Source organism: Homo sapiens, chromosome 4 (genome assembly GCF_000001405.40).
Source record: "Homo sapiens chromosome 4, GRCh38.p14 Primary Assembly".
In the NCBI taxonomy this organism is placed as follows: Eukaryota; Metazoa; Chordata; class Mammalia; order Primates; family Hominidae; genus Homo; species Homo sapiens.
The window spans coordinates 40,009,987-40,287,517 of NC_000004.12; the positions used below are offsets into that span (position 1 = coordinate 40,009,987).

General features: G+C 42.6%; 2 protein-coding genes and 4 pseudogenes across 29 annotated transcripts, besides 24 other annotated features; 5 read left to right on the forward strand and 1 right to left on the reverse strand.

Moving 5' to 3' along the window:
* Nucleotides 10,206-11,592, forward strand: KRT18P25 (keratin 18 pseudogene 25; annotated as a pseudogene).
* LOC344967 (acyl-CoA thioesterase 7 pseudogene) lies at nucleotides 32,931-47,213 on the reverse strand (annotated as a pseudogene). Its single transcript, NR_027277.2, has 3 exons — nucleotides 46,975-47,213; nucleotides 34,979-35,084; nucleotides 32,931-34,198 (listed from the first exon to the last, which is right to left on the reverse strand). The product of NR_027277.2 is annotated as an acyl-CoA thioesterase 7 pseudogene (transcript).
* Nucleotides 46,076-46,285: a silencer, noted in NCBI's record as "silent region_15375". NCBI's record gives its function as "represses an Ori minimal core promoter by ATAC-STARR-seq in GM12878 lymphoblastoid cells {active_cell/tissue: GM12878}" and the evidence as "EXISTENCE:reporter gene assay evidence [ECO:0000049][PMID:35858748]".
* Nucleotides 46,626-47,085: a silencer, noted in NCBI's record as "silent region_15376". NCBI's record gives its function as "represses an Ori minimal core promoter by ATAC-STARR-seq in GM12878 lymphoblastoid cells {active_cell/tissue: GM12878}" and the evidence as "EXISTENCE:reporter gene assay evidence [ECO:0000049][PMID:35858748]".
* On the forward strand, nucleotides 46,864-180,484 carry N4BP2 (NEDD4 binding protein 2). Of its 12 annotated transcripts, NM_001318359.2 has the most exons (19): nucleotides 46,864-47,044; nucleotides 63,469-63,565; nucleotides 87,241-87,583; nucleotides 90,050-90,140; nucleotides 92,089-93,232; nucleotides 96,914-97,038; nucleotides 102,098-102,186; nucleotides 103,446-103,522; nucleotides 107,883-108,038; nucleotides 109,946-112,323; nucleotides 113,141-113,226; nucleotides 114,174-114,219; nucleotides 116,148-116,344; nucleotides 121,815-121,933; nucleotides 126,958-127,096; nucleotides 132,687-132,875; nucleotides 134,646-134,814; nucleotides 142,794-142,917; nucleotides 144,206-148,266. In NM_001318359.2, the coding sequence occupies exons 5-19, from the start codon at nucleotides 92,100-92,102 to the stop codon at nucleotides 144,249-144,251; spliced, it is 5,073 nt and encodes a 1,690-aa protein (NP_001305288.1). In that variant the 5' UTR covers nucleotides 46,864-47,044; nucleotides 63,469-63,565; nucleotides 87,241-87,583; nucleotides 90,050-90,140; nucleotides 92,089-92,099; the 3' UTR covers nucleotides 144,252-148,266. The 12 variants fall into 12 exon arrangements, 11 of the variants coding, with proteins under 11 accessions (NP_001305288.1, NP_060647.2, XP_011512018.2 ...); XR_007057942.1 differs by lacking the exons at nucleotides 63,469-63,565; nucleotides 87,241-87,583; nucleotides 90,050-90,140 and adding exons at nucleotides 175,113-177,252; nucleotides 180,327-180,484 and having other exon boundaries at nucleotides 144,206-144,281; NM_018177.6 differs by lacking the exon at nucleotides 90,050-90,140.
* Nucleotides 47,136-47,485: a silencer, noted in NCBI's record as "silent region_15377". NCBI's record gives its function as "represses an Ori minimal core promoter by ATAC-STARR-seq in GM12878 lymphoblastoid cells {active_cell/tissue: GM12878}" and the evidence as "EXISTENCE:reporter gene assay evidence [ECO:0000049][PMID:35858748]".
* Nucleotides 47,676-47,725: an enhancer, noted in NCBI's record as "active region_21471". NCBI's record gives its function as "activates an Ori minimal core promoter by ATAC-STARR-seq in GM12878 lymphoblastoid cells {active_cell/tissue: GM12878}" and the evidence as "EXISTENCE:reporter gene assay evidence [ECO:0000049][PMID:35858748]".
* Nucleotides 47,826-47,925: an enhancer, noted in NCBI's record as "active region_21472". NCBI's record gives its function as "activates an Ori minimal core promoter by ATAC-STARR-seq in GM12878 lymphoblastoid cells {active_cell/tissue: GM12878}" and the evidence as "EXISTENCE:reporter gene assay evidence [ECO:0000049][PMID:35858748]".
* Nucleotides 58,569-59,070: an enhancer, noted in NCBI's record as "H3K4me1 hESC enhancer chr4:40070175-40070676 (GRCh37/hg19 assembly coordinates)". NCBI's record gives its function as "activates a minimal SCP1, AML or CMV promoter by ChIP-STARR-seq in primed H9 embryonic stem cells {active_cell/tissue: H9 hESC(primed)}" and the evidence as "EXISTENCE:reporter gene assay evidence [ECO:0000049][PMID:30033119]".
* Nucleotides 59,071-59,570: an enhancer, noted in NCBI's record as "H3K4me1 hESC enhancer chr4:40070677-40071176 (GRCh37/hg19 assembly coordinates)". NCBI's record gives its function as "activates a minimal SCP1, AML or CMV promoter by ChIP-STARR-seq in primed H9 embryonic stem cells {active_cell/tissue: H9 hESC(primed)}" and the evidence as "EXISTENCE:reporter gene assay evidence [ECO:0000049][PMID:30033119]".
* RNU6-1112P (RNA, U6 small nuclear 1112, pseudogene) lies at nucleotides 67,898-67,996 on the forward strand (annotated as a pseudogene).
* Nucleotides 72,997-73,120, forward strand: LOC124900183 (uncharacterized; annotated as a pseudogene).
* Nucleotides 129,213-129,806: an enhancer, noted in NCBI's record as "H3K27ac-H3K4me1 hESC enhancer chr4:40140819-40141412 (GRCh37/hg19 assembly coordinates)". NCBI's record gives its function as "activates a minimal SCP1, AML or CMV promoter by ChIP-STARR-seq in primed H9 embryonic stem cells {active_cell/tissue: H9 hESC(primed)}" and the evidence as "EXISTENCE:reporter gene assay evidence [ECO:0000049][PMID:30033119]".
* Nucleotides 137,605-138,386: an enhancer, noted in NCBI's record as "H3K27ac hESC enhancer chr4:40149211-40149992 (GRCh37/hg19 assembly coordinates)". NCBI's record gives its function as "activates a minimal SCP1, AML or CMV promoter by ChIP-STARR-seq in naive H9 embryonic stem cells {active_cell/tissue: H9 hESC(naive)}" and the evidence as "EXISTENCE:reporter gene assay evidence [ECO:0000049][PMID:30033119]".
* Nucleotides 175,830-175,899: an enhancer, noted in NCBI's record as "active region_21473". NCBI's record gives its function as "activates an Ori minimal core promoter by ATAC-STARR-seq in GM12878 lymphoblastoid cells {active_cell/tissue: GM12878}" and the evidence as "EXISTENCE:reporter gene assay evidence [ECO:0000049][PMID:35858748]".
* Nucleotides 180,215-180,264: a silencer, noted in NCBI's record as "silent region_15378". NCBI's record gives its function as "represses an Ori minimal core promoter by ATAC-STARR-seq in GM12878 lymphoblastoid cells {active_cell/tissue: GM12878}" and the evidence as "EXISTENCE:reporter gene assay evidence [ECO:0000049][PMID:35858748]".
* RHOH (ras homolog family member H) lies at nucleotides 181,094-236,981 on the forward strand. 16 transcript variants are annotated; one of them, NM_001278364.2, is made up of 5 exons: nucleotides 182,973-183,137; nucleotides 187,135-187,314; nucleotides 225,191-225,372; nucleotides 232,728-232,848; nucleotides 233,192-236,981. In NM_001278364.2, the coding sequence occupies exon 5, from the start codon at nucleotides 233,401-233,403 to the stop codon at nucleotides 233,974-233,976; it is 576 nt and encodes a 191-aa protein (NP_001265293.1). In that variant the 5' UTR covers nucleotides 182,973-183,137; nucleotides 187,135-187,314; nucleotides 225,191-225,372; nucleotides 232,728-232,848; nucleotides 233,192-233,400; the 3' UTR covers nucleotides 233,977-236,981. The 16 variants fall into 16 exon arrangements, with proteins under 16 accessions (NP_001265297.1, XP_047271630.1, NP_001265293.1 ...); NM_001278365.2 differs by lacking the exon at nucleotides 225,191-225,372 and having other exon boundaries at nucleotides 187,115-187,314; NM_001278366.2 differs by lacking the exon at nucleotides 225,191-225,372.
* Nucleotides 183,032-183,391: an enhancer, noted in NCBI's record as "active region_21474". NCBI's record gives its function as "activates an Ori minimal core promoter by ATAC-STARR-seq in GM12878 lymphoblastoid cells {active_cell/tissue: GM12878}" and the evidence as "EXISTENCE:reporter gene assay evidence [ECO:0000049][PMID:35858748]".
* Nucleotides 183,912-184,051: an enhancer, noted in NCBI's record as "active region_21475". NCBI's record gives its function as "activates an Ori minimal core promoter by ATAC-STARR-seq in GM12878 lymphoblastoid cells {active_cell/tissue: GM12878}" and the evidence as "EXISTENCE:reporter gene assay evidence [ECO:0000049][PMID:35858748]".
* Nucleotides 184,541-184,750: an enhancer, noted in NCBI's record as "active region_21476". NCBI's record gives its function as "activates an Ori minimal core promoter by ATAC-STARR-seq in GM12878 lymphoblastoid cells {active_cell/tissue: GM12878}" and the evidence as "EXISTENCE:reporter gene assay evidence [ECO:0000049][PMID:35858748]".
* Nucleotides 184,791-184,840: an enhancer, noted in NCBI's record as "active region_21477". NCBI's record gives its function as "activates an Ori minimal core promoter by ATAC-STARR-seq in GM12878 lymphoblastoid cells {active_cell/tissue: GM12878}" and the evidence as "EXISTENCE:reporter gene assay evidence [ECO:0000049][PMID:35858748]".
* Nucleotides 188,018-188,117: an enhancer, noted in NCBI's record as "active region_21478". NCBI's record gives its function as "activates an Ori minimal core promoter by ATAC-STARR-seq in GM12878 lymphoblastoid cells {active_cell/tissue: GM12878}" and the evidence as "EXISTENCE:reporter gene assay evidence [ECO:0000049][PMID:35858748]".
* Nucleotides 194,994-195,053: an enhancer, noted in NCBI's record as "active region_21479". NCBI's record gives its function as "activates an Ori minimal core promoter by ATAC-STARR-seq in GM12878 lymphoblastoid cells {active_cell/tissue: GM12878}" and the evidence as "EXISTENCE:reporter gene assay evidence [ECO:0000049][PMID:35858748]".
* Nucleotides 203,416-203,465: an enhancer, noted in NCBI's record as "active region_21480". NCBI's record gives its function as "activates an Ori minimal core promoter by ATAC-STARR-seq in GM12878 lymphoblastoid cells {active_cell/tissue: GM12878}" and the evidence as "EXISTENCE:reporter gene assay evidence [ECO:0000049][PMID:35858748]".
* Nucleotides 217,543-217,592: an enhancer, noted in NCBI's record as "active region_21481". NCBI's record gives its function as "activates an Ori minimal core promoter by ATAC-STARR-seq in GM12878 lymphoblastoid cells {active_cell/tissue: GM12878}" and the evidence as "EXISTENCE:reporter gene assay evidence [ECO:0000049][PMID:35858748]".
* Nucleotides 228,181-229,172: an enhancer, noted in NCBI's record as "H3K27ac hESC enhancer chr4:40239787-40240778 (GRCh37/hg19 assembly coordinates)". NCBI's record gives its function as "activates a minimal SCP1, AML or CMV promoter by ChIP-STARR-seq in primed H9 embryonic stem cells {active_cell/tissue: H9 hESC(primed)}" and the evidence as "EXISTENCE:reporter gene assay evidence [ECO:0000049][PMID:30033119]".
* Nucleotides 240,594-241,793: an enhancer, noted in NCBI's record as "P300/CBP strongly-dependent group 1 enhancer chr4:40252200-40253399 (GRCh37/hg19 assembly coordinates)". NCBI's record gives its function as "activates an origin of replication core promoter dependent on BRD2, BRD4, P300/CBP, MED14 and CDK7 cofactors, with strong dependence on P300/CBP, by STARR-seq in HCT116 cells {active_cell/tissue: HCT116}" and the evidence as "EXISTENCE:reporter gene assay evidence [ECO:0000049][PMID:35650434]".
* Nucleotides 248,046-248,824: an enhancer, noted in NCBI's record as "H3K27ac hESC enhancer chr4:40259652-40260430 (GRCh37/hg19 assembly coordinates)". NCBI's record gives its function as "activates a minimal SCP1, AML or CMV promoter by ChIP-STARR-seq in primed H9 embryonic stem cells {active_cell/tissue: H9 hESC(primed)}" and the evidence as "EXISTENCE:reporter gene assay evidence [ECO:0000049][PMID:30033119]".
* Nucleotides 259,380-260,198: an enhancer, noted in NCBI's record as "H3K27ac-H3K4me1 hESC enhancer chr4:40270986-40271804 (GRCh37/hg19 assembly coordinates)". NCBI's record gives its function as "activates a minimal SCP1, AML or CMV promoter by ChIP-STARR-seq in naive and primed H9 embryonic stem cells {active_cell/tissue: H9 hESC(naive and primed)}" and the evidence as "EXISTENCE:reporter gene assay evidence [ECO:0000049][PMID:30033119]".
* Nucleotides 260,199-261,015: an enhancer, noted in NCBI's record as "H3K27ac-H3K4me1 hESC enhancer chr4:40271805-40272621 (GRCh37/hg19 assembly coordinates)". NCBI's record gives its function as "activates a minimal SCP1, AML or CMV promoter by ChIP-STARR-seq in naive H9 embryonic stem cells {active_cell/tissue: H9 hESC(naive)}" and the evidence as "EXISTENCE:reporter gene assay evidence [ECO:0000049][PMID:30033119]".

Genomic DNA, 277,531 nt, shown 5'->3' on the forward strand with positions numbered 1-277,531 from the left:
TCACGCCATTCTCCTGCCTCAGCCTCCTGAGTAGCTGGGACTACAGGCGCCCGCCACCATGCCTGGCTAATTTTTTGTATTTTTAGTAGAGATGGGGTTTCACTGTGTTAGCCAGGATGGTCTCGATCTCCTGACCTTGTGATCCACCCGCCTCGGCCTCCCAAACTGCTGGGATTACAGGCGTGAGCCACCACGCCTGGCAATTTTTCATATTTTTAGTAGAGACAGGGTTTCGCCATGTTGGCCAGGCTTGTCTCGAACTCCTGACCTCAGGTGATCCACCCGCCTCGGCCTCCCGAAGTAGTGGGATTACAGGCGTGAGCCACCGCATCCGACCTCATATGTATAAATTTCAAAAAGGATTATATTTTTTGCCTGATTAAAGTCACATCATAGTGAGTTAGAAAGAGCCTGCATTTTAGAGCCAGCAAACTCTGGTTCTATAGCTTGCTAGCTGCTTAGCATTTCTGTTTTTTCATGTCTTCTCCTAAGATATAGAGATAAATAATAGTAACTATCTCATGAGATTATTTATTTATTTATTTATTTATTTATTTTGAGACAGTTTTGCTCTTGTTGCCCAGGCTGGAGTGCAATGGCATGACCTCGGCTCATGGCAACCTCTGCCTCCCGGGTTCAAGTGATTCTCCTGCCTCAGCCTCCGGAGTAGCTGGGATTACAGGCACGTGCCACCATACGTGGCTAATTTTTTGTATTTTTAGTAGAGATGGGGTTTCACCATGTTGGCCAGGCTGGGTCTCGAACGCCTGACCTTAGGTGATCCGCCTGCCTCGGCCTCCCAAAGTGCTGGAATTACAGGCGTGAGCCACTGCACCTGGCCTATTTATTTTTCTGAGACAGAGTCTCACTCTGTTGCCCAGGCTGGAGTGCAGTGGTGCAATTGGGGGTCACTACAGCCTCCACCTCCCAGGCTCAGATGATGCTGCTGCCTCAGCCTCCCCAGTAGCTGGGACCACAGGCATGCACCACCATGCCCAGCTAATTTTTGTATTTTTTGTAGAGACAGGGTTTCACCATGTTGCCCAGGCTGGTGTCAAATGCCTGGGCTCAAGTGACCCTTTTGCCTTGGCCTCCCAAAGTGCTGCGATTACATGTGTGAGCCACCATGTCCAGCCAGAGAGCCGCCATTTGAAGAGGGTTTTCAATAATGAAGTGAGAACATGGCAGGTAGGATGCAGACCAGTAGCCAGGACACTGTGCAGAAGCGTATCAAAGGAATGGCTACAATACGAGGCTATCCCAGAAAGAATGTCTATCCAGCTTAGGTTGAATTTGATCCCTCAGTTGGCATCACTGAGGAGGTACTTTTCTCTAAACTCTTGGGAGGTAGGCACATGGTCTTTATTTTTTTTAATTTTATTTACTTATTTTTTCGAGACGGAGTCTCACTCTGTCACCCAGGCTAGAGTGCAGTGGTGTGATCTCGGCTCACTGTAAGCTCCGCCTCCTGGGTTCATGCCATTCTCCTGCCTCAGCCTCCCGAGTAGCTGGGACTACAGGCACACGCCACCATGCCCGGCTAATTTTTTGTATTTTTAGTAGAGACGGGGTTTCACTGTGTTAGCCAGGATGGTCTCGATCTCCTGACCTCGTGATCTGCCTTCCTTGGACTCCCAAAGTGCTGGGATTACAGGCGTGAGCCACCTCCCCTGACCCAGCACATGGTCTTTAAAGTGGTGTTCTGAGGCCAGTAATGGCGGCTCATGCCTGTAATGCCAGCACTTTGGGAACGCAAGGTGGGAAGATCCCTTGAGTCTGGGAGTTTGAGATCAGCATGGGCAATATAGCGAGACTCCATCTCTATTAAAAAAAAAAAATTGCCTGCTGGGTGTGGTGGCTCACTCCTGTAATCCCAGCACTCAGCACTTTGGGAGGCCGAGGCGGACAGATCACTTGAGGTCAGAAGTTCGAGACCAACTTGGCCAACATGGTGAAACCCCCATCTCTACTAAAAATACAAAAAAAAAAAAAAAAAAAGCCAGGTGTGGTAGCGGGCACCTGTGATACCAGCTACTTGGGAGGCTGAGGCAGGAGAATTGCTTGAACCTGGGAGGTGGAGGTTGCAGTGAGCTGAGGTCACACCACTGCACTCCAGCCTGGGCAACAGAGCAAGACTCAGTCTCAAAAAAAAAAAAAAAATGCCGACTCCATCTTCACTACATATTTAGGGAGCACATAGAATAACATGAGTAGTTTTCTAGGCCTTTGAGATGACTCTTTCTAAATCCATCTCCAAATTGGTGCCATTCTGGGACTCGCCCTCAACTGGAGGTGCCCCTCAGCATTACATCTGGAACTTTATTTAAAAAAATACAAGGCCTGCCGGGCGCAGTGGCTCACTCCTGTAATCCCAGCACTCAGCACTTTGGGGGGCCGAGAGGGCAGATCACTAGGTCAGGAGATCAAGACCACCCTGGCTGACACGGTGAAACCCCGTCTCTACTAAAAATACAAAAAATTAGCCGGGCATAGTGGCGGGTGCCTGTAGTCCCAGCTACTTGGGAGGCTGAGGCAGGAGAATGGCATGAACCCAGGAGGCGGAGCTTACAGTGAGCCGAGATAGCACCACTGCACTACTGCACTCCAGTCTGGGTGACAGAGCAAGACTCCATCTCAAAAAAAAAAAAAAAAAAAAAAAAAACAAGGCCTGGCTCAGTGGCACACACCTGTAATCCCAGCACTTTGGGAGGCCAAGGCGGGTGGATCACCAGGTCAGGAGATCTAGACCATCTTGGCCAACATGGTGAAACCCTGACTCTATCAAAAATACAAAAATTAGCTGGACGTGGTGGTGGGCGCTTGTAATCCCAGCTACTTGGGAGGCTGAGGCAGGAGAATTGCTTGAACCCAGGAGGTGGAGGTTGCAGTGAGTTGATATTGCGCCACTGTACTCCAGCCTGGGCGACTGAGCAAGACCTCATCTCAAAAAACAAAAAACAAAACAAAACAAAACAAAACAAATCAAAGAAAACTAGGAATTTTATTTTATTTTGTGACAGAATCTTGCTCTGTTGCTCAGGGTGGAGTGCCGTGGTGTGATCTCCACTCATTGCAACCTCGGCCTCCCGGGTGCCAGTGATTCTCCTGCCTCAGCCTCTCCATAGCTGGGATTACAGGCGCCCACCACCACACCCAACTCATTTTTGTATTTTGTACAGACAGGGTTTCACCATGTTGGCCAGGCTGGTTTTGAACTGATGAGCTCAGGTGATCCTCCCGCCTTGGCCTCCCAAAGTGCTGGGATTATAGGTGTGAGCCATTGTGCCCGGCCTTATTTTATTTTATTTATTTTTTCTTTTAGTTTCTCTCTCCTTTTTTTGTTCTTTTTTATTTTTTTAAATTAAAAAAAATTTTGGCTGGGTGCGGTGGCTCACGCCTGTAATCCCAGCACTTGGGAGGCCGAGGTAGGCGGATCACCTGAGGTCAGGAGTTCGGGACTAGCCTGACCAACATGGAGAAACCCTGTCTCTACTAAAAAAAATACAAAAATTAGCTGGGTGCGGTGGCGCATGACTGTAATCCCAGCTACTTGGGAGGCTGAGGCAGGAGAATGGCTTGAACCCAGGGGGCGGAGGTTGCAGTGAGCCGAGATCGTGCCGTTGCACTCTAGCCTGGGCAACAAGAGCGAAACTCCGTCTCAAAATTTTTTTGAGACGGAGCCCAGGCTGGAGTATGATGGTGCTATCTCGGGTCACCGCAACCTCCTCTTCCCGGGTTCAAGTGATTCTCCTGCCTCAGCCTCCCTAGTAGCTGGGATTACAGTCATGTGCCACCACACTAGGCTAATTTTGTATTTTTAGTAGAGATGGGGTTTCACCATGTTGGCCAGTCTGGTCTCAAACTTCTGACCTCAGGTGATCCGCCTGCCTCGGCCTCCCAAAGTGCTGGGATTACAGGTGTGAGCCATCGTGCCCAGCCTATTGTATTTTTTTGAGACAGAGTCTTGCTCTGTCACCCAGGGTTGAGTGCAGTGATGCAATCTTGGCTCAGTACAACATCTACCTCCTGGACTTAAGCAATTCTCCTGCTTCAGCCTCCCAAGTAGCAGGGACTACAGGGGCCCAAAACCATGCCAGGCTAATTTGTTTTTCTGGGAATGGAGTTTTGTCCTTGTTGCCCAGGCTGGAGTGCAATGGCGTGATCTTGGCTCACTGCAACCTCCGCCCCATGGGTTCAAGCAATTCTCCTGCCTCAGCCTCCCAAGTAGCTGGGATTACAAGCATGCATCACCACGCCTTGCTAATTTTGTATTTTCAGTAAAGACGGTGTTTCTCCAGGTTGGTCAGGCTGGTCTTGAACTCCCAACCTCAGGTGATCTGCCCGCCTTGGCCTCCCAAAGTGCTGGGATTATAGGAGTGAGCCACCATGTCCGTCTGCTAATTTTTTTTGTTTTTGTTTTTGTTTTTAGATGTAGTCTTTCTCTGTTGCCCAGGCTGGAATGCAATGGAATGATCTTGGCTCACTGCAACCTCCGCCTCCCAGGTTCAGGTGATTCTTCTGTCTCAGCCTCCTGAGTAGCTGGGATTACAGGCATGTGCCACCATGCCCCACTATTTCTTTCTTTTTTTTTTTGAGACAGAGTTTTGCTCTTTCGCCCAGGCTGGAGTGCAGTGGTGTGATCTCGGCTCACTGCAACCTCCACCTTCTGTTTTCAAGAGATTCTCCTGCCTCAGCCTCCCGAGTAGCTGGGATTACAGGCGCCTATCACCATGTCCAGCTAATTTTTTTGTATTTTTAGTAGAGATGGGGTTTCACCATGTTGGCCAGGATGGTCTTGAACTCCTGACCTTGTGATCTGCCCATCTCAGCCTCCCAAAGTGCTGAGATTACAGACGTGGGCCACCACGCCCAGCTGTGCCCCACTAATTTTTTTTTTTTTTTTGAGACGGAGTTTCGCTGTTGTTGCCCAGGCTGGAGTGCAATGGTGCGATCTCGGCTCACTGCAACCTCTGCTTCCCAGGTTCACGTGATTCTCCTGCCTCAGCCTCCTGAGTAGCTGGGATTACAGACATGCACCACCACACCTGGCTAATTTTGTACTTTTAGTAGAGATGGGGTTTCACCATGTTGGCCAGGATGGTCTCGAACTCTTGACCTCGTGATCCGCCCACCTCGGCCTCCCAAAGTGCTGGGATTACAGGTGTGAGCCACCACGCCCAACAATTTTTGTGTTTTTAGAGGAGCCAACATTGCAGCACTGCACTCCAGACTGGGTGACATGTCAAGTGAGACTCTGTCTCCAAAAAATAAAAAAAAACAATAACAATAAAAATACAAAAATCAGCTGGGAGTGGTGGTGCACGCCTGTAGCCCCAGGTATTCGGGAGCCTGAGACAGAAGAATCGCTTGAACCTGGGAGGCGGAAGTTGCAGTGAGCCGAGATCATGCCACTGCACTCCAGCCTGGGAGACAGAGTGAGATTCCCTCTGAAAAAAAAAAAAGATGAAATGTATTTATACACCCATAAATACATAGATTTATGGGTGTATATACATAAATACAGTAAGTATTCATAATACTTACTGTATTTAATACATAAATACATAAATACAGTAAGTATTCAATAATATTTAATAAATACTATTATTGTGGTTGAAACTTTAGAAAATTCAAACAATTAGAAAGAGCAAGAAAAGGTAATTTTTGTGTTTTTAGTAGAGGAGGGGTTTCGCCATGTTGGCCAGGCTGGTCTCGAACTCCTGGACGTCTACTCCTGACCTCAAGTGATCCGCCTGCCTCGGTCTCCCACAGTGCTGGGATTACAGGCGTGAGCCACCGTGCCCAGCCACCAGGCTAATTTTTTTTGTATTTTTAGTAGAGACAGGGTTTCACCATGTTGGCCAGGCTGGTCTTGAACTCCTGACCTCAATGATCCACCTACCTTGGCCTCCCAGATTGCTGGGATTACAGGCATGAGCCACTGTGCCCAGCCAGGATTTTATTACAAAGGAAGAAGAAATGAGATTAGTGAATCAAAACTATACATATTTTTATTATCTATTACAGTTTATTATACATAGTATTATATCATTGTATGTTTTTAATATTTATTGAATACCAGGAAAATATACAATAAAAATGTTTTTCTTTAAAACAAATTAAAGTGGGCTGGGCATGGTGGCTCACGCCTATAATCTTAGCACTTTTGGAGGCCCAGATAGGAGGATTGCTTGAGCCCAGGAGGTTGAGACCAGCCTGGGCAATGTAGTGAGACCCCATCTCTACATACAAAAACTAGCCAGGCATGATGGTGCCTGCCTGTAATCTCAGTTACTTGGGAGGTTGAGGTGGAAAGATTGCTTGAGCCCAGGAGGTTGAGGCTGTAGTGGACTGAGACCGTGCCACTGTACTCCAGCCTGGGCAGCAGAAGGAAACTCTATCTCAAAAAAAAAAAAGAAAAAAGAAAAGGAAAAGTTAGCCAGGCATGGTGAAGCATACCTTTAGTCCCAGCTACTTGAGAGGCTGAGGTAAGAGGATAGCTTGTGCCTCGGAGGTTGAGGTTGTAGTGACTCACTGCGCTCCAACCTGGGCTACAGAGAAACACCCTGTCTCACAGACACACCAAAAAACCAAAAAACATTAATTATTTTTCCCCAAGTAAAGATCTTTCTTTTTTTTTTTTTTTTTTTTGAGATGGAGTCTCGCTCTGTCCCCCAGGCTGGAGTGCAGTGGCACATTCTCAGCTCACTGCCAGCTCTGCCTCTTGGGTTCACGCCATTCTCCTGCCTCAGCCTCCCAAGTAGCTGGGACTACAGGCACCTGCCACCACACCCGGCTAATTTTTTTGTATTTTTAGTAGAGACGGGGTTTCACCGTGTTAGCTAGGATGGTCTCGATCTCCTGACCTCATGATCCGCCCGCCTTGGCCTCTCAAAGTGCTGGGATTACAGGTGTGCGCCATCGCACCCGGCCAAAGATCTTTCTTGTTACCTACCGTGAACATAACAAAGTAGTGTTTTTAAAAGTACGAAGACTGTAGCAGAATGGCTATATTTAAGTCATGGCTCCATAGTTTACTTGCGGTTATACAACTTTGGATGTCACTTAACCTCTCTAGTTGGAATTTTGTTGTCCATAATGTGAGGATGATAATAGTACCTACCTCATAGGGTTGCTACGAAGATGAAATGGGCCAGGTGCAGTGGCTTAAGCCTGTAATCCCAACACTTTGGGAGTCTGAGGACAGCAGATCACTTGAGGGCAGGAGTTCGAAACCAGCCTCGCTAAGATGGTGAAAACCCATCTCTACTAAAAGTACAAAAATTAGCCAGGCGCAGTGGCTCACACCTGTAATCCCAGCACTTTGGGAGGCTGAGGCAGGCAGATCACCTGAGGTCAGGAGTTTGAGACCAGCCTGGCCAACATGGTAAAACTCCATCTCTACTAAAAATACAAAAATTAGCTGGCAAAGCCCAGCCCATGGTTCCAACGCCCAGCCTCTAATCTTAGCTTTTTGGGAGGCTGAGGCAGGAGAATCTCTTGAAGCCAGGAGGTGGAGGTTGCGGTGAGCCAACATCGCATGACTGCACTCCAGACTGGGTGACATGTCAAGTGAGACTCTGTCTCCAAAAAAAAAAAAAAAAAAAAAAAAACAATAACAATAAAAATACAAAAATCAGCTGGGAGTGGTAGTGCACGCCTGTAGCCCCAGGTATTCGGGAGCCTGAGACAGAAGAATCGCTTGAACCTGGGGGGCAGAAGTTGCTGTGAGCCGAGATCATGCCACTGCACTCCAGCCTGGGAGACAGAGTGAGATTCCATCTCAAAAAAAAAAAAAAAAGATGAAATGTATTTATATACACCCATAAATACATAGAGCAGTAAGTATTCAATAATATTCAATAAATACTATTATTGTGGTTGAAACTTTAGAAAATTCAAAAAATTAGAAAGAGCAAGAAAAGGTAATCAATAATCCATCTTCCAAAGGCAACCGATATTAAAATGTTGAAGTATTTACTTACAATAAAATTTCTATGGATATTTGTACCCAGTGGAAATACTTATGTATGTGATTTGTATGTTATTTTTTATTTTTATTTTTTAGACCAGATCTTGCTCTGTCATGCAGCCCCCTGCCTTAGTAGCTGGGATTACAGGTGTGCACCACCTCGCCTGACTAATTTTTGTATTTTTTGTAGAGAGGAGGTTTCACCATGTTGACCAGGCTGATCTTGAACTCCTGGGCTCAGGTGCTCCACCTGCCTTGGCCTCCCAAAGTGCTGGGATTACAGGTGTGAGCCACCGCGCCCAGCTGATGATTTGTACTCTTCTTTAGTCCAGAGCCTCTCTTCTCTTCTTCATTCTGCTTTGTGTCTCAGGAGGGACTCATGAGGACTCCATCAATGGATTCTATTGAGCTCTTCTATTTGGGTTTACCTAATGGGGACACTATGATAGGGTATTAATTTCCCTTCTCCTTTGAGGGAGTGGGGTGGGTTGGCTGTGCCCCTTTACTGAAGGTCTCACCTCTTCTCAGATGCTCTTTCTTGGGATCTCCATTTCAGCCTATGTTTGATAACTGCTGTTGATAGACAGCTGCAACAAGTTCTGCAATAATCTTTTTTTTTTTTTGAGACGGAGTCTCTCTCTGTCGCCCAGGCTGGGGTGCAGTGGCGCAATCTCGGCTCACTGCAAGCTCCGCCTCCCGGGTTAACGCCATTCTCCCGCCTCAGCCTCCTGAGTAGCTGGGACTACAGGCACCCACCACCACGCCCGGCTAATTTTTTTTTGTATTTTTAGTAAAGACGGGGTTTCACCGTGTTCGCCAGGATGGTCTTGATCTCCTGACCTCGTGATCTGCCCGCCTCTGCCTCCCAAAGTGCTGGGATTACGGGTGTGAGCCACCGGGCCCGGCCAAGTTCTGCAATAATCTTTATTGGTTTCCCTAAACCTTTTGCAAATGATCCCTTTGCTAAATCGCCTCAAATTACCCAGTTTGAGTGTACCATGTCCTTTCTTCTAGGACTTTGATACATAGGAGAAGAACAATGTTTTTTTTTCAGGAAGATTAATTTTAGTAGCTGTATAATATTCTATAGTGCCAATATACCAACAATAATAGCAATTACTTAATGTGCATGTCAGGTGCTTTATAGACATCATTTTATTCAGTAATTAGCACCTCCAGAGATTCGTATTTTACAGATGAGGAAAGTGACTTCAGGGAAGGCTGAAAACTTATTTGCCTGAGGTTACAGAGCTGACAAGCAGCAAGGTCAGTCTTCAGAATCTGTATTCTTCCCACTAAACCCAGTGGTTCCAAAGCCCAGCTAATCATGAAAGAGAAAAATCTGGCTGGCACGGTGGCTCACGCCTGTAATCCCAACACTTTGGGAGGCTAAGGCAGGCAGATCTTTTGAGCTTTTGACCAGCCTAGCCAACCTGGGAAAACCACATCTCTACTACAAATACAAAACTTAGCCAGGTGTGGTGGCGCGCACCTGTACTCTCAGCCACTTGGGAGGCTGAAACACAAGAATCATTTGAATCTGGGAGGCAGAGGTTGCAGTGAGCTGAGATCGAGCCACTGAACTCCAGACTGGGTGAGGGAGTGAGACTCTGTCCAAAAAAAAAAAAAAAAAAGAGAGAGGGAGAGAAATCTATTTCCACTCCCAGAGATCTTAACTTAGTAGCTCAAGAGTAAGACCCATAAATCTCTATTTTTATAAAAGTTCCTCAGGGGATTCTGATGATAAGCTGGATTTGGGAAAGAAAGCACAGTTTACCTCATCTTAATATACTGATGTTTCCTTTTTATTGGATATTTAGATCATCTTTTGTCCTTATAAATAAGACCAAAATAAAGATGGTTATATATAAAGCCTTGCCCATATTTAATACTGTTCACATAATACAAATCTCAAAAGAATGAATAGTGAATCAAAAACAGAAATATTTTTGGCTGGGCGTGGTGGCTCATGCCTGAGGATCACCTGAAGTCAAGAGTTTTAGATCAGCCTGGCCAACATGGTGAAACCCTGTCTCTACTAAAAAAAAAAATTAGCCAGGTGTGGTGGCACACATCTGTAATCCCAGCTACTTGGGAGGCTGAGGCATGAGAATCACTTGAGTCTGGGAGGCGGAGGTTGCAGTGAGCTGAGATCACGCCACTGCACTCCAGCCTGGGCTACGGAGCAAGACTCCATCTTAATAAATAAATAAATTAAAAAAATAAATAAATAGTCATCGGCAAAGCCTGAGTCCTGTCCTCTCACTCCTCCCCGGACAGAATGAGCTTCACCATTCGTTCCACCTTCTCCACCAGCTACTGGTCCCTGAGCTCTGTCCAGGTGCCCAGCTACGGCGCTCGGCCAGTCAGCAGCTCTGCCAGCATCTATGCAGGTGCCGGGGGCTCTGGTTCCTGGATCTCCGTGTCCCGTTCCACCAGCTTCCGGCTCGGCATTGGGTTCCAGGGCCTGGCTGCTGGGATGGCCGGGGGTCTGGCAGGAATGGGAGGCACCCAGAACTATAAGGAGGCCATGCAAAGCCTGAACGACCGCCTGGCCTCCTACCTGGACAGAGTGAGGAGCTTGGAGACCGAGAACTGGAAGCTGGAGAGCAAAATCCGGGAGCATCTGGAGAAGAAGGGACTCCAGGTCAGAGTCTGGAGCCATTACTTCAAGACCATCGAGGACCTGAGGGCTCAGATCTTCGCAAATACTGTGGACAATGCCTTCATCTTTCTGTAGATCAACAATGCCCGTCTTGCTGCTAATGACTTTGGAGTCAAGTATGAGACAGAGCTGGCCCTGTGCCAGTCTGTAAAGAACTACATCCATGGGCTCTGCAAGCTCACTGATGACACCAATGTCACTTGGCTGCAGCTGGAGACAGAGATCGAGGCTCTCAAGGAGGAGCTGGTCTTCATGAAGAAGAACCACAAAGATTAAGTAAAAGGTCTACAAGCTCAGACTGCCAGCTCTGGGTTGACCGTGGAGGTAGATGACCCCAAATCTCAGGACCTTGCCAGGATCATAGCAGACATCCAGGCCCAATATGATGAGCTGGCTTGAAAGAACTGAGGGGACCTAGACAAGTACTGGTCTCAGCAGATTGAGGAGAGACCACAGTGGTCACCACGCAGACCGCCAAGGTTGGAGCTGCTGAGATGCTGCTCACGGAGCTGAGACATACAGTCCAGTCCTTGGAGATCGACCTGGACTCCATGAGAAATCTGAAGGCCAGCTTGGAGAACAGCCTGAGGGAGATGGAGGCCCGGTACACCCTGCAGATGGAGCAGCTCAACGGGATCCTGCTGCACCTGGAGTCAGAGCTGGCACAGACCCGGGCAGAGGGACAGTGCCAGGCCCAGGAGTAGGAGGCCCTGCTGAATATCAAGGTCAAGCTAGAGGCTGAGATTGCCACCTACCTGCCTGCTGGAAGACGGCAAGGACTTCAATCTTGGTGATGCCCTGGACAACTCCATGCAAACCATCCAAAAGACCACCACCCGCAGGATAGTGGATGGCAAAGTGGTGTCTGAGACCAATGACACCAAAGTTCTGAGACGTTAAGCCAGAAGAAGCAGGGTACCCTTTGGGGAGCAGGAGGCCAATAATAAGCTCAGAGATAAAATAAATAAATATTTTTAAGATTTTTGGTTTTTTTGAGATGGAATCTTGCTCTGTTACCCAGGCTGGAGTGCAGTGGGGCGATCTCGGCTCACTGCAACCTCCACCTCCCGGGTTCAAGCAATTCTCCTACCTCACATTCTGGAGCAGCTGGGACTACAGGCACACTCCACCACGCCCAGCAAATTTTTGTATTTTTTTTTTTTTTGAGACGGAGTCTCGCTCTGTCGCCCAGGCTGGAGTGCAGTGGCGCAATCTCAGCTCACTGCAAGCTCCGCATCCCGGGTTCAGGCCATTCTCCTGCCTCAGCCTCCCGAGTAGCTGGGACTACAGGCGCCTGCAACCACACCCGGCTAATTTTTTGTATTTTTAGTAGAGAAGGGGTTTCACTGTGTTAGCCAGGACGGTCTCGATCTCCTGACCTCGTGATCCACCCGCCTCGACCTCCCAAAGTGCTGGGATTACAGGCATGAGCCACTGCGCCTCGCCAAATTTTTGTATTTTTAATAGAGATGGGGGTTTCACCATATTGGCCAGCCTGGTCTGGAACTCACCACCTTGGCCTCCCAAAGTGTTGGGATTACAGGCATGAGCTACAGTGCCCAGCCGATTTTTGATATGTTTTATTCAAACATTCATTCATTCGGCTACTTAAATATTCATTTAAAAATTCTGCATGCTTTCCCTGACTGGCCAACATGGCGAAACCCCATCTCTGCTAAAAATACAAAAATTGCCAGGCACGGTGGCTCATGCCTGCAATCCCAGCACTTTGGGAGGCTGAGGAGGGCAGATCACCTGAGGTCAAGAGTTCGAGACCAGCCTGGTCAATGTGATGAAACCTTGTCTCTACTAAAAATACAAAAATTAGCTTGGCATGGTGGTGGGCTCCTGTAGTCCCAGCTACTCAGGAGGCTGAGGCAGGAGAATCGCTTGAACTCGTGAGGCGGAAGTTGCAGTGAGCAGAGATTGTGCCACTGCACTCCAGCCTGGGAGACACAGCCAGACTCTGTCTCAAACAAAACAAAACAAAACAAAACAAAACAAAACAAAGCAAAACAAAACATCACAAAAATTAGCAGGGCGTGGCGGCACATGCCTGTAATTCCAGCTACTTGGGAGGCTGAGTCATTAGAATCAGTTGAACCTGGGAGTTAGAGGTTACAGTGAGCCAGAATTGCACCATTGCACTCCAGCCTGGGCAAAAGAGTAAAACTCCATCTCAGAAAAAAAAAATATTCTGCATTCTTTCTACAAATATTTATTAGACGTTTATCATGTGCCAAGCACTACGCCAGAGTTTTGAAATACAACAGTGAGGCCAGATGCGGTGGCTCATGCCTGTAATCCCAGCACTTTGGGAGGCTGAGGCAGGAGGATCACCTGAGGTCAGGAGTTCAAGACCAGCCTGGCCAACATCGTGAAACCCCATCTCTACTAAAAACAAAAAAACTAGCCAGGCGTGGTGGTACAGGCCTGTAATCCCAGTTACTTGGGAGCCTGAGGCAGAAGAATCGCTTGAACCCCGGAGGCAGAGGTTGCAGTGAGCTGGGATCGCGCCATTGCACTCCAGCCTGGGTGACAAGAGTGAAACTCCATCTCAAAAAAAAAAAAAAAAAGAAAAAAGAAAAAAGAAAAAATCTGCATTGTTTCTACAAACATTTATTAGAAATTTATCATGTGCCATGCACTGTGCCAGAGTTTTAAAATAGTGAGGCCGGGTGTGGTGGCTCATGCCTGTAATCCCAGCACTTTAGGAGGCCAAGGCAGGAGAATCACTTAAGCCCAGGAGTTTGAGACCAGCCTGGGCAAAGTGGTAAAACCCTGGCTCTACTAAAAATACAAAAATTAGCAGGTCATGGTGGCGTGCACCTATGGTCCCTTGGGAGGCTACTTGGGAGGCTGAGGTGAGAGGATCTCTTGAACCTGGGAGTGGGAGGTTACAGTGAGCTGAGATCATGCCACTGCACTCCAGCCCGGGTAACACAGTGAGACTCCGTCTCAAAATAATAATAATAATGTAAATAAAATATTTAATTTATAATTGCAATTGGTCTATGAAGGAAAAGTAAGGGGGAATATAACTTCTGATTTATATATGATTAGTGAAGGTAATATTAAGGAAATGACATTTACACTGAAGCTTGATGAATGACTAGATGTTGGCTATGCAAAGAGGGAAGAAACAACATTCCAGGCAGAGGAAGTGGCATATGTAAAGGCCCAAACATGATGTGAGGGAACTTGGCAAGTTATCTAAAATAGATTTACATTATAAGATATGTATGTTATATGGCCATGTATATACTGAGGTAAAACAAGAATGAATGTGGAGGAATTAATTAAGTTTATTATAGTGGTTTGTGAAGAAGATGAAGTAGGAAGGAGATGACTGACAGCTTGAAGTAGAGAGGTGTCAGTAGAGATAATGAGAAGTGGATAGATTTATTTAGAAAGTAGGGCTGGGCGCAGTGGCTCACACCTGTAATACCTGCACTTTAGGAGGCCAAAGTGAGTGGATCACTTAAGATCAGGGGTTTGAGACCAGCCTCAGCAACATGGTGAAACCCCGTCTCTACTAAAAATATAAAAATTAGCCGGCCGTGATGGTGCCTCCCTGTACCAGCTGCTGAGGTGGGAGGATCGCCTGAGCCCAGGAGGTGGAGGTTGCAGTGAGCCAAGATTGCAACACTGCACTCTAGCCTGGGCGACAGAGCGAGACTCCATCTCACACAAAGAAAACAAAAAAAAAAAAAAAGGAAAAAATGGATCTAGGGCCAGGTGAGGTGGCTCATCCCTGTAATCTCGACATTTTGGGAGGCTGAGGTGGGAGGAATAGGTTGAGCTCAGAGTTCAAGCCAGCCTGGACAATGTAGTGAGACCATGTCTCTACCAGAAAAAAAAAATGCCAGGCTCGATGGCGCGTGCCGGTGGTCCCAACTACCGGGAGGCTGAGGTGGGAGGATCCCTTGAGCCCAGGACACTGCAGTGAGCAGTGTTTGTACCACTGCACTCCAGCCTAGGTGAGAGTGAGACCCTGTCTGAATAATAATAATAATAATGATAATGATAATAATAATGGGCCGGGTGTGGTGGCTCACGCCTGTAATCCCAGCACTTTGTGAGGTCGAGAAGGGTGTATCTCCTGAGGTCAGGAGTTTGAGACCAGCCTGGCCAACATGGTGAAACCCCATCTCTACTAAAAATACAAAAATTAGCTGGGTGTGGTTGTGGGCACCTGTATTTATTTGATAAATAATATCAAATGAAATGAACAAGGATGATTACTGCAGTAGTGTTTGTGGAAAAACTGACTATACCCCAGGACAGCAAAAGATAAATGCAAGGGCCAGTGCGGTGGCTCACACCTATAATCCCAACACTTTGGGAGGCCAAGGTTGGTGGATCACTTGAGGTCAGGAATTTGAGACCAGCCCGGCCAACATAGTGAAATCCCATCTCTACTAAAAATTCAAAAAAAATTAGCCAGGTGTGGTGGCACACGCCTGTAATTCCAGCTTCTCTGGAGGCTGAGGCAGAAGAATTACTTGAACCTGGGAGGCAGAGGTTGCAGTGATTCGAGATCGCGCCATTGCATTCCAGCCCGTGTGACAGAGCGAGACTCCATCTCAAAAAACAAAACTAAACATAAATGCACTGTAACTTTGTCATACAAGGGAATATGAAAAGTAGTCAAATGGACTAAAGTTACCTATACAAACATGGAAAAATGTAAAAATTACCTCAAAATGGATTATAGATTTAGATGTGAAATGTAAAACTATAAGCTTTTAGAAGAAAACATAGGAGAAAATCTTCAAGACCTGTGCCTTGTTGAGGAATTCTTAGATGTGACACCAAAAGCACAATCCATAAAAAAACTGATAAATTGGACTTCATCAAAATTAAAAACTTTTGTTGTGATTTACCAATCACATATCTGATAAAGGACTCATATCTAGACTATACGAAGAATTTTCAACTCAACAGTAAATAAACAAAAACAAAACCAATTAGAAAATGAGTAAAACCCAGCCAGGCATGGTGGCTCACACTGGTAATCCCAGCACTTTGGGAGGCCAAGGTAGGAGGATTCCTTGATCCCAGGAGTTTGAGACCAGCCTAGACAACATTAATGAGACCCTCACCTCTACAAAAAATTAAAAAATTTAGCCAGGTGTAGTGACACACAACTGTAGTCCCAGCTTGGAAGGTTGAGGTGGGAGGATCACTTTAGCCCAGGAGGTTGAGGCTGCAGTTAACTGTGATCGTGCCACTGCACTCCAGCCTGGGTAACAGAGCAAGACTTTGTCTCAAAAAAATTAAAAAATTGGCCAGGCACAGTGACTCATACCTGTAATCCCTGCATTTTGGGAGGCTGAGGCGGGCAGATCACTGGAGGTCAGGAGTTCAAGACCAGCCTGTCCAACATGGTGAAAGCCTGTCTCTGCTAAAAATACAAAAATTGCCGGGCATGGTGGTGCTTGCCTGTAATCCCAGCTACTTGGGAGGCTGAGGCAGGAGAATTGCTTGAACCTGAGAGATGGAGGTTGCAGTGAGTTGAGATCGTGCCACTGCACTCTAACCTGGGTGACAGAGTGAGACTCTGTTTCAAAAAAGAAAAAAAGAAAGAAGAAAGGAGGACTCCAGGAGAGAATGAAAGTTGTGTTATGGTTGTCGGAAACTAAAACTAAATGCCCTGTAGAATTATCAATCATGTAAATCCAGAAACAGGCAATCCAGCTCATTTTGAGGAAATTACATAACTGGAATCAGGCCTTATGTATCCCTTTGAGACTGGCTTTTTCAGGCTGCATAATGCCCTAGAAAGCCACCTAAGTTTTTGCATGTATCAATAGGTTGTTCTTTTTTAATGCTGGGTATTCCATGGTATGGATGTACCACAGTCTATTTAACCATTCACCATTTTTTTAAAAACTATTTATTTATTTTATTTTGAGATGGAGTCTCGCTCTGTCACCCAGGCTGGAATGCAGTGGCACGATCTCGGCTCACTGCAACTTCTGCCTCCCAGGTTCAAGCGACTCTCCCACCTTAGCCTTCTGAGTAGCTGGGATTACAGGCGTGCGCCACCACACTCAGCTAATTTTTGTATTTTTAGTAGAGACAGAGTTTCACCATGTTGGCCAGGCTGGTCTCAAACTCTTGACCTCAAGTGATCCACCTGCCTTGGCTTCCCAAAGTGCTGGGATTACAGATGTGAACCACCATGCCCTGCTCGGTCTCTGTCTTTACTGTTGAAAGCTTTCCTCAAAGGTCTGATGATCCTTGAATATTTGGTCAGATTTTTAACTGAACCACTGCATAGCTGACTGGAAGCTCTGTGTGAGTGGGCAGGTCTTGTCAACTTGTGAGCTTATTTTTAGATTCCCTAGGTAGTCAGCCAGCTTTTGTGTTCAGGTATGTGTGTGGTACCCCAAATGACAGTATGTGTAGGTATTTTCTCTGTAGCAATTTACTTTATCTGGAGAAAAACTAATTTTCTGCTTGGCTATTGGCTTTGTAGCACTGGACTGAGGAATCTCACAGTTCAATATGTAGACCTTTTTTTGTTAAAAAAAAAAAAAGCAAGTACTACTAAACTAATCTTCTGCCTGGCTATTGGCTCTGTAGCACTGGACTGAGGAATTTCACAGTTCAATATGTAGACTTTTTTCCTTATTTTTTTTTCTGAGATGGAGTCTTGTCTGTCGCCCAGGCTGGAGTGCAGTGGCACGATCTTGGCTCACTGCAACCTCCGCCTCCTGGGTTCAAGCGATTCTCCTGCCTCAGCCTCCTGAGTAGCTGGGATTACAGGTGCACACCACCATGCCTGTCTAATAAAAATTAGACATTTTTAGTAGAGACGAGGTTTTACCATGTTGGTCAGGCTTGTGTTGAACTCCTGACCTTGTGATCCGCCCACCTTGGCCTCTATGCCTGGATGCCCTTTTTTTGTTAAAAAAAAAAAAAAAGAAAAAGAAAACAAAGCAAGTACTCTGGAAACTCTGTAGACTTTTTTTTTTTTTTTTTGAGATGGAGTCTCACTCTGTTGCCCAGGCTGCAGTACAGTGGCATGATCTCAGCTGACTGCAACCTCTTGCCTCCTGGGTTCAAGCAATTCTCCTGTCTTAGCCTCCTGAGTAGCTGAGATTACAGGCACCGGCCACCATGCCTGCTAAATTTTTTGTATTTTTAGTAGAGACAAGGTTTTACTATGTTGCCCTGGCTGGTCTCGAGCTCCTGACCTCAAGTGATCTGCCTGCCTTGGCCTCCCAAACTGCTGGGATTACAGCCGTGAGCCACCATACCCGGCCTGTAGACTTTCACGGAATTCTCACCCGATCTCTCTTCCTTCCTGCTGCTCCCTAAGCTTCTCAGATTGTTTCTCCCCAGAAAAAGTACTTGTGGGAGTGGGGAAGGGGTGGCTGCCTGACTGATGGGAGTGAGGGAAGGCTTCTAGGGCTGCTTTTCAGTCTTCAGACACCCCTCACTGTCTTCAGTGTCCTGTTCCTATTACTGCCTTCCAAAGTACCAGGCTTCAGTCCTTGAGTTGTCTTGCTTTTTGTGGGTCTTCTCCAACAAAGCTTGGCCTTCCTCTGCTCTGCTAATTTAGTCACCATTCCTCCATCTGCTTTTTGTTTTCAAGTGCTGTGAGTTTGCGGGGATAAATGTTTCCTAGTTTTATTGAAGATAGCGTTTGTGTTTCTGTTTCTTGTTCTGATTCTGTATTGGGGAAATTAAAAAAAAAAGTCTAGAAAGGTCAATGCTCAGCCATCTAAATCCTGGAAGCTGTGGAGGTGACTTCTAGCAATTCCCTCCATCATTCCTGTCCAAACATATTTCAAAAAAAATACAAAGAGTGTTCTGAAAGCAGTTCTGTCTGCCCATACTCTTTGCTCAGTGGCAGTGCCAAGTAGTGCTGTGCCTAACCATATTGGAGCCTGAGGCAAAAGAAAAAATTAGTAGCACTGATCTAATTTTTATTTAACATTTCAATATTTTGTTCATTATGGGGTTTTGCTGCACCTATTTTGACTTTTAAAAATATTGCACTGGCCAGGCGTGGTGGCTCACGCCTGTAATCCCAGCACTTTGGGAGGCCAAGGCGGGCGGATCACCTGAGGTTGGGAGTTCGAGACCAGCCTGACCAACATGGAGAAACCCCATCTCTACTAAAAATACAAAAAATTAGCTGGGCGTGGGGGCACATGCATGTAATCCCAGCTACTTGGGAGGCTGAGGCAGGATAATTGCTTGAACCTGGGAGGCAGAGGTTGCGGTGAGCTGAAATCATGCCATTGCACTCCAGCCTGGGCAACAACAGCAAAATTCTGTCTCAAAAAAAAAAAAAAAAGCATTAAAATACTATTTTAAGGCTGGGCATGGTGGCAAATGGCTGTAATCCCAGCACTTTGGGAGGCCGAGGTGAGTGGATCACCTGAGGTCAGGAGTTGAAGACCAGCCTGGCCAACGTGGTGAAACCCTGCCTTCATTAAAAGTACAAAAATGTGGGAGGCTGAGGTGGGCAGATCACGAGGTCAGGAGATCAAGACCATCTTGGCTAACATGGTGAAACCCCGTTTCTACTAAAAATACAAAAAATTAGCCAGGCGTGGTGGCGGGCGCCTGTAGTCCCAGCTACTCGGGAGGCTGAGGCAGGAGAATGGTGTGAACCTGGGAGGCAGAGCTTGCAGTGAGCCGAGATCGTGCCGCTGCACTCCATCCTGGGCGACAGAGCGAGACTCTGTCTCAAAAAAAAAAAAAAAAAAGTACAGAAATGAGTTGGGCGTGGTGGCATGGGCCTGTAATCCCAGATACTTGGGAGGCTGAGGCAGGAGAATCGCTTGAACCCAGGAGACGGAGGTTACAGTGAGCCAAGATCGTGCCATTGCACTCCAGCCTGGGCGACAAGAGCAAAATTCTGTTGGAAAAAAAATTATTTTATTACTTGTATTTTTTACTATTATTATTTATCACTTAATTACTGAGTGCTTTGGCGCCTTTTACATTTTACAACCCAGTTAGCTGACTTATCTCCTTCATCCTAATCCTGGTCCTGGATGTATCACTTTTTTTTTCTTTTTTTTTTCTGAGACGGAGTTTCACTCTTTTTGCCCAGGCTGGAGTGAAACGGTGAGATCTTGGCTCACTGCAACCTCCACCTCCTGGGTTCAAGTGATTCTCCTGTCTCAGCCTCCTGAATAGCTGGGATTACAGGCACGTGCCCCCAGGCCCAGCTAATTTTTGTATTTTTAGTAGAGACGGGGTTTCACCACGTTGGCCAGGCTGGTCTTGAACTCCTTACCTCGTGATCTGCCTGCCTTGGCCTCCCAAAGTGCTGGGATTACAGGTGTGAGCCACTGCACCTGGCTGGATGTATCGCTTTCTTCAGCTAATCATGTCCTACCCTGCAAGCCACTACAAATGAACATTTCATCTACTTGCTTTTTTTTTTTTTTTCTCAGACCCATTAGGTCAGAAACAGAGCTTAGGATGAAATATGTCATCTAAGTAAATACAACCTGCTTGCCAGGCTGGGCACGGTGGCTCACGCCTGTAATCCCAGCACTTTGGGAGGCCGAGGCGGGCGGATTACGAGGTCAAGAGATTGAGACCATCCTGGCCAACATGGTGAAACCCCGTCTCTATTAAAAATATAAAAATTAGCTGGGCATGGTGGCAGGCGCCTGTAGTCCCAGCTACTCGGGAGGCTGAGGCAGGAGAATCGCTTGAACCCGGGAGGCAGAGGTTGCAGTGAGCCGAGATCACGCCACTGCACTCCAGCCTAGGTGACAGAGCGAGACGCCATCTCAAAAAAGAAAAAAGAAAAAAAAAAAAAAAAAAAAAAAAAATATATATATATATATAAAACCTGCTTGCCATGCAAACTTTCACCTTCAAGGCATATCCCACAGTCATGCTTTCAATCAATTTATCTTCCTGGCCAGGCGCGGTAGCTCATGGGCTGTAATCTCAGCACTTTGGGAGGCGGAGGTGGGAGGATCACCTGTGGCCAGGAATTGGAGACCAGCCTGGGCAACATGGTAAAACCCTGTCTATCAAAAATACAACAAAATTAGCCAGGTATGATCCCAGCTACTAGGGAGGAAGAGGTGGACTCTGTCTCAAAAAAATAAAGATAAAAAAATAAATTAATTAATTAAATTAAGTAAAAATTTAAAAACACATATTAAGACTGTCAAGCAAAAAAGAAAAAGAAAAAGCAAACAAAAACAAAACAAAACAAAACAAAAAACCCAAAACCACACATTTATTATGTCCCAGTTCTGGCATGTCAGGAGTCCGGCCTGGGTTAGCCAGGTCTTCTGCTCAGGGTCTCTCTAGGCCAAAATCAAAGTGTTGGACATAAATCTCATCTGAGACTGGAGGGCCTCTTTCAGGCTCACTGTGGTTGTTGGGTTGTTGGTAGAATTCAGCTCCTTGTGGTTGTATTATTGACGTTTCCATTTTCTTTTTTTTGAGACGGAATCTTGCTCTATCGCCCAGGCTGGAGTAGAGTGGTGCGATCTCGGCTCACTGCAAGCTCTGTCTCCTGGGTTCACGCCATTCTCCTGCCTCAGCCTCCCGAGTAGCTGGGACTATAGGCACCCGCCACCACGCCTGGCTAATTTTTTGTATTTTTAGTAGAGAGGAGGTTTCACCATGTTAGCCAGGATGGTCTCGCTCTCCTGACCTCATGATCCGCCCCCTCGGCCTCCCAAAGTGCTGGGATTACAGGCGTGAGCCACCGCACCCGGTCCCCATTTTCTTGCTAGCTGTTGACTGAGGACTGCTCTCAGCTCCTCCAGTTGCCTCAGGTCCTTGCACACAGCACCTCCATAAGCCCATTCACAACATGCCGGTTCACTTCGACTTCAAGGCCAGTAGGAAAGTGTCTCTCTGTTGCTTTGCATTCTTTTATTTATTTATTTATTTATTTATTATTATTTTTTGAGACGGAGTCTCCCTCTGTCCCCCAGGCTGTAGTGCAGTGGCGCCATCTCAGCTCACTGCAAGCTCTGTCTCCCGGGTTCGTGCCATTCTCCTGCCTCAGTCTCCAGAGCAGCTGGGACTACAGGGCCCGCCATGCCTGGCTAATTTTTTTTTTTTTTTTTTTTTTGTATTTTTAGTAGAGACAGGGTTTCACCATGTTAGCCAGGATGGTCTTGATCTCCTGACCTTGTGATCCGCCCGCTTCGGCCTCCCAAAGTGCTGGGATTACAGGCATGAGCCACCGCGCCCGGCCCACTTTACATTCTTTTAAAGGGCTTACAGGGCCAGGCCTGGTGGCTCACACCTGTAATCCTAGCACTTTGGGATGCCAGGGCGGGTGGATCACCTGAGGCCAGGAGTTCAAGGCCAGACTCGGCATCATGGCAAAAACCCATCTCTACAAAAGAAATACAAAAATTAGCTGGGCGTGGTGGTGCCTGCTACAGTCCCAGCTCCTCAGGAGGCTGAGGTGGGAAGATGGCTTGAGCCCAGGAAGTGGAGGTTGCAGTAAGCTGAGACTGCACCATTGCACTCTAGCCTGGGTGACAGAACCAGACCCTGTCACAAACAAACAAACAAACAAACAAACAAACAATAAAGGCTTACAGAATTAGGGCAGGCCAACCAAAAAAATCTACTATTTGATTAACTCAAAGTCAACTATGGATCAGTGATCTATCTAATTAAGGGAATGATACAGAGAACAGGAATCTCTGTCCCATCTTAGAATTCTGCTTACCAAACCTTTTCTCTTCCCTTTGTTGAAAGTCCATTAGATACCCTGCAGGACTTATGGCATGTGATGGCATTGGGGTACAGGGGAGAAAATCATGTGATTATGTTACCTTAAAATTTTTTTTTTTGAGACAAGTTCTTGCTCTGTTGCTCAGGCTGCAGTGCAGTGGCATGATCATGGCTCAGTGCAGCCTAGACCTCCCAGGCTCAAGTGATTCTCCCACCTGAGCCTGCAGAGTAGCTGAGACTACAGATGTGTACACCACTCCCAGGTAAATTTTGCATATTTTGTAGAGAAGGAGCTTGGAAAAAAGTGATTTTGAAACTGATAAGGATAATTGAGGGTTAATTAGGTAAACATTTTGCAATGTTTGGCTCACAGATGAATAGCATATTGTATTAGTTACATATATATGTGTATATGTATGTGTGTGTATATATACACATATGTGTATATACGTATATACACATATGTCTATACACGTATATACAAATGTCTATACACGTATATATACAAATGTCTATACACGTGTATATACACACACATGTATACACACACGTGTATACACACACGTGTATACACACACGTGTATACACACACGTGTGTATACACGTGTATATATATACAAATGTGTATACACACGTGTATATATATACAAATGTGTATACACGTATATATACACACGTGTATACACGTATATATACACACGTGTATACACGTGTATATATATACACGTGTATACACGTATATATATACACGTGTGTATACACACGTGTATACACGTGTATATATACACGTGTGTATACACGTGTGTATACACACATGTGTATATATATATACTTTTTTTTTTTGAGACACAGTCTCGCTCTGTCGCCCAGGCTGGAGTGTCAGTGGCACAATCTCGGCTCACCCCAACCTCCGCCTCCCAGGTTCAAGCAATTCTCCTGTCTCAGCCTCCTGAGTAGCTGGGATTACAGACATGTGCCACCAGGCCAGGCTAATTTTTGTATTTTAATAGAGATGGGATTTCACCATGTTGGCCAGGCTGGTCTGGAACTCCTGACCTCATGATCTGCCCGCTTTGGCCTCCCAAAGTGCTGGGATTACAGGCGTGAGCCACCACGCCCGGCCAAAAGGAGTAAATTTTAATACAAAATAGACATGGGAGGGCTCACTATGTTGCCCAGGCTGGTCTCATACTCCTGGGCTCAAGTGATGCTCCCACCTCAGCCTCCCAAAGTGCTGGGATTACAGGTTTGAGCCACCAAGCCCTGCCAAGATTGGCATTTGAATCAGTGGACTCACCTTCAGCTGATGTGGGCAGGCACCATCCAATCAGCTGAGGGCCCGGATATAACAAAAAGGCAGAGGGAAGGCAAACTGCTGCACTCTTTCTTTTTGCTGGAGCCAGGCACCCATCTTATCCTGCCCTTGGACATCACAACTCCAGGTTCTCTGGCCTTTGGACTCCTACAAGAGGCCTTCCTAGGTTCTCAAGCCTTTGGCCTTGGATTGGTTTAGCTCTCCTGGTTATGACTTTTGAACTTGGACTGAGTCACGCTGTCAGCTTTCTTGGTTCTTTAGCATGCAGAAGGCCTAATGTGGGACTTCTCAGCCTCCATAACTGTGTGAAACATTTCTCCTAATAAATGCCCTCTCATCTCTCTCCCTCCATCCTGTGGGTTCCATTTCTCTGGAAAACACTGACTAATACAAAGAGAGAGCTCAAGAGTGTGAAATATTTTTTTGAGAGGTCAAGCAAAAAATTGTTTGCTGATTATAGTGACATGGAGATTGGTAGTGATCTTAGTAAGAGGAGTTTCAGGGGAGTAGTAAAGATGGAAGTCAGGGTGCAATGAGTTCAAGAGTGAATGTTAGAAAAGGATAAACTTTGTGTTGGATTGAAATAAATGGTGACAGAATGAACTTGTGGTTTTTGATAATATATATTTTATACACATAGAAACAATTATGAATATGTGTGTATTTGTACATTAACATACATACAACTTCTGGCTGGGCGTGGTGGCTCATGCGTGTAATCCCAGCACTTTGGGAGGCCGAGGCAGGCGGATCACCTGAGATTGGGAGTTCGAGACCAGCCTGACCAACATGGTGTACTAAAAATACAAAAATTAGCCGGGTGTAGTGGTGCATGCCTGTAGTCCCAGTCACTTGGGAGGCTGAGGTAGGAGATTTGCTTGAACCCAGGCGGCGGATGCTACAGTAAGCCGAGATGGCACCACTGTACTTCAGCCTGGGTGATAGAAGGAGACTCTGTCTCAAAAAAAAAAACGAAAAACATGGAGACCAGCCTGGCCAACGTGGTGCAACCCTGTCTCTACTAAAAATACAAAAAATTAGCCGGGTGTGGTGGTGGGTGCCTGTAACCCCAGGTACTTGGGAGGCTGAGGCAGGAGAATAGCTTGAACCTGGGAGGCGGAGGTTGCAGCATGCTGAGATGGCGCCATTGCACTCTAGCCTGGGCAGCAAGCGGGAAACTCTGTCTCAAAAACAAACAAAAAAACAAAAACAAACAAACATATATACAAATTCTTAGCTCTATTCACAAGAGGGCCTGGGGGCTGGGCTCAGTGGCTCACGCCTGTAATCCCAGCACTTTGGGAGGCTCAAGTGGGAGGATTGCTTGAGCCCAGGAGTTCAAGGCCAGCCTGATCAACATGGCAAACCCTGTCTCTACAAAAAAAAAAAAAAAAAAAAAAAAAGACAAAAATTAGCCAGGGGTGGTGGTGCGCATTTGCAGTCCCAGCTACTTGAGAGGTTGAGGTAGGAGGATTGCTTGAGTCTGGGAGGTCAAGGCTGCAATGAGCTGTGATCATGCCACTGTACTCCAGCCTGGGTGACAGAGTGAGACCCTGTCTCAACAAAATAAAATAAAATAAAAAAGAGGGCCTAGGAGCAGTGATACCCCAGTAGCAATGAGTACAACTAGTGCTCAGATCTTGGTCCCTCAGTAGTATTCTTTGATGAAAAGAACCTCCTCTGAGCTCTTTGGAGAAGTGCTTGTTTCCAGGGTTGGCGGAGGATGAGCCTGGAACATCTTGTAGTACCAGAAAATAAAGAACTGCTTTAAAAAAGAAGTGGAGGCTGGGCATGGTGGCCCACGCCTGTAATGCTAGCACTTTAGGAAGCTGAGTCAGGTGGATTGCTTGCGTGCAGGAGTTTGAGACCAACCTGGGCAATGTGGGGAGACTCTGTCTCTACAAAAATTAAAAAATTAACTGGGAGTGGTGGCAGGTGCCTATAGTCCCAACTACTCAGAGGCTGAGGTGAGATGATTGCTTGAACCTGGGAGGTTAAGGCTGCAGTGAGCTATGATTGCACCACTGCACTCCAGCCTGAGTGCCAGAGCTAGACCCTCTCTCAACAAAATAAATTAAATAAATAAATAAAAATAAAAAAGGAAGGGGCATGTCAAAAGGACTCAAACTAACCTGAAGGAGCTCCCAATGACCAAACCTGGAAATATTTGAGAAACAATATAAATAATGACAGTATTGGATTATAACCCATGGAATAAAATAACTATCCAGGAGTCCATGCTGACATAAATATAATTAAATGAATAAATGAGTGAGCAGGAACAATTTTTTTTTTATTAATTTTTTTCTTTCAGTTTTTGTTTGTTTGTTTGTTTGTTTTGTTTTGAGACGGAGTCTTGCTCTGTTGCCCAGGCTGGAGTGCAGTGGCGCAATCTCGGCTCACTGCAAACTCCGCCCCCTGGGTTCACACCATTCTCCTGCCTCAGCCTCCTGAGTAGCTGGGAATATAGGCGCCCGCCACTACACCCGGCTAATTTTTTGTATATTTAGTAGAGACTGGATTTCACTGTGTTAGCCAGGATGGTCTCGATCTCCTGACCTCGTGATCCACCCGCCTCGGCCTCCCGAAGTGCTGGGATTACAGGCATGAGCCACCGTGCCCGGCAGGAACAATTATTTTTTACAGAAAACTTCCAATTAATAAACGTAGAATGAATGTGGGAAATATACAATCTCCGATATATAAACACAACAGTAATTGTTGCAGGCAAGACCCACTGATGAATGGTAAAATCAGTGGTCGAGTCCAGGTGCAGTGGCTCAGGCCTGTAATCCCAGGACTTTGGGAAGCTGAGACGGTAGGATCACTTGAGGCCAGGAGTTCAAGTCCACCCTTGGCAACCCAGAGAGACCCTGTCTCTACAAAAAAAATTTTTAAAATTAGCTGGGTGTAGTGGAGTGCACCTTAGTCCCAGCTACTTGGGAGGCTGAGGTGGAGGGATTCCCTGAGCTCAGGCATTTGACTCTGCAGTGAGCTATGATTGTGCCACTGTACTCCAGCCTAGGTGATAGAGAGAGACCCTGTCTCTAAAGATAAAAAAAAAAAAAAAATCAGTGGTTTGAGGAGAAACGGGACATTTGCATATCCTCAAAGTAACTCCTCTAAGATATTTATCAATGTACGAAGGAAAAAACAGTAATTTAATTCCTGGTAGACACCAGCTTAACCAAGTGATCAAGATTAATATCAGTAATAAGATGTATTGGCATCATGTATCCTCTGATATAATGCATTGAGAGAACATGATATAACTTTTGTGTCACTTTTGTCAAAAATCCATGACTTCAATCTAATTATGAAAAAAATGCCAGATAAACCAAATTAAGAGATATTTTGCAAGATGACTACTAATACTCATCCAAGTGTCAAAGTTGGCTGGTGCGGGGGCTTACGTCTGCAATCTCAGAGCTTTGGGAGGTGAGGCTGGAAGATCGCTAGAGTTTAGGAGTTTGAGAACAGCCTGGGCATCGTACGTCATAGTGAGACTTTGTCTCTACAAAAAATTTAAGAACTAGCTGAGTGTGGTGGTCCGTGCTCATCTCTCAGTTATTTGGGAGGATGAGGTGGAAGGATTGCTTGACCTGGGGAAATGGAGGTTGCAGTGAGCCGAGATCACATACTGCACTATAGCCTGGGTGACAGAGCGAGACTCTGTCTTACCAAAAAAAAGTGTCAAAGTTATGAAAGACAAGGAAAGACTGAGGAATTGTCATAGATTGGAGAAGACTAAGGAAACACAACAACTAAATGCAATATGGGATTCTGGATTGGATCATGGAACAGGAAAAGGACATTACCAACATAGTGAAAACTCATCTCTACTAAAAATACGAAAAGTTAGCCAGGCATGGTGGTGCAGGCCTGTAATCCCACTACTCAGGAGGCTAAGGCAAGAGAATCACTTGAACCTGGGAGGTGGAGGTTGCAGTAAGCCAAGATCATGCCACTGCCCTCCAGCCTGGGCAACAGAGCAATACCACCCTGTCTCTAAATAAATAAATAAATAAATAAATAAATAAATAGAAAAAGGGCAGGGTGCAGTGGCTCACCCCTCTAATCCCAGAACTTTGGGAGGCCAAGGCGAGCAGATCACGAGGTCAGGAGATCCAGACCATCCTGACTAACATGGCGAAACCCTGTCTCTACTAAAAATACAAAAAATTAGCCACGCGTGGTGGTGGGTGCCTGTAGTCCCAGCTACTTTGGAGGCTGAGGCAGGAGAATGGCGTGAACCGGGAAGCGGAGCTTGCAGTGAGCCGAGATCACGCCACTGCACTCCAGCCTGGGCGACAGAGCGAGACTCCATCTCAAAAAAAAAAAAGGACATTAGGGGGAAAACTGGCAAAATCCAAATAAGGTATATAGTTTATAGTGATTAGTGATTTAGTAATGTTAACTTCATAGTTTTGATCATTGTACTATGCCTGTGCATGTTTTTAACATTAGAGGAAGCTGGGTGAAGGGTATATGTGAATTCTGTACTATTTTTGTAACTTTTTTGTAAGTGTAAAATTATTTCAAAATAAAAAGTTTTTTGTTTTTTTTTTTCAAGGAGAATAAAGGGTATGAGGGTGGGATCTAAAACACAGGGGAGGCTGGGTGAGGTGGCTCACACCTGTAATCCCAGCACTTTGGGAGGCTGAGGTGGGCAGATCACTTGAGGTCAGGAGTTTGACACCAGCCTGGCCAACGTGGTGAAACCCTATCTCTACTAAAACCACAAAAATTAGCTGGGCATGGTGCTGTGTGCCTGTAATCCCAGCTACTCGGGAGGCTGAAGCACGAGAATCACTTGAACCCGGGAGGCGGAGGTTGCAGTGAGCCGAGATCACATCACTGCACTCCAGCCTGGGAGACAAAGCAAGACCCTGTCTCAGTAAAATAAAATAAAATAAAAATAAAATAAATAAATAAAACACAGGGGAAAGAGTAGCCTTAGTTAGGAGGAGCTATACCTCTCCCATGGTACCAAGAAGGCTGGCAGAAGGCATGAGTGGTCCTGTAGATGGGTTTTCTGTCTTGGTGGCTGGAAGCTGATAAAGTTCTTCAATGGGGTTCATGGCTGCATTCTCAATGCCAATTCACAGGACATATCATAGAATGAGGACTGGACAAATGTTTATTGAACTGAACAGGACTGAGTTTGAAACACAACTACATTATGATTATATCATTTTTTCTACCTATGTGGCCTTAGGCTTGTTACTCATTCTCTCAGTGCCTCCATTTCCTATGAAATGGGAATATAATCCTAGTTGTTGAGGCAGAGATTAATAAGTATTCAGCCAAATCTGTTTCATTTTCTTTCTGGGCACACAGCTAAATCATACTTTCCTGCCTCCAATTCTGTTAGGCTGACCAGCACTTCACTGGCTCTGAACACATGTTTGATGAAAGAGTATAACTATTGACATGCTCCATTACAAACTTTGTTGTGTCACCAGTTCTTCCGTATCTTGATCCAAGATGACATCTTGTCTGGCCATGGAGGTGGTTAAGACTAAATGAAAATTTCCAAGAGATAATTTGTCATAAAGGATATGACTTGCTTTACACAGAACCAGCTGCTAATGACTAACCCTTCTTTAATTATGAGCCATGGAGAACAGTCATGCATTAAAAATTCCTTGACATTCGATAGACCCGGAAGAAAATAATAATTCACGGCCGGGCATGGTGGCTCACGCCTGTAATCCTAGCACTTTGGGAGGCTGAGGCCGGTGGATCACCTGAGGTCAAGAGTTCAAGACCAGTCTGGCCAACATGGTGAAACCCTGTCTCTACTAAGAATACAAAAATAAGCTGGGTGTGGTGGCGGGCACCTGTAATCCCAGCTACTTGGGAGGCTGAGACAGGAGCATCACTTGAACCCAGGAGGCGGACGTTGTAGTGAGCTGAGGTTGTGCCATTGCACTCCAGCCTGGGCAACAAGAGTGAAACTTCATCTAAAAAAAAAAAAAAAATTAGCTGGGCATGGTGGCATGAACTAATCGGGAGGCTGAGGTGAGAGAATCCTGGAGGGAGTGGGAGTCCTGGAGGTCTAGGCTGCAGTGACCCTGTCTCCATCAAAAAAAAAAAAAAGGAGAGAGAGAGAGAGAAAAGAAAACAGGAAAAATTAGACGGCCAGGCATGGTGGCTCATGCCTGTAATCCCAGCACTTTGGGAGGCCAAGGAGGGCGGATCACAGGGTCAGGAGTTCGAGACCAGCCTGGCCAATATGGTGAAACCTCATCTGTACGAAAAATACAAAATTTAGCTGGGCATGGTGGTGCGTGCCTGTAGTCCCAGCTACTTGGGAGGCTGAGGCAGAAGAATTGCTTGAACCCAGGAGGCGGAGGTTGCAGTGAGTCGAGATCGTGCGACTGTACTCCAGCCTGGGTGACAGAGCTAGACTCTATCTCAAAAAAAAAAAAAAAAAGAAAGAAAAAATCAGAAACATTTTGCTGGAATGTTTCCTCCTTTTTTGTGCCCTCGGATTCCCCCACTCAGCTAATTTGAGGACATAGGATTATAAGAAAGGTGTGAGGACTGGGGAGTGTGTTGTAGTTAGAAAATGGGAAAATTGAATTGCAGCTAATACAAACTTGCTGGCTAGGTTATAGTACCTTGGATTAAGCCTTTATGGTTTAGAATTTGAACCTCAACATTTCCAGTTTAATAACATGGTCAAGTCAGTTATATGAATGAGTTAAATGAATCCATGGATTCTCATGCCAACCAGTCTTTTGTGAGAATATATAAACCAGAATGTTAATTTGCTACCTCATAATAAGAAATGTAACCAGACAGCAGATTGTATATTCAGATTGTATATTTATCAGCCGCTTGAGATTTTTTGTTTTGTTTTTGAGACAGGGTCTCACTCTGTCACTCAGGCTGGAGTGCAATACGATCTCAGCTCACTGCAACCTCTACCTCCTGGGCTCAAGCCATCCTCCCACCTCAGACTCCTGAGTAGCTGGGTCTACAGGCGCAAGCCACCATACCCAGCTAATGTTTTGTATTTTTGGTAAAGATGAGATTTTGCCATGCTGCCCAGGCTGGTCTCGAACTCCTGGTCTCAAGTGAACCACCCGCCTGGGCCTCCCAAAGTGCTGGGATTACAGGCGTGAGACACCACACCTGGCCTGCTTGAGATATTCTTTCCTTGCAGGATAATCTACATGGGAAGCCTAGTTATCCTCAGATTTTCTGGTAAACAGGAATCTGGAGCAAGAAGAATTAGCTCGGTAATCATAAAAGACCAGTGTTATCTAATTACGATAACCGAATGCAATCATTTCAGCCTTAAGAATAGAATTGCTCAGAGAGGGTTGCTTTTTCTCTACCGCGATTTTCTTTCATGTGAGTTGAGCTGGAGTGATGCACTCCTTGCTTTCCCTTTATCCATTGTAATCCAAGGCAGAGAGTAACTCATCTGATTGGTAAATCAGGAAGAACAACTTAGGTATGCTTGCCTCATTTCCTCTCATTTCCCTCAAGAGTACACACTTCCTTTGGGATTTAAGCATTACTTGGTCCAGTGTGTTCAGTGTTGTCCAGGGCCAACTTCTTCATTAGGCACAGCAGGCAGTGCCTAGGGTCAATTATACCCATAGTGCCTAGGGTCCATGAAAATGTTTCAATTTCCTTTAAAATCAGAAGAAAAAAATTGAGGCTGGGTGCGGTGGCTCAAGCCTGTAATCCCAGCACTTTGGGAGGCTGCTGCTGTAGGATCCTTTGAGCCCAGGAGTTGGAGACCAGCCAAGGCAATATAGTGAGACCCCATATCCTTGTCTACAAAAAATTTAAAAACTGGCTTGGTGTGGTGCTATGTGCCTTTGATCCCAGTTACTCGGAAGGCTGAGGTGGGAGAATCCTTGAGCCCAGGAGGCTTAAACTGGAGTGAGCTGAGATATTGGCACTACACTCCAGCCTCCTAATGGTGCGATCTCTGCTCACTGCAACCTCCGCCTCCCGGGTTCAAGCGATTCTCCTGCTTCAGCCTCCTAAATAGCTGAGGTTACATGTACACTCTACCATGCCCAGCTAATTTTTGTATTTCTAGTAGAGACAGGGTTTCACCGTGTTGGCCAGGCTGGTCCCAAACTCCTGACGTCAAGTGATCTGCCCACCTCGGACTCCCAAAGTGCTGGGATTACAGGTGTGAGCCACTGCACCGGGCCCAAATCCTCCTATATTTTGTACTTAGCCAAAAGAAAAATGAGAAAACCCAATGACATTATGCTATAAATTATGATTGATTTCTGATTTGGAACAAGTTTTTGTTGTTGTTGTTTTGAGACGGAGTCTAGCTCTGTTGCTGAGGCTGGAGTGCAGTGGCTCAATCTCGGCTCACTGCAACCTCTGCCTCCCGGGTTCAAGGGATTCTCCTGCCTCAGTCTCTTGAGTAGCTGAGACTACAGGCGCACACCACCATGCATGGCTAATTTTTGTATTTGTAGTAGAGACAGGGTTTTCACCATGTTGGTCAGACTGGTCTCGAACTCCTGACCTCAGGTGATCCACCCGCCTCAGCCTCCCAAAGTGCTGGGATTACAGGGTGAGCCACCGAGCCCAGCCCAAGGCATGGTTTTATATATTAAAAAGTCGCTGGCCAGGTGTGATGGCTCACGCCTGTAATCCCAGCACTTTGGCAGACTGAGGCAGGTGGAATACCTGAGGTCAGGAGTTTGAGACCACCCTGACCAACGTGATGAAACCCCATCTCTACTAAAAATACAAAAAATTAGTCAGGCATGGTGGTAGAAGCCTGTAATCCCAGCTACTGGGGAGTCTGAGGCAGGAGAATTGCTTGAACCTGAGAGGCGGAGGTTGCAGTGAGTTGAGATCATGCCACTGCACTCCAGCCTGGGCAACAAGACCGAAAGTCTGCCTCAAAAAACAAAACAAAACAAAAGTCACTGATGTTACGTGATATTATTACATTCAGAGAGCAAGTTGGGATTACAAATAACATTTTTCCAGGTAAATCAGTATATTCTTACGCTTATTTTTTTTTTTGTCTTTTTTTTTCTTCCTTTTTGTGGAGAACGGGGTCTCACTATATCGCCCAGTCAGGTCTTGAACTCCTGGGTTCAAGCTATCCTCCCACCTCTGCTTCCCTGAGAGCTGGGATTACAGGCGTGAGCCATCGCGCCTGGCATAAATCAGTATATTCTTAGTTTTTTCCCCCTTATCTACATTAGTTACCTGATTAAAAATCCTGGATATTTGAGTTCTAGTTTTTTTTTTTTTTTTTTTTTTTTTTTTTTTTTTTTGAGACGGAGTTTTGCTCTTGTTGCCCAGGCTGGAGAGCAGTGGCATGATCTTGGCTCACTGCAACCTCTGCCTCCCAGGTTCAAGAGATTGTCCTGCCTCAGCCTCCTGAGTAGCTGGGATTATAGGCGCCTGCCACCACGCCCAGTTAAGTTTTGTATTTTTAGTAGAGATGGGGTTTTGCCATGTTGGCTAGGCTGGTCTTGAACTCCTGACGTCAAGTGATCCGCCTGCCTCAGCATCCTAAAGTGCTGGGATTATAGGCGTGAGCCACCGAGCCAGGCCTCAAAGCCCTTCTCGTCCTGGGTCTCCGGCACGAGCTGGGGCATGGGCAGCGACCTGCCTTCCTGGCTCAGCGACACTTAGGTGAAGACACTGGCGGCCCTGTAGCGCTTCTGAGAGCTGTCCACAACACAGTCGGCATCCACCAAGACCTCGATCTCTACGGACTTATTGCTCGTGAAGGTCATGCGTCCGGAGATGGTCTTGATGCAGCCTTTTCTGATCTTGTTGTCAAAATTAATGGCCTCCATGGAGGCTGTGACGAGGTTGGTCTTGCAGTGGCGTGCAGCCAAGATCCCGGCGACCTCGTCCATGACCTTCATGGTCACCCCTTCATGCACGAAGCTGTGCAGGGTACAGTCTGAAGGCCCCACCAGGTGGATCAAGCTGGACTGGCTGTAGCTGACAGTGTTCGGCTCTGGGTTGAGGACTGGCTGGACGATGTCCCCGTTCCTCCAGTTGGTCTCCATGCGCTCCAGCTTCTGGGTTTTGTACCGCTTCTGGCCCTCCTCCTCCTGCTCCTGCCGGAAATACACAACAGGAGGCTCTTCGAGGACCTTGTCCACGTTCGTCAGCGACAGGGGCGCATACCAGAGGGTGGCCTTATTGGTCAGCTTTTTGGCACCTGTGAGGATGTTTTCGGACATCATGTTGACCTGCACCTCCACAGAGTGCTTGGAGGTGTAGGTGATCTCCGCGCTGACGTGGGCCACCTCACCGATGCACATGGGCCACAGGAAGTGGGTGCACTCGACCCGAGCCAGAGCGGCCACACAGCGATCCCCGTTCTGCGGATTGCAATGCCGGGTGCTGATGATGGCGCCCGCCTCTTTGATCATCTTCAGGATGGTCCCGCCTAGACATTGCGGGCCACATTAGCGTCCGCATAATCCGGCAGATCTGGATGGCGGTCGGCGTCTTGATGTCTGGGCCAGACATGCTGGCAGCTGTGGCGGTGGCTGCAGGAGGGCGCAGGTGTCTGGCAGGCCTGGCGCGGAATTGAGTTTTAGTGTTGAGAAAATTAAAGTTTTGGTTGTTAAAATGATTGCAGTTTTAGCTAACTTCAATTTTAAAATTCACCAATAATAAAACTATTATTTATCAATAAGTAGAAACGAGTTAGAAAATATTCAATCCCTTCAATTCAGATGGAGAATAAACTAGTATTTTTCGAACACCTGACACATATCGAGCGTTTACTTAGGTATTTGCATCTATAATGCAATTTAATTCTTGCAACTGTCCTGGCCGGGCACAGTGTCTCAGGCCTGTAATCCCACCATTTTGGGAGGCTGATGAGGGAAGATCGCTTGGGCCCAGGAGTTCATAGACCAGCCTGGGCAACATAGTGAGATCCCCATCTCTAAAGAAAACTAAACAAAACAAAACATGTTCTTTTTTTTTCTTTTTTCTTTTTTTTAGACAGGCTGTCACTCTGTCACCCAGGCTGGAGTACAGTGGCGCGATCTTGGCTCACTGCAACTTCCACCTCCCAAGTTCAAGCAATTATCCTGTCTCAGTTTCCCGAGTAGCTGGGATTACAGGCTCTTGACACCAAGCCTGGCTAAAAACCAGTCCTTTAAATTTAGCATCCTGGCTGGGTGCGGTGGCTCACACCTGTAATCCCAGTATTTTGGGAGGCCGAGGCAGGTGGATCACTTGAGCTCAGGAGTTTGAGACCAGCCTGGGCAACATGGCAAAACCCCGTCTCTACCAAAAATACAAAAGTTAGCCGGGCATGGTGGCATGTGCCTGTAGTCCCTGATACCTGGGAGGCTGAGGTGGGATGATCCTTCGAGTTCCAGAGGCAGAGGTTGCAGTGAGCCGAGATAGTGCCAGTGCACCCCAGCCTGGGCAAAAGAGTGAGACCCTTTCTAAAACAAAAAACAAACAAAAAAATTAGCATCCTTATCCCCACTGTAGAATTAAAGAAATTGAGCCTAGGAGCAGTTAAGTATCTTTGCAGAGATCATACATTAATGGGATGGCAGAACTAAAAATATGGATCTACACCTAAGATTTAAAAGCCTGTATTATTTTCCACTTCACCATACTACTTCTGTTAGTAAAAATAACAATGATGATGCTTTGTATCTGTCTTACCTCACATAAATTATAACAAAGCTCCTTAAGGACAGGGGCCATGTCTTATACTTTTATGATATCCCTAATGAATTTTCAAGAAATATTGCTTGAATGGTATGGTTGGTTCCTGGTATTTAAATAATGTTATTCAATTTTTCAATGGTATTTCAATGATAGAAATAAATTACGCTTTTTTAACCTTAGTATTTATAATGCAATTATTCTGACTTATTTCACATGAGAGACAATTTTATCATCCAGTTTAAATTCATCTTACATAAAAAATGTGTGAACAGGCCGAACACAGTGGCTCACGCCTGTAATCTCAGCAATTTGGGAGGCTGTGGCAGGCAGATTGCTTGAGCTCAGGAGTTTGAGACCAGCCTAGGGAGCACGGCAAAACCCTGTGTCTACAAAAAATATAATTATTAGCTGAGTATGGTGGCACATGCCTGTGGTCCCACCTATTAGGAGGCTGAGGTGGGAGGATCACCTGAGCCCAGGGAGTTTGAGGCTGCAATAAGCTGTGATCATGCCAGTCTCCAGTCCAGGAGACAGAGTGAGACTGTCTCAAAAAAAAAAAAAAAAAAAAGCATAAACATATATGCAGCTTTTTTTGCTGCCATTCTGTCATTTTTTGGAGTGTATGATATTTTTGGAGCATTATGATATCATGCTTATATAAAATATATTTAATATATTTAACTTCATTTGCAGGCTATTGAACTCTAGGAGTTGCCTTATGAATACCATTCTGGGACTTTGAGGATTTTCCTAAGTACTTTCCGTCTGTTCAGTACTGGGAATAATAATATAAAATAAATAGTAAGAGGATAGTACTATCTATAGCGTTGAAAACACTGACAGAGAAATGGACTTTGCCTTCAGAAAGGTATTAGCCTCAAAGGTTTAAGTAGTCCTAGAACTTGGAAACATATATCTTTTTTCCTTTTTCTTTTTTCTTTTTTTTTTGAGTCTTGCAGAATTAGCTAGAATGGAAACCCATATTTGAATGTACTAAAATAATTATCACAAGGACTCTTTACCCTGGGATTGGTGCTCTTGCCCTGGCCCTAACGCCTTTCCTTTCAAAACAGAAACCAGACCAAACCAAACAAAAATGTCTCACACTCCTCAAACTCCATTCTATTTAGCAACATTCAGCATTTATCTTTCAGGCAGGTCATCACCAAACATTGAAAAGTCTAACTTCTTAGGCAGGGACTGAGAGGAAAGTCTAGTGGGTGGAATGTGTTACTTGGCCCCAGGCCCAGCTCATATTTTCCATGAACAAACACCACCTTAGCTTAGGGTGAATGTCTTTAACGACACCTCTGGAGCTGGCCTCCCTCAATTTAGGAGATTTTTTTTTTTAAAGTACAATCAAATTTTGAGAACCTAAATAATTTCATTACAAAGAACTTTACATTTCCTTTTAACAAGCATTTACAGAAAAATTACTATGAGGTCAGGCGCAGTGGCTCACGCCTGTAATCCTAACACTTTGGGAGGCCAAGGCACGTGGATCAGTTGAGGTCAGGAGTTCAAGACCAGCCTAGCCAACATGTCAAAAACCCATCTCTACTAAAAATACAAAAATTAGCCGAGCCTGATGGTGCATGCCTGTAATCCCAACTACTTGGGAGGCTGAGGCAAGAAAATCGCTTGACCTAGGGGTGGGAGGTTGCAGTGAGCCGAGATCACGCCACTGCATTCCAGCCCCGGTGACAGAGCGAGACCCTGTCACAAACAAACAAACAAAAACAAAAAAGAAAACCTGCTATGACAGTGAGATTTCTTTGGATGCAACTATCAAGAAACAACTCAAGTTAGCTTAGGCCAAAAAAGGAGAGATTTATTATAAGAATATAGGGATGTTTCGAAGAAACCAAGGAGAGAGATGTAGCTGGCCCCAGGAAAGGCCAAAAACAAGTTGTTGAGAGCCCAGACATTATCTTCTCTCCATCTCTCCAATATCTCTTCTCTGCTTGTTTCTTCTCTCTCGAGCAGCTTCCTCTGCTACCCTGGCCTGACGTAGAATATAGCTGCCTCCAACTCCTGAGTTAATCCTATACAAGCTCAGCAGCACAAAGAAACTGAGAATCGCAAATCTTTTATATTTTTACTTAAATGCTATTTATTTTTACACAGCAAATAGATTTTTTTTTTAAGAGATGGGGTCTTGCTCTGTTGCCCAGGCTGGATGCTCAAGCCATCCTCTCACCTCAGCCTCCAAAGCAGCTGGAACTACAGGCACACACCACCGTGCCCAGCTAATTAAAATTTTCTTCTTTCTTTTCTTTTTTTTTTAAGACCAGGCACAGTGGCTCATGCTTGTAATCCCAGCACTTGTGGGAGGCCGTGGCAGGCTGATCACTTGAGGTCATGGGTTCGAGACCAGCCTGGTCAATATGGTGAGACCTCATCTCTACTAAAAATACCAAAATTAGCTGGGTGTGGTGGTGCGTGCCTGTAATTCGAGCTACTCAGGAGGCTGAGGCAGGAGAATCACTTGAACCCAGGAGGGGTTGAACCTGGGAGGTGGAGGTTGCAAGGTGAGATTAGATTGCACTACTGCACTCCAGCCTGGGCAACAAAGTGAGACTCTGTCACAAATTAAAAAAAAAAAAAAAAAAAATTGGGGCTTGGCGTGGTGGCTCACGCCTATAATCTCAGCACTTTGGGAGGCCAAGGTGGGCAGATCACTTGAGGTCAGGAGTTTAAGACCAGCCTGGGCAACATGGTGAAACCCTGTTCTATACTAAAAATACAAAAATTAGGGCCGGGCGCAGTGGCTCATGACTGTAATCCCAGCACTTTGGGAGGCTGAGGTGGGCGGATCACCTGAGGTCAGGAGTTCGAGACCAGCCTGGCCAACATGGAGAAACCCTGTCTCTACTAAAAATACAAAATTAGTCAGGCGTGGTGGCGCATGTCTGTAATCCCAGCTACTTGGGAGGCAGGAGAATCGCTTGAGCATGGGAGGTGGAGGTTGCAATGAGGCAAGATCGTGCCATTGCACTCCAGCCTGGGCAACAAGAGCAAAACTCTGTCTCAAAAAACAAAACAAAACAAAGCAAAACAAAAATTAGCCTGGCATGGTGGCAGGCACCTGTAATCCCAGCTACTCTGGAGGCTGAGGCAGGGAGAATCGCTTGAACCTAGGAGGTAGAGGTTGCAGTGAGCCGAGACGTGCCATTGCACTCCAGCCTGGGTGACAGAGCGTGACTCTGTTAAAAAAAAAAAAAATCAGCTTGGTGTAGTGGCGTGTGCCTGTAATCCTAACTACTCGGGAGGCTGAGGCAGGAGAATCACGCAGCGAGACTCCGTCTCAAAAAAAAAAAAAAAGGGCGGGTGCAGTGGATCACGCCTGTAATCCCAGCAATTTGGGAGGCCGAGGCAGGTGGGTCACCTGAGGTCAGGAGTTCGAGACTAGCCTGGCCAACATATTGAAACCCTGTCTCTACTAAAAATACAAAAATTAGCTGGGCGTGATGGTGCACATCTGTAATCCCAGCTACTCGGGAGGCTGAGACAGGAAAATCCCTTGAACCCAGGAGGTGGAGGTTGCAGTGAGCCGAGATTGCGCCACTGCTCTCCAGCCTGAGCGACACAGTGATACTGCCTCAAAAAAAAAAAAAAAAAAAATTGGTACATTAGCCTGGCATGGTGGTTTGTGTTTGTAGTCCTGGCTACTTGGGAGGCTGAGGCAGGAGGATAGCTTGAGCCCTAGAAGTTAGGCTGTAATGAGCTGACATCGTGCCACTGCACTCTAGTTTGGGCAATAGAGCAAGATCCTGTCATGAAAAATAAATAAATATATAAAATTGGTTCAGTGAAAAGTCTCTTCATCCTCTTTCCTCTAGCCACCATTTGCTTTCTCAAAAGCAATTAATGGAGCAGTTTGTTCTATCTTCTTCTTGAGATATTCTATGTATATGTGATAAAAGCCATCCATCCATCCATCCATCCATCCATCCATCCATCCATCCATCCCATCCATCCCATCCATCATCATATCTTTCTACCTACCTACCTATCTATATTTATCTATCTTTTCCTCCTCTCCATTTTTTTTACACTAATGGCAGCATACCATACACACAGTGAGCAATATATCTTGGAGATGGTGCAGTATGAACATTTAGAGTGACATCATCCTCTTATATTGTGGCATTCTGCTCTTTTCATCTAACATACTGCATTTAACCAGTTCCCTGTAGGTGGGCATTTAGGTTTTTCCCCCATCTTTTGCTATATTACAAACAATGCTGCACATATGTAATTTAAAAATATGCTTAAGAGTAATTTGTATTTCTTTTTCTGTGAGCAGTCTTTTTTATAATGTGTCCATTTTTTACTATTGGGTCGTTAGTCTTTTCCTTATTGATTTCTACATGTTTGTATATTAGAGAAATCAGCCCTTTGTCTCCGATGTGAATTGCATTTTTTCTTGTTTATTATTTGTATTTTGATTTTACTAATGGTCTTTGTCCCAATTCTAAAATTTCCCTGGAAGAGACTAATTGGATTAAAACACCCACTCTTGGTTAACTGTGGTGAAGGAAGTAGAGTGATTTTTCAAAACCCTGGAGTCTGGTCCTGTAGAATTGGGGGAAGAGGGTACAACTGACTAGGAAATTGTAAGCTAGGAAGGTACCCTAAAAGGAGTTTAGTACATTTCAATGTGTAAGGTATGTTTTCTAGTTACTGTGGATACATATTTTGTCTAGGGGAAGAGAGTTCACAGTTTTAGCAAAGATACAGACCAACAAATAATCATCACTGCAATTAAGAGAAGTACACAGACATTGCTGTGGGCATAGAAGAAATCATTCTCTTTGGGAGGCCAAGGTGGGAGGATCACTTGAGCCTAGAATTTGAGACCAGCCTGGCCAACATGGTGAAACCCTGTCTCTATGAAAATACAAAAAAATTAGCCAGGTGTGGTGGTACACACCTGTAATCCTAGCTACTTGGGAGGCTGAGGCAGAATTGCTTGAACCTGGGAGACAGAGGTTGCAGTGAGCCAAGATCATGCCACGGCCCTCCAGCCTGGGTGACTCTCAAAAAAAAAAAAAAATAAAATAAAATAAATAAATAAATAAACCGTTCTATTTGGGGCATCCAGAAAAGCTTTACAGGATAAAAGGGCATTTGGGTTGGGTTGTAAACACAAATGAAAGTGAATGACTAGGTTAGCCAATGGTTCAACATCCCTGGAAAGGATGTATTGTGAGGTGTGTGATTGTCTCAAATAGAGGAGTAATATAACTGACAGAAGAATGTTAGCAGGTATGGTTACAGGATGTATAGTTTCCCTATTGGCAAGTGATAGGCAAGTGATATGAAAACTTGGCTGGGTGCGGTGGCTCATGCCTGTAATCCCAGCACTTTGGGAGGCCGAGGTCGGTGGATCACCTGGGGTCAGGAGTTTGGAGATCAGCCTGACAAACATGGTGAAACTCCGTCTCTACTAAAAATACAAAAATTAGTCAGCTGTAGTAGCAGGCGCCTGTAATCCCAACTACTTGGGAGGCCGAGGCAGGATAATCGCTTGAACCCGGGAGGTGGAGGTTGCAGTGAGCAGAGATCGCGCCACTGCACTCCAGCCTGGGCAACAGAGCTAGACTCCGTATTAAAAAAAAAGAAAAAGAAAACTTACAGTTACATAAAGCTGGAGCTCCCACAACATGCTTACAGACAAGAGGTATGGCTTCCCGTAAAGTTTCTCACGAAGACACAGAATTGTTGTTGCTATCACACTCAAAGAAGGAGGATTATCCTGGGAATAAGGAAGCTATCCTTGGCATTATCCAGACTTTTTTTTTTTAATACTGTTTTTGCCAATCCTATCTCCACCCTTTCTTGTCAAGTTTGGAGACTGCCTCATGCCTGTCCATTCATGTACAGAGAAACTGGGTAAAACAAAGGTCAATTTCTCAAGAGCATTTCTCAGGAGACCTACATTTCAGGCTTATTTGAGGTCATTTTTGCAGGAGTGGCAGCATTTGGAAGCAGAGGTGAGGGGGTTTGGATTTTATCTTCAAATATGTAGACAAGTGTTTCCTCCAAAATGTGATATAAAATCACATGTCCTGGGATACTCTCTATGAATAAAGGATTTGCGGTCAAGTAAGTTTGGAAATATTTACTAGTATATCCTTTTCTTAGAGTTCCTAGGCACATTGGCATATTAAAAGCTCTGAGAATTTATTCAAAGAAAAAACAGAGTGCAATGAGAAGCCCTTCAGTTTAAAAGCAATGCATAACTATTTATCCCTATTGAGAAAAGCTAGTAGAAATTAGAGGAGCTGTGAAGTTTGTGAGAGGAGAGAGACACAATCAGATTTGGTTTTTCATAAAGTTTTCACTCAGACTGGAATGCCATTGATATTTATTTTTAGAAGTTATCTTTTTTTTCTTTTCCTTTTTTTTTTGGAGACAGTGTCTCACTCTGTTGTCCAGGCTGGAGTGCAGTGGTGCAATCTTGGCTCACTGCAGCCTTCACCTCCCAGACCCAGGTGATCCTCCCACCTCAGCCTCCTGAGGAACAGGGACTACAGGCACATGCCACCATGCCCAGCTAATTTTTGCATTTGTTGTAGAGATGGAGTTTCACCATGTTGTCCAGGCTGCAAAAGTTATCTTCTTTTGGTAGATTTTCTTAGTACCCTATTCCTTCCTTTAGGATATTTGTTTCCTTATTATTATTTTAACAGCCTTTATGCTTGCCTTTTTTTTTTCTTTTTTTTGAGACAATGTCTCACTTTGTTGTCCAGGCTGGAGTGCAGTAGCGCGATCTCAGCTCACTGCAACCTCTGCCTCCTGGGCTCAAGTGATCCTCCCACCTCAGCCTCCCAAGTAGCTGAGACTGTAGGTCCATACCACCACACCTAGCTAATTTTTGTATTTCTTGTAGAGATGGAGTTTCCCCATGTTGTCCAGGATGGCACCTTTTATAGATAAATAATTGCACTAAGAAAATTACATTTTCTTTATGATTGAGTCCACTAATATCTGTGAGTAATAACTACTATTTATTAAGCCTCTTTTATGTACATTTATTATTTTAATTAATCAGAATGTAGCTTTTATGAATGCTATTTGAGAGATGAGAAAACTGAGTATTTGAGAGTTTAAGTAATTTTCCCAAGGTCAGAGCTTGATGCACCCTGGGTTGAGTGTGGTAAAGAAATCTTACATAAAGATAAAACCCATTGATATTTATTTACTTTAGATAATGGCAATATTATCTACTATTCGGTTTCCACTAAATTTAAAATGGAAAAACACAATAATTCCAGCATATGTTGGTCCTACTTTCTTTTAGTAAAGTTCTTGCAACAATACTATTCTTTTTTTTTTTGAGATGGAGTCTCACTCTGTCACCCAGGCTGGAGTGCAATGGCACGATCTTGGCTCACTGCAACCTCCACCTCCCGGATTCAAGCCATTCTCCTGCCTCAGGCTCCTGAGTAGCTGGGACTACAGGCAAGAGCCACCACACTCAGCTAATTTTTGTATTTTTGGTAGAAACGGGGTTTCAGCATGTTAGCCAGGCTGGTCTCCATCTCCTGACATCGTGATCCGCCCGCCTTGGCCTCCCAAAGTGCTGGGATTACAGGTGTGAGCCACTGCGCCTGGTCAACAATACTATTCTTAGTTGGGAATGAAAACAGTGTCATTAGCCATTATGTAGAAGAGGAAAAAATCCTGACACAGATTTTCTTGATTTGCCATATGTCTTGTCATAGAGTGATGCTCACTTATTCTTTCACTCAGTAAACATTCATGGAGTGTTTATATTGCACAAGGCTGGGAGTCTGACAATGAGGAATACAAGGCTGAATGGGAAACTTCAAGGCATTGATGACTTAGTAAGGGAGATTATAAACACATGAATAATTAAGTGGAATGCTTCAAGTCATAATCCAAGTATAGGAATACAAAGGTGGCATAGATTATTAATATTTTTGGTTGGAAGGAAATCATACCTATGTTCTAAACATAAACACAGACAATCATGTTTAGAATTTAGCTGTTACATAGACCAAAGTTGGACTTAGGTAAATATAAAAGGTTTACTTTTGACGACTTGGCAGTTTTTTTTTTTTTTTTTACAAAAATCCAAGACATTTCCCAAAATATAAACTTTTTTTTTTTTTTTTTCTTTTTTTTTTTGAGACGGTGTCTGGCTCTGTCGCCCAGGCTGGAGTGCAGTGACACAATCTTGGCTCACTGCAAGCTCCGCCTCCCGGATTCACACCATTCTCCTGCCTCAGCCTCCCGAGTAGCTGGGACTACAGGCGCCCGCCACCACGCCCAGCTAATTTTTTGTATTTTTAGTAGAGACGGGGTTTCACCGTGTTAGCCAGGATGGTCTCCATCACCTGACCTCGTGATCCGCCTGCCTCGGCCTCCCAAAGTGCTGGGATTACAGGCGTGAGCCACTGCGCCCGGCCCAAAATATAAACTTTAGTCTTTCCTTAAAGGTAAGTTTTTAATCTAAAATGCCAGGATTCATTTTAATGTATTAAGTAGTAGACATTTTACCATTCCTCAGATTTATCTGGCATTTTAGATATATTGTCACATAATTCTAACAAGACCAATTGTAATAAAACCAACTGGAAGACTGAAGAGAATGTGAGCAGGTGTGGCACCCACAAGATAGTCAATAATTCTTTTTTTGAGATGGAGTCTTGCTCTGTTGCCCAGGCTGGAGTGCAGTGCCGCAATCTCGGCCCACTGCAACCTCAGCCTCCCCGGTTCAAGCGATTCTCTTACCTCAGCCTCCCGAGTAGGTGGGACCATAGGTGTATGCCACCACGCCCAGCTACTTTTTGTATTTTTAGTAGAGACGGGGTTTCACTGTATTGGCCAGGATGGTCTCAATTTCCTGATCTCGTGATCCCATCCGCCTGCCTCAGCCTCCCAAAGTGCTGGGATTACAGGCGTGAGCCACTGTGCCAGGCCCTATTCTTAAATGTCTTCTTTGAAATTTAAAGAGACACGGCCCGGTGCGGTGGCTCACGCCTTTAATTCCAGCACTTTGAGAGGCCGAGGTGGGAGGATCACCTGAGGTCAGGAGTTAGAGGCCAGCCTGGACAACACAGAGAAACCCTTCCTCTACTAAAAATATAAAAATTGGCTGGGTTTGGTGGCAGACGCCTGCAATTCCAGCTATTCGGGGGGCTGAGGCACGAGAATCACTTGAACTCGGGAGGCGTTAAGTTGAAGTGAGCTGAGACTGTGCCACTGCACTCCAGCCTGGGCAACAGAGCAACTCTAGTCACCGCCCCCCCGCCGCCCCAAAAAAAAAAGAAATTTAAAGGGACATGAACTTCAATGAGAACGAGCATGATAACCAAAACCTTTATCCCAGATACTAATCTAATGCTGATTGATGCTTCACCCTTTAAAAGACGTGTTGTACTTTTCCCATTGGCTTAGAATTTGAACCAATAAGAAAGGAGGAAATCTTTATAAATATTCACAACCGAAGGCTGATACTGCGAATGTTGAGTGAAGATTGCTTTGTTCTTCATTCCAGTCTCACTTTCAGAACTTTATGGTGTTGATGTTCTTCTTATTGCCATAGTAAACAAACTTTAAAAACATTCAGCTTGGGTGTTGTCTTTGTGGCTTGAAATATATTTTCCAATGTTAAGAAGAGTTTATTTCTTATTGTTCTGACTTAAGATTTGATGAATCCTTAACAGATGTTCAAAGGAAAATAATTTAAATGCTAGTTTTTATTATCATGGTGAACATATTTCAAAAACAAAATATTAATTTCCTCGACATCTTTCAAGTTTATAATTACTAGGGTTCTTTCATTTCTAAAGTGGCATATATTACAGTTTTTAGTCTCTTATAATGGTTGTTTAGAGGCAGAGTTAATGTTAGCTTCTCAGCAACAGCTATTTATCTCTTGAGATTCTGGGTTATTACAATTTTTTGTTTTTGAAATTTAATAAAAGCATTAAGGGGTTTTTGTATAGTGATTTTTTTTTAAGGATGAACATGAAGTCTGTGATTTAACACTGGGACTCGAGACCTCTAAATACAAAATTCATACAAAAGGAAAAATTCCCCTATTTTTCTATATGGATGGTTTCATCAGAAAATTTATCTTCTTGAGTTCTCTCCTTATATATTACTAGTTTCTTGAAAAAGCACTACAACGTTCTCATTGTGAATAAGTGTTCCAGTTAGACCTAAACGACAAAAACCACTTGCACTTGCCCCAAATTTACACTCTGTTTAAAGCAACTGCCATAACAACCAACAATGTATCTTCGATGCAAAGGGACACTTTGTCATGAGGTTATTTCGCTTCTCTATTCTGGGAAAAACCACTGCAAGTGGAATGAAAAGTAACCGCAAAGGGAGGGGACGGAGGAAGTAAAAAACAGGCAAAACCACCACCACTACCATCACCACCACCACCACCAACCAGAAAGCAAAGGTGAAAAATTTGCGTACCCTGAAAACACTAAACATTTCACATCAGAACCCAGAACAAATAAACCAGGGAAAGCAGAGTTGAGAGAAAAAAAATGGTGCAGGCTTGGGGACGGACTCATACTACAGCGGTCGCAAGAGGGAAGAGCACGTCTTTGCTTTTTCTTGGCATCCGAAAACTCAAGCTCGAACTGGGGGCAAAGGCCAGCGGCTGCGGTTCCACCGGCTAAGGCGCACACATTCCCCGAGCTCAGACCGCACGCTGGCAGGGCCGATGGGGCTGGGCAGCCTCCCTCCACCCCGTGGCAGTCGCCTACCCCTTTGTCTCCCCGTGGGGCTCCGAGGCCGCGCGCCCGGAAGCCCCCCGCGGGAGGGCCGCGCGCGAGAAGGCGGGTTCCCGTGCCCGCCGCAGCGGCCACGGCCCTAGTCAGGCAATGCCGAGGCCGGTCGCTCGCCTCGCCGTCCCTCCCAACTTGCAGCCTGGACCCCGCGCGCGTCAGGGCTCGTCCCAGCTCTGCTTTCCTTTCTCCCCTCACCTCGCGAGGCCGACCTTGTGTTTGTTTTGTTTTTTGGGGCTCGGGAGAGTGCCGAGGGCTAGAAACAGCTGTGGTTTACCGCGCCGCTTATTTTGGCAAAAATTCCGGGCCTGTTGCAATGTTCCCCAGCGCCAAACAGCTCCCGCCTTCCCCCCAAGCAGAACCCGACACTCGAAGAAGGGCTTGCTCCTCCAGGGACCCCCTGATAAGAAAAGTGGGGACCACGGCCCGCTCTCGGGCGAGACTTGGGGGGTGGGCGACCGGAAGCAGCCGAACCGGCCGGGCAGGGCTTGCTCTCCAACGGGAGAGCGGGAGCGGGAGAGGTGGGAGCGCCCGCGGGCTCAAGTCCCCCGGGCCGCCGCGCCGAGGCGGAGCTCGGGGACGAAGCAGAGGTCGTGGCGGACAGCCGGCGGGCTTGGGGGGGGGCGGTGGGCGGCGATCCACCTGGGCGACGTGGCAGCCATTGCCGGCGCCTCGAGACCCCTCCCCACCCGGCCGCCCACCCGCCCTCTCGCGGCGGGCTTCTGCGCGGCTGCTCTTCCCCGGCCGGACGGAGAGCGGCAGTGTCTCCCCGCCGGGCGCGCTCGCCGTGTCTCCCCCGCGGCCGCAGCTGCTTGCTAGCCTTGCGCGGCGCGGGAGAGCGCAGTGGCGCCGGCGGGAAAGGGCTGCGGACCTGCGGCGCCGCGTTGTGCGTTCGACGACGCGGCACCGGCTTCGACGCCCTCTGCCCGCTCCAGAAGCAGGTAAAGGCGGCGGGTGGGAGGCAGGGAGGCGGGTCCAAGGTGAGGGCCCTGGAGGTTAGGGGTCCCGGGGCTCCGAGCCGAAGCGGAGGGCCTGAAGCAGCGGCGGGCGGCGCGGCGAATGAACCCCCAAGCCCTGAATGTGGGGCCCGGCGCGGGCCGCCTCCGATCTGACCCGCGGGCCCGGCTGCCCGGACGGAAGGGAAGTGAGGCGTCGGCGAGAGGCGGGCCCTGGCGCTCAGCCCGAGGCCGGGCGAAGGCGGGGGCCGCGGCCGCTTCCTTGGCCTCCGAGTGCCTGGCGGGCCTCCAGGCCCCAGACACACCCCTCTCGACCCCCCGAGGTTTCCTCCCAGATCTGTTCCCGCCGGGACCTGACCTTGCGCCCCTCCAGGCGCCTTAGGTGTTTGCCAGGCGGAGCCTTCTGGGAACTTCAGGCCACCTTCCTGAGCACATAGTCCTAGCAGAGCCGTTTATTTACTCAGTTCAAGTCCAGACACACAGCCACTCACACGTTCGGATTTTGGAGACTGCGGGGAGACTTTCCCCTCCCCGGCATTTGTGTGTCTTTGGCCCTCGTCCCGCCTCCCCTGCCCCCATCTGCAACTTTGTCCCTCAATGGGACCCTTCTAGAGCCCCTCTCTCATCGGGACTCTCTCTAAGCCGTCCGTTTGGAAATTCATCCTCAATAGAGTGAGTCATCTTAGCGGGGGCACAGTTTATCTCTCATGCGCTTTTGGTTAAAATAGTTTTTTTTTTCCCTCCGAAAGAGAGCTAGAGTAATAGAATGTAGATGACAGGTCAGTGTCAGTGTTGGCTTCAAAGGCTCTTCCTTTCGGCGGCAGTCTTTGTAACTAGGATCTGATATTTGTGGCACGGACAGGTTTGTACACATTCTCGCCATGCAGTGGTTGTAATGTCTCCATGGCACAGTTCTGGCTTGAAGGCAGGATTGGCTGCTTTTTCTACTCGACATCTTTGAGCCAATCAGCAAGGGCTGCTTGCCTGGAGACTGGTTAACTCAGTAAAGGTGGCCATTGGTTGAGCTCCTAGAAGAAAATCCTGGAGATGAACCTAGCCTCTCAGAAAACAATGACTGATTTGCAGCTGTATTAAAAAAATGTTTTCTTTTAATCCCAACATCAGCCTTTTCACTCCGTTTTTATTACTTCCAGTGTTTTTCTTTCAAACACCAGCTGTCTTTTGTAACTCGTTTTAACTCTCATCCTTTAATTTTAACTAAAAGACGCGCTTTAGGAAATGTAAACATCGTGTGTTCTGTGTTTTGATAAACGTGGTTCCATCTGCCTTTCTAACATTGTTTACTGCTAAAGGTCAGAAATAAACAGTTTTGAGTTTCGCTGCCAGGACCTTTTATTATTTAAGTGCCGTGCTAGGATGGGGGGTAGGAGCGAGGGGCTGTAGTGGTGGACATGGTGGGAAGAATAGGAAATAAATGGCTGCTCTTTTGCAAGGAGGCTACAATTTAGTTAATGAAAAAAGACTAACCTGTAAAACAATAAAGAATAAAGCAGTTGAAATCAGCACGCAGTACGTACGAATGCCAGTTTGTGTACTTGTTGACTTTAGTTAATTTGAAGGGGAGATAGAAGTACTGTATTTCATAGAAAAAGTGGGCTTAAGTTATGGTAGAGGCATGTTTTTTCCTTCATTAAAGTATATTAAAGTAGGCATAGTATCTTGTATGTACACAGTAGAAGCTAAATATTATCACTAGTTGCATGTTTTTTTTTTAGTATTTATTTTAAATCTAAATACTGTTACATAGTTGCATCTTATTTATTTATTTTTTTGAGACAAGGTCTGGCCGTATCGCCAAGGCTGGAGTGCAGTGGCACTATCTCAGCTCACTGCAACGTCTGCCTCCTGGGCTCAAGCCATCCTCCCACCTCGTCCCCTAGAGTAGCTGGGACTAGAGGCGAAAGCCACTACGCCCGGCTAATTTTTGTATTTTTTGTAGAGAGGAGGTTTCGCCATGTTGCCCAGGCTGGTCTCAAACCCCTGAGCTCAAGCAATCCAACTGCCTCCGCCTCCCAAAGTGCTGGGATTACAGGAGTGACCACCACGCCCGCCCGGCCGTTTTAAAACGCTGATTATTTTCCTTTTAAAATCTCCCTTTTCATCATGATTAGCCATGATTATGCATGTTTTTTGATATGCAAAGCAGCAACCATTTATTAGTTAATGAATTTCAGAAAAATAGCTATCTACCTTCTTTGCTTTCCTTTCAGCTTTTTATATGCAAAATCATATTGTAAGTCTTGGGAAGAATCAGTTGTCTATTAAATGCCTTTAGAAGTAGTTTATGTTAGGAATTTAAGAAGAGATTGAGCATTTTTTATGTATGTATGTATGTATGTATTTTGAGACAGAGCCTCACTCTGTCGCCCAGGCTGGAGTGCAGTGGCGCTATCTTGTCTCAGCCTCTGGAGTAGCTGGGATTACAGGTGCTCAACACCACACCTGGCTAACTTCTGTATTTTTAGTAGGGATGGGTTTTTGTCATGTTGGTGAGGCTGGTCTGTAACTCCTGGCCTCAAGTGATCCGCCCGCTTTGGCCTCCCAAAGTGCTAGGATTACAGACATGAGCCACCCCGCCTGGCCTTAGATTGAACACTTTTTTGATACCTACCTTGCCTGATAATGAGTAAGCATACATCAAGCCATGTATCATTATCAACCTCATTGCCCTCGTCCTCATAGTAATGAAGTGGCTTATGTGTATGTACACACACATGCACACCAGGTGCTGTTTTAAGCACTTTGCATATGTGATTGTATTTAATTCTTACAACTCTGAGATTTGCACTATTCTTACAGGGGAGGAGACAGAGACTGAGAAGTATTAAGAAAGTTGCTGAAAGTTACCCGACTAGTGTGTGGGAGTGTTATGTATGTATCAGGTAGGTTTCAGTCAAACTTAGATCTTTGTGACCCAAAACCTTATTCTTTTTTTTTTTTCTTTTTTTAAAGAGACAGGGTCTCACTATGTTGCTCAGGCTGCTCTCGAACTCCTGAGCTCAAGCAGTCCTCCTGCCTCAGCCTCTCAAGGCGCTGAGATTACAGGCGTGAGCCACTGTGCCTGCGCCTTGGGAAGAGTATTTTACTTTCTTACCTATCTCAGCATTGCCCTCCAGAAATTATTTTATTAGAACTGTACATCTAGATTGTGGTTAATCAATTCTATCTGAGCTCTCATACTTCATTTATTTTTTTTGAGATGGAGTCTCACTGTGTTGCCCAGGCTGGAGTGTGATGGTGCCATCTTGGCTCACTGCAACCTCTGCCTCCCAGGTTCAAGCAATTCTCCTGCCTCAGCCTCCCAAGTAGCTAGGATTACAGGTGCACACGATCACGCCCGGCTAATGTTTTTATTTTGAGTAGTGATGGGGTTACACCTTGTTGGTCAGGCTGGTCGTGAACTCCTGACCTCAGGTGATCCACCCACCTTGCCCTCCCAAAGTGCTGGGATTACAGGCATGAGCCACTGTGCCCGGCCGCACATACTTTAAAAATTAAAAGAGGCTTTAATAAATTTATGTGGCTAAGTAGCTAGATTTTTTTTTTTTTTTTTTGAGACAGGGTCTCCCTCTGTTGTCCAGGTTGGAGTGCAGTGGCATGATTATAGCTCACTGTAGCCTTGAATTCTTGGGCTCAAGGGATCCTCTTGCAACAGCCTCCCGAGTAGCTGGGAGTATAGGCACATACCGCTGTGCCTGGCTCATTTTTAAAATTTTTTTGTAGAGACAGGGTCTCGCTGTGTTGCTTAGGCTGGTCACAAACTTGTGGGCTCAAGCAGTCTTCTCACTTCAACCTCCCAAGTTGCTGGGAATATGGGCCCGAGCCATCACGCCTGGCCTGTTTTTCTAAACGTGGATTGTATGAGCATATCCTTTGATCATGTATTAGCTGCTTTTCTTTTCTTTTCTTCTTCTTTTTTTAAAATTTAAATTGAGACGGGGTGTTGCCATATTGCCCAGGCTGGCCTCAAACTTCTGGGCTCAAGCAATCCTCCCACCTTGGCCTCCTAAAGCCCTAGAATTACAGGTGTGAGCCACCACCCTCAGCTGGCTGTTTTTCTTAAAACTTTATGCAAGCCCCAGATTTAAGGTTATTAGTGTCTTTATTATTATTATTATTTTGAGGTAGAGTCTTGCTGTGTTGCCCAGGCTGGAGTGCAGTGGCATAATCTTGGCTCACTGCAACCTCTGCCTCCCAGGTTCAAGCGATTCTCCTGCCTCAGCCTCCCGAGTAGCTGGGATTACAGGTGTCCACTGCCATGTTCGGCTAATTTTCATATTTTTATTTCATTTTATTTATTTATTTATTTATTTTTGAGATGGAGTCTCGCTCTTGTTGCCCAGTCTGGAGTGCCATGGCATGATCCCAGCTCACTGCAACCTCCGCCTCCTGGGTTCAAGTGATTCTTCTGCCTCAGCCTCCCAAGTAGCTGGGATTACAGATGTGCACCACCACGCCCAGCTAAGTTTTGTATTTTTAGTAGAGATGGGGTCTCACCATGTTGGCCAGGCTGGTCTCAAACTCCTAACCTCAGGTGATCCGCCCGCCTCAGCCTCCCAAAGTGCTGGGATTGCAGGCTTGAGCCACTGTGTCTGGCGTATTTTATTTTTTTTTTTGGGTGGAGTTTTGCTCTTGTTGCCCAGGTTGGAGTGCAGTGGTGTGATCTCGGCTCACTGCAACCTCCGCCTACCACATTCAAGTGATTCTCCTGCCTCAGCCTCCCGAGTAGCTGGGATTACAGGCACCTGCCACCACGCTTGGCTAATTTTAGTATGTTTAGTAGAGATGGGTTTTCGCCATGTTGGCCAGGGTGGTCTGGAACTCCTGACCTCGGGTGATCTGCCTGCCTCGGCCTCCCAAAGTGCTGGGGTTACAGGTGTGAACCACCATGCCTGGCCATTAGTGTCTTTTTTTCTTGAAAATATTTGCATTAATTTGCTGCTTTATTTATTTTTTGGTTTTATTTATTTATTTATTTTTGTTTTGTTTTTACTGCTTTATTTTTTGGTTACTTTTTTTTTTTTTTTCTTGAGACGGAGTCTCGCTCTGTCACCTAGGTGGGAGTGCAGTGGTGCGATCTTGGCTTGCTGCAATCTCCGCCTCCTGGGTTCAAGCGATTCTCCTGCCTCAGTCTCCTGAGTAGCCGGGACTACAGGTGCCCACCACCACGCCCGGCTAATTTTTTGTATTTTTAATAGAGATGGGGTTTCACCGTGTTAGCCAGGATAGTCTCGATCTCCTGACTTCGTGATCCTCCTCTCTTTAATATCTCTTGAATCTGTTCCTTTTCCCTATCCTCGCTGCTGCCCTCCTACTCCATGGTTAGTATCATGTCTCACCTGGGTTGTTGCACGAGCCTCCTAACAGCTCATCCCTGCTTTCAGTCTTCCAATGCATTTTTCCCACTGTAGCTAGAGTAATCTGTCTAACACATTACTCCTCTGCTTAAAACTTTTTTGTGACTTTTCATGGCCTTTAGGATAACTTCTGAACTTCTTTTTTTTTTTTTTTTGAGACTTCTGAACTTCTTCACTTGGCTTTCAGGATCCTCATGATTTGGATCCTTATTGACACTTGGCTGTCAGTGTGCTAGCCCTATTAAGTTCCTTGTATTTCTCCCTGAAGGGGTCAGAGTTCTTAAATCTGCACTTGAGTTCAGAAGCTTCTATCTGTCTGGAATACCTTTCCTAGTTTGTTCCTTACCCTCACTTTTGTTTTATTAACTCAGGCTTGTCTTTCAGGTCTCAGCCTAGGTGGTAGCTCTAGGAGAAAGCCCTCGGATACTTCAAGTCTGAGTTACATGGGCCTCCTCTTTGTGTCCTTAGCACTCCATGTTCTTTTATTACATTGTGATTGCTTGCTTATTTGTCATCTCACCACATAGCGGTAAATGGACTGTCTTAAAAAATGATGTGATTTGCATAGAGTGTATTGAAAGAGAATGAAATAGTAATTTTGGGGTTTATCTAATACAGAGAGGAAAGGGACATTATATTTGATAGATGAAAGTTTTCTAAGCCAGAGAAGGCATACCAGGCCCTTTTATAGCCTGAATGAAAAAATCCTTTGATGTCTAATTTTTATCAATTTGGTTTCTCTATTTTATTAGTTAGGACTTTTTGGTGTTCAAGTAACAGAAATACAGCTTGAAGTAGCCTGTAGGGGAAAAAGTTATTGGTTCATATGACCATATAATAGGCATTGTATGAATAAGGATGGCCATGAAGAGCTAGGGTGGGAACTTTCCCATAGTTGGGACCTTTCCGTACTTATACTCTGTGCATACTGGCTTTATTCCTTTTACTGAAAATATGTTTCTTCACATGGTAAACCTGTTTCATGGCAGCACAGGGGTATCAACTAGAACCTTGACCAAATCTAGTGTTTGAAGGGATGAAGTACTATGCTTAGTTCATTCTAGGTTGTGATATGCTCACTTACATGGCCAGGGATCTGTTAGCAAAAAGCAGAGCAGACCTTGAGTAGGGGAGAGGACGGAGTTCTGGGCAGACATAAAGAATATCCACTTTAATTCTTTATCGTTTTATTGATTTATTTATTTTTAATTAAATTAATTAATTAATTAATTTTTTTGAGACGGAGTTTTGCTCTTGTTGCCCAGGCTGGAGTGCAATGGTGTGATCTCGGCTTACTACAACCTCCACCTCCCGTGTTCAAGCGATTCTCCTGTCTCAGCCTCCCGAGTAGCTGGGATTACAGGTGTGCATCACCACACCTAGCTAATTTTTTGTCTTTTTAGTAGAGACAGGGTTTCACCATGTTGGCCAGGTTGGTCTTGAACTCCTGACCTCAGATGATCCTCCTGCATCAGCCTCCCAAAGTGCTGGGATTACAGGTGTGAGCCACCGTGCTGGCCAATTTTATTTATTTATTTAGAGAGATTGGTGGGGCGGCAGGGGGGGGTCTCACTATGTTGCCTAGGCTGGTCTCGAACTCCTGAGCTCAAGTGATCCTCCTGCTTCAGCCTCCCAAGGTGCTGGGACCACATGTGAACCACTATGCCTGGCCTCATCCACTGTAATTCTTAACCACCTTTCTGATTATGAATTTATTTTCATTGGTACTTTATTTGTGGTAAAGAGATGCCCTGTACTATGGACCTGTGTATTCCAGGTACGAAAATGGTAAGTCCAACATTTTAAAGAAGTTGGCCTTTTGGCTTATGCTAGCTTATAACAAGTACTTATTTATTGATTGATTTATTTGAGACAGAGTCTCGCTCTGTTGTCCAGGCTGGAGTGCAATGGTGTGATCTTGACTCACTGCAACCTCTGCCTCTTGGGTTCAAGTGATTCTCCTGCCTCAGCCTCCTGAGTAGCTGGGACTGTAAGCGCGCACCACCACGCCTGGCTAATTTTTGTATTTTTAGTAGAGACGGGGTTTTGCCATGTTGGTCAGGCTGGTCTCAAACTCCCGACCTTGTGATCCGCCTGCCTCGGCCTCCCAAAGTGCTGGGGTTACAGGCGTGAGCCACCGCGCCCGGCAATAACAAGTATTTATTGAGCTCTTGTTTGCTAAATAAAACACTTATCTGCAAGATGCTTACAGACTAGTAGTCTCAACAAGTAAATACAAAGGTGCTAAGATAGATGTCTAGGGTGCATTGGGAGCTGTGGCTAAATCATGCTTTGAGATAGTGGGAAACTTTCCTAAAGAAAAGTAAATTGAACCAATAAATATGGGTTGGGTGTGATGGGGTAGAGATGGAGTCTTGCTCTGTTGCCCAGGCTGGAGTGCAGTGGTGTGATCTCGGCTCACTGCAACCTCCGCCTCCCAGGTTCAAGCGATTCTCCTGCCTCAGCCTCCTGTACTCAGGAGGATTACAGGTATGCACCACCACACTCGCTAAGTTTTGTATTTTTAGTAGAGATGGGGTTTTACCATGTTGCCCAGACTGGTCTCGAACTCCTGACCTCCTGATCTGCCCACCTCAGCCTCCCAAAGTGTTGGGATTACAAGCGTGAGCCACTGTGCCCGGCTGGGGTTAGAGGGACTTTCAGGCAGAGAATGTATAAGGCACAGAGCTGTGAAATGGGCTACCTTGTGTGGGAAACAAATAACTAGGTACAGGTGGATTAGAGTGGAAGAAGAGGAGGCCAAAGGTAGATAAGGGATCACGTCATAGAAGTCCTTGAGTGCTTTATCACAGAGTTGGAACTTGATCTTGAAAGCTATAGAGAGTCATTGAAGGAAATTTAAGCTGGACCTCTCAGGTTTGAAGTGCCCATGGAATATTCAAGTGGATATGTCTGTCAAACAATTAACTATATTGGGGTTTGGGAGAAAATTATTGACTGGAGTCACACAGGCATTGAAGCCATGGGTTTGAATGGACCTAGAAGAGGTAAATCGAACAAAAGATTAGGAACAGAACCTTAGCGAGCAATGACACTGAAAAAAGTGAGCAGAAGGCAGAAAGTCCATGACAGAGACCAAGAAGGGCCAGACAGAAAAAAACCAGTAAATGCTGCTTGGGATGGGAGGGTGGATTGTATTGGGTCAAGGAGTCAACAGAAAAAAGTTGAAACAACAAATATAAACTACTTTCATTTTAAGAAACTGAAACCGTATAGGAAATAATAGGAGTTTTGTTAGTCTGATCATTATCAATTCTGTGTGCACAGAGAAAATAAAATTTTTAGACAGTTCTTCCAATGCAGGGATTTGAATTTTTTAGCATTTTTAAGGTCAGGTAGGAGCAGATGGAGGCTTTTTTGGCAGTGTTTGGGAGGTAAGAAGTGGTTGACCGGGGGCATGGATATGATACATGCGCAGTTACTGGGGAGTACAAGTATCTAGTAGAGTATTTTGCACATAGTTTCTGGACCTATAAAGATCCAGTAAAGCATTTTTTTTTTTCTTGAGATGGAGTCTAGATCTGTCGACAGGCTGGAGTGCAGTGGCGTGATCTCGGCTCACTGCAACCTCTGCCTCCTGGGTTCAAGCGATTCTCCTGCCTCAGTCTCCTGAGTAGCTGGGACTACAGGCACACGCCACCACACCCAGCTAATTTTTGTATTTTTAGTAGAGATGGGGTTTCACCGTGTTGGCCAGGATGGTGTCAATCCCTTGACCTTGTGATCCACCTGCCTCAGCCTCCCAGTGTGTTGGGATTACAGGTGTGAGCCACCGTGCCCGGCCCATTTTTTTCAGGGGACCCAGAGTTAATTATTGATTATGTAGTTGTAATTAAATTTAGTTCATTTCTCAGGATTTCTATTTGTGATTTTCCCTTTTTTTTTTTTTTTTGAGACAGTGTCTCACTTTGTTGCTCAGGCTGAAGTGCAGTGGCATGATCTCGGCTCATTGCAGCCTCTGCCTCCCAGGTTCAAGCAATTCTCTTGCCTCAGTCTCCCAAGTACCTGGGACTACAGGCATGTGCCACCACACACAGCTAATTTTTGTATTTTTTATTAGAGATGAGGTTACACTATGTTGGCCAGGCTGGTCTTGAACTCCTGACCTCAAGTGATCCACCTGCCTTGGCCTCCCAAAGTGCTGGGATTACAGGTGTGAGCCACCGTGCCTAGCCCTGGTCTGTTTTTGAGTCTATCTCTCTTGAGTGAACATTCTCTTTCTCTGCTAAATCACCTTGTCTCAGTTTTTTTCTTTGTAGTTAAGCTACTCATAGTTTTTTTAGTTGGGGAAAAAAGTACAACGTATTTACTATCTTAACCACTTTTAAGAGTACAGAACAGTAGTGTTAACTATGCACATTGTTGTGCAGTTTTTTTCATCTTGCCAAACTGAAACTCTGTACCCAGTGAACCCATTTTCTCCTTCCTAGCCATTGGCAACCACGATTCTACTTTCTGTGTCTAGAGTTTGACTACTTGTAGATACCGCATATAAGTAGAAACATGCAGCTTTTTGTCATTGTTATTGCTGTTTTTGGGGTGACTGGCTTATTTCACTTAGCATAATGTCCTCAAGATTCTTCCATGTTGCAGCATATGACCTAATTTCCTTTTTTTTTTTTTTTTTTTTTGAGACAGGGTCTTGCTCTGTCACCCAGGCTGGAGTGCAGTGGTGTGATCATGGCTCACTGCAGCCTTGACCTCCCCAGACTCAAGCCATCCTCCCACCTCAGCCTTCTGAGTAGCTGGAACCACAGGTGTGCACCACCACACCTAGATAATTTTTGTAGACATGAGGTTTTGCCATGTTGCCCGGGCTGATCTTGAACTCCTGGGCTCAAGTGATCAGTTAGTTAGCCTTGGCCTTCCAAAATGCTGGGATTACATGCATGAGCTACTGTGCCTGGCCTCCTTTTTTTTTTTTTTAAGGCTGAATAATATTCCATTGTATGTATGTACCACATTTTTTTTTTTATCCATTCACTTGTTGATGGACATTTAGGTTGCTTCCACCTCTTGACTATTGTGAATAACGCTGTGATAAACATGCATGTGCAAGTATCTCTTGGAGATCCTGTTATTAATTATTTTGGATATGTACCCTGAAGTGGAATTGCTGGATCATATGATAATTCTGTTTTTAATTTTTTGAGGAACTGCCATACCCTTTGCTTAGTAGCTGAGCCATTGTACGTTCCTACCAGTAGTACACAAGGGTTCCAGTTTCTCTACATCTTCACCAACATTTTTATTTTTTATTTTTTTATTTTTTGAGACAGAGTCTCACTCCGTCACCCAGGGTGGAGTACAGTGGCATGATGTTGGCTCACTGTAACCTCTGCGTCCCAGGTTCAAGTGATTCTCCTGTCTCAGCCTCCCGAGTAGCTGAGACTACAGGCTAATTCTTGTAGTTTTAGTAGAGATGGCGTTTTACCATGTTGGCCAGGCTGGTCTTGAACCCCTGACCTCAGGTAATCCACCTGCCTTGACTTCCTAAAGTGCTGGGATTACAGGCATGAGCCACTGCACCTGGCCTGTTTTTTAACTCATTTGTTGATAGTGGCCATCTCAATAGGTGTAAGGTGATATCTATCTCATTGTGGTTTTAATTTGTATTTCTCTGATTAGTGATAAGTATCTTTTCATATACTTGTTGGCCATGTGTATATCTTCTTTGGAGAAACATTTGTGCAAGTCCTTTGCCCACTTTTAAATTGGGTTATTTGGATTTTGTTTGTTGAGTTGTAGGAGTTCTTTATGTATTCTAGATATTACCAACTTATCAGATGTATGGTTTGCAAATATTTTCTCTCATTCCGTAGGTTGCCTTATTATTCTGTTGATTGTTTCCTTTGTGACACAGAATTCTTTAAGTTTGATGTCCATTTTGTCTATTTTTGCTTTTGTTGCCTATGCCTTTGGTGTCGTCTTCAAGAAATCATTGCCAAATCCGATGTCATGAAGCTTTCTCCCCGTTTTCTTCTACGAGTTTTAAGTTTAAGGTCTTAGATTTAGGTCTTTAGTCCATTTTGAGTTACCTTTTGTATTCAATGTAACATAAGATTCTAGCTTCATTCTTTTGCATGTGGGTACCCAGTTTTTCCTATATCATTTGTTGAAGAGACTCTCCTTTTCCCATTGTGTGGCCTTGGTACCCTTGTTGAAGATCATTTGATCACATATGTGAGTATTTATTTCTGGGCTTTCTATTCCATTCCATTAGTCTTATGTCTATCTTTAAGCCCTACCATACTGTGTTGATTACTGTAGCTCTGTAATGTAAGGTGTTTTGAAATAGGAAGTATGAGGCCTCCAGTTTTGTTTTTCTTTCTCAAGTTTGTTTTAACTATTTGGGATCCTTCTCATAATTTTTATCCTTTAAAAAATTCCCAGGCTGGGCACAGTGGCTCACGCCTGTAATCTCAGCACTTTGGGAGACCGAGGCAGGTGGATCACTTGAGGTCAGGGGTTCAAGACCAGCCTGGCCAACATGGTGAAACCCCTGTCTCTACTAAAAATACAAAAATTAGCCGGGCATGGTGGCGGGCGCCTGTAATCCTAGCTCCTCGGGAGGCTGAGGCAGGAGAATCGCTTGAACCTGGGAGGCAGATGTTGCAGTGAGCCGGGATCGCGCCACTGCACTCCACTGAGTGACAGAGCGAGACTCCATCTCAAAAACAAACAAAAACAAAAAACAACAAAAAAATTCCCAGCCGGGCACAGTGACTCATGCCTGTAATGCCAGCCCTTTGGGAGGCCGAGGCGGGCACATCACTTGAGGTCAGGAGTTCAAGACCAGCCTGGCCAACATGGTGAAACTCCGTTTCTACAAAAAAATGCAAAAATTAGCTGGGCTTAGTTGTTCTTGCCTGTAATCCCAGCTACTCGGAGGCTGAGGCAGGAGAATCACTTGAACCTGGGAGGTGGAGCCAAGATTGCACCACTGCACGAAAGAGTGAGACTGTTTTAAAAAAAAATTCCCTTTCATTTTTTTCCCTTCCTTTCATTTTAAACTCACTTACAGCGTGGTTGAATTTTTCTTTTTTCTTCTCGACATGTAAGGACAGATAACCTATACATAACCTTTGAAATATGGAGTGTGCCCTGCTTTATAAAAACTTGGCATTTTTGAATTACATGTTTCATGTTAAGAGTTGATATTTGAATTAAAAAAGGATTTTGGCCAGGCACAGTTGCCCATTCCTGTATTCCCAGCACTGTGGGAGGCTGAGGGGAGAGGATTGCTTGAAGCCAGGAGTTGGAGACCAGTGTGGGCAGCAAAGCGAGACCCTGTCTCTACAAAACAAAATAAAAGAAGCAACAACAAAAAATAAGCCAGGTGGAATGGTGCATGCATGTGGTCCCAGCTTTGGGAAGCTGATGCAGGAGTATTGCTTGAGCCCAGGAGTTCAAAGCTGTAGTGTTGTACCACTGCACTCCAGCCTGGGTGGCAGAGTGAGACCCTGTCTCTTAAAAAAACAAAAAACAAACACAACCCCCAAAAACTCTTTCTTTGCTTTGTAGAGGTATTCTTTTAGTGGATTAAATATGGTTTTATCTTTTCAAACATCTTAGAAGCAAACTAGTTTGCTTGAAGCATGGTACATTTTAAAAACTTTCATTAGGAAAATAGAGATATAGAAAAGTAGTATGATACATTGAAACCACAGGTACCCACCTGCTTGATTCAACAATTGTTACCATTTTGCCATATTTGTTTTATCTACATATATAAATTTCCTGAACCATTTAAAAGTAAACTAAGAGGGGCAAATAAGTTTTTTTCAGTTTTCCCTTTTAAGTATCATATGATTGTATTATAAATGTATGTATTTTGGACTTTGACATTTAAAGATTTAGATTGATATTTGCTCTTTTAAAAGATTATATAAGAAGACGTATATCTTCAGATCTCGCCAAGGAAAAGGAGGACATTCTCCCTATATAGCCATAAAACCATTATCATTTCTAGCAAAATTACCAGTAATTCCCTAGTATTATACTACTTTTTGATTTTTTTTTGAGACAGGGTCTTGCTCTGTTGCCCAGACTAGAGTACAGCAGCACATTCATGGCTTACTGCAGCCTTGACCTCCCAGGCTCAAGCCATTCTCCTGCCTCAGCCTCCTGGAGTGGCTGGGGGCTACAGGCACATACCACCATGACTGGCTAATTTTTGTATTTTTTGTAGAGATGTGGTCTTGCCATGTTGCCCAGGCTGGTCTTAAACTTGTAGTCTCAAGTGATCCTCCTGCCTTGGCCTCGCAAAGTGCTGGGATTACAGGCATGTGACCTGATTCCCTGATACATGCTACTTATACTATATTCAGATTTCCTGAGTTGTTCCAAAAATGTTTTTGATTGCTGTGTGGTGTTTTTTTTTCTTCTTTTTTTTTTTGAGAGGAAGTCTTGCTCTATCACCCAGGCTGGAGTGCAGTGGCGTGATCTTCGCTCACTGCAACCTCCTTCTCCTGAGTTCATGCAGTTCTCTTGCCTCAGCCTCCTAAATAGCTGGGATTACAGGTGTCCGCCACCATGCCTGGCTAATTTTTGTATTTTTAGTGGAGACGGGGTTTCACCATGTTGGCCAGGCTGGTGTTTTTTTTTTAAATGCCAGATTTCAGTCAAGAACTACCCGTTGCATTTGGGTTGTAATCTTGAGTCTTTTTAAATATATAGGTAGAACTGTCTCTTCTACCCATCCACCTCCTTCTCTACTCTGCCTCTCCTTCCCTACTCTGCCTCTCCTTCCCTGTGGTATTGACCTGTTAGGTCTGTTGAGACGATTACATTTTGTATTGCTGCTTGTTTCCTCATGGTGTAGTATTACTTCTTCCTCTATCCCCTATATTTATTTCCTGTAAACTGGGAGTTAGATCTAAAGGTGTGAGTAGACTTAGGTTAAACAGTTTTGGAAGAGTATCTCATTTAGTAATGCTGTGTACTTCCTACTGTTTCTAGTTAAGAGGCATATAATGTCAGGTCCCACTATTTTGATGCTGTATTTGATCACCAAGCTAATGTGGTGAGAACCTGATCATTTCATTATAAAGTTATGGTTTTCTTTTTGCTTCTAGCAAGTAGTAATCTATAGGGTGGTACTTTGACATCAGGTAAATTTTTTATTTTTTATTTTTTTGAGACGGAGTTTTGCTCTTGTTGCCCAGGCTGGAGTGCAATGGTGCGATCTCGGCTCACTGCAACCTCTGTCTCTTGGGTTCAGGTGATTCTCCTGCCTCAGCCTCCCGAGTAGCTGGGACTACAGGCTCTCGCCACCACGCCCAGCTAATTATGTATTTTTAGTAGAGACGAAGTTTCGCCATATTGGCCAGGCTGGTCTTGAACTCCTGACCTCAGGTGATCCTCCTGCCTTGGCCTCCCAAAGTGCTGGGATTATAGGTGTGAGCCACTGCCCCCGGCCTCAAATTTCTTTTTTTAAAAAACATTTTTATTTTATTTTATTTTATTTTTTGACTTTTTGGAGACAGAGACTCACTCTGTCACCCAGGCTGGAGTGCAGTGGCACAATCTCAGCTCACTGCAACCTCTGCCTCCCGGGTTCAAGCGATTCTCATGCGTCAGCCTCCTGAGTAAGCTGGGACTACAAGCATTTGCCACTATGCCTGGCTAATTTTTTTTTTCTTTTTTGAGATGGAGTCTCCTTCTGTCACCCAAGCTGGAGTGCGGTGGCACAATCTCAGCTCACTGCAATCTCCGCCTTCCGGGTTCAAGTGATTCTTGTGCGTCAGCCTCCTGAGTAAGCTGAGACTACAGGCGTGTGCCACTATGCCTGGCTAATTTTTTTTTTTTTTTTTTTTTTGATATGGAGTCTCACTTTGTCGCCAGGCTGGAGTTCAGTGGCGTGATCTTGGCTCACTGCAACCTTCGACTCCCTGGTTCAAGCAATTCTCCTGCCTCAGCCTCCTGAGTAGCTGGGATTATAGGCACGTGCCACCATGCCCAGCTAATTTTTGTATTTTTAGTAGAGATGGGGTTTCGCCATGTTTGCCAGGATGGTCTTGATCTCCTGACCTCGTGATCCACCCACCTCGGCCTCCCAACGTGCTGGGATTACAGGCGTGAGCCACCGCGCTCGGCCCACCTGGCTAATTTTTGTAATTTTAGTAGAGATGAGGTTTCATCACGTTGCCCTGGCTGGTCTCCAACTCCTGAGCTCAGGCAATCCCTCCCTGTACCCCCCCAGGCCTCCCAAAGTAATAGGACTACACTCGTGAGCTACCACTCCCGGCCCCAGATAAATTTCTTTCTTTTATTTTTGTGGGACTTTTTTTTTTTTTTGGGACAGAGCCTCTCTCTGTTGCCCACGCTGGACTGCAATGGTGCCATCTCGGCTCACTGCAATCTCTGCCTCCCAGGTGATTCTCCTGTCTCAGCCTCCCTCCTGAGTAGCTGGGATTACAGGTGTGCACCACCATGCCCAGCTAATTTTTATTTTTAGCAGAGACGGGGTCTCACCATGTTGGCCAGGCTGGTCTCAAACTCCTGACCTCAAGTAATCCACCCACCTTGGCCTCCAAAGTGTTGGGATTACAGGTGTGAGCCACCGCACCTGGCCAGGTCAATTTCTTTACCAACTTTTCACCTAATGATTTTAGCATTCATTGATGATTCTTGATTAGCTATTTAATTATTGGTTAAAAAATGGTAATTAGTTTTGGGTTCTGTTGTTCCTTATACATTTAGTAGCTAGCCACCTTCTATAAAGATAAGGTTTCTCTCATCAACTAAGGCTATTTTGTTACCTGGAATTAGTGTTCTACTTAAAGGCAGAATAGATGCTTAGTTACTTTCTTTTATACAGACTTTTTCAGAGTGCAATAGTCACCTCCAGTGGCAATAAGTGCAGTCTTTCTTGTCTTTTCTCTTTTGTCACTTTCTTTTTGGAATATCATATATATTATAAATATTATAGACATTTTTGACTTTGATTTCTTTTGTGATTATAGTTTGATGTGAATTTGACTTTAATATATAACTTTCCTTTCATAGTAAGAAGACATGTTGGATAACAAGAAGAGGTGTAGAGTTTGCATATATCAACTGTGGCCTTAATGAGCATGTTGACAGCATCGATGCTAGACAGACAGTAAGTGTTATTAAAGTTGTAGAGTATGAATATTTTACACATAAGATTTTTTTTTTTTTTTAAATTGAGTCTTGCTGTATCACCTAAGCTGAAGTACAGTGGCGCAATCTTGACTCACTTCAGCCTCAAACTGCTAGGCTCAAGCGATTCTCTCACCTCAGCCTCCCGAGTAGCTGGGACTACAGGTGCATGCCACCACACCCAGCTAATTTTTGTATTTTTTGGTAGAGATGGTTTTTGTTTTTGTTTTGTTTTTTTGAGGTGGAGTTTCATTCTTGTTGCCCAGGCTGTAGTGCAATGGCATGATCTCAGCTCACTGCAACCTCTGCTTCCCAGGTTTAAGCGATTCTCCTGCCTCAGCCTCCCAAGTAGCTGGGATTACAGGCGCATGCCACCACATCCAGCTAATTTTTTATTTTTAGTAGAGACAAGTTTTCTCCATGTTGGTCAGGCTGGTCTCAAACTCCCAACCTCAGGTGATCCGCCCGCCTCAGCCTCCCAAAGTACTGGGATTACAGGCGTGAGCCACCGAGCCCTGCTTGTTTTTGCTTTTTTTTGAGATGGAGTGTTGCTCTATTGCTCAGGCTGGAGTGCAGTGGCACGATCTTGGCTCACTGCAACTTCCGTCTCCTGGGTTCATGCAACTCTTCTGCCTCAGCCTCCCAAGTAGCTGGGATTACAGATGTGTGCCACCATGCCCAGCTAATTTTTGTATTTTTAGTAGCGATGGGGTTTCACATATTGGTCAGGCTAGTCTCTTAACCCTTGACCTCAAGTGATCCACCCACTTTGACCTCCCAAAGTGCTGGAATTACAGGCGTGAGCCACCGTGTCTGGCCCAGAGATGGCGTTTTGTCATGTTGCCCAGGCTGGTCTCAAACTCCTTGGCTCAAGTGATCCGCCTGCCTCGGCCTCCCAAAGTGCTGGGACAACAGGTGTGAGCCACCACGCCTGGCCTACACAGGTTTCTAAGCTTTTACTTATATATTTGAGGGACTAAAAAAACACCTCATGAGAAGGAAAATATAATCACAGATTTTGTTACTAGAATTTTCAAAAGAGCTTTCGTGGTATAAGACATGTTGACTGAGGAAGCATAAAGAACTGAATTGTGGTGTTAGTTTTTCTATTTAATGAGTGTTTTCGTTTCTCTGCTTCTTAAAGGCCAGTCTTGGCTGGGCATGGTGCCTCACGCCTGTAATCCCAGCACTTTGGGAGGCTGTGGCAGGCAGATCACTTGAGGCCAGGAGTTTGAGACCAGCCTGGCTAACATGGCAAAACTCCGTCTCCACTAAAAATACAAAAATTAGTGGGACATGTTGGCATGCACCTATAATCCCAGCTACTTGGGAGGCTGAGACATGAGAATTGCTTGAGCCTGGGAGGCAGAGGCTGCAGTGAGCTGAGCTCTTGCCACTGCACTCCAGCCTGGGCGACAGAGTGAGACTCTGTAAAGAAAAAAAAAAAAGTAAATAAATAAAAAATAGGCCAATCTTGCTTCTTCATATTTTACATATTGTTAGCCATCCATAAATATTTGTGCACCTGTTTTATGTGTGGTACTATGCATAGTACCATTTTGGCGTATATATCATGATCCATGTTCTCAAGAAACATTATTAGTTGTAGATATAAACACATATAGATGGAAATTAATAAGTCAGTAATACCGACTGACTCTAAATTAAGCAAGACTAGTACTGCAATAAGTAGTTAAGGATTATAGACAGTATTGATGTATTATACAGAAATACACTTGGAATTAAAGGTATATATTTTTCAGCAACTGGCTTTAACATTTAACAACATGTCTCAGAGGTCTATCCAGTTTTTACACAGCTTTTCTTTTATTTATTTATTTTTTTGAGATGGAGTCTCACTCTGTCGCCTAGGCTGGAGTGCAGTGGCGCGATCTTAGCTCACTGCAACCTCTGCCTCCCAGTTAAAGTGATTCTTCTGCCTCAGCCTCCTCAGTAGCTGGGACTACAGGTGCATGCCACCATGCCTGGCTAATTTTTGTATTTTTAGTAGAGATGGGGTTTCACCATATTGGCCAGGCTGGTCTGGAACTCCTGACCTTATGATTCGCCTGCCTCGGCTTCCCAAAGTGCTGGGGTTACAGGCATGAGCCACTGTGCCAGGCCTACACATCTTATTTCTATATTCCACCAACTTTTTTTTATTACTGCATAGTATTCCAAAGGATGAGTTCTGCCATAATTTATACTGTTTTCCTAAGTGTTTAGGATGTTATAACAGATAGATACATATTTCTTTTTTTGTTTGTTTGTTTGAGACAGGGTTTTGCTTTGTTGCCCAGGCTGGAGTGCAGTGCTTTGATTACTGCCTACTGCAGCCTTGGCCTCTCAGGCCCAAACAATCCTCCTACCTCAGTCTCCTGAGCAGCTGGGACTACAGGCATGTACCACCAGGCCTAGCTAATTTTAAATTTTTCACAGAGATGTGTTCTCCCTATGTTGCCCGGGCTTGTATTGAACTCCTGCGCTTAAGCAATCCTCCTCCTTTGGCTTCCCAAAGTGCTGGAATTAGAGGTGTGAGCCATCATGCCTGCCCCTGATAGATATATTTAAAGATGATTGGTTACTTTAATTTGGTTACATTTTCTATAAAAAGTATTTTTTGGCCAGGTGCGGTGGCTCCTGCCTGTAATCCCAGTACTTAGAGACACTGAGGCAGGAGGATCACTTGAGGTCAAGAGTTCGAGGCCAGCCTGGCCATCATGGTGAAACTCTGTCTCTACTAAAAGTACAAAAATTAGCCAGGCGTGGTGGTGCACACCTGTGGTCCCAGCTATTCGGGAGGCTGAGGTAGGAAAATCACTTGAACCTGGGAGGCAGAGGTAGCATTGAGCTCAGATCCTGTCACTGCACTCTAGCTTAGGTGACAGAGGGAGACTTTGTGTCAAAAAAAACCCAAAAATATCTTTTTTTTTTTTGAGACTGAGTCTTGCTCTGTCACCCAGGCTGGGCGCAGTGGCGCCATCTCGGCTCACTGCAAGCTCCGCCTCCTGGGTTCATGCCATTCTCCTGCCTCAGCCTCCCGAGTAGCTGGGACTACAGGCTCCCGCCACCACGCCTGGCTAATTTTTTGTATTTTTAGTAGAGACAGGGTTTCACCATGTTAGCCAGGATGGTCTCAATCTCCTGACCTTGTGGTCCGCCCGCCTTGGGCTCCCAAAGTGCTGGGATTACAGGTGTGAGCCACCACACCCGGCCCAAAAATATCTTTTTTAGTGACATACTTTTGGTATCTCATGAGATTTTAGCATCTACCTTTTTCTTATCACAGTAGTATTTTGAAATCATCTTGTAGGTAACTTAATCCTTGGGAAAGACATTGATGATACTGGTTTTTGGTAGCTTCTCTTTCTGAGGAAGTTGTTTGCTGATCGTGTTTGGGAACATGCTATGTTTGGGTCCTGTAACTTCCCTATATATTACATATAGAGAGATTTTTTTTGTTTGTTTCTTTTTTGATGGTCTTAAGGAGCTAAATATTTGGTTCTTAGTATCAGTTTTCTTAGGCCTATTATTTCTAGTTGGTCGATATTGAATATTATGTAGAATATATATGTGTGTGTGTGTGTGTGTATTTTTGTTTTTGTTTTTGAGAGAGTCTTGCTCTGTTGCCCATGCTGGAGTGCAGTGGCGTAATCTCAGCTCACTGCAACCTCTGCCTCCTGGGTTCAAGCAATTCTCCTGAGTAGTTGGGACTACAGGTGTGTACCACCATGCCTGGCTGTTTTTTGTATTTTTAGTGGAGACAGGGTTTTACCATGTTGCCCAGGTTGATCTTGAACTCCCAACCTCAAGTGATCTGCCTGCCTCGGCCTCCCAAAGTGCTGGGATTACAGGCGTGAACCACTGTGTCTGGCCAGAATATCTTTTTTTTTTTTTTTTGAGACTGAGTCTCGCTCTGTCACCCAGGCTAGAGTGCAGTGGCGCGATCTTGGCTCACTGCAACCTCTGCCTCCCGGATTCAAGCGATTCTCCTGCCTCAGCCATCTGAGTAGCTGGAATTACAGGCACCGGCCACCACACTCGACTAATTTTTGTATTTTTAGTAGAGGTGGGGTTTCACTATGTTGACCAGGCTAGTCTTGAACTTCTGACCTCAAGTGATCCGTCCACTTCAGCCTCCCAAAGTGCTAGGATTATAGGCGTGAGCCACCGCACTCAGCCAGAATATCTTTTTTGATTGTTATAGAGATCTGTTATTTTCTGGATATTGTTCCACCGAGGTAAATTATTCAAACTTAATTGTCCTTGTCATATACTACATATAAAAGATTTATTTATAAAATGATATGGAGTGCAGCACATTTCCTAAAATTGGAATGATACAGAGAAGATGAGCATGGCCTCTGTGCAAGGATATGACACGCAGATTCGTGAAGTGTTCCATATTTTTAGCTTCAGTATAAAAACTGTACAGATATTTGTATAGCTGATAAGGTTCTTTTTAGAGAAAATACTTAAAAAAATGCAGCTTGTACCTTTTTGAATTGGATTTTAAAGCTTCTGATGTTGAATATTTCTAAATGTGTGTGTGTGTGTGTGTGTGTGTGTGTGTGTGTATGTGTGTATTTATTATTATTATTTTTTGAGACAGTCTTGTGTTGCCCAGGCTGGAATGCAGTGGCAGGATTTCAGCCTCCTGGTTTCAAGAGATTCTCATGCTTCAGTGTCCTGAGTAGCCGGGACTACAGTCATGTGCCACCATGGCCGGCTACTTTTTGTATCTTTAGTAGAGACAGGGTTTCACCATGTTGGCCAGGCAGGTCTTGAACTCCTGGTCTAGGTGATGCACCTGCCTCGGCCACCCAAAGTGCTGGGATTACAGATGTGAGCCACCGTGTCTAGCCCAATATTCCTAAATATTTAATGGTTTTTTTAAGTTTCTTGACTTGCGTATGGTGGCATAGCAAACTTGGAATTAATATCCTTTTTTTTTTTTTACTTTTTTTCTTTGAGTCAGGGTCTCGCTTTATCGCCCAGGCTGGAGTACAGTGGCATGCTTATGGCTCAACTGCAGCCTTGATTTCCTTGGCTCAACTGATCCTCTCACCTTAGCTTCCCAAGTAGCTGGGACTACAGGTGTGCACCATTACGCCCAGCTTATTGTTTTGTATTTTTTTGTTGAGACAGGTTTTATAATGTTTCCCTGGCTGGTCTTAGACTCCTGGGGTCAAGCAGTTCGCCCACTGTGGCCTCCCAAAGTGCTGGGATTACAGGGATAAGCCACCTACACTTGGCCTCAGAATTAGTATCAATAGTAAAGTTTGGGATTTTTAGGATACTGCATTTTGTTTTTTTTAAGAAAATCTGTAATAAAATTGTGTATCTTGAAAAATGATATGGTGCTTTTTAATTTTTATTTTCATTTTTTTAGTTGTTTAGAGTGGAGTCTCACTCTGTTGCCCAGGCTGGAATGCAGTGGCGCGATCTCAAGCGATTCTCCAACCTCAGCCTCCTGAGTAGTTGGGATTACAAGTGTGCACCACCACACTCGGCTAATTTTTGTATTTTTGGTAGAGATGGGGTTTTACCGTGCTGGCCAGGCTGGTCTTGAACTCCTGACCTCAAGTGATCCTCCTGCCTCGGCCTCCCAAAGTGCTGGGATTATAGGCATAAGCCACTGTGCCTGTCCTGATAATGGTGCTTTTTTTGTATTGATGATGTGGTTTTCAGTAGGAAGGTTTTGTATTTTTTGTTTATTTATTTATTTAGAGATAGGCTCTTGCTGTGTTGCCCAGGATGGTCTTGAATTCCTGAGCTCAAATGATCCTCCTTCCTCGGCCTTCCAAAATGCTGGGATTACAGGTGTGAGCCACTGTGCCCACCCTGGATGGTTTTTTTTTTTTTTTGAAGTGTTTATTGGTATATCTACTTTAATGGCAGTATTTTTTTTTTCAGTGTAGGAAAACCACAGGCAAATAATGTCAGTATTGACCATTGCCATAACACTATTAGAGATCATGTTTGTTCATTCTATTACTATTTGTAGATTTCATGTTAACCCTGAATTTTAAAAAACTGTTTAAGTGAACATATGTCCTTATTAAAAGAAAAACAAAAAATTAAAATTAGCTGAGTGACATGTGCCCATAGCCCTTGCTGCTTGGGAGGTTGAGGCAGGAGGATTGCTTAAGCATGGGCAGTTGAGGCTGTGGTGAGCTGAGATCATGCCACTGCAGCTCAGCCTGGGTGACAGAGGGAGACTGTCTCAAAAACAAAAACAAAAATCTAGAGTTGATAAGACCTCTGCTTACCATGTTGGAATATTATGATGATAATCAGTGAGCAAGTATTGATTAGATTTTACATCAGGTTAAAATTATATAATAGAGGTAGAAGAATTTGAAAAATGCATATATTCATGGTATTGTTAATAATTATTTGTTTTGAGGATGGGAGGGGGGGATATATTTGTTTTTACATTGTTCATTTGAGCCAGTCCATTCACATTTCTCCATAATATATCAAACTTTACTTATGCATTCTTATTTTCTATATCCTTTTCAAATACAATCTCTGTTTAGGTCAGGTATGTATATGAAGATGCTATACAAGGTTGTTTAAACTAATGTATTAATAAGGAGGCTCTCATGAAAAAAGGAAGATACGTAAGATTAGATGATAAAATAGTTAAACCTGAGCATCACTTACAGTAGAATATGTGGGATTGAGATAAACTGGATTATAAGTAGAACAGGTGATTGGGAGATAGTGTGAGCTGTATATATATATATATACACACACACATATATATGTATATATATAATTTTTTTTTTTTGAGGTGGAGTCTTGCTCTGTTGCCAGGCTGGAGTGCAGTGGCACCATCTCGGTCACTGCAACCACTGTCTTCTAGGTTCAAGCAATTCCCCTGCCTCTGTCTGGGACTACAGGTACGTGCCACCACGCCCAGCTAATTTTTTGTATTTTAGTAAAGACAGGGTTTCACCATGTTGGCCAGGCTGGTCTCGATCTCCTGATCTAGTGACCTGCCCGCCTCGGCCTCCCAAAGTGCTGGGATTACAGGCGTGAACCACCGTGCCTGGCCTATATATGTTTTTATACATCAGAATTTTCTTATTTATTTATTTATTTGTTGAGATGGAATCTCGCCCGGCTGGAGTGCAGTGGCGTGATCTTGGCTCACTGCAAGCTCCGCCTCCTGGGTTCACGCCATTCTGCTGCCTCAGCCTCCCACGTAGCTGGGACTACAGGCGCCTGCCACCACGCCTGGCTAATTTTTTTTTTTTTTTGTATTATTAGTAGAGATGGGGTTTCACTGTTTTAGCCAGGATGGTCTCGATCTCCTGATCTCGTGATCCGCCCACCTCAGCCTCCCAAAGTGCTGGGATTACAGGCATGAGCCACTGCGCCTGGCAAGAATTTTCTTTAATACACTAAACATTATTTGGACACTAAAACTGCCTATATGTTTAGATCTTTTTACATACAAATAGACACAGTGAAAAAAAGGGAATGGAAGGGATATATAGCTTGCAAACTGGAGGAAGTACAGAGGGAAGTCCATGATTCACCTTTAATTTATAATAATGATTTTTTCCTGATTATGGAAAAAATGCATTTCTTACGGATTATGTGGAAAATGCGAAAGTAGCATATAAAAAATATATTAAAAAAATCACCTATGATTCTATTATCCAGAGATTTCTTTTCCAGTCTAATTTAAGTCAGTCCCTTTTGTGTGTCTGGGTAGATTATATTTAGTTGAGTGTCTTGCTTTCATTTCTAACATTCTCTTTTAAAAAACTACAGTGAAGGCCGGGCGAGGTGGCTCACACCTGAAATCCCAGCACTTTGGGAGGCCGAGGTGGGCGGATTACCTGAGGTCAGGAGTTCAAGACCAATCTGACCAACATGGTAAAACCCTGTCTCTACTAAATATACAAAAATTAATGGGGTGTGGTGCCGCATGCCTGTAATCCCAGCTACTAGGGAGGCTGAGGCAGGAGGATTGCTTGAACGCGGGAGCTGGAGGTTGTAGTGAGCCAAGATTGTGCCATTGCACTCCAGCCTGGGTGACAGTGTGAGACTGTCTCAAAAATAAAAAACAAAAACAAAAAACTACAGTTAAATATTATCCAAATCAGGCTGGGCACAGTGGCTCATGCCTTTAATCCCAGCATTTTGGGAGGCTGAGACGGGTGGATTACCTGAGGTCAGGAGTTTGAGACCAGCCTGGCCAATGTGGTGAAACCCCATCGCTACTAAAAAATACAAAAATAAGGTTGGGTGCTGTGGCTCACGCCTGTAATCCCAGCACTTTGAGAGGCCAAGGTGGGTGGATCACCTGAGATCAGGTGTTTGAGACCAGCCTGACCAACATGGAGAAACCCCATCTCTACTAAAAATACAAAATTAGCCGGGTGTGGTGGCGCATGCCTGTAATCCCAGCTATTCGGGAGGCTGAGACAGGAGACTCGCTTGAATCTGGGAGGCAGAGGTTGCAGTGAGCCAAGGTTGCGCCATTGCACTCTAGCTTGGGCAACGAGCGAAACTCCATCTCAAAAAAAATAACAAAATAAATTGGGTGTGGTAGCGAGCGCCTGTAGTCCCAGCAAACTGGGAGACTAAGGCAGGGGAATTGCTTGAACCCAAGAGGTGGAGGCTGCAGTGAGCCGAGATGGCGCCACTGCACTCCAGCCTGGGCGACAGAGCGAGACCCTGTCTCAAAAAAAAAAAAAAAAAAAAATTATTCAAAACATAGTCTTTTTAAATGGCTGTCTAAATTTCCATTATGTCAATCTAAAGAGGTGTTGTATTCAATAATCTAACAATCCTGGGTTCAGCTTAATAATAGAAACAACCCAATTTACAAATAGGCAAAAGAATCCAAACAGACATTTATTCAAAAAAGTATATAAATGCCAATAAGAACATGTAAAGATGGTCAACAACATTTGTCCTTAGGAAAATGCAAATCAAAACCACAGCTAGATACCACTAGGATTATGTGGAAGAGTTAGTTCCTTGAGCCCAGGACTTCGAGACCAGCGTGTGCAACAGAGTGAGACTCTGTCTCCAAAATAAAAAACAACCAAAAAGCCTAAGCAAACAAACCAACCCAACACCTCCTGGTGCTTAACCACAGGCTGTATTCTTTTTTTTTTTTTTGAGACAGAGTCTTGCTTTGTCCCCCAGGCTGGAGTGCAGTGGCTCAATCTCGGCTGACTGCAAGCTCTGCCGCCCGGGTTCACGCCATTCTCCTGCCTCAGCCTCCCGAGTAGCTGGGACTACAGGCACCTGCCAGCATGCCCGGCTAATTTTTTGTATTTTTAGTAGAGACGGGGTTTCACCGTTTTAGCCAGGATGGTCTCGATCTCCTGACCTCGTGATCTGCCTGCCTCAGCCTCCCAAAGTGCTGGGATTACAAGTGTGAGCCACCGCACCCGGCCGGGCTGTATTCTTACACTGACTGTATAGAAAGAGGAGATAGAGTAAACCTACCCCGTATACTTCAGCCCACGCCCTGTGCCTGTTCTGTATTATGAAGCGGGGTTGGGGGGCGGTGCAGACATAGAAAAAGGAAAAAACAAAAGGAAAAAAAGAAAAACAAACCCAAAACAAAACAATTGACAGTAACAGTGTTGGTGAGGATTAGAGAAATCAGAGCCCTTACACATTGCTGGTGGAAGCTGAAATTGGTGCAGCTGCTTTGGAAAACCGTTTGGCAGTTCCTCAAAAGGTTAAACATAGAGTTACCGTATGAACTAGCAATTCCACTCTTAGATATATACTTGAGAGATATGAAAACATGTCCACAGCAAACTCTTATACAAATGTTCATAGCAACATTATTCACCATAGCCAAAAAGTAGAAACAACCCAAATGTCCATCACTTGATGCATATGTACATAAAATGTGTTATATCCGTACCATGCAATATTTTCTAGCAGTATCGGTGAAGTACCAATACAGGCTACAACATGGATGAACCTGGAAAACATGCCAAGCGAAAGGAGCCAGTCACAAAAGGCCATGTTTTAGATTATACAATTCTCTTCATATAAATGCCTAGAATAGGTAAACCTATAGAGACAAAAGTAGATTCGTGGTTGCCAGGGGATAGGAGAGGGAGGAATGGGAATGGTTACTAATGGGTGGTGGGGTTTCTTCTTGAGTTAATAGAAATGTTCTGGAATTAGTGGTGATGGTTGTACAACTCTGAATATACTGGAAACCACTGAATTGTACACTTTTGAAATGGTGAATTTTATGGTTTACATATTATATTTTAATAAAGCTGGTATAAGTAGAAATTTGGGAGCTCCCACACTTAAAACCAATCCACGACGCTACCTTTGATACAGATGGTAGTGGTGAAGGTGATGATTTTAAATGTATTTTGGATTTATTATTCATTCATTCATTCAGACGGGGTCTCACTCTGTCACCCAGGCTGGAGTTGCAGTGGTGTGATCTCTGCTCACTGCAACCTCCCCCTCCTGGGTTCTCCTGCCTCAGCCTCCTGAGTAGCTGGGATTACAGGCATGCGCCACCACTCCCAACTAATTTTTGAACTTTTAGTAGAGACGGGGTTTCGGCATGTTGCCCAGGCTGGTCTTGAACCCCTGACCTCAGGTAATCCACCTGCCTTGGCCTCTCAAAGTACTGGGATTACAGGCGTGAGCCACCGCACCCAGCTTATTTTGAATTTACAACTGGCAGGATTTGCTGAATGATGAGGTGTGACGGAAAGAATAGGCAAAAATGACTTAGTTTTTGGCTTCAACAAGTAGAAATTGCCATTAGCTGAGATTGCAATTACTATAGATAGGGCAGGGTGGCAGAGGAGAATCAGGTCACTTTTAGATATGCCTGGTTTGAGATTTTTTTTTTTTTTCCTCCGAGATGGAGTCTTGGTTTTTTGTCTAGACTGGAGTGCAGTGGCACAATCTCAGCTCACTGCAACCTCTGTCTCCCAGGTTCAAGCAATCCTCCCGGCTCAGCCTGGCAAGTAGCTGGGATTACAGGCATGCACCTCCACGCCCAGCCAAATTTTGTGTGTGTATATATATATATATAATTTTTTTTTTTTTTTTTGAGGCAGAGTTTCTCTCTGTTGCCAGGCTGGAGTGCAGTGGCATGATCTTGGCTCACTGTAACCTCTGCCTCCCGGGTTCAAGCGATTCTCCTGCCTCAGCCTCCTGAGTAGCTGGGCCACCATGCCCAGCTAATTTTGTATTTTTGGTAGAGACAGGGTTTCTCCATATTGGTCAGGCTCATCTTGAACTCCCGACCTCAGGTGATCTGCCCACCTTGGCCTCCCAAAGTGCTGGGGTTACAGGTGTGAGCCACAGCGCCTGGCTTTTTTTTTTTTTTTTTGAGATGGAGTCTCGCTGTGTCGCCCAGGCTAGAATGCAGTGGTGCGATTTCAGCTCACTGCCACCTCCGCCTCCTAGGTTCAAGCGATTCTCCTGCCTCAGCCTCCCGAGTAGCTGGGATTACAGGTGCCCACTACCACGCCCAGCTAATTTTTATATTTTTAGTAGAGACGGGGCTTCACTGTGTTGGCCAGGCTGGTCTTGAACTTCTGACCTTGTGATCCACTTGCCTTGGCCTCCCAAAGTGCTGGGATTACAAGCGTGAGCTACCACACCCGGCCAATTTATATTTTTAGTAGAGATGGGGTTTGGCCATGTTGACCAGGCTGGTCTTGACCTCAGGCAATCTGCCCGCCTCAGCCTCCCAAAGTGCTGGGATTACAGGCCTGAGTCACTGCGCCCAGCCTGAGATGTTTTTTAGATACACAAAGTAGAGATGTTCAGTGAATACTTTGATGTGGGTCTACAGTCAGAGAAGAGTTGCTGGCTGAAGATGTAAATTTGTTAGCATGTTGATAGGATTTATTTTTTATTCTTTTTCTTAAGAGATGGGGTCTCACTCTGTCACTGAGGCTGGAGTGCAGTGGCACAATCATAGCTCAGTGCAGCCTCCAACTCCTAGAGTCAAGTGATCCTCCTGCCTAAGCTTCCAGAGTCGCTGGAATTACAGGCACGCCACCATGCCTGGCTAATTTTTAAATTTTTTGTAGAGGGAAAAGAGGGAAAAGAACAGGCCCTAGGACTGAGCTCTGGAACGCTGTATTGTTTCCAAGTTGAGAGATGTGAAAATCTCGAGAGTGGCAGTGTCCTCTGGAGAAGAAAGCCAGTTCTTGGGGGAGAGATTGATCAGCTGTTTAAGTGCTGTTGATAGGTCTAGAAAGACAAGAACTGAGAACTGATCATTTGATTTAATTTTATTTTCTAGTTGTTGGTATAAAGAAATATAATCTAGCTAAGTGTGCTGCTCACACCTGTAATCCCAGCACTTTGGGAGGCTGAGGCAGGAGGAATATTTGAGGCCAGGAGTCTTTTTTTTGTTTTTTGTTTTTTTTTGAGACGGAGTTTTGCTTTTGTCACCCAGGCTGGAGTGCAATGGCTCGATCTCAGCTCACTGCAACCTCTCTGCCTGCTGGATTCGAGCGATCCTCCTGCCTCAGCTCCCGAGTAGCTGGGATTACAGGCCTGCCAACATGCCCGGCTAATTTTTTTTTTTTTTTTGCTAATTTTTGTATTTTTATTAGAGACAGGGTTTTGCCATGTTGTCCAGGTCTGGTCTCGAATGCCAGACCAACCTGGATTACAGGTGTGAACCATCATGCCTGGACAAGTCCAGGAGTTTGAGACCAGCCTGGACAACATTGCGAGACACTGTCTCTACAAAAATAAGAAAAAATTTAAAAAATTATTTATTTATTTTTTTGTTTTTGAGACGAAGTCTTACCCTGTCACCCAGGCTGGAGTGCAGTGGCATGATGTTGGCTCACTGCAACCTCCTCCTCCTGGCTTCAATTGATTCTCCTGCCTCAGCCTCCCGAGTACCTGGGATTACAGGTGTGCGCCACCATGCCCAGCTAATTTTTGTATTTGTAGTAGAGATGAGGTTTCACCGTGTTGGTCAGGCTGGTTTCGAATGCCTGACCTCAAGTAATCCACCCGCCTTGGCCTCCCAAAGTGCAATTGCAGGCATAAGCCACCGGGCCCGACCAAATAAAAAATATTTAAAAAGAAGAACATAAGAAAAAGACTTATGGAGAGTATATTTCTTAATTTTCAAGAAATTTGGATTCTAATTATATATATTATATAGATTTAAAAAAATTATTTATTTATACTTTTGAGACAAGGTTTTGCTTTGTTGCTCATGCTGGAATGTAGTGGTGCGATCAGAGCTCACTGCAGCCTTGACCTCCTGGGCTGAAGTGATCCTCCCATCTCAGCCTCCTGAGTAGCTGGGACCACAGGTGAACAGCACCATGCCTAAGTTTTTAAAAGATTTTTTGTAGAGATGGGGGTCTCACTATGGTGCCCAGGCTGGTTTCGAACTCCTGGACTCAGGTGATCCTCCCACCTCAGCCTCCTAAAGTGCTGGCATTATAGGTGTAAGCCATCGTGCCTGGTGTAATTACATTTTTTGCTACTGATTTCTAGTATAATTCCATGTGCACTTGAAAGTAAATTGTGTTTTGTGGCTATTGGGTTCAATGTTCTATAGATATGGAGTCAAGTTATATTTATTGCACAGATCAAATCTTCTGTGTTCTTACTGTTTCACCCCTTCCTCCTTGCCCCTTTCTTTCTTCCTCTTATGTTTCTTTCCTTTTCCCCTTCCCCTCCTTTAAAAAAAAAATTTTTTTTAAAGGAGGGGAAGCTTCTTGTGTTAATGGTTACAGAGAGGGGAGTTTCATTTGAATTTTACATACTTTTTTCAAAATTAAAAAATTAGGTTTTTTTTGAGGCTAAGTCTCACTCTGTCACCTAGGCTGGAGAGCAGTGGCTTGATCTTGGCTCACTGCAACCTCTACCTCCTGGATTCAAACAATTTTTGTTTCTCAGCCTCTGGAGTAGCTGAGATTACAGGCATGTGCCACCAAACCCAGCTAATTTTTTGTATTTTTAGTAGAGACTGGGTTTTGCCATGTTGCGTAGGCTGGTCTTGAACTCTGGCCTCAAATGATCTGCCCACCTTGGCCTCCTGAAGTTTTGGGATTACAGGCACGAGCCACCTTCCCCCACTCCACGTGCACCCCGCCCCCTCCGCCCAAAAAAAAGGAATGTTGTGTAAGTGGAATAATTCAATATAGCCTTTTAGGACTGGCTTTTTTTTAGATTTTTTTATTTTTTGAGATGGAGTGTCTCTCTGTTGCCCAGGCTGAATGGCTCGATCTCGGCTTACTGCAACCTCTGTCTCCTGGGTTCTAAGTGATTCTCCCAAGTAGCTGAGATTACAGGCATGCGCCACAATGCCCAGCTAATTTTTGTATTTTTAGTAGAGGCAGGGTTTTGCCATGTTGGCCAGGCTGGTCTCACTATGCTGCCCAGGATGGTCTCGAACTCCTGACCTCCGGTGATCCGCCTTCCTTGGCCTCCCAAAGTGCTGGGATTACAGACCGGAGCCACCACGCCCGGCTACGACTGGCTTTTACTGAGCATAATACTCTGGAATTTCATCCAGGTTGTTGTATGCATCAGTAATATGTTTTTATTGCTGACTAGTATTTCATGGAATGGATGTACCATAGTTTTTTTAACCATTTATCTACTGGAGGACATGAGTTGTTTCCAGTTTTTGGTTATTATGAATAAAGCTGCTGTAAACATTTGTTTACAGGTTTTTAGATGAATATAATTTTTCAGTCCTGATAAATGCCCAGAAGTGCAATTGCTGAGTTGTATGGTAGTTGTATATTTAGTTTCTTTAAGAAACTGCAGAATATTTTTCAGAGTGACTGTACCATTTTACATTCCCATCAGCAACCATAAGTGATGTTGTTTCTTTGAAGTCTTGCCATCATTTGGTGTTGTACCTGTTTTTTATTTTAGTCAATTTGATAGGTAAGTAATATCTCATTATAGTTTTTTTTTTTTTTTGCAATGGGGTTTCGCTCTTGTTGCCCGGGCTGGAGGGCAATATTGTGATCTCCGCTCACTGCAGCCTCCGCCTCCCGGGTTCAAGTGATTCTCCTGCCTCAGCCTCCCGAGTAGCTGGGATTACAGGCATGCACCACTACGCCTGGCTAATTTTGTATTTTTACTAGAAACGGGGTTTCTCCTTGTTGGTCAGGCCGGTCTCGAATTCCTGACCTCAGTTGATCTGCCCGCCTTGGCCTCCCAAAATGCTGGGATTACAGGCATGAGCCACCGCACCTGACCTCATTAGAGTTTTAATTCGCACTTACTTAATGGTTAGTGATGTTGAACATCTTTTTATGTACTTATTTGCCACCTGTATCTCCTCTTTCGTGTAGTGTTTTTTCTCCTTTTTTGCTGATTTTCCAATTGTTTGGTTTTTATTTTTTGTTTTTTTTGTGTGTGTTTTTTTGAAACAGAGTCTCTGTCTGTCACCTAGGCTGGAGTGCAATGGCATGATCATAGCTCACTGCAGGCTCAACCTCCCAGCTGCAAAGGATCCTTCCACCTTAGGCTCCTGAGTAACTGGGATTATAGGCACGTGCCACCATGCCTGGCTGATTGTTTTCTATTTTTTCATAGAGACAGGGTCTCACTATTTTGTCTAGGCTGGTATTGAACTCCTGGGCTTAAGGGATTCCCCCCCTCTTCAGCCCCTGTTGGGCTCCCAAAGTGCTAGGTTTACAGGCATGAGCCACCATGCCTGGCATACTGTTGAGTTTTGATAGGTTGTTAATAGATTTTAGATATTAGTCCTTATCCTGAATGTGGTATGTAAGTATTTTCTCATAGTCTGTAGCTTGTCTTTTCATCCTTTTAGCCAGGTCTTTCATCAAACAAAAGTTTTGATTTGATGAACTATAATTTATCAGTTTTGCCTTTTTTTTTTTTTTTTTTTGAGTCATAGTCTTGCTCTGTCACCCAGGCTGGAGTGCACTAGTGCCATCTTGGGTCACTACAGCCTCTGCCTCCTGGGTTCAAACCATTCTCTTGCCTCAGCCTCCCAAGTAGCTGGGATTACAGGCACATGCCACCACACCTGGCCAATTTTTGTATTTTTAGTAGAGACGGGGTTTCGCCATGTTGGCCAGGCTGGTCTTGAACTCTTGAGCTCAAGTGATCTGCATGCCTCAGCCTCCCAAAGTGCTGGGATTACAGGCATGAGCCACTGCACCCAGCCACGATCAGTTTTTCCTTTTATGGCCCATGCTTTTGTGTTTTTGCCTAGCCTTAGCTTCTGAAGATTTTCTCTCTCTTTTTTAGTTCCCACAAGGAGAGATTTTCCCCTTTTTTCCTGAAAATTTTATAGCTTTATGTCTTAAACATTTAAATCTGTGGTCCATTGCGAGTTAATATTTCTGTAAATATTTCTGTAAATTTCCAAGAATACTAAAGGGTAAGCATGAGACTTAGGTCAAGGTTTATTTTTTACTGATTGATGTCCACTTGTTCCAGTATCATTTGTTGAAAAGGTGGTCTTTTCTCTATTGAATTGCTTTTGCACCATAGTCAAAAATCAGTCAGGCACACTTATGTTGCTGGGTTTTCTCTCTTGTTCCCAGATCTATAATCTGTTATCAGGTCTGTATTTCTGTCCCTCCACTGATGCTACATAGTTTTGATTAGTGTAGCCATACAGAAACCCTTGAAATCAGGTTGCGATTCCTCCTGCTTTGTTCTTTTTCAAAGCTATTTTACCTATTTTAGTTCCTTTGTCTTATCAATTTTAGAATAATTTTATCTATATCTATAAAAAAATCTTGCTTGGGTTCTGGTAGGCATTTTCTTAAACGTGTATATCAATTTGGGGAAGAATTGACATATTTACTGTGTTGTCTTCCCATCTTTGAACATTTCTTTCACAGTTTTCAGCATATTAAGTTTTGTACTTGTTTTCTTAGATTTATACCTATGTGCTGAAATATAGGAAGTCCTCACATAACATCATCAATAGGTTCTCGGAAACTGTGATTTTAAGTGAAACGACATGTATCAGGTCCTTGAACAACATACTTTCGTTCAACGTCATTCTGTTATAATGTTGATGAGGAAAAAAATTGGTTATGTATTGTCTTGCTTAAAGTTGTAGTTTACAGCCAGGCGTGGTGAGTCACGCCTGTAATCCCAGTACTTTGGGAGGCTGAGGCAGGCCGATCACCTGAGGTCAGGAGTTCGAGACCAGCCTGGTCAACATGGTGAAACCCCATCTCTACTAAAAATACAAAAATTAGCTGGGTGTGGTGGCATGTGCCTGTAAACCCAGCTACTCAGGAGGCTGAGGCAGGAGAATTGCTTGAACCCAGGAGGTGGAGGTTGCAGTGAGCCAAGATCACGCCATTGCACTCCAGCCTGGGTGACAGAGCGAGACTCAGTCTCAAAAAAAAAAAAAAAAAAAAAGTTTATAAGATCCTATTGAGGTTAATAAGTGAGGACTTAGTGTATTTCTCTGTTTTTTTTTTTTTTTGCAATTGTGAAGGGTACTGTTTCTTTAATTTCAGTGTCCATGTGTTTTTTGCTAGTATGTATAAATACAGTTTCTTTTATATGTTTATCTTGTATCTTGCACCCTTGTTAAACTCACTTTCTTGTTGGAGATTTTATAGATTATTTGGGATTTTCTGTAATACATAGATAACCATGTTATCTGCAAATAGGGACACTTTTATTTCTTCTTCCCTAATCTATATGCGTTTTATTTTCTTTTTTTCTCTTATTTCATGAGCTAGAACTTCCAGCATTATTTTGAATAAAATTGGTGAGAGTAGATATCTTGCCTTTTTCCTGATGTTAGGAGGAAAGCGTTTAGTATTTCATTACAAATACAATGTCAGCTGTAGGTTTTTGTAGGTGCTTTTATCAGGTTGAGAATATTTTTGTTCCTGTTTTTCTGGTAGTTACCATGAATGGTGTTGAATTTTGTCATTATTTTCTGCATTGATTGATACAATTCTTTCACGCATTAAAATGGTGGATTATACTGATTTTTGAATATGGAACTAGCCTTGCCTTCCTGGAATAAACCCCATTTCATTATAGTATACAATCCTTTTTTTTTTTTTTTTTTTTTTTGAGACAGGGTCTTACTGTTACCCAGGCTGGAGCATAGTGGTGTGATCATGGCTCACTGAAGCCTCGACCACCTGGGCCTAAGTGATCCTTTCACCTCACCCTGCCCACCAGTACCTGGGACCACAGGTACGTACCACTATGCTTGGCTAATTTTAAATTTTTTTGTAGAGTTGAGGTCTCACTGTGTTGCCCAGGCTGGTCCTGAACTCCTGGGCTCAAGCGATCCTCCCAACTCAGCCTCCTAAAGTTCTGGGATTATAAGTGTGAACTACTATGCCCCGCCAAAATTCAACAATATATAAAAACAGTTATATCCACTGCACTCCAGCCTGGGTGATAGAGCAAGACCTTGTGTCAAAAAAAAAAAAAAAAAAAAAAAAAATTATATATATATATATATATATATATATATATATATATAGCTGAATTTTATTTGCTAGTATTTTGTTAAGGATTTTTGTGTCTGTAGTCATGAGGAGTATTGGTCTGTAGTTTTTTTGTACTGGCTTTGTCTGCTTTTGGTATCAGGATAATACTAGCATCATAAAATGGATTGGAAGTGCTTTCTTATTTTCTGGAAGAGATTATGTAGGATTAGTATTATTTTTTCCTAAAAATGTTTGTTAGAATTTTCCATTGAAGCTATTTGGCCCTGGAAATTTTTTTTTTTGAGTTTTAAAATTATGAATTAAATTTCTTTATAAATTATAGTGATTTTATCTTTGTCTTATTGGATGAGTTTTGATTCTTTGTGGTTTTTGAGACATTGGTCCATTTCATATAAATTGTCAAACTTTTGTGTGTTCATAGTTTACTTTATTAGCCTTTTGATATCTGCAAGGTCTATAGTAATATCCCTTTTTCATTCCTGATGTTGGTAATTTCTGTCTTCTTTTTTCTTTGTCAGTCTTGCTAGTCTTTCAGTTTTATAGATCATTTGGGTAAACCAGCAATTTATTTCATTGAATTTTCTCATTATTTTCTGTTTCCAATGTTTGTTATCTGCTATTTATTATTTCCTTTTTTTTTTTTTTTTGAGACAGAGTCTTGCTCTGTTGCCCAGGCTGGAGTGCAGTGACACAATCTCAGCTCACTGCAGCCTCCACCTACTGGGTTCAAACGATTCTCTTGTCTCAGCCTCCCAAGTAGCTGGGACTACTGGCGTGCACCACCATGCCCAGCTAATTTTTGTATTTTTAGTAGAGACGGGGTTTCACCGTATTGGGCAGACTGGTCTCGAACTCCTGACCTCAGGTGATCCACCCACCTCAGCCTCCCAAAGTGCTGGGATTACAGGCATGAGCCACCGTGCCCGGCCTGCTCTTTTTTTTTTTAAAGATGGAGTCTTGCTTTTGTCACCCAGGCTGGAATGCAATGGCGCAGTTTCAGTTCACTGCAACCTCTGCCTCCTGGGTTCAAACGATTCTCCTGCCTCAGTCTCCGGAGCAGCTAGGATTACAGGCGCCTGCCACCATGGCCAGCTAATTTTTGTATTTTTAGTAGAGAAAGGGTTTCACCATGTTGGCTAGGCTGGTCTTGAACTCCTGACCTCAGGTGATCCACCCGCCTCAGCCTCCCAAAGTGCTGGGATTACAGGCATGAGCCACCATGCCTGGCCCCGGCCTACTCTTTATTATTTTCTTCTTTCTGCTGGGTTTGAGTTTATTTGCCCTTCGTTTTCTGGGTTCTTATGGTGGGGGCTTAGATTATTCATTTGAGACTTCTTTTCTAATGTATGCATTTAGTGCTATAGATTTTCCTGTAATCACTGCTTTAGCCATGTTCTACAATTTTTTTTTGAGACAGAGTCTTGCCGTGTCACCCAGGCTGGAGTGCAGTGGCTCGATCTTAGCTCACTGCAACCTTTGCTTCCCGGGTTGAAGTGATTCTCCTGCCTCAGCCTCCTGAGTAGCTGGGATTATAGGTGTGTGCCACCTTGCGTGGCTAATTTTTGTATTTGTATTATTTATTTATTTATTATTATTATTTATTTATTTATTTACTTTTGGAGACAGAGTTTTGCTCTTGTCGCCCAGGCTGGAGTGCAATGGCACTGTCTTGGCTCACTGTAACCTCTGCTTCCTGGGTTCAAACGATTCTCCTGCTTCTGTTTCTTCAGTGCGCGTGCCAGCGCTCCTGGCTAATTTTTGTATTAGTAGAGACGGGGTTTCACCATGTTGGCCAGGCTGGTCTTGAACTCCTGACCTCAGGCGATCCACCCACCTCGGCCTCCCAAAGTGCTGCAATTACAGGTGTGAGCCACCGCGCCCAGCTAATTTTTGTACTTTTAGTAGAGATGGGGTTTTACCATATTGCCCAGGATGGTCTTGATCTCCTGAGCTCAGAGTGGTCTGCCCACCTCAGCCTCCCAGGGTGCTGGGATTACAATCCAGGTAGGCGTGAGCCACCACACCTGGCCTACAAATTTTGATATGGTATATTTTCATTGGCATTCAATTTATTATATTTTAAAAATTTTTTCGAGACTTCATCATTGACCCATGGATTATTTAGATGTATATTGCTTGGAAATTTTTATGTTACTGATTTCTAGTTTGATTCCATTGTGGTTGGAAAACATACCTGTGTGATATCAATTGTTTTAAATTTGTTGTGGTTTGGTTTTAGCTTAGGATATGATCTATCTTGGTATGTGTTCTGTTAATACTTGAAAAGAGTGTGTATTTTGCTGTTGTTGGGTGGAGTGTTCTGTAAGTGTTGATTAGATCCTTAATTATTGGTGTTGTTGAGTTCTATATATTTGCTGATTTACTGTCTAGTTTATTCTGTCTGTTGTTGATAGAGTGGTGTTGAAGTCTCCACCTATAATTGTGAATTTGTCTATTTCTCCTTTCAGTTTTAGCTTCACTTATTTTGTAGCTCTTTTTAGTGCATATACATTTAGGGTTGCTATATCTTTTTTATTTTTATTTATTTATTTATTTTTGAGATGGAGTTTCGCTCTTGTTGCCCAGGCTGGAGTGCAATGGTGTGATCTCAGCTCAATGCAACCTCTGCCTCATGGGTTCAAGCAATTCTGCCTTAGCCTCTCGAGTAGCTGGGATTACAGGCATGCACCATCTTGCCTGGCTAATTTTGTATTTTTAGTGGAGATGGGGTTTCTCCATGTTGGTCAGGCTGGTCTCAAACTCCTGACTTTAGGTGATCTGCCCACCTCGACCTCCCAAAACGCTGGGATTACAGGTGTGAGCCACCGCGAGTGCAGTGGCGTGATCTTGGCTCACTGCACCTCTGTCTCCTGGGTTCAAGCGATTCTCCTGCCTTAGCCTCTCGAGTAGCCGGGACTACAGGTTAGTTCTTTTTGTATTTTTAGTAGAGACAGAATTTTGCCATTTTGGCCAGGTTGGTCTCAAACTCCTCACCTTAAGTGATCCTCCTGCCCATTGTCCAACGTGCTGGGATTACAGTCGCGAGCCCCTGAGTCTGGCCAGGGTTACTATATCTTTTTTTTTTTGAGATGGAGTTTTGCTCTTGTTGCCCAGGCTGGAGTGTAATGGCGCTATCTTGGCTCACTGCAACCTCTGCCTCCCAGGTTCAAGCAATTCTGCTTCAGCCTCCTGAGTAGCTGGGATTACAGGCCCATGCCACCACGCCTGGCTAATTTTTGTATTTTAGTAGAGACAGAATTTCACCATTGTTGGCCAGGCCCGTCTCAAACTCCTGACCTCAGGTGATCCACCCACCTTGGCCTCCCAAAGTGCTGGGATTACAGGCGTGAGCCATAACGCCCAGCCCGCTATATCTTTTTGATGGCCTGATCCTTTATCATTACACAGTGCCTTTCTTTGTCTGTGATAATTTTCTTTGCTCTGAATTCTGCTTATGTCTGATATTAATATATAAATGTACTTTTATTTAATTGTAATTAATTTAAATTTAAATAGGAACATATGGCTGGTGGCTGCCATATTGACAATGCAGTTCTGGAAGGTGGAGAGAGCTATGATACAAATTTAATTAAAAGGTAAATTTTATAACACAATAGAAGATGATAAGGGCAATGGATAGTTAGCAGGAAAGGGGAGATTGGGGCAGAGGGAGCAGGGTATATGATTTTCAGTTGGATAATCAATAGAGAAATCATTGAATGTGACACTTGAACAAAAATTTGAAGGAGTACAGGAGTTAGCCGTGCAGATATCTTGAGGAAGAGTATATCAAGGGCTAGCAGAGAGATACGTCATTGTAAGAACTTTAGTTTTTTCTCTGAGTGATATGGAGAACATATAGGGGTTTAGATCAGACCCTTTTTACATCGTATAAAGCTCAGTCTGGCTGGTATATTGAAAATAGACTATAGGGGGACAAAGTTGCAAACAGGGAGAACAGGTAGGAGGTTGGAATATGGTTGAAAGATGACAGGTGTCAGACCCAATGATTAGAGCAGATTTTGGGAAATATATTAGACATTTAGTTTTGGATATGTTAAGTTTGAAATGTTTATTAGATATATTCAAGCAGAGAAAACAAGTAGACTGCCTGTAGTTCTATTCCAGGTATGAGTCCCTGCCCTTGTGGAGCTTACACTTTATTGGAATATGGGTGGTAAATACAATACGTATGTAAAACATATGCTATGTAAGAAAACAATAAGTCCTATGGAGAAAATTCAAGTAGGAAAGTGGGATAAATGGTGTTGGGGCTCTGAGGTCCTGAGAAGGTAACATTTGAATAATGATAAGAAGGTGATAAGGAGATACTTGGAGAAAAGTGGTTCAGTAGAGGGAACCAAGGTGTAAAGGTTCCCAGGGGAGAACATTGCTGGTGTGTTTGAAGAAGAGTGAGGAGACTTAAGTGTGGCTAAGGGAAAGGACAGTACAGAGGTAACCAGTGTCCAGGTTATGGGCCATTTTAAGGGCTCTGGCTTTTGTCCTGAGTTAGGGAGCTAGTGGATAGTTTAGTAGAAGAAAGGCATGATCCACCATGTGGTTTAATTGAGTCACGCTGGCTTTGGTGCTAAATAGACTGAAGCGGCAAGGGTGGAAACCAAGAGATAGGAGACTTATAGTAATTCAGGCAAGAGGCTGTGGTAGCTAAGTCTAGGGTGGTGGCAGTGAGGAATGATAGTATTCTGGATATGTTTTGAGAGTCGCACTGACAAAATTGGCTTACCAGTTGGATGTGGGATGAGAGGAGTCAAGGATTATTCCAAGATTTTGGCCCAAGTCATTGGAAGGATATAGTTGCACTGAGATGGGAAAGACTGGGAAAAGCAGGTTTGAAGGGGGTGATGAGGAGCTGTTTTGGACATGTTAAATTTATAATGCCTATTGGACATCTGAGTATAGGTGTTCAGTACGCATTCTAATTATATTTATGAAGACTTTCGTGTTTTTAAAAATGAAAAAATGTATTGAAATAGTGTATTCATTGTTCTGAAATACATATTGTTAACATCTTAATTTTTAACATGTTCAATCCTGGCAAAACCTGCATATTTTGAAGAGAGAGAAATTGACTACTTTTTAGCTCTGCTGTTAGAGTTGGTGGTACTTTCTTAGAGCTAAATAAAGATGTCATTCCGATTTTAGAAATGGAAATATATATAGTCTGAGTGTTTTTAATTGCTTTCTATTTTAGGTCTTTTTACTGCTGGATTGTGCAAGATATTTAACCCTATTTTGTTTGAATTATGACTTAAATGTCAAACATCTTAACTAAGAAAAGGGAAACATTTTAGTTTTGGAAGTCAGAATGCCAAGGAGAAGGAAAAATCTTGGGGGAAATCCTTTTCGGAAGACTGCAAACCCTAAGGAAGTTGTCGTATCCAGTGTTGCTAGTCGTGAGGAGCCAACCACTACTCTACCTTCCATGGGTGAGACAAAAGTTGATCAGGAAGAACTCTTCACCAGTATCTCAGAGATATTTTCTGATCTGGATCCTGATGTAGTGTATTTGATGCTTTCTGAATGTGATTTCAAAGGTGAGAAAAAGTTTAGTTTGAACCCTGTCCATCTTATAAGAAGACTTTGTGTACTATGCCATGATTAATAGTAATATAGAAAAATGTCTTGTTTCTATTTTATTCATAATTTATTAATCATCTGCTGTTGGCAAGTTACTAAGGTTGGTATTTGAGTTGGTATTTGGGATATGAAGAATAAAACATATTTTCTGCTCTTGAGAAATGTGCAGTTCTAGGTGTAAGGTATTTGTATAGATAGCATATTCTGTCTCTTTCATCTTCACTCTAGAACAGACTGGCACTGTTGACACTTCAGGCTACATAATCCTTTATTTTGAGTGGCTCTCCTATGCATTGTAGGTTTAGCAGCGTCCCTGGCCTGTACACGCTAGATGCCAATAGCTCCTTACCACCCAGTTGTGACAATAAAAAATGTCTCCATGTATTGTCATTTGTCCCCTGGGAGGCAAAATTGTACCTCGTTGAGAACCACTCTCCTAGAATGTAAGCTCCATAAAGACAGAGTTTTTAAAAACTTTGTTTTACTCCTGTATCTTCAGCCCGTAACATAGCAACTGACTCATAATAGGAGCTAAGTAAATATCTATTAAGCAACTAGGTAATTATAATTATGCAAATAAGAGCTGATTAAGAGTTGAGGCTAGCAGAATAGTATAATTTCAAAACATTGACTTTGGAGTCAAGAAACGTGGGTTGGATTTCCAGCTCTGCCACTTAATCTCCCTGAGTCTCAGTTTTCTAATCTGTTAGGTAGAAATATAACAGTATGTGCTTCATAGGACTTTTTTTTGGTGAGGATTGAGTTTTAGTTTTTTGTTTTTGGTAAAGTCTTCAGTATGGTAGGTTATTAATAACTTGTCATACATTGTTTAGAAGTATGTAGACAGAAGGGAGTTTATATAAGTTGGCTAGATGAGTAAATTAAATGTTGATGCTTAGTATTGTTACTAGCCATGATTAGTATAAGGTAAAATTATTCTGGATTTGGGAAGTTTTGGTAATGTGTTATAAACTTCCAGTTTCAGTCATCGTGTGGTCTGCGAGCATATCTTGTCCAGTTATGCATGTAGAAAACCAGTTGTCAGCAGTGCATGATGCTCAGAAATGACAGTATATTGAGTTTTGTAAGTTACTTTGACATTTCCTAATTTTGATATGTTTAAAATGTAATTGTTGCATATAAACTAATACAGCAATGAGGAATTACAAGAAATCCACATCATCCTATACCATAACAAAAAAACTTTTTTGTTTTCCAGAATCTTCTATAGACCTTGTTCATAAGCATTTGAGATTTGAGTGGTGGAATTTTGTTATTATGCGTTTTTAACTTAACATAAGCATTTGTCTATGTTGCTGTAATCTGTATTTTTAATGGGTTTCTAATCTACTGAGTTGTGCTGTAGTTTATTTAATTATATCTACGTTTTTCGTGAATAATTAATATTGCAGAGAACATCTTGGTAAAAATATTTTTTTCTTTCTTTTGGCTTTTTTTTCTTAGTTCCAAAATCTTATTTTCTTGCGTCACAGGGTAAGAACTGCTTTGGCTCTTGGAAGCATACTGCTGAATTGCCTACCAATGAGGTGTGCTGACTTGTAATTCCACCAGGCTTGCATAAGTGTAGTGGTTTCACTTCAGCCTTTTCAACATTGTGTGGTAGTGTTTTAAGATTTTTTGTTTTTTGAGACGGAGTTTCGCTCTTGCTGCCCAGGCCGGAGTGCAGTGGCGCCATCTTGGCTCATGGCAACCTCAGCCTCCCGAGTTAAAGTGATTCTCCTGCCTCAGGCTCTGAAGTAGCTGGGATTACAGGCGTCCGCCACTGTGCCTGGCTAATTTTTTTTTTTGTATTTTTAGTAGAGAATGGGGTTTCATCATGTTGGCCAGGCTGGTCTCGAACTCCTGACCTCAGGTGATCCACACGCCTCAGCCTCCCAAAATGCTAGGATTACAGGCGTGAGCCACTGCACCCGGCCCATGTTTTAAGATTTTAATAGGAATAAAATTGCATTTTTCCTAATTTGTGTTTTTTTAATAAAGAGGAATGTTGAACATTTTTGTACATGTTTGTTTATTCTTGTATTCTTGTGTAAATTGTTCATTCATTGAAAAAAAATTTTTTTATACCATGGTTTTAATTTTTCCCAGCAATCTGTATAAGGACTTTTTTTAATGTGATAAGTACCTATCCATTTTGATCTTTAATTTACTTAGTGTAATTTTTCATTGTATAGACATTAAGTTTTTAGTTGATCTTTTCTGGTTTTACTGTCATGTAGATTTTTTTCATAGAAATACTCCTTACGTTTGCTTTCTTTTTTTTCCCCCGTCCCTGCCCACCCCCGCCACCTTTTTTTTTCTTCCATTTTTAGGTTTTCTGTCCTTTGTAGTATTGCTATGATCTCCTAATTGGTCTCTGCCAGGCTTGCCCCCTCCAATCCCTCTTTGTTTTTCTTCTTAAGGGAACTTAATTGGGTGCTTACTAGGTGCCAGTTCTTGTGCACAGCACTTTTTCATGGATTATCTCATTTAATCCTCACAGCAACCTATGAGGTAGGTGCTTTTATTATCCCCATATTACAAATGAGAAAATCGAGGTTTAGGAAAGTTAACTTGTTGAAAGTGTCATAGCCAGCAGTAGAGATTTAAATGTTGGTGTTCTGACTCCAGACCAGAGCTGTTACCTACTCTGCTGTGCTGTTTCCAGACTTATCTTTCTTAAAACAGCAAGACAAAACACAAAATAAACAACCCCTCCCTCCAAACTTCAGATGCTTAAAAATTCTTATTTTGTTTTTTTTTTTGGTTTCCTTTTTTTTTTGAGATAGGGCCTCACTCAGTCGCCCAGGCTGGAGCGCAGTAATCACTTTCACTAGAGGCTCACTGTAGCCTCGACCTCATGGGCTGAAGTGATTCTCCTACCTCAGCCTCCTATGTGGCTGGTACTATACGCACATGCTACCACACTGGTTAATTTTTGTAGAGACAGGGTTTTTCCATGTTGCCCAGGCTGGTCTCGAACTCCTGGGCTCAAGCGATCTACCTGCCTCAGCCTCCCAAAATGTTAGGATTATAGGCATGAGCTGCCACACCTGGCCTTAAAATTTCTAATGGCTCCCTATTTGTGTTATAACAGAACGAGCTCAGCATTGGAGTCAGATATACCAGTCCTGGCTCTGTCACTGACTATCTGTGTGACTTGGGTCAAGTTAATGTACTTTTTAACTTCATTTCTTCATCTGTTTGCTAGGAATAATATACCTCATGGTAGTATTTGAGGATTCAGTGAGGTGATGTGTATAAAACTTCTAGCTCAAATGCTATGACTGGTAGTTTCCTTCAAGTTCCCTTCGAAAATAAAATTAATATTTCTTAACATGACATACAGGACTCCTCCCAATTTCACCCAATCGACCTCCTTCTAGGGAGAGCCAAGCCTGGGTTTACCCTTTTTTCTCTTGTGTCTGGCAAGTTACTTTTTAATCTTCAAGTCCCAGTTCACATATCACCTTATGTGAGATCTTTTCTTATTCTCCTTTGTGCTTCTATGGCATTTGTACATTATCAAAAGTGTGCATTATTTATTTATTTATTTATTGTTGAGAGGGAGTCTCGCTCTGTCACCAAGGCTGGAGTGCAGTGGCGCGATCTCTGCTCACTACCACCTCTGCCTCCCGGGTTCAAGAGATTCTCCCACCTCAGGCTCCTGAGTAGCTGGGATTACAGGCATGCGCCGCCACTATGCCCAGCTAATTTTTATATTTTTAGTAGAGATGGGGTTTCGCCACGTTGGCTAGGCTGGTCTCTAACTCCTGACCTCAGGTGATCCACCCGCCTCAGCCTCCCAAAGTGCTGGGATTACAGGCATGAGCAACCACGCCAAAAAGTGTGCATTATTTAATCTGTATTATATTACAGTGTAATTGTCTCTAATATAATTGTTTTAAATCTCTATTAGATTGCAAAGTTCTTTGAGCATATTAAAGATTTTTTTTTACAAAATATTTCTGATATGCAGTACATGCTCAAATATTCTTTGTAGTAAGTGAAATTCATAGCGTGGATCATGTAAATAAGTTAGATTTACTAAGAGAATACATAAAATACTTAATATTTAAAAGTTTGCATGCAATAGGTAAGTATTTGTTAAACAACAGGCTTTAGGACTTTTATAAATAAGCCTAATATGTCCAATTACAGATATTTATGTATTTACTCAATTCAGCAAATAATATTTATTTGATGATAGTTTATTAGCTTGGTTTATTACTGTTTTCCTGAAAGAATAGGATTGCATGTCTCCATCATTCAGACTTTTTGCTACTACAGACTTTGGTATGTTAATAAAATATTAATTTTTTAAAAATAACATGAATATTGTACATTTATATTCTGTTCAATGCAAAATCCAATATAATTTTAGCTGGATTTTAATAAAATTATTAAATCTGTTTTCTCTGTCTATATTTTTGTTGTTGTTATTATTCTTGTTGTTGTACAGTTGAAAATGCTATGGATTGTCTATTAGAATTATCTGCCACTGATACCAAGATAGAAGAATCATCTTCACAAAGTTTCGTTGCTTCTGAGAACCAAGTAGGTGCAGCAGAAAGTAAAATAATGGAAAAACGTCCTGAAGAAGAGAGTGAAGATTCAAAAATGGATTCATTTTTGGACATGCAGCTAACTGAAGACCTGGATTCCTTAATACAGAATGCTTTTGAGAAATTGAACTCTTCTCCTGATGACCAAGTATACTCATTTTTGCCTTCACAAGATGTTAATAGTTTTAATGACTCAAGTGAGTTTATAAATCCTGATTCAAGTAATATGACTCCCATTTTTTCTACACAAAATATGAATTTGAACGGTGAAAATTTAGAGAATTCTGGTTCTACTTTAAGTTTAAACCCATTACCTTCACATTCAGTTTTGAACGAGTCCAAGTGTTTTATAAAGGATAACACATTGGCTTTGGAAAGTAACTACCCGGAAGATTCTCTTCTCAGTAGTTCTTTAAATGTAGCAAGTGACTCCATCGCAGGTTGTAGCAGTCTCAATCAAAAACAGAAAGAACTTTTAGAATCTGAGTGCGTTGAGGCTCAATTCTCTGAAGCTCCTGTAGATTTGGATGCCAGTGAACCTCAGGCTTGTTTAAACCTTCCAGGGCTTGATTTACCAGGTACAGGTGGGGATCAGAAATCTACTCGGGTCTCTGATGTGTTTCTACCTTCCGAAGGGTTCAACTTCAAGCCACACAAACATCCTGAACTGCCAACTAAGGGGAAGGATGTGAGTTACTGCCCGGTACTTGCTCCTCTCCCATTGCTGTTGCCTCCTCCGCCACCTCCACCGATGTGGAATCCAATGATTCCTGCTTTTGACCTCTTCCAAGGAAACCATGGCTTTGTAGCTCCTGTTGTAACCACAGCTGCACACTGGAGATCTGTCAACTACACATTTCCACCCTCAGTTATTTCTCACACTTCCCCAACAAAAGTATGGAGAAATAAAGATGGAACAAGTGCTTATCAAGTACAAGAAACCCCAGTTTCTCAGGTTGTAAGAAAGAAGACATCTTACGTTGGACTAGTTCTTGTTCTTCTCAGAGGTCTTCCGGGATCTGGAAAATCTTTTTTGGCAAGGTATGAGGTTTGATTGGGTTTTTAAAAAATAGTATAATGTCTGAATTTGAACACAAGTATGAATAAATAGGCAAAATGCTTTGCTTAGTAGAGATCTTTAGTAACCCCTAAAATGTTTTCTTTTTACTAAGGTTTCCTAACTTTGTGTAGCTAATAACACTGTTTTCTGTGGAAGTTTATTGAAACCGTTCATCTTGGAATATCTCTTTGAAAGACAGAAGAAAAAATTAAAGACAATTTCAAAATTGTGAGCTATTGATGTAGTAGTAGAAGAGAGCTAATTTGAGTGGGAGAAAGATGAGTTCAGCTTTGATCACAGAGTTAAAGAGATATAATTGATCTTGATTTCATGGAATGGAAGACTTAAATACATTAATTTTACTGGTAGTTGGAAATTCAGGATTATAGAGTGTTGTTAAATAATGCTTTTAGAAATGTGTGATTTGAAGGAAGAGAGTATAGGATGACAACTGGTAGTCAGAGAACTTCAAGTTTTCAGGGACTTTTCTGTTCCAAAATAGAGTACCATCAGTTATTTGATCTCATATATACACCTTTATCCCTTCTGTAGTTAAGGTAGGCTGTGAGTGCCTTAATCTGGGAGACAGGAGTCAGTGTTAGAGGCAGCTTTGTAATGGTTTCAGTGGCACTCCTTGAAGAGTATTGTTTTCATAGTCCCTCTCTATCCCTGCTTAACCTTTAAATTCCAGAAGATTTCACCTAATCTATTTTATATGCTAGTTCTTTTTTTTTTGAGACGGAGTCTTGCTCTGTTGCCCAGGCTGGAGTGCAGTGGCGCGATCTCGGCTCACTGCAAGCTCCGCCTCCCAGGTTCATGCCATTCCTGCCTCAGCCTCCCGAGCAGCTGGGACTACAGGCGCCCACCACCACGCCCAGCTACTTTTTTGTATTTTTAGTAGAGACGGGGTTTCACCGTGTTAGCCAGGATGGTCTCGATTTCCTGACCTCGTGATCCACCCGCCCCGGCCTCCCAAAGTGCTGGGATTACAGGCGTGAGCCACCGCGCCTGGCTTGCTAGTTCTTTTTTTTTTTTTTTCCTTTTTCCAAATTTTAACCATTAGCCTTCTAACATTATCAGTTGGGTCTCTATTTGATCCTGGGTGTATCTAGTCTAGTCTTAATGAATATGCATAGATAACTGGAGAATGTCCTTCATAAACTTATTTTTAGTTTTTTTTTTTTGATATCTTTTCTGTGTCTGGGTTTCTCTGCTAGTAAATTTCCACATATTCTGCTGATACACTTATAAGCATATTTTTCAGTAGACATGTAGGCTTTTCTAACTGACTTAATAACAACAACAACATAAAACAATTTAATATTATAGATGTTACTGTCAGTCATGGCAGTGTGTTTCATGAAAGAGATTGGACTGAAAGGTGGTACCTTAGAAGGCAGTTGAGCTGTGAGACAAGTTTGAAGAATAGGTTTCAGGGGCCTTTAGAATCAGAGGCAGCTACAGTGTGGGTAAAGAAAAATGTGCTTTTCACAAGGTAGAAACTTAATATTTTTTGAATGAAGAGAGAGAAATAACAGGAAGAGTGTTGAGACATAGAACCTGCGTTGTCTTTTTTTTTTTTTTGGAGACAGAGTCTTGCTCTGTCGCCCAGGCTAGAGTGCAGTGGTGCGATCTCGGCTCACTGCAAGCTCCGCCTCCCAGGTTCACGCCATTCTCCTGCCTCGGCCTCCGGAGTAGCGGGACTACAGCCACTGCCACCGCGCCTGGTTAATTTTTTGTATTTTTAGTAGAGATGGGGTTTCACCGTGTTAGCCGGGATGGTCTTGATCTCCTGACCTTGTGATCCGCCCGCCTCGGCCTCCCAAAGTGCTGGGATTACAGGCGTGAGCCACCACGCCCAACAATCCTGCGTTGTCTTGAAGAGAATGGTCTAGTATTCAAACCAAAGGAAAACGATGAGTGGAAAAAGCCTTTTGAATTTATTGGAAAGAAGGTCATAAATGGATATCTGAGAAACAATTTTGTTGTCCTGTGAGGACAAAAGGGTTTAACAAGCTCTGATGATGGAGTTAAAGGAAGGAGAGAAGTTGGGTAGTAGTTGAAAGGGGTCCCAAAGTGTAGTTACAATTTTTTTTTTTTTTTTTTGACAGAGTCTGACTCTGTCACCCAGGCTGTTGTGCAGTGGTGTGATCTCAGCTTACTGCAACCTCCACCTCCCCAGGTTTATGAGATTCTCCAGCCTCGGTCTCCTGAGTAGCTGGGATTACAGGTATCTGCTGCCACCCCCAGCTAATTTTTATATTTTTAGTAGAGACAGGGTTTCACCATGTTGGCCAGGCTGGTCTCAAACTTTTTTTTTTTTTTTTTAAGAGACAGGGTCTTGCTTTGTCACCCAGGCTGGAGTGCAGTGGCACGTTCATAGCTCAGTGTTGCCTTGAATTCCTGGGTTCAAGCAATCCTCCTGCCTTGGCCTCCTGAGTAGCTACGACTACAGGCATGGGCCCACCACACCCGGCTCATTTTTAAATTTTTTGTAGAGACAGAGTCTTACCAGCTTGCCCAGGCTCATCTCAAACTCCTGGGCTCAAGCAGTCTTCCCACCTCAGCCTCCCAAAGTGCTGGGACTATAGGCATGAGCTACCATACCCAGCCTAGTTAGAATTTTTAAAGATAGCTGAGATATATACATGTTTAACGGTAAAAAAGGAAGTGTCAGAGAAGGGAAAGCTACAAAGAGAAGAGGATAAACAGGAATTGGGATCAAATGAGCATTCACTAGAATGTAAGCTCCATGAGTGCAAGCTTTTGTGTCTTTTTTTGTTCATTGATGTATGCTCAGTGCTTAAAACAGTGCCTGGCACTTAATAGATGCTACAGAAAGGGACATATATTTTCAGAAAAGGATAATTAAAAATTTGTTAATCTTCTAACCATTATAAAGATTTTATAGTTAAGGATAAAAGGTCTTTGTAACATTAAAAACAAGTTTCTGAATATTAATTTACATAAAGCAAAATAGACCTGCCTTAGGTCAGATTTTTTTTGGAATTAAACTTCTGCTTAGAGTATTTTTAGTATGATTTGTTTGAATATTACAATATGTTCTTTTATTTATCTCTTTGTGTTTAATTTTTTTTCTTTTTTGAGAGAGGGTCTTATTCTGACTCCAGTGCAGTGGTGCAACCTTGGCTCACTGTAACCTAAACCCCCTGGGTTCAAGTGATCCTCTCAACTTAGCTTCCCAAGCAGCTGGGACTATAGGTGCACACTACCACACCTGCCTAATTTTTGTCTTTTTTGTATAGTTGGGTTCTTGCTATGTTGCCGAGGCTGATTTTTACTCTTTTATTTTATTTATTTATTTTTTTGAGATACAGTCTTGCTCTGTCTCCCAGGCTGGAGTACGGTGGCGCAATCTCAGCTCACTGCAACCTCTGCCTCCTGGGTTCTAGCAATTCTCATGCCTCAGCCTCCCTAGTAGCTGGGACTATAGGCGCATGCCACCGTACCTGGCTAATTTTTGTATGTTTAGTAGAGATGGGATTTCACCATGTTGGCCAGGCTGGCCTTGAACTCCTGGCCTCAAGTGATCCACAAAATGATAGTACTTGAATAATTTATTTTGTTTATGACTTTGGAAAAATTAGGAGAGAAAATTTAGAAGAAAAGGTAATGAAAATTATTTCATTTATCTTTCACAGGACTTTGCAAGAGGATAATCCAAGTGGAGTCATTCTTAGTACTGATGATTATTTTTATATAAATGGACAGTACCAGTTTGATGTAAAGTACTTAGGAGAAGCACATGAATGGAACCAGAATCGTGGTAAGAACAGATAATCAGATTCTGGGTAACGTTATGAGTAATACAAAGAAAAAATTCACTTAGTATTTGTTTGTGTGTTTGTTTTTGTTTTTTGAGACAGGGTCTCGCTGTGTTGCACAGGCTAGAGTGCAGTGGCATGATCTTGGCTCACTGCAGCCTTGACTTCTGGGTTCAGGTGATCCTCCCACCTTAGCCTCCCAAGTAGCTGGGACCACAGATGTGCCACCATGCCTGGCTAATTTTTGTATTTTTTGTTGTCCAGCCTGGTCTTGAACTCCTGGGCTCAAGCAATCTGCCTCTCTTAGCCTCCCAAAGTGCTGAGTTTGCAGAAGTGAGCCACTGCGCCCAGTTAAATTGGCTTAGTATTTTTTTTTTTTCGAGATGGAGTCTCACTTTGCGCCCAGGCTGTAGTACAGTGGTGCAATCTGGGTTCACTGCAACCTCTGCCTCCTGGGTTCAAGTGATTCTTCTGCCTCAGCTTCCTGAGTAGCTGGGATTACAGGTGCATGCCACCGCACCTGGCTAATTTTTGTATTTTTTATAGAGACGGGGTTTCCCCGTGTTGGCCAGGCTGGTCTCGAACTCCTGACCTTAGGTGGTCCGCCTGCCTTGGCCTCCCAAAGTGCTGAGATTACAGGTGTGAGCCACCGTGCGTGGCCTATAACTGTATAGTATATATAAAATTTTAACTGTCATTAACATTAATTCTTATGTTACATAGTAAGAGGTGAGTTTATTTCATAGGGTGGTTATAAGGATTCAAAGAGTTAATTTTTGTAAGGTACTTAGAATATTGTGTGGCATATTTAAGTTATCAGTAGGGATCTTTTGAGAAGTAAATCTAATTTTCTGCTTGGGTCTCAGAATAGCTGTAAGGAAATTGCAGTTGTTTCCTATGTATCTTTTTTTTTTTTTTTGACACAGTATCTCGCTCTGTTGCCCTGGCTGCAGTGCAGTGGTGTGATCTCGGCTCACTGCAACCTCCGCCTCCCACGTTCAAGGGATTCTCATCCTCAGCCTCCCAGCCTGAGTAGTTGGGACTATAGGTGTGTGATACCATGCCTGGCTAATTTTTGTATTTTTAGTAGCGACGGGGTTTTGCCACATTGGCCAGGGCCAGGCTTGTCTCAAACTCCTGGCCTGAAGTGGTCTGCCTAACTCGGCCTCTGAAAGTCCTGGGATTACAGGTTTGAGCCACCATGCCCAGCCTGGTTACTGCTTTCTAAAATGGAATTTGAACCACCAGAAATGGAATTTGACCAGTTAACCACTGGTTTTCCTTAGATTGGTTTACTCTTTTTTTTTTGAGACGAAGTCTTGCTTTGTTGCCCAGGCTGGAGCGCAGTGGCGTGATCTCGGCTCAGTGCAACCTCTGCCTCCCAGGTTCAAGCGATTCTCCTGCCTCAGCCTCCCCCTGAGTAGCTGGGATTACAGGCACGTGCCACCATGCCTGGCTAATTTTTGTATTTTTAGTAGAGACGGGATTTCACCATGTTGGCCAGGCTGGTCTTGAACACCTGACCTTGTGATTCACCTGCCTCGGCCTCCCAAAGTGCTGGGATTACAGGCATGAGCCACTACGCCTGGCAATTGGTTTACTTTTTATGGAAGATAGTGTGAGAATAAAAACGACTCTCTAAACTGAATCTGTGGGGACATCATAGGTAAAAATTTAGTTTCCTTGCTAGTGTAACTGTCTATTCAGTGAAGATAGTTTTATCATTAAATGTTTATTTGCATAGTTTGAATTTTCTATGGAGAATCTTGTTAAGATATAGGGACTGTATTTTCCTCAGTTTTTTTTTTTTTTGGAGACAGAGTCCTGCTCTGTTGCCAGGCTGGAGTGCGGTGGCGTGATCTTGGCTCACTGCAATGTCTGCCTCCCGGGTTTAAGCGATTCTCCTGCCTCAGCCTCCTGAGTAGCTGGGACTACAGGCATATGCCACCATGCCCAGCTAGTTTTTGTATTTTTAGTAGAGACAGGGTTTCACCATGTTGGCCAGGATGGTCTCGATCTCTTAACTTTGTGATCCACCTATCTCAGCCTCCCGAAGTGCTGGGATTACAGACATGAGCCACCACACCTGGCCCTCAGTCTTTTATGATAAGTGTACTGTAAAGGTGATTCTTGGGTTTGCCATCTTCAGACATTGTTAAATTTTTATATATTCTTTTTTGAACTAAAGATTAAGAATTCAGGAATCTGAAAATGCCAACATAACTAAAACCAAAGGAGGCAGTATGATTTGGTGATGAAGATCACCCTTGGATTCACCAGTTACTAGCTATATGATCTTGTGCAATTTACTTATACTTTCCAAGGCCCAGTGTCCCCTTTGTAAAAGGGAATAATAATACTTAACTCCCAGGATTGTTGTGAAAGTTAAATGAAGGTGAAAAGTGTTAACATTGGCTGGGCGCGGTGGCTCATGCCTGTAATTCCAGCACTTTGGGAGGCTTAGGCAGATGGATCACCTGAGGTCAGGAGTTTGAGACCACCCTGGCTAACATGGCGTTACCCCATCTCTACTAAAAATACAAAAATTAACCGGGCATGGTGGTGCACACCTATAGTCCCAGCTACTTGAGAGGCTGAGGCAGGAGAATTGCTTGAACCTGGGAGGCGGAGGTTTCAGTGAGTCAGGATCCCACTACTGCACTCCAGCCTGGGTGACAGAGCAAGACTCTGTCTCAAAAAAAAAAAAAGTGTTAGCATGGTTCAGCATGCCCTTATAACAGCAACAATAATATATGTTAATAGGCGGAATTCATTTTAAAACTGCTTTGTTAAGACAAAATTCATGTGCCATACAAATCATCCATTTAAATTGTATAATTCAGTAGTTTTTAGAACTTAATATTCAGGGCTGTGCATTCGTTAATACACTCTATTTAATTTGGCTTTGCTGCAACTTTTAGAACACGCTAAATTTTAGAACATTTTTATCATCTCAGAAAGATTCTGTACCTATTAGCAGTCACTCTTCATTTCTTTCCAGTCTGTGTTTTGTCCCTATAGATAATTTGCCTATTCCAGACATTTCCTACAACATGTGGACTTTTGTGATTGGCTTCTTTCACTTAGTATAATGTTTTCAAGCTTCATCCATGTTGTAGCATGTGTTTCATTCCTTTATATGGATGAGTAAGATTCCACTGGGTGGATATATCACATTTTATTAATCTATTCATCAGTTAATAGACATTTGAGTTGTTTTCACTTTTTGGCTATTAAGAACAGTGCTGCTATAAACAAACACACATGTCTATGTCTAACCTTTTTAGGAACTGCCATGCTGTTTTCCAAAGCAATCATACCTTTTTATGTTTCCTCTAATAATTTATGAGGGTTTCAACTTTTCTACATCCTCACCAACACTTGTTATTGTCCGTTTTTTTGATTATTCCTATTCTGGTAGGTGTGAAGTGGTATCTCACTGTGGTTTCAATTTGCTTTTCTCTGATGGCTAATGATGTGGAACATCTTTTTGTGTGTTTTTTGGCCATTTGTATATCTTCTCTGGAGAAATGTCTATTCATATTTGCTCTGTCACTTAGACTGGAGTGCAGTGGCACGATCTTGGCTCATTGCAACCTCCGCCTCCTGGGTTCAAGTGATTCTTGTGCCTCAGCCTCCTGAGTAGCTGGGATTACAGGTGCAAGCCACTACGCCCGGCTAATTTTTGTATTTTTAGTAGAGACGGGGTTTCACTGTGTTGGCCAGGATGGTCTCGAACTCCTAACCTCAGGTGATCCGCCCGCCTCAGTATCCCAAAGTGCTGAGATCATAGGTGTGAGGTACCGTGCCCAGCCTCCTTTGCCCATTTTTAAATTGGTTCTTTGTTTCTTCATTAGTGAGTTGTTAGAGACTGGGCAGAACTTTGAAAACTTCCAAATAAATTACTTGTAAGACTTACTTGTTGTGGTACATCATTAATTTCCTGTATGGTCTAATTCCTTTGGAAGAAAGGTAAGAAAATCCCTTGTGCAATGGTGTATTATAATGTTTTCTTTATTTCAGATCATTACATTGTGTGTGTGTATATTTGTCCATTTGTTTTTGTTGTTTGTTTTTAAACTTTATTTTTGAATATTAGATATATGGAAAAGTTGCAGAGATACTATGGAAAGCTTCTGTATACCCTTCACTCATTTATCCTTCATGTTAACATCTAATATAACGAGGATACATTTGTCAAAACTAAGAAATTGGTTTATTATTATTAACTAAACTCAAGACTATAGTTTGATTTTAATTTTTCTACTCAAGGTCTTTCTCTCTTACTTGACAGTCTTAATATGTGGGGTTTTTTTGAGACGGAGTCTTACTCTGTCACCCAGGCTGGAGTACAATGGCGTGGTCTCAGCTCACTGCAACCTCCGCATACCGGGTTCAAGTGATTCTGCTGTCTCAGCCTCCCAAGTAGTTGGGACTACAGGTGCGTGCCACCACACCTGGCTAATTTTTGTATTTTTAGTGGAGACGGGGTTTCAATATGTTGGCCAGGTTGGTCTCGAACTCCTGACCTCATGATCCGCCTGACTTGGCCTCCCAAAGTGCTGGGATTACAGGCATGAGCCACCGCGCCCGGCCTTGTTTTGTATTTTTTAGGCAGAGTCTTACTCTGTTGCCCAGGCTGGAGTGCAGTGGCCTGATCTTGGCTCACTGCAACATCTGCCTCCTGGTTTCAAGTGATTCTCTTACCTCAGCCTCCTGAGTAGCTGGGACTACAGGTGGGCACCACCACACCCAAATAATTTTTGTATTTTTAGTAGAGATGGGCTTTCACCATGTTGGCCAGGCTGGTCTTGAACTCCTGGCCTCAAGTGGTCTGCCCGCTTTGGCTTCCCAAAGTGCTGGGATTATGGGCATGAGCCACCATGCCCAGCCAACCCATACTTACTTAATTTTTATGTCCTCAAAGGGATATTTAGAAGTTGAGCAGTGAGTAAAATTAGCACATCATGATTTTCAAATTATGAAAAGATCAGATTTTTTGAAAATCATAATACTTAGTATTGTTTAAAAAATGATTTTTAATTATGTTATGTTTTTCAGCAAAAGAAGCATTTGAGAAGAAGATATCTCCTATAATTATAGATAATACAAACCTACAGGCATGGGAAATGAAACCATATGTTGCTTTGGTTAGTACCATAAGTTGTCATAAGTTTATAACAGTTTGTATGCAATTATTGGGGAACATTAATTATGAAAGTGAATCTGAAGCACTTAAGAATCTCAGAACCTTGGATAGTCTGTAAATGAGCTTTCATTGGTGTTCAGCAAAATGAGGAAATTAGGCCATTTAGCTGAGTTTTTCCATAAAGTTAAAGTTTTAAATTCTGAAATTCAATTTTTGAACTCTAAGATTGTTTTGTTTTTTGGGGTCTTTTATGAAAAGGTAGTGGTACTAAATTATAATTTTATTTTTTTGTTTGTACCTATGTTATATATATTTATTTCCTTTTCCTCATACTTGGCAGAATCAAAATTTGTTGGTCCTTTGTTTTTCCCTAAATTTCTTTTGAAATTTTGCTGTTCTGAGAAATTCAGCATTCTGTAAACTCAGCTATTTTCTCTGAATTTGCCAGATTTCTTTTAATGTTTAAGTCCTTTGCCTTTACCTGACCTATACCTAATCCTCTTCTTGCCCTTCTTGCTCTTTTTTGCTCACCTTTTTTTTTTTGTTGTTGAGATGGAGTTTTGCTCTTGTTGCCCACGCTGGAGGGCAGTGGCGTGATCTCGGCTTACTGCAACCTCTGCCTCCTGGGTTCAATCGATTCTCCTGCCTCAGAAACTGAGAAACTGGGATTACAGGTGCCCGCCACCACGCCCAGCTAATTGTTTGTATTTTTAGTATAGACAGGATTTCACCATGGTGGCCAGGCTGGTCTTGAACTCCTGACCTCAGTTAATCCACCAACCTCGGCCTCTCAAAGTGTTGGGATTACAGGCGTGAGCCACCATGTCCGGCCGAAAATTCTTTATCTTCCTTTCTTAACATTTTTTTAAAGAACATTCTGTCATTAGCACATGTAGAATTTAAATATTACTGTGTAGTATTTTCATCTTGTGGTTATGCCTTCACTTATTTAGTCAGTTCTATATTAATAGCCATGTAGTTATTTGTATCCTTTTGCTGTTACAAATACTGGAAAACTGGCTATCCTGGCATATATCTAATGTATGTATTATATAAATAAATGCTCTTATATAAGTATTTATCAGTAGCTAAATTTCTAATAGTTAATTGCTGGGTTAAAGTGATTGTATATTTTGCCATTTTAACACACTCATCAAGATTAGATAATCTTTACGTTTTACATGCTATATATTTGGAAACAATAATTTTAATTTCTTGGAAATACCTATTTTAAAATGTTTTTGTCTTTGTTGTATGTAGTCTCAGAAACACAAATATAAAGTCCTTTTTCGGGAACCAGACACATGGTGGAAGTTTAAACCAAAGGAACTTGCAAGGTAAAACTTGGAGGCTACCTAACATGCTTTTTATGTAACGACAGACAGACAAGGTCCGTTTAGATTTTTCCCCTTGTAAATGATGAATGAATTGATTAGATTGTAACTTAATTTCTATTGCTTACGGCTTTTTGTCCAGTTTTATGAAGAGTTTCTTTGTGTTTCTAAAATTGAGTTAATTTACGGTAAAAATTCCCCTTGTATTATATACTCAGTATCTTACTACCTTTTTTGAGTTTTATTTATTCGTTTATTTATTTAAATATAGAGACAGGGTCTTGCCATGTTACCCAGGCTGGTCTTGAACTCCTGGCCTCAAGCGATCCTCCTGCCTCTGCCTCCCAAAGTGCTGGGACCACAGGTGTGAGCCACCATGCCCAGCCTGTACTTTATTACTTTGAATCATATGTTAATATCTAAAGCTAGAACAGACCCTAGGATTTGGCACACCTGAACTATGTGCTACTGGGAGGGGCGAATTGTCGTAGCTGCTTAGTGATTTAGAGCACTGGAAGGTAGTACGGATATAGAGATGGAAAAGGTAGCAAATATCCAGCTGTCCAGATATCTCACTCCATGCCTGCCTCCCACTATGGCTATACTTTTTTCTTTATTGAGTTGCTTGACTTGAATAAAAATGTTAGTCAAGGCATGGATGTACAGTTTGTTTTGCTTTGTGTTCTATACTTCCATAGAGATAGCCCTAACTTCATTTTGGTTAGGCTATTTTTTTTTTCTTGGCAATTTCAACTAACTTTAGTACTAAAGGACAACCTAATTTTAGTATATTCACAGTGTTGTGTGATCATCACCCCTATGTAATTTCAGAACTTTTCCATTTCCTCCAAAGAAGCCCTATGCCTACAAGCAGTTACTCTAGTTCCCCCCTCCTCTTGGCAACCACTAATGTGTGTTCTGTATTTATGGGTTTTCCTGTTGCGTATACTGCATATAAATGGAACATACAATATGTGGCTGTTTGTGTCTGGCATCTTTTCACTTAGCTTAATGTTTTTAAGGCTCATCCATGTTGTAGCATGTGTCACTACTTCCTTTTCATTTCCTTTTGATAGATTACTGAGTTTGGTTTTCTGATATTTCATTTAGGATTTTTGCATCTTTATAAATAAATGAGATTGACCTACAGTTTTTTTATTCCTTGACTTGTCTTGCCTGACAGGGATATCATAGTTTTAGGATCATGAAATTAATTGGGAAGTATCTCCTCTTTTCTTCTTTTCTAGGTTTATCTAAGTTTGAATGTTAGAATTTACTTTAAAAATTCTTTGGATCTGATGTTTTCTTTGTGAGAATGTTTAGTTGGAATTTTTCCGTTATAGCAACGTTTCCAAATTTATTAAGACTATTAAAGCAATTATAGTAGTCTCTTACTATTTACACATCTACTGTGTTAGCAGTTAAGTTCCCTCCTGCAATCTTAGTATGTTTATATTATCTTCCTTCTTTTTTCTTTGTTATTCTCATCAGAGATCAGATTAGCCTTTTCAGATAAACAAGTCTCAGCTTTATTTGAACTCCATCGTAAGTTTTCTAATGTTTAATTAATTTCTGCTTCTCATTATTCTACCTTTATTGCTTTCAAAAATCAATTTTGCTTTTTTTATTCTCTTGTGTTTTAAACTTCTCTACTTGAAGGTTTAGGTCATTTTCTAATATGACATTTGATGTTAAAATTTCCCTATGTATGCCAGGTGTGGTGGCTCCTGCCTGTGATCCCAGTACTTTGGGAAGCTGAAGCAGGAGGATTTCTTGAGCCCAGGAGTTTGAGACTAGTCTGGGCAACAGAGTGGGACCCTGACTCTACAAAAAATAAAAAAATTAGCTGGGTATGGTGGCGTTCGCCTGTGGTCCCAGGTACTCGGATGCTGAGGTGGCAGGATTGCTGTAGCCTGGGAGGTCGAGGCTGTGATGAACTGTGATTGTGCCATTGCACTCCAGCCTAGGCAACAGAGCGAGACTCTGTCTCCCAATAAAATAAAATTTTCATATGTATTATTTTAGCTGCTCTCAGAATTTTAATATATAATACTTTATTTTTGTCTTATTTAGTTATTTTCTAGTTTGCATTATGATTAATTTCATTCTTTAACTCTTGGGTTATGTCGTACTGTGTTTTTAAATTTCTGAACAGATGAGTGTTTTGTCTTTTATAAAAATTGGTTTTCAACTTAACTACAGTAGGTCAGGTTGTGTAGTTTGTATGATTCACTGACATTTATAAGATTTTTTTGGCCTAGTTAAGTGTTGATTTTTTATACATTTCATATTTGCTTGATAAGAATGTACATGATTACAATGTGTTAATATATCCATTAAATCATGCTTATTGTTACTCATATCTCCTGTATTTGAGAGATGAATGTTGAAATCTCCCTTTATTATGTTGAACTTGTGGTTTCTCCTTATAATTCTGCCTATGTTTGCTTTACATATTTGGAGGGTAGTTTTTGAAATGTATACAAGCTTAAGATTTTTATATCACCCTAATTAATTGAACCTTTTATTATTTTCTAGTGATTTTCTTTTGTCTTTAGTAGTGATTTTTGTTGTAAAGTGTAATTTGTCTAATATTGATAGACCTACATCAGCTTCCTTTTAGTTAGTATTTGTTACTTCTTTTTTCATACTTTTACTTTGAATATTTTTATGTTCGATGTATCTCTTGTAAGCATGATGGCTGGATTTTTTGAAATCCACTCTGTCCACCTTGACTTTTAACTGATAAACTTAGTTCTTTTATGGTTATTTTGGTTATTCATATAATTGATCTTGTTTCTTAGAATTATTCATATAATTGATCTTGTCTCATTCTGTGCTTTTTGTTTATCTCGCCTTTTCTGTGATTGTTCTTCTATTATAGAAAATGATGTAGTTGGATTTTTTTCCTATCATGCCTTATTTAAAATTTTTAAAATTGTTTCCAAATTTTTGTATTAAATTTTTTTCTTCTCTACTAATTTGGAAATTGTGCAGACTTTAAATCTAAAGTCAAACCATTTTCTTGGCTTTCCTCCTCACGCATACGAAGACTTTAAAACATTTTAATTCTGACACTTGCCTCCCTCTCAATTTACATGCTCTCATTGTCCAGAATATACAGGTAGTGTTTATTTTCACTTATTCATCTAGTTATTGCTTTCTGCTTCATTTTTTTCTTGCATCATATACCTTTCATCTGGGAATTGCCTTCTGCCTGATGTTCATCTTTGAGAATTTTCTTTATAGTAAGGGTCTGCTTGGTGTCAAATTCTTTTTTTAAAATCTGCAGATCTTTTTATTGCCCTCATTCTTGTAAGATACTTTTGCTGGATATGTATATTCTATACTGACAGTTATTTTCTGTTGTTGAAGATAACACTTCACTCCCTTCTGACTTACATTATTATTGTTGTTAAGTCAGCTGTCATTCTAATTGTTTCTTTGTAGATAACTAGTTTTAAAATGATTTTTTAAAATTTCTGGTTGCTTTTAATATCATCTCTTTGTCTTTGGTGAATGACAATTTCAGTACTATGTTTCTAGTTATGGATTTCTTATTTTTTTATCTTGTTTGGCATTTGTTGGCTTCTGAAATTAAGGGATTGGTGTTTTTCATCAGTTCTGGAAAATTCTCAGCATTTTTCTTTACATTGCTTCCGTCCCATGCATTCTCTTCTCTTTCCGGGACTTAGATTAGATGTATACTAGAACTTTTGGCTCTGGCTCCTATGACCCTTAACCTCTCTTTCATATTTTCTATCTCTTTGCTTCTCTGTGATCTGAAACCAGACAAGATCGAGGTAGGTAAATATGAAAGCCAGATTTGCCCAACTGGCAAATGCATATATTATCCCTGGGATCCAGTCACAAAGCCTTGAATTCAACCCAAGACAGGAAAGTTGCAATTGAGATGTTTTCATTAAGACCAAACCTTTGAGGGGCTAAAGCATAACATCTGGCCTCCTGGCAGGTATAAACCTAGATGCTGTGTGAAAGTACTCCGAGTTGAAGGCCTCAGAATTCTCATATATTAAGTTCAACCAAATATGAGCTTATAATAAAAAACATTTTTGAAAAAGGCACTATGAGTGAAAACACAAACAACTAACTTCATATTTGAACATCTAGAAACTTCAAATACTAGAATTTTTTTTCTTTGTTTGAACTTAAGTGTATAATTTAAGAAATCCTTAATAAAATGAAAATTAGAATCAAATTGTATATATTGTGGTCACAATAAAGCAGCTTTGATATTCGTATCTATTAGAAATATATTATTGTTTTCCTAGACATATGTTCTGATTTTTAAAAACTTAATTATCAATATTCCTTCAACCCTTTTTTCCCCTGGAATTTTCAGGCGTAACATTCATGGGGTAAGCAAAGAAAAAATAACAAGAATGTTGGAACATTATCAACGTTTTGTTTCAGTGCCAATAATTATGAGTTCTTCGGTTCCAGAGAAAATTGAACGTATTGAGTTGTGTGCATATTCTTGTGAGGATAGAAGCACTAGGTAGGTTAAAATGCCTTATGTACAAAATTCAATTTGAAATATAATTTTTAAAAGGTATAATTTTGGAGCTTGTGGAATCATTGCTGATAAACTTTAAAAATAAGGTGGACTTGGCTGGGTGTGGTGGCTCACACCTGTAATCCCAGCAGTTTGGGAGGCCGAGGCAGGTGGATCACCTGAGGTCAGGAGTTCGAGACCAGCCTGACCAACATGGAGAAACCCGTCTCCACTAAAAGTACAAAATTAGCCTGGCTGGTGGCGCATGCCTGCAATCTCAGCTGCTTGGGAGGCTGAGGTAGGAGAATTGCTTGAACCCTGGAGGCAGAGGTTGCGGTGAGCTGAGGTTGCGGTGAGCCGAGATTGCGCCATTGCATTCCACCCTGGGCAACAAGAGCAAAACTCCATTTCAAAAAATAAATAAATAAATAAGGTGGACTTTTGTTATTTTTAAGGATTTACTTATAGTCTTACCTAGGGTGGGATATATGTAGTTATCAAGAGAAGTACAAGTTCATATGAGAGATGACATGACAGTTCTTTTATTGTCCTCAGAGTTTTGTGAGTCCGTGATTATGCTATGAATTCTCCTGCCAGTTTTACTTGACGCTCGCTGCTAATCCAGTATTTCCCTTATCTTCTCGCTGTTATTATTTTGTATCCACTCAAATCACTTCTTAATTTCCTTAAGTTTTAATGAAAATACTCTTTCAAGCTAGTGTTATAAAAATTATTAACAGTACACTTTTACCAAGTAATACAAGTCATGGCCTTCTGACAATTTGCAATCCAAGGTAGCACTGATTCTGTTTAGCAACGAAGACACATAAACAATTGAATAAATAAAAACAGCATTAACTGACAGACAGAGTAAAGAAGAAACCACAGGTCTGAATTATCCATATGTTTTGATGGTAAGGGATAGAGAGCTTCTGTTAAAAAGGAGTTGGGAATGGGGAAGAGAAAATTTATAAATGCTTTTTTGATTGAGAAACAGTGTTGCAAAGTGGTTAAGAGCATGGACTCTTGAGCTATATTTCCTGGGTTCAAAAAGTCCCAAAGCTTTGTCATCTCTGACAAGTTACAAATCTTTCTGTACTTCAGCTCTTCATTTCTAAAATGCCAGTAATAACACTCTGCTCATAAAAATCTTATAAGGATTATGAATTAGTACATGCAAGGGACTTAAAGTAGCATCATCTAACACATAGAAAACTCAGCGTTAGGTATGATTTCACTTAGGAAGGCATCCTGCGAGAGTTGGGACTTCGAGCACTCCTGAAGTTAAAAAAAAGAGGAAATGCATTGACAAATTTAATCGAGAAAAATTAACTAAAGTTGAGAGTATAATGATTTGCACAAGTGCTCTGAGTCTGAAATTAACATTAAGTATGGCTTTAAAAAATCTTACCAAATGACATTTCAAATGAAAGCTCTTTTTTTCTAATTTCTCTTAATCGGGCAAATAGCGTTGGTTGGCCCTTTGTGACTTTGTAAATGAAGCTTCCTCGGTATCAGACCTATTTTACATATGCTTAGCTATGTAAAACTAAGGTCAGAAAGAAGCTAGAAAAGTGGTGTCCTCTCCTGGGAACAAATTCAGAGCTTTAACTTTAATGCATAATTAACACCTAAACTGAAAATCTCATATGTACTATTCAATTAAAAAAAAAGTTTGAGTGCTTCATATATGCCAAGCATCATGCTAGGTAATGGGGTTACAACAATGTAATGTGTTCATAGGGTATTAGAGAAAGATCAGAATTAGCTTTTATAATTTTAATGTAATTTATTTATAAAATTTTCAGAATAACTGTTAAGTGCCCTGTCAATTAATGCTTCTTTAAATCATAGTATTGATGGCAGCATTAAGAGACTTTCTCATGATACTCTTTAAAATAATCTTACAGCCCAAGAGACGATGAAGATATTATCTCTGAAAAAGAAGAAAATATTTTATCTTTATCTTTGAAGCATCTAGAGTTCACTGAAGAGAAGAATCTTGATGTAACCAAAGAAACAATGTTACCTGAGAATGTTGCATATCTCTCTAATGCAGATTTAAACAAAAGAAGAAAAGAAATAAGTGATATGAATCCTAGCATTCAAAGTGCTTTAATTCTGGAAACTCCACACATGTATTTTTCTGACTCTGAAAGCAAACTACAGGCAACAGACAAAAGTGAAAACGAGCAAATAGAAATGGTGGCTGTAAAAGGGTATAGTAAAACTGACACAGATAGTTCTATGGAGAGAGTATCACCTAGTACTTGCTGTAGTGAAAATAATCAAGAAGACTGTGATCTTGCAAATAGTGGACCACTTCAAAATGAAAAATCCTCACCTGGTGAAATAGTGGAAGAAAGAGCAACAGTAACGAAAAAAGCCTTTGGGAAACAAAAAAGCAAATCGACTTTGGAAAAGTTCCCAAGACATGAGCTATCAAATTTTGTTGGTGACTGGCCAGTTGATAAGACTATTGGTCAGAGGACAAAAAGGAACAGAAAAACTGAAAAAACTTCATCCGTACAAAGCGACAAAAAGTATAATTACCCTCAGTCACACAAATTAGTTAACAGTGTATCTGTGAATACAGATTGTGTCCAGCAACGAGGATCTCCACATGAAAGTGTAGAGGATGGCAGAAAGTCACAGTGTGATGATGCTTCAGAGCCACTCAATAGCTATAAATATGATGCTTATAAAAATATTGACAAAAACTCATTCAACATTATGGGTGACTGGCCTTCATCTGATTCTTTAGCTCAGAGGGAACACAGATCAAGAATGCCAAAGACTGGTTTAAGTGAGCCCAACCTAGAAATTGGAACAAATGACAAAATGAATGAAATATCCTTATCTACAGCACATGAGGCCTGTTGGGGCACAAGCTCTCAAAAACTAAAGACATTGGGTAGCTCCAATCTAGGAAGTTCTGAAATGCTGCTCAGTGAAATGACCTGTGAGAGTCAGACTTGTCTAAGTAAAAAGAGTCATGGGCAACACACATCGTTGCCTCTTACTTTTACCAATAGTGCACCAACTGTTTCTGGAGTAGTAGAACCACAAACGTTAGCTGAATGTCAAGAGCAAATGCCTAAGAGAGACCCTGGAAAAGAAGTAGGCATGTGCACCCAGACTGAACCACAGGATTTTGCTCTTTTATGGAAAATAGAAAAGAATAAAATTAGCATTTCAGATTCTATCAAAGTATTAACAGGAAGATTAGATGGATTTAAGCCGAAAGTTTTCAATATTAACACAAAATCAGACGTTCAAGAAGCAATTCCATATAGAGTAATGTATGATAAAAGCACGTTTGTTGAAGAAAGTGAGCTTACCAGTGCAGATGAATCTGAAAATCTTAACATTCTTTGTAAACTGTTTGGATCCTTTTCATTAGAAGCCCTGAAAGACTTATATGAGAGGTGCAATAAAGATATTATTTGGGCCACAAGCCTTTTGTTGGATTCTGAAACTAAGTTATGTGAGGATACAGAGTTTGAGAATTTCCAAAAATCGTGTGATGGATCACAAATTGGGCCTTTTTCTCTGGGGTTGAATTTGAAAGAAATTATTAGCCAAAGAGGAACTTTAGAGAATTCTAATTCTCCTGTGCCAGAGTTTAGCCATGGGATTGGTATTAGTAACGCTGACTCACAGTCTACTTGTGATGCAGAAAGAGGAAACTCAGAGCAGGCGGAAATGAGAGCTGTCACTCCTGAAAACCATGAATCGATGACAAGTATATTTCCCAGTGCTGCTGTGGGTCTAAAGAATAATAATGACATACTTCCTAACAGCCAGGAAGAACTTTTATATAGCAGTAAGCAGTCCTTTCCAGGTATTCTAAAAGCTACTACTCCTAAAGATATGAGTGAAACAGAAAAAAACCTAGTAGTCACAGAGACTGGAGACAACATACATTCTCCTTCACATTTCTCTGATATTTTTAACTTTGTATCTAGTACTTCAAATCTTGAATTAAATGAAGAAATTTATTTTACTGATTCTCTTGAAATAAAGAGAAATGAAAATTTTCCAAAGGATTATGTGAAATTTTCAGATGAAGAAGAATTTATGAATGAAGATGAGAAGGAAATGAAGGAAATTCTAATGGCAGGAAGTAGTTTATCAGCTGGAGTTAGTGGGGAAGATAAAACCGAGATATTGAATCCCACTCCAGCGATGGCCAAATCTCTGACCATAGACTGTCTGGAATTGGCATTACCCCCTGAACTGGCTTTTCAACTTAATGAATTATTTGGTCCTGTTGGTATTGATTCAGGTAAGGAAAAAGTAAATGACCATGTGTGTGTCTTTGTGTGACTAGACTACAGAGGGTTCTATTTTGTATTTTTTTTTTTTCTGAGATGGAGTCTCGCTCTGTTGCCCAGGCTGGAGTGCAGTGCCTCAATCTTGGCTCACTGCAACCTCTGCCTCCCAGGTTCAAGTGATTCTCCTGCCTCAGCCTCCAGAGTAGCTGGGATTATAGGCATGTGCCACCGTACCTGGCTAGAGAGTTCTATTTTGATTGTAAAATTATATTCTATGTTAACTGAAATGCAAAAGTAATTTTATGTTGCCTAACTTCACATAGTGCCTTATTTTTGACACATTTCTGGAGGACTTTAAAAAATACAATAGGAAGAAATAGAGAATATTTATATGGAGTTTGTATTTATCCCATACATAGTTTGAACGTTTTCTCTGGTATTTACTTCACACTTAATTGTACGGATGAACCTTTTAAAATCCTTTGGTGCTACTCCAGATACATTTAAGACAAGATTAATTTTTTAGAACATATTTATTGAAAAGTCTTGACTAATAGAAATGAATAAAGTAAACATATTTAGACTCATGGAAAGGAATAACTTAGATTTACTGTGAAGCTTTGTATAACTGCAGTAGTCAAGAAGTGTGAAGACAGTAACATAGCATATAACATAAATAGAAATACTCTAAGATTTAGTAAATAGAAGCATAAGTTAGGAATTAATAGTACAAGTTAGTTTTGTGATGCATAAGGTGGTTTAGTATGTTTTCTGCAAATATATAATGAGTAATGATTACATTTTCTTCCCTCCCCCTTCCCCCACAAGGGTCTCTAACAGTTGAAGATTGTGTGGTTCATATAGATCTGAATCTGGCGAAAGTGATTCATGAGAAATGGAAAGAATCTGTAATGGTTGGTAGGCTTCTTTTTATAAAGAGCTCCTTTTTTGTCCATTTTGAACCTTTGAATTTCAGTGAAATCTACCACATAATATTAAGGAGTTCTATTGAATTTTGGCTTTGAGATGGAAGAGTTCTATTGAATTTTGACTTTGAGAGAGAATGAACTTGTACCATTTAACAGATTACTGTCTTTTTTTTTCTCTCTTTTCAGTAGTTTAAGTATTTCCAGACAGCCAAATTATATAATTAGCGATGGAGCTCATTGTAATTGTTGATTTTTTTTATATCTTTTTTCTATTTTAGAGACAGTGTCTAGCTCTGTTGCCCTGGTTGAGTGCAGTGGCACAATCATAGCTCACTGCAGCCTTGAACTACTGGGCACATGATCCTCCTGCCTTAGCCTCCAGAGTAGGTAGGACTATACAGGTGCCTGCCACCACACCTAGGTAATTTTTTTTTTTTTGTAGAGGCAAGGTCTCACTATGTTGCCCAGGTTGGTTTTGAATTCCTGGCTTTAAGTGATCCTCCTGCCTTGGCCTCCCAAAGTGTTGGGATTATAGGCATGAGCCACTGTGCCTGACCTGTTTTTTTTTTAAGAAAATAATTATAAACAGTGAGTTTTTCACTCCCAGAATTAAAGACTTCAATGCTGATTGGTTAAATTTCAAAGACAGTTCTTAATTTATTTAAAAATTTTTTTCAGACCATTCTTCATAACAAGAAATTTTTTTTTTTAAATGCAGTATTTTTACCATTCTAGAAGTGGAAAAAATATGTAGCTGTAGTCATACTTCATAATTTTTATTATCTAACTTTATTGTTTTACTTAGATTGAGTAAGAATGGTTTACAGTTATACAAGGAGAAATGATTTCTAGAGAAAAATAATATAACCTTGTATCCTTGTTTACTAATGCACTCCCTGTTTGCCAATCTCTTGCCTGGCTTTTGTGTTTAGGAGCGACAAAGACAAGAAGAGGTGTCTTGTGGCAAGTTTATGCAAGGTAAAGCACATGTTTTTATTTCTAATGTCTTAATGTTGAAATTTGGTGTGTGTGTTTGAATTTTAACTCATTCTAAATTACTTCCACAAAATACGGTACCCACAAATTTTGATTTGCAAATAAAAGTTTTATTTATTTATTTATTTATTTTTTTATTTAGAGATGGAGTCTTGCTCTGTCGCCCAGGCTAGAGTGCAGTGGTGCCATTTTGCCTTACTGCAACCTCTGCCTCCTGGGTTCAAGCAATTCTCCTGCCTCAGCCTCCCAAGTAGCTGGGACTACAGGTGCGCACCACCACACCTGGCTAATTTTTGTATTTTTAGTAGAGACGGGGTTTCACCATATTGGTCAGGCTGGTCTTGAACTCCTGACCTCAGGTGATCTGCCCACCTTGGCCTCCCAAAGTCCTGGGGTTACAGGCATGAGCCACTGCGCCCAGCCAGTTCTTTAAAAATATTTAATATTTTATTGATATGAAATAAAATAAAACTTAAAGGGGGAAAAAGCCCCTATAATGTATATTGAACTTTCATGAGTGCTGTGGAACACCTAGGGTATGCTCTCAAAGCATTTCCTGTTGAGGTTTTGCTCTGCATGAAAGAAAACTTTTGGTTTGAGAGCAACAGAGTGTTCATGTGTTTGATCAAGAACATCATTGAAATATTACTTGGTTATTCAAAGTTTTTATTGATGTCAGTATTGTTAGACCACAAAACCCAGCCTGCTTTTTGGTACATCCTGCCAACTTGAAAATATTTGATTCCAGATGACTTCTCTTAGATAGTGTTGTCTTCAGTGACTGTTGCAGGGTGGCAGACCTGTTATTAAGCATCCTCCTTTTGTGCCTGAGTTCCTCCACATGCCTCTGTTGTCCAGTCCACACTGGGACCAAGGCAAGGAGTTTCACCTTGAAGATTCTTAGGATCCACTTTGGTCCAGACCTGTGCTCATGTCATAGCCTCAAGAGCTACAGCTGATGTAGGGATAGAGGTGCCCAAAGGATGGTGTGCAAATGCCAGTGTCTATTGTTTCTTCACTCTCTAGGACAGCAGAGGAATGTATCAGAATGTGTTGATACTCCTCTGAGAAGTTGAAATGTTACACATTAAATTCTGTTGTTGTGAACTTCCTAGAATGTTCAGTTCCTTATTTTGAATATCATTTGCCCACTCTTTATTGTGTGCCTTCACTGAGTTACAGGTTTGCCAAAGTAATCGATCTTCTTGGTCCTTAGAATGGGTGGCCAGAGCAGACTGTAGCTGTTATGGTTGCTCACTTCCAGCTGGCTACAACTTCCTCTATTTACCAGTGTCCTGTATACATGTCACTATGTTTTGGGTTGATATGATATGAAAAAGAGTGGGAAGCATTGAGTCAGTTTAAAATTATACACAGCCTGGCCGGGTGCGGTGGCTCACGCCTGTAATCCCAGCACGTTGGGAGGCCAAGGCGGGCGGATCACCTGAGGTCAGGAGTTCAAGACCAGCCTGGCCAACATGGTGAAACCCCCGTCTCTACTAAAAATACAAAAACTAGCCAGGCATGGTGGCGGGCGCCTGTAATCCCAGCTACTTCGGAGGCTGAGGCAGGAGAATTGCTTGAACCTGGGAGGCGGAGGTTGCAGTGAGCCGAGACTGCGCCATTGCACTCCAGCCTGGGCGACAGAGCAAGACTCCGTCTCAAAAAAAAAAAAAAAAAAAATTATACACAGATCATTACTCTTTTAAAATATTGCTACATTAACACATACTATTTCTTACTTGCGATGACGTGAAGATGTATTTTACAATTTCAGAGTTGTGTTATATTTACAAACTGAAAATTAAAAAACTGTTTCCTTGGTCTCTGAGGTAAATATAACAGAGTGAATAATGTTTAATTTATACATTTATTGTTGAGAGTATGACAGTATTTATACTACTTTGTAGATCCTTCCTTGGTTGGACATACTGGGCTTGATAATCCTGAACAAAAATCATCTCAGAGAACAGGCAAAAAATTACTGAAGACTTTAACAGCATCTGAAATGCTACCTTTATTGGATCATTGGAATACTCAAACTAAAAAAGTATCACTCAGAGAAATAATGTCAGAAGAAATTGCCTTACAGGAAAAACATAATTTGGTATGAATTAATATAAATATTAAGCTACTGTCTCTGATTCTGGTTTATTGTGTATGTTTACTTTGTGATTTTTTCAAAGTATTTTCTAGTCTAGAATCCATATTTAACCTGATTGAATTTAATGTTAAAATTGAAAAATATTTTAAGTATAATTTGAAGCTGGAGGTTTTTGCTTCAGGGAAATTAGTTAATACTCAACTATAAGCCATCCATGTTAAGTTTGTGTTGTTTTAGATTTAACTGTATAGGTGATTGAGCTGCATCTTTCTTTTTCTTTACCTTTTTTTTTCTTGATACATCGTCTTGGCTCTGTTGCCCACACTAGACTACAGTGGCGTGATCACAGCTCATGGAAGCCTTGACCTCCAGGGCTCAAGTGATCCTCCCACCTCAGCCTCCTGAGTAACAGGGACTACCATGCCTGGGTATTTTTATTTTATTTTTGGAGATGGAGTCTCGCTCTGTTGCCCAGGCTGGAGTACAGTGGTGTAATCTTGGCTCACTGCAACCTCCATCTTTCGGGTTCAAACGATTCTCCTGCCTCAGCCTCCCAAGAATCAGGGACAACAGATGTGTGCCACCATGCCTGGCTAATTTTTAGTAATTTTAGTAGAGACAGGGTTTCACCATGTTGGCCAGGCTGGTCTCAAACTCCTGACCTCAAGTGAGCCACCTGCCTTAGCCTCCTAAAGTGCTGGGATTACATGCATGAGCCACCATGCCCACGAATTTTTGAATTTATTATAGAGACAGTTTTGCCATGTTGCCCAGGCTGGTCTCGAGTTCTGGGGTCAGTGATTCACCTGCCTTGCCCTCCCAAAATGCTGGAATTAAAGGCATGAGCCACTGTGCCTGACCGGCTGCATCTTCTTCTTCTTTTTTTCTTTTTTTTAATTTTATTTGTTTGAAACAGGGTCTTGCTCTGTTGCCCAGGCTGGAGTGCAATGGTACAATAAGGCTCACTGCAGCCTCAACCTCCTGGGTTTAAGTGAGCCTCCTGTCTTAGACTCCCAAGTAGGTGGAACCACAGGCATGTGCCACCATGCCTGGCTACTTTTATTTTTTGTAGAGATGGGGTCTTGCCATGTTGCCCAAGCTGGTCTTACACTCCTGGGCTCAAGTGATCCTCCTGCCTCAGCTTCCCAAAGTGCTGGGATTATCAACATGAACCACCATGCCCAGCCAGCTGCATCTTTTTCAGCTTTTAATATTTACCTCTATTTTTTTATTTCTATAAAAACATGAAGGAAATCTTATTTAAAGATAATTATATATATTAGTAATAAGAAATGTCTATCTTACTATTAAAGATGTCTATCTCTGAGAAAATATATATATATATTTTTTTGAGATGGAGTCTCGCTCTGTCGCCCAGGCTGGAGTGCAGTGGTGCGATCTTGGCTCGCTGCATGCTCCGTCTCCCGGGTTCATGCCATTCTCCTGCTTCAGCCTCCTGAGTATCTGGAACTACAGGTGCCTGCCACCGCGCCCGGCTAATTTTTTGTATTTTTTAGTAGAGACGGGGTTTCACCGTGTTAGCCAGGATGGTCTTGATCTCCTGACCTTGTGATCCACCTGCCTCGGCCTCCCAGAGTGCTGGGATTACAGGCGTGAGCCGCCATTCCTGGCCAAAACAAAATATTTTAGAGAAAAATTTTAGAAACTTATGAGTTTGAATTAAAAAAATTACTCTTCCTTTTCAAATAGAAGCTTCACTTTGAATTTTATTTTTGGTCTTTATTTCAAAATATCTAAATATATGAAGCCATACTTGCAGTAGATTTCGTTTGGATTTCGTCTTACTCTTTTCTGGAATTCTGAAAATTAGTATTAAAGAATTCCAGGTCAAAAGGGAAAACATCTTAGAGGTTATTTAGTCTAATTCTCAAGGGAAAAGAATAATTCTTAGATGGTGTTCTTAAAACATTTTAACACTTTCTTATTCGTTTGACTGCACAAAGGAGCACCTTTATATTTGGCTGTAATACATCCAGTTAAGGCATAGGGATTGCTCTACCTTCATATTTATTTTTTAAATTTATCTTGGTTAACTAAATTAGAAATATACTGCCATTCCCATCTTTGTATCCTAACGCAATCCAAGGAATAACCTCTTCAGTAGATCTTAAAATTTTAGTGTCCTGTCAAATAGCCTCTTCAATTAATATATGTATTAATTTGAGGCAATGAATTTTCTTTCTTCTTTCTGTTTTTTTTTTTTGAGTCTCGTTCTGTCACCCAGGCTGGAGTGCAGTGGTGCGTTCTTGGCACACTGCAACCTCCACCTCCTGGGTTCGAGTGATTCTCCTGCCTCAGCTTCCCAAGTAGCTGGGATTACAGGCATGCGCCACCATACCCAGCTAATTTTTGTAATTTTAGTAGAGACAGGGTTTCACCATGTTGGCCAGGCTGGTCTTGAACTCCTGACCTCAAGTGATTCGGCTTCCCAAAGTGTTGGGATTACAGGCATGAGCCACAGCACCCAGCCAGCAATGGATTTTCTTTAAAAAAAAAATAAATAAATAAAATAAGGAAACTCTAACACTTAGGCTTAAATGGTGTGATACTTTCTATTGAAATGCCATTTTCCACTATTAAAACTTGTCTTTACAGTTCTACCCTCCCTTTAATATCTTGATGTAATAGGTGAACAAATGAGCATCTTTTGACTTCACAACTTACTCCTTTTTTTTGCTATCAGTGATTTTTGCTTGTTTTTCTTTTTCTTTTCTTTTTTTTGAGACACAGTCTGGCTTTGTTACAGGCTGGAGTGCGGTGGCACCATCTCAGCTCACTGCACCTTTGCCTTTTGGGCTCAAGCCATCCTCCCACTTCAGCCTCCCAAGTAGCTGGGACTACAGGTGTGAGTCACGATGCCCTGCTAGTTTTTATTTTGTTTTGTTTTGTTTTTTTTGAGACAGAGTCTCGCTGTGTTGCCCAGGCTGGAGTGCAGTGGCACAGTCTCGGCTCACTGCAACCTCCACTTCCCAGGTTCAAGCGATTCTCCTGCCTCAGCCTCCCAAGTAGCAGGAATTACAGGTGTCTGCTACCACGCCCTGCTAATTTTTGTATTTTTAGAAGAGATGGGGTTTCACCATGTTGGCCAGGCTGGTCTCAAACTCCTGAGCTCAAGCAATTCACCTGCCTCGGCCTCCCAAAGTGCTAGGATTATAGGTATGAGCTACCACACCTGGCCTTTTCTTGTTTTTCTGTAGATTGGGTAATATAATAGAAGCTGGTTGGCTTTGTCCCAAGGATACCCACCTTTACCTTCACATGCAGCCTGAGAAAGATAATTTTTTTCTTTCTTTTTTTTCTCGAATAGAGATGAGGTCTTGCAGTGTTGCCCAGGCTGGTCTCGAACTCCTGGCTTCAAGCAGTCCTTCTACCTTGGCCTCTCAAAGTGCTGGGATTGTAAGTGTAAATGACACTGCACTCAGCCAGATAATTTCCTGATGCTGTCCTCACTCTTTGTCCCCAAAGGAGAAATATACTTTGTATATATTTTTTAAAGCAAAAAATATAACTTTAGACATAATATATGAATAGAATAATTAATTTTAAGATGATTAAGGTTACAAGGTTTTAGTTCATTGATGAAACCTCAGAATTTATAGTTTAGAAACTTTGACCCGATAGATTGGTAGAAAATCTGATGATTGAATTTTTTAGTAAGTTTAGATTACATGCATATCTTAAGTAAAATGTGAAATATTTTAATTTATTTTTTTTTGAGGCTGGGTTTCACTGTGTTGCCCATGCTGGAATGTGCAGTGGCGCAATCTCCTGGGCTCAAGCAATTCTGTCACCTCAGCCCCTCAAGTAGCTGGGACCAGAAGCGCACATCACCACACCTGGCCAAAAATAAAATATATTTTTAGTATAGATGGGGTTTTGCCATGTTGCCCAGGCTGGTCTCGAACTCCTGGGCTCAAGCGATCTGCCCACCTTGGCCTTCCAAAGTGCTAGGATTATAGACATGAGCCACTGCACCCAGCCAGAAATATTTTAAATTCTTCAGGTAGCTTGTTTCCATCACTCTTGTTGTATGTTCAGCTTTATCACTCCTTTTTAGTCATATTGTTACCTCTTGTGGTTCCTCTTTTATTGCTGTTTGGTGTTATAAATGGCCTAAGTATGGTTAAGCTTTAAAATAAATAACAATTCTAGCATTTTCCCAGATTATTTTGTTTATTTATTTTTGATATAGGGTATCACTCTGTTGTCCAGCCTGGAGTGCAGTGACTTCATCTGAGCTCACTCTAGCCTTGACCTCCTGGGCTCAAGCCATCCTCCCACCTCAGCTGGGACTCTTGCCATCACACCTGGCCAGCTTTTAAAAAACAATTTTATGTAGAGATAGGGTCTTGCTGTGTTGCCAGGTTGGTCTTGAACTCTTGGGTTCAAGGAATCCTCCTACCTCAGCTATTGTAATTTTTAAATTTAGGAATTTTCAGTCATTTTATTGCCTTTGAAACTGTATAGGAAGTTATTTTTCAGACATCAGCATTTTTGTAGCAAACAAAATTATTTTGTTATATCACAATGTTTAAGAATATTTATTATCATCTTAGGTTAGAATTAAAATAGCATATTTTTAGGAAAGTTCTTTTTGTCTGACAGTTTAGAGCAGATCCAAATATGAAATGTGAGTAATAATATAATTCTTATACAGTTATTTTGGAGTAAATATATTTGTGAAAAACTGAAAAAAAAAAATTGTGAATTCCAAGATTTCTGTCAATCTGAATTTGCAGCTTGTTTGTACACTGTAGTTTCTGCCCATTGAGGAGAATATGTTTTGAGGACGATGTTCACAGCATCACACAGTGTCACTTTTATGAGGACCCATGGGGAAATTTCTCTCAGGTCTCAGTACCAGAAAAAGCTGTACTTCTGAGCAACTGGTTTGTTTTTATTTTATGGACACTGAGAATCTTTGTTTTCCCCTTTGCTTTGGCCACTAAGAGTCTCAGAACTAAATTTGTGGCCTACTTGTAGCAATTGTACAGGATTTTGTGGCATGCATTTATATACTAATACTGCTAGCCTTAGCTTATATTTTATCTTTATTTTCTCTGACTTCATTTATTTTTATCCTGTTTATGTGTGTGTATGTATATATATGCCTCTATATCTTCATCCTTTTAATGATTCAATGTGTTGGATATGCATGTGTGACAGTATGTGTATATATATTTACATACAGATGCCCACACATACATGTATACATGTGATTGTGTGTGTGTGTGTATATTTATAAGCAACTTCAAATACTTTGCAAAAAATGAGATATAAATAAATAGTGCAAGAGTACTCGTATTACTAATTTCAGCCTTTAATCCGTAAAGAAAGTCTGTGATTGCTTTTAAATCATCAGTAGTTTTGCAACAAGTTAACCATGCCTTTGGTCAGTGTTTCTAGTATTACACATTTCATCTTGAACATGATTTTTATGTTTTTGTTTTAGAAAAGGGAGACCCTTATGTTTGAAAAAGATTGTGCCACTAAACTAAAGGAGAAGCAGCTCTTTAAGATATTTCCAGCCATTAACCAAAATTTTCTGGTGGACATTTTCAAGGACCACAAGTGAGTGCTAGAAGGATTGTCTGTAGTTTCTACTCTGATGTCACTGAAAGCATATGCCATGTTTATTTTTCTGATAACAAAAATAATGTAAGTCTACAGTAGTCTCTCCTAATCTGTGGGTATTATTCCAAGACCCACAGTGGGTGCATGAAACCACGAATATAGCTAAACCCTCTATATACCCTCTATATACTATGTTTTTTTCCTATAAATAAGAATTGATTTACAAATTAGGCACAGTAAAAAATTAACAACTATAACTAACAATAAAATAGAACAATTATAACAATATATTGTAATATAAGTTATGTAAACATGGTCTCTCTCTCTGTGTCTCAAAATACAGTTGTCCTTCAGTATCTGGGAGATTGGTTACAGGACAGAAAATCTTTACCATTATTGTTTCTGAGTTTTATGTTTTATTTAGGGAGTCTGTTATGTCCTAATATTATAAAAATTTTTCTTTATTATTTTAAATGTCTACCTTTTTATGTATGTGGTATGAGGTAGAGATTTATAAATGAGCTAGAGATTTAACTTGTCTTTCCAAATGACTAACCAAATGAATGGATCATCTTTGCCCACTTATATAAAACATAACCAGTAATTCTACATCTCCAAATATATATTTTAAGGACTTTAATTCCATTGAGCTATTTGTTAGATCCTGAGTTGCCACCGTGTTGTTTTAATTATTGTAGTGTTATGTTAGGTATATCAGGAATGCTCTGGTTTGAAAAATACATACTTTTGATCATGTATTTTTCTTAAATTCTTCACAAGAGCTTGTTTTAAATAGGTACTTTTTGAGAATCTTTTGAGAATCTAATATAGATTTTGATCTTTAGTTTATTAATATATTTCATATCAATCACAATAATGGATTTCTGGAATAAAACCTACTTTACTTTCAGATTTTTTTTTTTTCCTTTAATGCAGGTAGGAATTGATTTACTAATTCATTGGTATTTTTACAATAGTAATGAAATGGTGTTGGTCTGTGATTTTTTTTTTTCTGTTCCTGGGCTATTTTTGTCAGATTTTGGTTTCAGTGTTTTATTTGGTGTCAGGCTTAATAAAATAAACTGGCAGCCCGCCATTTTTCCCTCTGCTGTGGAAAGTTTAAAGAACTTAGTACCTTGAAGGTTCTGGGCTTGTACCTTCTCAGAGAGAGAATCTTGGTTTATTGGTCAAAGTCTATTTTATGCTGTCTTATCATTTATTTTTTACTGATATCTTTCTCTTAAAATTTGTTAGTATATTTTCAACTCTGGTTAGTTTATTTCCTTTCAGTCTTTAATAACATACATTTAAGGTATGAATTTTTCTCTATATGTTTTGATTTTGATACATATTTTAATTTTCATTATTTTCTAAATCTCAAATTTTAGTTTGATTTTCTGTTTACCCTGGAATTTCTTTCTCCTTTTTTTTGAAACAGAGTCTCACTTTGTCTCCCAGGCTGGAGTGCAGTGGCACCATCGTGGCTCACTGCAGCCTCCGCCTCCCGGGTTCAAGTGATTCTCCTGCCTCAGCCTCCTAAGTAGCAGGGATTACAGGCGCACACCACTACGCCTGGCTAATTTTTGTATTTTTAGTAGAGACAAGGTTTCACTATGTTGGCCAGGCTGGTCTCGAACTCCTGACCTCAGCTGATCCACCCACCTTGGCCTCCCAAAGTGCTGGGATTACAGGCGTGAGCCACCTCCCCTGGCCAATTTTTAAGGCATATAAAAACATGAGTGAATTTTATGTTTAGACTTGGACCCCATTCCCAAGATACCTCATTATGTATATACAGATATTCCAAAATTTGGAAAGATCTGAAATCTCAGCCACTTCTGATTCCAAGTGTTTCAGATGAGGAGTAGTCAACATATACTTTTTTGTGTGTGTGTGTTTGTGTGAGACAGGATCTTGCTGTTGCCCAGGCTGGAGTGCAGTGGCACGATCTTGGCTCATTGCAGCCTTGACCTCCTAAGCTCAAGTGATCCTCCCACCTCTGCCTCCCAAGTAGCTGGGACTATAGACACGTGCCACCACGCCTGGCTAGTTTTTGTATATTTTTTGTAGAGATGGAGTTTCACCATGTTGCCCAGGCTGGTCTTGAACTCCTGAGCTCAAGGGATTCTTCCCCTATTGGCCTCCCAAAGTTCTGGGATTACAGGTGTGAACCACCGTGCCCAGCCCAGTCTGTACTTAAGAATATTTATTCTCTGCTGAGTGTGCAGAGTTCTAAATATGTCACCTAAATCAAATCTTTAAAAGTAGTATTCCAATCCCTAATTTTCTTATTTATTTTTGCTACCTAACTTGCTATTTTCTGAGAGTTTTGTGTTAAAATCTCCCAGATGCCAGAGGTTGATGCTAGCATATGGCCACTCCTGTTCTATGAGTACCTAGAGCAAGAGGCCTGAGGTGAAATAGCTCAGAGTTGTGCTTCCCCAGGCAAAGGAGGGGGCTGGGTGTGTCCTTCTGGGGATGGTCAGTGATTGGTCAGCCAGGGCCCTCATGTTAGGTGGCTGATTGCCTCCATTTGTCTGCCAACGGCTGGCTGATTCTCTCAGCTAGCAGTAGGTTCAGCTTCATCCTGGTAAGAAGGGTAGGTGAGCTCAGTTACTACAGTATGTGCTTGAGGTGTAATCTTCTAGGGCTGTTTGCCTCAAACAACATCAGGGCTGGAGACTGACTTCCAGCAGGTGAGTGATTTTAAGGCCTAGAAAGGATGTGGATAATTGTTGGTAGCATCCAGCCCCTAATACTGATATCCTTTGTGTTGAGCATATCTGAGGCAGCAAGATGAGAGGGGAAGTGGAACTGGTAGTTGCACATGGCTTCCTTTCAAGGGTTGTCTTTAATAAATTGAAGAATAGCAAAATACCACATTATTTTGGATAATTAGTTTACCAAATTTCTTTCCCTTTTGCTTTCTTGCTTCTTTCTTTCTTTCTCTCTTTCTTCCTTCCTCCCTTCCTTCCTTCCTTTCTCTCTCTCTCTCTCTCTTTCTTTCTTTTTTATTTTATTTTATTTTATTTTTTATTATTATACTTTAAGTTTTAGGGTACATGTGCACAATGTGCAGGTTAGTTACATATGTATACATGTGACATGCTGGTGTGCTGCACCCACTAACTTGTCATCTAGCATTAGGTATATCTCCCAATGCTATCCCTCCCCCCTCCCCCCACCCCACAAGAGTCCCCAGAGTGTGATGTTCCCCTTCCTGTGTCCATGTGTTCTTATTGTTCAATTCCCACCTATGAGTGAGAATATACGGTGTTTGGTTTTTTGTTCTTGCGATAGTTTACTGAGAATGATGATTTCCAATTTCATCCATGTCCCTACAAAGGACATGAACTCATCATTTTTGATGGCTGCATAGTATTCCATGGTGTATATGTGCCACATTTTCTTAATCCAGTCTATCATTGTTGGACATTTGGGTTGGTTCCAAGTCTTTGCTATTGTGAATAGTGCTGCAATAAACATACGTGTGCATGTGTCTTTATAGCAGCATGATTTATAGTCCTTTGGGTATATACCCAGTAATGGGATGGCTGGGTCAAATGGTATTCCTAGTTCTAGATCCCTGAGGAATCGCCACACTGACTTCCACAGTGGTTGAACTAGTTTACAGTCTTTCTTTCTTTCTTTTCTTTCTTTCACAGAGTTTGCTCTTGTTGTTCAGGCTGGAGTGCAGTGGCACCATCTCGGCTCACTGCAACCTCTGCCTCCTGAGTTCAGGCAATTCTCCTGTCTCAGCCTCCCAAGTAGTTGGGATTACAGGCGCCCGCCACCATGCCCGGCTAATTTATTTTTGTATTTTTAGTAGAGACAGGGTTTCACCATGTTGGCCAGGCTGATCTTGAACTCCTGACCTCAGGTGATCCACCTGCCTCGGCCTCCCAAAGTGTTGGGATTACAGGCGTGAGCCACCATGTCTGCCTAGTTAACCAGATTTCAAAAAATATTCGTATATGGTCAGTTCCTCAGTATCTGGCCAATGGAAGAGGTGAGAGACATAAATAGTGTGAAATACTGAGCAGCATATAATTTTTTTGAATGATTTTCTTTAGATATTGGAACGTGAGTGTGTCAGACATTTGTTGATTTGTAGAATTTCATTCTACAGATAATATAGTATCACCGTCAAGATATGACTGAATAATGCAGGGATGAGAGGTAGGGTAGTGCTTAAGTTTTTCTTTTCTGTATCCCTGCTTAGAATTTGACTAAAATCCCATGGTAAAAGTAAATGTAGAATTTGACACAATAAAAATGTCAGCTTAAAGGTCTATTGTCTGTGTTTGATGTTTGAAGGAAACCACATATAAATCCAACAAAGGATTTAAGAAGAATAGGTGATAAAATGAAAGAAAGATTTGTTATGGCTAATCTGCCTGGTATAAAGGATTAGAAATTGAATCTATCTATCTATCTATCTATCTATCTATCTATCTATCTATCTATCTATCTTTTTTTTGAGACAAAGTCTTGCTCTGTCGCCCAGGCTGGAGTGCAGTAGCACCATCTCAGCCCACTGCAACCTCTGCCTTCCGGGTTCAAGCGATTCTCGTGCCTCTCAGCCTCCCGAGTAGCTGGGATTACAGGCGCGCGTCACCACACCCAGCTAATTTTTGGGTTTTTTGTAGAGACGGGGTTTCACCATGTTGGCCAGGCTAGTCTCTTAACTCCTGACCTCAAGTGATCCACCCGCCTCGGCCCCCCGAAGTGCTGGGATTACAGGCGTGAGCTACTGTGCCTGGCTGAATTACCAATATACTATCTTTTGGCATTCATTTTTTGAAAATTAGCTTTTGAGAACCTATTATTTGATAGTTTCCTTCTGATTATTCTTGATTTTTTTTTGAGATACACCATGAGCATTTAATTTCAAGGTTGAAAACTTAAAAGTAAGCCAGTTTTTCATATTCTTGTAAGATGTTTGAAGATTGCTTGTGTTAATGTCCCACACAACTTATTTTCATTTATTGACATTATGTTTCTACTTAAATTTTCTACAGCTATTCATTAGAACACACAGTGCAATTTCTTAACTGTGTTCTTGAAGGGGACCCTGTAAAAACAGTTGTAGCCCAAGAGTTTGTTCACCAAAATGAGAATGTCACATCTCATACTGGCCAGAAGTCTAAAGAGAAAAAGGTATGGAGTTACTAATTTTTTTTCTACAAGGGTAGATAATTGCATATAAAAATATAATTGGTTCATTGAGTATAATAATTTAATGATTATTTCTCACCATTTTGACTAGACTGGAAATTTAACCACCAATGGCATATTTGGCTTATAATATCTGTGCACTCAAAATAATGAATTTATAGCTGATTTTTTCCTTCGTGTGCATGATAAACAGGCACTTGAATTTCTGCAACTTCTGTATAGTCTGACACAGTAGAGTATGTGGTTTAATTGAATAGCAGTAATGTGATGGGTCTTGAATATAAACATGTGGGCAGAAATATTTAGCCTTTTGGGAAAGTGCCAAATTTTTTCCCAAAGTGGCTCTACCATTTTATATTTCCACTAGAACAGTATGAGGGTTACAATTTCTCCACATCTTCACTGACATATATTATTATTTAACACCCGTCTTTTTATTATAACCATTGTAGTGAGTGGGAAGTTGTGTTAAGAATACCGAGAATTTGTTTTAATCAGGTATGGTAAGACGTGCAGACATGGAAGTGTCGTGAAGGAAGTTTATCATACTCACAGAGTTCTGGAAACAGGAGGTATGGCTTGCTACCCAAGTTCACATGGGGAGCCAGCAGGATTGGTCAGGAGGCAGAAGGAGTAGGGGGGAAATGTGGGCAAAAGCCTGTATTTTGGTTTCTATGGGAAGGAATGGGTAAGGCAGGGTAAGCAGGTTTAGGATTGGCTAGTTTAAATAATTTCAGCAGGCTCTGGGGCATAGGGACTTCCCCTGGTTGTCTGATACTCGGGGGCAGGTGGATAGTGCCCTGGAGTGGGAGAACTCCATTAAAGGAGGAAGTTGGAGGCATAGTTTCTGGACTGGTTGGTTTCCAAATGAAAGGCGTGCTCCCAGACAGGTGTTTGTTATCTCTAGGAATTAGCTAAACCTGAGGGGGTTGTGAGAATGGATGGAGATGAGGGGGCAGGAGGAGCAGCCTCTCTAGTGTCATGAAGGCTGCAAAAATTCCAGTGGCAGAATACAGAAAATAAAAGACATGGTTAATACAGAAATGGTGTCTTATTGTGGTTTTGATTTGCATTTCCTTGATGACTATTGATGTTGAGCATCTTTTTATGTGCTATTTGTCATTTGTACATCTTTGGAAGAATGTCTGTTCATATCCTTTGTCTATTTTTAAATTGGATTATTTGTCTTTATTGTTGAGTTGTAAGTGTTCTTTATATATTCTAGATACAAGTCCCCAGTCAGACATGTGATTTGCAGATATTCTGTCCTTTCCATAGGTTGCCTTTCACTCTGTTGTTTCTGTTGTGACACTGAAGCCTTTTAAATTTGATGTAGTCTAGTTTGTCTACTTTTGCTATGTTGCCTGTGCTTCATTGCCAAATCCAATGTCATGAACTTTCCTCCTGTATTTTCTGTAGGAGTCTTATAGTTTCAGGCCTTTCATTTAGGTCTTTAATCCATTTTGAGTTAATTTTTGTATATGTAGTGAGATAGAAGTTCAAGTTGATTCTTTCGCATGTGGATATTCAGTTGTCTTGTACCATTTGTTACAAAGACTATTCTTTCCCCATTGAATTTTCTTGGCACTCTTGTTGAAAATGAATTGACCATAGTTACAAGGATTTATTGCTGGACTCCTAATTCTATTCCATTGATCTGTATGTCTGTCCTATTGCCAGTACCACTTGTCTTGATTACTGCGGCTTCTTGATTACTGTGGCTTTGTAGTAAGTTTTGAAATTGGGAAGTGTGAGTTTTCCAACTATGTTCTATTTATTTATTTATTTTAAGAGATTTTGGCTATTCTGGTGCCCTTGGATTTCCATGTGAATTTTAGGATTAGTTTGTGAATTTCTGCAAAGAAGCCAGCTAGAATTTTGATGGGGTTCGTGTTGAATATGTAGACCAATTAACAATATTAAGTCTTTCAATTCATGAAATGGAGTATCTTTCAGTTATTTAGGTCTTCTTTAATTTCCTTCAACAATGCACTATAGTTTTCAGAGTATAAATTTTACACATCTTTTGTTAAGTTTATTTCTAAATACAGTATTTTATTCTTTTTCATGCTATTGTAAATGTAAATGGAATTATTTCTTTTGTTTGTTTTGTTTCTTTCTGGTCTGGAATTATGTCCTTTTTAAAAGTTTATTTTTTGATATTACTTTTAAATTAAAAAGAGAAAAGGGTCTTGCTATGTTGCCCAGACTGGTTTCAACTCCTGGGCTCAAGCAGTCCTCCCGCCTCAGCCTTCCAAAGTGCTAGGGTTACAGGCTTGAGCCACCGCACCTGGCCTGGAATTATGCATTAATTTTATTTTTGGATTGTTTATTACAAATACATAGACATGCAGTTGGGTTTTTTGTATTAATTTTGTATCAGCATTAGGCTTTTTTTTTTTTTTTTTTGAGACAGAGACTCACTCTGTCGCCCAGGCTGGAGTGCAGTGGCGCGATCTCGGCTCACTGCAACCTGTGCCCTCTGAGTTCAAGTGATTCTCCTGCCTCAGCCTCCCAGGTAGCTGGGATTACAGGTGCCTGCCACCACTCCCAGCTAATTTTTTGTATTTTTAGTAGAGACGGGGTTTCACTGTCTTGGCCAAGCTGGTCTTGAACTCCTGACCTTGTGATCCACCCACCTTGACTTCCCAAAGTGCTGGGATTACAGGCGTGAGCCACTGCGCCAGGCCTAGCATTAGGCTTTTTTTTTTTTTTACATTTTTTTTTCTTTTTTTTTTTTTTGAGACAGGGTCTCACTGTGTTGCTCAGGCTGGAGTGCAGTGGCAGGATCACAGCTCAAGCGATCCTCCCATCTCCCCCTCCTGAGTAGCTGGGACTACAGGCATGAACCACCACACCTGGCTAATTTTTGTATTTTTTGTAGAGATAGGGTTTTGGTTGCCTAGGCTGGTCTTGAACTTCTGGGCTCAAGTGATCCACCTTGGCCTCCCAAAGTGCTGGGATTACAGGCGTGAGCCACCATGCCCAGCCTTATTTTTTTATTTTATTTTACTTTACAGAATCTTATCATCCTGCAATCCTTATTAATAAGACCACTCAGGGGTAAATTAAGTGCTCCCTTTTTTCTTTGAATGTTTCATTGTCAGTTAGTTGGTATTTAGGACTTAGGTAATTTTGATTTTCATATGATCTGTTAGTGCTACCACTGATGCCTCTGCCCACCTGGAAAACATGCTGTCATGGATAGATAGATGCAGCATATTATAAAAATGCAGAGAGTGTACACAAGATGATTATGAGACCTTATGGGCCAAATTGGCAATGAAGTTACTTCTCCCTCCTGATAATATGCAAGGCACTGTGAGTCATTATGGTAATAGGGGGTGATAAGAAGATGTGCTTGCTCAAAGTGGGAGATGATTGGAAATATAATCAGAAAGAGAGTTTTTGTGAGTTATGTAAACCTTGGCCAAAATGTAAACTTTAAGTTATTCTGGAAATTATTTTTGCACTTATTCTCTTTTTTTTTAAAATTAATTTATTTTTTATTGATCATTCTTGGGTGTTTCTCACAGAGGGGGATTTGGCAGGGTCACAGGACAATAGTGGAGGGAAGGTCAGCAGATAAACAAGTGAACAAAGGTCTCTGGTTTTCCTAGGCAGAGGACCCTGCGGCCTTCCGCAGTGTTTGTGTCCCTGGGCACTTGAGATTAGGGAGTGGTGATGACTCTTAACGAGCATGCTGCCTTCAAGCATCTGTTTAACAAAGCACATCTTGCACCGCCCTTAATCCATTTAACCCTGAGTGGACACAGCACATGTTGCAGAGAGCACAGGGTTGGGGGTAAGGTCATAGATCAACAGGATCCCAAGGCAGAAGAATTTTTCTTAGTACAGAACAAAATGAAAAGTCTCCCATGTCTACCTCCTACTACACAAACACGGCAACCATCCGATTTCTCACTCTTTTCCCCACCTCTCCCCACTTTCTACTCCACAAAACCGCCATTGTCATCATGGCCCGTTCTCAATGAGCTGCCGGGCACACCTCCCAGATGGAGTGGTGGCCGGGCAGAGGGGCTCCTCACCTCCCAGTAGGGGCAGCCGGGCAGAGGCGCCCCTCACCTCCCGGAGGGGGCGGCTGGCCTGGCGGGGGGCTGACCCCCCCACCTCCCTCCTGGACGGGGCGGCTGGCCTGGCGGTGGGTGACCCCCACCTCCTTCCTGGACGGGGTGGCTGCCGGGCGGTGACGCTCCTCACTTGTCAGACGGGGCGGCTTCCGGGCGGAGGGTCTCCTCACTTCTCAGACGGGGCAGCCGGGCAGAGACGCTCCTCACCTCCCAGACGGGGTCGCGGCCGGGTAGAGGCGCTCCTCACATCCCAGACGGGGCGGCGGGGCAGAGGCGCTCCCCACATCTCAGACGATGGGCGGCCGGGCAGAGGCGCTCCTCACTTCCTAGATGGGATGGCGGCCGGGAAGAGGCGCTCCTCACTTCTTAGATGGGATGGCAGCCGGGCAGAGACGCTCCTCACTTTCCAGACTGGGCAGCCAGGCAGAGGGGCTCCTCACGTCCCAGATGATGGGCGGCCAGGCAGAGACGCTCCTCACTTCCCAGACGGGGTGGCGGCCGGGCAGAGGCTGCAATCTCCGGCACTTTGGGAGGCCAGGGCAGGCGGCTGGGAGGTGGAGGTTGTAGCGAGCCGAGATCACGCCACTGCACTCCAGCCTGGGCAACATTGAGCACTGAGTGAACCAGACTCCATCTGCAATCCCGGCACCTCGGGAGGCCGAGGCTGGCGGATCACTCGCGGTTAGGAGCTGGAGACCAGCCCGGCCAACACAGCGAAACCCCGTCTCCACCAAAAAAATAGGAAAACCAGTCAGGCGTGGTGGCGCGTGCCTGCAATGGCAGGCACTCGGCAAGCTGAGGCAGGAGAATCAGGCAGGGAGGTTGCAGTGAGCCGAGATGGCAGCAGGACAGTCCAGCTTCGGCTCGGTATCAGAGGGAGACCGTGGAAAGAGAGGGAGAGGGAGACCGTGGGGAGAGGGAGAGGGAGACCATAGGGAGAGGGGGAGGGGGAGGGAGAGGGAGAGGGAGAGGGCAGCGTGTAACCTTGGTAACTTCACTTCAGCCTCTGCACTTATTCTCTTAAATTATCATCTGTAGTTTCAAAACTCAGACCACCAATGAACAGTTTTTTCAACTGCTCTGGTTCCTTTGGATCATGGCCCTCCTCTCTCTGGCGGTGGTGGCGACGGCTGGAGTTGGGCTGGGGGTGACTGGGTGGTGGTTTTACCTCCATTTTGAGACTGAACTCGCCTCTTCCAACTCGGAGTTCAGTATCCCTAATTGTATTTTGATAATTTTAGAGAACTCTTCAACATCTCCCGAGAGTGGTTAAAGAAAGGGTAACCTTAGCGGCATAAAAAAGTTAATGATAGTCGATAAATGCCTGACTTACAAGGTAGACGCTGGGGAGAATCTATTTCCTGAGGAGAGAGATGAAAATATACGACAGCCCAGTTTTCATGTGCGTTTTGTGAAGGTGTAAGGCATGAGTTTTTTTTTTAACTTTCTGTGTGTGTTACTTATTGTTTAATATCTTATAGCCAAAGAAATTAAAAGAGACTGAAGAAACACCAAGTGAACTGTCTTTCCAGGACTTTGAGTACCCAGACTATGATGACTACAGAGCAGAGGCTTTCCTTCACCAACAGAAGAGGATGGAGTGCTACAGCAAGGCCAAAGAAGCTTATCGGATAGGGAAAAAAAATGTCGCCACCTTTTATGCCCAGCAGGTAAAGTGGAAAACTGATTATATATTTTTTGTCAGTTATAATAACTAAATACTCTTGAAGCAGATAAGACACCCATATTGTGACTAGATTAAGTTATTCTGGGGAATGTAGTAGTTATGTAAGTGACATAAATAAGGTATCCTAAGAAATGTATGGTTCTGAGAATTTCATCTCCTGCTGTTTTGAGCATTTGAAATGCTCAGTTTCTGTGGTTGCTTTTGCATTTACTGCTTATGTGAATTACAGTTTATTCTGACAGTCCATATTTCTGGCAGCAGAATATTAATATTGGCCATCTGAGAGTGAGATTAAAGGGGTTTTGTGCCTTCTGTCATGTTTGAATTTTTGGTAATATATCACTTTCATAGTACAAAAATAACATTAATTTTTTTTGGGAAGTAAAATTTCTACCTGGGCTCATTTAACATGATATTATAAGGAACTTGCTTTATTTATTTATTTATTTTTTTAAGATAAGGTCTTGCTCTGTTGCCCAGGCTGGAGTATAGTGGTGCAATCTCCGCTAACTGCAGCCTTGACCTCCCAGGCTCAGGTGAACCTCCCACATCAGCCTCCCAAATAGCTGGGACTACAGGCACGTGCCACCAGGCCCAGCTAATTTTTGTATGGGGTCTTACCATGTTGTCCAGGCTGGTCGTGAACTCCTGAGCTCAAGCAATCCTCCCATCTCAGCCTCCCAAAGTGCTGGGATTACAAGTGCAAGGTACTACTTCCGGCCAGGAATCTGCTTAACTTTTTATGTTTGTGTTGCCATATGGGTTACTTCTTTGTGATTGAGCAGAGAAGAGTATCAAACTGCTATAGGCCTGTGAGCCCTAACAGTAGTCCTTGGGGGATAGCTTCTGGGGTAGGTAACTACAAAATGTTGAAGGTGAACGCCAAGATGAGACCCAGCATTATCAAAGGATACACAAATAATAAACCAGTGATTCCTTCTTGAGATGGTGTATTAGAGTTCTCTAGAGAGACAGACCAGTAGGATATATGAAAGATAATTTATTAGGGGGAATTGGCTCTCACAGTCATAGAGGTGGAGAAGTCCCATAATAGGCCAGCTGTAAGCTAGAGAACCAAAGAATTCGATAGCATAGCTTAAAGCCAGGAGTGTAGCGCAGTCGAAGTTCAAAGCCTCAGAACCAGGGATACTGACTGCAGCCCCCAGTCCAGGGTCAAAGGCTCAAGAGCCACCAAGAGGCAGCTGGTGCAGGTTCCACAGTCTAAAAGCTGAAGAATGTGGAGTCTGAATTCCAAAGGCAGGAGGAGAACATCTGCCTGTTTGTCTTAGCCAGCCTCCAGCTGCCCACATGGTTGGTGCCTGCCCGCATGGAGGGGAGGTCTTCTTTCTGTCCACTGACATGCAGGGCAATCTTCTCTGGAAACACCCTCACAGAGACACCCAGAAACAATGCTTCACCAGCCATCTAGGTATCCCTCAGTCCAGTCAAATTGATACCTAAAATTAACTGTCACATGTGAGGATCGTGTTTAGTTAAGTTTCCCACTTTTACGACTTTTGGTTCAGAAAATGTTAGAAAGAATGACTCAGTAGTTTAAGGACTACATTATTAAGTCACTGAAATTTACCTAAATTTTGGTGCATTCTTATATATTAAACTCATTGCATTATTTAAGATTTTAGGTTTATTATTCCCTTTTTCCCCCTTCCTTTTATTTGGGGCACTATTAACTTCCTCATCACCCAAGTAGCAAACAGCAAAACTGTCCCTTGGTGATATGTTTATGATTTAGGGTACTCTTCATGAGCAGAAGATGAAAGAAGCCAATCACCTTGCTGCCATAGAGATCTTTGAGAAAGTCAATGCTTCGCTGCTGCCACAGAATGTTTTAGACCTCCATGGGCTGCATGTGGATGAAGCTCTAGAACATTTGATGAGAGTTTTAGAGAAGAAGACTGAAGGTAGGACTGTGGTAATCACAAGTTTTCAATAGAATATATGTCTTTGCTTATATTGGTATAGCTTGCAAATTCAGGAGAGTCTGAATATGCAGGCTGAGAATATCTGTGTAACATCTGTAAATGTTTATGTTATTCATTCTTCAAGAGAACCTTCTTGGGAAAGGATCCTCATTGGTATGATGATTAACATTTTCTTCATTTGTATTCCTGTGCTGTATTTATTAACGGGAGGGCATGGTGTAATCTGCGAATCCTCTCTGTGACTTATAAATGAGACCTTTCAGGAATATTACATATCTTTGTCCAATAGACATTTATTAAACTTAATTGATATTTCTTGGATTTCAATTTTTCAGTAGATGCTTGATAAAATACAGAAGTAAATAAGGTGATAGGATTCTCCCACTCCAGTAGTTTTTTTGTTTGTTTGTTTCTTTTTCTGAGACATAATCTCACTCTGTTGCCCAGGCTGGAGTGCAGTGGTGCCATCTCGGTTCACTGCAACCTCTGTCTCCTGGGTTCAAGCCATTCTCGTGCCTCAGCCTCCCGAGTAGCTGGGATTACAGGCGGGTGTCACCAAGCCTAGCTAGTTTTTGTATTTTTAGTGGAGACAGGGTTTTACCATGTTGGCCAGGCTGGTCTTGAACTCCTGGCCTCAAGCAATCCACCTGCCTTGGCTTCCCAAAGTGAGCTACTGCTCCTAGCCTGACCCCAGTTGTTTTTAAATTGAATTTTGGAAATCTTGTAGAAAATCTAGAAAACAGTAAAGATTAGAAAAGAGAAACTTTAAGAGCCGTTTAAATTATTATTTAATCCAGAGAGAAGAAAACTCTTCAAGTATATAGAAGTGTTATGAAAGAATATTCTTTCTATAGAGGATGAATTAATAGTGTTTTACTCAATAAATATTTGATTATCTTCTGTATTCTAGGCATCAAGGATAAGGTGGTGAAAAAGACACACAATCCTTGTCTTTATTGGAGTTTATTGTCTAGTGGGGTATACCATCTAGTAGGATAGATAACAGTGAAAAAATAGTTACATAAGTAATTAGCATTGTGATAAGAAAATACAAGTTGTGGCCGGGTGCGGTGGCTCATGCCTGTAATCCCAGCACTTCGGAGGCCGAGGTGGGCGGATCACCTGAGGTCTGGAGTTCGAGACCAGCCTGGCCAACATGGTGAAACCCCGTCTCTACTAAAAATACAAAAATTAGCCAGGCATGGTGGCATGCACCTGTAATCCCAGCCACTTGGGAGGCTGAGGCAGGGAGAATTACTTGAACCCTGGAGGCGGAGGTTGCAGTGAGCCAAGATCACGCCACTGCCCTCCAGCCTGGGTGACAGAGCGAGACTCTTTCTCAAAAATAAATAAATAAATAAATAAATAAAATAAAATAAAATAAGAAAATACAAGTTGTATTTAGGATAAATTCTAAAATCCCTACATAATATCTCTTGCTTACCTCTCCAGTCTCACCCTGTGTTTTTTTCTCCTTTTCTGTATATTTAACTACACTGTCAGTCTTGACCCCCATACTAGTTAGGCCCCCTGTTAATAACTTCTCACAGTACTCCTACCTCTCACAGTGTTTATAAAAAGCTTATTGTATAATTGGTTATTAAATACCTGTCTTTTTGGCCAAGAATTGAGCCAGTGATGATCATGTTTTTTCTTCAACACTCAAAAAAGTTTTTGAATAAATGACTAAATAATGGTAGTTATTACTCTTATTTTTTTGACAAATAAGATTGTTTATATTGAAAGTATGCAATGTGATGATTTGATAAATGTACACATTGTAAAGTGATTACCACAATGAAGTACTTTAGCACATACATCACCTATTGTTACCATTTTGTGTGTGGGGGATGAGAACACCTATGACTTACTCTCATAGCAAATTTCAAGTATATGATATAGTGCTATTAAATATTATTACCATGCTACACATTAGCTCAGCAGAATGTATTCTTTTTAAGCTTGTACCCTTTGACCAGCATTTCATTTCCTCCTCTCTATTCTGGCCCCTGGCAACTACCATTCTATTATGTTTCTATGTGTTTGGCTTTTTTTTTTTTTTTTTTTTTCCCCAGGTAATGTTTTTATTTTTATTTTTTTATTTTTTTTATTGATCATTCTTGGGTGTTTCTCGCAGAGGGGGATTTGGCAGGGTCATAGGACAATAGTGGAGGGAAGGTCAGCAGATAAACAAGTGAACAAAGGTCTCTGGTTTTCCTAGGCAGAGGACCCTGCGGCCTTCCGCAGTGTTTGTGTCCCTGGGTACTTGAGATTAGGGATTGGTGATGACTCTTAACGAGCATGCTGCCTTCAAGCATCTGTTTAACAAAGCACATCTTGCACCGCCCTTAATCCATTTAACCCTGAGTGGACACAGCACATGTTTCAGAGAGCACAGGGTTGGGGGTAAGGTCATAGATCAACAGGATCCCAAGGCAGAAGAATTTTTCTTAGTACAGAACAAAATGAAAAGTCTCCCACGTCTACTTCTTTCTACACAGACACAGCGACCATCCGATTTCTCAATCTTTTCCCCCACCTTTTCCCCTTTTCTATTCCACAAAACCGCCATTGTCATCATGGCACGTTCTCAATGAGCTGTTGGGTACACCTCCCAGACGGGGTGGTGGCCGGGCAGAGGGGCTCCTCACTTCCCAGAAGGGGCGGCCGGGCAGAGGCGCCCCCCACCTCCCGGACGGGGCGGCTGGCCGGGCAGAGGCGCCCCCCACCTCCCTCCCGGACATGGCGGCTGGCCGGGTGGGGGCTGACCCCCCCACCTCCCTCCCGGACGGGGCGGCTGGCCGGGCGGGGGCTGACCCCCCACCTCCCTCCCAGACGGGGCGGCTGGCCGGGTGGGGGCTGACCCCCCACCTCCCTCCCAGACGGGGCGGCTGGCCCTCACTTCCCAGACGGGGTGGCTGCCGGGCGGAGGGGCTTCTCACTTCTCAGATGGGGCGGCTGCTGGGCGGAGGGGCTCCTCACTTCTCAGACGGGGCAGCCAGGCAGAGACGCTCCTCACCTCCCAGACGGGGTCGCGGCCAGGCAGAGGCGCTCCTCACATCCCAGACGGGGCGGCGGGGCAGAGGCGCTCCCCACATTTCAGACGATGGGCGGCCGGGCAGAGACGCTCCTCACTTCCTAGATGGGATGGCAGCCGGGAAGAGGCGCTCCTCACTTCCCAGACTGGGCAGCCAGGCAGAGGGGCTCCTCACATCCCAGACGGGGTGGCGGCCGGGCAGAGGCTGCAATCTCCGGCACTTTGGGAGGCCAGGGCAGGCGGCTGGGAGGTGGAGGTTGTAGCGAGCCGAGATCACGCCACTGCATTCCAGCCTGGGCACCAATGAGCACTGAGTGAACGAGACTCCGTCTGCAATCCCGGCACCTCGGGAGGCCGAGGCTGGCAGATCACTCGCGGTTAGGAGCTGGAGAGCAGCCTGGCCAATACAGCGAAACCCTGTCTCCACCAAAAAAATAAGAAAACCAGTCACGCATGGCGGCGCGCGCCTGCAATCGCAGGCACTGGGCAGGCGGAGGCAGGAGAATCAGGCAGGGAGGTTGCAGTGAGCCGAGATGGCAGCAGTACAGTCCAGCTTCGGCTCGGCATCAGAGGGAGACCGTGGAAAGAGAGGGAGAGGGAGACTGTGGGGAGAGGGAGAGGGGGAGGGGGAGGGGGAGAGGGAGTTCGGCTTTTTTAGGTTCCACATGTAAGTGAGATCATACAGGATTTGTCTTTCTGTGTCTGGCTTATTTCACTTAGTATAATGCCCTCCAGCCACATCTGTATTGTTGCAAATGGCAGGATTTTCCCCTTTTAAAAAATTTTTAATTAAATTTTTATTTTTATTTAAAAGAAATAGGAGGTCTCAGTGTGTTGCTTAGACTGGTCTCGAACTTCTGGGCTCAAGTGATCCTCCCACCTTGGCCTTCCAAAGTGCTGAGATTGCAGATGTGAGCCACCATGCCTGGCCTGAGCCACTGTGCCTGGTCCCCTTTTTATTGTTGAATAATATTCCATTGTGTCTATATCACATTTTTTTATCAATTTATCCATCGATGGACAATTAGGTTGTTTCACCCAGCCTGGATGACAGAGTGAGACTCTCTAAGAAAAAAAAAATTGAAAAATCGAAAAACAGAAAAATGAAATGGAAAGTAATCAGTATTGTTAAGGATGTGGATAAATTGGAGCCCTCATATATTGCTAGTGTAGCCACTGTGAAAAATTTCACTAGTTCTTTGAAAGGTTAAACATATAATTAACCGTATGACCCAGTAATTCTGCCCCTAACTATGTACCCAAGAGAAATAAAAACACAATATGTCTTTACGGAAACTTGCATATGAATGTCTGCAACAGCCAAAAGGTGGTGGTAACCTAAAAGTTCATTAACTGATGAATAGAGAAACAAAATGTGGTAAATCTATACAATGAAATTTAATTTAGCCATGTAGAGAAATGGCGGACCTTGTAAACATTATTCTTTGTGAAAGATGAAGGCAGATAAAAAGCCATATGTTGTATGATTTCATTTTTACCAAATGTTCTGAGTATGTAAATCTAGAGAGACAAAAATTTGATTAGTGGTTGCTGGGACTGGAATGGCAAGAATATGAGCAGTGACTGCTATGAGGCACAGAATTTCTTTGTGAAATGATGGAATGTTCTGGAATTAGTGGTGGTGGTTGCACAACATGATGAATATGCTAAAAACCGCTTAATTGCATATTTTAAAATGGTTAGTTTTATGTTAATTTTATCTCAATTAAAAAAATTGTAAGAAGAGAAAAAGAGGCCAGGCTCAGTGGCTCATGCCTGTAATCCCAGCACTTTGGGAGGCCGAGGCTGGCGGATCACGAGGTCAGGAGATCAAGACCATCCTGGCTAACACAGTGAAACCCCGTCTCTACTAAAAATACAAAAAAAAATTAGCTGGGCATGGTGGCGGGCACCTGTAGTCCCAGCTACTTGGGAGGCTGAGGCAGGAGAATGGTGTGAACCAGGGAGGCGAAGCTTGCAATGAGCCGAGATCGAGCCACTGCACTCCAGCCTGGGTGACAGAGCGAGACTCCATCTCAAAAAGAAAAAAAAAAAAAAAAGAAAGAAAAGAAAAAAGAGCTAAGTAATTTGCCCAAGGTAATACTTGGTCAAGATCCAAGATGCAGATCTTTTCTGGAAGCCAAGGCCCATCTCTAGTGCATGCTGCCACCTGTGGTAGTCTGTAGTTACTGTCAGTCACCACCAGGTGGCAGTATTGTTGAATAGAAATGAATCCAGTGGAAGATTTGTGGCTCTGACCTGCATTGCCTTTTGACATAAGATTAAGGAGTGTTAAAATCGGAGATGAATTTTTTAAAAAAGAGAGACATCTGGACCTTATGTCCCTTCTGGTTGAAATATACACTGCTACGTACGAATCATTTTTGCCTCCAAATCAAACTAGGAGCAGATCAAACCTTTAGAACTGACTACCATTTTATAGGGATTTACAGGGGACAGAGGAACATGTTAAACAACACCATGGGGATACAGTCAGCAAAATTCAGATTGTGAAAATCTAGGATAGGCTGGGTGTGATGGCTCATGCCTGTAATTCCAGCACTTTGGAAGGCCGAGGCAGTCAGATCACTTGAGGTCAGGAGTTTGAGACCAGCCTGGCCAACATGGTGAAACCACGTCTCCACTAATAATATACAAAAATATTAGCTGGGCATGATGTCTCAGGCCTGTAATCCCAGCCACTCTGGAAACTGAGGCAGAAGAATCGCTTGAACCCAGGAGTCAGAGGCTGCAGTGAACCGAGATCATCCCACTGCACTTCAACCTGGGCAACAGAGTGAGACTCTGTCTCAGGGGGAAAAAAAAAAAAGAGGAAGTCTAGGATAAATGATCCAATTTTTTTCAATAAATTGTAAAGAAAAACACCAGGGGAGGGGAAACCTTGTTACTTAAGAAATATATCAATCAAATAGAATGTATAGACTTATTTCAATCTTGATGCCAACAAATTACTGTAAAAACATATTTTTGAGATAATTGGGGGAAATTTTGGAAACTAATGATATTAAGGGACTTTTATTAATTTTATAAGATATGATGGTGCCATTGTAGTTATGCTTTTTAAAGGAGTCCTTATCTTTTATGAGGTATGTACTGAAATATTTGCAGTTGAAGTATCTGGAGTGTGCTGAAAAATGAGTTAAACAGTCCTTTCTAAGGCGTTAAACAGCAAGAACAGCCTGTATTTGGGAAACGAAACATATACATTACTTCATGCAACAAACATCCTTTGAACTCTTACTTGAGGCATGTGAATCAACTAGAGAATATTTTCAGAGCAATAAGTGAACTATTAGCAGGTGATAATCGTATAAATGACTGACCTAAGTGATAAGGGGAGCCATAGTGAAGAGTGTGAGTTATGATTAGAGATTTAGTTGGGCTTTTTTTGTAAGTAAACTTTTTCTTTTTGAGATGGGAGTCTGGCTCTGTTGCCCAGGCTGGCAGTTGGTTGTGACCTTGGTTCACTGCACCCTCCACCTCCCAGGTGCAACCCATCCTCCTACCTCAGCTTCCCAAGTAGCTGGGACTACAGGTGCGCCTCGCCATGCCCTGCTAATTTTTGTATTTTCAGTAGAGATGGGGTTTTGCCGTGTTGCCCAGGCTGGTCTTGAACTCCTGAGCTCAAGTGGTCCACCTTCCTTAGCCTCCCAAAGTGCTGAGATTACAGGCATGAGCCACTGTCCCTGGCCAATGTAAAACTTTTATGCGTAATATAACATATGTAAAGAACAGTGCCCAAAATTATAGGTATATAGTGCAAAAACTTTGTAAAAAGTTCGTAAAAAGGTTTTACACTATATACCTAGAATTTTGTGCACTGTGAATACCTTTGTGAAGCTAGCACTCAGTTGAATTTTGAGCAACATATTGCTTGAAGTAATGGATGTGGATTAGAGATGGAGATCATAGACAAGGAATTAGAAATGCAAGAGCAACATATTCTTTTAAAATTCCAGGCTGAATATCATCTTGGAGATATGATACTTGAAAAACCATTTGTTTGTATTCTATTAGGAGTATTAGGACAATTTAATAAGCAGACCGTGGAATGTTTATATTTTGTGTGTTTTAAATTTATTAATTCATCTCATTAATAGTTTTTTTGTTGTTTTTGTTATTCTGCTACAGCTTTTATTAGTTTTCAGGATTTATATCCTTGATTTTCACAAGGTCATTTCCAAAATGGAACTTCAGTATTTTAGGAGGCTCAGACTCCTTTGATGTTTTAAGAACTATCTATCAGGAAAAGTTTGTTAACAATTGATTATCTTTAATAGTAAGACTGCAATCCAGCTGTGACTAGTGGATTTGCTAATAGCTATTACTGGAAGATAATCTATAAACTAGTTGCTATCATTATCCCTTTTTCCTGATGAGAAAATAGGCACAAAAGAAGCTAAGTAACTTGTCCATGGTCACACAGTCATTTAGTGGCAGAGCTATGATTCAGAACAAAGCTTGATGGCTTTAGAATATTTAATTAACAGGGTTGTTGTGAAGATTCTTAGTTAATAAATATAAGCCACTTAAAGCAGTACTTGACTCCTTTTGTATAGTAATTGTTAGGTATCATTAATGGTATTATTGCCATTATCATTATTTCAGGGAGAACTTCTGGTAGTGCACAGAAATCTCTTCCCCCATAAAGGAAGAAGTCCCACCAAATCTTTTGATGGATAGATTACAATGAGGCTATGTGTTTTAAAACATACATCTTAAAACATTAATTTGGGGGCTTTTTGAGATAGCAAATCTGTCTTACTATTACAGTTTTGAGATGGCAAACCCCAAAATCCTCATGAAAACAATTTCATGTGCTTGAGTAGCTAAGGTTTACGTTTTCTATTGAGAATGTAAGATAAATGAATTTTAACTCCCCTGATTTCTGTTGTAACAGAATTTAAGCAGAACGGTGGGAAGCCCTATTTGTCTGTGATTACGGGGAGAGGAAACCACAGCCAGGGAGGAGTTGCTCGCATCAAACCAGCTGTCATTAAGTACCTCATAAGCCATAGCTTCAGGTGAGTGTAGATTTCTGTTATTAATAATGGCAACTGCCCATATAGATCTTTATCAGATATTTCTGTGAGTATAGATTTCTGTTATTGATAATAGCAATAGCCCTAATATAGCTAGGTAAATAAACACTAATAGCGTACTCAGAACAATCTGTTAAAATAGTTAACTAAATTTAATCATCTGATTTCAGCCACAGATTCATGCTTAAATTATGATATAACTTTCCCTGCTGGATTTATGTTGTCTGGTAAACCAGAAATAAGGAAAAATGTGTTTGTTGCCAATAATCATCTGATAAAACTTTCTATCATAAATTTAAAGTTCTAAAAGAAAGTAAATATATTTGTTTCTTTGATAATATGCAAAATAATTAGGTAATATGTATCATACTTTAAGATTTGCTATTATTCTTTTGAAAGGAAATCAGTATTTGTGGATTTTGGATGGAATTGGGTGGCTTCTATTGAAATATAGTTATAATTTAGGTACGTTTAAACTTTAGCAGAAATGTTCAGTTAATATGAATTTATTTGTGTTTTCATAAGTTAAATGCCATTAATGACCTGTGTTGACAAACATGAAATGTTCTTTTTCATTAAGTGATAATTATTTAATAACAGAAAATGACAAGAAAGTCAAAGATGAAATATCTGTTGATGGATAGATTTCCTGCAGATGTGTATCATTAACTCCTACCCACCAATTTCAGTGTAGCATATTTATTTTATGCCATGTAATAAGATGTTATTTGGCTACATTATCGAAAATGATAGCATAAGTTATGAGCATAAAACAGGTGACATCAGGGTTATTTTTATAAAAGGAGTAGTTAGACCAGAACATTATGTTGAGATTAATTATCTATTTTAGAGACTAGTCTTCCTTTAAATTCTCTCCGGATAGAGTTGAAAGCATTGCATGGCCAGATTAATCAGACTTACCTGATATATCAGAGATTTCTTCTTGGTGCTTTCATGATGCACCAAGGACTTTATTCTTCCTACAGCATACTCTTTTTCATAAAGGTAAAATTCAGGCCTCACAGGTTTTGACAAATCTTAAGTTATACTAAGTCAAGAGCAACCTCCAGCTTTAAGATTGTATTTGTTTTGACCGTAGATAAAAGGAACACAAACCTAGATGTTGGTCTTGGATATTGACTTAATAAGGGTCAATACTTTGGTAGTAAATATTATATTAAGCGTAGGTACTTGGAATTGATTACAAGGTATATTCCTTAGCTAATTTGAAATTTTCATCTTTAAAATAACTCTTTTCTCATTTCTGCAGGTTCTCTGAAATTAAACCAGGGTGCTTGAAAGTCATGCTAAAGTAAAATAAACATCCTTGAATTAGAAGTATGAAGGTTTGTAGGTTAAAATTACTTTTATTTGCAGTAATTCAGTCAATTCTACCCTAAAGATGTGTTTTATTATAAATAATATTCAATTATGAAACAAAAAAATTATGATGTTTTTCAAAATGCAAGTGAGGTTTGATTTTTTACTGAATCAAATGCAAATGTTACCTGTTAAAGATATTACAGAGAAATTTTATTGATTACAAAATATGTAAGAAAATTATCAGCTACAGTTTTAAAGTTTAAAATGCTCTGATTGTTTCTCAGAAAAGGTTACCTTTGTATTAATTGTTGTATGACATTTAGTAATGTCCTAAAAGTCTTTTGTGAGAGGTATTTAAAGTGCTTTGAGACCTGATTCATGCCCCCCAAAGGGTGGTATTAAAAGAGGAAAAAGGACATAGTAGTGGTAGTAAAGAAAAAAAGGAGATCTAACAAAAACACTTGAATATTTTTTATTTTCAAAACTAAACACATAAAATGCTTTTATTTTGCCATATCCTACAGGAAGGAAGACATGCTTTTGCCCTTTCTTCTGCTTTGTATATGACCTTGATCTTTTACCTTTTGTTCTGTTCTTCTGTGTGCATTTTATGGAAAGAAAGTTGGGTCTGAGATTATATTGTAATTTTATACTTTCTATAGACAGAAAGGTTTTCAGAGAAAAAGAAATGGTTAAATATCTTCCAGATGTTGCTGCCTTATCGAAATGCTTCTAGAACTGTCTGTATAAGTCGTATTTCAGACAGTACTAAATACTTATATTTTATTTTTGAGGCATGTAATTTTAAAACTGCAGTAGGTTAAAATTCTATTAAACAAATATAGAAAATATTTTGTTTATAATTGGCCTGGTGTGGTGGCCCACGCCTGTAATCCCAGCACTTTGGGAGGCCGAGGTAGGTGGATCGCCTGAGGTCAGAAGTTCAAGACCAGCCTGGCCAACATGGTGAATCCCCGTCTCTATTAAAAATACAAAAATTAGCTGGGTGTGGTGGCGTGTGCCTGTAATCCCAGCTACTTGGGAGGCTGAGGCAGGAGAACCGCTTAAACCTGGGAGGTGGAGGTTGCAGTGACCCGAGATCGAGATCACACCACTGCACTCAGCCTGGGTGACAGAGCAAGACTCCGTCTCCAAAAAAAAAAAAGAAAAAAAAGAGAAAATATTTTGGTTATAATCATAAGAAGAATCCTTACAATTTAAAATATTTTCACTTTTATTTTGAAAAAGAGCCAACTTTCTCAAAGGAAGCTGTCATTAACTTCTGTTGTTTGGTTAGCTAATAAATTCTGTTAGTATGCAAGTTAAACCTGTGTAAAGGAGGTTATAATGTGGTAAGGTATAATTTTCCAATATGAGACAATGGCTTAAATTTGCCTTTGGAGATGGAGAATATTTTCAACATACATAATTTTAACAAATAGTTTTGTTGCTTTTTGTTAAGCTTAAAAAAAAATTTGGATCAGAAATTATAGGATTGAGCTGGTACCAAAAGAATCCTAAAGTACAGAATGGTTTTCCAAAAGAGCAGACATTTCAATGAAAATAAAACCCCAAAACATTTTTTTTATATATCATGATTGCATGCTTTTAAAATAAGGAGGCTTATCATTGAATTTTAGTTCCATAAAAATGAAAATACATGTTTATTATTTAGAAATGGTTAGTGACTGGTATTGAAGTATTATTCACACTTATGTTTGTAATAATTTATTTAAAGAATGCCAACAGTTTAGCACACTTTTGTAATCTCTAGAACAGTTCTATACATTAAAAATAAACATTAAAAATAAAGCAGTTCCTTTAAACAACTTACTATGAAACTATAATTGTTAATGAAATAAGATATTCCTATGTATACATTAGTATGATTTAAGGGTATGAAAAACAGTGCTAAAATGTGGAGTTAATTGGAATGTGTGCAGCTGCATACTCACTTTCTGTGTTTTTATATTTCCTTACCTAGTTTTAAAAATCATCACTTTTCGGCACTTCAGCTAGACTTATTTCAATATTATAATTATGATTAATGAAGGAGCAGTCAGAAGTAGAGGTGTGGTATTCCGTGGGCAGAAGTCAAATGAAAAAAGCTATATTGTTTACTTGTTTACTATATCAATGTTAATATTATGCCTTATTTTGATAAATCAAATAGTATATCTTAATCATTGTTGATAAATATACAGGCAAAGTTTGAGCATCATATGTATTTTTATGAAGCTGCTTAATTCCAAATTGCCTCCCACCCCACTATCTAGCATAGTTTAAGCAACACATAATTTTGAAAGAAAAGTTTGTAATCCCTCCTTTCTTTTTTTTGCCCATTTCTAAATCCTGTATGCCCGCAGTAAAGATAGTTTGGGGATTTTAAAAGTTTTCTCTATTACCCATTTCTAAATCCTGTATGTCAAAGATAGTTTGGAGATTATAAAAATTTTCATGTATTGGTGTAGGTTGAGTATCCCTAATGAGAAAATTCAAAATCTGAAATGCTTCAAAATCTGAAATTTTTCGAGCACAGACATGATGCTCAAAGGAAATACTCACAGAGCATTTTACATTTGTAGGTTAGCGATACTCAACAAGTAAATATAATGCACATGTTCTAAAATATCCCCCCAAACCCCAGCAATCCAAAACACTTCTGGTCCTAAGCATTTTGAGTAGGGGATACTCACTCAACCTGTATATTTGTGCTAATACATGACTCATTAGAATGATTCTTTGTAAACTTAATATTTTAAAAGTACAGCACTTCTGTAGTATGGAAGGTTTCAGTAATAATTATATTCATTCAGTAGTCTCTTACCATTATCTCCCAGATGGAAAAAGAGGACTAATGTGGAAACCCCAGAGGGTGTCCAGTTGGACCAGGGAGATATTAGACACTTAACAGTATTTTCAGTCTGTCCATCTCTTTATTCCAATGTGAGAAATGGAAGTGTTTTTTTTTTTACGTTTATTGGCTCTTCATATTTCTCTACATTATTTTTAATGTGCAGTTTCTTCAATTGGTTAGTATTTCCATACTATTTGCAACTTTATGGCCTTTAAATATAGGACATATTATATAGCAGAAATTTTGACTTTAAATCCTCTTGAGTAGTATATTTTGAGAAGAAAAGCTATACTGCTCTTCTGGATGGTTTCCATCCTTTATTTAGGTCTTTTCTTTTTGAATTCAAGTGTTTTGTATGCTTAGAAAGTAGACATGTATAATATTGAGATCGGTTATTTCTGAGCTGGAAATTGGAAACTTTGGAAACTCAGGAAATTGCTCTGACAATGTTTTAACTGCTCTCAATTTAAGAAAATGACGAAATGTATAAAAAAGACAAAAATAACGTGTGCTGTTTTTTCCAAGTGCTTTTTCTAAGTGCTTTTCCATTGTGCAATGAGGTGAAGTTTGGTAATTTTTCGGTGTAGTAGTTAAATATTGCTCAATTTTTATTTACATGTAAAGAAAACAGATTTAAATGTTTATGTGGCCAAAAGGTGTCATTTAAAAGGTAAAATAAGTTTATGTAGAATGTATGTTCATGGTGCTTATTTTTAAAATGTAATTCAAGTTTACAGTATTACTTAATGCTTCTTTACAGAATTTAATAGAGAAACAAGGCTAGAACACATCTACATCCTGAAGAGCCGTTTATAACTTCATATTATATGATGACAAAGTTCATTATTTTCCTTAAAGTTGAGCAATTGACTTTTATGGTCCAATGATGAACTTATTATTAATAAATGATTGAGTTAACTGTGAGGCTTCTCATTAAAATACAATATTGCAGCTATCAGTTGGAGAATATATTATAAAATTTTCAGACAGTATATCAGAAAAATGTTTTTATTTGTACTGTATAGAAAATGTAATTTTGCTGTTAACTCTGTACTTTTTAAATTGAAAATGTTTTATAAATTTGCTTTTAAATTTTCTTATGAAGCCATTTGCAAATTACATACTTAATTTAATAAAATACTTTAGCCACAGTCCAGTGTGAGGAAATCCTTCATTTGATGTATTAGAGTTAGTGGGTTAAATATTTTAAAATATTTTCATGTCTAACTTTGTAATTTCAGGGGGAAAGTGTCATGAAAATTTTATTTCTGTACCAAAACTTTTCTTCTGGTTTACGTTTTCTGTAGCAAATAAGAGTCTACTTTTGAACCAGATAAATGGATTGGCTATGGTTTCTCTCCTCACACCCTGTATCTTTTAACTGATATCAAAATTAAGAATTATATCTCTTAGAGGCCAGACGCGGTGGCTTATGCTTGTAATCCCAGCACTTTAGGAGGCTGAGACGGGCAGGTTGCTTGAGGTCAGGAGTTTGAGACCAGCCTGGCCAACATGGTGAAACTCTGTCTCTACAAAAAATTAGCCAGGCATGGTGGCATACACCTGTAATCCCAGGCATGAGAACTGCTTGAGCCTGGGAGGTGGAGGTTGCGATGAGGCGAGATTGTGCCACTGAGCTCCAGCCTGGGCAACAGAGTGAGACCATCTCAAAAAAAAAAAGAATCTCTTAGAGACTCAAGTAATGCTTTAAATAATATTAATGACCTTGGAACTTTATATTCGAGTCCAAAGCAGAATTCACTCATTTTGCAAGGACTTAAAAACATTTATCTAACAAATATTTAGAGCACTCGTTACTGGGGTTACAGGGTAAATGCGATAGAGCTTTTATCCAGAATTATAATTATTCTTATCAACTCCTATGTATATAGTGACTTATACTATGGGATACTCTCGTATATGTTATATTTTAAATCTCAAGAGAATTTTATTACATAGGTAGTGCTATCCCAATTTAATGAATAAAGCCACATAGACTTAGAGAAGTTAACTGGTTTGCTGTTTAATGTCAGAGGTATAACTTGAACCACATTCTCTGACTCCTAATATGGAGCAGCTGCATTTGTCCTAAGAGAGAATAGTTACTTATAAAGAGATAATAGTCTACTGTTCTCTCCAGAGAGTTGTGGCTCCACAGTATATGTCTTTGAAAACCTACCATTTATGATTCTGCCTTCTTCCTTTATACGAAAGCTGGTACTTTGGAAAAACCCAAAATACTAATGGCAAAAGGTAAAAGTTTATTTCTTTCTTCCTATAAAATCCCAGGGATAAAAATTCCAGGACTGCTTTACTTGACGCTTTTGGGAATCTAGGAAAGTTCATCATTCTGCCATACCCAAGATAATGGCCCTCATTTTCCTAGGCCAGGGTGGGTGGCTACATCTCTAACTGTCACATCTGTATTCTGCTGGAGGAAAGACAAAGAAAAAGGGAGCAAAAGGCAAGTGCCAAGTGGTCTTAAAGATGGTTTTTGGAACCTGCCGTAGGACACTTCTACTTACGTCCTATTGACCAGAACCTAGTCATGTCATATCTAGCTGCGAGGGAGGCTGGGAAATTTTCTATTTCAGACTGCCATGTTCTGCTGAAATTTGGTATTCTCTTGGAGGAAAGAGAATGGATATTAGGAGAATGAATAGCAGTCTCTGCCACATCATTTTTTATCATTATATGCAAATAATGTGAAAATTAGTTCTCGATGCATTGATGACTTCTGAGTGTTAGGAATCAAAAAAAGGAAATCACAGTTGTTGTTGTTTTTTTTTTGAGATGGATTCTCACTCTGTCACCCAGGCTGGAGTGCAGTGGTGCAGTCTCCCAAGTAGCTGTGATTACAGGCACCCACCACCATGCCTGACTCATTTTTGTATTTTTAGTAGAGATGGGGTTTCAGCATGTTGCCCAGGCTGGTCTCGAATTCCTGATCTTAGGTGATCCATCCGCCTCAGCCTCCCAAAGTGCTGGGATTACAGGTGTGAACAATCACACCCGGCCAGGGAATTTTATTCGGGGAGGATTGCTGTATATGATCCTGTTCTAGCCTCAAGTAGGAAAAAACTAAATGACACGGACTAGCTTAATAAGTGCTAATGGCAGGAAGTACATTAGTCAAAACATGTTTTTGGCATTGCTACATTAGCCCGCCCTATTTAATATAGGATATATGTACAGATGGTCTCCCACTTAGGATGGTTTGACGTATTTTTCGATTTTGTGATGGTGTGAATGCCGTATGCGTTTAGTAGAAACCATCCTTCAAAGCATGAATGTTGATTTTTCTTGTGCTGGTGATGGGCTAGTGATATGTGGTGCAATACTCGCCTGTGATGTTGGGCAGTGGAGCGAGCTGCAGCTCCTAGTCAGCCACGCTAACGTTAACTTTCCTAAGCACATTTAAGGTAGGCTAGGCTAAGCTATGATGTTCAGTAGCTTAGGGGTATTGGATGCATTTTCCACTTAAAATATTTTCAACTTACAGTGAGTTTATTACATAAGTGACCCCATTGTAAGTTGAGGAACATCTTTATTTCACATGCATTTCTTAGTTAGAAAACTCAGACTGACTCCCTAACTGGGAGAGTTGGGGAAACAAAAGATTCCAGATGAAAATACTAAACACACACTAAAAACACTGCATAGTTGATAAAGGGGCTTAGGTCAGAAATCTAAGTGAGAATATTAGAGGCACTTTTGCAAAAGGTGCCTCTGCTCCTGACTCATGTTAAGTTTTAGTTTTCAGTTTTGGGGTGGAGGGACAGATGACAAAGGACAGCAGACTTAAAGACTAAGACACTCCATAAACCTAACACCCCACAGAGCTTTATCCTCAGTGGGGATGGGGATGAATAAAACAATTTCGCCCTCCTTCCCACCCCCAGAAGGACTGCAAGGAATATTGTCTTGGCATGAGCAGAAGAGACCAAAAACTCAATCAATCAATCCTGACAAGTTAAAATCACTACTGGCCCTCACAGAATAACAGCCCGAAGTCATAACACCTAGAGTAGGCAAAAAAATGAGAAGTCGAGAATTGAATTGGTAGAGGTCTTGGCCTGATAATGCCGCCACTAGCTGCCTGACAAAGGCAAATGCAAATTTTCTCAGAGAGAATGCACCCTCATCTTGGAGAATTAGATCTGATCAAGGCTGTAGATCCAACAACCAATTTACAGGGATTACAGAGGACACAGGAATATGTGAGACATCAGGATGCAATTACCAGGATAGACTGGGAAACTGACAACACAATTTCTTTAAATAAGTTGAAGATAAAATAAAACCACACAGGTGGAGGGAGAACTTACCCATTGAAACAAAAGAGGCTTATACCAGTTGCAATTTGTGGACCTTTTTTGGGTACTGGTTCAGCAGAAAAACTTGACAATCACACGACAGTTGGCATTGTGAACATTGACTTGATAATTAAAGAACAATTGTTTTTTAGGAATGATGTGGTTGTATTTTTAAAAGGATCTCTATTTTTAAAAAAGAGATACATGCTGAAATATGTACGTAAAATGATACGATGTTAGCAATTCAAAATAAGATGGAGCAAGTGGCTGTGGGTACTTAGGAAACAAGATTGCCCATAAGTTGGTAAATGGGAAAGATAGATGTTTATTATACTAGAATGTCTACTTTTGAATGTATTCAAAGCTCTATAAAAAAGGATTTTTAAAAAGTTGATGGAAGAGCTGGAGAAGTGGATTCTAGACCTGGCTCTGGGGATGAATTCCAGAATGCTGCAGAATTAACCTGCATAGTAGCTGCTACGTCTGCCGTAATTTAAAGGTGAGGAATCAGGAGGCCCCCATGGCACTGTTGCCACAGCTGTCTCTTAACCATTCTCAAAGCTGGTGACTAGGCACCAGAAAAGTGTTGTAGAAATAGTCTCCATCATTTGCCTTTTGAACAGAATGAGCCGTACCAGTGGATAGATGGCCTCCACCTTACTTATGCCTCCGAAATCTCACTGGAGTGTATCTAATTGGTAGAAACTATTGTATTCTAATATATATAGAATTTTACCTTCATCAAAGATCTGGGAAATGTTCTTTTAAACTTTACGGAAAGGCTCATTAGAAGTAGAGCTGGGGCTGGGTGTGGTGGCTTATGCCTGTAATCCCAACACTTCTGGGGGCGAAGGCAGGCAGATCACTTGAGGTCAGGAGTTCAAAACCAGCCTGGCCAACATAGTGAAACCCTGTCTCTACTAAAAATACAAAAATTAGCAGGTGTGGTGGCACATGCTTGAAACCAGGAGGTAGAGGTTGCAGTGAGCCAAGATAGTGCCACTGCACTCCAGCCTGGGTGACAGAGTGAGACTCTGTCTCAAAAAAGAAGAAGAAGTAGAGCTGGAGGATGAGTATCAAATGCTCATATTTGCTACACCGATGATACTTGTCCAACCAGGTATAGAAATAAAATGGCTTGACATATTAGTCACAAAAGCATTGCATGTCAACTGGGATATTTAGAGGTATGCCAGGGAGTACCCCAAGTCCAGGATAAGCTTAGGATATATTTCAGGAGCACTGGTTTTACTCAATGGCAAATAATACACATTATTATTTAATGTAGCTTATTGGTGTATGTATTAGGGTTCTCCAGAATGAATAGGAGATAGATAGGGGATTTATCAGGAGAATTGGCTCCTGTAATTTTGGAGGCTGAGAAGTTCACACCAGGCCATCTGCAAGCAGGAGAACTAGGGAAGCCAGTAGCATGGCCAAGTACAAGTCTGAAGGCCACAGAGCCAGGGAAGCTGATGGTATCTTTCAGTTCAAGTGTGAAGTTCTCAAAATCCAAGGGGAGAGGACCCCATGTGGGCCTCTCCAAAGGCTGCTTGAGTGTCCTTACAACATGGTGGCTGGTTTCTCCAGAACAGGTAATCCAAGTGAGCAAAACAGAAACTGCAGTACCTTTTATGACTTAGTATTGGAAGTTTTTTGCAGTTATCTGCCAAATTGTTTGTTAGAACCAAGCCATTAAATTCAGCTAACTTTGAAGCACAGGAGAATTAGCTCTACCTTTTGAAGGATACAATGTCAAAGGATTTGTGTATGTATTTGGAAGCCATTATGTTTACTATGAACTAGGCACCACTGGGTACTTTGCAAATGTACCTAGTATAATCATAACCACCCGCTGGGGTAGGTATTATTGCCCACATGGCCGACATTGTTGTCTTACCCAACAGTTATTCTTTCTATTACAGCTCTTTTTGTTCAGGCATCTGGTGGCAGTGGGCTCAGGGAAGATCAACCCCTCTGTAGCTCCTGCAGGTGAATTTTGATTGGTGGAAAAGCCAATCATGGCAATGCCATTTCCCCTTGCCAGTGATTAGTTGGAGGATGGATATATGATCATACCAACAAGAATTCTGCTAGATTGGTTCTGGGAAAGGTTTTCCTCACGAATACAGAGAAACACATAGGAAGAAATGCATTCTTGTTCAGCAAGACTTTGTGTCTGTATGTGATGTCTGGAATTGCAGTTGCCTTGTTGAAACCATGAAGAGACAAACCTAAGGCCCAAGCCAATGTGCTAAGGATGGTGAGTGTAGAGAAGAAAAACCCTCTGTTCTTGATGATGTCATTGAGCCCCTGAATTAACTAACCCTGGAACTGACCTTTAGTGGCCTTGTTATGAGAGACAATAAGCTGCCTTTGTTTGGGTTTTGTGTTACACCTGGAAGCATCCTAATGATTTGATATACCCCTTTTTACAGACTAGGAAACATGTTCAGAGAGATTATAGAATTTGCGAAATCTTTCCCGGCTATTAATAGCAGAGCCGGGTTTCAGACTGAGATGTCTATGTTCTAAGCACCTGGTCTTTTATCAGTTAAGTGACTTTTCTCCAGCAATTCTCAGGAATCAGAGAGGAGAAACAGAGACATCAGTTGGTTTCAGCAGAGGTAGTGATTGGCGGATAGGTATGGGAAGGGTTCAGTGTGGGAAGGAAAGGAGACAAAATTCACGATGCTGTATGTGTAAGGTTGAAAAGCTTGACTGTGAGATACAGGCTGGTAAGGAGTCAAGTGGAATCCAGAGGGGGCTGATAGACTGGAATAGTGGAGGTGAGCAGTGAAGGTATAGTTGAGGAAAGAACAGATTCAGAAAGTTTGAGGGGGAGGGAAAGTGGAAGGAGGTTGTAGGAAGGAACCTTGAGAACTTCAGAGTTCAGAATATTAGGATGTGGGTATTTGTTCCTAAGGGAGTTTGATTTGTGGCTGAGCATGGAGATGATGGTAGTCGGAGTGGAGAAGGTCACAGAATTGATACCAAATTTCTGGATCATCCACTTTGTGTACATATTACCTAGAAAAGTGACAAGCAGTGCAGTAGAGAGGAAGATTGAAAGCCAGTCTGCTGGAAGTCTGGGTGAAATAAAAATGTTTTCTTTATTTGCGTGGTCTCCATTCTTCACATGGATAGGATCTGACTCAACACAGCCCCATGTTGAAGAAAGAATTATAAGGATTAATCTGTTTTAATCTGCTGCTTTGTCAAGACTGGAGAGACGAGATAGATAGGGTCACTGGGAGGGGCTGAAAGGAGAGAGTCATGAGAAATGGAGTTTCCTAGGTCTTTCTGAAACAGTTCTTTGCAGCGGGACCTCACTGTTTTGTTTGAAGTTGCTTCTTGCCTATTTATTTAATCCATCTGAATTTATGAAAACCAACAAAATAGGCTTATACATTGCCCATTATTTCAGATTATTGTGGTTTCCCTATTTATTTAAACAATTAAAGGCAACTCTGCTGATCTCTTTGCTGAGACTCTGAAGACTCTGGTGATCTCTTTGCTGAGCTGTAGAGTAAGAAGAGCTCACTGTCTTCTTAAGCTCTGGGCTACGTTTTTCTTTTCATTGTTCTGTCCTTTCTTAGATAAAATTATATTTTTTTTCAAAAATAATTTTTGGCAGTGGGTTACATAGGAATTTATTTTTAAAGTACCTTATTAATTTTGTTACCTTCATAGAATCATTAGCTAGAATATCTGAATATAGTTGTCTCTTATATTTCTTGGTTCCTGTCCTTAGAGTCATGTTAATAGTTTTAGGTCATATTCCTGTGATTTTATTGTAAGCTAGCTCAAATCTTTTTTTGGAAATAGGATAAAAATCAATCTGTACTTTTTTTTTTGACTTGCTCTATCACCCAGGCTGGAGTACAGTGGCACAATCACAGGCCAGTGCAACCTCTGCTTCCCGGGCTCAAGCAATCCTCGTGCCTCAGTCTCCTGAGTAGCTAGAACTACAGGTGTGCGGCACCATGTCTGGCGAATTTTTGTATTTATAGTAGAGATGGGGTTTTGCCATGTTGGCCAGGCTGGTCTTGAACTCCTGGCCTCAAGTGATCCACCTGCTTTGGTCTCCCAAAGTGCTGGGATTACAGGTGTGAGTCACTGTCTCTACTTTTAAGAGAAAAAGAAGCAAGGTGCAAAAGGGTACTCACAGGATGATCCATTAGTGTGTTTTTTAAAAGGATATGTATAGATAGATCCACTGATATACTATACATCTCTATGTACGTGTGTGTGTGTATATGTATATATAAATGCAAACCCACACATAGAGTGAATAGAATAGATTCTGGGCCCCTTATGACTCAGTTTCAAAGGATGTCATGTTCAGAAGTCAGTATTCCTCAAAGAACTTATAGGAAACATTTGTGTTTTATATAGCACAAGTTGAAATTAGTTTTCCCTTCATATTCTTTCTGTCTTCCATTCTTATATTCCGTAGATACCCCAAAGCCTCTGTCTCTATTTCTTCCTCTCCTCCTTTCACCAAAACCCTCCCTGATGTCTCTACCACTGCTGGGCCTTATCTATCTCCCTTCCCATTTTCTTTCTGTTTTCTTCTGCCTAGTGAATAGTTCTGGGCCTTTTGCATATAAATCTCTCATCTCAGCTTCCTTGGTTCTTCTCATAGAACACACCTCCCTCCCATTTGTTTTATCTACACAATAAGACAATGGAAGGTGGGGGTGTAGCCAGTGGGAAGTGGTCAGGATGCCAATATTGGAATCTTTTTCTTTGTTAGTAGGCAGGAGGAAGGAAGCTACAAATACCCCCACAGTAATAAGTTTTTTCCCTGTTTCACATGAAGAATTTCTGAAGGATTCTGTAAGAAACTGAACAGCAGGCTATCTGGCGGGATAGGCCTGTGGGGTCAGAGGTAGGAGAATTAGATTTTGCCTTCATTGTCTGAACTGTTTTTGTTTTAAAACTATATATATTACTATTAGAAAGTCATTAAAAAATAGAGATAATTGGCTGGGCGAGGTGGCTTATGTCTGTAATCCCAGCACTTTGGGAGGCTGAGGCGGGTGGATCACCTGAGGTTGGGAGTTCAAGACCAGCCTGACCAACATGGAGAAACCCTGTCTCTACTAAAAATACAAAATTAGCTTGGCGTAGTGATGCATGCCAGTAATCCCAGCTACTTGGGAGGTTGAGGCAGGAGAATCACTTGAACCCAGGAGACGGAGTTTGTGGTGAGCCGAGATCACACCATTGCACTCCAGCCTGGGCAACAACAGTGAAACTCCATCTAAAAAAAAAACAAACAAACAAAAAGATAATTAATAGATGCACTTTTTATTTTAAAATTTTGTGGGTACATTGTAGGTGTATACATTTATGGGGTACATGAGATATTTTTGATACATGCATGCAATGCATATTAATCACATCGGGGTAAATGGGATATCCGTCCCCTCAAGCATTTATCCTTTGTGTTACAAACAATTCAGTTGTTTATTTTAAAATGTACACTAAATGATTGTTGACTGTAGTCACCCTTTTATGCTATTAAATACTAGATCTTATTCATTCTAACTACACTTTTACATTTTGAAACATAGTGAAAATGTCATACTTGATATTAGAGTGAATTATTCAGTGTACACATTATATGTATTTTAATATGTTTCTCTTTAGGCTGCCTTCTAGTACCAAATGTTATAATCAGATAATTGACCTGGTGTTTGTGGTGATCTGATATTATCAGGAAAAGCATTACTCTGCCTTTTTAAACTCTTAAATTGATACAACTGCTGGAAGAAGGGAGGACAGATCCAAGAGATCTAATTTGTATATAATGGGAGTTCCAGAGTGAAATACAAGAGAAAAGCCAGATTTAATAGAAGTAAATTTCCTGAGCTGAATAAAGCCTTATATTTGCAGGTTGAAAGTGTTCACTAAATTCTAGGCAGGATTGATGAGAAAAGGCATACACCTAAACATACTCTGACAGAATTCCTGAATCTCAAAGTTAAAGAGAAAAATATATAAGATTCCAGACAGAAAGAAGTTATTTGCAATGGGAAAAGAATTGGACTGGTATCAGACAGTGGAATCATATCTATACCTGTTAAGAGAAAAGGAAAGTAACCAAGAAGTCTCTTTCCAGCCAAGCATCATTCACCTGCCAGAGTGAAAGGGATGCAGAAAGGATTCCAAGAATCTATCATCTGCATATCCCCATCTGAAGAAACTGAAAAGAGGACTGTAACTAAATAACAAATTAATGAGAATAGAGACTTCAAGAAATGAGAAGGTAAAGTAGAAAGGGAAGATGATGAGTGAACAATAAGCCTTGTAATATACATGGGTATGTATCTTAATGTACTTGGATGATGATGAAATGACTGAAAATGTGTACTATACGTGTTAAATAAAGACTCTTAAGATAAATGAGACTCATCTAACTAGAGCCTGGGAGTAAAAGTTACAATTTTTCTCAGCAAAACCTAAGAGGTGGTATTGGAGGAAAGGGAGGAAGAAGTAAAAACATTCTAAAAGTTTTATCTTATTGGGTGGAGGGAAAGCATCAAGGAATAGAGTAACTTGGTGGGGAAATAGTATATTCTTACATAATAGTAATAAAATATGTGTTTGATGATGTGTATTAAAAAAACATAACCACTAGTGGAGTGGGAAAGCATAGTGTCATTTTGAAATTATAAGAGGAAACAAAGGAATAAATTGTAACTTGATCATACCAGTATATATAAAGAAAAGGAAAAAAGAAAATTAATGAGGTAAGTTTAATAGTAAATATAAGCAAGAGAGAAGGAATAAAATGAAGAATATCAGTGATTATATTAAATGTAAATGAGCCCAATTTTCCTATCAACAGACAGAGACTATCAGAATGGATTAAAAACAAACCCAGTGAATATGTTGTTTACAAGAAACACACTTAGAGTGATAAAGAAGTATTTAAAGCAATTGGAAAAGCAATACTACAGATATATAAAGAGATTAAAAATTAGGAGAGGCAATATTAATATCAGAAAAGGTGGGACAAGCTATTAATGAACTAAACAGGGAGAAGAACAGTGCCTATAAAAGACAATATTTGAAGATAAGCACCAAACAATATCATAAAGATATAAATCAGAAGATTGTTATAAATATAAGGATAACATCATAAAAATGAAATTTATGGATTTTACACCTTTTTCAGAACTAGACAGATCTAGTAGACAAAAAATAGGAGACCACAGAAATCAATTGACCTACTTGCTTTAATAAATATATATAGAATTATACATTCTTCAGAGAATAAATATGTATATTTCTTTTTTCTTCTTTTTTTTTTGAGATGGAGTTTTGCTCTTGTTGCCCAAGCTGGAGTGCAATGGTGCAGTCTTGGCTTACTGCAACCTCCACCTCCCTGGGTTCAAGTGATCTCCTGCCTCAGTCTCCCGAGTAGCTGGAATTACAAGTGCGCGCCACCACACCCGGCTAATTTTTTGTATTTTTAGTAGAGACGAGGTTTCACCATGTTGGCCAAGTTGGTCTTGAACTCCTGACTTCAGGTGATCCGCCCACCTCTGCCTCCCAAAGTGCTGGGATTACAGGCTTGAGCCACTGCGCCTGGCCAAATATATATATTTCTAAATGGCTACTAACTAGTTACAAAAATTTATCATAAACTTGGCCACAAAAATAAAAAAGGGCCGGGCGTGGTGGTTCTCGCCTGTAATCCCAGCACTTTGGGAGGCCAAGGCGGGGGGATCATCTGAGGTCAGGAGTTTGAAACTAGCCTGGCCAACGTAGAGAAACCCCGCCTTTACTAAAAATACCAAAAAAGCCTGGCATGGTGGCACACACCTATAATCCCAGCTACTTGGGTGTCTGAGGCACGAGAATTGCTTGAACCCAGCGGGTGGAGGTTGCAGTGAGCTGAGATCGCTCCACTGCACGCCAGCCAGCAAAACAGAGCAAGACTGTCTCAAAAAAAAAAAAAACCTTAAAAATAGAGATTTTTAAATTTCACATTATTTGATGAAATTAGAAGTAAATTAATGAAATTAGAAATATATAAAAGATTTAAAAATAATTATTTGAAATTTGAGACTGCCCTCCTAAATAATCATTGGATCAAATTAGAAACTGAACTGAAATGATAAACTTTGTAAAGAAAAAAAGGGAAACTCGACATAACCAAACCTACAAAAGCCAGCAAGAGCTGTATGTAAAGTACATAAAGATTGGAAATTCAGTGCTCATCTTTAAAAAAAAAAACAAAAAAAAGGAAGCTGGGTGTGGTGGCTCTCGCTTGTAATCCCAGCACTTTGGGAGGCCGAGGTGGGTGGATCACCTGAGGTCAGGTGTTCGAGACCAGCGTGACCAACATGGTGAAACCCCATCTCTGTTAAAAATACAAAAATTAGCTGGGCGTGGTGGCAGGCGTCTGTAATCTGAGCTACTCGGGAGGCTGAGGCAGAGAATTGCTTGAACCTGGGAGGCAGAGGTTTCAGTGAACTGAGATTGCACCATTGCACTCCAGCCTGGGTGACAGAGCAAGACTCAATCTCAAAAAAAAAAAAAAAAAGTAAAATAACCATAAAAGAAAATAGAGGAGGAAATTAAGAAAAGACTCATATTAATGAAATTTAGAAAAGATAAAAAAATCTCTGAAAAAAGAGAAACGTCTTATGAATTTGAGGGTAAAAAGCTTTTAAAAATTAAAATATACATTTAACTCAATAATTGTGTCTATAATTTTCATGGAAATAAAAACATAAATTTCAAGATATATACCCTTAATCATTCAGTTTTTTTAGGGGGCCTACTTACTATGTACACTGGTCATCCCAACTTAAGAGTCCATTGTGGTAATATATTTAAAGATTACAAATAAAAAAGAAAATGAATTAGGTAGTTGTCTAATAAGAGCACATGCAGGATGGCCGGGTGTGGTGGCTCACGCCTGTGATCCCAGCACTTTGGGAGACTGACGCAGGCAGATCACTTGAGTTTAGGAGTTGAAGACCAGCCTCGGCAACATGACGATACCCTGTCTCTACAAAAAATACAAAAATTAGCCGGGTGTGGTGGTGCGTGCCTTTAGTCCCATGCGCCACCACAGTCCCACTCTACTTGTGGGGTGCTGAGACAGGAGGATAGCTTGAATCTGGGAGGTTGAGGCTGCAGTGAGCTGAGTGGTGCCACTGAACTCCATCCTGGGTGACCAAGTGAGACCCTGTCCCCCAAAAGAAAAAGCACATGCAGGAGCTCAGTGGACCTCATCCATTTTTGTGTTCTAATTGGAAATTGTTGACTACCTTTTTTCAGCTGTATCTTTTTGGCCAGATGTTACCAAATGAGATCATTTCCTGTTCAATAGCTCTATCAGGTTATGCATTAACTTAAATGATTGAGTTAATATGTCATGGGCCATTTAAGACAGTGCAATTGTATTTCACATATCCTCATTTTGCTCAATGATGTATTTTCTATTTTGGTTCCTCTTTGATATGTTGGAAAGGGATTGAAACTAGGAGATAAGTGATATGGAAAAGGCTTTTACATGTTTATGATTGAGAGATTTATTTACTTTCTTGGCAACTTGTTTGAGAATACAGTTTTAATATTTCAGCAAAAGCAGATTGGTGTATATTTTATTTAGGGATGCCCAGTTTAATGATTGTATCAGTTATATTGGAGTTTGGTCAAGGCATTTAGGTATATTTAGCCTATCTTGCTAGGTTGCATATTTAAAGGACTGGGCTTCCACTTTTCTCAGTCTATCTTCTGCCCTTCGCAAGTTCTTCCAACGTGAAGTGCCAGGGCATGCTGTCACTTTCATCGTTTGTCCATCCCTTCTGCCAAAAACTAGCCAGGAAACCAGGAGACGAGCTCTAGGAGAAGGCTGCCAATACCACTGGCAGAAAGAGAGTGCCATCTTGTTTTCTACTTATTGCTGTTGAGCCTGGTGTTGGTGCTACCTTTGCTTCCCAGGGTAATGCTGTGTGGTGATTCCCGTGCAACATGGCCAGAGAAGCATTTCAGTGTTGTCTGATGACACTTAGGTTCAGCTTTGGATCATCCCCTGTGATGTGGCTGGGTGTTATGGCTTGAATTATGTTCCCCCAAAATTCATATGTTGAAGTCCTAACCCCCAGTACTCCTGAATGTGATCTTAATTGGAGGTATTCTTTACAGAAGTAATCTAGTTGGATTAGTCAGGGTTCTCTAGAAGGACAGAACTAATAGGATAGATATCTACATAAAGGGGAGTTTATAAGGAGTATTGACTCATATGATCACAAGGTGAGACCCCACAGTAGGCCATCTGCAGGCTGAGGAACAAGGAAGCCAGTCGAGTTCCAAAACCTCAAAAGTGGGGAAGCTGACAGTGCAGCCTTCTGTCTGTAGTCAAAGTTCCAAGAGTCCCAGAGCTGATGGATGTGGAGTCTGATGTTCGAGGGCAGGAAGCATCCAGCACAGGAGAAAGATGGAGGCCGGGAGACTAAGCCAGTCTAGTCTTTTTCTGAGATGGAGTCTCACTCTGTCGCTCAGGCTGGAGTGCAGTAGGCGCGATCTCAGCTCACTGCAACCTCCACCTCCTGGGTTCAAGTGATTCTTGTGCCTCAGCCTCCTCAGTAGCTGGGATTATAGGCATGCGCCACCACACCTGGCTAATTTTTTGTATTTTTAGTAGAGATGGGGTTTCATCATGTTGGCCAGACTAGTCTCGGTCTTGAACTCCTGACCTCAAGTGATCTGCCCACCTCGGCCTCCCAAAATGCTGGAATTTACTGGTGTGAGCCATCACACCCTGCCAACAATCTAGTCTTTTCATGTTCTTCTGCCTGCATTTATTCTGGCAGGCAGATTAGATTGGCAGCTGATTAGATTGTGCCTACCCAGATTGAGGGTGAGTCTGCCTTTCCCAGTGCACTGACTCAAATTTTAATTTCCTTTGGCAACATCCTCACAGACACCCCCAGGAACAACACTTTGCATCCTTCAATCCAGTCAAGTTGACACTCAATATTAACCACCACACAAGTTAAAATGGGGGTAATTTGGGTGGACCCTAATCCAATGTGACTGGTGTCCTTATAAAAAGGAGGAATTTGGACACAGAGATAGCCACAGAGGGAAGATGATGTGAAGAGACACAGGAAGAAGACACCACACAGGCAAGGAGAGAGGCCTGGAACAGCTGCCTCCCTTGCAGCCCTCAGAAGGCACTAGCCCTGCTGACACTTCGATTTTGGAATTTAGCCTCCAGAACTATGAGATGATAAATTTCTCTGAAGCCACCCATTCTGTGGCACTTTGCTACTGTAGCCCTAGCAAACTAATACAGTGAGGTTGGATCAGTTCAACTCAGCAGTGTGTTTGAATCTGTGAATGACCATTTCACTGCAATCTTCCCAACAATGTGTTTTATAATATCTTAAAATCTCCAAATCTTCAGCACATGCCTGGCTAAAGTAATATTACTGTTTGTTAAATAAACAAAGGAATGGTTACATTGAATCTACGAACTTTTTTGCTTTTTTTTTGCAAAAGCACCACCCAGTATTCCCTGTAAGTATCTTTGAAATTATGTCCAGTTGACACCGCCTTGCTGTTGACAGTTTGCTCCCCTAACTTCCCCTGCCATTGTCCCCATCCCTCTACCCCCAGCCCAGAATAAAAAAGGATCTTTGTGGTCATCTAACTCTACTATCACCATCAGTAGAGGACATCTCTTGCGCATCAGGCCAACTTCCCCTTGAACCCCTTGTCCCCTTAGAGGGGCTAGTTTAGGAAACCTCTGTTCTCCCACCTCAGCAAATTGCTCAGATCCTGGGTATGGACAAATTGGCCACCCAAAATTGCAAAAGGTAGCTGATTACCCTAAATGCAGGAACTCCCTGGAAAGCACCCCATGATCACAAATAGTTTTTGCTTGAATGTAGTTGGATGAAGATGAGAATGTGATCCCTGGCAAGTTAGATGCTGTGGGAATACAACCCCTGTCCTCAAGGATTTACACAATAGCAGGAAAGAAAATAGGATACTCATTGCTATACTAGGAGGCAGCATTTGTAGTACACACTACGTGAGAGGTATGAGGGAACAGAGGAAGAAGTTCATTTTGACTGGGGCAGCCAAGTAAGGCTCATGATGATGAACATCAGATGGAGGTGAAGGGAAATACGCTCTGTGCAAGGTTAACAGTGTATTCCCAAACACACCCTTCCTTGTAAAGTGAGCCTGAAAACAGGCTGACAGTCAGTGGATATACACCAGTGCAAGTGGACCAGTTAGTCACAGTCAAAGTCAAACTGTGTTCTCACTGCAGAGAGCCTGGGCCGAACTCTTGTTAAATATTTTGCATATCACCTCTATTGGCAAACCAGTATTTCCTTTTCTCTGCGTTATCACTTTCTCTTTCCTCTCTCTGCTCCCCTGTCCTCTCCTTTTACCTCCCTTTTCTTTTCTCATTTCTTTTTTTCTTTTTCCTGAACTGATGGCAAGAAATAGAAAGTACGGATTTGAAGTTTTACTCATAAACTTTTCTGGGCTTATTTCTAATTATAAAAGTAATAATGCTTGTGAGAAAAAAACACTAAAACTACAAAAAAAGGTATAAAGCAGAAGAAATTTGAAGTCTTTATTAATCTCATTGAAAACAAACAACTGGATAGCTATTGTCAAAAAGACGAGAGGCTGGGTACAGTGGCTCATGCCTAATTCCAGCACTTTGGGAGGCTGAGGCGGGAGGATTGCTTGAGTCTAGGAGTTCGAGACCAGCCTGGGCAAAATAGCAAGACACTGTCTCTACAAAAAATAAAAAAATTAACCCGATGTGGTAGTGCATGCCTGTAGTCCCAGCTGCTTGGGAGGCTGAGGCAGGAGAATCACTTGAGCCTAGGAGATGGAGGCTGCAGTGAGCCGTGATCATTTAAAGAAATTAAAAATAGAATTACTAGATGAGCCAGCAATCCCTCTTCTAGGCATATACCCAAAGAAAATGAAATTACCACCTCATGAAGATATCTGGACTCCATGTTCATTGCAGCATTACTTACAGTAGCCAGGATGTGGAAACAACCTAAGTGTGTGTTGAAGAATGGATTAAAAAAACTGCTGGCCAGGTGCGGTGGCTCACGCCTGTAATCCCAGTACTTTGGGAGGCTGAGGTGGGTGGATCATTTGAGGTCAGGAGTTTGAGACCAGCCTGGCCAACATGGTGAAACCCTGTCTCTACTAAAAATGCAAAAATTAGGCGGTGTAGTGGTGCGCACCTGTCATCCCAGTTACTCGGGAGGCTGGGGCAAGAGAATCGCTTGAGCCTGGGAGGCAGGGGTTGCAGTGAGCCGAGATCGCGCCACTGCACTCCAGTCTGGGCGACAGAGTGAGATGCTGTCACAAAACAAACAAAACTGTGCTTAGTGTTCACAGCAGTTTGGGAGGAAAAAAAGAAAAACTGTGCTATAGATAGACTCTGGGATATTATTCAGCCTAAAAAAAAAAAAAAGGAGATCCTGCCATTTGCTGCCACGTGGGAACCTGAAGGACATTATGTTAAGTAAAATAAGCCAGTCACAGAAAGAAAAGTACTGCTTGGTCTCACTTGCATGTAAAATTTTGTTTTGTTTTGTTTTTTCAAAGACAGTCTCATTCTGTTGCCCAAACTGGAGTGCAGTGGCACAATGAGAACTCACTGCAGCCTAGAATTCCTGGCCTCAAGCAATCCTCCTGCCTCAGCCTCCCTAGTAGCTGGGACTATAGGTGCATGCCACTGTGCCTGGCTAAGTTTGTTTTTTTTATGGTAAAGACAGGGTCTCGGTGTGTTACCCATGTTACCCAGGCAGGTTTGGAACTCCTGGCCATATGTGCGTCAGCTTCCCAAAGTGCTAGGATTATAGGCATGAGCCACCAAGCCTGGTATATATGTGAAATATAGAAAAAAAAAAAAAAAAGCCAAATATACAAAGACAATAAAATAGTGATTACCTGGGGCAGGGTGGGAGGTAGGAAGTAGGGAGATAGAGGATGGGGGGATACAAAGTAGCAGACACCTGGGATGAACCAGTCTGGAGATCTGATGCAAAACATGAGAACTGTAGGTAATAATAATGTATTGTATTCAAAAGAAAAACAACTGGCGGGTCACTGAGGCTCATGCCTGTAATCCCAGCACTTCGGGAGGCCGAGGTGGGCGGCTCTTCTGAGACCAGCCTGGGCAACAAGGCAAAGCCCTGTTTCTACCAAAAAATACAAAAAGTAGCAGGGCGTGGTGGCGGGCGCCTGTGGTCCCAGCCACTCGGGAGGCTGAGGCAGGAAAATCGCTCTCAAACTCAGGTAACGGAGGTTGCAGTGAGCCGAGATTGCGCCCCTGCACTCCAGCCTGAGCAACAGAGACTCGTCTCAAGAAAAAAAAAAAAAAAAAAAAGGCCTGTATTCCCAGCACTTTGGGAGGCCGAGGTGGGTGGATCACGAGGTCAGGAGATCGAGACCATCTTGGCTAACACGGTGAAACCCCGTCTCTACTAAGAATACAAAAAATTAGCCGGGCGCGGTGGCGGGCGCCTGTAGTCCCAGCTACTTGGGAGGCTGAGCCAGGAGAATGGCGTGAACCCGGGAGGCAGAGATTGCAGTGAGTTGAGATCGGGCCACTGCAATCCAGCCTGGGCGACAGAGCGAGACTCCGTCTCAAAAAAAAAAAAAAAAAGAGAAAGAAAAAAAACAAATTTTGATGATTTTCCTATCCAGCCTCTCTGCTGTGTATATAAACATTTAAATAGTTGTGATCATATTTTATAAATATGTATCTTTGCAATGATGAAAAATGATTTTTCATCTTGCAATGATTTTGCAAGATAAAAAAGTTAAACCATCTTTTCTGAGGTTCTAAAAAGAAATAGTTACAAACATATAATAATAACATAATTTATTTTCCTGTTGTTGGACATTCATGCTGATCAAAATCTTCACTAAGAATATGAACATCTATCCTTATTTTTGTTTCCAAAAGTAGATTCTTAGATTAATTTTTGTCCCTTATATCTCCCTTTCTTTGATTAGATCATTGTTCATCATACAAGGAGTGGAGAGTGTATAGTTTTGACAAAAGTACTCCCGAGGTGATTCTGATAAGCATGCCTCCCTCTCCCCCAACTCCAGTTAAGAAATGTAGGATTAAGGCACTGAAGTCACTCTGTGGCGACTGGGAGAAAACACGAGAACAGTAACCGTAACAAATGCCTGAATAATTGTGATACTCTTTTCTCACTGAGTTAATTATTCAAGCTCCCTGTGCTAGAATTCACAGTCAAAGCAGATGTCCCTGAGACAGCCATGTGGGAGAGGGTCCCTGAAGAAACTCCACCCAACCTGCCCACTGAGGTGGAGCCTCGGGAAGTTCATGCTGTTTGCAGCAGGGAGGAACCTGGCCCCTCCTCTTCCTGGGTAGAACCTGGGATTCAAACTGCGTGCGGGAAGCGCTCTAGCAGGAGACTCTGGCCTTTCGGGGGATCCCTGTTTTCCCCCGCTTTTTTCCCTTTTCACCCAATAAAATCCTTTTCTCATCCTTTAAACCGTCTGCAAGCCTACATTTTCGTGGCTGTGGGACGGATAAGAACCCCCTCTTTGGCGGAATTAAGGAAGAGTCCTGCAACATCAACCAAGAGTATTTTTGCAGCAGACAGCAGTGGAAAGCTAGCCTGCTTCTCTGTCTTCCAGAACTTTCCTCCAATGACCAACCTGGAGGGGGTCGTGCCTAGCTAAAGCTCAACTCTGAACACAGAATTCACACAGTATTTCATGTTTCTATTGATTATGAAAGGAAACAGATAACTAGGTTCTTTGGGAGATAACAGGTGATCTGGTACCATGCAGAGGGAAGGAAGGGAGGGAAAGGGAATTTGTAGTTGTTTTGCTTTTTAAATACTTCTTCCTGGGCCCGGCACGGTGGTTCACGCCTGTAATACCAGCACTTTGGGAGGCCGAAGCAGGTGGATCACCTGAGGTCAGGAGTTCGAGATTAGCTTGGCCAACATGGTGAAACCCCGTTTCTACTAAAAATACAAAAATTAGCTGCGCATGGTGGCAGGTGCCTGTAATCCCAGCTACTCTGGAGGCTGAGGCAGGAGAATTGCTTAAACCCCGGAGGCAGAGATTGCAGTGAGCTGAGATCAAGCCACTGTACTCCAGCCTGGGTGACAGAGCAAGACTCTGTCTCAAAAAATAAAATAAATAAGAAGAAAAAAAATAAAGACTTCTACCTCAACTAGAGCACAGACTCCGTGTGAGGATATCTGATTTTCAGTATCAAATGCTCTCATTTTCTAGTGTCAGATCCCTCATTTGTAGAGTGTAAGGCTTTGGCTCTCTTTACGGCTGCTCCCAGCTCTAATGTTCTTCCATCTTCTCTGCAGTCATCTCACATGCAGGGCTCTTTAGGGGACAGCAACTTTATTTTCACAAATCTTACATAGCCCAGGTGCCTGCATGGGTTCACTCTGTCCTTTGAATAAAATAGTCTCAAATAAATGCTTTTGTTATGAAATGAGAGCAACAGAAAACAGAAAGATGAGGCATTTAACTTAAGCAACCAGAAAAAAACAAAAACAAAAAAACAGTAAGTAGAAAGTAAGGTGCCTGTAATCCTAGCTACTCAGGAGGCTGAGGCAGGAGAATCGCTTGAACCCAGGAGGCGGAGGTTGCAGTGAGCCGAGATCATGCCACTGCACTCCAGCCTGGGTGACAGAGCGAGACTGGGTCCAACAAACAAACAAACAAAGAACCCAACAAAACAAAACAAAACAGGAGGATGAATTCTTTGCTCAGAAATGTGTACAATCTAAAAACAATCTTTACCTTTCTCTCAACTGTCAGTGTCAACACAAATGGGATAGAATCAGAAATGAATAAATTGGAAAATAATGATAAAGCAAGAGTTAGCAAGTAAAATCAAAAGTTGTTCCTTTAAGATATATAAATGTTGTAGGAAAACCTCCGGCAAGACTACTCCCCCGCCCCGCCACCAAAACAAAAAAAAAAAGAAAAGAAAAACCTTCATCTTTAGGCACAAGAAAGGTACTCACAGATATGAAAGAGATTGAAGAATTGTAACTAGTGGTACTTGGGCAGCATGTACCTTTCTGGTAGATTTCAATGATTATTAACGTGGGCATACTTTATCATTGTAAAAAACAATCACCACTCTTGGTCTTCCAGCTACCATGCTTAACAAGGACAATATCCAGCTCTCTAGATAACGAAATAAGTTGCCCAGGACAAAACAAAGTTTTGGAAAGGTTTGAACAGACTCCGTCTGCACAGTTTCCTTGAGACATGCGAAATGTGTAGGGAACGAACTTCCTTTCAATATGAGCACACATTTGCCTTCCATGGGATAAGACATGCTTAGTGCAGCTGCTGTCGGAGAGCTCTGTCAGGGCAAGACTCACAGTTGAAACTCCCTGCCTCAAGTTCTTGTATTTGCTTAAACCTGGCTGAGTTTTTGCAGCTGGTACTTCTATTTGATTTGCAGTGTGACACTGCCCTTCTCATTTTCTGTCTTTGTGGTTGCCGATTTTTCATTTTTATTGATAGCAGCAGGTGGCAGAAAGCATAAGACCATTATAAGGAATGGATGTATTTGTGGAGCATTTATTTATGGGTCCTAGTAGATATTAAAACGTTTTGGAGGCTGGGCGCAGCAGCTCATGCCTGTAATCCCAGCAGTTTGGGAGGCCGAGGCGGGCAGATCACAAGGTCAGGAGATCGAGACCATCCTGGCTAACATGGTGAAACCCTGACTCTACTAAAAGTACAAAAAAATTTAGCTGGGTGTGGTGGCTGACGCCTGTAGTCCCAGCTACTTGGGAGGCTGAGGCAGGAGAATGGCATGAACCCGGGAGGCAGAGCTTGCAGTGAGCCAAGATCGAGCCACTGCACTCCAGCCTGGGCGACAGAGTGAGACTCCATCTCAACAAACAAACAAACAAACAAACGAAAAACATTTTGGAAAACTACCATTGAGTCACAGCAAAACTAATAGTAGCTAATGTTTATTGAAATCTTCTGTGTTGCAAGAGGGTGCTAAGCAGTTGGTATGTACTAATTCATTTAATCCTCACAACAGCCATAAGAGGTGTAGAGGCTATTATTATCCCCATTTAACAGTTGAGGAAACTGAGGCACATGGAAATTAAATAATTTTCCTGAGGTTACACAGCATAATCAAGATTTAAACTTGGGCAGGTTGGTGCCAGAGACTGTGCTCTTAACCATTATATTATTGCAATGTAATTTTGAAAGAATGATAAATCATGAATTATAGGAAAATATTGTTTACATTTTAGAGTGGTAAAGCCTTTCTTTTTTTTTTTTTTTTTTTTTTGAGACGGAGTTTCACTCTTGTTGCCCAGGCTGGAGTGCAGTGGAGTGATCTTGGCTCACGACAACCTCCACCTCCTGGGTTCAAGCCATTCTCCTGCCTCTGCCTCCCGAGTAGCTGGAATTACAGGCATGCGCCACCACGCCCGGCTACTTTTGTATTTTTAGTAGAGACAGGGTTTCTCCATGTTGGTCAGGCTGGTCTTGAACTCCTGACCTCAGGTGATCCGCCCACCTCGGCCTCCCAAACTGCTGGGATTACAGGCATGAGCCACCGCGCCTGGCCTAGAGTGGTAAAATCTTTCTAAGCAATTGCTAAACTTAAAAACTTGGGCATGGCAAAAGACACCATAAATAAAATAAAGACAAATGACTGAGAGATAATGTCTGTAACATATAAACAGATTATTGATATCTTTCATATACAAACAACTTTTCTAAACTGATATAACAATATTCAATAGAAAAAAATGGGCACAAGATATAAATATGCCATTTTAGAGGAGAAATACAAATGACCAGTAAATATGTGAAAAGATGTTGAATCTCAATAATAATTAATCAGCAAGACACCACTTTTCAACTAGAAAACTAAAAAAATTTCTGATAAAATCTAAAAAGATTTCTAACATCTGGTGTTGTGATAATGCAGGCAGATAGTTAGTCACTCTCATACATCACTGGTGGACTTCCCTGGAGTGGATTTGGCAATATCTACTACAATAAAAAAAAAATCTACTCTGAAACCTGCAAAGTCACTTCCTGTCATTATTCCACAGGAATACTTAATTACTCATGCACAATTCATTCATGTACAATCAATTCAGTTCACAATTACAAAACGTGTTACATCATTTTGTACAAGTATAGCACTGTTGGTAATAGCAAAAAAGTGAAATACATCAAGATGGGCTAGTTAAATTAATTATGGTACTTCCATACAATGGACTATTATGTTGCTATTAAAGGGTGAGGTTAATCTATTTTCCAGACTTCTTGTCCTTGCTATATTGATTGGTGAAAACAAAACAAAAATAAGTTGTAAAACAATATGTCTACCATGACCTTATCCTGGTATAAAGAAAAACTGTAGGCCAGGCACGGTGGCTCACACCTGTAATCCCAGCACTTTGGGAGGCTGAGGCGGGTGGATCATGAGGTCGGGAGTCCGAGACCAGCCTGACCAAGATGGTGAAACCTCATCTCTACTAAAAATACAAAAATTAGCCGGGCATGGTGGCATGTGCCTGTAGTCCCAGCTACTCGGGAGGCTGAGACAGGAGAATTGCTTGAACCTGGGAGGCAGAGGTTGCAGTAATCTGAGACCTCGCCATTGCACTCCAGCCTGGGTGACAGAGCGAGAGTCTGTCTCAAAAAAGAAAAAAATATATATACATTGGCCAAATCTTTGCCCTTGTTCTCTCCCCTAAAATAGTCATTGGTGGCTCTAGCCTGTCACCATATTGCTAACCCACTGTCTCTTCTTGTCTCTGTTTTCTTTTTCAAGCAAGCTTGAAACTTCCCCAACTTTCTGTTCGTTTCTTCCGGATAGCAATTCAGTGCTACTGTTGTCATCCCTTCTTCTCAAAACATTTTCGATACTAGCTCATCTTGTAGATTAACATATCAATTAGGATTAGATTAAATTGTATGTGACAGAAAACCCCCAAGCAATGGTGGGCTGTGCAAGATAGAAGTTGGTTTTTCCCTACTGTGCAAATGAAACTGAGAGGTAGGTGCTCCAAGGCTGGTATGGCAGCAATGTCATCTTCAGGGACTTGGCTTTCTTCTCTCTTGTTCCTCCGAGCTCAACTCGCGGCTTTCATTTCACAGTTCAAGGTGGCTGCTCAAACTTAAGTAAGCACTTAAGAAGGAAAGGACAAAGAAGTCCGGGTGCGGTGGCTCACGCCTGTTAGTCCCAGCACTTTGGGAGGCTAAGGCAGGCAGATCACCTGAGGTCAGGAGTTCAAGACCAGCCTGGCCAACATGGTGAAACCCCGTCTCTACTAAAAAATACAAAAATTAGCCGAGCATGGTGGCACACACCGGTAGTCCCAACTACTATGGAGGCTGAGGCATGACAATTGCTTGAACCCAGGTGGCGGAGGTTGCAGTGAGCTGAGATCATGCTACTGCACTCCAGCCTGTGCAACAGAGCAAGACTCTGTCTCCAAAAAAGAGAAAGGACAAAGAAGAGAGTACTTCTTCCCATTAAAGACATTCCTGGGATTGCCTGGAGGTTGCTTACACCCCATTACCCAGGACTTAGCCACATGACTACATTCAGCTGAAAAGAAGATTGGGAAAAATAACCTTTATTATTGGCTACAGTGCTCAGTTGAAAATTATGTTCTGTTGCTAAGGAAACGGATTTTGGGGGATAGTCAGCAGTCTCTAACACAACTAACAGTGTTTTACCTTGCATACAGTAAAGGCTTTTCAGGCTGATACAAGAACATGCGCAGAGACAGGAAAAGGTGTTCATGTGCTTCGAACAGGACATGGGTGAAAGATCAGGCTAGAAAGAGAGGCAGATGCCACGTTAGGAAAGGCTTTGAGGGTCAGGCTGAGAAGTTTCCTTTTGTCCTGTAGGCAGTAGGGAGCCAAATAGATCCTTGTATTTGGTATAAATCCTTCCAGGGATGTAAGCTAATTGCTTGTCTGAGTTCATTTTATTTATTTATTTATTTTGAGACAGGGTCTCACTTTGTCACCCAGGCTGGAGTGCAGTGGCGGGAACACAGCTCACTGCAGTCTCCACCTCCCAGGCTCAAGCGATCCTCCCACCTCAGTGCCCAAGAAGCTGAGACTACAGGTGCACGCCACCATGCCGGGCTAAAATTTTTTTTTTGTAGAGACGAGGTTTCGCCATGTTGCCCAGGCTGGTCCATTTAATATATATATACATATGTATAGAGAGACAGAGTCTTGTTCTGTTGCCCAGACTGGAGTGCAGTGGCTGGATCTCAGCTCAATGGAACCTCTGCCTCCCAGGTTCAAGCGATTCTCCTGTCTCAGCCTCCCAAGTAGCTGGGATTACAGGCACCTGTCACCACGCCCAGCTAATGTTTGCATTTTTAGTAGAGACGGGGTTTCACCATGTTGGCCAGGCTGGTCTTGAACTTCTGACCTCAGGTGATCTGCCCACCTCAGCCTCCCAATGTGCTGGGATTACAGACATGAGCCACCATGCGTGGCCCCATTTAATATTTTTTAATATAAAAATTGTGTAAGTTCCAACATTTAGAAAATAGAGGAATGTATAAAACCAACCATGTTACCCTAAGACAATTCCTGTTAGTGGTTTGGCTTTGCTTCCTCATAGTCTTTGGAAACACTGTTGTAGTCATAATGCACAGATACAATCCCAAGTCCTGTTTCTCTTTTTGCACGTAACCTTGTATCATGAGCATCTCCTTATGTGGTCACATGATCTTCCCAAATACTATTTTCAAATGACCGTGTGTAACATCCCAGTAAGATAATCTACCAATCATTTCTATACAGTATTCTACATTTTTGGCCATTTAGGTTGGGTATTGGCTAAACTACTTTTTACATTTTTTTTTTTTTTTTGAGACGGCGTCTGGCTCTGTCGCCCAGGCTGGAGTGCAGTGGCGCGATCTCTGCTCACTGCAAGCTCCGCCTCCCGGGTTTACGCCATTCTCCTGCCTCAGCCTCCCGAGTAGCTGGGACTACAGGAGCCCGCTACCGTGCCCAGCTAATTTTTTTGTATTTTTAGTAGAGACGGGGTTTCACCATGTTAGCCAGGATGGTCTCGACCTTCTGACCTCGTGATCCGCCCGCCTCGGCCTCCCAAAGTGCCGGGATTACAGGCGTGAGCCACTGCGACCGGCCTACTTTTTACATTTTATAAGAGGTTGGTAGCTTCAACGTCATAAGCTTTTTGTTATTTGTTACTATATCATTAGAAGACAGTCAAGTATTAGAGTAATGAACTGTGGCTTAGGTAAGACATTTATCTCACATAATAAAAAGTAAGAGGTGGTAAGTGAGTCAACAATGCCAGGCTTCTGCTGTGTCTCTCTGCAGTTTTTTGGGTTTCTTTGCTTGTCCTCAGGGCTGCTGCAACCTTCAAGGCATCTAATTCTCCACGGCTACACCCAAAGCATGTAAGGAAGACGGGTGCTCCTGCCCGTGTCTACTTTAACTGGTGAGGAGGACCTCTCCCAGGAGCAAGCAAGACTTTCCCGAACATTTCGTTGATGAGGACTGGGTCACACAGCCACTCATAGCTGCAGGGGAAGCTGAGAAGCAGGAATCAGAAGATTCTTTTTCAGTCTTAGACATCATGATTCACCCCCTGGAACAGAACATTTTGTCCATCTCAAAATAGAGGTTCTTTAGCAAGGAAGAAGACATGACTATCGGGCAGGTAGTCATCTATGTTAAACGTGGGACTTACTGTGGAGACAAAGAAAACCACAAAAATGGTTTTCAGATTAAGTTCTCAGAAGCTTCCCTGTATGGCTGCACGGGCTAGAATGGAGAAACAGGCCCTCAAAATGCAGCACTGGACTTCACATTATTTTTTTTTCTTTACAATGAAACTTCATCTGCCTTTTTTTTTTTAAATAAAAAATTCCCAGCAAAGCAAAAAACTGAAGTGAAACCAAATACATTAGAGAATCACTGAAGAGAATAAACTATATGAGTACAGCTCTTTATTAAAAATAGATTGTAATGTTTATTTTTCTGATTATAGAGTTAATCCTTACTGATCATTAAAAATCTGCAGAGTACAAAAAATTAAAGAAAAAAGTGAAAAAATTATCTCCAATTTTACCATTCAGAGACAGTCACTATTACTATCGGGTCTAATTATTTGTTGCCTTTCAGACGTGAAAAATTTTTTTCATATTAAATTGAGATTTGGGCTGGGCATGGTGGCTCATGCCTGTAATCCCAGCACTTTGGGAGGCCGAGGCAGGTGGATCATCAAAGATCAGGAGTTCGAGACTAGCCTGGCCAACATGGAGAAACCCCATCTCTACTGAAAACACAAAAATTATCTGGGCGTGGTGGCACACATTTGTAATCCCAGCTGCTCGGGAGGCTGAGGCGTAAGAATCGCTTGAACCTGGGAGGCGGAGGTTGCAGTGAGCCGACATTGCGCCACTGCACTCCAGCCTGGGCAACAGAGCAAGACTCTGTCTCAAAAAATAAATAAATAAATAAATAAATAAAATAAAAAATAAATTGGGATTTTACTGTACAGATAGTTTAATTTTATAGCTTACTCTTTGTAATAATAAATCCATGTCCCTTTAAAAATAACAGTTTTTCTCTATTTTTTTCAGGTCTCCCTTCCATTCGACGTGTGCCTCTTGTTGTCCTGTAATGAATTAATTTGAAAAGTAATTTGTCTTCTGTAAGGGGAAATGCTGTAGAAGTAAATTGATTCAGGGAGTCCCCTTACTCATTGGCTGTGTGGCCTTATGTAAGTTGCTTAACCTTTCTGAACTTCACTTTTCTCATTTACAAAGTGAAGATGTTGCTAATAATAGCAATAGTGGTTTTTGCTGTTTTATGGTTTTCTTGTGATAAATGATAATATAAAAGGCTATTGTAAATTGAATTTGAAAGAAAAAAATTTAAAGTTAAAAGAAAACTTAGTAATGTGAATACCCTTTCAAAGTATTTTTAGAAATCTCATTATTGTATATTTAGAAGATTAAAAGACAAGAATTAGAGAACAAAAACAATTTTATTTTCTATTTTGAATAATAAATACTATAGAGATAGGTTTGCTCAAAATTGTAAAGCTTGTTTTGTTTTTGGTAAACATTTGAGAACTTAAACTTATTATTTGGAAAAAAACATTTTAATAGAAATTTTACTTTTTAAAAGGTTTATGTGGTTTTTAAAAAAAGCAAAAAACATTTGTTTATGACTAATCTTGAAATTTTATATGTAATTTAAAATGCCATGTAAGCAGGAAGGTACTCATTTAGGAGAAATTACAAAACTACTTCCTTTTCTTTTAAATGATTAAAAAAATGCACAGCTACAATAATTTAGGTAATAATAATAATAATGAGAACGCAGCAGGCTTAGTTTGAAACCAGACCTTGCAATCCTTGACTGCACTTGTCACAAACATGTTTTCCTCTAATGATCCTCAAGCATTTCCCACTACCTCTTTCTTTTTGAGCACAGACACTGAATTAATTACCCAGAAACCTCACTTTTTTATTTTTGAGTACTCCTTTATCTTCCCATGAGAAGAGAAAGCTACTGAGATTGCCCAGGATGTGTTTCCCAGGTATAATTTCCATTTTAAGGGAAAGTTAAGACAGGCCTTTTAAGAGGTTTGATGCAAAAGCCTCTGGAATCCCTTGTTTTTGGAGTCTGTCTGGAAGTTTGAATTGGCATTGGGTTGGAATCCTCTAAATATGATCCTATGTAAGCTGAGTAATGAGGAAGATGACTTTGCTATGCTTAGCTGTGGTTCAGTGATTCTCCCCTGAGAATCAACTGCTATAAAAATCACTGGTTATTATGTAAAACATTGTGACCGAAGCAGTGACAAGGGTTTATAGAGAAAACTTAGGTAGACTTGCTCAATGAAATTAAGAAAAATAAAAAAGGAACAACAACTTTTCATCTGGTTCATCTAAATGATAGATGCTCATTACAGAACATTTGGGAAATATGTGGCTGGGCAGCATGGCTCATGCCTGAAATACTCACTTGCCCACTGCTCACCTCCTGCTGTGCGGCCCAGTTCCTAACAGGCCACGGGTGGGTACTGGTCTGCAGCCCCAGGACTGGGGACCCCTGACCTAGAGGTTGCCTCTATAAACATTGGCATGTGTGTATACAACAAGTTGAATCCAAATTCGTTTTGTAACCTGCTTTTTTCACTTAACAGTATATTGTGAGCATGTTCCCATGTCATTAAAGATTTTTTGATTTGCAGTGAGCTGATATTGTCTGCTTCCTAGGACTGAGCCACCAGGATCAAAGAAAGGAAATCATTGCCTTCAAGAAGAACATGGTTGACTCGTGCCCATACTTGTCTCTCTTTCATTGAGCCCATGACTATTTTTCCTGATAAGTCATGCCAACTGGTATCAAGTCTCATCTGGATGACATATTTTGTTGTTGTCACTGTTGTTTTTTATCTATGGGCCCAATTGCAATTTATAAATAAGTACTCATTTTCACACAGATATTTTAAGCTGGTTCTTTTCATGATAATTGCATCAGTAATAAAGTGAATGAAATTCACAATTTTACTTCACTGACTCAACATTTATCATTTATCTTAAGCAGGGAATACTACCAAGACAAGAAATTAATTGGTGAGGAAGAAGGGATATGCTAATCTGAATCTGGCCTCCCAAAGCTTTAGCCAGATTATTCCTGATTTGCCAATAGGTCAACTATAAAATTTCTCTTGAAGTAAGGAAAACTTAAGGAGTGTGCTGTGTTCTGGTAAGCTGATTTTCTTGACCATTTTTAATACTGTAAATGGAATCTTTAAAAACAAACAAACAAAGCCTACATTCATCCAAAGCCAAAAATCTGTACACATTCTGGACATTTGTGCAAAAAAAAATTTAAATGGCTACATGTAATTAAAACGACACTGGTCATTTACTTTCCAACTCAGGACATACCCTGACTTCCTTGTGTTGGTTATATGTCACTATATGACACAGTTATTTATTTATTTTTAAAATTGTTCTATTTTTTTGTAGAGATGGGGTCTTGCTATGTTGCCCAGGCTGGTCTCAAACTCCTGGGCTCAAGTGATCCTCCCACCTTGGCCTCCCAAAGCACTAGGATTACAAGCGTGAGCCACTGTGCCCAGCCTAAGATGCATTTTATTCACTTAAGAGAGCTAACCTGTTCAGATTATGAATTGACAAGTCATATCAATTCTAGTTTTGAGTGACTTTCAGAAGACAATCACACACCTCATCTATAAATCAGCATATGTCTGTAACATCTTCCAAAACTCAGGAGGGCAGATGAAAGCCATTCTCACACATGTCGTTCACATCATCAGCAGAAACTGTGCGTTAGTGGGTGGAATTCCTTTTGCTTAGTTGTATGATGGTGATAGCTAATAAAAATGGCATTTAAAAATGAATGTCTAAAACTTGGGCTAACCCAGGAAATTACAGGCATCTTAGGAATAAAAAGACAAAAAGAGACAAAGAACTGTTCTTTAAAAGTGCAAGGAACAGAGTGAGGGCAAAGGAAAAGGTTTCTTCTGGAGGAGGGAGGAAAAACAACAACAACAAAAGAAAATGTTTCTTCTTTTTTGGATGAGAATAATAGTAGCCTTTGAAGTTTCAAATTGATCTTTGTCAATGAGCCATTTGGAATTCAGGATCAGGCAAACCAGCTTGAGAGGCTGGGGTACTCACTTAGTGGAGAGACCAAACAAGTAATATTTAAATGATGTAGCCACAGCCTGAAGTCAAGGATACCAAAGATATTGGCAAAAGTCAACCGGCTACCATCATAAAGATGTGCAAAGGTAGACTATGGAATCACAGGCTGTGCTGTTTATTGCCCATGTGGCCCTGAGCAAGATACTTAATCTCTCTGTGCCTCAGTTTCCTCCTTTGCAAATGGAGATAACAGTGGTACCTACCTCATAATTATTGGGATGATTAAGTGGGAAAATGCATATAAAGTGCTTAACTGGGCCGGATGCAGTGGCTCACACCTGCAATCCCAGCACTTTGAGAGGCTGAGGCAGGCGGATCCCTTGAGCCCAGGATTTTCCGACCAGCCTGGGCAACATAGGGAAACCCGACTCTACAAAAAGTACAAAAATTAGCTGGGCGGGGTGGTGTGTGCCTGTGGTTCCAGCTACTCAGGAGGCTGAGGTTGGGAGGATCACCTGAGCCTGGGAGGCGCAGGTTGCAATGAGCTGAGATGGCGCCAGTGCACTCGGGCCTGGGTGACAGAGTGAGACTCCATCTCAAAAAAAAAAAAAAAAAAAAAAGTGCTTTACTGACTAATGTAGTGCCTAATAAATGGTAAGGCAGTGTGACCATTATTATGAAATTATCAGTATGCTCTGATTACAAAGATCAAGGGAGGCCGGGTGCAGTGGCTCATGCCTGTAATCCCAACATTTTGGGAGGCCGAGGCGGGTGGATCACCTGAGGTCAGGAGTTTGAGACCAGCCTGGCCAATATGGCAAAACCCCGTCTCTACTAAAAATACAAAAAATTAGCCGGGCATGGTGGTGTGTGCCTTTAATTCCAGCTACTCAGGAGGCTGAGGCAAGAGAATCGCTTGAACCTGGGAGGGGGAGGTTGCAGTGAGCCACGATTGCGCCACTGCACTCCAGCCTGGCGCCAGAGCGGGACTCTGTCTCAAACACAAAACAAAACAAAACAAAACAAAACAAAACAAAACAAAACACCATCAAGGGAGCAGAGAATAACAAGCTGAAGAAGAAAGCAGCATGGTGGTGCTGCGTCTTGAAAAAGCTCCTACAACCCTACAACCCTGGAATTTTCCACTAGGTACTTGGCTCTGGTTATAGTTCTCTCTCCATGGCAGTCTGTGATGGAAAAGACTTTCAAAGATTCAGAGAAGAGACTCAGAAAGGACTCAGAAGGGTGGAGGACTGAGCAGTGAAGTGGAGGAATGGGGCTGAGAGATGAGCACCAACTTGGCCCCCGAGTAAAGCTGCGTGATCAGCTTCTCCCGCTCGCAGGTATGGGCAGAATAGGAAGCGGACTGTGCATCAGCAAGGAGGAGCCAGGACTTGGTGATACCTGATGATCATTAAACCTACGGATTTACGCCGATGATAAAGACCATTGAACATTATGGCGAGGCGCGGTGGCTCACGCCTGTAATCCCAGCACTCTGGGAGGCTGAGGGGGGCAGATCACCTAAGGTCAGGAGTTTGAGACCAGTCTGGCCTACATGCTGAAACCCCATCTCTACTAAAAATACAAAAATTAGCTGGGCATGGTGGTAGGCCCCTGTAATCCCAGCTACTTAGGAGGCTGAGGCAGGAGAATCGCTTGAACCCGGGAGGTGGAGGTTGCAGTGAGCAGAGATTGTGCTGCTGCACTCCAGCCTGGGCGACATGGGGAGAGGGGAGAGTCTGTCTCAAACACACACACACACACAGACACATACACACACACACACACACAAACATAAAATAAGACCATTGAACATTAAAATGGCTTTAGGATATTTTTTAAAAGACTTTACATTTTTCGTCTTTCTATGAAGGACTTTCCTGACCATCCTTTTTAAATATGCACCCTCCAAGTTTTCTATCCCCCTTCCTTACTTTGCTTTTCTTCTTAGTAATTAGCTCACTGTAACATATTCTACTACTAGAGTTTCATATTCATTGCTTGTCTTCCTAATACGTAGATATAAACTCAGGCGAGCAGGCTATTTCTGTTCTTGTTGTTCGCTGCTGTCTCCCTGGCACCTAGCCGAGTGCTCAATAAGTATTATAGCAAGTGTTCAGTAAATATTTGTTGAATGAAAGGATAAATTCTCATTTATCTTAGGGCATTTGTAACGGGGCAACCAGATGGCTTCAGGAGGCACCTCTGAAGATTCTGCATTGCTCAGATTATGCATAAGGAATAAAATGTCATTAACAATTTGATTTTAAATTTTCTGTGTCCTTTTAACTCATTGTGACAATAAACACATGACATTAGAATCCTCTGAGTGATGTGTGAGTTTCTGTGACTTTATTCCACGTGAATTTGGGCCCTGCCAAAGCTTCTCAAATTTTTCAATTCAACAGTTGTTATTTAAAGAGGGGGTACGGATGGAGGGGGAAAAAAACTCCAGAAAGCAAAAATCCAAAAGAGGAGTGGCTAATAACAGCCACTGTGTATTGAGCATTCACTGTATTCCAAGCATGAGTCAGGTTTTTTTTTTTTTTTTTTAAATAGAACTCTTCCAAGCTAGATATTATACCTGTTTTGCAGTTGGGTAGATCGGGGCCTCATCCTTAGTAATAAGTGGAGCCGGGATTCGAATCTTGCTTTGTCTGAATCCAAATGTATACTTTCTCCAAAATTTCAGATTGCCTTTCAGTTTAAGCTTCAACCTGTTCCCTCCAGAACAGTGAGGAGATCTGTTACTTTGAAAAGATGGCAAATTAACACTCGGTCTGCCCTGCCTTACAACTGAAATGTTTGCAACGCCCGCTGTGAGCAGATGTGCTGGGTTGCAGTTACCCTGTGATGTTTGTGCTCAAACTGAAGATCCCTATCAATGCAACGAGTAAGACATGAGTTTGAGAAGAAGCAGTGATCACCTTCTTCTTCACTCTTCACGCTGATGAATTTCTACATCACTGTGCATGTCCTGTGCTTTGCAGTCATTCCCTAGGAGCTCGGGCCCTTGACCCAAAGATACTGCTCTTACTAACACTACATTTTAAACTCCTCCTCTGGACTCACTCTCAGAGCCTGCCGCACAATCTTTAAAAACTTTGTCAATGATTGCAAAATCTTTTTCCTTTTAGAGTGGATTTGATTTTAGGAGACAGCCATTCGGAGCTACATCCAGTGAATAAGGTGGGTTAAAAAGCCATATACTATTTTGAGTCAAAAACAAGTTGTGAACAGAATGCAGATACTGGTTTTGTTTTGTAGTTTATTAAGCTGTCTCTCAAGGATATTGTAAAAAGGGTCTAAATGCACTTTGACTCATGTCTGTGATGTTGCAAAAGCGCATCAACTATCGAGGGACTGCTTTGAAGGGAAACGGTCATTTGACTACATTTGCTCTGCTCTGACAGACTTTTTAGAAAAAGTTGTATCATAACTTTAGAGCCACAGCTTGAATTATTACTTTGGGTGCTATCATCTTCCGCAACAAGACTCTGTCTTCTTATGAATTATGGCTCTGCAATAAAACGAACCAGGATGTGAATGTTTGCTAGATCAATACAGTAATCCAGGGCAAACAAACCAGAATAAACATGGCAGCTGAGAATCCTGAGAACCGAATATTCACTGAAACAAAAAGCAATATGTTATGATACATTAACATATTTAAAGAGAAAATAAATGATGAGAATAACAGCAGGGGAAATGATGTTTTTATGGTTATGGCAATAAGAGGGAAGCTAGAAGATGTTTCAAATGCTATTACCTGGTTAGGGAGGCTGGTTTTTTTTTTTTAATAATGAATTAAAATGCATAAAGAGGAAATCACCCATGAGATTTCTAGCCTGTGGCATTTTGAAGCTATTTCAATATTCAGCATTTAAAAAGTATTTTATATGAATGTATTTTTACACTAAAAGTTACATCAGAATTAAGATCATTCTCTTAACATTTTATAGTTCCCATCATGAAATCTCTCAATCAGAAAGAAAGGATATTTTGTTTTAATACAGTTGTTCATCATCCAGTGGGGAGCTGGGTGAGAATAATTGCAATACGACTAATGGCCTGAGTTTGAAATTCAAAGCCTTCAGACAAGGTTTTAGTACATATTACCTATCTTCACAACTCACTGAAATATTTTATTAGGTGGCATAAATGAGGGTCTGTGTAAACATTAAAAGCTACCCACTGAATCTACATCATTTCTGTTAATATGCTAATAGCAAGGGGGAGGGAAAGGCATCTTACTAACCCAGCGTTGAAATAATTTAGTAGATGACTCAAGTCTCAAGGTTTCTAAGATTTACTATTCATACAATTACAATTGTCATTAAGAGTTTTCGCTGGCGTAAGTGGCACAACACCTTTGCAATGAGCAAACATAGTACTTATGCATGAGTTCAGGGTACACAAGTAGTTGTCATATTATTTAAAAAACCTCAATAAAAGAGGTCTTTGTTCACAGGAGAATATTAAAGTAAGCTGTTCTTTTGCCATATCAGAGAACATTTCTGATGAAGGTGGTTTTGAGAAAGTAAGTCTTTGCTTTTTCACCTTGACCTGAAGGGGACCGTTTGCACAGGGAATCCTGGAGGGGGCATGTTTAGGGCCAAGAAAATGGGCCTTGGGGCTCTGGCTGCTCCTCGTTGCCCACGGTGGTTCAGTTCTCTCTGTGGGGAGGCAGCGGGAGTGACAGCCAGGACAGATGAATGGGGTGAATCTTGGTTCTGGTTTTCTTAGGCCATAGGGTCTTATGCAAATCATTTAACCAGCTGAAGTCTCTGTTTCCTTGGCTGTTAAAATAGGGTTTAAAGTGTTTACCATAAAGGGCAGCTGTGAGGCTGTGAGATGGGAGAATCAATCTATTTATTGGTCAGAAAGTGGTTGTTCAGTACCTTGGATTTCTGAGTGGGCAAGGCTGGACCCTGAGCCCTGGGACCTCTGAAGTGAACACTGCAGGGCCATTTGGTGAGTGCTCTGGCCGTGTTAACACGACGTGCTATGGAGCCCTTGGGAGGGCACCTCACTGGGCTTGCAATGGAGGTGGGTGGTGGCTACAGATGGCTTCCTGGAAGATGGCTCAGAGGGGGGCTCTGATTCCCAGTTACGAACTGTGGACCCATGGTTTCCCTCCTCCTGCCACTCTGAAGTCCCCAGGATTTCTCCCAACCCCATCCCAAGGACAGACTGCACAGCGTCAGAAGGGACACGCCCTGGGGCTTGGGTGCGTGTATGTCTGTGAATGTTTGCATGTATTTTCAGCGTTTGCTTCCTCCCCTCACCACTACCCCTGTCGGTTAAAAGTCTGTTAAAAGAATGAGAGCGAGAGAGAGAGAGAGAGAGAGAGAGAGAGGAGAGGAGGGGCGGGGTGGGGGAGGAGGGGAGTGGGGAGAGAGAAAGAGAGAAACACCAAAAAGACATTTTCAAGGAAGGAAGAAAATTAGATGGCAACCCCCTGTCCCCTCCCCCTAAGAAAATCCTCTCTGAGATTAAACTGTGTGAAGATTAGAGGCGTGTAGGTCAGGAGCAGGAGGAAGCCCAACGCTGGACTGTACCAGATCATCTAAAACTGGCAATTCCAGGCACAGAAAACCAGTTCTTCAGAAGCAGAAGGGTGGTCAGCCAGGGGGTGAAAGGGACAGGGGTCTCGCAGCCAGGTATGACAATGCCCTTCCTAGTCCTTTCCAGGATGGGGTGGGACACACCCAGTCCATCCTGACTCTGGAGTACGTCTCCACTTTCGTGCAGAAAATGGTACAAGGCCTGAGGCCTGGAGCTCGTTATAAATCATGCTGGTGGCGTTTCTTGCTTTGTTTCCCAAAGGGCAGAGCCTCATCTCCCCTTCTACTTAGGAGATGGAGGGGATCTGTCCATACAGGCAGCTGTCCTTGTCTGACTCCTCTGCTTTCTGAAGGGGAGACATTGTCCCCCTTAAAGGACACTGGATCTCCTGTTGGAGGGGCAACCAATTTTGAACTCTTTGCCTCTTTAAATCTTTTAGAAACTTGGATGAGAGAAACTTTTTATCCTGAATTTTCTGAAGCATATCTGAAGTCATTTTTCTTTATTATTATTATTATTATTATTTTTTAGGCTGACGTCTCACTCTGTTGCCCAGGCTGGAGTGCAGTGGTATGATCTTGCCTCACTACAACCTCTGCCTACTGGGTTCAAGCAATTATCCTGCCTCAGCCTCTCGAGTAGCTGGGATTACAGGCATGAGCTACCGTGCCTGGCTAATTTTTGTATTTTTAGAAGAGACGGGGTTTCACCATGTTGGCCAGGCTGGTCTCGAACTCCTGACCTCAAGCGATCTGCCCTCCTCGGCCTCCCAAAGTTTTGGGATTATAGGCGTGAGCCACAGCACTCGGCCTATTGTCATTGTTATTATTAGTATTATTTTAGAGACTGGGTGTCGCTATGTTGCTCAGGCTGGTCTTGGACTCCTGGGCTCAAACAATTCGCCTGCCTCGGCCTCCCAAAGTGTGGGGATTATAGGCGTGAGCCACTGCGCCCGGCCCATGAAGTCATTTTTCATCTCTGGATAAAACTGGAACATCAAAGTGGTGCTGTGGGGTGGCACATTCTTACTAATCTCCTGCTGCACTCTCCCTGCCGCACACCCTGGAGTTGCTTTTAGTAAACTCTTCGGTGAGATGCAATCAGCATATATGGAGGAACAGCGTAAGGAACCACCTCACGGACTTGTGGCTGGCTGCGTGGAGTCTAAACATGGTGTTTCACTTCAGCCGTGTTGTCTTCTCTATGGGAATCCAGGGGGCAAAGTTTCTCTTTAATCTCAGCACTGGGGAGCCAGGAAGACCTCATGATTCTGAGCTATGTGTTTATGTTTCTCCCGCGGGCAATGAGCTTTCTGTGTGGTGATATTTCCTGCTTCATACCAGTTGCTGAAGAGCATAGAACCACGTGGCATACATTCTCTGTAATTAACCTCACCCCCAGTTTTAGTGTCATTTTTGTCTTCACTTCTCTTGGCCTCATTTTCAAATTTCTTGTTTTTAATTGTTTCATTTTGCTAAGGTGTAAGTATTTTTGCCAGATGCTCTAAATCCTTTGATGAACAAAACCAGAAGTAGATAAAGAAAATATCCACAAGCTTATGTTCTGCTCAGCTGATAACATCACCATGGTGATCTGGCTTTCCACAGAGGATTTTCCCTTTCTTTCCTTTCTTTCTTTTCCTTCCTTCCTTCCTTCCTTCCTTCCTTCCTTCCTTCCTTCCTTCCTTCCTTCCTTCCTTCCCTCCCCTTCTCTTCCTTTTCCTTCCCTTCCCTCCTTCTGTCTGTCCCTCTCTCTCTTTTTTCGAGACAGGGTCTTGCTGTGTCCCCAGGCTGGAGTGTGGTGGTGGATCACAGCTCACTGCAACCTCAACCTCATGGGTTCAAGCAATCCTCCTGCCTCGGACTCCTGAGTAGCTGGGACTACAGGTGTGGTTGCCCAGCTAATTTTTGTAGAGATGGGATCTCACTACGTTGCCCAGGCTGGTCCCGAACTCCTAGGTTCAAGCAATGCTCCCCGCTCAGCCTCCTAAAGTGCTGGCATTACAGGTGTGAGCCACCGCCACTGCACCTGGCCTCCCACAGAGGATTTTCTAGGAGATAATGTGCTCTTCAGAAGGCTCGAGGATCTCAGCTGGCAGATTGAGTTCTTACTGTGCATTAACAAATTGACACATGGGTTCATGTGGAAGTCTTGTGAACTTGGTAATTGGGTGTCTATTGATAAGAATGCTCACCTTGTACCATTGATTCCCTCTACAACTATGCTGCAAGCACAGTCATCTGCTTTCACTTCTTTGAACATGCCAACCTCTTTCCCACCTCAGGGCCTTTGCACATACTATTTGCCTCTACGTGGAATGTTCTTTCCTCCTTCTCATCCATTAGAGTGGCAGCAGTACTTTAGAATAATCAGAGGGGTTTAAAATAATATTGATGTCCGGTCCCAACCCAGCTCAATTAAACTCAAATCTTTGAGTGTGGGGCCGATGCACTGATAAAATAAAATAAAAGGCATGGAGTTGACTTTATCCTTACGGTCGGCAGGTATTTTGACCAAGCTATCACCGTGAGCAGTAGCATCAACAGTTAGTTATTCAGGGATTTGGGGCACAGGCGGTTGTGACCACATCACAAAAGTTCAATTTGTTGGGTTAGGCGTTTAGCCATAACCTAAGTAGTTGCAGATGGTCTCTACACCTGGATTGCCCATTAGGACAAAACAAGTAAACTTGTGTTTTTAGGCAAATAATGAAACTCTGAGGAGTCTGAAAAAACAACTCATCGCCAGGTAACTCCCAGCCCAGGTGCTCGTCCATACAGGGGTGAACGCACGGCAGGGGGCTGCTCGAACTCTCACTAAGCCTGCCTCTGTTCTTTGCAAAATATTTGATAGTTTTTAATGCAGCAAAGCGAAGCAGACAATCCACCTCTTGTTTTCCCCAAGCTGATGGGGGGAAAGTTCTAAGGTGTTGTTTCCTAAGCTCAAATTAACCAAGATTGGTCAGTGGCATGGACTTTTTTTTTTTTTTTTTTTGGTAATTTTACTTCCATGAGGAATCATTTGGACTCTTCAGTCTTCCTTTCTTCAGTTTTACGTAGGGCTTTGCTGGAGGAAAATGGGGCTAAGGGGGAGAGAAACATAGTCTCGGAGTAGGGTGGGGGATAAATTAAACGCAAACCCAGCGGTGCGGCAAAGGCCTTATTCTGCCTCTGATCTGGGGAAGTTTCATATTCTAATGGAGAGAAACGCACGTGCACACACACCCCCCTAAACCCACACAAATGAAACCCCCTCTGCGGAGAAGCCGGCTACAGGAAATTGACTTAGGCACAGGAACTTGCTAATCTCTTTTGTCACATTCGGATTGCTCCTGCTGCCCCACACACACTAACCCAACCATCTTGGGGTGGACTCCCTGCCAGCCCAACTGTTGTATTTTCAGTTCTTCCAGTGTGAATCAGTTAATATTCTCGGGAACGAGGGAGAGGTTGATCCTATGAGGAAATCAACCACAGTGAAAAGGCTTGGGCCGCTTTTGTTTTCACCTGCTTTTGTTGAACAAATTTGATTTCCGGAGTCAGTCATTTTACTGTCAAGACATTTCTTCGGCATTCTGCAACAGGTAAGGATTTTGCTTCCTTAAAAGTATTTCTTTGGTGTCAAAAGAAATTTTTCTAATTTTATTTAGCTTTTACTCTAGGCCAAACATCGTAATGACTCTGAGCTACCTGCTGTAAGGTGTAGAATCAATTTACAGGGGGACGGGGGTCGGGGGGGTGAGTGTTGCTTTGATATTCACTGCCCCTCACCACAGTCCTAACAAGATTTTTGAAACATGAAAAGTTACAATAGTTGGCTTTTTGGTTTTCCAGATATTCTAGAGAATGCATATGCTTGTGACTGTGGCTGAGCTCAACTGTATGGGTAGTTTAAATACTACCCAAGGTTTGATGAAGTAAATCTAAAGATGCTCTAAGTTGTGCAAATATGAATTTTAAAGTTGTCTAGTTCAGAAAAGAAACAGAACCGAAGTCTAAATGATGTAGATTTCAATCTGGAATTTCTAGCTTGTGTTTTTCACCTATTGCCAATGTTAATGACCATTTCCCAAAAGTGCTCTATGATGTATAACATGTATTTTTTAATTAAATTTAATCTTTCTTCTGAGGTGGTTTGATTTGGAGATATGCTACGAGGTACCAGTCAGTAGCCTGAGTTGTAACTAAACAAAGTTTGGGAAATCACCGGTTTTAGGTGCTTTACTAAATGAAAGTTGCCATTGACGTATTCAAGCAGGCAACAAGTAGTTGGTGTCCCCTTATTGGTTCTAAGCTGGTGCCGTGGAGGATATAAGAGAAATATTTTAAAAATCTCTACTTTGAAGGACCCTATAATCTGGTAGTTGTGATAAGAAGTAAAATTTAGGAAGCAATGCAAGATGAGAATTCAGTGATGAGTGGGGCAGCACAGGCTTGAAGAGTTCTGTGAATTCCATGGAGGGGGCCTGGGGGCAAACTGGAGTTGTCAGGAAGATCTGGGCTTTGGAAGAATGCGAAGTGTCGGTAGAAGGAGAAGGGGCAGGTGATTTCAGACTGGGAGGACCTTGTGGGCAAAGGCACAAAGGCGAGACTGACCTGGAGATGATAAGGCCAGTTGAAGAGACACTGGAGAAGAGAAGACAGTTTGTTTTACACATTGCAGGAAATCAGATTAGACAGTTAGGGTGTGGACACAAAAGCGAGGACCTTGCAGGCACTGGGGAGAAGTGACCCCATTCAATAGTCCTTGGTCTCCTTCTGCCCTGCGGCTGCGCTTCCTCGGCTCTCACGGCACCAGCAGAATTCCATGTGAGAGGGAGCTTGTCGAGCGTGGCCTCTTCCCACTTGGGGCTGCTTTCTGCATCCCTGTGCCTGGCTGTGGGCCTCCATTTGCCCTCTACTGTCTTCCCTTAGGACATCATTTATGCAGAGAAAGGTTCGTGTGGCTCGGGGTACCAGTAAGACCTCCACCTCTGGTTTCTTCATTTTAAGGAGGCCCTTCAATTATCCAGGAATTAAAGTGGCCTTCCTCTTGGGAGAACGAGTTGGTTGATGAATGATAAGCAAGTCTCTATTCCTCAAAAGCCAGTCCCCAAATTCCATGAAATATGTGCTACTTTCTTTGCATGTCTAAATGAGATGGCACGGGTATGCTTCTGTTCTTTTTCTGGACGTTGTTTAGAGAGTCAGTAGATCATAATAATTCAGACACTTTTTTTCTGGACCATAAAATATCTGAACCCATATAATAACAAACATACAGCACGGTGAATAAGAACCCAACTTTTGAGCCAGATCACTTTGCATGGAATCCCCATTCTATCATTCTATCATTTCTGGGCTGTGGGAACCTCAGACAAGTTACTTAACTTCTTCAATGCTCAGATTAAAAAAAAAATTCACAAAATATCTCTAATAACAGTAATAATAACTGAAAATACCTACCTCAGAGGGTTGTCGTAGAGATCAAATGAGATAAAAATATGTAAAGCATGTAGCCTAGTGCCTGACTGAAAAAAAAATCTCTCAATAGATGCAACTCTTATGATTCTTATTAAGGACTTGGCTATTGCCACAAATGAAGGTGTTATGAGCCCTGGCTTAAGAGCAAGAAGCCTGCAAAGCTAACTCTCCTAATCCCAACATTCCTTTCCAGGGAAAGTAGGGTGACAGGTGGAGGCTGGGAATTAACGTTTTTTGAGCACCAAATATGGACAAGGCACAGGGGTTGGGTGTTTTTCTAGTGAGAATACATATGAAAGAAGGAAAACAAACTTGGAAACCGCTATTTTAAGCCATTTGGTAACAGTTTCTCTAGCTTATGAGATGAGAGAGGTCCTCTCAGTATCCGCTGCATTACTTGTGGGCCTCCTTGGTTGACGTCGCTCTCTGAACGCTTGGGGTGGAATTCTAGAGGTGCTTTTCATTAGAGGCAGAGAGCATGACCTTTCTTCCTTGCCCAGTTTAAATTAAATTATTTTATCTTACAATGTGTTAATTTTAGTGCTAGCAAGGCACAGCTAAAATTCCATTTCTACTTAGGAGTGGGGATCATTGTGGCAGTGAGTGCTTATTTGGGTTTGGGATGCTTGGATCTGGGTGAAAGCCAGGATTAAAAAGCATCCTCCTTCCCCATTCCACTCTCTAGGTTATAAATATTTTTTTGGATTAAAAGCCTCCTTTAAAAAAATGCAAATCCACCTGGCATGTTAATTGTGCAGGGGATTCCTAATTATGTGTGCAGATGACGTGAGTCACACGGTGATAGTGTTCCTTCTAGAGTCCCACTGGTGTCCTAAGGGAGGAGACTCTGGAGCTTTGTGTATGAAAAGGGATGGGCACAAGTCAGGATGGGGTGCACAGGTGGAGGCTGGGAGGCAGCATGACAGTGTGGGGGCTGGGGTGGGCTGTGAGAGCAAGGAGGGTGTCAGAGATGGAAAGGATGACCCCAGGGGGGTGGAAGGGTGCCAGAAACTTAGGGCTCCTCTGTGAGCTCTTTAGCCATTTGACTCTAGCAACTGCTTGAATGCCCTGAACAACCTTTTGACGACTTGCACAAGAAGTTGTCATACTGTTCCCCGGATGTGGACAGTTGTTCAGAGACCACGATCATGTGTCTGGTGTCTCACTGTGGAATAGTGGTTTCTAAAGCTGGCTGGACAGCAAAACCACCTGGGGAGCTTTTAAGAAACTGAAATTCCATGTCTCATACCCCAGCCCTCACGTGAGGTCCAGGAATCTGTGTGATTAAAAAATACAAGCCCCAAAACAACTTGGAAAGTGGTCGTTTTGCAGGTGGGGATTTAGGAACCAAGAATCCAGAACTCTCCTACCAGGGCCCCAGAAACCGTAAGTTGAATAAGTGCTGAAATGAGGCAAATTGATCTACTCTCTATTGTGATTAATATCTTCACACAGCAAGTATTTTCCTTTGTTTTGAGTTCATTCCTTGAGATGAGTTATCGGGAGCGGGGTGACTGGGTCCAGGATATGAGGATGTTTAGCTCAGTCATACCCGCATTTTAACACGCAAACGTACGGTGCCGCTCATTTAAAAACCAAAGTGTTGTATACATGTAGAAGCTATATATTATTCCGGGGCAGCCCAAAGAGGGGATGTTGCTTTCAAGCGAAAGCACCAAATCACATTCTTTTCTGGTAAAATAGAATACTAATGAATTGCTTTTGGAAGAAATTTCCAGAGCATTACTGAATGTTCAAGTGCTTCTTAGAGCACAAGTTGAACCTTTCTTATCTCTGCACTCAGTTTCTCGTAAAACTGAAGTCACAGTGACCTCTTCCCCATTTCGTAGAAAAGAAACCCAAGGAAGAGAGTGGTTAAGAAACAGAAGATACGGTTCTCATCACATTTGCCTGAGAACTACGTATAGTCATCCATTCAGTGCCTCGTTAAGTAAATAAATGATTGAATCATTTGTATACATGACCTCATGGAAAAAAGCACGGTAAAATGAATGTTTGAGGGTGGGTAGACAGAATTATTCAACCCGGACAGGTGTTAGATGTTCACTCTATCCCCCCCTTTTTTTTTGCATTAGGTTTTATTCATTATTTGCATCATCTATGGACCTAAAAGCATGCTCATTGTCACACAGATGGGAACAGGGTGAATTTTCAATGATTTCAATGAAAAAAAAAAAAAGATGTGCTGTTGCAAAATATCAAGGGAGATGTTTACAGTGGTGTTCTAGAACCGGCTTGCTCTCAAGTGCTGATTGTAATATTTTCAGAAATTTTCCAAGCCAGTGACATTATTGACTTCTCTTTATCTGTGTGATGGAAATGCTATATAATATTGTGCTATCTGAGCATCTGTTTTCAATTTTGCATTCAGCGATGTCATGATGGTGGCTTGAAATTGGCTATGGTAAAAGTACACTGTGAAAATCAGCAAACACAATAAATCAGGCTCCCCACCTTTTTTTTTTCGGGGCGGGGGGCAAGCATGTTGTTAAACGTTTACTAGCATGCTACTGAGGAACTGTGTAAAATACAAATATGGCAATTTGACGATATGTATCAAGAGCCATTAAAGTGTTCATACACTTTGATCCATTCATTCCACCCCTGGAAATTTATTCCGAATAAATAATTCAAAGAAAAGTAATATGCATGAACATATTCACTGTATTATCATTTATAGCAGCAAAATCTGAAAATACCCTGAACACTAAGCAATAGGAGTTCTGGCAACATTAACTCCATGAGTTTTTTTTTTTTTTTTTTTTTTTTTAAGACAGGGTCTTGTTTTGTCACCCAGGCTGGAGTGCAGTGTGTAATCACAGCTCACTCAGCCTTGACCTCCTGTGCTCATTTGATCCTCCTGCCTTAGCCTCCCAAGTAGCTGGGACCACAGGCGTGTGCCACCACACTTGGCTAACTTTTTTTTTGTAGAGACGGGGTCTCACTTTGTTGCCCAGCCTGGTCTCCATCTCCTGGGATCAAGTGATCCTCCTGCCTTGGCCTCCCAAAGTGCTAGGATTACAGGCACGTCACTGCGCACAGCCCATGGGTTCTTTTAAAGTCATTAAAAATCATAGTTATGATGGTTATGAAAATATGTTTGATATGATGTTAGGTTAGAAAATCAGAATTAAAAATTTTAATTACATTCTGATTTTGTTGTGAATAAGAATTAAATGTGAGCCGTAAAAAAATGAATGACAGCATTTGGTATGTTAGAATGGTGAAATAGTAGAATTTGTTTTTATTTTGTTTATTGTAGTCGTGGTGTGTGTTCATTTAAGAAATTTGGAGAACACCTGTTAATAAGTGATCTTGAGTAGTTTTAACATTTAGGAGGAAGGCTATGAGTTTTGTGAACCACATGGGGCTTTACCTTTAACCGGTAGATGTTACTGTGAATCCCTGGGCAGGGTATTGTAAAGGGAGTTTGGAGCTAGGCAGTGTGAGCTGTGGATGCTAAAGGGGTTTCTTTAGAGCAGCTTAAGGAGGAGGAAGAAGTAAGTAACTGTGTCCTGAGGACTTGCTAAAAGTAGACTGCAAGGACTGAGAAATAGCCCAGAGAAAAACTACCATCAAAGGCCAGAGAGACAGGCGAGAGAAGGTTTCTTAGGAAGAGACAAGGAGACGCTGATCTCAGAGGTGAACAACATGGATAAGAAATTAACTCCATTTTGACCTGAAAAAAATAGGGGCTGACACCAGAAAGGAAATGATTTTTGTAGAGCAATGGTTCTCAAGTTTTATTTATTTATTTATTTTTAGTTTTTTTTAAATTTTTTATTTTTTGAGATGGAGTCTCGCTCTGTTGCCCAGGCTGGAGTGCAGTGGCATGATCTTGGCTCACTGCAAGCTCCGCTTCCCGGGTTCACGCCATTCTCCTGCCTCAGCCTCCGGAGTAGCTGGGAATACAGGTGCCCGCCACCAGGCCCCGCTAATTATTTTGTATTTTTAGTTGAGACGGAGTTTCACCGTGTTAGCCAGGATGGTCTCGATCTCCTGACCTCGTGATCCGCCCGCCTCGGCCTCCCAAAGTGCTGGGATTACAGGCGTGAGCCACCGCGCCCGGCCAGTTCTCAAGTTTTAGTGTGTTTAAGAATCACCTGGATGAGTGCGGGAAGAGTTAACTAATTTAGCATCCAGGTTCCATCTCCATGCATTCTGATACGGTTGGTCTAGAGGTTGGCAGGAATATGCATTTTTAACAAATCCTCCCACCCTATGAAGACTCTGATGTGAATTGCCTGCAGATTACACTTTGAGAAACACTAGTGGAATAAATGCAACAGTTTGGTTTTGTCCAGGGAAGGTATATCTGTGAGTGTGTGTGTGTGTGTGTGTGTGAGAGAGAGAGAGTGTGTGTGTGTGTGTTGAAGGTGAAGCCGCTACTTAAAGGCTCAGAATTGAAGGACTTATAATGTAAAAGGGGAATGAAAACAGAGAAAGCCCAGAGGGACAAGTTATTTATTTGTTATAGAAACAAACAGCAAAAACCAGGAAGCTGTACTTACGATATTCCTTAAAGGAATATAGTTTGTGGCACAAAATCCTCTTCCACAGTTAAACAATTTTGTCCAGCACTTGAACCAATTAAAAGTAGCTGTGACTAGGGGAACTATGAGCACAGAGAAAGATGGTCATGGGGAGAGTCTGGGACCCATAAACATTCTATTTCAGGCCATCGAGCGGTGGTTATTAAACCCGTGGTAGAATATGGGAGTGCTACGGACAGAAAACACTCTGGACCTTACTGTATGATAACATTATGTTAAAGAAGAAAAGAAAGTATATTTTTTGATGAAATGTAGTATTTTATATACAGAACTCAGCACTCAAAATAGTAATAACAATTAGACTTATGCCACAACAACATTATATCACAAAATAAACATATGAAAGTGAATGACATCGCAGTAGCCACTGTTCTGAGATTATCTGCTTCACCTGGCTTTGGAAGTTTAGTGATTGTAATAGCTTTCAAATAGCCTTCAATGTCTCGTGCTCTTCTTAAAGTGGAGATGATTCTTTTACTTTAATCACATTCCCCATCGTCAGGGCCTCTGATCTCTTGAGACATGATGTGGTAAATCAAGGATAAGTTAACAACCCATCTTCACATTGGAGGCGCAAGTCACAGGGTCTGTCGGATGTGCAAGGGTCTAACGCCTGAAATCAGACCTCTTTCTACAAGCACGCGCTGACTATTCTATTCCCCACCTAACAGGGTTTTTCATGGACTGATTGGCTTGTGCTTTGGAGCAATGTTTCCTAATCACTAGTTTTGGTCACAGATTCGTTTGACAATGTGATGAGAGCCAAAGACTTTCTCACACAGGGCCATGAACATTTGCTGCACAGTCCTAGGGGATATAAGGACCCTCTAAAACCCATTCATGGACTCTCAGGGATCTAGAGGCCTCAAGTGAGGAGCTCTGCCCTCAGCAGAGGGAGCATTGCAGAGGAAGTTCTGGTTATTACTGACATCAGATTAAGCCCCTAAAGACAGAAATGCTGCTTCTCCAATTGATGGCTGAAATGAGGGTAAGATGGCGGATACAGGTGTAGTTTTATAGCATCAGATCCTTAAAATGAGTAGCATGTGGGGCTAGAGTTGTTTCCCTTCAGATAACATATGATTAATGCTCTAAATCCTTAGTTCTGAATTCTCTCATGTGAAGCCAGGGTTGGTTCCCATTTGGGAAAGCAGTCTCTCAAGATGCCACTTTAATGTCTTACTTATCAGCTCGTGATGCCTTGGGTGGCACAAGAAATGCAGGCAGGGCCGGGCGAGGTGGCTCACACTTGTAATCCCAGCACTTTGGGAGGCCGAGGCAGGCAGATCATCTGAGGTCAGGAGTTCGAAATCAGCCTGGCCAACATGGCAAAGCCCCAGCTCTACTAAAAATACAAAATTAGCTGGGCGTGGTGGCACATGAGCCTGTAATCCTAGCTACTCTGGAGGCTGAGGCAGGAGAATCGCTTGAATCCAGGAGACAGAGGTTTCAGTGAGCCAAGATCGTGTCACTGCACTGCAGTCTGGGCAACAAAGTGAGACTCAGTTTACAAGAAAAAGAAATGCAGGCAGGTTGTAAGCACTGATCTGGCCAACTCTAGAGTGTAGTGAGTAGTGTGGGGTCAGCTGATGCCCCTAAGCAACGTACTGGATACCCAGCCCAGCTGCTTTTAGGGTGAAAGGCATTAGCATTAGCCGGTGGGTAAAGTGCTCCCTTCTGGGTGTAAGATGTAGTTGTCTTATCTGAAGCTGAACATCTGGTTGGGCTTTGATAACTTTGAAGATAGTTCTTTTCCTGTGTAGCCTTTTGATCACAGAAGCCCTGTTGGTCATCTTCCATTAGTGGGTATCTGACCTGCAATTTGGGGAACTGAGTGTTTTCAGCTGAAAGCTCAGGGCTTTGTTCATTTCCTGTCCTCCCAGACTGTGGTATCAGGCAGGGTATGGAGACTTACCCCAAACCCGTCTGTTTAAATTAGCCAACCCTACTGGAAGTGGTAAGATGAGGCCACATTCTCATGTCACGGTCATACAGTGGATTGACACTGGATGAGAAAGAGAAACGCACTTCATCTTCATCCCTCCGGAGAAAAAGAATGTGAAATTGACTAAATACATGGTGAGTCAAGGTTCTCTTGGTGTGGGATAGCATAAAAATTGGAAATCTGTCTTTGAGATAGAAAGGGAAAATCTATAACAAATATGTTCCAGTAATCAGTGTGCCTTCATGTCTATAACCATTTTAATTATTGCACATCCATGACTACATTTCTTGTAAGTTTCAATATCTATTTTAATAATAATATTGCATCATACAGTCACAGCCCTCAAAACACAAATATTCCATGTACACCAAAGGCTGGTAGCAAAGTCTCTACTCCTCTTACCTCCTGGAGATTATTTTCCCCTGCCAGGTCATTATGTCTAGCAACCTAGTTGCCCATGCAGAGAATGGACTGGCACAAATCTCTTCCTTGGCTCTTTTCCTTTCTTTCAGGCAGGACCCCTACTTTTAATTTGTCTTCCCTCCAGGTCCAGCTGTCACCTTCTTGAGAGACTCTAAATATACAACCCTTACTACGAACCTTTTTCTCCCTTTCTTGCATTTTTTTTTCTCAGTTGCCACAAAAAATTCTTCTGGTCTTTGTTCCAGTTTTGAGCTGAAAATGATCCCAACTGTGGTTGAGAAGCATAAGAATGCCTGTAATTATTCCTTCTAACAAGGAAAAGGAAACTCAATATATTTAGAGTCAAATTTAAATGATGTAAAATCAATTACAAAAACCTTTAAGGGGCCTAAAAGTCCCCTTTGGCATACTTTTTCTTGATAAAACCTGATTTTCCTCAAGCTCTACTCTTTGGGCAGTAACTTGCTGAAAATTATATCAATAGTAGTCTTTCTCTGTCTTCTTCATGTGATAAGGAAGTAGGAGAGAGGGTTGGAGGCACGTACAGGAAATAGGAGGGGAAAAGCCAGAAAAACCCTTACTTATTGACAATACCACAATTTCCTATATGTGCCAAAACAATATTGTCACTATATTCCTAAACACAGAATATCCGGCAATATCAGAGAAATATCTATAATAATTTCTACTTTAAAAATATAATAGTAATGGATATTTGTTGTAGCAAATATGTCATATGCCTTTTAGGTTAAATATACTTGTATACATCTTATTTGTAAGTGTTTATGTATTAAAATTGCCATCAGGCTGGGCGCGGTGGCTCATGCCTGTAATCCCAGCACTTTGGGAGGCTGAAGCGGGCGGATCACGAGGTCAGGAGTTCAAGACCAGCCTGGCCAAGATGGTGAAACCCCGTCTCTTCTAAAACTACAAAAATTAGCCAGGCATGGTGGCAGGCACCTTTAATCCCAGCTACTCGGGAGGCTGAGGCAGGGAATTGCTTGAACCTGGGAGGCAGAGTTTGCAGTGAGCAGAGATCGTGCCACTGCACTCCGGCCCAGACAACAGACTGAGACTCCATCTCAAAAAAAAAAAAAAAGTCATCATCCCAGTGTTTTTCCTCCACGATGTGCAAAATCTATAGAAAGAAGCATAAACATTGCTTCCTAATGTGATAGAAATACAGCTAATAATTGTAGGATCATTTGAATTAACAAAAGGCAACTATGAGTATTTTTTCTGAGTCCTATAGCTATCTTTCCTTTTTTTTCATCCTCTACATTTCAGGAAAAGCAATTGAAATGTACATTGTGGCAGTGTTTCTATTACATTCTAGAGCTATGAAAACACATGGATGGTTTTCAGGATGCAGCAGGAGGGTTCTACGTAAAACGTCGGTCCAGAGTTCAAACCCCAAACTAATAGTTTTGGATTTCCCCAAGTACTACCCACTTAATATGTCACCAGGAAAGACCCATCACACACATATATGGAAGGAAAAATTAAAGTTTCTCCTCCAGCAGGGGCTAGATGCTTGTGGTTTCTGTTTAAAAACTAGATGGTGGCCGGGCACTGTGGCTCACGCCTGTAATCCCGGCACTTTGGGAGGCCAAGGCGAACGGATTACCTGAGGTCAGGAGTTCGAGACCAGCCTGGCCAACATAGTGAAACCTGGTCTCTACTAAAAATACAAAAATTAGCCAGGCGTGGTTGCTCACACCTGTAATCCCAGCTACATGGGAGGCTGAGGCACAGAATTGCTTGAACCCAGGAGGCGGAGGTTGCAGTGAGCTGAGATCATGCCACTGCACTCCAGCCTGGGCAACAGAGTGAGACTTGGTCTCAAAAAACAAATAAATAAATAATAATTTAAAAAAACTAGATGGTACAATTGTGTTAAAAAAAAAAATCACCAGCGTTTTCAGCCTACGTTTATATCTACTTTTTTTTGGACCTGTGACCGATCAACCTTAAAAAGTTATATTATCTTCCAGCTTCCTCTGATTTACTTGTCCTTTCTTTGGAGGACTAAAATGATCATACTCTTTTTATTTCCCTACAATCAATCGAGCTATTTGGAATTTAAATGTTAGTGCTCCTTCCTTTATAAATTTGGTCGTGATTGATTTTATTTCTCAACAGGTACGTAGCTCATTATTTTATCCATTAATTATAGTTACTTTTTGTTTCCTTTGCCAATTTTGGGAGTGCTTAACAACTCTTAAGAACTGTTTCATTAACGAATTAGTAACCAATGTAAAATGCAGAATAAATAACAAGTTCAGTTGCCTTTATAGTCTTTAAGGTTTGCTTAGAAACTTTTAAATTATAATCAAGTTTTTTCTTTTCCTACCAAATATTGGCCAAAGTACAATTTATAAACAATATCATCAGCCAGTCAGGAAAACGAGCTAAATATTCCTTCTTCTCTCCACTTAATATGCTCTGTTCTCAATTATTATTTTGAATTTTTTTAGGAGGCTTTCGAAAGGCCTTTTTTCAGAAAAATTGTGAGTTTTGGGCAGCAACATGAATGATCAGCTTTAAATTGTTCATAGTCTTTGACCATGTTTAAGAATTATTCCTAAGACAACAACGCAAGGTGTTTTATTATAAAAGCAAGACTTCTCAACACAATGGTGTCTGCTAATAATAGAGAAACCAAGAAACAACTTAAAATGCCCAACAGAAATGTATAAGGTGATAAAGGTGACAAAGTGAGACCCTGTCTCAAAAAATATATACATATAATATTTGTATTTATAATATAAAAAGGCCTATATATGTATTCTTATACATGAATTCAGAATATGGAGGTAAATAAATATGTTAGAAATTATCTAGTGTGTGATAAGATTACATGATTTAAAATGTTTTTCATTTTTTCCTGTCTTTTTTATAAGTAGCATATATTGTTTGTATATAAAAAAGGCCAATAATCCTTATTAACAGAATGTCAGTTTTTGGTGTGAGGTTAATAAAGAAATTAGTTAAAATGATTCTGACATGAGAGTTTTTTCTGACATTTTGAAAGAAACCTAATGCTTTGAAAGCCCTAAGTCTATAATTAAATTGTATCTAATAAAATTTAGAGGCTCTTTAGATTTAGAGGGATTTTGAGTTTCTCAAAGCATAGAAAACGACTTTTAGTGAGAGATGTTGGAATTATCAGTTAAGTTTGTGAGTGGTTTCTGTTTTTAAAATATGAGATAATTAGCATTAGCTAGTATCAGGCTTTAAGCAAAATATAAAATATTCAAGTGATGAATACAGACGATTATTTCTACATTTTAACCTGTAAAAAGGTTCCCAAAGAGATTTTTTTTTCTTTTTTCTTTTAGTGAGACAGGATGTCACTCTGTTGCCCAGGCTAGAGTGCAGTGGCATGATGATGGCTCACTGCACCTTCCACCTCCTGGGGTCAGGTGATTCTCCCACCTCAGCCTCCCGAATTGCTGGGACTACAGGAATGCACCACCATGCCGGCTAAGTTTTGTATTTTTTTGTAGAGATGGGGTTTCACCATGTTGCCCAGACTGGTCTTGAATTCTTCAAGCATATTCACCCACCTCGGCCTCCCAAAGTGCTGGGATTACAGGCCTGAGCCATGGCGCCCAGTCAAGAGATCCTTTAAGAAGCACATTTTCCTTATGCATCTTAAATATTCAATTAGAAAAGAATTGACTTTCAAATATTTTGAAAGACATATCTTCTAGGTAAATCATAAATATATTCATTCTGTGTAAAGTAGGAAAATAAAGGAAAATTACCTTGTATCTTTTCATGGCCATTTCTCTACACAGTAATACCAAATATCTAAAAGTTTGTTAATTCAAAATGCCAAATATTAGTTGGAATATCATATAACTCTTTGAAAAGTTGATTCGTTTAGTGAAAAAGACTTTTCCTCTTAAACGGAGTGAAATCTCGTGTCTGATTTGTGTAATATTCCTGATTACATTGTGTGCGTGTGTGTGTGTGTGTGTGTGTGTGTGTGTGTGTTTCTGTGTTTCTTTCCGGCTTGGTTTAACAATAATTCATGATCATAAGAGGACAGCTATTGCTTGTAATGAACCCAGCTGATCAATGAACAATGCTTTGTATAACAATTGTGTAATTGAAAGTGATACAATACCTACCAACGGGGACTTAAAGCAACCAGGATTCATTTCTCCACGTAACAGGAATTCGGAGGTCTGCGTTTCCGGCCCTGGGCCAATGGCTCAATAAGACTGCCTGCCATTTTGTTGTCTTTTGTCATGGCTGCACGATGATTGCTGCAGCTTCTAGCCATGTACTCCATTCAAGACGCACGGGAAGGTTGGGGTGGAAAGGAGGATGAGTTGGCAGTGGTTGTCTCATTTTCCAGGAAACCAAGAATTTTCCCGGAGGCCTCCCAGATATCAGCTTCCGTGTCATTGGTAGAACTAGGTTACACAGCCACTCCAGCTGCCGTGAAGGTGGGAAACAGGAAATAGACTTATTATTAACAATTCCCTTAGAGCATACATTCCTAACAGGCAGGGTGGGTGGGTGTGGGGAACATGGTGGAGAATAGGGTGAGGGTTGTGGTGGGGCGTAGATGGGGTGGTGCTGTTGATATCATCCCTTAAGGGAAGGATATTGCTTTTGTGGGAGGGAAAAGGCAGGAAAAATATCCCACTCTATATGTATAAAGCACAGTTATACATACAGCATATATGCAGACATATAATTTGTCTATGGTATTAAAATTTCATGCATGGGGCAATTAGGAAAAAAGCGTCTAAAAATGCTCTTAGGGAGATGATGTTGAAAAAAAGTTGAGAAATACTGGGCTAGACCAAACATGATCCATTGCCTGAAGCTTACGTATTATCTATTACTGATGACAAAGAGAGGCACAGGTATGGAGTGGCAAACTAACAATGCGTGCCGTAGAGAATGTCATACATTAAATTAATGAACAGCTTACTTTATGTTGTAATTGTTGTTGGTCTTCTCTCATTGTACTGTAAACATCTTAAAAGTGGGAACTGTGTCTTATTTCGATGTATATCTTTGTATATTAGCACACTAGTCCCTCAAGAGGTATGTTTTGTAAGTTGAATGGAACAAACAACATTTTATTTAACATATACTTTATTTCTATTTTTTTTAAATTTTATTTATTTATTTATTTTGAGACAGCCTCTCTCTTTCTCACCGAGGCCAGAGTGCAGTGGTGCAATCTCAGCTCACTGCAACCTCTGCCTCCTGGGCTCAAGAGATTCTTGTGCCTCAGCCTCACAAGTAGCTGGGATTACAGACGTGTACCACCATGCCTGGCTAATTTTTTTGTTGTTGTATTTTTAGCAGAGACGGGCTTTCACTATGTTGGCCAGGCTGGTCTTGAACTCCCGGCCTCAAGTGATCCGCCTGCCTCGGCCTCCCAAAGTGTAATGTTGATTATTTTTAATGGCAAAAATGAAGTGATGCAGGAAGACATTTAAGCGTCATAGGTGATGTCTTGGGGGTAGTTTCACAGGATTTTTAGCGAGCTGTTTGATTGCTCTTATGTGGATGGTACAAAGACCAAAAGAGGTTTTGCAAACAGTGGAGTCATAAATGATTGTGCATGAGATAATTAGTTCTGATAGTTCCGTTAGTTTGTTTGTAAGAGATGAAAAGGAAATAAAATGGAAAAAGAGAGAAGATTTGTTTTGTTTTGTTTTACTTTTTAGCTGGATTGTTTTTTCTGTGCCTAAGCTGCTTCAGTTGTAAAATGGGAATTATAATGTCAAAATCCTTCCTTCTCGAATTGTGATGGTCAAATGAAAAGCTGTCTGAGAAAGCTGCCCCGAGCTGTCTAACAGTATTCCTCCAGCTGGACTATGCTTCTGAGTCATCCGATGCTTTAAAAATACATCTTCCCAGGAAAACATTGTAAACAACTCCCAGGGTACATAATGATTTAGATGATTAAATTTGGAGGCTGCCCTGACTTCACTACCCTGGGCCTCAACTGCTTTATAAATTATGAATACAGATACTTCCTAGGACTGTAGGGTGGATAGCAAATGAAGCGAATTAACTGCCAAATCCTTCCTTAACATCTTCGTTATGATCAATATTATGAACCTAGGCAATCTTCATCCATACATTGGACACTTGACCTTGGGATGGATTAGACTTCCTCAGTTTCCTTTGTCCTCTGTGCAAAATCTAGAATATTGCCAGCCTATCGTCAGAGTGCAACACGTTTGAGGAATTATTGCATGATTGATATTGTTGAGAGTTCAGATTAATGTCACTTCAGATAATCCACAGATGACATGGAAAACTGGTGGGCTACCGGTGCTATTTGAAGTCAACGAGGGCTTGCACTTAGCTGGGAATGGGCGAGAGAATAGGATTAATGCCCAGGAAGATATATCTTCTGATCCTCACCTCTCTTTTGTATATAGGTGATTTTTTAAAAAACTTCCTTCTCCTCCAATCAAAACTGGCTTTGAGGAAAGAATGGGACTGGATGCACATTTGTGTAAACATGCTAATGGTAAAAAAAAGTCTTTACCTTTCAGGGATATTTGCATTTCAACAAAGTACCAAACCTCAAGAGAAAGGGCTGCTCCAAGGATGGAAGATATATTTGGTAGGGAGAGGACTTTTTATCACCCTTGATTCACTCCATGTAAGCAGGGACCTTCTGGTAAGATGCTCCCTGATGGGGACTTGTTGGATGCTGGCCGTGCCAGCTGGCTGAAACCCCCAGGGTCAGACTTCCTTGCAGGGGATCCTTATCATGTGGATGGCAGCCACTGCTGATAGATTGGGGAACTGCTTCCTTTGCCATCTCCCTATAGGGAAGGTTCCCCTAAACTGAGTCCCTAATAATCTCAGAGCGAGACGTGTGCTGTGGGGATCTTATCATCTTATCAGATTTTTCTAAACTATAGTCCTTCTTAGAAGTGAGAGGCCCAGAACACTCTACTTTATGCAGGAATAGCAGAGATGACTCATGGTTGGGAAGACACTAGAATTCAGCCAGGAGAATATCATTAAAAGAGGGAGAAGGGAAAACAGACTTTTTGTGTGGTACAAAAACAAAACCCTCTGTATCATTATGTGAACAACGGTGCAAAAAAGAGGAGACACAGTTTACCCATGGGTAGCTAACTATGATAGTGAAAGTTGCCTTGAACCTTGTTTTAGAAAAATGGCAAGTGTGGGTCTCACTCTTCTAGTTCCTGACTTCTCTCTCTCTCTCTCTCGTTTCTCTTTTTTTTTTTTTCTCTCTCTCTCTCTCTCACACACACACCCATCTTGGGCCAGGTTTGTAAAGCCTCATGGGAAATGGAACACGGAAGAGTCTTCTGGGAGGTTTTAAAATTTAATTTTAGTCAGATTTAGTAAGATTTCTTCATACAAAACAAAACAAAAATTCTCTAAAAAAAATCCTTGTTAGGGTCTGGTTAAGACAACTAATAACAACAGATGTGAGGGCATAGTTCCTAGTTACCAAAGAATCGCTCTGGTGAGAGAGGAGTGGAGGCAAAAATTCCAGATGGTACCTGGGTAGCGATTGCACTCAGATGGGTCATCTGAGGACAGCTGCCCTAGACCGCTGCTCCTGAGCCTCTCCATTGTAATTTTCCTTCTTCTAGTTCCTTTTTAAAAATTTTTCTTTTTTGTTGAGATAGAGTCTTGCTCTGTCTCCCAGGCTGGAGTGCAGTGGCATGATCCCCAGTCACTGCAACTTCCGCCTCCCAGGTTTAAGTGATTCTCCTGCTCAGCCTCCTGAGTAGCTGGGATTACAGGTGTGTGCCACCACGCCCGGCTAATTTTTGTATTTTTAGTGGAGACAGGGTTTCACCATGTTGGCCAGACTGCTCTCAAACTCCTGTGCTCAAGTGATCTGCCCGCCTCAGCTTCCCAAAGTGTTGGGATTACAGGTGTGAGCCACTGTGCCTGGCCTAGTTCCTTTATTTTAAAAGCTTAAATGCATGAAGCATACAGTACTGTGAAGACTTGCTTGATGTGATGCAGGTTCCTTAATCTCCTCCTTTGCTATTTGGTTCGCAGATGGTGGTACGGGTGGCACTTTGGGGAAGGCGGGGCGGAAGGAAGCTTTCTGATGAATGTTTGCACAGTATACGAGAAGGTTACAAGATATGGGCATCATGCACAGGTGGCGAGGTGGTTAGAGAAAGGTAGATGGTGTTTGGGGATTACCCTCTGGTACATTTCAATTCACTTTGGGGTTATGAGATTTCAGAAGGTTAGCTAATGCTTACGTCCTGGGGTGGGCTCTTTTGTATTTCTTTGTTGTCTCTTTTTTATTTTTTAGAGACAGAGTTTTACTATATTGCCCAGACTGGTCTCAGACTCCTGGCCTCAAGCGATCCTCCCACCTCAGCCTCTGAGTTACAATTGTCTCTTGAAAGTAATTTCAGGTAGGCTTGGGGCTACCAAGGCAAGCCTAGGGAAGCCTACTACATGAAGAGGATTAGAGTCCTCTGGAGAAGTTGGATTCATATGAAGAGATACTAATCAGAAAGTTGGGAGTTAGTCATCCATGGAAAACAGGCATGTTTGAGAATCATATTCTGGCAGTGCCCATCCATGCATTATCAGTGGAGAGAGAACCTTGGCTAATGGACTTCCCCAGTTTTGATCCCATGGATAAGACCATGGGGGAGAGGGTAAGGCTTAGGCTAATGCATATTCTTGGATCATTCAGTCACCTCCTTCCACTCTGAGTCCCTGTTGACCAGGGAATGTCTTGGTGTCATAGCTTGGCTTTCCAATGGCTCTCCCCGTGGGGAAAGAATACACAGGCTGTGTTGATGGTATTCTAGTCCTGACGAGAGCTGCGTTTCTCATGGTCAGCAAATGAATTGGCATCCGATATATAAGCAAATCTTGTGACTGTAAAGTCATATACTTTCTTGTTAGTTGAGGGAATCAGATTTCTGAGGGTAAGAGGTGAAGCCAAGAACATGGCAAATTCATTATCTTGATAAAAACTACCCGGTAAGGCTGCCCATTTTCTTTCAAACTGCAACACCATATGTCCAGCGAGGTTCCTCTTACGAGACATCAGGGGTATCAGGAGTGGGTGCCAAGCTGGAGTCCTGAGAATGAGGGAAATAGGAGACCATGAGTTTTGAGCACCACCGCAATTTCTCTTCTCCTTTTGTCCCTCTTGCTTTAGGTAGTAATGCATGCCTTAAGATAATAAAAGGTCTGTCTTTGTGGGCTCTTCATTGCCATAGAAAAATGATTGGTATGAGTTTCCCAAGGCCTCGGATAAAAATATTTCTTCAGAGAGGGTTTTGAAAACTTATGCCAGTTACCTGGGTGGACTCCAATCTTTCAAGCACTGTGTGTCTTTTCCTGGTCCTCCCTCGCTCCCTCCTTCCTTTCCTTCCTTCTCTAAACAGAGTCTAAGGTAATGCCCCTCTCCAGTTTCTTGGGATAGGGAAGGGGGTGGAATTACTTCTGACTCACCCTTACCCTTATGGTGTACCCTTTGGGGTTCTGGCTAAAATATATGTATTGGGAAGTGGGACGCAGTGGCTCACGCCTGTAATCCCAGCACTTTGGGAGGCCAAGGCGGGTGGATCACTTGAGGTCAAGAGTTCAAGACCAGCCTGGCCAACACCCATCTCTACTAAAAATGCAAAAATTAGCCTGGTGTGGTGGTGCATGCCTGTAATCCCAGCTACTCAGGAGACTGAGGCATGAGAATCGCTTGAACCTGGGAGGTGGAGAGGGTGGTGAGCCAAAATCACGCCACTGCAGTCCAGCCTGGGTGACAGAGCGAGACTCTGTATCAAAAAACAAACAAATAAGTAAAATATATATATTGGGGTCCATTAGTTTTTCCACCCTGGGTGGACTCTGACCTTTGACTTCTGTCATCCTTGCCCCATGAAGCCATCGGAACTGCAGCTCGTTTTCCGCTTTTTCATCGCCATTTCTTTCAGCTGACAAATGCTGTTTACCTCACTGGCTTCTCCTTTATTCTTAGGTTTTGGCCTGACAGTTGCTATTTTTTTTTTTTTTTTTAGCTCTTTGATACTTTTAAGAAAATGGTTTTTAGGCCATGCACAGGGGCTCATGCTTGTAATCCCAGAACTTTGGGAGACCGAGGTGGGTGAATTGCTTGAGCTCAGGAGTTTGAGACCAGCCTGGCCAACATGGTGAAACCCCGTCTCGATTAAAAATACAAAAACTAGCCGGGCGTGGTGGCAGGTGCCTGTAATCCCAGCTACTCCAGAGGCTGAGGCAGGAGAATTGCTTCAACCCGGGAGGCAGAGGTGGCAGTAAGCCGAGATCGCACCACTGCACTCCAGCCTGGGCGACACAGTGAGACTCCATCTCAATAAAAAAAAAGAAACAAAAAATAAAAACATAAGGACTTTTGACAAAAATATGATTCTTTAGGCAAGAGGTTTATTTCTCTAAGTGTCAGTTTCTCTGAAAACTTTGAGGATTGGATTGGATATAAATTTCCCCAAGCACAATGTGTGTACCAATGGTGGGAAACAAGATCTTTTTAGGGCAAGCATTTAAAAAATGTTTTTAGTAGGTATATGTTTCTTTGAATGTTTTCAGAAAAAAATTATAAGTGACAATCAAATCTATGATTTCATCTATTTAATTGCTTAGGACAAGGCCATATGAGTTCACTTAGAGTTGATTTTTAAAACATACCACATAAATGATAGTTCAAATATGGTTATCAGATGACTGAAATTTGGGGGCAGGATTAGAAGATGATCTTTCAGATTTTGACTAACTTGACTATTCTGGTCTCAATGACGAAAGGAAACAAGTTCCCATAAGTCATTACAGTGGAATCCAATGATATTATCCAAGAAACCAATATTCCTAGGATCTTAGTTCTCCTAGAAATCTTTCTAGCATGCTGAGCAGGATGGGTTGGACACAGTCCAAATCACTGGAATATTACAAATTTAAAAAATTGTTTTGAGTGGTGTGTGAAAGAGACCTGCTCTGAGGACTTCTAGAATGAGTGAGAAGGGAACTTACAGACCTACTGAGACTTGCTCCTCTGTCAGATGTGGCAGGAGGGTCGGGGTCTTGGAGTTGTTCAAGTAATTTCATCAGTTAGGGGTTAATCCTGACCCAGGATCCAGTCCTGCTGGGCCATACTTTCTTAAAGTGACTATCCAGTGACACTAGCAAATGTTACCTCTTCCCGGGAAGAAATGACAGGATGTGTTTGTATTTTCTTTTACAAAGGATCATGCGATTTTATTTTTACTTTTTTTTTGTTATAGAAGTGGTATATGTCTGTGAAGGAAACTCAGAAAACATAGATAAGCACACACAAAAAATTTGTAATTGCACCAGTATGAGCATTGTTAAAATCTTAGTATAGTTTCTTACTTTTTTCCTCTCTCTATTTTTACTAAAAAATCAGGATTACGTTGCACATACCGATTTGAACTTGCCTTTCTTTGATCCATATAACAATGTTGTCACATACTTTTCCCCACATTATTAAATATTGTTCTACAATAGTAAGGAATTCAATGATAAAAGAGGCATATTGTCTTCCTCCCACCTTATACAAGTTATTTTGTGTGGCAGCTTGACTTGTATTTTAGAAGTAGAGACAAATTAAGGCAAAAATAAATAGAAATGGCAAATTAATTCCACAAGGAGTGTGTTTTCTGAAAGTCCCTGCTGCTAGAAACGGAATTAGGATTATGCCTCCTGGTTTCAAACATGTCGATAATAGCTGTGTGTGCTACTCGAGTGGCGTCAAAGATGGATGTCCAACTCCATATTGGAGCTGTGGGTAACCTAGTGACAGCCACAAATCACCCTTCTAAGAGCAGATGGTCAGGGAGCACCTTTCCAGTTTAGAGCATATACCAGTTGCTCTCCTGATGGACATCTGGTCCATGATATTTGACTGTTTTAAGGTATGGAGTGCTTTGTACAAGGTACAAAACTTCTGTCCTTGGTATGAACATTTGGGAGGCAAGTGAGTGATAATGACCCACGGCTGCCTTTTTGTCCGGCAAAGCACGAGGATGCTTTGGAGAACGGAAGGATTTCATCGAGTCCAAAGGACACTCACCTCTAGGCCTCTCAGCCTCCTTGGCCACGTGGTTGTTCTGCTACTGAGAGTCTGCAGATGAGCTGGTGGTTTCTCCAAGCTTCCGAGAGCTCTCTCAGGTATTTATTATATGCACGTTCTGTCTACAATGACCAGTGGACTCTAAACTGGGCTGGAACATGTTCCCAGGAAAACATGCCCAAATTCTGTTCTACCTTGTGTAAATCTAAGACAGGGGCTACTGAACACAGTCTTGGAAATCAGACACGTGCTAGGGCCCCCTGTGCTTAGCTCGGCTAATGAGCCCAGGCTGAGGGCTTTTTTGCAGGCATGCCAAAAAATGCAGGGCCAAGGCTGGGGGTGGAGAGGTAAGGCTAGGGAAGTCAAGGAAGGCATGAGGAACAGCTTGGGAGGGGAAAAAGTTCATCTGGTGGCAGGAGCTTTAGGCTCTCTCTGCTCCTTCACCCTTTTCTCTGTTCAAATCTGCTCTCAAGGCAGCATGTGATATTGATGGTTCACAGAAACATGAACTACCAGCCTTGGAGGGGCCCTGAGAGCCCATCTAGTTCAATGCCTCATTTTGCGGATGAAAAAACAGGTTTGGAGTGGCTAAATGGCGTAAGCAAGGTCGTGTCACTAGGAGTAGAGCTGGGATTCAAGCCTGATGGTCAGTCCAGGGCTCTGATCACCACAAGCTGCCTCTATATACAGTATAGTGAGAAAGTCTCAACCACCACATTGACTCTTCATTTATATTTAATATTATATTTGTATTTTAAGATTGATCCATAATGGAAGGAATTGTTTAGTCCTGTACTAAAGGAATTTAGAAAGAGTTGGGTGACTCAATCTACTGATAAGGAAAAAGATTTACAATCTATTACTAAGTGAGAAAGGCATCATGGAGTACAGTATAGTATGCTGTAGTTTGTATATAAAAATGTGTGTGTGGCTGGGCGCGGTGGCTCACGCCTGTAATCCTAGCACTTTGGGAGGCCAAGGTGGGTGGATCACCTGAAGTCAGGAGTTTGAGACCATCCTGGCCAACATGGTGAAACTCCATCTCTACTAAAAATACAAAAATTAGCTGGGCATGGTGGCACATGCCTGAAGTCCCAGCTACATGGGAGGCTGAGGCAGGCGAATCACTTGAACCCAGGAGGCGGAGGTTGCAGTGAGCCGAGATCGCACCACTGCACTCCAGCTTGGGGACAGAGTGAGACTCCATCTCAAAAAAAAAAAAAAAAAAAGTGTGTGTGATAATTATACACATACATTCATATATATATGCATGTGGATTCATGTAATAATGTAATAGCTTTGGAAAAATGCATGAGAAACTTAGTCTGATGGTTGCGTCTGGGAAAATGGCCTGGGCACCATAGGAGGGAGGTATATTTTTCACTTTTATACTTTTAAAATGTTACTATAGGCATGTAATCACTATTCAAAAAATGTAAAAACATTTAAAGATGCCATGTGAGCTCAAATAAGGGAGAAATATATTGCTTATTGGGAAGGCCTCATACAAGAGGTAGCATCTGAGCTGGGCTCTGGGATGGGTAGAAGTTCACCAGGAAGAGCCAGGGCAGGAAAGCTTGCAGCAGCAGGATTGAAGCTGTCAAAGCAGGAAAGACCAGGGAGAGTGTCAGCAATGTTGCATAGTCTGGAGAAATTGCAGCAAAGTAGTATGCTGTTGTTTGAATATAAAAATGTGTGTGTAATTATTATATGCATTCGTACTTACAGCATGTGAATTTATGTAATAATGTAATAGCTTCAGAAAAATGCATGAGAAACTGCATTGGCTAGGTAAAGCAGGGACAGGGCCGAGGAGAAAAGTAAAGAGAGAGAACTCGGCTGGATGGAGGTTATCTTATACTTAATATGGCATAAAGGGCTTTTTACAAATTGGCCCCATTGTCCCTTTCCAACATCATCTTCCACCTGTGCTTCAGCCACCATAGCCAGCTGTCTATTCTCCAAATACCCACGTGCACACCTGGGCACCAGCCGCTTCCTCTGCCTGCATGCGGTCCACCAGTCCTATTTCTTTCTCTCCTCCAAGACCAAGTTCAAATGTTCCTCCTCTCCCCCTCCCCACCCCACCACCCTGGAAGATTTTAACACTCTGTCCTTAGTGTTCTCTTGGCATTTTGCATTTACCTTTATTATAGAACTTGGCTGTTTAAATTTTAATTTTTTGCAGGACGAACCGGAGAGTGAGGTCATTTATACGCAGAACATTGCGTCTCCTCTCTTTAATTTAGCATTTTATTCTCTGAGGTCCTAGCTATATGGTACTTTATGGTGATGAAGTACAGCCACACCATTCTGCCTTTGTGTGGCCATTGCATGACCTCTCCAAATGAAATCATTTCTTCTATAGAGAAAAAAAAGTGAGGATCAGAGACATTATTAACTAAGTAAAAAAAAAAATTTTTTTAACCTCTGGGCCTAGTCTAAACTACATTAACATTTTCTTTATTATCTTCTGCCCCATTAGGCTCCTTAAAAGTAGGCCTAGTTTAAAGACAATTAAAGGCAGATATTCTGTCCCTTTTTTTAGACTTCTATGGATTTGAAATGTCATGTTAATAGAACACTATATATGCGTAAGCAATGAACTGAACCATTAAAAAAGAATTTTGCTCTGGAATATCCTGGTAGTTTCAGGGTCATTATATATTTGTTTTGCTCAGTTTCTTGATCTTTCTGATCCTTAATCAGAAGCTGAGCATCTAAGGAAATATTTTATCCTATTGCTATGTATCTATAATATTATCTGTATAAAAAGTACATATGTCTATATTTCAAAAGAAGATTGAAAAAATTAAGAAAATCTGAATAAACTTGTGTTCTTAGATTATTCCTCTTTGTTCCTCTTCTCCCTTAGGCAATTGAGGGAGTAACTGCTATGTTCCTAGTACAATTTATTCTATAGAGGGACATGTGAAAGGTGAGCTGAGAATTCCCAGTAAATCTCGATTTACCCATCATTGCAGAGACCTTTCCTCTGCCTGGGCCAATGTCCTTCTCGGCAAGGGAAGATAGATCGCACCAGACAAAGTTTGGACATTTATCTTTCTACATAAATGGAAAACCCTTCCCAGATTGTTCAACTGGTTGCTTTTTTTCAGTTACTAATACAGGAATACCTCATTTGATTGCGCTCCACAGATATTGCATTTTACACAAACTGAAGGTTTGTGGCAACTCTGTGTTGAGCGAGTCTATCGGCACCATTTTCCCAACAGCGTATGCTCACTTCATGGCTCTGTCACATTTTGGTAATTCTCAAAATAATTCAAACGTTTTCATTATTATTGTATCTGTTATGGTCATCTGTGATCAGTGATCTTTGATGTTACTGTTGCAATTGTTTTGGGGCACGATGAATCATGCCCATATAAGATAGCAAACTTAATGGATAAATGTTGTACGTGTTCTGACTGCTCCGGCTGTTCCCCCACCTCTCTTCCTCCCTTTGGGCCTCCCTATTCTCTGAGACACAATGATATTGAAATTAGGCCAGTTAATAAACCTATAATGGCCTCTCAGTGTTTAAGTGAAAGGAAGAGTCATGTGTCTCTCACTTTAAATCAAAAGCTAGAAATCATTAAGTTTAATGAGGAAGGCATGTTGAAAGCTGAGAGAGGCCGAAAACTAGGTCTCTTGCCAGTTAGCCAGGTTGTCAATGCAAAGGAAAATTTATTGAAGAAATGAAAAGTTCAACTCCTGGGAACACATGAATGATAAGGAAGTGAAACAGCCTTACTGCTTGGACAAAGCTTTAGTGGTCTGGGTAGAAGATCAAACCAGCTATACAATTTCTTTAAGCCAAAGACTAATCCAGAACAAGGCCCTAACTTGCTTCAATTCTATGAAGGTTGAATGAAGTGAGGAAGCTGCAGAAGAAAAGTATGAAGATAGCAGAAGTTGGTTCACTAGGTTTAAGGAAAGAAGCCATCTTCATAACACCAAAGTATAAAGAGAGGCAGCAGGTCCTGATGAATAAACTACAGCAAGTTATCCAGAAGATCTAGCTAAGGTCATTGATGAAGGTGGCTACAGTGTACAATAGAATTTTCAATGGAAACAAAATGGCCTTCTATTGGAAGAAGATGCCATCTAGGACTTTCACAGCTAGTAAGAGGTCAATACTTGGCTTCAAAGCTTCAAAGAACAGGCTGACTGTCTAGTTAGGGGCTAATGCAGCTGGTTGCTTTAAGGTAAAGCCAGTACTCATTTACCATTCCAACAGATCCTAGGGCCTTAAGAATTATGCTAAATCTACTTTGCCTGTGCTCTATAAATGGAACAACTAAAGCCTGAATGACAACACATCTATTTACAGCAATGTCTACTGAATAATTTAAGCCCACTGTTGAGACCTACTGCTCAGGAAAAAGATTCCTTTCAAAATATTACAGCTCATGGACAACGCACCTAGTCACCCAAGAGCTCTGATGGAGATGTACAAGGAGATTAATGCTGTTTTCATGCCTGTTAACACAATATCTATTCTGCAACCCATGGATCAAGGAGTCATTTCAACTTTCAAATCTTATTATTTAAGAATACATTTTGTAAGGCTATAGCTGCTATAGATAGTGATTCCTTTGATGAATCTAGGCAAAGTAAATTTAAAATCTTCTGAAAGGATCTACCATTTTAGATGCCATTCAGAACATTTGTGATTCATGGCAGAAGGTCAAAATAGCAACATTAACTGGAGTTTGGAAGAAGTTGATTCCAAGCCTCATGACTGACTTGAGGGATTTAAGATGCTAGTGGAGGAAGTAACTGCAGATGTGGTAGAAGGAGCAAGAGAGCTAGAATTAGAAGAGGAGGCTGAAGGTGGGACTGAATGTCTGTAATCTCATGTTAAAATTTAATGTATGAGGAATTGCTTCTTACAGATGAGCCAAGAAAGTAATTTCTTGAGACAGAATCTACTTCTGGTGAATATACTGTGAAAACTGTTGAAATGGCAACAAAAGATTTAGAATATTACATAAACTTACTTGATAAAGCAGTGGCAGGGTTTGAGAGGATTAGCTCTAATTTGCAAGAAGTTCTGCTGTGGATAAAATGCATTTCATGCTACAGAGAAATCTTTCATGAAAGGAAGAATCAATCAGTGTGGCAAACTTCATTGTTGTCTTATTTTAAGAAATAGCCACAGCCACTCCAACCTGCAGCAACCACTACCCTGATCAATTGGCAGCCATCAACATTGAGGCAAAAAGATTAGGACTTGCTGAAGGCTCAGATGATTGTTAGCTTTTTTTTTTTTTTTTTTTTTTTAGAGAGGGTCTTGCTCTGTTGCCCAGGCTGGAGTGCAGTGGTGCAATCATAGCTCACTGTAGCCTCCCGGAGTCAAGTGATCCTCCCACCTCAGCCTCCTGAGTAGCTGGGATTACAAGTGTGCATTACCATACCTGGCTAATTAAAAAAAAATTTTTATCTAGACAGAGTCCCATTGTGTTGTCCAGGCTGTATTGTTAGCATTTTTAAGCAATAAAATATTTTTAAATTAAGCCATGTATACTTTTAGACATCATGTATAGTGTAAACATAACTTGTTTTTTTTTTTTTTTTTTTTTTGAGATGGAGTTTCGCTCTTGTTGCCCAGGCTGGAGTGCAATGGCACGATCTTGGCTCACTGCAACTTCTGCCTCCTGGGTTCAAGCAATTCTCCTGCCTCAGCCTCCCAAGTAGCTGGGATTACAGGCATGTGCCACCATGCCTGGCTAAGTTTGTATTTTTAGTAGAGACAGGGTTTCTCCATGTTGGTCAGGCTGGTCTTGAACTCTCGACCTCAGGTGATCTGCCTGCCTCGGCCTCCCAAAGTGCTGGGATTACAGGCTCGAGCCACTGCTCCTGGCCAACATAACTTTTATGTGCACTAGGAAACAAAAAAAACTGTGTGACTCACTTTATTGCAAGATTCACTTTATTGCAGTGGTCTGGAACTGAACCCGCGATATCTGTAAGGTATGTCTGTATATCATACCCTTCCTGGGCAATACGAACAGGCTGACCTAATTCCTTCTAATGCTGAGTGGATTCTATCGAATGGATATGGCATAATTAATTTAACCCCTGCGTCTTAATGGACCTTTCAGATCTTTCCAGTTCTTTTTTTGCTGTCGTGAATAATGTAGCAATGGAAATTCTTGCATATCTTGACTACTTGTGTAGACACATCAGTACAACGTGTTGAAAGAATTGGAATTGCTGGATTAAAAGGTCTCCGCATTTAAAAGTTTAATAGATACTGGCAAGGACTTAAAGGATGGAGTGGTGCAAGGGGTCCCCCCTAAGTACAGGAAGTAAGGGGGTATATCATTTATATAGAATTTTAAAACAGTAATAAAACCAGTGTGGGTCTGTTTTTTATTATCACCATGCGCTGGCAGTGAAAAAGTCAGAGTAAGTTCTTAATGGTGTGTACAGCTTTCACTAGAGCTTTGGGGCCAAGTTGCATCTTCAGCTTCTATGGCACAGCATAGTCCTGAGTTTAAGCTGCAGATTAGACATAAACAATGATAGCACAGTGATTGTAGAAACCCCGGAACAGAACTCGAGTTACCTCAATTCCGTTATTCTCTCAGAGTTTTGTATTTAAATTTGAAACAACAAAGGAGAATGCAAACTACAAAGTATAATTAATGCTGATTGGTAAGTGCAAGTTTTAATTCATACATGAAATATCTTACTGAATTATTGTTATTATTTTTTAGAGACAGGGTCTCACTTTGTCATCCAGGCTGGAGTGCAGTGTTGTGATCATGGCTCACTGCAGCCTTGATCTCCTGGGCTCAAGCCATTCCCTGTCTCAGCCTCCTGAGTAGCTAAGGCTACAGGTACATGCTACCATGCCCAACTAATTAAAAGAACTTTTTGGTAGAGATGTTTGTTCATTTTTGTTTTTTGTTTGTTTGTTTTCAGACAGTCTCACTTTGTCACCTAGGCTGGAGTGCACTGGCGAAATCGGCTCACTGCAACCTCCACCTCCCAGGTTCAAGTGATTCTCATATCTCAGCCTCCCAAGTAGCTGGACTTACAGGCATGCACCACCACACCCGGCTAATCTTGCTGTGTTTCCCAGGCTGGTCTCAAACTCCTGGCCTTGAGCAATCCTCCTGCCTCGGCCTTCCAAAGTTCTGGGATTATAGATGTCGGCCAGTACACCTGACCTGAATGATTTTTTTAAAGTTCAATTAAAAAAAAAAGTAACTTGTTTCTTTTAAAGCTAAAGAAGGAATAAAAAATAAACAGTCTGTTCCTGATTCTTACGCATTGCTAGGAAAATAATTTTGTCACCTAGAGGAGAGAGGTTGATAGATGATCAGTTGTGGGTGTCAAATACACGAAGGACGCCGCTGGATTCTGTTCAAGTGCGCTCTGCAAAGATGGTGGTCTTCTGCTCATCAAATGGTGTGTGAGAGTGTCTGACTGAGGAAGAATCTTTAAAATGCTGTAAGAAATCAGGCTTGTAGTAAGAAGGAAATCACCCACCAGCAGAAAAATGTATTTCCGGCCTTTCTTCCTCACCCTCTGCCACTGTTTTAGGATTGCTCAGTTTCATCAAGGTTTGAAGGATAGGCAGGCTCTCACTAAGAGAGAGGTAGGGAGAGGGGAGGTAGAGACCTATGAATGGGCTCAGAGGCTGGACTGCCAGAGTCTGAACCCCAGCATCTCTTCTCATTAGCTTGTCATCTTGGACAAGGTACTTTACTTCTCTGTGCCCTAGTTCCCCCAGCTGTAAAAATGAGACAAAAATGATATTGACCACATGCAGTCTTGTTGTAATGATTAAAGGAGGTAATTTTTATAAAGCACTTCAAACAGCGTCTGGCAAATGTGTTTATTGTTATCCTTATCTGCTAAGGGCCAGGCATTCATCTAGGCATGGGAGATAGATTCTTTTCAGTTGCCTTAAAAAAAAAATCCTGCAAACGATGCATGATTAATTCACATTTTGCAGTTGTAGTTATGTGACTTGCCCAAGGTTATACTGCTGCTCAGCAAGGGAGATGAAAATCTAACCGTGACTGTCTGGGTGCGGTGGCTCATGCCTGTAGTCCCAGCACTTTGGGAGGCTGAGGCGGGCGGATCACCTGAGGTCGGGAGTTCAAGACTAGCCTGACCAACATGGAGAAACCCCATCTCTACTAAAAATACAAAATTAGCTGGGTGTGGTGGCGCATGCCTGTTATTCCAGCTACTTGGGAGGCTGAGGCAGGAGAATCGCATGAACCCAGGAGGTGGAGTTTGTGGTGAGCCGAGATCACGCCATTGCACTCCAGCCTGGGTAACAAGAGTGAAACTCCATCTCAAAAAAAAAAAAAAAAAAAGAAAAAGAAAAAAATATCTAACCGTGACTGTCAACTCCACAACATGGGCCCTTTGCAAACAATTGCATATCGGCAGCCTTACACACTGAAACTAAAACTAAATCACCTCACTCCTTCCAGTGCTCTGGGCTGCATATCCAGAACAAATTATTAAATGCCTTGACTTCTTTTATAGCTTAAGCAATCTGCAAGTTAAGGGGTTATCCTACTTCTAGAGAATGCTGGAAAGCTTAATGATTTCTCCTAAAAAGAGATGATCCATCTCGAAGGAAGTGGATGAGAAAGGGAACAGGTGTTTAAAAAGTATTTTTATATTAAAACTGGGAGCTGTGGCTGGGTGTGGTGGCTCACGCCTGTAATCTCAGCACTTTGGGAGGCCAAGGCAGGTGGATCACTTGAGGTCAGGAGTTCGAGACCAGCCTGGCCAACATGGCGAAATCCCGTTTCTACTAAAAATACAAAAATTATCCGGGTGTGGTGGTGCATGCCTGTAATTCCAGCTACTCGGGAGGCTGAGACACGAGAATCACTTGAACCTGAGAGGTGGAGGTTGCAGTGAGCCGATCTCGCCACTGCACTCCAGCCTGGGTGACAGTGAGACTCTGAAAACAAGCAAACAAAAAACAAAAACAAAAACAAACAAAAAACATTGACAGCTACCTTTTGAGTAAAAAGCCATCAGTACACAATAAAATCTTTCTGTGGGAAAAAGGCAAAGAAATAAAGGTTGCTACTGTGTGAATAATTTGGCATGTCTATCTAGCTATATGAGCATTGTGCTTAAAATATTAAGGAAATTAAGTATGGGCTATACAATGTAGGCATAATGTGTATCTGAAAAAATCCTGTGTAGATGGAAAGTGTGCTGACTCAGCTGGTTCAGTTTCTGGGCCTCGTGTGGGCCCCCAGCAGCTTAACCACTTCTCTCAAGTCCTTGGTTTCCTCATGGGAGAAATGAGTATGTTGAATTAGATGACCTTTCAGGCATCTCATCATGCTGAGTTTTTTTTCCGCAGCAGGGAACATGCTACTTTACATTCTGTTTAGGGTTTGCTCAGTGAAGGGGGAGTACCAGGAATCTGGGGAATTCCCAGAATACCTGGGCACTATATATATATATATATTTGCAACACATTTAATCATAAAAGATTAATATCCTTAATCTCTAAAAGGATTTTAAAAGTCATTAAGAAACAATGACCGTCTTGCTGGAAAAGTAGGTAAAACTGATGACTTACAAAAGAAAAAATATATGTTGTCAAGAAACAGATGAGAAAATTTTAATCTTCACCAGTTGTAAATGAAATGCAAATGAAAACAAGTCAAACTTGCAAATATTATACCCAGTGAGAGTTGATAGAGAGATGCAGTGATAGGCCCATACATGGAATATAAATTGGTTCAATTTTTTATCTCTTCTGTTCCAGCAGTTGCTCTCATATCTATTTATCCTAAAGAAATAATCATATATTTATATTAAAAATATTCACTCAATGTTGCTATAGTGAAAATAAGGAATTATTAAACTATCCAACAGTAGGCAATTGGTTAAATAAATGATGCTATATTTACATAATGAAATTTTATGCAGCCATTTTCTATGTCAAGAATCTTGACATAGAATGTTAAATTAAGACCTAAATGTTAAATTAAGAAAAACAAGATGCCAAACTGCATATAAAGTATGGTATTCTTAGTTTTGGAAAAAAATGATGCACTGAATAAAAAACCCCAGAAAAATGTATGCTAATATTTTACAGCTTTTGGTTCTAGGTGGTAACTGATTTTTATCTTCTTTGGATCAGTGTTTTCGAAATGTTCTATAATGTGTATGTACTACTTTTATAATCAGAAAATAGGATATATAGAAATGGTCTGGAAAAAATGAGGAGAGAAGTTACAATAGGGAGGTCATCTTCAATCTGTTTGGACCAGCAAGTAAAAGCAGGAAATGCTGTCCACCACCAATGGCTTAAATATGTGTGTTGGATGGTGGTGGTGGTTGGTGGTTCTGGGGTTGGGGATGGGGGGAACCTTGAGATGTGATGGTTTTCTTAGTCAGAGATGGTGCTTTACAGCTGGGAAGTATCTTGAACTTGGTGGAGGTCTATCCAGACATCAGGCAGATTTCATATTTTCACAGACAAAGGCTACGTTTACGTCTAAGGGGAAAACACAAAATACTAAGATAGAAACCTCCAAAGCCCCCTCACCTTTTCAGACAACAAGAACCCCCAGGGCAGAGGGTCTTCCTCACTCTCAGAGTTACTTTGACTTCTCATCTGGTTTCGTGTGGGTAATGCATTTTCACTCTTGAGTTTCTTTTCTTTTTAAGGTATTTTCATTATGACGTTTGTTCTTTTGCAAAGAGCTAATTCTGCAGAATTCTACCCAGGGAGGGCCGAGGGAAGTTAGTGAAGGTAACGATACCAGTTAGAAAGTTGAGTTTGGGTCATCTCAGGGGCCTCCTTTGGCCTCCTTTGGCTTATGTTCTAGAGATGGCCCTTACTTCCCAGGAATAGATAGTGATGTCTTACTGAGTTGCAGGTAGAGTCTGTATTGAAGCGCAAGATTTTCTTCCCTGACTTGTCTGGGAATCCTTACCCAGGACTGTGGCTTTCCTCTTCCATATCCCTCCACCAGGAGGCAGGCTCTAAGCCTCTGTGCTGTCATCCTTTTGCCACTTCCATGAACATGCCTTCAAATACTTGAAAAAGTCACTATAGCGTAAAGTATACTTTTCTCTTTTGGTGATGCTTTTCTGCATTTTCTCTATAACCAGAGAGTAAGAATAAAACTACAGCTTGGGACCTGGCGCGGTGGCTCACACCTGTAATCCCAACACTTTGGAAGGCTGAGGAGGGTGGATCACCTGAGGTCGGGAGTTTGAGACCAGCCTGACCAACATGGAGAAACCCCGTCTCTACTAAAAGTACAAAATTAGCTGGCATGGTGGCACATGCCTGTAGTCTGAGCTACTCGGGAGGCTGAGGCAGGAGAATCGCTTGAACCTTGGGGGTGGAGGTTGCAGTGAGTTGAGATCTTGCCATTGCACTCCAGCCTGGGCAACAAGAGTGAAACGCCATCTCAAAAAAAAAAAAAAAAAGAAAGAAAGAAAACAAAAGCCCCCACGCTTTAAAACTTTTAACACGAAAAGTTTTGAAGCTACACCAAAGAGGAGAGAATAGGCTAATATACCCCTGTATACCCACCACTCAACCTCAATAGTTCTTAACACTTTTCCAATCTTACTTTATCCATTGTTTTTGCTTGTTTTCTGGAATAATATAAAATAAATCCCTGACATCTTATTGATTTTCCTCATCAATACATCAACATCTCTATCAGATAAGGGCCTTAAAATACAATTGACAAATTGATTGATAAATAAGGACCTGACAATACAGTTATCACCTAACAAAATTAGCAATAGTTCTTAAATGTCATCTAATACCCAGGCCATATTCATATTTATTTGAATATCTAAAAGAATATAAAAAGGACTTCTTTTTTTTTTGAGACGGAGTCTCACTCTGCCATCCAGGCTGGAGTGCAGTGGCACGATCCCCCCTCACTGCGACCTCTGCCTCCTAAGTTCAAGCGATTCTCCTGCTACAGCCTCCTGAGTAGCTGGGATTATTAACCACCATGACGGGCTAATTTTTGTATTTTTAGTAGAAACGGGGTTTCGCCATGTTGGCCAGGCTGGTCTAGAATTCCTGACCTCAAGTGATCCACCTGCCTTGGCCTCCCAGAGTGTGTGAATACAGGTGTGAGTCATGGCACCCGGCCTGGACTTTTTTGAGTCCAGGCCTCCCTCTGTTGTCCAGGATGGAGTGCAGTAGTGTGATCTCAGCTCACTGCAGCCTCTGCCTCCCAGGTTCAAGCGATTTTCCTGACCCAGCCTCCCGAATAGCTGGGACTACAGGCACAGGCCACCAGGCCCAGCTAATTTTTTTTGTCTGTGTTTTTAGTAGAGATGGGGTTTCGCCATGTTGCGGCTAGTTCAAGACTATCCGCAACATGGCAAAACCCCATCTCTACTAAAAGTGATCCACCCCCCTTAGCCTCCCAAAGTGCTGGGATTACAGACGTGAGCCACCGCGCCTGGCTCTCAGCCTGGACTTTTAAAACTCTTATGAGTAAGAAGAAAGAAGAGGTGGCTTGGGGCTGAGGATAGCTATGAACAGCTGTGATTCAGGAGGCAGAATTATTCAGCTTTGCTCATCTCCTTTGCAAGGAGGAGAGAATGAAACAGACCTTTAAAAGGGAATCAGAAGTTGGAGTTAGTGCTTCTAGGAATTGTAAACGAATTCAGCAGTGTAGACCTAGAAAAATTTTCAGAGTCACTGATAGGGATTCACAGAAATTTTCTGTAGCTTCAAGGGACCAGCCCAGCCTTTTTGTTCCCTTCTGAGACCACATTAAAAAGACAAAACAACATACAGGAAGCACTTCTTCAAAACTGCGCAAATAGCACATGCGTATCGTGGACACATTTTTAAATGCACTTAAGCAAGGAGAAGAAAATGGGAATCACATACAACCCCAGGACCCAGAGACAAGCCAGTGGGCACCACTCTAGACATTTTCACAGCTCTGGAATCTCCTGTACAGGCCATTTTGAAACCTGCCATTTTGAAACCTGCTTTCCACCCATTTAGCTTAGGAAGCCTTTTCCTGTGTCTGTGAATAGACCCGTACGATGTTATGTTAATGGATTTCAATATAGGAGCAAATTGGTTTGTGCAAGACCCACCTATTCTTAGGTGATTTTTTTTTTTTTTTTTTTTGCTATACATAACATAGAAGAGAACATGTTTCTAGCTAAAGATTTCATGTCAAAGCTCATGGGAGAGGAAGATGACCCTGGCTACCCCACTTCTCTTCCCCTTCATTCAGTAAACGATAGCCTTGTCATATGACGGCAGCCTGTGGCTCTCCTGAAAGCGCTCTGTCTCTTCAGCAGGCCCCCCAGTGGGAAACACCCACCTCTTCATGGATCTCACAGATCTGTCTCTCTCCTCTGGTGCTGCCTATGTTTGCCAGCAGCTTCTCCCAGGCCCCCAGGCCTACAGCCTCAGAATCACCTTGTTTCAGGCCTGCGTGTCAGTTCCGCCTCGTGGATGTTGCTGGGGCTTCTCTCCCTCTTTCTTGTCTCACAGCATCTGCTCTGGATAAAGTCATCCTTGATCCCAACGGCAGGAGCCTCCCACTTGCCTCTTTGGTCTTTCCCACCTGCAATCCAGCCTAACCTGCCACAAGAATGAGCTTCCTACAGCCCAGCTTGATCTCCCATTCTGGGCTCCGCCTTTTAGCCCAACTGAGCTGCCTCTCACCCTTCTAGGTGCCCTAGGTTTTTCCTTCATTGCTCATGTTTCTCTTTCTTCTCTGTGCATCTCAAGCTCAGTGGTTTTAAGGGTCATGTTCTAATACCATGGCCTCCACAAAGCCTTCCTTGATTCCTGCTAGTTGCAGGTAGCACCTTTTTCCCTTTGTTGGCACTTTATTTGTTCCTCCCTCAGATCCTTGCTGAAGTTTATGTCTGGTGTTGCCATTAGACTGTAAGTTTTTTTGAAGGCAGAAGCTGTGTTTTCTTTAACTTGGCTTCAATGCCTGACACAGAGTAGGTGCTCAAAGAGGTTAGTAACATTTAAGTTAAAAGAGAATGGATTGGTAACAGTTTTTTTATTTTTTGAGACAGGGTCTTGCTTTGTTGCCCAGGCTGGAGTGCAGTGGTGTGATAATGGCTTACTGCAGCTTCAGCTTCCTGGGCTCAAGTAATCCTCCTGCCTCAGCCTCCCAACTAGCTGGGACTATAGGCATGCTCCACCATGCCTGGCTAATTTTTTTTTTTTTAGTATAGACTTGGTGGTGAGGCACCGGAGGCGGGGGGCAGGGGTCTCATCATGTTGCCCAGGCTGGTCTTGAACTCCTGGGTTCAGGTGATCCTCCTGCCTTGGCTTCCCAAAGTGCTGGGATTATAGGCAGGAGCCACTGTGCCTGGCTAGTAACATTTTATGTGCCAAAGACCCAGGGATTTTAATTGACTGTTAACTGATTTTAACTGGAGTCAGCTGGAGCTAATAGTGTGCTGTGGCTGCTGATGAGCAGAAGGCAACCTTGGATTGTATAAAATCACAGGCTCATCTCCCATAATCCCTCCACCGGCCACTTCCTGCTCCCCACTGAGCAGCCCACAGTGCAACCTCCCTGAACTTCTTCTACTTCCCCAAATCAAACATGTATTTTCATGCCCCTGGGCCTTTGCACATGCTTCTCCCCACCCCCAAAGCCTTTCTTCTCTGTTGCTTATCAAAATCTTACTCATCCTACAGATCAGCTGTCACCTTTTAAATGCGGGGCTCCCAAATCACCACTCCTTTCTCCCATCTCGAGAATTAATGCTCCCTCTCCTGTGTGTCTGTAGTACTGGTTCATATCATCATCATCATAGCAGCTACTATTTGCTAGTACCTGTTTTGTTCCAGGCACTGTTTTAGGCTCATGACATACACTAGCTCAGAACCATCTTACGACAACCCCTCAAGGTAAATTATAATAATGGTAAATACTTCTACGGTACTCACTCTGTGCCAGGCACTATTCAATGTGGTTTACATGCACTACCCATTTAATTCTGTACAACCACCTTGTAAGGTAGGTATCATTATTTTATTTTAATTTTTATTATTAAAAATAATACCATCAACCAACTCACACCAGGTAGGCACCGTTATTATTGCCTATTTACAATTAGGGAAGAGGGGCTTAGAGAAGTTAAGTGACCTTTATGAGATCACATAGCCAGTGGGGCTGAAAGGCAGTATGGTTCCAGAGTCTGTGCTGTAGACACTATGCATAGTTGACTTTGTTGTCAAAGGAACCGAAGGTCAGAGACGTTAAGTAATTGCCCCAAGGTCACACATTTAAGTGGCAGACATTGGAGCCAAACCCAAGCCTGCCTGACCCCAGGTCTACATGCCCCTTCTTACTCTGAACTACCTTTCTGTCTAGTAGGAGTTGGCAAACTTTTTTGTGTAAAGACCAAATTGAAAATATTTTAGGCTTGGTTGCAACTTTATGTTGCAGCGAGAAAGCAGTCATAGGCAACATGTCAATGAATGGGCATGACTGTGTTCCAATAAAATGCTATTTGTGAAACCTGAAACTTGAATTTCATATAATTTTCACATGTCATAAAATATTTTCCTCCTTTGGATTTTTTTCAACCATTAAAAAATGTAAAAACCACCTGTAATCCCAGCTACTTGGGAGGCTGAGGCAGGAGAATCGCTTGAACTTGGGAGGCAGAGGTTGCAGTGAGCCGGGATCATGCCACTGCAGTCCAGCCTGGGCGACAGAGTAATACTCCCTCTCAAATAAAATAAAATAAAATAAAATAAAATAAAATAAAATGAAATAAAATGTAAAAACCATTCTCAATTTATGGCCCTACAAAACCAGGTGGCGGGCTGGATTCAGCCATGCGTGGGCCATAGTTTGACAACCTTACTTTATAGCATCGTGACATTATAGAATGATTAGATAGGCATGATTTGCCTTTTTGCTCTCTTTTTCCTAGAACAGTTCAGCTCAGGCCCCAAACATGGATACCCAACTGAGAAAACACGAGTCTTTGGTAAACAAGATCCACATTCCCTAAAAGAAGTTCAGAGACCACGTGTCCTTCCCTGAGCACACCTCTTGGGGTTGCACCCTCAACTCCAAGCAGTTTTTCAGGCTATTCCAACTATTTTGAGAAAAGAAGTAGGAAATGCATTTCCCCATCACTTTAGTTTTGAGATGAGTTTCTAAGGGTGCTCTGGGTGGTTGCCTAGCTGGCTAGTCTTGTATTTGACTCTGAAATTGAACCGGACTAAGAACTCTAGACCTCAGGCAACGATTCCTTGATTGTGCTCCTGGGAGTGGAAGAGACCAGTCAGGGCAGAGTTGCTGGACCAGAGGAGGGGAAGGGGACCACGGTCCCGGTGTGATTGGGGACCAGAGGGCAGGACACACGGCTCAGAGAGGCTTCAGAGCTTAATATGTTGAAATAATAAAAGGCTTCAGGACTTGGCAATGTTTTGTTTTAATTCAACTATAAAGGGGTTTAATATGCTTCAGGCTTAGGAACATAAATACTGCTTAACATTTTTTATTCTGGTGAACTTATGTTAAAAGTTGCAAATCAGCATCTTTTTTTTTTTTTTTTTTTTTTTTTTGTAGAAACAGGGTCTTGCTATGTTGCCCAGGCTGGCATTGAACTCCTGGCCTCAAGTGGTCCTTCCACATCAGCCTCCCAAAGCACTGGGATTACAAATGTGAGCCACTGTGCCTGGCCAAGCAAACCAGCATCTTGCAAACAAACTTTCAGAACAAAATCTGTTTCAAACAGAGATGATCTATGTATGAAAGTACACTGACTTAAAAATGATTTCTTTCTGTGGTTTTGAGAGAAAATCTAGTGATTATTTGTAGCAATTAGCAACACAGTAGGGGGAATTATTAAGATAGGATTCAGATTGGTGAAATAAATTCTTGCAAGTAAAACTTAAGATAAAATGCCACTTGAGAAGATGTTCACCACAAAGGTGGTAACCTTATTTTTAAAAATGCTTTTTATTGAAGTTTTATCTACATACAGGAAAGTGAACACCACGTGGGTATACAGCTTGGTGGATTTTCACAAACTGCACACACTTGTGGAACCAGCATCCAGATCAGGAAGCAACAGATGTCCTTTAAAACATCAAGAACTGGGCCGGACATGGTGGCTCACGCCTGTAATCCCAGCACTTTGGGAGGCCAAGGTGGGTGGATCACCTGAGGTCAGGAGTTTGAGACCAGCCTGGCCAACATGGTGAAACCCCGTCTCTACTAAAATTACAAAATTAGCTGGGCTTGGTGGCATGCACCTTGTAATCCCAGCTACTCGGGAGGCTGAGGCAGGAGAATCACTTGAACCCAGGAGGTGGAGATTGCAGTGAGCTGAGATTGCGCCATTGCATTCCAGCCTGGGCAAAAAGAGCGAAACTTCATCTCAAAAAAAAAAAAAAAAAAGAAAAAAGAAAAAAAAAAAGCAAGAACTGGTTTATTTTCAGGAAGAGAATAGGAGTAGAGACCTGGTCTGAAGAGCTGGGTACAACCTAGGGCAGTAGCTCATGCCTGTAATCCCAGCACTTTGGGAGGCTGAGGCAAGAGGATTGCTTGAACCCAGGAGTTGGAGACCAGCTTGGGCAACATAGTGAGACCTTTGTTTATACAAAAATAAAAAATAAAAATAATTAGCTGGTCATAGTAGCACGCAACTGTAGTCCCAGCTCTTCAGGAATGTGAGGCAGGAGGATTGTTTGAACCCGGGAGGTCCAGGCTGCAGTGAGCTGTGATTGTGCCACTGCACTCCAGCCTGGCACACAGAGTAAGAGCCTGTCTTAAAGAAAAAAAAAAAAAGAAAAAAAAAAGGGGTGGCTAGGAAAAATGTCTTGAAACTGGGTCTGCATAGAAAACAACTTTGTTTGAGATGCCTTGGAGAAGGCTGATGGGAATTACAGTGTGTGTTGGTGACACTTGGAGCTGCCAATGCTTTGAAGTCAGACTCTAGTTGGGTCTAACTTTGCCTCTGCCATTCCTTGCTGTGTGACTGTGGCCAAGATTGCCAACCTCTTGAAGCCTCTGTGATTGTGACATGATAATCTCTAAAATACAGCATCTCTTGTTCACGATTATTTCCTCAGAACCTGTTACAGTGCCTGCCATACAGGACACCCTAAGTAAATGTCTTTTTTAAAGGACATGAATAAAACAATTAATAAATAATATGTGCAAAGTACTCAGTATAGTACTTGGAAGATGTTCAATAAATGTAAAATCAAGTCACAAAATGACCCATTGACCCAGTAATGCCACACTTGTGAATATACACATTCCCAAGAAAATCATCCCCCATAAAAGTAACTTACCGGCTGGCTGCGGTGGCTCATGCCTGTAATCCCAGCACTTTGGGAAGCTGAGGCAGGTGAATCACGAGGTCAGGAGATCGAGACCATCCTGGCCAACATGGTGAAACCCCATCTCAACTAAAAAAATACAAAAATTAGCTGGGCGTGGTGGTGTGCTCCCGTAGTCCCAAGCTACTTGGGAGGCTGAGGCAAAAGAATTGCTTGAACCCGGGAGGTGGAGGTTGCAGTGAGCCGAGATCGTGCCAGTGCAGTCCAGCCTGGCGACAGAGTGAGACTCCATTAAAAAAAAAAAAAGTAACTTACCTATACCTTACGTATATAAAGTTATATCTCTGCACATACACTTATGTACACATATATAGCTAATTATGGTGAAATACGGAACTAACCCAAAGACAGTGAGGAATAGGTGTGCAGTTAGGAATTGTCGAAACCGTGGAAATCTATTTAGCTGAAATCTAGCCAGTGTGTAGACAATGTTGAAATTTTAAAAAGCTTAAATCTGAAAAATATTTAGAAGATATATACAAGTGTCTATTTGTTAGATAGTGAAAACTAGTAAGGTTTTGGAGTGAAAAAGTTTAGAGATGGTTACACCTTTTTTTTCTAAAGTTGCTTAAGGTTTTTGGAATTGCTTCCCTTTCCCCACAAGAACAAAGCACTGGCCGGGTAAGGTGGCTCACGCCTGTAATCCCGGCACTTTGGGAGGCCGAGGTGGGTGGATCACCTGAGGTCAGGCGTTCAAGACCATCCTGGCCAACATGGCAAAACCCCTTCTCTACTAAAAAATACAAAAAAATAGCCGGTCATGGTGATGGATGCCTGTAGTCCCAGCTACTCAGGAGACTGAGGCAGGAGAATCACTTGAACCCGGGAGGTGGAGGCGGCAGTGAGCCAATATCGTGCCACTGCATACAAGCCTGGGGGACAGAGTGAGACTCCGTCTCAAAAAAAAAAAAAAAAGAACAAAGCACTCAGCCCCACTTCCCAGCTGGGGAGCCCCATGGCCTCATCCATCCTGAGAAAGGCCTGCTTTTGCTGTGATGTCCCTGCTAGGCTATGAAGGGGCTATTGAAGGTGCTGGCTAGAGATGGGTTGCTGAGGAGCATGGTGACTTCCTGGCCATTTAATTGTGTTAGATTCATGGTGGAATCAATTTTCTTAGTGAATGAATCAGCTGCTACCAGCACAGGTCCTTTGTCCAAAGCTCCTTGAGGAGGATGACATTTAGATGTATTCTCTGTAATTGATAGGCCATCCCCAACTGGCGATGGACTCATATTTTTAAAAAAAGACAGCTGAGGATTCCATCAGCATTTTGAAGTAAGCTACCTCCACCAAAGCCCAGCTAACTTCAAACCTGCAATAATAACAATCGGTTAATAATAGTCATAATTTCACTTTAGCTCTATATTATGATGTATTGTTCTAAAAAGACTTTCTCGCAAAACCAAGAAGAGAGCATTTCCAAATGTACAAAGTATTGTAAAAGTACAAACGGAAATTATTTCTGTATTGTTATCATTTCCACCTGATCCGTATGAGCTCACAGTGAAGAGGGCAGGGCAAATCTGATTCCATTTTACAACTGAGAAGACGAGCCATTTCATCAGAGTGGTGGTTTCCATGTCAAATGTACATAGAGGTATTTTGGGAACACAGCAGGGGGCATCTGATCTGGCGGGGGCATCTGATCTGGCGGGGGCATCTGATCTGGCAGCGGCTGGGGAGCACTGGTGGTCAAGGAAGGCTTTCCAGAAGGAGTGGGAGTTGGGGGCTGAGTGAAGAGCAGGTCTTTCCAGCCAATAGGATGGCACAGAGCGAGCCTGTGGAGGGCGTCAGGTGGAGAATTGGTGTCTGTTAGCATGGCCGTTAGAATTGAGGCCAAAAGGAAACCAGGATTTCCTACTGAACAGCCCTCAGTTCTCCGGAGGAGGAAATGGGTTAGGATGTCTCTTCCCCTAATCCCTCACTTGTGTCTATCTTGGTCTCTTTGCCAGAGTGGGCAGAAGGGCCCAACTCTGTTGCTTTTGCAACGTGAAGCCTCCCTTCCCTCCTCTGTCTCTGTGCGTGTGAACCCTGGAGGCCTGTTGAGGGACCCTTTTCTATGAAAATGGTAGAAAGAGGAAAAAGGGCAAGAGCATCAAATTATGGAGACCCCGGAGGCTCTGGAGGTGAAGGCTCATTAATTCTATCTGATTCAAAGCCTGAGAAGAACGGCCTGGAGGGCCACTCAGTGTCATCACCCATGACGCTCTCGTAACTCTTCCGTACGAAGAGACATACTTGGGCCACTCTTGCCAGTTAGCCACTTGGGAAATACCACGGAAGACTCACTTTTTTTCACCCAGAAGCCCTTTTAGGGAGAATTTCTTTAGGAGAAATTCCGCTGAATTCAAGCCCATCAGACTCACATGCTGATGATGTAACCCGCGGCAGCTCACTCCTGGACACATGTGACCCATTCTGAAGATTATCTGTCATGTCCTTATAGGGTATGGCTCTGCCTTGGACTGCAGCTCCTCCCCTACCTCCCCTCCTCCCACAGCTCCATATTTAGGCATCTGCCAAGGCTCCTCCCCTCCTCAAGGCTTATCATCCATCTTTACTGCCGCACAATGATGCGGTGGTTTGTTTTCGTATTCACTGCAGCAGGTAATAAATGTTCCTACTTTGGCTTCAGTTTTAATAAAACTATCAGAAACTGCTTTACAGTTTGGGAAACTGAGGCCCTGAAAGCTGACTTGATGGGCCACTTGGGGTCAGAACTGGCTGGCACATGAGGGTCACTTGATTGAACAGAGACTTTTTCTCCTTTCTGACTCTCTAGGTAGCAAAGCTTAGACAGGAGTCTCTCTCTTTCTTTCTCTTTTTGTAGCCATGTCTGGGTATGAGACACACAGAACACCCTTTGCTGGAGAAACCTCTTTTGTGCTACTTTAAATTCCCTACTTAGAGTTAATAACTGTTTATCATTATATTTAGTAATTGTTATTTGAGAATGTTATTAATAGGGACTACTTACTGTGTGTTTACTATGTACATACAATGTGTTTATATTATGCACCTGCTAAGAATTTTGCACTCTAGGCCAGGCACAGTGGCTCACGCCTGTAATCCCAGCACTTTGGGAGGCCAAGGTGGGCAGATCACTTGAGCCCAGGAGTTTGAGAGCAGTCTGGCCAACATGGTGAAACCCCATCTCCACTAAAAATACAAAAATTAGCCAGGCGTGGTGGTGGTGCCTGTAATCCCAGCTACTCGGGAGGTTGAGGCAGGAGAATCACTTGAACCCGGGAGTTGGAGGTTGCAGTGAGCTGAGATCACACCACTGCACTCCAGCCTGAGCAACAGAGCGAGACTCCGTCTCAAGAAAAAAAAAAAAAGAATTTTGCACTCTCAGCTCTAAGCACACTTAATACTCTCAACAACCTGTGATACAGATATAATATTATTACATTGATTTTACAGAGGAGGAAACTGAGGCTTAAGGAGGTTAAGAAAATCTTCCAAGTTCGTCACATAGGTAGTCGGTTGGGCAGCTCAGATTCAATGCCAGGTCCACCTGACTTTAAAGCCCATGACCTTAACAATTATGCCTTATTAATTTCCTTTTGCAGATATTCACTCAGGAAATTTGGCTTTAGCTCAGTCAGTTTATTGGAAAGTTTATTTAAATAACCAAAAGGGCTGAGTGTGGTGACTCATGCCTGTAATTCCAACACTTTGGGAGGCTGAGGCGAGAAGATCACTTGAGCCCAGGAGTTCGGGACCAGCCTCAGCAACATAGTGAGACCTTGTCTCTACACAAACTAAACAAAATTAGCTGATCTTGGTGGTGAGTGCTCATAGTCCTAGCTACTTGGGAGGCTGAGGTGGGAAGATCACTTGGGAGGTGGAGGCTGCAGTGAACCACCATTGTACTCTGTCTCCAGCATGGGAGATAGAGCAAGACTCTGTCTCAAAAAATAAATAAAGGTGGCCAGTGGCTGTGTGTGGTGACTCACGCCTGTAATCCCAGCACTTTGGGAGGCCAAGGCGGGTGGATCATTTGAGGTCAGGAGTTCAAGACCAACCTTGGCAACATGGTGAAACCCTGTCTGTACTAAAAATACAAAAATTAGCTGGGTATGATAGTGCATGCCTGTAGTCCCAGCTGCTCGGGAGGCTGAGGCATGAGAATTGCTTAAACCCAGGAGGCAGAGGTTGCAGTGAGCCGAGATCGAGCCACTGCACTCCAGCCTGGGCAACAGAGCAAAACTCCATTTCAAAAAAATAAAATTAAAATAAATAAATAAATAAATGTCCGAAGCATGTACATTTTTCCTAATTCTGGCCCTGCTACACTGGGGTCAAATAAAACTTAAGGCCAGGTGCAGTAGCTCATGCCTGTAATCCCAGCACTTTGGGAGGCTGAGGTGGGAGGACTGCTTGAGCTCAGGAGTTTGAGACCAGCCTGAACAATATAATGAGACCCCCACTCTATTTATAAAAAATAAGATAATTAAATTAAATTAAAAAAATAAAACATAGAAATGTCTTAAGAGGTCTTGGCTCTGGACTAAGTCACAAATGCATATATTTAAGTTGCCTCTTGGTCTAAGGATCTAAAGTTTAACGGAAGCCTATGGAGCCCTCAAGGAGTCCTTCCTCAAAGGTCTAGTCTCAAATGGGGTCCATGACCACGGTGTGTGACAGTAACCTGGTGTGAGTCTGGAGAAAGAGTCCAGGTAAACATTTGGCAAAGTGGTCCCTCCGCTATGGACATTCAGGATTTGGCATTTCAGATAGTAGTGAAATGGATAACTCGATGGCTTCCTATAATTCCCAGATGCCAGGTTTTGTGCTAAATCAGACTCTCCACATTCTGAATCCTTACAGTGATCACATGAGGAAAGTCCTTTTCTTATTTTCATTTTTATGAGAAAACCAAGGTTCAGAGAGGTTAAGTAATTTGGCCAAGGTCACCTGGCTTACATGTGTTTAAAAACATGAATATGTATCATGTGAATTATTTATATGGCTAACTCATTTGCAAAAGCTATTAGGTATAATTAAACAACAGGGACAGTGGGTTGACGAGGATAAAAATGTCTTGGCAGCCGGACGCGGTGGCTCACACCTGTAATCCCAACACTTTGGGAGGCTGAGGCAGGAGGATCCCTGAGGCCAGGAGTTCATGACCAGCCTGGGCAACATAGTGAGACTGTGTCTCTACAAAAAAAGCAATAAATTAGCCCGGTGTGGTGGCACACACATGTAGTCCCAGCTACTCGGGAGGCTGAGGTGGGAGGATCTCTTGAGCCCAGGAGGTCCAGGCTGCAGTGAGCTGTGATGACACCACTGCACTCCAGTCTGGGCGACAGAGCGAGATCCTGTCTCAGAAAAAAGAAAAAGAAAAAATAAATGTTTTGGAAAGGAATGCCAGGATTTAGAGAAGTGACTTAAAAATTATGTTTAAATCAGACGTGTAGGTTTGCTTTGTATTGCCCTGCATGACACATGTCAGGAAGATCGCCAGGGAGGGGAGGTTACAAGCCCAGGTTGCAGGAATAACCTTTACTCTGAATTTTGGTCTGAAAGACTTTTCCTTCGTCTGGAGCTGGGCTGGCCTTGTGATATTGTGCCACAGCAGACACGACACTGTCTCCAAGGCGGAGCTCATTGCCTGGGGCTTTCCCACTGCACTGAATGAGAATTTATTTGGCCTTTAATGAAATTCAGATTGTCCCATTTATGCAGTCCTCTGTTTAAGTGACAGGCACTGAATATGGTTGCTTTCAAGCAAGTTATTTTGTTTAACCAGGGGCCTAGCGGAGTTCGGGATACACAGATGGCCACCAAAAATGTTAAAAGAAAGAAATAACTTAATCCTCACAGCATCTCTGAGAAGTGGTTCCTAAATTTATCACAATCTTGCAGATGTGTAAGCTGAGGTGTGGAGTTCAAGCAGCGTGCTCAAAGCCATGTGTAGGTGACAGTGCCTGATTTCAGATGCAGATAACTCTAAGGCCAGTCTGTTGCATCTCTTACCAGTTTTTGGAAAAACCTCAAGGGAAAAACCACAGCAAATTTTTAGAGTTCTAGTAATTTCTTTTCCCCTATTACAACACATATTCCCATAAACCAAGGACTGTGTGATTAGTCAATAAACAAAAAGAAATGCATATAGTATCTGTCGCTCATAACGTTCTTGTTTCTTGCAGTTTCCAACATGGCTAGATCCATCAGAAACTGAAGCCGTGGAGAACGCTCTCGGGGCCTTTGCCACTTCTTGGAGTAGAAGCCGACAGAGAGCTGTTTGGAAACTTCTCCTTCACACACCAGGTTGCTACTGAGGTCTATTTCATGTTGCAGTCAGAGCAGTTGCTTGTGTTTTTTAGTGCTTGAGTGATTTTACAGATAAAGTCAGCTTCTGCTTCTTGACCGGGAGGCATTTGTGTGTGTGTGTGTGTGTGTGTGTGTGTGTGTGTGTGTGTGTGTGTGTGTTGGGGGAAGACAGATCTAAGCTCTCCCTGTGAGGGGAAGAGTGGATTGCACAAGCGGGGTTGGATGGCTACACTGAGATTACCCCACATTTAATCAGTTTGCCAATGAGGAAGCCCCTTATCTTCAAAAAAGGCAAGAAAGAAAGAAAGACTTCATTTTCCCCCTTCTCTTTCTGTTCCAGTTGAAGACTAGGCTTTGGAGGTTTTCAAAGCAGACGGTGCTTGGATGGGCAGGGAGAAGTAACATTCTGCAAATCGCCGTCAGAGGTCCTGAGGACACAGACCTACCTGGCTTGCATTCCCCTTGCTGAATGGCGTGTGCTGCAGCTGCCCACTGAGGGCTCTTTTCCCTGGGATTCTGGACTTCAGAGTAGGACAGCAGGCTGGGAAGATGCTGAGTTCCATCAAGTGCGTGTTGGTGGGCGACTCTGCTGTGGGGAAAACCTCTCTGTTGGTGCGCTTCACCTCCGAGACCTTCCCGGAGGCCTACAAGCCCACAGTGTACGAGAACACAGGGGTGGACGTCTTCATGGATGGCATCCAGATCAGCCTGGGCCTCTGGGACACAGCCGGCAATGACGCCTTCAGAAGCATCCGGCCCCTGTCCTACCAGCAGGCAGACGTGGTGCTGATGTGCTACTCTGTGGCCAACCATAACTCATTCCTGAACTTGAAGAACAAGTGGATTGGTGAAATTAGGAGCAACTTGCCCTGTACCCCTGTGCTGGTGGTGGCCACCCAGACTGACCAGCGGGAGATGGGGCCCCACAGGGCCTCCTGCGTCAATGCCATGGAAGGGAAGAAACTGGCCCAGGATGTCAGAGCCAAGGGCTACCTGGAGTGCTCAGCCCTTAGCAATCGGGGAGTACAGCAGGTGTTTGAGTGCGCCGTCCGAACTGCCGTCAACCAGGCCAGGAGACGAAACAGAAGGAGGCTCTTCTCCATCAATGAGTGCAAGATCTTCTAAACCCCAAGAGACTTCACACAACACTTATGTATGCACCCCAAAGACTAATGGGGAGAGGGAGGGCCGGGAAGCCAGGAAAGCTTGGTGTTTTCTCTGGGTACACCCCAAGCAGCGTCTCCTTTTGGATACAGTTATTGATGAGGCTTGGCCACTGGATGTTTTCACTAACTACACTCTACAAGTGAACTCCTTGCCCAGGCCAGTTAGAAAATCCCTTGGGGAACTGTGATGAATATTCCATCTTTGATTAAAAAAGTGAAATAGTCTCCATAATTTTGGACGATGAAGTGAGTTTTTCAAAGAATTCCATATTTAAAGACACATTTTATTTAACTAATAACAAAATGTATTGCTTTTGTATATATTTAGTTTTCACACTTGGAAAATCTTTTCCTACATCCTCGAAAACATAAACTCCTCTGTGAGTGAAATGCTTGTACGAAGCTCTGCCATATGTTTGTAGTGTTATTATTTTCACCTCAAGTAGAAAGTCTGTTGAAACCACTTGGCTGCTGGATTTAAATGGGTAATCAAATTTAAAAATGACCATAAATGAATCTTTGCAATTTGTTTTCTACTTACCTGTTATTCACAGTTGGATATAAAATACAGTTCCATAAGATATCCTAATACTGCCTAATGATTTTAAAGTTATCACTATATTTTTCTGAAATGATAAAACATCATTCATTTATTTACTATATTGTCTTTCACTCAACTCCAGTTATGCACTAAATATTCTCCTCTCATTCACCAAGATTGATTGAAACACCATCTTTCAGGTAGAGAATCAGACTGCTCCAAGCAATGGCAACAGAACTTGGAACAGAAGCAAGAGAGTGTCACTTTCACTTCTGGTAGGGTGGTTCCCAGGCGACTGCAGGTCCTGTGAAAGACAGGGGTCTCAAAGTTCTGTTAATTTCACAAATTTGTTATAAATTTGTCTAAACTGAGCTGTTGTGGCAACATAATTTATGAATCGTAAGGTCTAGTTAGGCTTATTGGGGGGATATCTACATATATATGTGTATGTAAGGGAAAAAAGGTAGAATTTACAGCCTTCAAAAAAGAAAAATCAAATTCCAAGCACAGGAATAAGAAAGCTATATAGCAACTGCTCAGAGAACAGAAAGTTATCAGGGGAAATACTGAATAAATAGACACACACATACTCGCACACAACCTGCTCTCACACACACAACTCAAACCTCATTCTATCGAATAGTTTAAAAGCAATGGTGTTGCTCATCTGTTAAAGTGGAGAACAGAGGACTACATAACTTAAGGTAGAAATTGCAAAGGCTGGGTTGGGCAGGGCGTGGTGGCTCACTTTGGGAGGCTGAGACGGGTGGATCACGAGGCCAGGAGTTCAAGACCAGCCTGGCCAACATGGTGAAACCCCGTCTCTTCTAAATATTAGCTAAAAATTAGCTGGGTGTGGTGGCACATGCCTGTAGTTCTAGCTACTCAAGAGGCTGAGGCAAAAGAATTGCTCGAACCTGGGAGGCGGAGGTTGCAGTAAGCCAAGATCGCGCCACTGCACTCCAGCCTGGGCAACAGAGGGAGACTCCATCTCAAAAAAAAAAAAAAGAAAAGAAAAAAAAGAAAGAAATTGCAAAGGCTGGCACCTAGATAGATCAATCAATTACTGCCCTAATCAAAACTTAGAAACACTCTGAACCACCTTTATGAAGGTACATCATTGTTATGGGGTAACGTGACTATTACACACAAAAGGTAAGGTGGCTGGCATAAATGACTTTGATTAGAATTATGTTGACATAGCCAAACCAGTTTCTCTGTTCCCTTGTGTGGTCAATTCCTTACAGCTATAATCAGTATCAAAAACCAAATGTGTGCTCATTCACACATTGCTTTCTCCTTCTCTCTCTCCTCCTATCCACAGCCAGTAAAAGGCCTGGGACCGGGGTCTTGATCTCTGGTGGGAGGATTGCCTCGGTTCCCTGGGGCTGACACAGCTGCCTTCACTCAGACTTCTCTGCTCTCCAGGCGGTGGCTTGTACTCACCTCTAAGTCACCCGCCTCCCTTGATTGGAGAGCCCGTGTCTCTAGTTCTCAGCTCAGGGTTGGGGGGCTTGAAAGATGACCGGGCAGGGGAGGGGAAGGGATCTCATATCCTCTGATATCCCTGGGATTCTCTTCTTCTCCCTCAACCCACAGAGTCTTAAATCACGGATGCGGGTGTTCAGGGCCAGCCTTTGCCATGAGAGGTATTTAACATGTCAGTGGGAAGGAATTTCTATTCACTGCAGTGGGCTGTCCCCCAGGCTTTTCTTTCTCTCTTGTTGAAGAGAGATGGGGGTGGGTATCTGAAAGTGGGAAGGGCCACCATACATGATCCTAAGTGAAGGAAGAGGAGGTGGTTCCACGGTGGCAGCAGAGCAGGAAGGGAAGGCCAGAGAGGGCACACTCAAATGGCTTTGCTGTCACCTGGGCAAAGACACACAGGTGAGACCTCCACCTGTTGGCGGGAGCCAAGCTTAACAGCTCCGTCTGGGAACTCTCATACCTGAGACCAGGAATCTATGTGTAAACCCTTTCCAGTGGCAGAATCTGGCAGAAATGGAGCCGATAAGTGTCTGTCTTCCTGCTAGACTGCTGTTCTTGAAGGTAGCACTGCCTCCTGGTCTCCTCAGTGTCCCCAGGGCTCAGCACAGGGAAGGCAATGGAGGTAAAGTTGTGTTAAACTGAAATGGAGAGAAAGACAGTAATTGGGCTTCTGTGCCACACAGTGGTTATAGAAAGCAAGCAGACCCTCACCAGCCTTGTAGGGGTAAGAAGAAAAATAGGTCATATGGGTAGAATCCGTGTGTTGTGTGTTCTACATAAGCACATACTTACTTTTGCCTGCCTAGATGCAGACACAGGTTTCTTATACTTCAAAATTTGTGGTACCTTTTTGTAGACTATTGCATATCGATTCTTAACTATTCCAAGTAGCAGCATTAAATATGTTCTTGATGACATTAAAGAGTTAATTTTCATGGTCGGGTAGTTCATTCTTGTCTCTGTCAGCCTGGGCTGCTATAGTGGAAAACCATAGACTAGGGGACTTCAATAACAGAAATTTATCTCTCACAGTTCTGGAGGCTGGGAAGTCCAAGGCAAGGGACAGCATGGTTGGGTTCTGGTGAGACCCCTCTGCCTGGTTTGCAATGGCTGTCTTCTTGCTGTGTTCTCACATGGTAGAGCAAGAGATCATCTTTCTGGTGTTTCTTCTTCTAAGGATAATAATCCCATTCATGAGGGCTCAACCCTCATGATCTAATACCTCGCAAAGTCCTCACCTCCAAATACCATCACACTGGGGATTAGGCCTCAACATTTTGAGATTTGTGGGGACACAAACATTCCATCCATAGCAATTCTATTCTGTCTTACTTTCCACTGACTAGTTAACTGGGCAGCAGAATCCAGTGCAGTGAGTGACAAGAAAGCTAGAAGCATCCTGATTAAGTTTGTTCAGTGCTTCAGATGTGCTGTGCCGGCCACCGAGCGAAGCATTCTTTTGCCACATGTGTGTAGGCCCACATTATACTGAGTCCCATCTTACATGAGGAAACTGAGGCTCAGCATGTTGATGTGACAAGGCCAAGCCCATGCAGCAGGTGAGTGGCTGCCCCAGGAGTCTCAAGTGGGTCTGCTCAAAACCACCCTGCCCCACTTCCTCCCAGAGCAGCTTGACTGAATGGCTTTGCCACATCCGACCTCATGTAGCTTGCAGCTCCACCCCTGCCAGTCAAGTAGCCTGTATTTTAAAAAATATATTTTTATTTTTATTTTTTAATTTTTAGATTTTTTTTATTTTTTTGAGACGGAGTCTCGCTCTGTCACCCAGGCTGGAGTGCAGTGGTGTGATCTCCGCTCACTGCAAGCTCTGCCTCCCGGGTTCATGCCATTCTCCTGCCTCGGTCTCCCGAGTAGCTGGAAAAATATATTTTTAAATAAAATATTCCAAGTCTGACCTTTGTCCTGCCCTTGTCTTTCTGGCAATGAGAATGGGACCCACCTATGTCACACAACACCATCATTTGCAAAGGTCTCCATTCCAATCCTTGGTATTTAAAGCATAACTCCAAAGGCTGATTGCATATAAATTGGCAGAGATGAAATACACCATTATTTAATGTTATAAAAAGCTTGGGAAATATTCTCTTTTTCTTTTTTTATTAAAAAACTTTTTTTGAGACAGGGTTTTGCTCTGACACCCACAGTGGAGTGTAGTGGTGTGATCATGGCTCACTGCAGCCTCAACTTCTGGAGCTCAAGTGATCCTCCCACCTCAGCCTCCCAAGTAGCTGGGACCATGGGTGCACACCACCAAACTTGGCTAATTTTAAAAATTATAGAGACAGGGTCTCACTACGTTGCCCAGGCTGGTCTTGAACTCCTGGGCTCAAGCGATCTTCCCACCCTGGCCTCCCAGAGTGCTAAGATTACAGGTGTGAGCCACTGTGCCCAGCCAATATTCTCTTTCTCTTCATTTTTTGTTTGTTTGTTTGTTTTGTTTTTTGGAGATGGAGTTTTGCTCTTGTCGCCCAGGCTGGAGTGCAATGGTGCACTCTCGGCTCACTGCAACCTCTGCTTTCTGGGTTCAAGTGATTCTCCTGCCTCAGCCTCCCAAGTAGCTGAGATTACAGGCATGTTCCATTACGCCTGGCTAATTTTGTATTTTTAGTAGAAATGGAGTTTCACCATGTTGGTCAGGCTGGTCTTGAACTCCTGACCTCAGGTGCTCCACCCGCCTCGGTCTCCCAAAGTGTTGAGATTACAGGCGTGGGCCACCGTGCCTGGCCAATATTCTCTTTTTCTTATCTCACTTTTCCACCCCTCAGGTTTCAGGTATTTCCTTTGAACAAGGGAGTGACAGGGAAGAGGAGAGTTTGGCTCTTCTCTTTCAAGGATTTCGTACTTAGGAGGCGCCCTTTACCCAGAATGAAATGTGATGAAAGGACTCACTTTGGTGCATCTGTAGAGTTATGACATGACAGAGGGGACAGGGCTCTGTGAGTGCTCGGCCCCAGTGCTGAGAAAGAAATGCTTACAAGTTGAGTGGGGTCAGTACAACTCAATAGTAGGAACTTACTTTTCGTGAGACTGTATCTGTCCAGATAAAGCAAAGAAACATAATCAATGGCTAAGATGTCAAGCAGGTTTTCACAAGAAAAGATAAGCTCTGAAAATTATTTGAGCTATGAGTTCATAAAAAGTTCTTGATTAAACCTGAAGTCTACATTAGCTTTTTGGTAGATTCTAAAATGCATCCCGACCTGGAACTCAATACTAATGGTAGATAAAAAGCCATGATGAGGGAGTGGAGAGACCAGACAATCGTGATGTATTCTGGGGTCAGAAAATCTGGGTTGTGTATCTTTCAGCCTTAGTTTCCCTTTGTTAAAGCAGAGATATGAATTCCTAGGATACTGTATAAATATTGGTACAATAATGATTGTGGGCCGGGCTTGTTGGCTCACGCCTGTAATCCCAGCACTTTGGGAGGCCAAGGCAGGCAGATCATCTGAAGTCAGAAGTTAGAGACCAGCCTGGCCAACATGGCAAAACCCTGTCTCTACAAAAATTAGCCGGGCGTGGTGGCAGACACCTGTAATCCCAGCTACTCAGGAGGCTGAGGCAGGAATTGGGAGGCAGAGGTTGCAGTGAGCCAAGATCATGCCATTACTCCAGCCTGGGTGACACAGCGGGACTCCGTCTCAAAAAAAAAAAAAAGATTGTGGAAGTGTTTTATATTTGTAAACTATTGTTCAAATGGTGTTGTTATTATGTTTTTGGTAGATCCCAATGCAGAGACATAGGCTGAATATTCCAGATCAGATTAGAATATCCTAAAACTTGTTAAAAAGTGGATCATAGGATGAAAAATTGGCACAGACATAAACACCACTTGTAACATTGTTAGCTAGAGTAAGATGAATAAAACGATACTTAGGGATAATGATAATAGCAACAAAATACATTGGAATGCCTGCTGGTTCCAGCACCCCTGGTAGGTAGTTTAGGTACGTCATCTCATTTAATGCTCATAACAATTCACAAGGTAGATATTCTCTTCCTGTTGATAAGACACTGAGGCTGGGTGTGGTGGCTCATGCTTGTAATCCCAGCACTTTGGGAGGCCAAGGGTGGTGGATCACCTGAGGCTAGGAGTTCAAGAACAGCCTGGATAACATGGTGAAACCCCATCTCTATTAAAAATACAAAAACTGGGCCTGGCACGGTGGCTCACGCCTGTAATCCCAGCACTTTGGGAGGCCGAGGCGGCTGTATCACGAGATCAAGAGATCGAGGCCATCCTGGCCAACATGGTGAAACCCTGTCTCTACAAAAATACAAAAATTAGCAGGGCATGGTGGCAGGTGCCTGTAGTCCTGGCTACTCGGGAGGCCAAGGCAGGAGAATCACTTGAACCCAGGAGGCAGAAGTTGCAGTGAGCCGAGATTGTGCCACTGCCCTCCAGCCTGGGGGATAGAGCGAGACTACGTCTAAAAAAAAAAAAAACAAAAGAACAAAAAAACCACAAAATGTCCCAGTTTTACCAAGTAATTTTGGCATAATTAAACTTGACCAGCTAAAAATTATATCTATAATTATATTAAGTGTTCATTACACTTGCTAATTTAAGATGGTGACAATGATCCTTGTTACATACTGCAGGGAAATGGTGATGATGAGAGCTTGGCAGTCTTCCTACGGGAGCTTCCTTTTGTCATTCTTCCCATAATAAAATCTCAGGTAATTCACGTCCCACTGTCCTGGCTGCTCTCTGCTTGCTGCCCCCACTCTTCCATTTCCATCTTTCACCTTTCCCTGCCCTCCTCTGGGCCTGGGAGACTAACCGTGTGGACTGAATCACCCGCATCTCTTCCTGCCTGGCTTCCACTTGAATTCAGCCAGTGGACACTCTGGCAGGAAATCAGAGGGTAGCAGGGGAGAACAGTTGGCTGTTTTTTCCCTATGCGTTTCTGGCTTTGGTGCTACTTATTTGGCAATAGTCATGAGTCCCTCCGTGGCTCCAGCTCCTACTGGGAAGTTTCTCTTCCATGGCTCCAGCTTCGGCCGGGCGTGGTGGCTCACGCGTGTAATCCCAGCAATTTGGGAGGCCGAGGCGGGTGGATCATGAAGTCAGGAGATCGAGCCCATCCTGGCTAACACGGTGAAACCCCGCCTGTACTAAAAATACAAAAAAAAAATTAGCCGGGCGCGGTGGCAGGCGCCTGTAGTCCCAGCTACTCGGGAGGCTGAGGCAGGAAAATGGCGTGAACCTGGAAGCCAGAGCTTGCAGTGAGCGGAGATCGCGCCAGTGCACTCCAACCTGGGCGACAGAGCCAGACTCTGTTTCAAAAAACAAAACAAAACAAAACAAAACAAAACAAAACAAAACAACATGGCTCCAGCTTCTACTGGGCTCTAGGGCAGTGCTTCCTCTCCTCGCCCTCAACCCTATGGGGGGTAATGGCTTCCTGCTGGTCCTTGTCTTTGGATGCAGCAGCATCCTTAATGTGGTCCTTTGATCCTGACCTAAGTAGTGCTTTCATTCAAGTCTCTTCATTTGAATCACCTGGAATAAATTTCATTTCCTGTAGGACTCTGAGTGATACACTCATTAGTCATCTACATAGTCTGTCATTAAATGATTACTCAAATCCCTACTGAAGGATATGAGTTGCAGGTCTGGGCAACTGCCTTTTCCTGAGCCTCAAAACCTACGAAATACCACTCTTAACATCTATTTGCTTGGAAGAGAAAGGAGGAGTTTGGTTAATTCTAATCTGAATGAACAAAAGAATAGTTCTGGGATAGCAACATTCAAAAATTGTGGATCTTCTAACAATATATTTATATTCAAGAAGCTCTGCTATTATCCATAATATATAAAGAACAACTATAAATCAATAAGAAAAATAGCCCAGTTTTAAACCGGATATTTCCCAGAAGAAAAAATACACATGACCAATAAGCACTGGAAAAGGTGCTTCTTCTCACTTGAACTCAGGGGAATGAAAACAAAACCTATCCACAAAATACCATTTTCAAACCACCATATTGGCAAGGGAATTCAAAAATATGACATTGGCTGGGCATGGTGGCTCATGCCTATAATCCCAGCACTTTGGGAGGCTGAGCCTGCCCAACATGGTGAAACCCCGTCTCTACTAAAAATACAAAATTAGCCTGGCATGGTGGCGCATGCCTGTAATCCCAGCTACTCGAGAGGCTGAGGCAGGAGAATAGCTTGAACCTGGGAGGTGGAGGTTGCAGTGAGCCGAGATTGAGCCACTGCACTCCAGCCTGGGTTACAGAGCAAGACTCTGTCTCAAAAAAAAAAAAAAAAAAAAAAAAAAAAATTAGCAGATATGGTGGCATGTGCCTGTAGTCCTAGCTACTGGGGAGGCTGAGGCAGAAGAATCACTTGAACCTGGGAGGCAGAGATTGCAGTGAGCTGAGATCACATCATTGCACTCCATCCTGGGCAACAGAGCAAGACTCTGTCTCAAAAAAAAAAAAAAAAAAAAAGAAAAAGAAAAGAAAAGCATGACACTATTGACCATTAATAAGGAAATGAAACAATAGGAACTCAGATGCTGCTTGCAGGAGTGTAAATTGGCATAAAATTTTGGCATTAGTAGTGTTGAATATCCTATACTCTTAACCCAGAAATTTCATGCTCTAGAGATATGTTGGCATAGATTTTCTGGGAGACATATACGAAAATGTTATTAGTAGCATTGTAGATAATAGCAAAAACTAGAAATGACCCAATGGCATCAACAGAGAATGGCTAAAAAATGGTGTATTCACCCATGGAATATTATGCAGCAATAAAAAAGAATACATTTTAGCTATACATATCAATATGAACGAGCATAGACAATGTTGAAAGAAAAAAGCAAGTAGTAAAATAATATATGGAGTATGATTTCACTTATATGAAGTTCAAATGCAAGCAAAACATAATAGTGTTAGGGTTAAAAATGGTTTTCTGCCAAGTGTGATGGCTCACGCCTGTAATCCCAGCACTTTGGGAGGCTGAGGCAGGCGGATCACGAGGTCAAGAGATGGAGACCATCCTGGCCAACATGGTGAAACCCTGTCTCTACTAAAAATACAAAAATCAGCTGGGCGTGGTGGCGCATGCCTGTAGTCCCAGCTACTCAGGAGGCTGAGGCAGGAGAATTGCTTGAACCAGGGAGGGGGAGGTTGCAGTGAGCTGAGATCGCGCCAGTGCACTCTAGCCTGGAGATAGAGCGAGACTTCGTCTCAAAAAAAAAAAAATTGTTTTAAACACAGAAATCATTAAAGTAAGTGATTACCTCTTCTGGTCCCGGGGTGTCACAGGTATTGGTAATGTTCTATTTTTAAGTTTGGGACATAGGCACTTGAGTGTTCATTGATTTTTTCCTATTATTTATTCTTCAAAATATCCAGATATATTTTATGTATTCTTTTGTGTGTATGATATAATTAATTAAAAAAATTTAAAGTTTGGGTTCTAAAGCAAAACTGTCTGAACTTGAATCTCAGCTCTGCCACTCACTAGGCTCTACAGCCTTGTGTAAGTTAACTAACCTCTTTGTGTGTCAGTTTCCTCATCTGTAAAATGGAGAAAATAACATAGTGAGCATTAAAGGAGCTAATGTGGGTAAAGGCTACACTATGTCTAGTACAATAAATGGCAGCTATGTCATTCTACTGTTATACACCTCAGAGCTGGCAGGATTCTACTGTTTATGGATGAAGACACAGGTATTGAGACCATTGCCTGACCTGCCTAAGCCCACAAATTGGTGGTAGACCCAGACCACCTCACTCGTCCTACTCTTTGCTGCTCTTTTCTGTAAACTTCCTAAGAAGAGAGGAACCTGGGGTTTTTACTTGTTCGCTTTTCATACACTTGCTTTTCAACCCATGTTTGCTGTACTTGAATTCTTTCTAGTATTGTTTCTTAGCACAAATAGGTAACTTTCAATATCTCACAGAAGGGATCAACAGAGGCTCAGTCCCTTATCGTATGTGAAGACATCTCCATTCACTTGTTTATTTACTCAGAATGTACTGAGTTCTTTAGGTTCTTTACGGGGTTTATTCAGAGAAAGTGGAGGACTCAGTGACTCACAGAGCATCTCTCCATAGCTGGACTTGCCGTGTTGTTTCCTAATTATTTACTTGTGTTTCTATCATTGCACCTTGGCCTTAGTGTCAAGCTGTGCAATAGCCAAAGTTCCCGCTTTCATAGAGTTTAAGGATTTAATTAGGGATAGGGGTGTGAACAGTAGTTATAAAATAAACAGATAAGATCAATGTAGCTGGGTGCAGTGGCTCACGCCTGTAATCCCAGCACTTTGGGAGGCCGAGGCGGGTGGATCATGAGGTCAGGAGATCGAGACCATCCTGGCTAACACAGTGAAACCCTGTCTCTACTAAAATACAAAAAATTAGCCAGGCATGGTGGTGGGCGCTTGTAGTCCCAGCCACTTGGGAAGCTGAGGCACGAGAATCGCTTGAATCCAGGAAGCGGAGGTTTCAGTGAGCCGAGATCATGCAACTGCACTCCAGCCTGGGCGACAGAAAGAGACTCTGTCTCAAAAAAAAAAAAAAGAACAATGAACAATGTAGATGGATGTTCGGTGCTATTAAGAAAATAAATTAGGAAAAGGGAGAGAGGATATTTAGCATTTTGGTAGGATAGGGAGGCCTGATAGAGCAGAGGCCCGAATGATGTTGACAGACCACATCAGTGATCTGGTTTTAACACAAACAACCTCTTTGTAAAAGAAAGCAGGCTTAGGTTTTTCCCTATTGCCCTGCGAGGGACACACATGCTTTTTACCATGATGAGTGTTCAATATTGCACAGCACCCTCCAGCAGTGACTGCCTTCATTGGGGATTCTAATCCATCTGTCTGCCTGCTGGGAATGACTGAATTGGGGCAGTTTGAGGGGATGGATTATCAAATAGAGCAGAACAGAAAATTGGCATGATTCATAGAACCAGGGTGGTGCTGGGGGGTTACACAGGCAAGCGGTTTCTAATGGATTCTGCACAAAAGGAAGGAAATGACTAGAACTCAGGGCCTACATAGGACTCAGAGTGAAGACCTCGCCTGCAGGGCCCTGAGGAGAGATTCCAAGAATCTGCAGGCTGAGCATGTGTGCTTGTGGCAGCACAGGGTTGAGAAGCAGCGAGGCTGCAGCTTGCTGGAGCCCAACTATTGATGCAGTTGAACGTCCTTTGTAGCCTTGTTTAAATAGAACATAATAAGGCGGCACAGTCTGTCTGTAGAACTTTTACACTAATTGAAACAGATATGGGTGCAATTTACAAGTGAGTCACCAGAGCTAACCCAAGGGCAGTTGTTGCATCGTAGATCTGTTGTCTTGGGGAATTGACTTACTGAGGTGTTGGACTGAAGATATTTTTTTAAAAAGTTTTCAGACAGCCCTAGGTAAATCACTGCACATGTGTACTTCTCAAATACATCTCCTCCCTCTCCCCTTTCTCTTCCTCCTCTTCATCGCTTCTGTCTGCAGCCCGGGGGTACCTCTCTCACCCAACTTTGATTGCTCTAGCATCAAACAGTGCTGTGCCCATAGTAATGCTGAACCACATTTCTTAAGTGAATCAATCCTCACAGTCATCAACTCCACACATTAATTCATTTAGTACTTTAAAATTTTCCAAAGTGCTTTTCCTTGTCTTATTATAACAATTGCCAGCATTTGGTCAGCACTCTAGAGGTTATAAAGTACTTTGTGTACACTGTCTCCTATGACATCACAGCAATGCTGTGGGTTATTATTACTTGACTCATTTTGCAGGCAAGGAAGCTAAGGTTCAGGAATGCTAAATGACTCATCTGTGACCATGTAACTAATGCTTGGCAGAATCAGGATTTGTACTTAGATCTCTTGCTCCAAACTCCCTTTTTTCCATTCGATGATGCTTTCATCTGATGCTCTGGATGACCCTGTGAGGTGTTAGTGTAAGAGATGAGGTCCAGGAGGGTGACATGGCTCATCCAGGCCACACACATGCACTCACTGACCAGAAGTGAGGTCTTCCATCCAAGCCTTGGCTGTCACTATTTTCACCCTTATTGTCAGAGCATATTTTTTTAACTGAACCCACTTACTGTGTGGTTGTCTGCTAGGCATTCATTGAGTAAACAGATATTGATGCTATCTCTGTTTAACAAATGGAAAAGTCAGAAAGAAGGAAATAATCCATAAATCCAGGCCTCAAACTGTATTTACCTTACTTCTCTGGATACTGCATGCAAACCCATACAATTTTTTTTTAATCTCTTGTTAGTGTAGATCCTTTCATTGAGCTCAAACCTAAATCAACATGGCAGAACATTTTCCCCGGCTTCTCTGTTATTTACTGGACTCCCATTTTTTGGAGTTGAAGGGGACCTCAGGGAGGATTTAGCCCAATCCTATCATCTTACAGATGAAGAAACTGACTCTCCTCTTTGCCCAAGACACACAGATGGCTTTGGGCAAGTCGGGACTTGAGGGCCAGGCTTTGGCTCCCAAGGGCTCTCACTTGTTCCTGCAGGCCTCAGAACTTCCAGCCTCTAACATGGAGCTTTGGACTCTGCCTATTCGTTTCAGGTTTCTGTGATGGAAGTTTAAAGGCTGCTGGGTGTGGTGGCTCATGCCTGTAATCCCAGCGTTTTGGGAGGCTGAAGCGAGCAGATCACCTGAGGTCAGGATTTCCAGACCAGCCTGGCCAACATAGTGAAACCCCGTCTCTACTAAAAATACAAAAGTTAGCTGGGCGTGGTGGCAGGCACCTGTAGTCCCAGCTACTTGGGAGGCTGAGGGAGGAGAATCACTTGAACCCAGGAGGGAGAGGTTGCAGCGAGCCAAGATCATACCACTGCACTCCATCCTGGGTGACAGAGAGAGACTCCATCTCAAGAAAAAAAAAAAGAAAGAAAATGTCAGAGACAAAGGCTAGCACATGAAACCAGTGAGTAGAGAACAGGAAGACACAGGACACGCCAGCCAGCCAGAGGCACTGCCTGGCTTATTAGCAATAAGCTCAACTGCTAGAGCTGTGTGTCCTGAACAACTCAGGCTGGGGCTTTGTGTGTTCAGGGGCACCCCAGAGATACTCTCCCACCCCTTTCCCCAAATGCTCCTCAGGAAAATCTGCAATCTAGCCTGGTTGGCACAAGTGAAAGAAATCATAACGGAAAGAGATTCTTTATATTGATGTCTTTCTATGTCTATCCTAAGAAAACCCACAGATATTGCACATTCATTGGTGAAAAGATTAGAAGCAATGAAACAAAATGATAATAAAAAACACTTCAATAGCTACTGTTACATCTTTTTTTGTCTCTACCATTCCAGACTTTTTCTTATCCACATATGTGTGTATTTTTACAAAAATAGGTTCGTATGGTGCAATCTGATTTGCAATCTACTTTTTTCATTTATTATATTGTGAACAGCTTTCAGTATCAGTATGTTAACGAATATACATACTCCTACACTGTGTAATGGCAGTGTGTTAGCCTAGATTTTTCCAAGGAACCTGTAACCATGTTTGTTAATTGTATCCATGGGCTTCTAAGGGGTGTGTGTGTGTGTGTATGTGTGCATGCACACATGCATATATATATATACACACACACAAATAGATATATACATACACATATATAAATAGCCTTGCTTAGACTCATAGTAATAACCTCAGATATATCCAGCACTATGTACTTTACATATATTAATTTATTTACTTATTGTAAGCACCCAAGATAAAAGTAGAATTTTCATCCACCCTTTACAGATGAGGAAACTTACTCAAGGTAAGACACTGGCATGTGGTAGAGTCAGGATTCAGTCCCGGCAACCTGGCCCCCAGCCTGGCCTCCTGACTACCACCCTTCCAATAATGGGCCCACCTATTGGGTTGCACATTCTAACTCCTTGGTTACATAAACTGGGAGGGCTTATAGGGAACATCCCAATCCTGGAAAGAAAAATCTTAGTATGACAGATGTAAAGTCCAGAGAGTTTTGTTTTTTTTTTCTGAGTCTTACTCTGTTGCCCAGGCTGGAATGCAGTGGTGTGATCTTGGCTCACTGCAACCTCCGCCTCCCGGGTTCAAGCAATCCTCCCACCTTAGCCTCCTGAGTAGCTGGGATTACAGGTGTCTGCCACCATGCCCAGCTAATTTTTGTATTTTTGGTAGAGACAGGGTTTTACCATGTTGGCCAGGCTGGTCTCCAACTCGTAACCTCAGGTGTTCTGCCTGCTTCGGCCTCCCAAAGTGCTGGGATTACAGGCATGAGCCACCGCGCCTGGCCACAGAGATTTCTTTAACTTCCTTTCAAGTCACCTGCACGTTCCTTCCAGAGTGTGGCGACCATCGGCCGGCTCTCCTCTCTCTGTCTTTGCTGCTCCTTCGCATCCCCACCCCGGCCTCCATCTTTTTCTGCCGTCCTTCTCTGCCTTTCCTGCAAGGTTGGCCTCCATGGTGAAGGTGCTGTATCAGATTCCCTTTGTCCCCGGAGGAGGCTCAAGCCTTGCGGATGACCCAGAGTAGAACAGCTAGGAAACCAACACGCCTCCCTCTTGATACTCTTGACACCAGTCAGAAGAAACTGCTGTGTGTTTTAGGCTCGCCTAGTCACTTTCCTCCATTTTAACAGACTTCCCCCCAGGAAGAAAGGGGAGGGGGCCGAGGGGAGGAAGGAAAGGAGTGGGGAAGGGGGGAAGAAAACCCCCATCCTGCCACAACACCGAGCCTCGGATTTCGCTCTGCTTCGATGCTAAGGTCTCTGATTCTCCCTGGTTCTTTCTGAAGCTTGGGGGTGGGGTAGGGAGAACACGTGCTGAGGCTTCAAGCTGCAGCACGGCTCTAAGAAGCTTCAGATGGGGAACCCTGAATGGACACCTCTAACTTCCCTCTCCTCCAGAAAAAGACTGGTCAGCTGAGGTGGGGCTGTTGTTAGGTTTGACTGGCTAAAAGTTTGTGTAGAGGGGACTCAGGGTTCCTTTCTCTGCCAGGGCATTTTCTTAGGAATGGAACCTCTCAGCTGGGCACAGTGGCTCACGCCTGTAATCACAGCACTTTGGGAGGCCGAGGCAGGCAGATCAAGGGGTTCAAGAGATCAAGACCATCCTGGCCAACATGGTGAATCCCCATCTCTACCAAAAATACAAAAACATTAGCTGGGCGTGTTGGCACACATTTGTAATCCCAGCTACTCGGGAGGCTGAGGCAGAAGAATTGCTTGAACCCAGGAGGGGCAGGCTGCAGTGAGCTGAGATCGAGCCACTGCACTCCAGCCTGGTGACAGAGAGACTCCATCTCAAAAAAAAAAAAAAAAAAAAAAAAAGGGAATGGAACCTCTCATATGCTGAAGTCTGCCCTTCCCAGCGGGTCTATTATCATCTGATTAACTGCTGTGGTGAAGAATCTTAAAATAAAACAAACAAACAAAACCCAATCACTACAGCTGTATACTGTTTAAAAGCACAGTGAATTCCAAGTCGGGGGGGTGAGGGGGAAGGACAAAGAATTCGTAGGAAAAAAAAAGAAAAAACAAAAACCAAGAACATATTAAAATGTAAATCTATTTTTTTATTATTATTATGACGCGGCATCGTCTTGGGTAAATACCCAGGGTTCATCATCTTGCGCCAAGAAGATTCAGGACATGCACACACACAAGGAATTTAGGAGTGGAGGTTTAATAGGCAAAATAAAGAGAAAGGAGAATAGCTCTTTCTCTAGTGAGAGAGAGTGCCTTCCATAAGGAAAGACAAGCCAGTGGCGGAGTGCACCGGATTTTATAGGCAGGCTGGAGGAGGCGGTGTCTGATTTACATAGGGCCCACAGATTGGTTTGATCAGGTGTGACGTTTACATAGTGCTCGGTGAAGGCTGGCCACCCCACCCTAATCTTACCATGCCATTAAATGGGCTTTCCACTTGACTTGCGCCATATTGTCTGCTCCTTACTATACACATGGCTGGCAAAGAGAAGGGAAGATGGAGCCGCCATTTTGAACATGCCTAGTCCCAGGTAGCTTTTTTCCTGCTGGCATTCACCTGTGCAAGCTTTCCACTTGCTTGTCTATGTTTGCAGCTCGATTTTACAGGCTGTTCTGTGTTAGAAAATGATTTTGGGGCTACTTTTCATTAAAAAGGAAAACCTTGCCAGGCGCTGTGGCTCACGCCTGTAATCCTGGCGCTGTGGCTCACGCCTGTAATCCCAGCACTTTGGGAGGCCGAGGCAGGTGGATCACGAGATCAGGAGATCGAGACCTTCCTGGCTAATACGGTGAAACCCTGTCTCTACTAAAAACATACAAAAAATTAGCCAGACGTGGTGGCAGGCGCCTGTAGTCTCAGCTACTCGGGAGGCTGAGGCAGGAGAATGACGTGAACCCGGGAGGCAGAGCTTGCAGTGAGCCGAGATCGCGCCACTGCACTCCAGCCTGGGGGACAGAGGGAGACTCCGTCTCAAATAAAATAAAATAAAATAAAATAAATAACAAAAAGGAAAACCTTACCGAGGACTCCCATACCCTCACTAACTGCCTAAGCAGTTTCTTCTTAACTCCTTTATTATTATAATTATTTGAGAAGGAGTTTCACCCTTGTCACCCAGGCTGGAGTGCGATGGTGCAATCTGGACGCACTGCAACCTCCGCCTCTCGGGTTCAAGCGATTCTCCTGCCTCAGCCTCCCAAGTAGCTGGGACTACAGGCACCTGCCACCATGCCTGGCTAATTTTTGTATTTTTAGGAGAGACAGGGTTTCACCGTGTTGGCCAGACTGGTCTGGAACTCTTGACCTCAGGTGATCCCCCTGCCTGAGCCTCCCAAAGTGCTGAGATTACAGGCATGAGCCACCGTGCTGGCCGAACTCCTGCATTATTTAGACTCAACATACATTGTCCAGTTGCTATAAAACTTTTTCCATATGTCATTCTCTCGATTTCTGTGCTTACCTTTGTCAACCTAAAGGAGGAAATTGAGGCAAAATTAATATAGAGTCCATTTGGGCCAAGGCTAAGGACTGCAACCGAGGAAACACTGAGAAGTTCTCCTGAGAATAAAGGAGAGGTTTTTAAGGAAAAAAGGATCAATCAGGAGAGAGGGCAATTGCAAAAGTTGTTTTTTCAGGAATTTTTGCAGGGTTACAGGGATAACATTGATTAGTAATTGACTATATGTTGTTGAACTATAGTGTGTGAATAATGTTGTCTAGCATATGGCATATGTTAGGTAAATTTATGGGTACTTGGTGGAGACATTCAGTCTAGAGTCTATATAGCAGGAGGCTTCAAAATAAATACTTAGCTCAAGGTGGTAGTTGCTGCCAGACTCTGGCTGAGAGATGGATGAAGGAAGTACGCTGACACAGGTGTTTTACCTGACAGCGTGGCTAGGGGACTGCCGCTTAGCACCACCAGCAAGAGTGCAGCAGCAGCAGCTCCCATAAGCCAGAGACACTCGCATTTATTTAGTACAGATTTAACGACAAAGGCTTGGAGCAAACACAATTTGGGGTGATTAACATTGTCGACCCCCCCAAGTAGAGAGCAGTCCTGCACACGAATGAGCAAAGGTTGGTTTCTGGAGACATAAGTAAACAGATTTATCTAGATAAGTTCCTTTACATTCCCCTGTTATCTGCCTTTTGTTCTCAGCCCCCGGACAAGAGAATTTGGCTGCCTTCAGCCATAATCCTCTCCTGAAGCTTTTGCAAAACCTCCCTGCCTTCTAAGAAGGTTTGTGTCTTTCCCTATAATTTTTCCTACCACCCTGACTGATTTCCTACAGGTAGGGGGTGGAGTGAGCCATGACTGCTGTCTCATTTTAATGCCTCTCTGGGCCTGATCACTTAAAAGGGCTCATATTCCTCAGATAAAAAGTTTATTTTCTTTCTCACCTTGCCATGGTCCAGTAACAGTTTACAGACCTGCCCTGGATGGCAGGTTGCACTTTGAACAGTGATGATCTAATTCACTCATTCCTTCTCCGTTTAGGGAAGTTCACTCATTCACAGAATAAAACATTCATTACATATCTGTTATAAGCCAGACATATAGATGATTTGGGCTTATTCTGTTCTCAAGTGATTGCTGTGACACCATGACCATGTGTTATGATTATATAATTGAATTGGAATAGTCTAGTCATCAATAGAATGTCATGTTCACCATGATAGCACTGAAAAGAAAAATTGCCCCAGGCCTGGTCTGGGACAGACCCTTTTTTGGATGTGATGTAATTCACAACTTCCTTCTGGGGAGAAACTCAGTGCTCCTGATAAAATGCCCAAGCTGTTTTCTGATGGACTTTGATGGGATTAAGGCTTGTTCTGGGAAACAAGTCACACCTACCCTGCTCCCTGACCCCCTGCAGACTTTCAGACAACAGCCCAGTTGACCTTTAACCATATATATATATATATATATATATATATATATATTTTTTTTTTTTTTTTTTTTTTTAAGATGGAGTCTTGCTCTGTCACCCAGGCTGGAGTGCAGTGGGGCAATCTCGGCTCACTGCAACCTCCACCTCCCGGGTTCAAGTGATTCTTCTGCCTCAGCCTCCCAAGTAGCTGGGACTACAGGCGTGTGCCACCACGCCTGGTAATTTTTGTATTTTTAGTAGAAACAGGGGTTTCACCGTGTTGGCCAGGCTGGGTTCAAACTCCTGACCTCAGGCAATCAGCCCCCCTCAGCCTCCCAAAGTGCTGGGATTACAGGCGTCAGCCACCATGTCTGGCCTAACCAGCCATTCTTTTATTCTGTGTCTAGTCTAACAATGACTGTCTGGCCATTCTCTTTTCCTATAAAATGCCCTATCAAGTGTGAATCTTGGAAATAGACTCCTAGAGGCCATTTCACTTGAAGAAAGGCTGCAATACAGTTACAACACGTGGTCATAACTAAAGAGAGGGAAGGAGAGAATTCTGATGGGTTGATGGAGTTGGTGGGACTCAGTGACCCTGAGAAAGCTTTATAGTATTTCTGAGTCTCAGTTTTGTCATCTGTGAAATGGAGACAATAATACCTCAGGAGGTGGCTGTGAGAGTGAATATGGAATGGAAAGGGCGTGGTATCTGCCCAGCATGTATTAGTGCACCCTACATGCACATGATGATGATTATGATGGTGATGACTATGGACCCCTGATCTCTGAAAGAATTAAGAATATGCCATCCAAAACATGCCATTCTGGCATATTGACTTTTAAGTTAAAGGTATATGGAAAACAGTGGGTGCAAGGTCACTCCGACCTCTGTGCTGTTTCTTAAAAGCAGGAGATGGGCCGGGCATGGTGGCTCACACCTGTAATCCCAGCACTTTGGGAGGCCAAGGCGGGTGGATCATCTCAGGTCGGGAGTTCCAGACCAGCCTGACCAACATGGTGAAACCTCATCTCTACTAAAAATACAAAATTAGCCAGTCGTGGTGGTGCACGCGTGTAACCCCAGCTACTTGGGAGGCTGAGGCAGAAGAATTGCTTGAACCCAGGAAGTGGAGGTTGCAGTGAGCTGTGATCGCGCCATTGCACTCTAGCCTGGGCAACAAGAGCGAAACTCCGTCTCAAAAAAAAAAAAAAAAAAAGCAGATGAAATTCGAGTGTGAAAGACACAACATCCTTATCTTTGAGGTTGAGAAGTAGAGACCAGGAGTATTCTGCACAGACCTTGTTCAAATAACTCTTATCTTTTAAGCCTCTCTACATAATTTAGTTGCTTCTTCACAACTTACTACTCTTGGTCCAATCCAGTATATATTAATAAGTAACTGACTCTAGCTGCTTCTTTGGGCGTCTTCATTTCCTTAGCAGGGCTCCCGTGCCATGTAAAACTTATATGAAATAAAGTTGTATGCTTTTCTCCTGTTAATCGATCTTACATCAATTTAGCCTTTGTGCCCAGCTGAGACCCTAAGAGCATGGAAGTGGATGGAGTTTTGCTGTCCTTACATCTCCTCAAGTAGAGTCCTGGAGTTCCAGGGTATTACCGTAACCACCCAATGGGTTCACCTTGCTGGGTGCCTAGACAGAGTTGATTTCTCAGGACAGGGGAATTGCAATAGAGAAAGAGTAATTCAGGCCGGGTGTGGTGGCTCATGCCTATAATCCCAGCACTTTGGGAGGCCGAGGAAGGTGGATCACGAGGTCAGGAATTCAAGACCAGCCTGGCCAAGGTGGTGAAACCCCGTCTCTACTGAAAATACAAAAAAGGTAGCTGGGTGTGGTGGCGGGCACCTGTAATCCCAGCTACTTGGGAGGCTGAGGCAGATAATTGCTTGAACCCAAGAGGCAGAGGTTGCAGTGATCCGAGACTGAATCGCTGCACTCCAGCCTGGGTGACAGAGTGAGACTCCGTCTCAAAAATAAAAAAAAAAAAAGAGAGAGAGAGTAATTCATGTAGAGCCGGCTGTGCGGGAGACTGGAGTCTTATTGTTACTCAAATCAATCTCCCTGAGCATTTGGGGATCAGAGTTCTTAAGGATAATTTGGTGGTATGGGCTCGGAGAGTGGAGAGTGCTCACTGGTCGGGTTGAAGATGAAATCATAGGGGGTCGAATTGAGGTGTTCTTGCTGACTTCTGCTCCTGGGTGGGATTGCAGAACTGATTGAGCCGGATTATCAGTCTAGGTGGTGTCATCTGCTGCATTGGAATGCAGAGTCTGCAAAATATCTCAAGCACTGATGTTAGGTTTCGCAACAATGATGTCATTCCCAGGAGCAATTTGGAGAGGTTCAGACTCTTGCAGCCAAAGGCTGCATGGCTGCTAAACTGTAATTTCTAATCTTGTAGATAATTTGTTAATCCTACAAAGGCAAACTGGTCCCCAGGCAAAAAGGGGTTTTTCGGGAAAAGGCTATTATCAATTTTGTTTCAGAGTGTAAACTATAAACTAAATTCCTTCCCAAGGCTAGTTCAGCCTATACCCACAAATGAATAAAGACAGTTGAGAGGTTTGAAGGAAGATGGGGTCAGTTAGGTCTGACCTCTTTCACTGTCATAATTGCCTTAGTTAAGATTTTTGCAAAGCCGGTTGCATTATCTGCTCCGGGTCAAGCTCTGGGCTGTTGCTTCTCCCTCAGGCCTGAGATGGGAGGAGCAGATGCCCCATGGGCCTGGGAAAGGGGTCAAGCAGGTGCCTAGTGCCTGAGGGCGAGCAGGGGCTGCCTGAAGCGAGAAAGTCAGAGGGCTTGCCTTTGCGGCAACACTGCCAGTTCCCACAGGGTCGAAGCTCCTCCTGAGTAGTGGGCAGGGAAGAAGCCAGCCTGGGCCTGGGCTCCTTGGGGAGACAGGACTAACGCTGGAGCCTGGGCCACTGCAGGCCTGTGATCTGGAACCCAGCAAAGCCTCATCACCCTGCAGCTGTGGGAGCAGGCAGAGCCCTCCTGTGGTTTTAACTCTGTGGCTGTCACTCAGGGACCATTTATCGGCTGTTCTTTTTCACAACATTTCTGTTAGCTTGAGGCTTGGGCCGAGAGAAAAGAGGCTGCTGAAAACCGTCTGCGTCTGTTTTCTTCATGCTATTGGTAGGAGAAACACACTTGTCACATACTGAGTCATTTTTCTGCTTCAACCTCAATCTACTTTCTCTGAAAAAGTGAATCCATGTGGAAGAACTTATGGGAGAGGGATGAGGGAGAGAGGGAGGAGCAGAGGGAAGGGAGAGGGAGGAGGGAGATGGCAGCCTGTCCAGTGTTTCTAGCCTGCATCATATTGTGGAAACTTGACAAGTCTAATTCTCTGCCATGGCGAGGGTGAAGGGAAGAGGCGGAGGCAGAAGAGAAAGAGCAGAGCCTTAGGCAGGTGGTAGGTACAGCGCTGCCAGCCTGCAGGATCCTTTGTGAGAGTCAGAAAATGGTGCCTGCTCTGCCTGCACACCGCCCTATGCCAGCCCACAGAGTTTTGGCAAGCCCAGCACAGCTAGATTTCAGTCTCCACTGTCCCCTCTGCCTTGTTCAGTGAACGGCCTGTGCAACTGTGATCAGCAGCCCTGACTGGAGGAAGACTCATTCCAAATGCTGTGGCAGATGAAGGCTCACAAGGAACTGAAATAAGAAGTGGTAAAACTGCCCTCGGTTATGGCTACAGTATTCGATGAGTGTAAAGGTACAGTCCATTTCCAGAAAGCCTGACTATGAGGCCATCACTCTTACTCATTGAGTACAGCTCTTTACTTTCTCCATCGAGGCATCCACCAAACTCTACAAAATCTAGTTAATTGCTCCCTTCCCTCTTCCACCAAACTTGGACTCTCTCCTTGTTTCTATAAACCAAAAGGTATCTGAGACAGGTCTCAATCAATTTAGAAAGTTTATTTTTTCAAAGTTAAGAATCTGCTTGTGACACAGCCTTGGAAGGTCCTGACAACATGTACCCAAGGTAGTCAGACACATCTTGCTTTTATGCATTTTAGGGAGACACGAGACATCAATACATGTAAGATGTACATTGGTTTAGTCTGGGAAGGTGGGACAACGTGAGGCGGAGACTTCCACGTCATAAGTAGTCAAAAGACAAAAGGCTGCAGTGGACTCTTCGGAGTCCTTGATCAACCTTCCACTGAATACAAAATTTAGTCTGGCTCAGTGAATCTGCAATTTTACATAAATAATAGGGCAGAGGAAGCAATTGGATACGGATTTGTCCCATGTGAGCCTCTAAGGGATGACTTTGAGTTCTGTTCTGTCTGTCCTTTGTCCACAAGGAATTTCCTTGTAGGTAAATTGTGAGGGAAGTATGGAGCTTTTTATCTTTGTAGCCATCTTATTTAGGAATAAAATGGGAGGCAGGTTTGCGTGACATAGTTCCCAGCCTGTCTTTTCCCTTGGCTTTGTGATTTTGGGGTCTCGAGATTTATTTTCCTTTCACATTTCCATCCCTGTATTGCTTTTTTTTTACTTCCCAATGTTACAGGAAAGGGGTACTGATCCAGACCCCAAGAGAGGGGTCTTGGATCTCGCACAAGAAAGAATTGAGGGTGAGCCCGTACAGTAGAGTGAAAGCAAGTTTATTAGGAAAGTAAAGGAATAAAAGAATGGCTACTCCATAGACAGAGAACCCCCAAGGGCTGCTGGTTGTCCATTTTTCTGGTTATTTCTTGATGATATGCTAAACAAGGGGTGGATTAATTATGTCTCCCCTTTTTAGACCATATAGAGTAACTTCCTGACGTTGCCATGGCATTTGTAAACTGTCATGGCGGGAGTGTAGCAGTGATGATGATCAGAGGTCACTCTTGTGGCCATCTTGGTTTTGGTGGGTTTTGGCTGGCTTCTTTACTGCAAACTGTTTTATCAGCAAGGTCTTTATGACCTGTATCTTGTGCTGACCTCCTATCTCATCCTGTGACTTAGAATGCCTTAACCGTCTGGGAATGCAGCCCAGTAGGTCTCAGCCTCATTTTACCCAGCTCCTATTCATGATGATGTTGCTCTGGTTCAAATGCCTCTGACACCAGGAAGAGGCTTCCTATATTTCAGAATAAAATTTCTACACCTAAACTTTCTGCTGCAAATATTCACTACCTCTTCTAGGAAAGCTCTGGTGCCTGATTCTGCTGAAAGCATCTTTTTTCTCCCCGCTACTCGCCGCTCCCCCCACCCCTACTCCTTATCAAATGACCTCTCTTTCAGAAAGAAGAAAAGAAGATATAAAGGTAAGGGAACATGAGAGTAGAGAAATGCTGCCTAGCCACATACAATTTTTTGCTTTAATTCATTGTGTTCTTGGAGAGACTATCAAAAGCTTTCATCAGAGTCTCAAGAGTCCATGACCCCGGAATTTTAAGAGCTGCTGCTACAAAAGGATTCATGAAATCCTCTAAGAAAAAGGCACAGAAAGTTCAGGGAGGGTTTATTAAATTAATTTTACCCCACTGTCTGATTTTTGGCAGGTTATCTAATTTTTTTTTTTAACCATGAGCATGAACAGTGTTGCTTATTTTCCTGACTACCTTGGATGGCCCCCAGAATCATATTATTCTAATTGCCAACTAGAGGCCATCCCATTCTTCAGCCCACCACCCTCCAAGCTACCCTCCATTGTGTACCATGAACTGTAATCCAAGCAGCTCTCTTGTTGGGGTTAAAGGCCTCTAGTCCCACCTATATGCCTTTCTCTTGCTCTGTTCCCCAGCCAGCCCTTCACCCCAGCCAGGCTGGCTAATGTACTACCCATGTAAACCAAAAATAAAAGTTTAAGTCACTCAACGGACTGAATGGACCCCCCTTCTTGGCCAAAGGAATTCTAAAGTAAACCTGAAAAATTAGTTCAGGCCATCGTGGGAAAGGGGGTTGGACATGCCACATTATACCCTCCTTTCTTTGGAATTCAGGCACAACTGACCAGCATTAATATTAAAATAGGAACCTGGGCAACAGAAGGATACCTTTTCTCTAAAAAAATCAAAACAAAGACCAGGCCCAGTGGCTCACACCTGTAATCCCAGCACTTTGGGAGGCCGAGATGGGTGGATCACCTGAAGTCAGGAGTTTGAGACCAGCCTGGCCAACATGGTGAAATCCTGTCTCTACTAAAAATACAAAAAATTAGCCGGGCGTGGTGGTGTGCACCTGTAATCCCAGCTACTCGGGAGGCTGAGGCAGGAGAATCACTTGAACCTAGGAGTTGGAGGTTGCAGTAAGCTAAGATCATGTCACTGCACTCCAGCCTGGGCAACAGAGTGAAACTCAGAAAAAAAAAAAAAAAAAGAGACAAAAACCAAACAACCAAACAAACAAAAACCATATAACAACAACAACAAAATTAAAATGGAGATCTTAAGACTGACAAAACAGGCTTTTGTAGCAATAAGATACCAAATTCCAACCTAACTCTAGTATCGTGCCACATGTCAGATAGCAGGCCCTGAAGGAAATTATTTTATCCTCAAATATATTTATCTGATGTATTTAGATATGGCCCCACAAAGCTGTCTCTTATGGGAGAAATGTATGTCTGGTCTTGAACTCATGGGCTCAAGCGATCCTCCCACCTCAGCCTCCCAAAGTGCTGGGATTACAGGCGTGAGCCACTGCACCTGGCTGAAATTTACATTCTGTAGAGAATCCTCTTCCCTTTCCAGGTTTTTTTTTTTTGGATCCTGAAGAGATTAGCTGAGAGTATGGCACTTTTTAAAGGTCTGAATAGGAAACATTTGTCATCTGTTGCCTCTAAGGGTGTCCACCTATGAGACTTCATCTACATAATAAGAACCTTAATCTCCACAACCCCTTATCTTAGCCCAGACACTCCTTTGTATTGATTCTGCGTCTTTAGATAATAACTTAACTCTCAACCCATTGCCAAACAAAAAAAATCTTTGAATCCACTTATGACCTAGAAGTCCTCCAAAGACATCCACTTAGAGTTGTCTGGCCTTTCTGGACTGAACCAATGTATACTTCACATGTATTGATTGATGTCTGCCTGTAACTCCCCTGAAATGTACAAAATCAAGCTGTAACCCAACCACAGAGGCACATGTTCTTAGGACCTCCTAGGGCTGTGTCATGCATGGGTCATGGTCCTCATATTTGGCTCAGAATAAATCTCTTAAAGTATTTTAGAGTTTGGCTTTTAAATCAATATCCACAACAGGAGCATCACAGCCATTTGGCTCTAGGCCATCACTCATGATGTCCTTGTCATCCATTCCTCTTGGTTCTCTAGATCCTCTGTGTCATTTGAGGTCAGCTCTTCTGAAGTGAGGAACCCTGTCTCTGTGTTCCAATAGCATTCCATTTTCCCTATCAGGTACAACACCATGTGCTCCAACTCTCTACCTCCATCTCGCTCACTGGTCTGTGAGCTTTCTTAGAAGAGGGCCTGAGTCTTGTTCACTGGTGTCTGTCCAATGGTCCCAGTGGTCCCTGGAACATAGTCTGTACATGAGAAATGTTTGTTGAATAATTGAAGCCTTGTCTGACAATTGATTTTGGTCCTGTATTTCTCCAAATTTTTAATATATTTATTGTTTCTACCAATGACTGATGATCAGAATTACTGGGAGAGTTCTTATGAAATACAAATTTTCAGAGCTCTATTCCAGCTCTACCAAATTACAATGTAGAGGGGAGGAGCCTAGAATCTGTATTTCCACAAAGTTCTCCAGATGGTTCTGATAATCTAGTTTGCTTTATATTAGTGATACAGGAGTTAAGAAGAAATCAGGCAGATTGCAAGGGTATGGGATTCCGCAGTAAGGCTTTTCTTTTTAATGAAAAGCAGTCCCAAATCATTTTCTAACAAAGAGCAGCCTGCAAGCTGGGAGCTTACTGGGGTGACTGCCGGCAGGAACTAAGGACTAGACATTTTCAAGATGGCGGCTCCGTATTCCCTTCTCTGCCAGCCACGTGTGCTGCAAAGAGCCAACAAGATGGGCCGGGCACTGTGGCTCACGTCTGCAATCCTAGCACTTTGGGAGGCCGAGGCGGGTCGATTGCCTGAACTCAGGAGTTCGAGGCCAGCCTGGGCAACGGGGTGAAACCCCGTCTCCACTAAAATACAAAAAATTAGCCGGGCGTGGTGGCATGTGCCTATAGTGCCAGCTACTTGGGAAGCTGAGGCAGGAGAATTGCTTGAACCCGGGAGGCAGTGAGCCGAGAATTGCTTGAACCCGAGGTTGCAGTGAGCCGAGACAGTGCCACTGCATTCCAACCTGGGCGACAGAGCGAGATTTCATCTCAAAAAAGAAAAAAAGCAGACAAGATGGTGCAGATCAGCTGGAAAGCCTATTTGCATAAGAAGATGCAAATAGGTGGGGCAACCAGCCTTCCCCACCGGCTATGTCAATGTCATACCTGATCAAACCAATTTATGAGCCCTATGTAAATCAGACACCGCCTCCTCAAACCGGACTATAAAATTCTGCGCATTCACTGCCAGCCAGTCCTTTCTGCTTGGAAACCTCTTCCTCTATAGAGGAAGCTGTTTCTCTTTTTTTTTTTTTTTTTTTCTTTTTTGAGACGGAGTTTTGCTCTTGTCGTCCAGGCTGGAGTGCAATGGCGCAATCTGGGCTCACTGCAACCTCTGCCTCCCGGGTTCAAGCGATTCTCTTGCCTCAGCCTCCCGAGTAGCTGGGATTACTGGCCCCCCACCACCACGCCCTGCTAATTTTTTTGTAATTTTAGTAGAGATGGGGTTTCACCGTATTAGCCAGGCTGGTCTCAAACTCCTGACCTCAGGTGATCCACCCTCCTCGGCCTCCCAAAGTGCTGGGATTACAGGCGTGAACCACCACGCCCAACAGTTATAAAATATTTATATATTAATTCGAAGTAACAATAATAAACCCAGCAGATGTTAGCATAAATAATATATTCTTAAAATAAAAATAACTATATTTTACTTAAAAAATTTTGATGAGAAGATAGCCATTGTCTTATGTTTTTGCCAATTGTTTTAGTGTTTAACTTAGCAGATGACAGCTGGATCTCAGATCTGCTTCTGCATTCAATTTGGTGCACTTTGCAATTTGTTGTCTTGGATTCAATACATGAAGAAAATTCAGCTTCACACATGTAGTTAGAACAAAGAGAAGTATTTTAATAGCCTTTTCAGATCATTGTGGATATTTTTCTTTGATAGTATTCCAAAAATTAAGTTATAGTTTCTGAAAGGTTAGTTGCGATGCGGAATCTGAAACCATATCAATGAGCTTTTTGAACTTTGTATATTTGTAGAAAATGAGAGTGAAATAGACAAGTAAGGCTTTAGTATTGAGGACTAAACTCTGATTTTTTTTTTTATCTTGCCCAAATTCCTACCTAAGGGGTCTGGGGAGTCATGCCCTATGAATCATACATTCTTATCAGATGGGTTTTATTTAACCCTATACTATATATCGTGACTTACTTTCCAACCTGACTCTGGCGTAACATTACCAGACAAGAAATCAAAATATTTTTACCCCAAAACATGTTTCTTTGACATATTTGAAGTGGCCCTGCAAAGCTGTTCTTTGTGGGGAAAAATTTGTATATGTAAAGAATCTCTATTAACATAGTTAGATTTTTTTCTTCCAGACCCTCCCAGTGCTAAAGAGATTAATTAAGATCTGAACAGGAAACATTTGTCATCTATTGTCTCTAAGGGCAGCCACTATAAGACTTCCAAAGAACTTTGGTCTCCACAATCTCTATCTTAACCTGAACATTCCCTTTCTATCTATCCCAGGTCTTTAGACAAACTCAACCAATTGTCAACCAGAAAATGTTTAAATTCACCTATAGCCTGGAGGCCCTCCTGCTTTGAGTTGGCCCGCCTTTCTGGACCAAACCAATGTATTTCTTAAATGTATTTGATTGATGTCTCATGCCTCCCTAAAATGCATAAAACCAAGCCACGGCCCGACCACCTTAGGCAATGTTCTCAGGACCTCCTGAGGGCTGTGTCATGGGCCACGGTCACTCATATTTGGCTCAGAAAAAGTCTTTTCAAATATTTTACAGAGTTCGACTCTGTTTGTCAACAGTATCATTATGAAAATAGTTTTGACTTCATGGTTCTCTGAAGTCTTAGGGAACCCCAGGGGTTCCTGGACCACAATTTGAGAAGTGCAACTATATTCCTCAACACTCAGCACTTATATCTTGCTCTTGGCCTTTTTTTGGTTTTTTTTGATAAAGGGTCTCACTTTGTCGCCCAGGCTGGTGTGCAGTGGTGTGATCTCGGCTCACTGTAACCTCTGTGCCTCCCTTGTTCAAGGAATTCTTCCACCTCTGCTTCTCTAGTAGCTGGGACTACAGGCATGCGCCATCACGCCTGGCTAATTTTTGTATTTCTTGGTAGAGACAGGGTTTTGCCATGTTGGCCAGGCTGGTCTCGAACCCTTGACCCCAAGTGATCCGCCCACCTTGGCCTCCCAAAGTCCTGGGATTATAGGCGTGAGCCACCGGCCTCCGATTGTTTTATATTCATTTATCCAACAAATATTTGTTGAGTGCTGATGTGTGCCAGGCAGTGTTCTGGGCTTTGGGGTTCTAAATATAACTGATCCATAACCAAATTATATTGAGGATAAAAGCTCCAATTTCTGCCTCATGAGAACCCAGTTTCAGGGCTGCTGCTTGGTCATTTGGCATCTTTGTATAAATTGGAAAAAGTCAGGCTGGGCGCCGTGGCTCACGCCTATAATCCCAGCACTTTGGGAGGCTGAGGAGGGCGGATCACCTGAGTCCAGGAATTCAAGACCAGCCTGACCAACATGGGAAACCCCTTCTCTACTAAAAATATAAAATTAGCTGGGTGTGGTGGCGCATGCCTGTAATCTCAGCTACTCGGGAGGCTGAGGCAGGAGACTTGCTTGAACCCGGGAGGTGGAGGTTGCGGTGAGCTGAGATGCATACCATTGCACTCCAGCCTGGGCAACAAGAGTGAAACTCCATCTCAAAAAAATAAAATTAAATTAAATTTTAAAAAAGAAAAAAAAATGTCGTGTCCTCTGAACAGACGCACCTCTGTAAGCAAAGAACTTCTCCTGTGGATGGACATTACCTTGCACTGGATACATTGCAAGACTGGCTTGGTGAGAGGAGCGTGGGCAGAATTACAGCTGCCACTCACTCCTTGACTGGGTATCTTTATGCAGTGAACAATTTATGCAACTGCTCACGCCCTACATGTTGTATATCTTTCTTGTTCTCTTCATTGATAAGCCTCAGAGCCAGAATTCAAATCCAGGGAGTGAGGTTACAGAAAGCTCCAGAAAGTCTGTGACCTTTGCTACAGACTATGCAGTTTCTGATGCATAGTGAAGACTCACCGAGTGGCAAGGGTATGGGTAGTAGTTGATAATACTATATCTTCTTAGCTTAATCCACCTCTGAAGCAATTCTCTACACAAACGTGATAACTTGGCTCTTCCTAAAGACAAAAAGTATAGTTAAGAACTGAATCTAGGCCGGACATGGTGGTTCACACAGGTAATCCCAGCACATGAGGTCAAGGCGGTCAAATTTCTTGAGCTCAGGAGTTCAAGACCAGTCTGGGCAACATGGTGAAACCTGTCTCTACAAAATATACAAAAATTAGCCAGATGTGGTGACATGTGCCTGTAATCCCAGCTACTCAGGAAGCTGAAGTGAGAGAATCACTTGACCCTGGGAGGCGGAGGTTGCAGTGAGCTGAGATCACGCCACTGCACTCCAGCCCGGACGACAGAGTGAAACTCTGTCTCAAAAAAAAAAAAAAAAAAAAAAAAAAAGAAAAAAGAACTGAATCTATTTCACAGATGGACCTGTACTCCATTAACTTAAGCACAAATATATATTCAACAACTACAAAGAATACTGGTCCATTTTGGTGTTAATTACCAAACCTTTGTCACCAGAGCATGAATGAATCTTCACCAAGTAACATTATCTAGGAATTGGCCCTGTCTTTACCTGCGTCCAGTGCTACTGATGATTCAAGTAGAAGAGAACTGAGAATCATCCATTGCGTTTATCAATGTAGCAGTAACCTTACTGAGAGCAGTTTTAGCAGAAAGATGTTGGCAAAAGCTTGATTGGAGTGTGTCTCATAGAGAATTTTTAGTTTTGTCTAACTCAAAACTTAAAGAATGGAGCCTTCATTAGCTGTATTTCTATAGATCTCTGTATTTGATTTAGTTATTGTCTTAGTCCATTTTGTGTTGCCATAACAAAATATCACAGACCAGGTAAGTTATTAAGAATAGGGATTTATTTCTTACCTTCTGGAGGCTGAGAAGTCCAAGGTCAAGAGGCCCACATCTGGTGAGGGGTCTCTTACTGCATCTTGCCATGGCAGAAGGTGGAAGAGCAAGAGAAGACAAGTGCATGAGAGACAGATGGTGGGGAAGAGCTCTGGCTGATCATGTCATTTCATCAGGAACCCACTCCCGTGATAATTAACCCACTCTTCAAGAACAGCATTAATCCACTCATGAGGGCAGAGCCTCTTAACACTGTCCCACCTCTTAACACTGTTGCATTGGGGATTAAGTTTCCAACACATGAGCTTTGGGGGGAAACATTCAAACTATAGCAGTTATATATGATATCTCTACTACTGCATGAACGTGCAAAGAGTATAGAAGCAATTTTCAGCCAGTTCTGCTGACATCTCTGCTGCAGTTGCCTTCAAATGTGAGTACATGTGGTAGGACCCTCTTTGCTGCAGAATAATAAGACTTGCCTGTGGTTGGCTGAGGACAGCTTGAGTCTAAGGGGAGTCTCTCAGCTTAATCAAAGCTCATACCTGCAGACCTTCCTGCACTTGCATGTGGAGCTCTGTGAACACAGGCAGCCCAGCAGGCACAGAGCGCTTGATGATGACCAAGAACCCTAAGATGTGGTTGCTTGAGGGTGGGGGAGGGAGTGAGGGAGAAGAGGGGCAGGTAAAATTTTCAGTGTTTCTAAGAAGCATCTGGACAGGGATTAAAACTGCGGAAGGGGCCAGCAGAGAACTAAAGGAGGCCTGGTAAATTAGGCTTGGGCTGGAGCTCTGTGTGGCCTTACTGTGACCTGCTCTTCTGCCATTGTCTTCAATTACAAAAGGAGGCCACTGGCCTCTATAATCAGGAAGGTCTCTTCTGGTGCTCTGAGCTGGTAGTGCATGACTACAAGTTCCACGGGCTTAGAGCAATTAAAATTTTTTTTTTTTAGATGCTACAAGAAGTAGGGAATAGTGTTTCAGAATTAAAGTTTATTTTGGAACCCAATACTGCATACAAGGAATAAGATGTAGTCTTCTCTTTTCATTACTCTTCTAACATGTGTCTTCCAGCTATTTTTTTTTTTTTTTTTTTTTTTTGAGACAGCGTCTCACTCTGTCACCCAAGCTGGAGTGCAATGGCATGGTCTTGGCTCACTGCAACCTCTGCCTCTTGGGTTCAAGCGATTCTCTTGCCTTAGCCTCCTGAGTAACTGGGACTATAGGCATGTGCTATCAGACCCAGCTAATTTTTGTCTTTTTAGTAGAGATGGCATTTTACTATGTTAGCCAGCCACCACACTCGGCTAATATTTTTTGTATTTTAGTAGAGATGGGGTTTCACCATGTTGGCCAGGCTGATCTTGAACTCCTGATCTCAAGTGACCCACCCTCCTCTGCCCCCAAAGTGCTGGGATTACAGGCGTGAGCCACTGTGCCTAGCCATAAATACCTTTCTTATGGGGTTTCAGTGGGGACTAAGTGAGATAAATGAATATGAAGAGCTTAGCATAGGGCCTGGCACATAGTAGGTACTCACTACTCATTAGTTGCCTTCATCGCCACCAACTGTGAAGTAGGAATGGGCAAAAAGAGAATTAATCCATGTTAAAGACAGGAAAACAAGAGTCCATATTCAACTGGCAAGATATAGAAAGAGAACTGAGAAGCTGGGCGCGGTGGCTCATGCCTGTAATCCCAGCACTTTGGGAGGCCAAGGTGGGCAGATCATGAGGTCAGGAGTTCGAGACCAGCCTGGCCAACATAGTGAAACCCTGTTTCTACTAAAAATACAAAAAATAGCTGGGCGTGGTGGCAGGTGCCTGTAATCCCAGCTACTCAGGAGGCTGAGGCAGGAGAATCATTTGAACCCAGGAGGTGGAGGTTGCAGTGAGCCAAGATCGTGCCATTGCACTCCAGCCTGGGTAACAAAGTGAGGCTCTGTCTCAAAAAAAAAAAAAAAAAAAAGAGAACTGAGCTTCACCAAGCTCATCAAATCAATTAAGCCGACTTCATTCAGTAGCCCTCTTCCTCCATTGTTAACCTAAACCACAAAAGTACCCACACCCAAATAAGTTCTTGCTTCTTCCTCCTGTGGAAGAATGTCAGAGTGGGTAAAGGGGCTTCTACTCAGTGTTAGCACCCAGGAGGAGGGAGATGGTCCTTTCTTTCTGTAGCTACAGGCGACATGTTGAAAAGCTGAGTGTGACCATAACACACTAGGTGTGATATTCCATCACACGGCATGGAGCCAGGGTTGTAAATCTGGGCAGACTGGGATTATGCTGTTCTACCTGGTTGGTTGAGAACAGCATCCTGTCCTCATTTAAGAGTAATTGTCAAGGATGGAAACTTAGTTTATTTCCCTGATATAGTTTGTTTTTGTTTTTGTTTTCTTTTTAGAGACAGAGTCTTCCTCTGTCACCCAGGCTGGAGTGCAGTGGTGCAATCTCAGCTCACTGCAACCTCCGCCTCCCAGGTTCAAGCGATCCTCCTGCCTCAGCCTCCCAAGTAGCTGGGACTACAGGCGAGTGCCACCACACCCGGCTACTTTTTGTATTTTTAGTAGAGACGGGGTTTCACCATGTTGGCCAGGGTGGTCTTGAACTCCTGACCTCAGGTGATCCGCCCGCCTCGGCCTCCCAAATTGCTGGGATTACAGACGTGAGCCACCGCGCCCAGCCAGGCCTGTTATAGTTTGATCTGAGCTGGAGGTGTTAGAATTTTGTTCTGTTCTATTTGGTTCCACAAGGAGGTATGCAAGCAGGTGTGAGAATGGAAGTGAGGAAAAGTCTCTGCGTGTAAGCATTCAAATTGCAGACCTTCAGGGGACAAATTTTTTTGCTTTTATAATAGCTTATTCTTATTCACACCAATTCTCAAAATTAAATTTACTCATAAATGCTAATAGAATTATGTATTATAATACACTGAGTCATGCCCTGCAAATACTTAAACACTTATTATGATAGTATAATGACCTATATTTTCCAAATTTTAAAATTATAGTATACTTGTTAATTATTTTATTAAAATCTTACATGTTTGACACAGTAACTATATTGTCCTACATTCTCTTCCAACCCTTTCCAACTGTAGTTATATTTTAATAGAATTGCAACTAATGTGTACATACTATTTTGTGTATTTTTTTCACTTAACATTTTTTCTAAACAAATTTCCATGTTTTCCCATAGTGATATTTATTTTATGGATGCATTTTTCTTGCTTGAATGGACACTGTAAATATCCATGTGTTTTTGCCTCTATTATTTCTCTAGGATCTCTTCAGAAGGTGTTTGTACCTCAGTCAGAAGGAATAAATATTTAATTTAATTTAATTTATGCATGTATATTTATTTATAGAGACAGGGTCTCACTCTGTTGTCCAGGCTGGAGTACAGTGGTGGAATCAGAATTCACTGCAGGCTCGGATGCCTAGGCTCAAGTGATCTTCCCACTTTGGCCTCCCAAGTAGCTAGGACTACAGGCATGCACCAATATGTCCAGCTAATTTTTTTTTTTTTTTTTTTTGAGACAGAGTTTCACTCTGTCACCCAGGCTGGAGTGCAGTGGTTTCATCTCGGTTCACTGAACCGCCTCCATCTCACCTCCCAGGTTCAAGCAATTCACCTGCCTCATCCTCCCAAGTAGCTAGGACTACAGGCATGTACCACCATGCCTGGCTAATTTTTGTATTTTTAGTAGAGATGGGGTTTCACCATGTTGCCCAGGCTGGTCTCGAACTCCTGACATCAGGTGATCCACCTACCTCAGCCTCCTAAAGTTCTGGGATTACAGGCGTGAGCCACCACACCTGGCCATGTCCAGCTAATTTTATAATTTTTTTGTTAGGATGAGATCTTGCTATGTTGTTCAGGCTGGTCTCAAACTCCTAGCCTCAAGTGATCCTCATAACTCAGCCTCTCAAAGCACTGGGATTACTGGTGTGAGCCACTGCACTGCACCAGGTATAAATAATAATTTTATAATTCTTGTAAAATACTCAAAAAATTGACATTGTGTTTATCTCTATCAGTTCTTAGTATATCTCTAAAATAATAATCTTGGCTGGGTGCGGTAGCTCACACCTCTAATCCCAGCACTTTGGGAGGCTGGGGCGGGTGGATCACATGAGGCCAGGAGTTTGAGATCAGCCTGGCCAATGTGGTGAAACCCCATCTCTACTAAAAACACAAAAATTAGCTGGGCATGGTGGTATGCACCTGTACTCAGCTACTCAGGAGGCTGAGGCAGGAAAATTGCTTGGACTCAGGAGGTGGAGGTTGTAGTGAGCAGAGATCGTGCCACTGCACTTCAACCTGGGCAACAGAGCAAGATTCCATCTCAATAAATAAATAAATAAATAAATAAATAAATAAATAAATAAAATAATAATAATCTCCTTTAAAGTTAGCTTTGATTGATAACAACATGCTGAAACAATGTGAAGATTAGAAAGATTTTTAACAAGGGAAAGGAACAAAAGTAGCTTTATTGAACATCTATCAGGGCAGTAGTAGGCACAATGCATGGATTTAGTTAGTAAGTGGCAAAACTGGGATCTTAACCCTGGCAGTCTAGCTCTGGAATTTATGCATTAAACCCCAATGCTGGCCGGGCACGGTGGCTCAAGCCTGTAATCCCAGCACTTTGGGAGGCCGAGGCGGGTGGATCACGAGGTCAGGAGATCGAGACCATCCTGGCTAACACGGTGAAACCCCGTCTCTACTAAATATACAAAAAATAAGCCGGGCAGGCGCCTGTAGTCCCAGATACTCGGGAGGCTGAGGCAGGAGAAGGGCGTGAACCCAGGGGGCGGAGCTTGCAGTGAGCCGAGATCGCGCCACTGCACTCCAGCCTGGGCGACAGAGCGAGACTCCGTCTCAAAAAAAAACAAAAAACAAAAAAACCCCAATGTTATTCGCTAAACCTAACTTAATCCTTAAAGAATCCTCTGATGCATATGTGTTTAACCTCATTTTTACAGACGAAGCCTGAGGGGATTAAAACAAGAGCTCAAACTGAAGTGTATCTAGAAATTAAGCAGGTACAGGGAGTCAGAGTAAGAACATACAGTCATCCTTGGTATTTGTAGGGGATTGGATCCAGGATCCCCAGCCCAGGATACTAAAATTCAGGGAGGCTCAAGTTCCTAATATAAAATGGCATGGTATTTGCATATAATCTATGCATTTCCTACCATATACTTTAAATCATCTCTAGATTACTTACAGTACCAAATACAATGTAAATGTTATGTAAATTGTTGTTATACTGTATTGTTTAGGAAATAACGACAAGAAAAAAAGTCTGTGCACATTCAGTACAGATGCAATATTGTTTTCCAAATCTTTTCTATCAATAGTTGATTGAATCCATGGCTGCAGAACCCATGAAGATGGAGAGCAATCTGTAAATTTTTCCTCCACTTTCTAATTTTTCTTAGACTACACAGTTCTCTCAATCTCTTTTGGTATACAAATATGTATAGTCATTGAGATGATAGTGGTTGGCATGCAGTTGGAAGTTGCAAAATTCATGCCTCATCTCAAGGGGCTACTCAGCCCCAGCTAAGATTTTTTTTTTCTTTTTTTGAGATGGGGTCTCACTCTGTCACCCAGGCTAGAGTGCAGTAGCATGATCACGGCTCACTGCAGCCTTGACTGCCTGGGCTCAAGCAATTCTCCCACTTTACTCTCCCAAGTAGCTGTGACCGCAGGTGCATGCCACCATAACTGGCTAATTTTTATTATTATTATTATTATTTGTAGAGACGATGTCTTGCTATGTTGCCCAGGCTGGTCTCAAAGCGATCCTGGGCTCAAGCGATCCTCCAGCCTTGGCCTCTCAAAGTGTTGGGATTACAGGTGTGAGTCACTGTGCCCAGCCCCAGTTAAGTGTTGTGATGAGGAACAGCCGGCCCTACATGGCCAAGTGTTTCAGTTAGTTATTGTTATGTAACAAACTACCCCCAAAGCTCAGTAGCTTAAAACAATAGGCACTTATTATTGTCTACAACCTATGAATCAGGTGGTTGGGCCTTCTACTCTTGGCTGGAATTGCTCATGCATGTGTGGTTAGCAGGTGGGTGAGCGGTGGGCTGGCTTTGCTAATCTTGGCTAGGTCCCTTCACATGTCTTGAGTCTTGGCTGGAACAACTGAGACAACTTGGTATGGTCTCTCATCCTTCAGCAGGCCAGCCCAAGGTTGTTCACATGGGGTCTTCAAAGGTTCCAAGAAAGAAAGAGAGGAAGTGTACAAGGTCTCTTAGGTCCAGGCTCAGAATGGAAAAACTATCATTTCTGTCACATTCTATTGACCAAGACAAGTCACAAATCCAATCCAGAGACAAAGGAGGATGATATATTCAGCCTTTATGGGAAGAACTGAAAGCGATGTTGCACAGTGTGTAGACAAAGAGAGGGGTGAAAAATTGAGGCCATTATTTTTTTTGCCTCAATCTACCATAAGTCTTCCAAGTTTTCAGAAGCCAGAGATCCAGATCTTTATGTGAAATCTCCCAAGTTTTAAAAGCTTCATCGAATTTACAAACTTTTAAGACACTGGGGGGTCAAAGAGATCATATTAGAGCTGGATGTGGTTTGTGGGCCATCGGTTTACAACCTCTGGGTAAATAACTTGCTCAAGTTTCTGTAGTAATTTGCTGAGGAGAACTGAACTTAGGTCTATCTAGACTCTAGGTCTCCATTCATTCAGCAAACATTTGCTTGTCTTCTGAGTATAAGACTTTGACAAACAATGATAAATAAATCGCAATTCTTCCCTTAAGGGGCTTACAGTTGGAAGTGGGAGACATTATGTAAATGAACACTTTCTTCATGTGATTCAATGTTACAGATGCTTGTTGTGGGGCACACTTCTTCCCTCCCCTGAAGGGAACTTCACTGATATAACTCGGAGTCTCTTTCTTTGCCCTTTTATACATTCCACACCCTGGAAGTGGAGTGATATGGTTTGGCTGTGTCCCCACCCAAATCTCATCTTGAATTGTAGCTCCCATAATTCCCATGTGTTGTGGGAGGGACCCAGCAGGAGATAATTGAATCATGAGGGAGGTTTTTCCCATACTGTTCTTGCGGTAGTAAAGAAGTCTCACCAGATCTGATGGTTTTATAAGGGGTCTCCCCTTTCACTTGGCTCTCAGTCTCTTCTTGCCTGCTGCCATGTAAGATGTGTCTTTCACTTTCCACCATGATTGTGAGGCCTCTCCAAACACGTGGAACTGTGAGTCCAGTAAACCTCTTTTTCTTTATAAATTACCCAGTCTTGGGTATGTCTTTATCAGCAGTGTGAAAACGGACTAATACATGAAGTGACTTATCTACTTGGTAAATTTGAGGAAACAACTGTGTATGTTCAGTTTAGCTCTTCCCTTTATTCTCTTGCGGCCAGGCCTGGCCAAGGGTAGCGTGTGATCTCCCTGCTCCTTCGTGCTGCAAGTTCCCCCAGGACTGTAGCATCTCCCCAGCCCACCCCTGGTGAGCACTCCTGAGAATGGGCTGGTGATCCACTTGATTCTGTGGTTCATTTGGCTCTCACACTAGGCAATGTCTTCCTACCTATCTGTAGCAGTAATAAAGGTGACATTTGGCCTCCAGCTTTTTCTTCCCTTCTATTTCTTTCTTTCTTTCTTTGAGATGGAGTTTCACTCTTGTTGCCTAGGCTGGAGTGCAATGGTGCAATTTCAGCTCACTGCAACCTCCACCTCCTGGGTTCAAGCGATTTTCCTGCCTCAGCCTCCCAAGTAAGCGGCCACTACCACACCTGGCTAAGTTTTGTATTTTTAGTAGAGATCAGATTTCACCATGTTAGCCAGGCTGGTCTCAAACTCTTGACCTTAGGTGATCCACCCAGATTGGCCTCCCAAAGTGCTGCGATTACAGGCACGGGCCACCAAGCCTGACCTCTTCCCTTCTATTTCTTATCTTGTTCAGAACCCAGGTAGGGAAGAGAAATGCTATTTATTGGGCAGTTACCTCAAAGGACTCAATGGTGCTATGATTAGGGTCTATATGTGCACACACACACACACACACATACACCTTCTTTACCCCACTGTAGCTTCATTCCCCACCTTGTCCCATGCACCTTTTTTTTTGTTTTCTTTTTTCTTTCTTTCTTTCTTTTTTTTTTTTTTTTTTTTTGAGACAGGGTCTCACTCTCTTGCCGAGGCTGGAGTGCAGCAGCACGATCATAGCTCACTGCAGGCTTGAACTCCTGGGCTCAAGCAATCCTCCTACCTCAGCCTCCCAAGCAGCTGGGACTATAGGCGCATATCACCATGCCTGGCTAATTAAAAAAAAATGTAGAGATAGGGGTCTTACTATGCTGCCCAGGCTGGTCTTGAATTCCTTGCCTCAAGCGATCCTCCCACCTCAGCCTCCTGAGTAGCTGGGATTACAGGCATGAGCCACCATGCCTGGTCGCCGCTGCACTTTCTTAGTTAGGTTAAGGGCTTGTGTTTCCCAGGAGAAAACGGGTCTGATTTCAAAGGACTCTTTAGGCTGCCTCCTGGGTCTCAGAGTTTCATGAGTTTATTTCCCTAAAGGGTCCTAAGCCATATGGGGTGCACACCTGGTGGGAGCTGGGACACACGGGAATGAAGAGCTGCTACCCTGCCCTCAGGCTGCTTCCCTCCCAAGGGAAACACTATGCCAAGACAGGGAAGCTAGGAAGTGCCCTGATGGTGCCAGGGCCCAGGCTGAGGAGAACTAGGTCCTGAGGGTCTTAGCGACAGGCCAGGAATGAAAACGTGACGAGTGCCCCTCCCATTTCTTTACATGAGGCCTCCATCTCCTAGCGTCTGTTTTTTTTTCCTGGCAACCTTCAGTGTCTGTTGTGTTGTGAGCACAGCTTGAGGGCAGTCATCCACCTCTTCACATATTTTCCATCCGTCAGCTGTGAGAGGCAGAGTGTCAGGTTGTTCAGGTTGGTGCAGCCCATCTCCCTCCCACCTATGGCGAGCCTGCTCCCCCGCTCACTCCCTTTGCTTTGCTTTGTTTTCCCTCCCTCCTGAGGAGCTGTGGCGAGATGAGTAGGAATTTAGTTGAATGGAAGGATTTATTTTTGAGACGGAGTATCGCTCTGTTGCCAGGCTGGGGTGCAGTGGCATGATCTTGGCTCACTGCAACCTCAGCCTCCTGGGTTAGCGTGATTCTCCTGCCTCAGCCTCCTGAATAGCTGGGATTACAGGCATGTGCCACCATGGCCGGCTAATTTTTGTATTTTTAGTAGAGACGGGGTTTCTCCATGTTGGCCAGGGTGGTCTCGATCTCTTGACTTCGTGATCTGCCTGCCTTGGCCTCCCAAAGTGCTGGGATTACAGCCATGAGCCACCACGCCCGGCTGAATGGAAGGAATTTTATTACTCTCTTGCAGTTTGGCAAGATGAGCTCAAGAGGGAAGCCACAACAAAGAAGGAGGCTGCTGCCATCATTAGGTGTCTGCCACGCCTATGAGTCAGTGGAGCCTGCACTTCCGTGGGACGCCTGTAGCAAGCTGAGGGGCAGTTCATGTTTTCCATTCACAAAGGAGTCTATGACCATTTTACCGTATCTGCGTAAGAGTCTCCATGACACAACAGTACCCACGTCACCTCAGGTTGGTAAATCAATCTGGGGCCCAAAGTAAACTTTGGTCTAATTGCCGTGGAAAGGATCTAGACTCGTTCTTTGACCAATGGACCCCTATCTAGGGAAGTAAAAAGCATGATGTTAGATGACCTGAATGTAAAAGCTTAAGTGATCTTGGGCAAATTATTAAACTTCCTAAATATCAGCTTCTCTAGTCCCAGCTACTCAGGAGGCTGAGGCAGGAGGATGTTTAAGACCAGGAGTTCAAGGCCGTAGCGCACGATCGTTGTGCGTGTGAATAGCCACTGCACTCCAAACTGGACAACATAACAAGATCCCTTTAGGAAAAATTAAACATTAGTTTTCTGTCCTGCAAAATAATAGTTTTCTATTGAATGGGATAATACAAGTATCCATCTCATAACATAATCAGGAAGTTTAAACAAGGAAATGTGTGTAAGACACTTAGCACATGGCTGAAGACTCAGTAAAAAGTTCCCGTCTGTCATTTCTGGGGCATCCTCAGTCTTGCAGGTGACGGTGAAATTAAAAGGTAGGAAGATGCACTACGTGGTCTAAAAGAGGTGGTCCAAGGTGCTGGGAAACACTTGGCCCCCAGGGCATTGAAATGACCCCCCACAGCCCAGCAACGTCTTTGGGTATTGGGTGAAGGCCTGAAACAAACCAGAGCGCAGAACTGCTGATTCCTTTTCCCATCCTGGACGCAGCAGGAGGAGGCAGGGCTCACATTGCCCCCACACACCTGGACAAAGCGGGAAGAACCTGTATTTCAAATACTTTAGGCTGAAGCACCCATTGGAAGGAGATCATCCAAGGGACCTTGAAGGGAAGGCTCTGAGGTCAAGTTGTTGGAGAAAGGGTGAAAAGAGGCCAGGTGTGGTGGCTCATGCCTGTAATCCCAGCACTTTGGGAGGCCGAGGCAGGCAGACCACTTGAGGTCAGGAGCTCGAGACCAGTCCCAACATGGTGAAACCCTGCCTCTACTAAAAATACAAAAAATTATCCAGGCATGGTGGTGGGCGCCTGTAATCCCAGCTACTCAGGAGTCTGAGGCAGGAGAATCACTTGAACCTGGGAGGCGGAGGTTGCAGTGAGCCGAGATCGTGCCACTGCACACCAGCCTGGGCGACAGAATGAGATTCTCTTTCACAGGATAAAAAAAAAAAAAAAAAAAAAAGGAGCAAAAAGAAAGAGAAGACAGAGTAAGTGGGAAAAGAGAAAAGGTCTGCACAGCCCTCACCCTCTGCCTGATTCTCCCTCTTTTTCTTACCTCCCTGAAACTGGGAAGGAAACACTGCCTGGCTGGATTGGGGCTGTTTTAGGAAGGTGAACACAGCAAAATTCTGTGCCCTGCAAAGTCTTAGCCCTCATCTATTTCAGGAGAGAACCTTCTGGTGGGAAGGGGATGGGGACCAAGTGCACAGAAGGATGAGGAGTCCTCAGCGGGCTGGCAGCAAGCCTAGAGGTCAGGGGTAGGCTGTGGAGGGGGCTGCTTTGAGCCCTTCAGGGTGCTGACGGAGGACAAGCCGGCTGCCCTTGGAAAGAATGGAACACCTCGCCTCCTTGCATTGATTCAGGCTGATTTTCTCTGTTGGACTCTTACAATCCTGGCTCTGGGAGTGGGTTGCCATGGTTCTGCTGGTTTTAACAGAGGGCTAAGTGGCTTCCCTCAGGCTATGCAGCATTTAGCTGCTCGCTTTGGATTTTAGCTTCTCCTCCTTGGAGACCCTGCTCTGCATGGGGGAAAAATCTTGTGTGGACAGTCATGTTCTGGAAGCAATTGGGGAAGTGGGTGCATTTGATTTGAAATAGTTCATGTGGGCCAGGCCTGTATTCTTGGCACTTTGGAAGGCTGAAGTGGGAGGATTGCTTGAGCTCAGGAGATTGACCTGGGCGACATGGTGAAACCCCATCTCTACTAAAAAAAAAAAAAAAAAAAAAATCAGCCAGGTGTGGTGGTGTGCACCTGTAGTCTCAGCTACTCAGGAGGCCGAGGCTGAAGGATTGGTTAAGCCCTGGAGATTGAGATTGCACTGAGCTGAATTTGTGCCATTGCACTTCAGCCTGGGTGACAGAGTGAGATCTTGTCTCAAAAACAAAAAACAAAAAAACGAAAAACAAAAAAATTGACGAGAGGTAGAAAAAGTCAAGTGTAAGGGCTTTAGAGAGTCAGGTAGCTTAGCCTGAGTTCTAGCTTTGTCATGTACCACTTAAATGACCTTAAGCAAATTACTTAACCCCTTAGAGAAATGGGGGCCCTCATAGCATGCACTTCATATGACAACTGTGAGAATTAATGGTGTGACGTGTGACCCATGGGGAGCACCCAGGGAGGGTGGGTTTACCAGTTCCTTTCACTCACATTATCTCAAGGGCTCCCAGAATAACCCTGGGATGCTGTGAGTGTCATCCTAATTTTCCAGAGAAGGGAACCCAAGTAGGAGCTCAGGGACTTCCTTCATCGGCCTTTTGGATTGATGTGTGCCTGCTTCTCTGACTTCATCTCCCAGCACTGTGAGGTGGTCACACTGTAGTTGGTGCCTGGCCCATGTGTATTAGTTTGTTCTCACACCACTGTAAAGAAATACCTGAGGCCGGGCATGGTGGCTCATGCCTGTAATCCCAGCACTTTGGGAGACCAAGGCGGGTGGATCACGAGGTCAGGAGTTTGAGACAGGCCTGGCCAACATAGTGAAACCCCATCTCTACTAAAAATACAAAAATTAGTCAGGCATGGTGGTGTGCACCTGTAATCCCAACTACACGGGAGGCTGAGGCAGGAGAATCGCTTGAACCCAGGAGGCGGAGGTTGCAGTGAGCTGAGATTGCACCACTGCATTCCAGCCCTCCAGCTTGGGTGACAGAGCGAGACTCTGTCTCAAAAAAAAGAAAAAAAGAAATACCTGAGACTGGGTAATTTATAAAGAAAAGAGGTTTAATTGGCACATGGTTCTGCAGACTGTACAGGAAGCATAGTGGCTTCTTCTTCTGGGGAAGCCTCAGGAAACTTACAATCACTGGGGAAGGCGAAGGAGAAGTAGGCACGGAGCAGGAGCAAGAGAGAGAGTGGGGAGGTGCCACACACTTTTAAACAACGGTATCTCACAAGAACTCTATCATGAGAACAATACCAAGGGGGAAGTATGCCCCCATGATCCAACACCTCCCCCCAGGCCCCATATCCAACGTTGAGGATTACAATT

Bases quoted from the DNA above. Each gene is read 5' to 3' on its own strand.
- N4BP2 (NM_018177.6), top strand. From the start codon at position 87,355: ATGCCAAGGAGAAGGAAAAATCTTGGGGGAAATCCTTTTCGGAAGACT. The intron at 127,097-132,686 runs GTATGGAGTTAC...AATATCTTATAG, and splicing joins AGAAGTCTAAAGAGAAAAAG to CCAAAGAAATTAAAAGAGAC. The intron at 142,918-144,205 runs GTGAGTGTAGAT...TCATTTCTGCAG, and splicing joins CTCATAAGCCATAGCTTCAG to GTTCTCTGAAATTAAACCAG.
- RHOH (NM_001278368.2), top strand. From the start codon at position 233,401: ATGCTGAGTTCCATCAAGTGCGTGTTGGTGGGCGACTCTGCTGTGGGG.